Below are 274242 nucleotides of genomic sequence, written 5' to 3' on the forward strand. Positions count from 1 at the left end.
TGTCTCACTCTCTCCTGCCCCTTCCCTGTCTTGGCCTCTCCACTCTTCCTCTGTTTCCGTCTCACTCTCTCCTGCCCCTTCACTGTCTTGGCCTCTCCACTCTTCCTCTGTTTCCGTCTCACTCTCTCCTGCCCCTTCACTGTTTTGGCCTCTCCACTCTTCCTCAGTTTCCGTCTCACTCTCTCCTGCCCCTTCACTGTCTTGACCTCTCCACTCTTCCTCTGTTTCTGTCTCACTCTCTCCTGCCCCTTCACTGTCTTGGCCTCTCCACTCTTCCTCTATTTCCGTCTCACTCTCTCCTGCCCCTTCACTGTCTTGGCCTCTCCACTCTTCCTCTATTTCCGTCTCACTCTCTCCTGCCCCTTCACTGTCTTGGCATCTCCACTCTTCCTCTATTTCTGTCTCACTCTCTCCTGCCCCTTCACTGTTTTGGCCTCTCCACTCTTCCTCAGTTTCCGTCTCACTCTCTCCTGCCCCTTCACTGTCTTGACCTCTCCACTCTTCCTCTGTTTCTGTCTCACTCTCTCCTGCCCCTTCACTGTCTTGGCCTCTCCACTCTTCCTCTATTTCTGTCTCACTCTCTCCTGCCCCTTCACTGTCTTGGCCTCTCCACTCTTCCTCCATCCCTCGCCCACCCTCTATCCCTCGCCCTCCCTCTATCTCTCGCCCTCCCTCTATCTCTCGCCCCCCCCTCTATCTATCTCTCGCCCACCCTCTATCTCTCGCCCTCCCTCTATCTATCTTTCGCCATCCATCTATCTATCTCTCGCCCTCCCTCTAACTCTCGCCCTCCCTCTATCTATCTTTCGCCCTCCCTCTATCTATCTATCACCCTCCCTCTATCTATCTATCGCCCTCACTATCTATCGCATCATCACAGCATCACTCAGGGGCACCACAACATCACTATGCACTACCTCAGCATCACTGAACGCCAGAGCATCACTCGTCGCCACCATAACATCATTCAGAGCCACCACAGCACCAATCTGTGCAACCATTCAACAACAACTGATTCAAATATGTTCTCTCAATGTTTCAAGCTTTATTACAAATGTCACAAAAAGATGTTGATATTTCACTTCTGTTCTTGGATTTTGTCACAATAAAATACACTGAACATAATCTTCACAAAAGTTATTTACAAAAGTTTAAGCTATTAAGCAATTGCCATTATAAATTACCATACCTTTTATTTAAGTTTTAATTATTTAAAAAAATTAAAAGCCATTGTTATTAGTAATATCAATACATCTAAGTCACTTAAATACAACACATATTGCATTACAAATGCTATAGGTGTCACCTTTGCGAAAGTTAAAACTATTAGCATTGTAAATGACAAAGCTATTATTTCGCTATTTTCAAAACCAACACATAAGTAAATAATGTGTCATTTACAATACCAATAGCTTAGACTTTCCTGATGCAAGACCTATTTCATCGCAAATGCTTGTTATTATGTTTGGACTCCGTATGTGCAACCCCTGTCCGTGTGCTTTTCACCATGGGGTCAGTCCTCTGGCTTTTCCTGGGGTATGTCCTCTATCCACCATGATTTGACACGTCTTCCGGGCGCACGGCTGAGTTTCACCTCACATGGGATCTGCAGTTTGCAAAGCTATTTTTCAGTCACTGCTGGGGCGAGACATTTTCAACATTAGGAACCACCAGGATAATAGTGTTTGTCTTTCCAATCACCCCTCCTATCACTGGTGCCTTGATTCTTGAAATGCTGTGAATAGCGTTGTTTTACACTAACGTTCTATGAACACTACACGTTGCGACAATGACTGCTCCTGACTCGTGCCCTTTGCCCTGGAGACATTGATTTTGAGTCTTGCCCGTGGTAAGGGACACAGTGGTGTCAGATATAAAGTCGCAGCTGTTTGGATCTCCCCCAACTCTGCAATCAACTATTTCAAATGCCAACGTCTGCCATCATGTGCGCAGTAACACATATATGTAGATGTCGGAGTAGTTGAAACACAGTGTTGGAATACTGTGGCCTCCTGCATGATTGTTTCTGAGCCAAGCAGACCTCTGAGTTTCTCACATCCATGTCTGTACAGTCAGGCGAGCCTGGGCTTTGTGGTCATATTAATCAGAATATAACACTGGCCCTATAGGTACAGAATACAGTAGGAAACCGGACCAGGCAAAGAAACAAGGTCTGACGTTGCCCGCCAGCCTTCTGGCTTTGTCTCTGCTCGTTTTGTGCCTTCATGTCTTTTGCAAGACTTTACTGTTAGCAGAGCTTTTTCGTTCTTTTGAGCCCAAAACAAATAGCTAAGAGCGAAGATTTGTTTTGTTCTCAGATAGCATACTTGCTATAGCAGTTCCTGAAAGCAACTACGCAATCTCGCAATGTCTTCCTTATGAAAGTAAGAATGGGGTCACTTTGAAGTCAGTCATTGAGCTGACTGACCCTCTGACCATGCTCTATGCTGCACTGGGTGGGGCACAAATGTAAATGACACAACAGGCCAGTGGAAGAAGAGGCCTGCATGAACGTCCTTGCAATTTAAGTCTATTGCATGAATACTTTTAGTGAAATCACTGAATAACCTAGAAAATAATTTTTTCTTGCAGCTCATTCGGTCTCCTCTTTTTCCTCTCCCTACCCTTTATTCTCTTTTCACCTTCTACTTTGGTCACTTTCCTCTCGATTTTGTTTCATCACAATTTCGTTATTCCTACCATGTTTCACACTCTTCCTTTCTATATTGTTTTTAATCTACATAACAGAGCTCCTTTTTAGGTTAAAGCCTGCCGAACAGCGCAGTTGTCTGGTTTGCAGAAAACATCTTGGGGAGATTCAGATAACTGACCTAGGAATGCATTCACCCTTTGCTTACCATTGGCTTTGTGGTTTGTAAATCACATTTATTTTCTGGCTTTCTATTTGCTGCCTTTATTTTGCTTTCGGCTGTCCAGCACAAGTTCGCGCCTCCTGTTGTCCAAACCTTGTTTACTGTATTCTTACAAATTTGCTATCTGCTAACAGGCTTTTAAATCTTGTTCTTATCACATTTGCTGTGCATTCAGAGACAGAGGTCAAATGTCAGGCTTTCTCTTTCAAGGAGCTTGGTGTTAATTTTTCTTTGTCTGACTTCAAAGTGAGAGCATTTATGTGACAGTCCTGCTAAGTACCCATGTAAGGGAAGAGTTTGTTGGAAGTTTTTCTTCCTAGCACACTACAAAAATAAACTACGCTGATGTAGTACAAATTTTCTTTTTTTTTTATTCTGAAGTGTGGTGGAAACAAATATTTGAATGTGACACATCAATACACTAGGTGATGACATTAGCACACATTATCGGTTTTATGCAGTAACGCCATATTTCGGTGCACATGTAATGGTCCTTTCAATTGAAAATGTGTTGTCTGTAATGGCAGTGGGCTACCACACCATACATACTCCACACGATGCCACACCACTGTAAGACACTCCAATCTATCACACTCCCCTCACCCCACTGCACTCCTCCCCACTCCACTGCACACCAACATACACAGTTTGCAACAACATACCCCACTCAGTCTACCCTGTCCCACACCACTCCAACCCAATCTGTCCCAATCTACTCACTTTGATCAAATCTACCCTACTCCACTCCAATCTAACCCAATCAACCCCACCCAACTGTACCACATCCCACTTCTGTCTACCACACTCCACAGAAGATTACCACACTCTGCTCCTGCCTACTCCAATCCAACCCATTGTACTCCAATCCAACCCACTGTACTCCAATCTATCCCAGTCCAGTTTTCCACACTTCATTCCAATATTCCACTCCAAACTCCACTGCAATCTATCCCACGCCATATCAATCTACTCCACTCCAATTGACCCCACTCCAGTCTAGCACGCTGTACTCCATTCTAGCACACTGTACCCCAGTCCACTCCACTCTACCCAAATCTACCCTATTCCAGTCTACCACACTCCACTCAAATCTACCCCAATCCACTGCACCCCAATCTGCCCTATTCACTCCAATCCAGCCTTCCCCCCGCAATGTACTCAACCCCCACTCCACCCTAATGTACCACTCTACACTCCAATCTTCTGCACTCTACCTCACTCCACTCCAATCTCGATTCCATTCCAATTTATCAAACTCTACTCCCCCAGTCTACCCCATCCACTGCCCTCACTCTTCCCCAATATAGCCCACTCTACCCCACTCCAATCTACCACACCCCAGTCTACTCTAATCTACCCCACTCCAATCTAACCCATTCTACCTCTTGCACTCTACCACACTTCACTCTACTCAAATCTACCCCACTCCACTTAACTCCAATCGACCACACGCTGCTCAAATGTACCCAAACTACCTCACTCCAATCTCCCCAGCTCCACTCCAGTTTACCCCACTTTGGCCCAGTCTATCCCACTTCACCCCACTGCAATCTACCCCCCTCCATTCTAATATACCGTACTCTATTCCACCCCACGCACTCTTCCCCTTTCAATATCGATTCCATTCCAATCTTCTCCCCTCCATTCTAATATACCGTACTCTATTCTACCCCACGCACTCTTCCCCTTTCAATATCGACTCCATTCCAATCTACTCCCTCCATTCTAATATACCGTACTCTATTCTACCCCACGCACTCTTCCCCTTTCAATATCGACTCCATTCCAATCTACTCCCCTCCATTCTAATATACCGTACTCTATTCCACCCCACGCACTCTTCCCCTTTCAATATCGATTCCATTCCAATCTTCTCCCCTCCATTCTAATATACCGTACTCTATTCTACCCCACGCACTCTTCCCCTTTCAATATCGACTCCATTCCAATCTACTCCCTCCATTCTAATATACCGTACTCTATTCTACCCCACGCACTCTTCCCCTTTCAATATCGACTCCATTCCAATCTACTCCCCGCCATTCTAATATACTGTACTCTATTCTACCCCACGCACTCTTCCCCTTTCAATATCGACTCCATTCCAATCTATCCAACTCCACTCTACCCCCTCCTAAGGAGGTACTTAAAAAAACTCTAAGAAGTCACGGAAGACACAACATCCATCTCAAATTTTTCGTGCATGTTTCCTTCACTCTTGCATAACATTTTTGTCCGTTTCAAATGAGTGAGATATATAAATGAAGAAAACCATGCCTCTGTCTCATTGTGGTGTAAACCTATTGGAATTACGGCCTACCACTGTTATGTTATGTTATGTTATGTTAATAACACTTTTATAGCGCACAGCTGCCCCAGCAAAGGGGCGTCCCGGGGCTTCTGAAAGAGTACCCAAACACAACACAGCCGTGCAAGAGCAGAGACGCACAGATCTGGAACCTAAGGTGTAAAGTCTGGGATGGGGAAACAAAGCATGTATATCTAGTGGCTGCCTTTAAGAATGAAGGTGTTCCTAAAGTTAAAGGCCTCGTTACCTCCTTTTCCTAACTGAAATTAACCTGTAAATAAGTGTTTGCTGTATACGTACGTTTCTTTTTCAAGTTAGTTCTGAGTCGAGTAAACGGCAGCCCAGAGCTGCTGCTGCCCAGGGGTCCGCATGTAGAGACCTGGAGGGCCTTATGCGGCCCCCGGGCCGTACTTTGAGTATCACTGATCTAGATCCTCCCGGCGACCACCCCAGCTACACGTGTATTTCCATGTTCTTTAAAGAGGGGTCGCAGTTGAGCAGACAGGCTTGTCAAGTCTTCAAGGAAGTGTGAGTGTGACGAGGCTGGTTTATTAATTCACCACTTATCTAATCAGTCTCCTGTCCCTCCGTCCTCACGTAAGCCACAATTTGTGACACATTTGCTATTTTAAGGCTTGTAATAACATCACTTTTGTATATTTAAGTCCATACAGATACTGAACACAGCTAACCACAAGTACAAAAATGAAAAGTACAGGGGGCACGAGCCCTAAACAAAACAAAAAATAGGTTTCAAAGGGGCAGGGTTTGTTAATTAGCATAGACAGTGTGCAGTAATGTCACAGAGAGGGACATTGCAAATCTATAATGCCTCTCTTTAATGGTAATGAACCGTCATTCATGTAATATAAGCACGCACATGAGCAGCGTATACCCTCATGTACATGAATAAAGAAGTCTTAAATGTATTTTGGTACAACAATGTGGGAGAGTTTTAATGAAACGTGGTGGAACATGTTAACATTGACTTTCATTGGGCAGAGCAAGTTTCCAGTGGGAGAAAGCTAAAATATTGTAATGCATGATATGGAATGAATATAGTGCTCTCTGAATCTGACTTGCATATCTATGTACTTTTTTTTACTGCATTGCACAGATATTCTATGCAGTAGTCTATTATTATTTTCCTTTTGCATGATAGCTGTGCATTACAGTTGGCTTATAGATGCCACTTCTTCAGCTATTCACTAATGGAGAGCATTTTTATTTTGGTGCCCATAAATATTCTATATCTCAGTGCGACCTTGATAGTTGGCAGCCCACTAGCGATTCATTTGATGTTTACGAAATACCAGGCAGTTGGGGTAAACCTGCTACTTGCTACCAAATGGGTGTTTGGACACACAACAAACTGGAACAAGCATTTGCAATGCAATTGGTCTCACATTTACGCAAGTTTGAGCTATTGGCATTGTAAATGACAATGCCTTTTATTTATGTTTTGGGTTTCAAAACATAAATAAAATGCTTTGTCATTACAATCCCAATAGCTTAAACTCGTGTAAATGCGCTACCTGTTGCATTGCAAATGCTTGTTATCTTCAGTCTCATGGTCTTTTTAGTAACATTAGAAAACTTAAATTTGAAGCTTTTGTGTGGGCTCTTATGGCCTAGGGCGCCGTACATTTCTAATTTGTTGTCAACAAAGTTTGAATTTGAATGATTCTGCCCAGGTTTAACCAAAAGCTGTCAGTTACTGAAACATTTTGCATAGTGTATTTTCCTGTCAACAAATAAACATGTGTGTGGCATAAATGCCTTAGTGCCCGCTTACTTCCTTGAAGTACTATTTTCCTTACAGTAAAGTCCCCAATTTAATTATATTCAAATGGCATTAGATTTATGGAATTCCCCCTTCGCACCCCACAACATGGATTACCTAGATACCTGTGTTTGTGGTTTGATTGCCACAGTTGTCCTTGAGGACTCCGGGTCAATGGTGAAGATGGACATATACTGTTTGAAGAAGTTATGTCCAGTGGTCCTTTTGGCAGCGGCTATAAACCACTCGCGCCTCTTTGTCCCATGCTCCACTGGCATCCCACTGATTTTTCATGGAAGATTAAATCTGCCCCTGTAAGTGTATCCCGCCCCTGGGATCTATTCAAAGCCAATGGCCTGTTCCATTAAACCACGCGAGCTACTGGGGCAGAACCCACTGATGGCCGCCGCGGTGCGTGCATCTGCGGCGTGGCGGCCGTGCTCTCAGGGCTTCTACGCGCTTGGTTTCTTGGCCTCCAGGTGTAATATTACTGTAGCACCAAGGCCGCAGGCCACGGCTCTCATTCAGTCCATTTTTTTCGTAAATGTATTGTTTGGGTGAGGGGTTAAGTTCCTCTTAATTTCCAACAGGAAGAGGACTTTTCTGCAGATGCGCCACTGAAAAATCTTTTAACGTTATTCATTGCATAGGAAATTAAGGTGGTGGACATGGTGGTGGTGGATGCGGTGGTGGTGGACATGGTGGTGGTGGTGGATGTGGTGGTGGACATAGTGGTGGTGGTAGACTTGGTGGTGGTGGACGTGGTGGTGGTGGATATGCTGGTGGTGGGGGTGGTGGTGGACATTGTGGTGGACATGGTGGTGGTGGATGTGGTGGTGATTGACGAGGTGGTGATGGATGTGGTGGTGTTGGACACAGTGGTGGTGGACGCGGTGGTGGGTGTGGTGGTGGTGGCATGGTGGTGGTGGATGTGGGGGTGGACGTGGTGGTGGACATGGTGGGTGTGGTGGTGATGACGTGGTGGTGGTAGACGTGGTGGTGGCCTCATGGTGAACGTGGTGGTGGTGGTGGACATGGTGGTGGTGGACATGGTGGTGGTGGTGGATGTGGTTGTTGTGGACGTGGTGGTGGTGGTGGATGTTATGGTGGTGGACGTGATGGTGGTGGATGTAGTGGTGGACGTGGTGGTGGACATGGTGGTGGACATGGTGTTGTTAGTGGTTGTGGTGGTGGATGTGGTGGACATGGTGGTGGTGGACATGGTGGTGGTGGACGTGGTGGTGGTAGATGTGGTGGTGGTGGACACGGTGGTGGTGGACGTGGTGGTGATGGACGTGGTGGTGGTGGACGTGATGGTGGTGGACATGGTGGTGGATGTGGTAGTGGTGGACGTGGTAGTGGTGGATGTGGTGGTGGACGTGGTGGTGGTAGTGGATGTGGTGGTAGTGGATGTGATGAAGGACGTGGTGGTGGTGGATGTGGTGGTGGTGGTAGTGGTGGTGGACGTGGTGGTGGTGGACATGGTGGTGGTGAACGTGGTGGATGTGGTGGTGGTGCACAAGGTGGTGGTGGTGGTGGTGGATGTGGTGGTGGTGATGGACGTGGTGGTGGATGCGGTGGTGGTGGACATGGTGGTGGTGGTGAAAGGGGTGGTGGATGGGGTGTTGGTGGATGTGGTGGTGGAGGACATGGTGGTGGACGTGGTGATGGTGGTGGACGTGGTGGTGGTGGTGGACATGGTGATGGTGGTGGACGTGGTGGTTGGGGTGGAGTTGGTGGTGGTGGATGTGGTGGTGGTGGACGTGGTGGTGATGGACGCAGTGGTGTTGAACGCGGTGGTGGTGGATGCGGTGGTGGATGTGGGGGTGGACGTGGTGGTGGACGTAGATGTGGTCGTGGTGGAGGCCGTGGTGGTGGTGATGGACATGGTGGTGGTGGACATGGTGTTATTGGTGGATGTGGTGGACATTGTGGTGGTGGATGTGGTGGTGGTGGACATGGTGGGGGTGGTGGTGGACAAGGAGCCTCGTATACCACACATATAATAATACAGAACAGAGCACCCTTTCGAGTGGATGACAGTGTAGGCCACATAACTTTCAAGTCAGTAACACCCCCATGCATGCACTCATCCTGCACACACTTTCCTTAAAGCGACTTCCTAGCTGGTGACCCGCATGCATGCACTCACCCTGCAAACACTTTCCTTAAAAGCGACTTCCTAGCTGGTGACCCCCATGCATACCTTCACCCTGCACACACTTTTCTTGCAATAACTTCCTAGTCGGTGACCCCCCATGCACGCACTTACCTTGCACACACTTTCCTTGCGGTGACTTCCTAGCTGGTATTCACCATGCACACACTCACCCTGCATGCACTCTCCCTGCAGGGGCTAGTGGCTACCTAGCTGGTGATCCCCTTTGCACACACTTTTGTTGCAGTGACTTCCTAATCGGCTGTGGTGACTTCCTAACTGGTGACCCCCATACACGCACTCCCCCTGCACACACTTTGTTGTAGTGACTTTCTGCAAGAAGCCTCTCTATGCACAATCTCACTGACACATTCTCTCTGATATAACGTCTGCACAATGGTTCCCGGTGCACAAGTTTCTCTGAAGACACGCGCCTTGCACGCACTTTCCATGAGGGGTGTCACAGCGATATATATACCGCCAGCGCGTTTTCAGGCCATCGGTGACGTATCACGCACTGCTGGCAGACAGTTGTTCTCAGACACTTCCTGCACTCACAGTCCCCTCACAATCACGCTGCACACACCTTCAACGAGCAGCCCTTCATCGCTGCACACAGCCCTCCAGCAGACAGTCATTACACACACTGGTTCACCCTCTCCTTGCTTCCTCACCACCTGCACGGATGCAACCTTCACTCGGTGATTCCATACACTCACTATCACCCGTGCACACATCCACTCTCCCCACAGTGACTTCTTGCAGTGTGCGCCCTATTCACACCTCAACCACACGCGTGCACACACAGTCCCGGTAGACAGGGACTTCCCCTCCCATACAAACTCACTCCTTTCAAGATCTCACTATGACAGCTCACTACCAGACGCGCACCTCTGATCACTCCCAGAGTTACACCTTCAACCAGTGACGCTCTGATCGGCCTCACTCCGTGGGGCATCCAATCTCACACCAGAGGGCGCCCGTTTACACACTTATCACACTATCTGCTCCATCCTTTTGTTGTTGTTAGCCACTGCCATGGCACTCACTGTGGTAGTGCCCCCAGCCTCCCCTCTTCAATGCCCTCGATGAAGTCTGCAGCGACCCCCTCTCGTGCACAGCTCCCAGGTACACGTCAGTGTCCTTCTCCCACCAGCAATGTCCCCTCTCCCCCCTTGCAGGGCATCCCTTGCCCCTGCAGCCCATGTCCCCGAACCCTGTGTTACCCTTCTAACCCCCGAATTACTGCGTGTCTACTACAGTGCCCTTTCGCTCCCTCTTCAGCACATCTGTTACCCCCACCAGGCCCTCTCTCGCTCAAGCAGTGCAGCTTTCACACCACCTGGAGTTCTTTCTCACCTCTAGCAGAGCCCCTCTCACCCTTAGTAGCGACACTCTCATCCCCAGCTGCACCCATCACAGCATGCTCTCACCACCCCACAGCGCCCCTCACACCCTCGCAGCACCCATCACACCCTCGCAGCGCCCATCACACCCTCGCAGCACCCATCACACCCTCGCAGCACCCATTACACCCTTGCAGCGTGCTCTCACACCAGCTACAGTTCTCTCACCTCTCGCAGCCCCCTCTAACCCTTAGCAGCCCCCCTCAAGCTTTGAAGCCATCGATGTTGCATATTTATCTTATGCAACTAACAACCATTGACAAAGCCAATAGTCCTGGCTTGTAGTAGATGTAATGTTACTTGTTGTTTATGGATGGAATGGCGAAGCAGCAAAATACCAGTGGGGCGACACACTATGCCGAGCATGGATTTTCAGTTTGGGTTTTTAAGCCACGCCCTTCATTACATCGACCACGTCCCTCTGGGAGCCATCACAAGGTTTTTCATTCCACTTAAAGCCCTTCCTCCGGTATAGTGACTTCCTGCTGAACAGGGAGAACAAGTTCACTCAGACTTGGCAGTCAGCTCCAGAGAAACTAATCCATGCCCGGGCCCCTCATCCATTGGCACCTTGTGATTCTTACAGCGTTACAGTTCATATCTCATGCCCCTTATTGGATTTTGTCATTTTGTTCAATACATTTTACTTTTTTTTTCTATTTTGGTTTGGGTTTTTTATTGTTTTGCATTTTGACTTTTACTTTTTTGGTTTCTGCATACATATTTTACATATTACCTTAAGTTAAGCCTGCCTGTTCCGTGCTTAGGTACCAGGGGGTTGATCCTAGGTTAATTGAGTGGCTTTGAAAGTTCATTCTGACAACGGTTGTGATTGTTCCTCATCCACCGTAAATAATAATTCAGTTTCTTACAGAAACTATCTGAAATTATCTGCAAAACAGGCAGGAGACAACCTACCAGGCTTGAAGCACCCTGTGGACAAACTGGAATATGGGAATAGTATTGTGTGGCAATAGAATCTCTAAAGAAATTCAGCTTGGAGATGAACCAAGAATAACGCTTGAATGTCACAACTTTTTAAAACAAGGTAGTCAGGAAAGTGTGGCGAATATACTGCAGCTCTTTGCATTTTGACAGCCCCAAGCAAATTTGAGAACAGAGTGGATGTATGTAGCAGAGACAAGTCTGTTCACCCAATGTGAGTGGTGAGATCCGCTTTGCTGGTCTGCCTGAAGTTATGATGCTGCTGACAGTAGCCTGTCTGCTAATAGCGATGGCGTGACTGGTGGATCTATGAAGCCAAATAAGAGAAAGTTATCTTCCGACACCACAGTCTTCGTGACTGAGACCAGTAATACTGAAGACTCTGAAACTCACAGCAGTAATTTCTCCTTTCAGAGCGTTATTGCTGCAGATGGAGTGAAGCCCAGAAGTAAGCACATTACTAAGGTACCAACAAAGTTTAATATTGTTCATTTGTATTAACTGTTTCTCTTTTGCAGCTTTTGGAAATGCATTTCCTAGTTTTGTTGCTTTTTGGTTATTTTATTATTGTAGGCTGTTATCTTCGGTTTAAAGGGAAAGATGTTGTAGTGTGTGACTGTGGCGTGGGATCAAGAAGAGACCTAAGACCAGTTCGGGGTAGGCAAGGTTTTATTTTGGAGAACGTATTTTTATGGCGGGTTGTCAAGGTGTCTCTCTGAAAAGCTCTGGGGTCCGTGATGGCGCCTGGTTATGGTCTTGTTTCCAGATGGTTAAGAAGCAGACTTCAGGGGATGTTCCGTTCTTCCTAACTCCTCGTTGAACACCGCCAGGGAAAAGAAACAGGTACAGATCATCAGGATATGTACTCTATCTGGACTCTCCCACAGGGAACTGGGCAAGTGCAGGGGACACCCGTGCTAAGGTGCTAAACACTTTATTAAACGTGCGAGGGTGCAGAGGCGTGATTACTGGTGAGGAGGGGTATATTTACACGGTGACGACAAAGAAAGGTTGGGCAGATATTCTGGCGCACTTGCGGCTACGGTTTAGAAGAACCCCGTCTTCCTACCCAAATGCTGCCGTACCTGTTGTAGCCACACTCCTCCCTCGGGAGTGTGGCACGGCGATTCACGGATCCGGTGGCCTCCTGGCTTACTCCTGTCATCCTCGGGTTCGCCTCCAACAGCTCCGTTCTCTGCTCCTCCGGGCCGCTCTCCCACTCTCGATCCTTGGTCGGTGACGTCACAAGCCAGGACATCTTCTTCCGCGTTTTTACCCACTAGGAATCCTGCGTCGTCATTAGGGGTGGAGCTGCGTACCCGTGTGTCTTCCAGTTAAAGGGGCCGTCATCCAATTCGTCGGCTAGTTCCCAGGAACAGGATTCTCCCCTGTTCCAGTCATGCTGATAATGAGGCAGAGCGGGGGAGGACGTCAGTTCACTACGCCACCACTCAACATTATCCGGTTCTTTTCCTCCCGTCCCCTGCCCAGTGTTACATTCCTCCCCCCTGGTTTCTGCCGATTGGGAAAAATTAATTGTCTGGATAGGAAATCAGCGTTTCCATTCTCAGTGCCCTTTCGATGTTGTATTGAAAAAGAAAAAGGTTGTAGAAAAAGGAACCACCTGAGTACTCTAGGGTTATGGGCTTTGGTCCTATTCATCCATTGTAGCAGGTCGTGATCTGTATAAAGTACAAAATGCTTGCCTTCTAGGTAGTACTTTAATTTCTCCACCGCCCACCTTATCACCAGGCATTCTCTTTCGATCGTGGGATATTTGCACTCCCTAGGATGTAGTTTCCGGCTAATGTAGAGGATCGTATGTTCTAATCCGTCTTTTCCTATTTGGTACAATACAGCTCCTAAGCCCATGTCCGAAGCATCCGTGGCTAAAGAGAAAGGTTTACTGAAGTTGGGAGGTATCAAAATTGGGCTTGTAGTGATGGCCACTTTAAGGGTCTTAAAGGCTTGTTTAGCCTCCTCCGAAGGATTTAGGATGGAGGAGTTTTAATGTCCTTTCTTAAAAGGTCTGTGAGCGGAGCTGCTCTCACTGCGAAGTTGTCTATAAATCTCCTGTAATAGCCTATAAGGCCTAGAAAGGCTCATATCTCTCTCTTTGTTTTGGGGAAGGGAGTATTCATGATGGCTTTTACTTTTTCCTCTTTAGGGGCTATAACACCTTCCCCCAACATATACCCCAGGTATTTAACCTTGGAGTATGCCGCTCTAGATTTTTTTAAGTTAATGTGTAACCCTGCCTTGTGTAGGGCTTCCAGAATAGCTGTTAAGTGTGTTAAGTGGTCTGACCAGGTATTGCTGAAAATTACAATGTCGTCAAGATAGACGGAACAGAAGGAGGAAAAGGGGTGTAGGATGGTATTCATCAACCTCTGGAAGGTCACAGGCGCTCCATGTAGCCCAAAGGGCAAGACGTTGAACTCATATAGGCCCTCCTCTGTTGCAAAGGCAGTCTTTCGTTTATTTTCTTCCCTAAGTGGTACCTGCCAGTACCCCTTAGTGAGGTCTAGCGTGGTAATAAACTAAGCTTCGCCTATCCTTTCTATTAAATCATCCACCCGGGAAATGGGATAGGCATCAAAGGAGGAGATGTTATTTAAAGCTCTAAAGTCCATACAGAACCGGGTCGTCCCGTCCGGTTTAGGAATCATTACAATAGGGGACGACCAGTTACTTCTAGATGGACGGATAACCCCCAACTTGAACATGTCCTGTACTTCCTTTTTTATATCCTGTCGTCGTGCTGCCGGCACCCTGTAGGGTTTTTGTTTAATACATTTCCCTGGTTCTGTTTCTATTTTGTGCTCTATCAAATGTGTTCGTCCTGGCAGGTCCGAAAACATTGGAGAGAAGGGATGTAAGGTGTTTTGGAGCTCAGTTTTCTGGGTGTATGTAAGTTCTTCATTAACAGGCAGTTGTTCTAAGGTGCTCTGCTCTGACCCAGTAGGGATTCCGAATTGAGCTACCGTGGGTATCAGACCTATCCATTTTTTTATTAGATTGATGTGAAAGGTCTGCCTCCTCGAAGGGGAGATCTGGACCCTGTAAGTGGTTCTCCCTATGGTGTCTACTATGGGATAGGGACCCAGCCATTCACTCCTGAATTTATTAGTGGAGGAGGGTAAACACACTAAAACCCAGTCTCCCTTTTCTAGGGTTCTCCATTTCTTGCCTTTGTCATAATATTTCTTTTGCCTGTTCTGGCTATTTTCTAAAGAAGAGTATGCCAAATCTCTCAGTTTGCTGAGCTTGGACTTCAGCTGTTGAGTATACTCTAGTAGGGTTTTCTGTTCGTGGTGTTTCTCTTGTTCCCAAGTGTCCTTCGTTATTTCCAAGAGGGACCGAGTTTGTCGGCCGTACAGCAGTTTAAAGGCTGAGCAACCTAAACTACTTTGTACCTGGGCCCTCAGTACATATAGTGCTAACGGTAGGACTTGGTCCCAGTCTTTGTGTTCAATAGAGAGCATTTTTTTAGGGTTGTTTTTAAGGTCCTGTTGTACCTTTCTACCAACACATCCGTTTGGGGTGGTAGGCTGAGGTTTTTATGTGAGACAAATCTAGCAATTTACAGACTTCCTTCATCAGTTGAGGTGCCGGGTTTTTAGGAACCCGGTGGTGCCAGGGGACAACACCCGAAGACCTCTGAGTTCTCCCTTGTTCCGGACCACAGAAACAATGAGTCTTCTAGTCGCAGTCAGAGATCAAGTTTTATTGGTAGCTACCAAGTAACACGTGTCCTAGAAGCACGACAAACACGGGTCATGTATTCTCAGGAGACTGTACGTGTTCGTTTTTACAGAACCAGTCTTCTCCTTTTATACAGAAATAATGGCTTCAAGCAAGAATTCTTGAGTTTATGATATGGCTGTAAACATATTTCTGTAATAATACAAAGTGCAGCGTCACGTAAGCAAACCCACATTTTAGATGTCCAGTTCGTGACAGATTACCCAGCAAGATCCGGGACTCCCATCAGATATCGATGAAACACCAATAAAGGCAGGTACCACCCAGTCATAAAACTGGCCATAAAGAAGAAGTATGGACAGGTGCATGTTTGTAGAAAGCATGTTCTGTATGGGGTGAATGGTTTGTGGAATGTTATGTGTCGATAGTATCGTGTTCGGCCACTGGGCGGGGAGCCGCCCAAACAGGTTTGGCTTAAGGCAATGGAGTCAGTTTGGACAGGTCAGGGGGAAGCCAGGGAAGGTGGACGTGTCCTTTTGGATCAAGCTCGACCTTTAATTGACTTAACATGAGGGCAAGACGTAAGATGGATGCCGTTCACAAAATGGAGTCTAAGGGATGGGGACGGAAACTACGATTTAGGGGTGTTGGCTACCCTCGATTGTCACGCAAATACATAGGAGTGATGTCCTAATCATTATCGGTTCACGGACACTAAATTCGTCATGGTACGTTGATATTTTGTGACACGGGTATTGGACCTCGATATTGGGATAACAATAGGGTCCAGATTTTCAGAACCACAGACCCTCCTTTTGCCCTTATGTAAGGCAATAACTCATGTTAATCCGAGTCCAAATCTGTATGAAGGAATTCGTGGAGATGCTGCTGTAACATCATCCTGTTGCTTAGTTCGTCCCTTGACGCAGGCTTCCGTACACATGAAGTAGCACAGAGGCCACAGAGTGCAGGGGCGCACTGGATACATAGGCAGAACATAAACAGAAGTGTTAAGATCATCCCAATGAAGATTAGCGTTTTCCATCCCCAGGCAGCGATCAGTCCCCAGAACCACCCTAGCAAGGACCAGTCCCCTTTCTCAACGTGAAGGGAACCAGATATTTCATGTAGTTTAGAGATGGCCTGGTATACTGTCGGTGCATTATCAGGGATGAATATGCAACAACTGGATTGGATGACTCTACACACACCACCACGATCGGCGAGTATGATATCAAGGGCAATTCGGTTCTGAAGGGTCATAAGTCGATCCGTCTGAAGCTCGGTTGTCAAATTGCCAAGTGCTCCGGCCGTTGTAGTCACGGCGGATTCAACTATCCTTGCTAACTGGCGAATATTCCTGCTGTTCACCATAGGCCCCCAAAAGGGCAGAAAACCTTTTGTGAAGTCAGCGAATTCCTGACCCGCGGTGTCGTCTTTACTCACGACACCTCTAGCTGTCCTTGTCCGATGGTAATCTGCTCGGGCCGTGTAGGTAGGAGGCAGCAGAAATGAGATGAAGCACGTGCCTGAGAAGTCAGGGGGTAACCATGTATAGGCTTGGTCGTGGCAGACGAAATACGTGCCTTTGGCTGCTAAGAGTATAGGGGGAGTTCGGGAGGCGAGCACATATGTTTCTGTGCAAATGCTCTTTCCTAACTGTGCAGTGGGATCTCTACCAATACCTTGTAAACATAGGTGACCTCGGTGGGGCACTATCCAAACTGGGCGGGATTTCTTTGCTGCCTGGCTCTTGATCAGGTAAACGCCATGTTTGGTTACGTTCCAACGAGTGTATGGGGTCAGTTCATCTTTGGGGATAGTCATATATGTGTCGAACTCTCTACTCATATTTCTTATCCCTGCTATTAGTGCCTTGTTACTGGAATCGCTTTCAGTGGAACGGGTCGGGTATGGTTCTAGGGCGAATAGGAACATGGTCTGAAAAGCCCACAGAGAACCATAATAACTAAATGGCAGGATGAAGTAATGGATACCCTTATCCGTCGTGTGCGGCATGAGTCCGCATATCCAACAGTTTGATGTGTTCATTATAGACTGGTGTTGGTGTAGGAGTTGGATGAAAGAGTTATTTACAAATTCGAGCCTTCTGGCAGACTCGTGTTCAGGTAGAGGGTGAAAAGAATGTGGTGAGAGAGTGGGAGAAGGCGTCGGCAGAGTGTCATTTGAGAGTAGGGAAACTTGAAATACGAATAGAGCATAACCAATCAAAAGCATCACAGTGCTACACAGCATTAGAACACATATTATTAAAAATCTTTTCTTGGACAGTATAGTACACAATTGTTTTTCAAAGTTCGTAAGCTTGACAGGTCTCTCTACCCATGGAAACTCCATCCTCTACTTGCTGCCCGCGGTGGTAGGTTGATTCTGCCAGGGAGCGCGCTCCGTTCGGTCCGGGGTGACTCCCTCGGACCAACCAGAACCGTGGACCTAGAACTTCCTTGGTTGCACTCCCTACACTTCAACCGCGACCCTAGCAGCGGAACCGGATGGCGGTTCGAAAATCAAAAAATGAGCTAGTTCCCTGGGACGAGAGAGCTGGAAGATAAAAATAGTTCTTGGGGGAAAAGGGAAATCACATTAGATCAAGGTTTTATTAGTCCCTGGGGCTGGATCTCAGGTTGTATCGTCGCTTCTCAGGTACGGTGTGGTCTTTAAACAATGTCTCAGGTTCGGTAGTGTCCAATTGCATAGATGGTGACACACGTCCTTGCAAAATACGATCACTCTCCTTTTCGGTACCAGTCTCTTTTAAACGTGCATCGCTGAAAGGGATGAAACGAGGTACGGAATCAGTCTTAGAGTCGGCAAGTCCTTTATCGACCCACCGGTCGTACGGAAGGGGCAGAGGGACCCGTTTGCAATGGGTCCCATGCACCCAGTTCTTTTTGCCGTCCACCCGAACCGCTGATCTCGTGGAAAGAAGTACCTGGTATGGTCCGGTCCACCTCGGCTGTCCGTTGTTGGTGCGCTGGAAGTTCCGCACCAATACCCACGTACCGGGTTTGATTGTATGACCTGGATCGTCAGAGGCTGGCGGAGAGGAACTGTGAACCTGTTGGTGTAAAACACGTAATTTAGCTGTCAATTCGCACAAATAATCAAGCAGTACGGGGTGTTCTATTTCACGGAGTTTCTTTGGTCTTGGCACGCCCCAGACGTTGGCTGGGCGGCCAAACACGATCTCGTGGGGGCTAAGACCTAATCTGGAATGGACGGTCATCCTAGTTGACAAGAGTGCTAGGGGCAAGGCGTCAGGCCATTTAAGACCTGTACTGGCTTGGATCTTGGCTAGCTTGAGTTTCAAAGTGCCATTGTAACACTCTACTAATCCAGCTGATTGGGGGTGATTTGCAGCGTGGAATTTCTGGTGTATGCCTAGACACTCACACACTCTCTTCATCACTCGTCCTATGAATTCACTTCCATTATCACTCCAGACAATTCTAGGCATACCGAATCTCGGGAAGAACTCTTTGACAAGGGCTTTGGCAGTTGTCATAGCAGTATTGTCTTTAAGGGGGTACGCTTCCACCCACCTTGAAAAAGCGCAAACAACAACGAGCACATACTTTAGATTGTTGCACCTTTCCATGTGAATGAAATCGAGCTGCAAAACCTCGAACGGATACGTAGGAGGCGCAAAGTGACCAGCTGGAGTTGGAGTTCCTTTACCGGGATTGTGTTTTAGGCATATCATACAGTTTCTGACCATATTTTCTGCATATTTTGGGATATTGCTATTCTGCCATACTGGGGCCAATAGCTTACATATTCCTTTCGAACTGATGTGTGCCATGCCGTGAGCCATTGTTACTACTGCAAGTACGTATGCATTAGGTAGTAGCCATCGCTGGTGTTCCGATAATTCGACCCAACAACCATTCGCATCCAATCTACCCTTACTTTCTCTCCATTCATTCAACTCATTCTCAGTTGCCTCAGCTTGTATGCATTTTACGCTTTCAATGGTGTCCTCACACATTCCCACATCAGTAGTACATCTAGCGGGACCCGCAACATACGTTCGACTCATCGTGTCCCTTGCGGTCTCTTTCGCAACATCGTCTGCAAATGCATTCCCGCGGCCAATATCGTCTTGAATTTTCTTGTGTGCACTGCATTTCATAATGGCAACTTCTAGTGGCATGGTCAGTGACTCAAGGAGCTCATTAACTAGCTGACCATGTTGTATCTTTGCACCATGTGAGGTAAGGAAACCACGTTCACGCCATAATCTCCCAAAACTGTGAGCCACGCCAAAGGCGTATTGGCTGTCCGTGTACACATTCACTCGTTTTCCTTTTGCTAACACGCATGCTCTGGTAAGTGCAATAATTTCCGCAGCTTGTGCAGAGTTGTGGGAAATACGTGCGGTCTCTATAATGGTGTGTAATGTTGTTACAGCATATGCGGCAGTCGTATCACCATTCGGTAACTTGAAACATGAACCGTCAACCCATAAAGTATCATTGCATTCAGGAAAGGGAGTGTCCTGTAAGTCTACTCTCCCTTTTGTCTCTTCTTCTGTCCTAAAGCAGCAGTCATGTTTATCACTCTTGTCTGTTCCTGTCGGAATGGGTAATAACGTTGCGGGATTCAGTGTATCACACCTCTTTATGTGGATGTGGCTTGCTAGCAACGTCAGTTCGTAACTGGATAGTCGAGCGCTAGTAAGGTGTTGTGTCTTCGTCCTGTTTAGTAAAATGTCTACTGCGTGCGGAACCATAACGATCAGAGTATTATTCATGACTAATCCAGCGGATTGTCGAATGCAGACAGCTGCTGCGGCGGTAGCCCTCAGACAACTTGGTAGTGCCTTAGCCACAGGATCCAGAGTTGCCGAAAAATACGCGCATGGGCGCTGTCTGTTCCCAAAATGTTGTGTTAAGACTGATAATGCACAACCTTCCTTCTCATGGACATATAATGTAAAAGGCTTACTGTAGTTGGGGTTTCCCAACACAGGGGCTGAACACAATGCATCACGCAACTTGTGAAAACTCGTCTGACAATCTTCAGACCAGGGCATAGGATTGGGCGTATCTTTACGGAGTAGTGCCAGCAAGGGTTTAGCTAGCAGTGAGAAATTCGGTATCCATTGTCTACAGTACGATGTAATGCCCCAAAAAGCTCGAACTTCTCTCTGTGTCCTTGGGGCACTTAGTTCTGCAATTGCCTGTATTCTTTCTAGTGTCAGTCTCCTTCCCTCCTTCGACAAGACGTGACCTAAGTAGGTTACTTCTTGTCGGCAAAATTGTAGTTTGGAAAGGGAGACTTTGTGCTTCATGTCACATAAGTGATGCAATAATGATAACGTAGCTTTCTTGCAAATTTCTTCAGTGTCCGCAGCGATCAGCAGATCGTCTACGTACTGAATCAGAGTTGAACCACTTTGTAGAACAATCGTGTCTAGTTGTGTTTTCAGGGCCTGACTGAATATGGATGGACTTTCGCAGTAACCTTGAGGAGCGCACTTGAAGCGGAAGCTTCGTCCTCCTAAATTAAATCCGAAAATATCTCTACTCTCCTCGGCAATCGGGATACTGAAGAAAGCGTTCTTCAGGTCAATCACCGAGAACCAATTTGCTGAAGCTGGAACCATTGTCAATAAAGCAGTAATGTCGGGGACGACTGGAAACTGTGGGATAACTATCTTGTTTACTTCTCTGAGGTCGATCACGAACCTATACACAGGGGGTTGTGAAGGATCAGTACGTTTTAAGACGGGCAAAACCGGACTGTTACAGACATTTCCTGTTGTTTCTTCGATGACGTCTTTATCAATCAAATCATGAACAATTTTCAACAACGCTTTTTCGCATTCGTTAGATATTTTGTATTGGGGAATACGTGGCAACTTAACGTCGGCTTTCAAAGTTATGACATATGGTGTTATCTCCAAACGACCTACATCATTAGAACCATTAGCCCAGAGTATATCAGGAAGTGACAATAATTCAGTTGGAATATTTTCCTTTGATAAATACATCGAAGAAATGACCTTCTTGCCTAAAGTAAGTTGTACTCCCGAGGGAGAACAGTACAAGGTCGCATATAACCTTTTTAGTAAGTCCAAACCTAGCAAATTTTCACCACAACCTGTTGTCAAAATGAGGGGTGCTTCTAATTCGCATGGGCCAACAGAAAGAGACATAGGACTAGAGATCGGGTTTCTAACAGGGGCGCCAGAGAAACCTACAGAGACATTCATTTCGCCAGACAAAGGTGCGCCAGGAAGTTTCGAGTGCATGATAGAACTTTTTGTGGCACCAGTATCCAGCAGAAATGGCTCTGACACTCCTGAGGCTATTACCTCGACATAAGGTCCATTCTGGTCTACCGGAACTGAGACAACTCCCTCTCTTTGTCCATGGCTGTCCTAGCAATCGTTACCCTCATTTTCGTGTTCAGCGTAATAGTCGTCAGCATAGTACTGAGCTGATTTAGACGATGAATTATTCTGTTGGTCAAAGCTATTCATGGACTTCTGAGGCGGAAAAGAAGTTGTATTCTGAGTGAAATTTCCACGGCCTCTACCTCTAGGGGCATGTTGAACACCTCTCCCCCTTACACCTTGACCACCGTTTAAACGTCGCGCAAGAGCCGGACAATTATCCTTAAAATGACCCTCTTCCTTGCAATACGCACATTGATTCGGGCCATATGTAGGACGCTGGTGGGAAAACTCGTTACCTTGCGCGTTCCTCGAATACTGCTGTCGCGGTTGATAGTCGGGCTGACTAGCCGTGCGAGGCGGATAGGCCTGCTGGAAGAGAACCTTAGTTTTCAAATCTTTCGTCTTTTTATCTGCCTTGTCTAGCTCGTCTTCACGCCTATTCTCATAGTACTGGGCTGTAGCTAAAATCTGTGCTGACGTAGAGACAGCCCAAGCACTCTCAGAGTCTTTTAGTTTATTACATAGTTCAGGGAGCAAATTATGTACGAACTTGTCCACAAACAATCTTTGGCCACCCTCGGTAGCCATATCTTGGCCACTGTGGTCGGTGAATGTTTCCTCAAATCTCGTGAAAAAGTCAGACACATTCTCATCTTTCTTTTGTTTACATGCTGATAGCTTGTCCCAATTTACGCGTACTTCAGGCATTATTGTCTTCATGTACGCTATAATTCTACCGGGAAGTTCAGCTATTAATGGCTCAGGTTTAAAACCACCGACTTGTCTAGCATCTGTAGTCGCAATGTTCGCCCATGAGTCACCTAGTTCCTGATCGTGATCCGTATGACGTATCTTGCTCCATAAAGGATGTGGAACAACGTTCCCAAATAACATGTCTACATCTGCTAAATTCATTATACATGAGCTTGCAGTTTGCGATAACTCCTTATAATACCCAGTTGGGTTCTTACGAGGGTCAGGTAGTGACTGTTTGAGTGCTAATACTTCCGATCTTTTCCATGGGACATGTACCCATACACGCTGGAAATGGGGCAGAATTGGTGGATTAGCATTCGCATCACCTTCCCTCCAAACAGGAGGAACCTCTCTCATGGGGTACTGTTTCGCTCTTTTCCTACTAGACGTACCACATTCAGACGATGACCCAGAGTTACCACCTGTGCTTCGATATGATAATAATACCTCAACTGCTTTGTCGACATCGGGACCTACAATCATGCCTTCCCCGAATTTAAATCTTATACTACACAACTTTCGAGAGTTGCTCTCTTGACCATTATCTTCCAAATCCTCACACAGAAAAACACACATCTGTTCAAAAACATATCTTTGCGTCGGTTCATCCCATTGACGGAAAACGTTCATGACGGACTCTACATCATATCTGGCTGTATCCAGAGCCCAATTCCGTGCTAACTTATTCAGGCATTCCCTCTCTCGATAATCAGGCATTTGGCTTCGTAACTGTCTTAGTCCCGTATTAGGGGTCGTTTTAGGCGACCGAAAAAGTGGTGAAGGAATGTTAGTAATAATGCTGGCCGTTTTATGCCAGACGGAAGGTGAAAGTGGAGGAATAACTGATGTCAGAACAGAGTCACGCAAAGCAGAAACAGAAGCGTTCGCAGAACTAGTATCGGAAGAAATAGAAGGTGCGCTAGGCGAAGTTGTAGAAGGAACAGTAGGAGAAGTAGATGTGACTGGTGAGCCTTGAGGAGGCTGCACTAGAGAAATAGAAGCCAGCTGAAGAGTAGCTGGTGAGTGCTGTAGAGGAGCTGGTATAACAGCTACCAGAGGTGCAACTAAAGGTTGCGGAGGTGCTGTGGCATTTTGCGCATAGGGTGGTGGCGAACTCAGCAAATGCGCCATTAATGGATCTTTCTCACGCTCTTTTACTGTCTCTTGCTGAAGAGATGGTAAAACAGGATAGCATTTATCTATTGCCATTTTACGTTGCCTGTGCAACTGCTCACTTATTCGATCCTCTTCGTTGTCTTTAAATTTTATCGCGGCTTGTATTACTGAAATACCCCTTTCCCTCTTATTCTTCTTTTCTAGTTTAATTGCCTTTTGTTTGGCCTCTTTACGCCATAAGCGGAAAGAGTCAAACATCGCCGGTCGGGCTTTCTTTTTGAACAGTTTGACCTCTAGGTTATCTAGAATTTCTGAGTCGAAACTACCATATTGGGGCCATTTTAAAACACCATCTTTACGGGTGTATTTTATCCACACTTCATTATATGTGATAGGACCTACGCCATGTTTTACATAGAGCTCATACGTTGGAGTTCCAATTGGAGGAACCGGACACGAATCCTCTAATCGGGAGTCCCTATTATAACCAAGACAAAACAAGTTTCCAAGTCTGCTAAAACCAGGCATCTTCGCTCACTAGTCTAGCTTCAAACTTCAAAGGTTTATCTATTATGATATTTCTTGTGAAAACACGAGTCCTTCGGCTTTGGGGCTTGCAAGTGCCAAATCAAGTCGTATCTCCAGGATACCAAAAACTAAGGACAAATTAAGGACTGGGAGAGGCTCCACTTATACTTAACTGAAGTATTTGAAGATCGGTGACGTCGCTAGAAGACTCGTCTATCGTTTCGCTCTACCAAGGATCACTGGGTCCAAAACAAGGCGATAGTCAGGGCAGCAGTCCTTCGTAGCCGTCGGGACGCGGGGAACCTCGCAGCAAAGACCTTCGGAACCACGTCGACATACAGGGGTCACTGAAGTGGCTGGCCGTCCTCCGGAATTTTCACACGAAGCTCCTCACGAACATCTGGCTTGGACCGTCGCCGCTTGATATCGCCCCGAGTTGGGCGCCAATTGAGGTGCCAGGTTTTTAGGAACCCGGTGGTGCCAGGGGACAACACCCGAAGACCTCTGAGTTCTCCCTTGTTCCGGACCACAGAAACAATGAGTCTTCTAGTCGCAGTCAGAGATCAAGTTTTATTGGTAGCTACCAAGTAACACGTGTCCTAGAAGCACGACAAACACGGGTCATGTATTCTCAGGAGACTGTACGTGTTCGTTTTTACAGAACCAGTTTTCTCCTTTTATACAGAAATAATGGCTTCAAGCAAGAATTCTTGAGTTTATGATATGGCTGTAAACATATTTCTGTAATAATACAAAGTGCGGCGTCACGTAAGCAAACCCACATTTTAGATGTCCAGTTCGTGACAGATTACCCAGCAAGATCCGGGACTCCCATCAGATATCGATGAAACACCAATAAAGGCAGGTACCACCCAGTCATAAAACTGGCCATAAAGAAGAAGTATGGACAGGTGCATGTTTGTAGAAAGCATGTTCTGTATGGGGTGAATGGTTTGTGGAATGTTATGTGTCGATAGTATCGTGTTCGGCCACTGGGCGGGGAGCCGCCCAAACAGGTTTGGCTTAAAGCAATGGAGTCAGTTTGGACAGGTCAGGGGGAAGTCAGGGAAGGTGGACGTGTCCTTTTGGATCAAGCTCGACCTTTAATTGACTTAACATGAGGGCAAGACGTAAGATGGATGCCGTTCACAAAATGGAGTCTAAGGGATGGGGACGGAAACTACGATTTAGGGGTGTTGGCTACCCTCGATTGTCACGCAAATACATAGGAGTGATGTCCTAATCATTATCGGTTCACGGACACTAAATTCGTCATGGTACGTTGATATTTTGTGACACGGGTATTGGACCTCGATATTGGGATAACAATAGGGTCCAGATTTTCAGAACCACACAGTCTGGAGACGAACGGGGTCCCCTGGTCTGTTAAGATTTCCTTTGGAAATCCCACCCTCTAGAATAATTCTATCAATTTCTCGGCTATGTTCTTAGCATTGGGGATTCTTAAGGGAAAGGCCTCCGGAAACCTAGTTGTGTAGTCCACTAGGACCAGGGCATAGGAATGTCCTTTTGCAGTGCGAGGAAGGGGCCCGATAATGTCCATGCCTACCCTTTCGAATGGAGTCCCCAATATGGGGAGAGGTTGTAAGGCAACAGCAGGGGGTTTATACATATTTCTTTTCTGGCAAATGTCACACTGTTTACAATACTCCTCTGCCTCTTTATAAATCCCAGGCCAATAAAAAAGTTTCAGTAGGTGTGTCTTTTTTTCGGCGCCTGAATGACCAGCTGTTAGGTGAGTGTGGGCATAAAACAGGACTTGTTTTCTGAATTCTTTTGGTACTAACAATTGGAGGGAATCTATGGGTTTACCTAACCTATATAACAGGTCATCTTTTATCAAGAATTTAGGGATGCTTTGACTAGGTTGGGCTTGTTCCACATGGGCCTTTTCCCAGCGGTGGCATCGTTAATTTGGGTGAAGTGGAAACTACGATCCAGTACCCAAGGTTCAGTAGACAAGAGGGCCGGGCATGCATTTGGTTTTTCAGATTTAGGTTCTTTAAGTTCCCTCTGAAACAGGTCCAAAAAATCTGGGTTGTCTACCCCTATAATGAGGTCTTCAGGAAAGGAATCTTCCACTCCTACTCTCACTGACCCAGGACTTCTCCCTAAGGGGGTAATCGTAATGTGCGCCAATGGATAGGGTTTTACGTCCCCATGTACACATCTACTATGGACTAGGGACTTGGGAATGAGCTGTTGGGGTAGCACTAGTTTCTTTTGGATCACGAACCGCCTGCATCCTGAATCCAACAGCGCCCTTATTTGTAGTTGGTTGACCGTTACCCTTAAATAGAACGATGGTCCCATCTCAGCGGTGTACATCACGGCCTTAGGTATGTACCCCACCTCCATTGGTTCTTCAGGGGCCTATCTTCTGGGACACAGTCTAGCGATATGGCCCCATTCGAAGCACTGGGGGCCTTTGAAAACTGGTTCCATACTTATGGGTTTCACTTTTGGCTGCTCTGGGCCGACTTTGAACTTCCTCTCGGGTTTTGGTACTGCGGACATCTTTGTAGTTTTTTCTTGGTCCCAAGGGAGAGACCTAGGCTGCGCTCGGGAATAATTGGTGGCCGTCTCTACGGCTTGTGGACAGTAAGGCCAGAATGTTGCTTAAGCCAATGTTGGGTTCCGTGTGGTAACGCTTCCAGAAACTGTTCCAAGTATATACTAGTCATTATCTCTTCTTTGGGCCTGCTCTCGGGTTTCAGCCACTTATCGGCTGCCATTTTTAACCGGAGATATAGAGTCTTGGGGTTTTCACCAGGAATTCCTTTTTCTTTCCTGAACCATACACGATAGGCCTCTGAATCTAATCCTAAGTGGTCCAGTATTATTTCTTTGATCTCTTGATATGGCGTATTCCCTGTGGCATTGGCCACCTGGTATGCAGCCTGAGCTTTCCCGGTTAACAATGTAGCCAGAAAGAAGGGCCATTTTTCTTCTGCCCAACCACAGGCCCTGGCTGCTCTTTCAAAGTTAGTCAGAAAGGCATCTGGATCCTCCCCTGCGTTGTATTTTTGTAATGATACTCCCGAGGGATGCGTCGGGGTGGCTCTACGTTCCCACCGGGTAAAGCACTGGGTTCTTGGACCGCCTTTTTTAAGCCTTCGATGGTGTTCTTGAAAACTTCCCTCTCTGCTTGAGCCGACGTCATTTGTCTTTCTACCGCCCATTCTAACTTTTCTTGTCCCTTTATAAGGTGGTGTATGATTTGGTCCATCTTCTGTTGCGGGATGGAAGGGGGATATCCCACTTCTGACACCAGTTGTGGCGTGGGATCAAGAAGAGACCTAAGACCAGTTCGGGGTAGGTAAGGTTTTATTTTGGAAAACGTCTTTTTATGGCGGGTTGTCAGGGTGTCTCTCTGAAAAGCTCTGGGGTCCATGATGGCATCTGGTTATGGTCTTGTTTACAGATGGTTAAGAAGCAGACTTCAGGGGATGTTCTGTTCCTCCTAACTCCTCGTTGGACTCCGCCAGGGAAAAGAAACAGGTACAGATCGTCAGGATATGTACTCTATCTGGACTCTCCCACAGGGAACCGGGCAAGTGCAGGAGACACCTGTGCTAAGGTGCTAAACACTTTATTAAACGTGCGAGGGTACAGAGGCGTGATTACTGGTGAGGAGGGGTATATTTACACGGTGAGGACAAAGAAAGGTTGGGCAGATATTCTGGCACACACGCGGCTACGATTTAGAAGAACCCCGTCTTCCTACCCAGCCCGCCAAACGCTGCCGTACCTGTTGTAGCCACACTCCTCCCTCGGGAGTGTGGCACGGCGATTCACGGATCCAGTGGCCTCCTGGCTTACTCCTGTCGTCCTCGGGTTCACCTCCAAAAGCTCCGTTCTCTGCTCCTCCGGGCCGCTCTCCCACTCTCGATCCTCGGTCGGTGACGTCACACGCCAGGACATCTTCTTCCGTGTTTTTACCCACTAGCAATCCCGCGCCGTCATCAGGGGGCGGAGCTGCATACTCGTGTGTCTTCCAGTTAAAGGGCCATCATCCAATTCGTCGGCTAGTTCCCAGGAACAGGCTTCTCCCCTGTTCCAGTCATGCTGATAATGAGGCAGAGAGGGGGAGGACGTCAGTTCACTACGCCACCACTCAACATTATCTGGTTCTTTTCCTCCCGTCCCCTGCCCAGTGTTACAGTGACCTTAATGCTGCAATATGCATTTCATTACCATCATTTGCTTACTCTGGAGAATCTCCAGGGTGTAGGAGGTTTGCTGTTCCAGAGTTCTTGCTTCAGCTTCTGGGCAGTTATCACTCTGTGGCGATCTATGGTCCTGTTTCTCTGCTCTCGTTGTAGTAGCTCTTATCAGAGCTTCATCCATCCGCCAACGATAATAAGATGCCAGGCATCACCCAGCACACAACACAGACTATGTTGGGCTACGTCGGCGCAGTTAGAGCGAGGAAGTTCTCCGGATCCATCAGGCTGTGAATGTAACCTAAGGGCTTAAGATGAAATGAAGAGCTTACCTCCTTCCTGAGTGGCTCCAGACTGCTGTGTGCAGACCCGATAGCTGGCAGCACCCTGGAGTATGTATGTATAAATAAGATTATGTTGGAACTAACCTGCAATATAGTGGCAGGCAGCACCCTGCCATAGAGTTGGGTTTCTCATAGTGTTTTAATTACTGACACATTAATGGAGATTGTCTTTTAATAGGCAGAAGAACAACACTGACCGTACATTTTCCTGGGTTTGTCTTTAAAATGACGTACACATTAGGAATGGCATTTCGTTCTGCTGGAATAATAACACAAGTTATCTTGCACTCTATGTTGTTGCATGAATTGTAGGCTGCAATAAATTCCATGTTCTATTCAAACAAGCTTTCTACAGGGCACATACATGATTTGCTGCTGTAGAGAAATAATGCTCCTGTGTACTGTGGCAGACTCAGAAATATTGAAAAACTTCATGATTTCTCTTTCAGCACTTCCTAGTAAAATCTTTCACTTTTTGACTCCTACATTTAGCAGAAACATAACTTAGTACCATTAAAATAGTTGTGATGGGGAACATTCATGTGGGGTTAGGACTGGCTCGACCAGAGAGCATGCTGACTTGGAGGAGTATGGAGTTGACCACATTGCCTGGTCCGGTGTGGAACCAAGCCAGCGATGCTTTGCTGCAGGCTCCTTTGCCCTGATAGCTGGTCAACAGTTTGAGGAGGAGGAGGTGAAGAGCTGGCTAAGTGTGCCATGAGGCTGGCATTTCAGTACATCCCTGAGAAGTGAGCTTTGATTCGATGTAGTGTTCCTCTTATACCACGTGCAATTACTTCTCTCCAAAGCCTCAAGAATTCCTGGGTGTGAAGGGCGGCTGATTCTGATTGGGTGCTTGATAGTTTTCTAGAAACTCATGTTCTTGATTGTTCATGTTTGTCAGTAGTTAATGAAACACGCCCAGTGGTTTTATCTCTTCAGTTGTCACACGCTGCAATAAAAGTTTCTTACTCGTTGCAAACAAATATGAACGGCTGACGAGCCTCTGTCTGTCAAAGAATGGAAGGGCTGAGGAACTGTCAGTCATCTCACTGCGAAGCAGAGCAGTGTCATGCTTTACCCTCACTCAGGCCTCTGATTTTAACTAACATCACTTAGAACACTGGGACTTTAGAGCCCATCCTTTTAATGAGAAAAACAAAACTACAAGTCCCATAAGCAATAGTGGTGGAAGGTGTCACGCATGACCTGGGGCAACATCGATTCAGCACATCCAGTTTCATTTTTTAAGTATTTGACATAATATTAAATTTATAACCTTTGTTTTTATGGTCATGAGTCACCAGAATACTAAAAACGTCTTTTATTTTCAGGGTCAATTAAGTAATGGTCACCAGCTTGGAAGCTCTGTTAAATCTTCAGTATTTGTCATTGATCTCCACATGTGGCTGGTTTGGGTCTGCCCCCTGCATCGTTCCCGATAACTCGCACAGGTAAGGAGCTTGTAGCAGCAACATGATAACCCCATACTCGTCTGTAAGAAGTGCGCTCCGAGGCAGGTATCCGATCATTTTTGTGAAACAAGCAAGCGCCAATATCTGCTATGTACATTTGTTAAATAAAACACAATCAAATCACAGTATACTGTTCCGGAGGTTCAGTCCCAGAGTCATTATCTGTAACTGAATGCAGACACCCTAGGAAGCATGTGCTTTTAAGACAAGTTGCGTTCACTCACCTGATGGTGACATGCTTCATTATTGGGCTATACTCTTCACCAGGCCAGCGCTACAATGCCTGGCGGGCACCACCAGAGGGCACTTTGTCGCAGATCTTTTATTAAGTATGCCGGATGAGCATAGTAGGACAGAGGATGTTGTGTCATAAGATGTGAGATTGGTGAAAGCCTGAATATAAGATCAACTATCGACCAGTTGCCGCAATATAGTTAATGTGATCATCCTGGTCCATGTTGAGATTAAAAACAGTGGCAAAGAAACTGAGGAACTAATGGCCCCTATCACTGTGTGAAAGTGTCGATCACCTATGGACCTGCTGGTAAGCTGGGGTCTAAATTTCAGGTCAACTTTTTTCATGCTTTGTGTAGTCATGGAGCAATCTGTTGGCATTTCATCATGACCAAATATGGGAAAATGGGTAAATGTGACCTAATCTTCTCCACAGTGTGAGGAGCTCTGTAACTCAAAGCCCTGCACCGTGCATAGGTGATAAGGTGCCTATTAACATCTTACTGCCACAGGTGAGCGCTGTCTAACAGGGTGCACTAGATACGGTAACCCTCCTAAAATTCAGGACATACTGACTTATCCAATAGCGAGGACGCCGCATCAGAGGGCAACTGGTTTGAAAGGCACATGCTTCCTAGGGTGTTCAGTTAGAGATAATGTCTGTGGGACTGAACCTCCAGAACAGTATACTGTGAGTTGATTTATATGAAGAATGTGTATACTGGACTGTCATTTTCCTCAGCATCTCTTGTGCTATGTAAAATAAAACGCAACACACCGGGAGGCCAACAAATCTATCATACATTTAATGCAAAACAAATATTCTTTTTTTCTTTTTTTTAAGTTTTCAAAAACCTTTATTGAGGAACAAATAATGGCAGACACAATACACCGAGCAATACCGCAGCTCACATCAGCAAGATACAATTCAAGTCAGTCATTTAGTAACAGGCAGATTACATTGAATACATTTAATGCAAAAATAGCAAAAGGCCAAGCAAACTAACAAGTGGCAATTGTCTTTGCAATGGACGAGAGCATCCACCCTAAAGCAAGTTGGAGTATATAATGCTAATGCTACAAAATGTATTTTTACACACTTTTCTCCTAATACAAGTCAATGAAACATGAACACATGATAGAAACAGTTACTGAAACGACACTAATGAGTAGGAAGCAGGAACTTCTCTCGAGAGGAATGTGAGGAGTCGTTGAGGTGCAGATAAAAGATACACAGACAAGCTGCAGAACTCACTGTTTCTGGAAATACCACTTCTGTTTGTCAATATTCAATTTACTACAAGATGCAGGAAAGTGTGCAGATGGACATCACTAAATAAAATGGTTCTGGGTCCTAATAGAATCCGGTAGAAGAGGAGTTGAAGGGTAGTAGAGAGGTAGAGGGGTAGTAGAGTTGTAATAGAGGGGTAGAGGGGTAGAAGAAAGGGAAGAGGTGTAGAGGGTTAGAAGAGGGGTAGAGGGGTAGTAGAGGGATAGAGCTGTTGTAGAGGGGTAGAAGATGTGTAGAGGTGTAGAAGAGGGGTAGAGGTATAGAAGAGGGATAGAAGAGAGATAGAGGGGCAGAAGAGAGGTAGTGTAGAGGTAGAGGGGTAGAAGAGAGGTAGAGGCGTAGAAGAGAGGTAGAGGGGTAGAAAAGAGATAGAGGGATAGAAGAGAGGTAGTGTGGTAGAAGAGGGGTAGTGGGGTAGAAGAGAAGTAGAGGGGTAAAAGAGAAGTAGAGGGGTAAAAGAGGGGATGGGGTAGAGGAGGGGTAGAGGAGTGGTAGAGTGGTAAAGAGGGATGATAGAGAGGTAGAAGGGTAGTAGAGGGGTAGAAGGTTAGAAGAGGGGTAGAAGAGGGGTAGTAGAAGGGAAGAGGGGTGGTAGAGGGGTAGAAAAGAGGTAGAGTGGTGGAAGAGTAGAAGAGATGTTGAGGGATAGAAGAGAGCTAGAGGGATAGAAGAAAGGTAGAGGGGGGTAGAAGAGAGGTAGAGGGATAGAAGAGAGGTAGAGTGGTAGAAGAGAGGTAGAATAGAGGTAGAGTGGTAGAAGAGGTAGAGGGGTAGAAGAGAGGTAGAGGGGTAGTAGGTTACAGGGGTAGTAGGTTTGAAGGGTAGAAGAGGGGTAGAGGTGTAGAGGTATAGGGGGTAGAAGAGGGGTAGAGAGATAGAAGAGAGGTAAGAGGGGTAGAAGAGAGGTAGAGGCGTAGAAGAGAGGTAGAGGGGTAGAAGAAAGGTAGTGTGGTAGAAGAGAGGTAGTGGGGTAGAAGAGGGGTAGAAGAGAAGTAGAGGGGTAAAAGAGGGGTACTAGGGGGTAGAAGAGGGGTACAGGGGTAGAAGAGTGGTACAAGGGTAGAAAAGGGGTAGAGCGGTAGAAGAGAGGTAGTAGAGGGGTAGGTGAGCAGTTGTAGAGGGGTAATAGAGGGGTCGAGGTATAGTAGAGGGATATAAGGAGGGTAGAGGGATAGAAGAGAGGCAGTAGAGGTTAGAGGTGTAGAAGAGAGGTAGAGGGGTATCAGAGGGGTAGTAGAGGGTTGTAGAGCAGTAGTAGAGGGGTTGCAGGGTAGTAGAGGGGTAGTGGGGGGTAGTAGAGGGGTAGACGAGGGGTAGTAGTGGGGTAGAGGGGTAGTAGAGTGGTAGAGGAGGGGTAGAGGGATAGAAAAGGAGAAGAGGGGTAGCAGAGCGGTAGAGTGGTAGGAGAGCGTGGTAGAGGGGTAGTAGAGGGGTTGAGGTATAGTAGAGGGGTATAAGAGGGGTAGAGGGGTAGGAGAGGGGTAGAAGAAGGGTAGAGGGGTAGAAGAGAGGTAGAGGGGTAGAAGAGGGGTAGAGGGTTAGAAGAGAGATAGAGTAGAGGTAGAGGGGTTGAAGAGAGGTAGAGGGGTAAAAGAGAGGTAGAGGGGTAGAAGAGAGGTAGAGTAAAGGTTGAGGGGTAGAAGAGAGGTAGTGTAGAGGTAGAAGAGGGGTAGTAGAGGGGTAGAGGAGGGGTAGAAGAGTAGAAAAGGGGTAGAGGGTTATTAGAGGGTTAGAGGGGTAGAAGAGGGGTAGAGGGGTAGAAGAGGGGTAGAGCTATAGAAGAGGGGCAGAGGGGTGGAAGGGGGTAGAAGAAGGGTAGTAGAGGGGTAGAAAAGGGTAGCGGTGTAGAAGGGTATAAGAGGGATAGAGGTGTAGAGGGGTAGAAGGGTAGAAGAGAGGTTGAGGGATAGAAGAGAGGTAGAGTAGAGGTAGAGGGGTAGAAGAAAGGTAGAGGGGTAGATGGGTAGAAGGATAGAAGAGAGGTAGAGGGGTAGAAGAGAGGTAGAGCAGAGGTAGAGGGGTAGAAGAGATGTAGAATAAATGTAAAGGGGTAGAAGAGAGGTAGAGTGGTAGAAGAGAGGTAGAGGGGAGGTAGAGGGGTAATAGAGGGGTAGTAGGTTAGGGGGTAGTAGGGTAGAGGGATAGTAGAGGGGTACAAGTGGTGTAGAGGGGTAGAAGAGGGATATTAGAAGGGTAGTAGAGGTGTAGAGGGGTAGAAGAGCATTAGAGGGGTAGAAGAGGGTTAGAGGGGTAGAAGAGAGGTAGAGTAGAGGCAGAAGGGTAGAGGAGAGGTAGAGGGCTAGAAGAGAGGTAGAGCGATAGAAGAGTAGAAGAGAGGTAGAGGGGTAGAGGAGAGGTGGAGGGATAGAAGAGAGGTAGAGTGATAGAAGAGAGGTAGAGTAGAGGTAGAGGGGTAGAAGAGAGGTAGGGGGATAGAAGAGAGGTAGAAGAGAGGTAGAGTAGAGGTAGAGGGGTATAAGAGAGGTAGAGGGGTAGAGGAGAGGTAGCGGGATAGAAGAGAGGTAGACGAATGAAGAGAGGTAGAGCGGTAGAAGAGAAGTAGAGGGGTAGAAGAGAGGTAGAGGGGTAGAAGAGAGGTAGAGAGGTAGAGTAGAGGTAGAGGGGTAGAAGAGAGGTAGGGATATATAGGCAAATGAAAAGGAAGCTATCAACTTCAGGAATGTGAACGAAAGCTCTCGTATTTTGAAAGCGGATGACCCATGAGGAGAGAGGAAAGCCAGATAGCTCCTCTGCTCGTGAGGGCGCGCCCGAGCGCGTAACCGCAAGCTCTAGGCCACAGTGGTAGAATTTTCTAAAGCCCACTTACTTAAAGTCTCGCCAGTGCAGTGCATGCGGTGGCTCAGGTGAGACCTAAAAAGGTTAATTAATTAATTAATTAATTGGGTTTTGTAGAGCGCGTAGTAACCCGTGAGTATCCCAGCGCTGAACCCACGACACTCAAAACAGGGGAAAGCCCGGGGGCGAAGGGGAGTATTACGGGAAAAGGTGAGATTTCAGCATTTTCCTAAAGCGGAGGTGATCAGGTTCCGTCCTTAGTTTGCGGGGGAGGGAGTTCCAAAGGCTGGCCGTGTTCACGGAGAATCGGCGGCCGCCTGTGCGGGCCTTTTTCACTCTGTGGACTTTGATGAGGTGTTCGTGATCTGAGCGGAGGGATCTTGTGGCTTTGTAGTGAAGTTTTTGAGAATGGGGGGGCCTTTGTCCTGTAAGAGTTTATGAGCTAGGCAAAGAGCTTTGAACTGGACTCTTTCTCTTACTGGGAGCCAGTGAAGGAGCTTCAGGGCTGGTTTAGCTGAGGATCTGGCCGGGGTGTTGGTGAGAAGCCGGGCTGCAGAGTTCTGGATACTTTGCAGTTTGTTAAAGGTGGATTCGGGGGCTCCCAGGTAGATGGCGTTGCTGTAATCCAGCCTAGATAGGATGAGTCCTTGGATAAGCAATTTGCGCGAGAGGGAGGGGAGCAGAGGAAAGATTTTTCTTACTGATCTGAGTAGGCCGAAACAAATGCCCGCAGTCTTTTTTGCCTGGGTTTTAAAGGACAGGTCTCCCTCCAGCCAGATTCCCAGGCTCTTGATCTCGGTCTTGGGGGCCGGGTGTTCACCCAGGCAGGGAGGCTAGACATTGGGGGAAGGGAGAGCCCTTTTTGACCAAGAAGCAGGATTTCGGTCTTAGACCCGTTAAGTTTTAGTGCTGAGTTGTTCATCCAGCCCTGAATTTTGGAGAGACAGTCGTGGAGGTTAGATGGTTCTTGATTGGGATGTGATAGGGACACCACCAGCTGGGTGTCGTCAGCATAGCTGATAATTTTCACTCCAAATGGGGTGACTACCTCCTCCAGTGGGGCCATGTAGACATTAAATAATGTCGGGCTGAGTGACGAGCCCTGCGGCACACCACACTGGAGGGGGACTACTGGGGAGGAGGTATCGGTTTCCCAGATTTGGAAGGAGCGATGGTTTAGGAATGATGAAAACCAGGCTAGGGCCATGCCCTCTACCCCAATGTCTCTGAGTCGCTGGATTAGGACCCGGTGGTTGACCGTGTCAAACGCTGCGCTGAGGTCCAGGAGGATCACTGCCACTGATCCTCCTACGTCCTGAATGCATCTGGTCTCTTCAACTGCGGCCAGAAGGGCGGTGTCTGTGCCCTGACCCGGGCGAAACCCCGTCTGCGAACTCCTGAGCAAGTTATTGGTCTAAAGATACTGGGAAAGCTTTTTATTCACCATCTTTTCAGTGATTTTACTGATGCCAGGGAGGAGGGATATTGGCCTGTAATTGGCCAGGTCCTGTGGGTCTAGAGAGGGTTTTTTGAGCAGTGCCTTTACGACGGCCATCCTACAGCTGGGGGGGACTTTTCCCTGCAGTAATGAGGAGTTAATGAGGTCTGTGAGGGGGGGGGGCGATGGTGGGAGCGATTTTTTTCAGGATGCGCATGGGCACCGGGTCACTCGGCGAGCCACTTTTAATTGTGGCGAGCGTGGTCAGGACTTCTTCAGTGGTAACCGGACCGAGAGTTTCAAGCTTGGTGGAGGGGTGGGCCGGGTGAGGACTGGGAGTGTGGTCGATAGGAGGCAGAGAGGCGAGAATTTTCTGTATTTTTCCGTCGAAATAGTTAGACAGTTTGTGGCATTTCTCCTCAGAAGCTTTGCGATCAGAGGGACAATTTTGCTGAGGGTCTGGGACTTTAAGGAGTTCTTTTAAAATGACGAAAGTTTCTTTGGCTGAGCAGGAAGAGTTTTTTATTCTTTCGTCGAAGAATTGGATTTTGGAGTTGCGTATGGCGAGTTTGTAAGTTTTTATGGAGGCACGAAAAGCTTCTTTATTGGCTGTGGATTTGTTCCTTCTCCAAATACGCTCTGTCCTTTTGCACTCTTTTCGTAATACGTTGAGCTCGGCGGTGTACCAGGGGGCCGGGGTCACTCTTTTGGCTCGATTCACGGTGCTAGTTTTAGGGAGTATGCAATCCAGTGAATGAGTGAGCCAGGCGTTAAACTGCGTATCGGCAGTGGTAGGGTCTAAGGCCGGGATGGGAGGGGTTTCCGCGAGCCTAGAGGCCCATTCTTCGAGTGAGAGTTTGTGCCAGCGTCTCTCTGTGACTCTGGTGGAAGGCAGTTGGAGTGGCGGGGCCTGACGGTGCCAGTCCATACGGATCAGACAGTGGTCTGTCCACGGGAGCTGGTGGGGGGAGCGGGTCTTAAGATCAGGGATGTTGGTGAAGACGGGTTCCAGGAGGTGCCCTTTGACATGGGTCACCTCTGAGTTCGCCAAATGGAGGTCGAACGAGGAAAGATCAGTGAGGAGATCGGAGGCCGTACGGTCAGTGAGATCAAGAAAGTGGAGATTGAGGTCACCCAGGATAACAAAGTTGGAGCAGGTAGTAGCCAACAGGGTAACGGTCTCGGCGAGGGAGCTAGGAAACTTGGACGGGGGTCCTGGGGGTCGATAGATCAATAGGCCTGAGAGGGAGGTAGCAGGTGAGATCTGTATGGCGAACTGGCAACTTTCGCTGTCCTCAATATTGCCGTTGTTAGTTCTGCAGGCGAAGTGCTCTCGGTATATAATTGCCAGGCCACCTCCTCTACCGAGGGGTCTGTTTTGGGAATGGATATGGTAGCCGAAGGGAAGGGCCTTGACGATGTCGGAGTCAATGCAATTGGGTGAGCCCCGTTTCCGTGAGGAACAGAATGTCTAAGGCTAGATCCTGAATGAGAAGGTTGATCTCTAGAGAGTGTTTGGGGAGAGACCTACAATTGAGGAGGCCGAGATGTAGTCCGTGGCATACTGCTTCAGTGTGGGCCGGATTACAGATGACGCAGTTTGAGAAGGGTTTATCGCCTGTATAAGTGTAAGTACAGTTGATGTTTATTGGCGGTTTCAGTGCGAGGAGCTCACCTTGGGTGTAGATCAGTCGGCTCCCCGGGGAATTGGGCGTGGTGACTAGGCCTAGGGCCGGACGGGCCCGGACGGGCCCAGACGGGCTTGCCTTAGGCACGCCCGCTGCGCCCGTCCGCTGCGCTTCCGTTGTAAGCACATATTTTTATGGGGGATAGGGGGCGTAGCCTACTGTGAGGGGGCGTGGCCTGAGGTCAGGCGTGGTAATGGCGCCGAGTTGTAAATTCCCTATCCCGCGGCAGCGATAATGTCGGCTGCGCGGGGGTCCCAAGATGAGGATGTGCCCAGGAGACCACGAGGCAAGGTAGGAAGAGTGTGCTTTTTTAAAATCAAACAGCAGTAAAGTAAATCTTACAGACAGTTTTTAAAACGCAAAACAACAGAGCTCCCGTCTGTGCCTCAGGAGTGAAAGTGGTTATGCGAGCGAGCTCACGAACAGCCCGGTTTTAAGGTCGGGGCGTGGCCTACTGTGAGGGGGCGTGGCCTGAGGTCAGGCGTGGTAATGGCGCCGAGTTGTAAATTCCCTATTCCGCGGCAGAGATAATGTCGGCTGCGCGGGGGTCCCAAGATGAGGAAGTGCCCAGGAGACCACGAGGCAAGGTAGGAAGAGTGTGCTTTTTTAAAATCAAACAGCATTAAAGTAAATCTTACAGACAGTTTTTAAAACACAAAACAACAGAGCTCCCGGCTGTGCCTCAGGAGTGAAAGTGGTTATGCGAGCGAGCTCACGAACAGCCCGGTTTTAAGGTCGGGGGGCGAGGCCTACTGTGAGGGGGCATGGCCTGAGGTCAGGCGTGGTAATGGCGCCGAGTTGTAAATTCCTTATCCCGCGGCAGCGATAATGTCGGCTGCGCGGGGGTCCCAAGATGAGGAAGTGCCCAGGAGACCACGAGGCAAGGTAGGAAGAGTGTGCTTTTTTAAAATCAAACAGCAGTAAAATAAATCTTACAGTTTTTAAAACACAAAACAACAGAGCTCCCGGATGTGCCTCAGGAGTGAAAGTGGTTATGCGAGCGAGCTCACGAACAGCCCGGTTTTAAGGTCGGGGGCGAGGCCTACTGTGAGGGGGCGTGGCCTGAGGTCAGGCGTGGTAATGGCGCTGAGTTGTAAATTCCCTATCCCGCGGCAGCGATAATGTCCGCTGCGCGGGGGTCCCAAGATGAGGAAGTGCCCAGGAGACCACGAGGCAAGGTAGGAAGAGTGTGCTTTTTTAAAATCAAACAGCAGTAAAGTAAATCTTACAGACAGTTTTTAAAACACAAAACAACAGAGCTCCCGGCTGTGCCTCAGGAGTGAAAGCACTACCTTTTTGCCAAATTTGGGGTAATTCCGTTCAGTAGTTTTGGCTGTAGCCTTGCACAAATTTTCCTATGGGAAATTGATTTTTCTACTCTTATTTTTTCATTTTCTCAAAAACTACTGAACGGATTTACACCATTTTACAAAAGGTCGCGTTCTGAACCAAGTTCTACCTTTTTTCCAAATTTCAGGTAATTCCGTTCAGCAGTTCGGGCTGTAGCTTGTCGCAAAATTTCCTATGGAAATTAACATGGAGAAAACGCTTTTGCTTACGCTTTTCCGCCTCTCCTGCTAATTCCATTTATAGTTCGGAAGCTCAGACAAATGTCCCTCACTGATCTTAATAGCCCCCACATGTTCTCGTCAACCTTGGTACTCTCATCCTTAGAACTCTCAGTGGTTCCACATCAAAAGCTCCATATCACATCTTGTCTCCTCACTCCGAGCCATGGAGAAATCAGACATCCAATTCCTAGAGATCTCAACCTAGCGATTTGGCTCCTGAAGTCATAGAGTTTGGTTATTTACAACTACCACCAGACTGTATGAATAATTTCAAGGAAGCTAGAAAGCCTACTACTAGAGCATGTTATGCAGCAAATGGAAACGTTTTGTTGCCTATTGTAACAACAACAATATCAATCATCTTGATGCGTTTGTGCAGAACATCATTTGTTATCTGTTGCATTTACAGCAATGTGGATTCACTTACACATCCATTTGTTTACACCTGGGAGTCGTAGCTGCACACTTGCAAAATAGCCAACACCTATCTCTCTTCGGAGTACCAGTGATTAAAGTCTTCATGGAAGGATTAAAAAGGGTTATACCGCCAAGTATTCCCCCTGCTCCATAGTGGAACTTAAACATAGTTCTTCCAAGGCTAATGGGCCCGCCTTTTGAACCAATGCACAAATGTCAGTTACAATTCCTATCATGGAAAGTTGCTTTCCTCATAACGATAACCTCACTAAGGAGAGTTGATGAACTTCAGGCATTGTAAAAAAAAGGCGCTTGTACGAATACCGCTGTGGAACCCATCCTGGCTTTCCCTGTGAGGTGTCCACTCCTGGGCACCCCCAAGGTGGAGGCCAGGCATCCTTTAGCGTTGTGGGGGCCGTTGTGGAGATTAAGCAAGCTATTGCTCAGAGTTGGAGAGTGGGACTCCATGATTGGAACAGGCACCGAGGCGAGAATTATCAGGTCCGTGGAATTTTGAGCCCAAGACCCGCCGAGGCGGGGAATTGAACCCTGGTCCCGGGCTAGACCTCTGCATCAGGGTCTGCCACTCTAACCATTGAGCCACACTTCTCCACTCTGTATTAGCTATACAAGAGCCTTTCTTTCAACTTCACAAAGATTGAGTGGTTCTACGTACCAATCCTAAATTTCTCCTTAAAGTAGTTTCTGCTTAGGGGTAATTCGTGTGCGATATCAAATTAAAATAACATAACATTAGCATTTTCATTATTAATTTAACCATCGTAATTCTTGTATAGAATTTATGTGCTGCAATGATAATAGAGCAAAAGACACACACTTGATGGACGGAATGCAGAACTTATCAAAACATTCACCCCCAGTCAAGAGATCTGGGTAAATCCATCATTATTTTGCTCACCATGCCACCCCAGTTTATACCTGGCCATACGCAAATCAGTCTTGACCCTGTGCCTCATGGGAACAGTCCAGCCCGAACTGCAATGATAATAGAAGCAGATAAAAGTAATTAGCAAAATAAGCACATTGAACAGAATAAATAGTTCCACCATCTTTCTAAAACAATGTACATATGCAAGCATATAAAAACTGTATAGAGTGTTTTTCTACCATGCTTTCCCGTGTGTGTGTCTGTGTGTGTCTGTTGGTCTCTGTGTTTCTGTCTCCCATTCCCTGTAGGGAAAGTATGTAGCTCCCGGTTGTAGAAGAGTCGGTCAAGAAGGAGCACAATGCATTGAATAATTTCTTGGTATACAATTTTTATTAGTATTACAGGAAATCACAATGATTGGTTGACTCTTTTATGTTCTTCTTTCCCACAGGGTCTTCCACTTCAGTCCCTTAGGTGAGCCTCGGCCGCCGTCGTCCCTCGGACAGGAGGAAAAGACCCAGGTAAGTGTTTTTGCTTCATGGTTTAGTCAAGGGAGGATGTGAGGGATAAATATTAGCTATGCATAAATGTGAAGGGAGGGGGGTAGAGGTTGGAGCAACCAAAAGAAAGAGTAGCCGATGATTTCTGCTCTTGTCTTTGTTTCCGTCTCACTTATTTCCTTTTCCCTGGGTCCCTTTCACCCCTCAGCCTCCCCTCCCGTCCCTCTTTGACTCAGCCCCTTTCCAAAAGCCCCGTAGAAGCCCACGCACCTGGAAGAGCCACGTCCTTCCGGGGCCGTGGCGTGGTGACTCCGCGTCCTTCAGTGAGGTCTGGTCTTCTGTTTCGGCTTTCCCTCCTCCGCCAAGTTCGGGTTTTCCGCTCGCCGACAAACTGTGACCTCCCCTGGGCTCCAGTTCTCTCTCGGAAGGCTGTTGGGCCTGCTCTGTCTTTCCGGTCTTCCCCCGCTGGATTCTCTGCCTCGCGTTCCTGTGCAGAGTGCAGCTGGATCAACTACTGACCAACCTGACGCGCTCTCCACCCCGCCTTCTTCAAGCGTGTATCCTCTGATGTCCGTCCACAGCTCCGGTTTAAAGGGGCCGCCTGCCGATTCCCCTCTCTCCACTTCTTGATGACAGCAAAGCAAACAACTGGTGAATATAGGAGGGGAAAAATATCTGAAGGGATGGCATGGCACTCCTTATCCTCTATCCCATCGTCTACCAAAAGGTCTACCTGACACACCCCACCACCAGACGTTTCCTGTTCGGGGAAATGAGGGATGCGTGAAAGAAAGTCAGCAACTTGGTATGCAGAGTATAAGAGATGACAATGCTAAAACTAGTGCCCATCCTGGAATAAAAGAAGACACACCTAAAAATAGCTTATCCTAAAAACCCACCTTCCAAAAACAAGATACCAAACAACAGGAAAAACTTAGGAGCTTCAGGTGATGTCCCTAGTGTCTGATTACTGGTGTTTGTTTAGGTTTACAGGAGTCCAGAGGTTACATAGCAAACCTTGTCTATGCATGCCGTGTATTTTTCATTCATTATTGTAGTATTTATGTAATCCACTCATTGCGTGCCAGAAGGGAGATGTGGGTGGCTACAGTTGTTTATATAGCGCCAGACTAGATCTGGTCTGTGTCTCCTGCTCCACAGCTTGTACCCGTAAAAGTGCATCAATGTCTCCTTCCCTTGGAAGCAAATCCACCTGTATTCCAGTTTAAGGCATATTTATTCTCATAGAATCAGTTTCAAAATCCACTGTTCCTCAAGTAAATTCAAATTCAGTCTGCCCAATTCATTTTGGGGGTTCTCCCTTCATCAGGGGGCGCACGTGAGGAATCTATGTTGTATGTTGTGTGCGGAAAATAGTGAAATAAGAATTAACTTGCAATGCAATCTAATCCTACATGTACATAAATTAATAGTTTACTACATGTCCTGGTAGAGCCTAACCGCATGTCTGCGTTTGTGTTATACCAGGGTCTTCACCTTTTCAATAGTGAGAGCTACTTCTGATCTACTTCCTACATCACGTGGCTTAGCTAAGGGTAGATGAATGCCAAACAACCTAATTGCGCCCCTAGAGTGCCCAGTCTTGCTGCAGTGAGTACATAGCATTTGTAGCGCTGGGTTAGTAAAGGTTTACCTGTAGGGCCCCTAAGCCTTCGTAGCACTGTTAGGTTTACCTGCGGGACCCCAAGCATTTATGGTACTGGTAGGAACGGTGTATCTGTGGGGTCCCCAGGGACCCGTTTTGTTCATTTTATTCTTATTAACGAATCACATCTGAGAGGTGAGTGTTTCACTGAGAGTTGTGGCCTCTTAGTCATGCAATACATGGGATGGCATTGTTCTCTCTAAGTGAGTGTGAAGACAGAAGACTTCTATTATCTGGTGAGTTGCCCTCCTGTTCATTGACTCCTGTCCAGATCCTGGCCTGACTTTAACAATTCAAGATTAATGTTCAGTAGTGGCAGGCGCAGTATAAGGACTGTGAGCAAGACCTGCTGTATAGTTTTCGCTGTCCTAGGAAATATACCTGCGCTGATTGCAGTGTCCGATTTATTAAAAATTGCACACAGAGTGCCCCTTAGAGGGGTCCCGTAAAATCTACCACTCCTTAGTGTGGTCACCGACTGGCCTGAGCCAGCCTGCTACCACCATAGTGTGTTCTGTCTTCATGGGGAGAGTGCCTGTGCACTTCGCGGTCAATACCAATGCCTTTCCTTGGTGGAGGTGCTCACACCTCCCCCTGGTCAGGAAGAGCCATCTGTGGCAAGGAATTTCTAAGGCCTTGCCGCCTTTGTAATGCGGCCCCAGCCTCTCCTCTTAGAGGGAGCAAGCGATCTTCCTGTCCTCACCCCCTTTTAGGCGCAAGGACAGGTGGGAAACCTTAGATACAACAGGAGGTGTGCCCCCGCCCCCTCTGTTAACTCCATCCCTCAGGTGCTGGAGGCGAGGTGAAGTACACTTTGTAGTGCCCACCATCTTGAAGATGATGGGACTTATCCAATCAGGGCTAGGACTATGTCCCCTTCCCACAGGAGGTGGGCATGATAGAGGGTGTAGACACCCCAGGAAAGGGGGCAATTAGCCTCTACCTGTCACTCCCTTGTAACACCCTTAAATCAAGATTTTAGGTGGCATCCCCAGACCCTGAATTTCAGTTCTTGGCGACCTAAGGGCATTGCAGCCTTCTCTGCTGGTGAGGATCTTTAGAGATCTATTGGCTTGGTCCCAGTCCTACTGGCCTGTCTGCATCCCTGGATGATCCAGAACCAAAAGTCAAGTCGTCTTGCAGCCCAGTGACCTCCAGAACCTTGGGAGGACTACCTGCCTTCGATAAAGGGCAATTTAGTTTTATGTAGTGGGATTTGACCAGGGAGTGTCAGGACAAGCCAAGCTATGTTACTCACTCTATATTTGCAGACTTTGTGTTTTTGGTCTAATCACTCTCACTAATGTGCACCGTATTTTCGGTGTCAACACCATCGATTGAGCACTTGTTCAATAAAAAGAGATTTACAAAGTACCTGTGTCTTGGCAAGATAAGCAGGGTGCTGGCCATTTATTCAATCGAGTCTGTTGTTGAGCTCTGAGTTCAAGCTGTCCTTTAATGTAAACAGGGTCATTGATTTGGTAGTATCAGTATCTGTAGTTAAATTAGACAAAACTGAGTTCTAATTGCCAACTCCCTGACACCCTGAATGGCCTCAACCCAATCGCCATCGCCAAGTGTGCCTAGATCCCTCTCCCACACAGCTCTCCGCGTCCCCAAGGCATCCAGAGAATTGTAGATCAATTTCCTATAGATGGTTGAGATTGCTTTTTTGGTCAGATGATCAATTAGCAGCTGGTCCTCCAGTAGGGATGCATCAGGCAACTGTCCCCCTTCCCGGATGTGACTTTGCAGAGCGTGGCCACCTGCAAATGCCAGAACTGTTTTTAGTCACCTAATTTATACTTTTGTTGTAGGATCGTGAAGGACGCAAGCGCCGGTCCCCCCACACATCGCCCGGCCGCTCTAAACTAATCAATCCCCATTTTGTGAAGCCCTGCAATCCTCCGTCTGCACTTAAGAGATCACCATCATACAGTGGAGTCATTTCAGTCAGCTTACCTTCCCAGCCTAAATACCTGGTAGCCTCTTTCCACACCTTTACCAATGTTTGGGTATGAGTAGGCAGGGTGCACTCATACTTTCTTCGATACAGCACCAGGGTGGGGTAACCTCTCTTGTCCATGGCCAAACTATCTACCCGGTAAGCAGGATCCTCACAGTCCACAAAAACCCAGTTGTTGACTGCCACCAGCTGCGTGACCCAGTAATACTTGTGAATGCTCCGGACCGCCAGTCCACCATAATAAACTCCCCTCTGCAACTTACTCAGCGTGACGTGCCACCATCCCACAACAGGAGCCGAAGTTCTCAGACTATCTTTTGAAAAAAATGTCTGGTGGGATCCTAAAGGACATTTTTTGCACAATGTACAGGAGACCCTGGAGGGTCATCACTTTAAATAGGGCCACCCAGCTTAGTAAGGAGAGCGGGAGCGCCCGCAAGTGTGGGGCATCCCAGCGAATTTCGGGAGTATGTTCCTGCCTGTGCTCTCTTGTAATGAACACAACCAAATATTTAAAGCTATGTAGTGCCACCCTAACTGTGCACCTAGAGTAAAGCCGCAGGGTCCCTGCCACCAGCAGGAATATTAAGGACTTCTTCCAGTTAATATTATATCCTGAATAATCTCCAAGTATGTGAAAAATGTGTAGGATTCGTTCACTCGAGAAGGCTGGCTACGTGTCATATAACAAAACGTCTGAGTAGATGGAGATTCTCACATCCCACTCCTGATCAACTGGAATACCCCATATGAGAGGTCCTGGTGAACCCAAACATGTGTGAAGAGCATAGGAGACAAGGAACATCCCTTTCGGATGGCAAACACTCGGTAGACTGTATTTTTGAGGCGCATGCTCGCTAGAGGGGCCACATACAAGAGCTTAACAGCAGCGCCATTGGTTCAGCAAAGGAATCCCCTATTGCATATGGTACTCCATTAAGGTGTCAGAGATTTAAGCGCGTTCCCCGGTGTGGCGTAAAGCCCGATTGATCAGGATGAACCACTGTTGCAATTACTGTCCGCAGGAAGATCGCCAGGGCGTTCGCAAGGACCTTAGACTCAAAATTAAGCAGGGAGATAGGCCTATAAGACCCACACTCAGTTGCTGGTTCGTCCTTTTTAGGGCTCGGGCCTACCGTCTCACTGCGTCAGCAGTGGGCGTGGCCTAAGAGTCCTTTTCTCAGGGCTTCCGAAAACGTACCTAACGAATTCCAGGCTGCTCGTGGTTTTTCGTGCTTTTTTTTGCTACGTGCATTGCTATTGGCCTCCGTGTGTGTGTGTGCTTTAGAAACAGAACACGCAATAGGCCATAGGCGGTCGAGTAGCTCCGCCTATGGCCTATTGGTGTCTGTTACGCACACCAGAAGGCCATATATCTTCAATTTTCTCAGCCGTCACGGCGGAGATAATTGAAGACATATGGTGGCAGTGACGCGCGCGGGTGCACAACTCGTCGGCGGTTTACGATTATGTTTCTTTTTTTTTGCGGCTTCTGTTTTTTGTTGCGAGTTGCTCTCGTATCGGGCATACTAATATCTGTTATGAGATCGAGTAGGCAAGGGTGCTGAGAGATAGACTCGTATATTATATTTAAATTATATTTAAAACTTTTAATTGTGAGACTGGATACATTTCATGCCCATGATTTATGTCAGCAAATGGGGCCGCTTAGCTGTCTATGAACTGAATAACAAGAGCACTTGGAGCCGGCGCTTGCTTTCCAGCTGGAGTCAGCAAACTGCAAAAAATCCAAATATGTATTTAGATCACGGAGCTCTCCCTGTCAGCCTCTTCTCTGTGTCTACGCTGGGCTTAGGCAGGGTCAGTCTGCTCCCAGGGCATGGTTCTTGCGACACAGAGGGGTGCTGGGCTGGGGCAGGGTCAGTCAGCTTCTAGGGTATGGTTCTTGCATACACAGAGGGGCGCTGGGCTGGGGCAGGTTCAGACAGTGTTGAGTGCAGAGAGTGTTGAGTGCAGAGAGTGTTGAGGGCAGAGAGTGTTGAGGGCAGAGCGTGTTGAGGGCAGCGTGTTGAGGGCGTGCAGAGTGTGTGTGAGGGCAGAGTGTTGAGGGCAGAGTGTTGAGGGCAGAGTGTTGAGGGCAGAGTGTTGAGGGCAGAGTGTTGAGGGCAGCGTGTTGGCAGCGTGTTGGCAGAGTGTTGAGGGCAGCGTGTTGAGGGCAGCCTGTTGAGGGCGTGCAGAGGGCAGCGTGTTGAGGGCGTGCAGAGGGCAGAGTGTTGAGGGCGTGCAGAGGGCAGAGTGTTGAGGGCAGCGTGTTGAGGGCGTGCAGAGGGCAGCGTGTTGAGGGCGTGCAGAGGGCAGCGTGTTGAGGGCGTGCAGAGGGCAGAGTGTTGAGGGCAGAGTGTTGAGGGCAGCGTGTTGAGGGCAGAGTGTTGAGGGCAGCCTGTTGAGGGCAGCGTGTTGAGGGCGTGCAGAGGGCAGCGTGTTGAGGGCGTGCATAGGGCAGAGTGTTGAGGGCGTGCAGAGGGCAGAGTGTTGAGGGCAGCGTGTTGAGGGCGTGCAGAGGGCAGCGTGTTGAGGGCGTGCAGAGGGCAGGGTGTTGAGGGCGTGCAGATGGCAGAGTGTTGAGGGCAGTGTGTTGAGGGCGTGCAGAGGGCAGCGTGTTGAGGGCGTGCAGAGGGCAGCGTGTTGAGGGCAGAGTGTTGAGGGCAGCCTGTTGAGGGCGTGCAGAGGGCAGCGTGTTGAGGGTGTGCAGAGGGCAGCGTGTTGAGGGCGTGCAGAGGGCAGAGTGTTGAGGGCAGCGTGTTGAGGGCGTGCAGAGGGCAGAGTGTTGAGGGCAGCGTGTTGAGGGCGTGCAGAGTGTTGAGGGCAGCATGTTGAGGGCAGCGTGTTGAGGGCAGCGTGTTGAGGGCAGCGTGTTGAGGGCAGAGTGTTGAGGGCAGAGTGTTGAGGGCAGAGTGTTGAGGGCAGAGTGTTGAGGGCGTGCAGAGGGCAGCGTGTTGAGGGCGTGCAGAGGGCAGCGTGTTGAGGGCATGCAGAGGGCAGAGTGTTGAGGGCGTGCAGAGGGCAGCGTGTTGAGGGCAGAGTGTTGAGGGCAGCCTGTTGAGGGCAGCGTGTTGAGGGCGTGCAGAGGGCAGCGTGTTGAGGGCATGCATAGGGCAGAGTGTTGAGGGCGTGCAGAGGGCAGAGTGTTGAGGGCAGCGTGTTGAGGGCGTGCAGAGGGCAGCGTGTTGAGGGCGTGCAGAGGGCAGAGTGTTGAGGGCGTGCAGATGGCAGAGTGTTGAGGGCAGTGTGTTGAGGGCGTGCAGAGGGCAGCGTGTTGAGGGCGTGCAGAGGGCAGCGTGTTGAGGGCAGAGTGTTGAGGGCAGCCTGTTGAGGGCGTGCAGAGGGCAGCGTGTTGAGGGTGTGCAGAGGGCAGCGTGTTGAGGGCGTGCAGAGGGCAGAGTGTTGAGGGCGTGCAGAGGGCAGAGTGTTGAGGGCAGCGTGTTGAGGGCGTGCAGAGTGTTGAGGGCAGCGTGTTGAGGGCAGCTTGTTGAGGGCAGCGTGTTGAGGGCAGCGTGTTGAGGGCAGAGTGTTGAGGGCAGAGTGTTGATGGCAGCGTGTTGAGGGCAGCGTGTTGAGGACGTGCAGAGTGTGTGTGAGTGCAGAGTGTTGAGGGCGTGCAGAGGGCAGAGTGTTGAGGGCAGAGGGCAGTGTTGAGGGCGTGCAGATGGCAGAGTGTTGAGGGCGTGTTGAGGGCAGCGTGTTGAGGGCAGCGTGTGAGTGAGTGAGTGTGGCAGAGTGTGAGTGAGTGCGGCAGAGAGTGAGTGCGGCAGAGAGTGAGTGAGTGCGGCAGAGAGTGAATGAGTGCGGCAGAGTGTGAGTGAGTGCGGCAGAGTGTGAGTGAGTGCGGCAGAGTGTGAGTGAGTGCTGCAGAGTGTGTGCAGAGTGTGAGTGAGTGCTGCAGAGTGTGAGTGAGTGCTGCAGAGTGTGAGTGAGTGCTGCAGAGTGTGAGTGAGTGCTGCAGAGTGTGAGTGAGTGCAGAGTGTGAGTGAGTGCAGAGTGCAGAGTGAAGAGTGTAGAGTGAAGAGTGTAGAGTGAAGAGTGAGAGTGCAGAGTGAGTGCAGAATGAGAGTGAGTGCAGAATGAGAGTGAGTGCAGAATGAGAGTGAGTGCAGAATGAGAGCAGAATTAGAGTGAGTGCAGAATGAGAGTGAGTGCAGAATGAGTGCAGAATGAGAGTGAGTGCAGAGTAACTGCAGACTGAGTGCAGAATGACTGCAGAGTAAGAGTGAGTGTGCAGGAAAAGACCACACACATAAGACCACACACATAAGACCACACACATAAGACCACACACACACCACTCACCACCACACACACCACCACACACCACCACGCACACCACCACACACTCACCACCACACACTCACCACCACACACGCAACCAGCCGTCACTGCACACTTTCACCGGGCACAAACACCACCAGCCGTCAGTGTACGCTTTCACCGGGCACAAACACCATCAGCTGTCAGTGCAGGCTTCCACCAAGCACACACACCTCCAGCCGGCAGTGCACGCTTCCACCAAGCACACACACCACCAGCCATCAGTGCACAATTTCTACAGGCACACACACCACCAGCCATCAGTGCACACATCAATTGTTAATGCATCCACAATTAACTATTGTAGCAATCGCAGTATGGTGCACTTTACTTTTAAACATATTCATCTAAAGCGCAGCATGCCACCATTGCTACAATTCCAATCCAACCCACATAATTCCACTACACACCACATGCATATACTCCATAACACATGGCTAAAAGACATTGCCATTTACAATGCCATTAGCTCTAACTCAAATAAATCCGAGACCTATTGCATTTCTAATGCTTGTTGGGATGACCGCCACCTCAGACGTTCTTTGGTGCTCCGGGAGACACCATTATCTTCAGGCAGTCTGAAACCTACTCTGGAGGTACTCCCTGATTTTATCCATCATGCTTTTATATAATTCTAACGGGAGCTCATCAGGCCCGTCGCTTGCCCTGTTTGCAAGGTTCCTATTGTCTTATTGATTTAGTCCACTGTCAGGTCTTGGTCTAGTGCGTCTCGGTCCTCATTCGTTAGCATTGGCAGGGTCAGGTCTTTCAGGAAGTCTCTCCCAGTATTTCTGTCCCCTTGTTGTCAGTGTCCTCAAGGATCCAGTTCCGTCCTTTGTCTTGTCTCTCTAACCATGTAAGCAACTCATTGGCTTTATCACCGACATCATAGAGACAATGCTGGGTAGCCAGCGCATGAGTGCACGCTATTTTCCATTAGTGCTCTTAATGCGTGCTGCTTCAGTTGATGGTGTAATGGGAGAGAAACTGATTCCCCACTTGCCAACCGAACCTCCAGGAAAGCACATTCCTTGTCCTGAGCCTCGCACTTCAATTTACGTTCCTTCGACATTCTCCAAATCAAGGCTTGTGTCTGGCCTCGAATCACTGCCTTAAATTCACCCTATAGCATGCAAGCTGATTCAACAGGCCGCCCGTTCTCCTTAACCCCTTCTGCGCTCATGACGAGCTTAGCTCGTCATGAGCGACGACGCTCGTATGCTCATGACGAGCTGAGCTCGTCATGTAACGCGGCTTTTTTTCAAAACGCCGCACACAGCGGGGAAAACCGCTAGCGCGCAAGCGGTTAAAATAGAATTCTGCTCTATCTCTCATACGAGCTTTGAACGTCTTGTCTTTTAATTATCACGGATCAACCCTTGGGGGTAGGATGAAGTTCACAACCTGACCATCGAGTCGCACCTCCACCAGCAAATGGTCTGAGATTCCCCCTACTATGTGCGTAGCATCTCTAAAATCAACTTTATGGACAGTCTGGGTGAAAGGATGGTGCAGGCATGCCAGACTACCATGTGCTGTAGACAGGTGTGTCCGGTTATGATACCCTCTACCCCTCTAGGGGCATTTAGGAGTATCATGAATATAGTATAGGTGCAGTTCTGTCACTCCAGTCACCCCAATGCGTATATGCTCTGTAGTAAGCGTCTTATCCTTCCACAGGATGAGTCAGTCTTGTCTGGGTCTCTTTCCTGTTTCCCGGCACTTGAATGGCACGCCCGAACACTCGAGAGAGCAGTGACCCACCAGCAGGCTTTTGTGGTGCGCTTTTGTCCTGGATGTAGGGCTGCATACAGTAGGGCACCCACTCTGTCTTTTTTTGCCTTTGCCTGAAGATCAGCAGTCCCAAGGTAGCAGTCACACCTGGCCTGTCTGTAAGTGCAGCTCCCTCTGGAGGCCCGACCGTCAGCAATTGAGCCCACACTGTGGCCGGCTGGACCACAGGTGTAAGCTCAGACAGGGTGTTTGACACTGGAGTAGTTGTAGTCCCTCATGGGCCTCTGACACAGAGTAGTCAGAAATTCAGCAGCTAAAAGCCCAACACAGGCTCTCCAGGAAGCCAGGAGATTTAGACCCTGTTGTGTTAGGAATTTGGCAAATGCAACCTTGAAAACGCCGTTGGCAGCACACAATCTACCAACTGGGCCTCAACAATCACATTGTCGTAGAGTTTTATTTTTTGCCTTGAACTGTTGGGAGAGTCTTGGCGAGGCGGGGGGGAAGTCCCTCAGACTAGTTGGTCCTGCTGGATGGCTTTCCGGCCCACCCTACAGATAACGAGGATGTGTCGGACCTTGCTTCTTCCAGGACAGCCCTGTCCTCCCTTCCCTTTCTTACCAGACAGGCAGGCTTCTAGGCAGACTTCTAGGCTCTTCAGGACAGGTACACAGCTACTCCATTAAGTAATTCAGCCTGCAGGTGATGTCCCCTCAACTTAGATAGGCTGACACCATCCCTGGTGTCACAGCAGCACCTGAGTACTTTGTAGAGCACTTTATTCCTTGGTAACAGAGGACTTTGAACTAGGGTATAAAAAAGGGATAGATGGTCCCACTTGGATACACAACTGGCAGGCAGGAGATGCGGTTTACTCTGTCGCACTCTCACATTGCATTTATGCTACGCACACCAACACCCTAAACATGCACTTGATGTTATCGCAAAATCTGGGCACAGGTATAGAAATGGAGCATTACATGGGTGTGTCAGTAGGAAGCCACTACACTGACCATGTTCAAAGATCTCATCAGGCTATTGATCCTTACAACAGGGTGCATTGCCACCACCGCTCTAGCTGTTAAACCCATGACAGTCCTCTGCCTTAAATAAGGGAACACTTGGTGTGACCCTCCAGGTCACAGGACCGGTCCAAGACCTCTCATAGTCCCTTGTTAGAAGTTGCACAATACTGGGGTGGCAGAAAAATTCAGTCTAATTTTCCTGTCTGGACAAAAATGGTGTCCTGTTTTTCTGCACCCGGTACATCCAGGTGCAGAAAAACCTAACAAAGGATAATCAGGTGGAATAAAATGAACACATGAAAGTACGCCTTAATTTCATTGCCCTCGATTCATACTCTGGACCATAGTTGAGGGATATGTCTAGGCATAGTCCTCGCAATACACAATAGATTTGTGTGTGGCAGAGGCCAAACTCAAAAGTCAGGATACCAGCTACAAGTAGGTGGTAACTCAGGGCAGGGGTAAAATGCCTGTTGTCCATGGAGGGGAAATTGCCGTTCCAGAAATCTAGATTAAAAATTAATAAATAGTATCCTTTTTTAAATATCTGTTTGGTGCCAGTGCATATGACTTTAATTTCTGCCTTTGGGATTCTATGTTACAAGTCCATACGGTGCATGTATCCTTTGTGAGCTTAATAAAATGTTGAAAATTCTATAAATCCTCACTCCTACTCTGCTCTGTCTGAAAAACAGCTCAACATTTTCAATATTCTGCAACTCTGCATTGATTTGGCTTGCAAATTATATTTTAGGAAATTTTCATGTATTAACTATTTAATTTTAATACTATAGGTGATTGAAATTACTGACGAAAAAAGCAAGATTTAGCACCAGGCAACGGAAGTCAGTGCCATAAGAAGGATTATTTTGAAAAACTGAAGGACATCCAACCTTCTACGTTTAAACAATTTCCAAAATCTAGGTGTGGCGAGGAAGTGGGAGCTGAGGAAAGTACTATACTGTCAGTGAAGTCTCTAATTTAGCATTTCATTAACCAGAGCAAAGCCATATCCGTGCACAGAATAACGTTCATCTAAAACATCATGTAATTCCAGAGAGGAAGCACACACTGCATAAAAGAAAGTTATAACAAAAGGTTTCTTCTGCAGACCATCAAAGAAAAGATGCTGAAAGAAGACTCCGAAGCTGACACGTTAACAACCGAAAGATTGGAAAATCACCTTTGTTCAACAACCGTTTTTAACCAGTTACGCAAGTTTGAGACTATCTGCCTCTGGGTAGAAAACCACGACCCACTCTGCTCACTCTGGCGAAAACCTTAAAAATTCACCACTTTATTGTGTTCATAACAGTCTCAGATTGTTTCCTTTTTATTGTGTACTGTTCTGTAATTCTATGTAAATTGCCTCAACATTATCTGCTGTGCGTGAGTGATATGTAAAACTGTTAAAGATAAAAATGGAATAAATGAGCACAGTTGCGCTATACGTAATGTAAATACATCCTCGTCTTCAGAACTACAAATCTTAACCTTACCCCAAACATAGAAAGGGTAAAAGGAACTGATGTTCTGCGACTAATGATCCACAATAGTACTGTGCACGTTCTAACGCCCTCAGTTACTGCCATTACGCCAGTGCAAAAAGGTACTTCTCAGTATAATCATTAAATATCAGACTAACACCTTATCACTGCATTGCTAAGAACCTATACAAATAGATTTGAGAAAATCTTCAGTCACAAAATAAGTTGCTGCCGGAGAGGCTATAACCAAAAGACTATTATCTGCGAATAACATTTCGACTGGTGTTACAGGGCTGCTTCCAGACATATTTTGCTCAATTCAAGTGTTAAGAAGATTATACACAATTTCTTTTAGAGATAAATGCTGAACATTATCTAAACAAACCTGACTCTAAAATCGGGTTCCCTCTTACCGTGGCATATAAGCAAGAGAAAACTAATCGTAGAGATATTAACTCTAGGTATACACCTAATAAAAACACGAACTGTGAGAACAAATTCAGTGTTCAAAAACACCTCAATGAAGGCAAAATAACCTAATTTGGGGACAAAAGTTACATGTGCCTTTTAAAAAGATACCAGACAGGTAGCTGGATAACTTCTTCTTTATTCACGACCTCCACAGTGCCACCAGGATAGCTTATCAGGACAGCTATAACATCGCTCTCTTCAACTCAGCATGCCCTCACTGTCAACATTCTAAAGCAGCCTTCAGGGACAAGGAACATACCACAGGGGGAGGAAAGGGAGGGGAGTAGGAAGGTACCATATGCTGCATAACATTATATGTAAAATAACCCATATAACTACCAATAAAGTTCCTGGGAAAGTACATCCTTAATATCTGCGTATAGTAATATTGTACTGCACATTTATGAACAGGAGATTATAACAGTGCCAAAAAAGACACAGCCATAAATCTTATCTCACAGAATTTGACAGAATGCACACTGGGGGAATCCACTCTCAGTGCAAAGTATGCCAAAAAAGTTTCAGGCGTAAATCTTATCTCACTGAGCATATGAGAATCCACACTGGGGAAAACCACTCTCCGTGCAAAGTATGCCAAAAAAGCTTCAGGCGTAAATCTTATCTTACTGAGCATATGAGAATCCACACTGGGGAAAAACCTTATCAGTGCTCTGAATGCCAGAAAAGATTTAGAGTCAAAGCGACTCTACATCAACATGCATTAACCCACTCTGTGGAAAAACCTTACCAGTGCTCTGAATGCCAAAAAAGTTTCAGTGAAAAAATCCGTCTCACTCAGCATATAAGAACCCACACTGGGGAAAACCCTTATCAGTGTTCTGAATGCCCAAAACATTTCAACCGTAAATCACTTCTAACTGCACATTTGAGATTCCACACTGGGGAAAAACCTTATCAGTGCTCTGAATGCCAGAAAAGGTTTTGTAACAAACCGAGCCTATCTCAACATGCATTAACCCACTCTGTGGAAAAACCTTATCAGTGCGCTGAATGCCCAAAACATTTCAACCGTAAATCACATCTAACTGCATATTTGAGATTCCACACTGGGGAAAAACCTTATCAGTGCTCTGAATGCCAGAAATGTTTCAGTGACCAAAGCAATCTCACTCGGCATATAAGAACCCACACTGGGTATAAACCTTTTCAGTGCTCTGAATGCCACAAATGTTTCAGTGAAAAAATCTGTCTCACTCAGCATATAAGAACCCACACTGGGGAAAACCCTTATCAGTGTTCTGAATGCCCAAAACATTTCAACCGTAAATCACTTCTAACTGCACATTTGAGATTCCACACTGGGGAAAAACCTTATCAGTGCTCGGAATGCCAGAAAAGGTTCAGCTGTAAATCTCATCTCACTGAACATATGAGAATCCACACTGGGGAAAAACCTTATCAGTGCTCTGAATGCCAGAAATGTTTCAGTGAAAAACGCTTTCTCACTGTGCATATAAGAACCCACACTGGGGAACAACCTTATCAGTGCTCTGAATGTCAGAAATGTTTCATAAACAAATTCAGTCTCACTAAGCATATAAGAACCCACACTGGGGAAAAACCTTATCAGTGCTCTGAATGCCCAAAAGATTTCAGACGTACATCACATCTAACTGCACATGTGAGATTCCACACTGGGGAAAAACCTTATCAGTGCACTGAATGCCAGAAATGTTTCAGTGACAAAATAATACTCACTCAACATACAAGAACCCACACTGGGGAAAAACCTTATCAGTGCTCTGAATGCCAAAAATGTTTCAGTCAAAAAATCAGTCTTACTCAGCATATAAGAAGCCATACTGGGGAAAAACCTTATCAGTGCTCTGAATGCCAGAAATGTTTCAGCCGTAAATCTCATCTCACTAAACATGTGAGAATCCACACTGGAGAAAAAAAATTATCAGTGCTCTAAATGTCAGAAAAGATTCAGAGGTAGAGATGGTTACAAGCGCCATAAGAAAACACACTATCAAAATAATTCAGTGCTCCAAGTGCCAGAAAAGCATCAATTTTAAACGCAATCTCACTCTACATGAGCAGACGCACACAGGGAAAAAACATTACCTATGCTGTGAATGACAGAAATTCCTATTTGATAGGTACAGCCTCACAAACCATAAGCGACTCCATACTGATGAAAAACCTTATGAGTGCTCTGAATGCCAGAAAAGCTGCAGAGAAAAACGCTATCTCACCATGAGAAGCTCCACACTGGAGAAAACCCTTATGCCTTAAAAGCTTGAATCTGAAAGACTGTTCTGCTTCATGGGAGATCCCGCTCTGGGGAAAAATCTTAGGAGTGCTCGAAATGCAAGCAACGTTTTGGTTACAAATTACTTCTCACTTGACATGAGCGGGAAAAAAGCCTTATGTGTGTTCTGAATGTCAGATAAGGTTTAGTCTCAAATACAATGTCACTTCAGAAGAGAGAATTCCCACTGGACTAAAGCCTAATACAGGACGGATAAAGCCAGAAACGTTTTACTCAGAAAGGAGATCTCACTAAACATGAGAAATGCATCCACACCACGTGAAAAGTAAGGCGTATCTTGAGTTGCAGAAAAGCTTCTAACAACCTGACTTTACATGAGAGAGCACATATTTTAGTTGCAATAGGATTCATCAAGAAACTCTTGCGGGATAACTTAGACTGCCCGCATTCAACCTCCAAAGAAATTTCAGGCCTGGAATTTTTTTTAATTGCAACCGAATCCACAATTTGAGTATCTGAAAGTTACAAAACTCTTAAGGTCTTTCTTGACACAGAGAAGTGTTAGTGCTTGCAAATATCAACTAATTGCCAAACAAATCACAATATTAATGTCTTAAATTTTACTCCACCCAAAAGGTTTCTACTCACCCTTGTTTCTTAACATATGACTGATATCTATATTTTCATGGTAAGATTAAGCCTATGTGGAGTTCCTCAATGAAGAACTCCGCAAAGTGACAAAAAAACTCTGGCGGTCTACGCAGATTTCCGCAAGCATCGGAGTGCGTAAGAGTCATGCCGTTCGTGGTGATTTTGATCTCCTGGTGTTTGTCCCGCCCTATAAAAATAATTGCGAAAGGGACCATGTGCAGCACAAGAGGATGCAGCTGCTTCTACTCAAGCAGCAGCTTTGTCAATGCAAAGGAAAGTTTCTCAATGCGAGTGGTGTGACCGGCCACGACCACTTGCATTGAGAAATCCGACGACCCGCTCTGAGAAATCTCGCCAGGAGGTTGATTTTGCTCGCCAACTAGACCATGGCGAGCGCGAGCAAGGAAAAATCTCATCAGGAGGTGGATTTTCCTCGCTCCAGCACATAACGTTGAAGAGTGTGAGCGTTGAAAAAACCTTGCTACGCTCCACGGAGCGGAGTTTTTAGGAACTACGTGAGCTCCGCGGAGTACGGAAAACTCCGCCTGCGGAGTTCACCACCCAAAATGAGATAATATACAACAGCAGGAAAACATAACACACCAGTTACTTGCCTTTGGTAAAACTCTTTCTGGTCGCTACTCCTTTACCCGCAGATTCCTCACCTTGTGAATATTCCCCACACGCCAGACTGGGTCCTCCAAGTTTAAAGCAGAGTAGGAGACAACATCCAGCTCAGTGTCGACATCATTCTGCTCCAGAAGTGACAAGCGGAGACTCCTATAAGCACTTTCCATGCGCTCTGTGAACAACTTCAGAGGTCTATGAGTTCATTATCTCACAGGTCTGTTTCACATATGCAGGCCCTGGGCAGATTTTAATTCACCATTTTTATCATGATTAGAATTCAGATGAAGTCTTTTCATTTCCAAAAATTCTAATTGAATTCTCAGCAGCAAGGGTATATATAAATCGTTGAGTGATGACTGCGCAGTGCTCAAGATGAAAGTGATATGATGATAAAACAGTCCGATCCACATTTTGTACACAAAAACAGGACTGTAAATACTTTCGTACAATAAAAGTTAAGCAAAGGCGATTCTTAGAAGACATAATTTATATGAAATAGTCCTTGTATAGTCAATGTTTCGACCCTTCCAGTTAATTACCGTGGTCTCATCAGGACGGTAGATCAGCGCCTCTCCAATTTGCCCATACAATGGTAGGGTAGGGGTCAGTTTGGGTGGGGGTGGCAATATCTGTCTTTTTTACATACAAAGCCTTACCATAAGGCACTGCATCAGGTTGGCCCTCGCTTCCTACAAGATGTTCAAATGATATGCCCCATCTCGTACTCCATGGGCCAGCTATAGTAGGCAGGTATGTTTACCCAGAATAAAAAGTGTCCATTGGGGAGGAAGACGTTTCTCCTACTCCACCTCCAAATGGTGGAACTCTAGCCAATCATTTGAGGTCAGCCTCAAGTATTGAAGTTCAGGAAGGAACTTAAGCTTTTTCTTTTCAGCCCATAGTTTAATGTTCTCATCTAACTGCTAGGCAAATGTTTAGGTATTTTATATCCCGTACTGTCAGGTTTTAAATGACAATAGTGCCAAGATGCCTTTTTGGTAATTGTGTGCTTGATAAAAAAATTAACATTAACATTATCAGACTCTGCTAGCTGCAGTCTGATGCTAATAATATAAAATAAACACAGCCTTCTCTTAACTTTAAAAGGAAAATATGACCTTGTTCTTATTTAAAAATTAACTCAAACCTGTGAGTTAATCGAGTGGTGTCTGGGAGCTACTGGTAGCTCGCGATCGACTGGTTGAAGACACCTGCTTTACATTTAATAAAATTCGGCCAAAAGCCATTCCAAATATTTAAGTATTTATTGTTTTGGGGGAGGGGTCTATTGTGATTTTGAGCCCTTACATTCATGTTTTATCCTTTTTACATCATGAGTTCTTATGCGTCAACTGTATTCCTGTTTAAATTGTATTCCTTTTTTTGGTGTTTTTAAAAACCTTTTCTAAGAACGTGAATTGACGAGGTTTCTTTTTTTCTCTCAGTTGATATGTTTTCACCCTTCTTTGTGGATTTTTTGTAAACTGTTCAATTTTTTCCATTCTTTGGCACCACCAGTGTTGCAATGCATAGGTTTCAGTATTTATTTCCCTTTTTTGCTGAGGGTGATTTTGGTATGAATTCAGATTTTCCTTGCGCACTTTTACTCTCACCTTTTCCTAATCACGTTGGGTTACCGTACTGCAGACTTTGTATTTGAAATTCATCTTCCCCTTGTCACCTGATCTTATTCTGTTTTTTTCTCTGGCTGCAATGGACTTCTATGCACCTATATTGAAACTCGATTTGTACAAATTTGCTTCAAGCATTTTTGGTTTCCCTTTCATTGCAGGTGATTGATCTTGCCCTTTTTTTTTATTTCTTTGTGTTCATGCAACCTCATTTAAAAAAATGTAAAGTTTTCCATTGTGATTTCATTTATGTTGCTTTTTATTTTTTTTAGTTGCACTTACTTTAGAGCAGACTTGGTTGCTTTTTTAAATAAGTTTTACCAGCAAGCACAAGGAGATGATGGACGGAGTGCTGAAACCTTTCAGACACTTACCCCCAGTCACAGATTTGGGTTGAATCCATTATCATTCTTTAGCTTACTTAACCACCCCAGTTCAGACCCAGCCATATGCAAATCAGTCTTGATGCTTGTTTCCGGTCCAGTTGAGACCTGACTTGGCAGTTCGGTCTGGACTGTTCCTATGAGGCACAGGGTCAAGACTGATTTGCATATGGCCGGGCCTGAAATGGGGTGGCGAAGTAAGCGATGATGGATTCAATTCAGATCTGTGACTCGGGGTGAGTGTCTGAAAAGTTTCAGCGGTCCGTCCATGCACAAAAAGAAGGCAAAGAAGCATTGTTAGGTCTCGTGGCGTTTAACAGCGCGAAGCACTATGTCTGCCAGGAGACCTATTGTTAGCGAGTCTGCTTCCCAGGAGACAGCACCTGGCCACGTGCAATTCCTTTCCGAGAAGTCGATCGGAGCGGGCCACGCGCACGCGAACGCGCGCTGTGGCTAGCTGCTGTCTCCTGGGAGGCTCCAAACACCACACACGCATGCGCATACACACAGACATACATACGAGCGCCCATGCACGCACGCACATACATACAGAGACACACACCCCCCGCACACATACACACACGTGCAGGTACACACACACGAGTGCACCGAGCCCCCCCCGCCGTCGCACACATACATACACACACACAGGCACACACACATGATTGCCCCGAGACCCCCCCACGTCGGACAGGTGGGTTTTGTAGATAGTCCGAAAGGGCTACTTCCTCCCCTTCGAGACTACCCCTCCCTCCATGCTACCAGCACTCCATCCCATGTCGGAGGATCATTTGGCCCTTCTCTGCCAGGAAGTTACGGACCTCTTTACCAAGGGAGCTATCAAACGCGTCCCTGTGCCAGAAGTAGGCCGTGGTTGCTACTCCCACTACTTCTTGGTACCCAAGAAGGACAAAGGCCTGCGTCCTATCTTAGACCTCAGGGACATCAACTGCTTTTTCCGGAAGGAGAAGTTCAAGATGTTAACCTTGGCTCAGGTCTTGTCTGCCCTCAACCCTGGAGATTTGATGGTAGCGTTGGACTTGCAAGATGCTTACTTTCACATCCCCGTCTTGCCTGCCCATCGGCGCTACTTACGGTTCACTGTAGGCTACAAGCTTTTTCAGTTTACCACACTCTCCGTAGGCCTTACCAGCGCCCATCTGGTGTTCACGAAAGTGATGGCGGTGGTCGCAGCTCATCTGCGCAGATCAGGGGTTCCAATCTTCCCCTATCTCGACAACTAGCTGTTGAAGGCAGGCTCGTCCAGGCTGTCGTCTCCCACCTCCAGACTACGACAGACTTCCTGCATTCGCTGGGGTTAAAAGTTAACATGCTGAAGTTGCACCTGGTTCCCTCCCATAAGCTCCTTTTAATCAGAGCGGTTCTGGACACAGCGCAGTTTCTGGTCTATCCTCCCAGGATATTCAGGCTATGATACCGATGTTTCAGCCTCCATCCCGGTGTTCGGTGAGAATGACCCTGAGGCTGCTGGGCCTCATGGCCTCCTGCATCCTGCTGGTGCATCATGCCAGATGGCATATACGTGCTCTGCAGTGGGACCTGAAGTTCCAGTGGGCGCAGCACCAGGGGAATCTTTCCGATGATGTTCAGATCTCGGAAGGGACTGCAAGTCAGTTGCAGTGGTGGCTCACAAACCAGGATTGGGTCAACGGCAGATCCCTCTCCTTTCCCAAACCTGAGTTCACAGCAGTGAGATATGCTTCACTCCTGGGATGGCGCAGCCATATGGAAGAGGGGGAGATCAGAGGCCTCTGGCCTTCGGCAGAGTCCAGGCACCACATCAATCCTCTGGAGCTCCGGACGATTCATCTTGCACTGAAGGCATTCCTTCCTTCTGTCAAAGGAAGAGTTGTGCAGGTGTTCACGTACAATACCACCGCCATGTGGTACTGCAACAAACATGGCAGGGTGGGGTTGTGGACCCTATATCAAGAGGCTCTTCGCCTTTGGACATGGCTGGAACATCAGGGCATACCTCTGGTGGTTCAACACCTAGCAGGTTCACTGAACACCAGGATGGACAAACTCAGCCGCCATCTTTACTCGAAGGTGGTGCAAGGTCTCTTTCAACAGTGAGGAGAGCCTTGGTTAGATCTATTCGCCACCGAAGAGAACATGCAATGTCAGCTGTTCTGCGTGTTAGAGTTTCCAAGGCGGCTCTCGCTTGGCTACCCTTTCTGTTGCGAGTGGAGTTGCGGCCTCCTGTACTCCTTTCCGCCTGTACCACTTCTGCCAAGATTGCTGAAGAATATCAAACGCTGTGAGTCCCAAGTCATTCTTGTGGCTCTGGACTGGGCACGAAGAGTCTGGTATCCCGAACTCTTGAGCATGGCCATCGATCCTATTGTTAACAGATTTCTGAAGTGCATTACTAATCTCTTTCTTCCTTCTCCTTTCGTAATGCCCCAGTGGGACTTGAATCTTGTCCTCACTTATCTTATGTGTCCTCCCATTGAGCCCCTACATAATTGTCCTCTTCGCCTCCTTTGAAGACTGCTTTTTTGCTTGCCATCAACTCTGCTCACAGGGTGATTGAGCTTCAGGCTTATATTCAAGACCTCCCTTTCTTGCTGTCCATCCTGACAAAGTAGTCCTCTGTACTAAGCCCTCTTTTCTGCCCAAAGTGATTGCCTCTTTCCACATAGGTCAGACCATCACATTGTCCACCTTCTTCCCGCCTCTGCACACTTCCAAAGAGGAAGGTAGATTCCACTGTCTGGACCCAAAACGTGCGCTGTCTTTCTACCTTGACCGCACTAAAGACTTCTGGGCAAACAACCAACTCTTTACGGATTATGTGGGCACCAAGAAAGGTCGGGCAGTGCACAAAGGTACCATCTCTCGATGGGTCGTCCTATGCTTTAAGATCTGTTATTCTTTGGCTAAACCTCCAGTAGGACTGTGCACCCACTCCACCAGGTCGACGGCAGCCACTACTGCTTTGGGACGTGGAGTTCTGCTGGTTGAAATCTGTCACACAGCCACGTGGGCGTCCCCGCACGCGTTTACTAAGCATTACTGCCTGGACAGGCAAGTCCGGAGAGAAGGCTTTTTCGGCCGTTCTGTTCTCCAGGACTTCCTGGTGTGAACTTAGTTTGCAGACCCTCCTACGGGGTTGGAATTGCTGGGGTATCTATTCTAAGGTAAGGAATCTATAACTAATAGTCTCTTTCAGAGGAACAAGTTACTTACCTTCGGTAACGATGTATCTGTAAGAGACCTATATTAGTTATAGATTCCCTACCTCCCCATCTATCCTCCCCATTCTGCACACTAACTTCTAGGGATAGGGATTCCCTTGCAGGGCCCTAGTTTTGTTCATGGCTCTGCGCTTCTGGCGTGGAACGTCTTGTCAGAACTGACGTTAGTGCACAGGGGCAGAGTCTAAGTTGACACCGCGGAGTCATCACGGCGACCCCGACAACGGACTCTGAGTCAACCGACGTCGCCTACCGACACGCAGGTGTAGTGCTAAGAAAAAATTTCTTCGGATCCAGTCTGACGCCTGGGGGTAATTCTTAGGTAAGGAATCTATAACTAATATATGTCTCTTACAGATAGTTTGTTACCGAAGGTAAGTAACTCGTTCGTTTTGTGCCTGCCAGGGATGGTGCTTCAATTGAGGAAGAGGGCAGATAATGAACAACATTAAGATATAAAGAATACTGGGTGGGTGCCAGTGCACAGTCTTGACTTAATTGATAAGAAATCGTTCAGTCACCTGGCACTGGGTTCTCCAGCAAACCTGGGCATAATTAACCTCATGTAGACTGATCAATAGGCTCAAGAGCCTCCTAGGATATCACCCAAACCCTGCCATAGCCTGCTTCGTGAAACCAGGTCAAAAGCAGATTTAAGGTCGATGAAGGCAACATACAAGTTGCCCAGCCGACCACAACGATCTTCAAATAGAATAAGAGGAAGCGGAAAAGCTGATGAATCATGGATATCTTCTTCCGAAGGCCTGTCTAAAAGGGGGATACGATGGCTTTAGCAGCATTCCATTCTTCAATCCTGCTCAAGATCAATTGAGCAGATATTTTCTTCTCACAGTTGATCAAGCTGATCAGCCTGTAATTGGCTAGATGGAATCTATCCCCCTTCTTATATATTGGGACGACGTCCGCTCCCTTCCAAGATTCAAGTAATGGGGCACCATTGATAATAGCATTCGTTAAGATAAGGTTATACCAGGACAATTTATCTCTTTATAGCAGAAGGATATAAGTTAGAATGCTGTCTAATCCTGGAGCTCTACCTCTGGTTATTGCATCCAGAGCTGAGGATGTCGGCAGGTCAAGGAAAGGGCCAGGTACAGCTATAGAGTTGTCTGTTTACACAGTCCCCAGCAGTGTCCAGCTCAGTAAAAGGAGTTACTGAATAAAGCTTGTAGAAATAATCAACCCAGGTCAGGGGACATTTTTTTTTTTACAGAGGTGAAGCAGAGACCTCTCTCCCCTCCACTTTACAAGTGCCCAAAACCTGGTGGAGTTCTTGAAAGAGCAAGCCAATTTGAGTTCCTGCTGTGTGTGACAGAGGCACAAAAGCCTTCAGCATTTAGTGCGCGTTCATTCAGATTCATGCTGCCGGCATGGAACTACATTTCCCAAGTACTCATGGTCACGTGACTGGATCAGAGTGATGTGATCATACAACCTGAGTGAGTAGCCACACACCAAATTCGGCTTAAGCTAGCCCTGGATCCTTTATGACCAAGCAAGTCAACGCCGTCTCCTCCTCCTGCTTTAACACCCTCCGCATAATCCGCAACATCTACAGATGGATCCCGACAGATACAAGAAAGAAAGTCACCCAGGCCCTCGTCAGCAGCAGACTCGACTACGGAAACGCCCTCTACGCGGGATCCCCAACAAAGCTCAACAAACGACTACAACACATCCAAAATGCCCCGGCACGACTGATCCTCGATGTACCTCGCCACGGCCACATCAACCCCCACCTGAGAAACCTGCACTGGCTCCCCATCAACAAGAGGATATCCTTCAAGCTCCTCACCCACGCACACAAGGCACTCCAGAAGACCGGTCCAGCCTGCCTCGACAGACAGCTCTCCTTCAACATCCCCAACCGCCAGCTACGCTCCGCCGACCTCTCACTCGCCACCGTCCCACGCATCCGAAGAACAACCACCGGTGGGAGATCATTCTCCCACCTCGCCGCCAAGACATGGATCACCCTCCCATTGAGCTTATACCAGACCCAAGATCTGCTGGCCTTCAGGAGGACACTCAAGACCTGGCTGTTTAATCAGTGGCGCCCCCGTGCCTTGAGACCCTCACGGGTATGTAGTGCGCTTTACAAATGATTGATTGATTGATTGATCTATTCAAGCTACAGCAATTTCTCTGGACACCGTTCTCCATCTTCTGTGGTGTAACAGATTGCTGGCTCCACTTATACAGGTATGGGTCTAGAACCCGACTTTTGTTATATCTGTGATTTTTTCTGCGCCGAGGCAACGTATTCCTTGTATACAGGAATGGGTCCCTGACCTACCTTTTTGTTTAAATTGAATCTTTTGTGCATTGAGTGCGTCTTTTCTTTTTTTTTCTTGTTATGAAAACTTGAAGAATGTTGCATTTGTATTAAACATATGGAAGTTTCAAAACACATTCGCTCATGTCGTAGGAAAGTTCTCAGTGCACATGTGGCAGGTGTTGTGTCTTGAAAACAATTTATACATAAAGTGAAATGATGCCTAGGTCACTAATAACAGATTTTAGATTAATAGGTGAGATAGTTAAATTATCTAACCTTACGACAAATAAATTGTCAGGAAAAACATCTATTTTTGTATTTATTTAAATGAAATAAAATTTCCCACCTCCACAGAGAGAACACCAAATCTTATTTTCCTTATTGTTTTTTCACTTTAATTGAAAAGGAATTAGAATTAAAAAGGGGCTTGTATAATTTGTAGGCCCACTTTATATAAACAAACACAACAACATATATATTTACATATTATTATTTACATAGACATATACAAAACACATATATATACACATTAATCAAAAGATGTATCCTTATTCGAATACTGTAGCCCAATTTTTCTTACAAAAAGGATGCTTGCTATATGTACAGACTCCGCATTCCTTTCAAAGTAAGCTCCACCAGACCTAACAAAAGAAGTACGAGTAGTCCATATCTTTTTAGGCTATCTTCAATCCTTTTACTCCTTGTAAATAATACTTTTGCACATTCAATAATTTGGCTGGGGTCTTCTTCAAAAAATGTGTCGACACGTATCAGCCATCATAATTCGGGCCTCATCAGGACTAGGGCTAATAGATAATTCGGTCTTCAGAGATAAATATATCTTCCTGACACAATCTTATCTGGTAATTTTCATCAATTCAGGACTGTTTACTTAACGATGGTGAACTCTTTTAAATTCACTGTTTGCCGTCCTTCCATATTTACGGGGATAGCGCATTTGCCACGGGTATTTAAATGTTGCCGCCATTTGGGAAAGATAAACGCAACGGCAAGAGTAGGATTGCTCGGTTCGTTCACCTCGGCGTCATTAAACCGGACTTTCACCGCTCGCGTGATGCGGAAGTCATCTCTCCTTGCTAAACACCGTCTTGAAAACAAAGCACGCTGCACCTATGCTGAGCTCAACTGTTTTAATCGAATTTCCTCCATTGCATCGCAGCCTTGTTATTGCAGTGCACATCAAACACATCCGCTGGTTTCAAATTGAAGAATGCTGCATTTATGTTTAAACTAGGCAGCGTTATTGTGTGCCTTACCGCTGCATATTTTGATGGGGCAGTTGCTTCTGAAATCTAAGCACGCTGTACTTGTGTGTTAGGGCAACTAGCTCTAAGAGTCTTTTTTCCCCATAACACCACATGTTTGCTATGGAAGTTACTGCACAAGGTTCTGCCTGTGTTCACCCTGTGCTGCCGAACACACATTTGTTATGAGGCACGAGCCATCAAAAGCTTTGATACACAAACTTCAAGGCAAAAACACGACTACCTCCATGGTGTTGGCGTGTGTCCCCCTAGTGTTAAACACCATTACACTGCCCGCTTGTCTCGATAGACCTTAGTGACATCTGAATACATGCTTGGGAAACCTATTAGGGACTTCACAGCTACACGAAAATACCTCAATCACTATTAAAGACACCACCTATGAGTAGTCAGTCAGTCAGTCAAATAACTATTCGATTCAAGTGAATCATAAAGGTTTGCAGAAAGATCATACATTCATTCAAAATACACACAATGCAGTGCACAGAAGTTGATTCTGGATTAAACAGGTGCAAATAAAATAATTCACAGTTCATAACGTTTCCTAACTAAAAATACAGTTTAAATAAAGCTAAGCACAGAGCTGCAGATAATGACAGTAGATAGCGACCTCAGATGATTAAAAGCCTCATTATAAGAACAGGGACGAATACCTCTTAGGATAGGCATAATAAAGCGGGCCCTTGGATCTTTATAAAGTGTGCAAAAAAGCATGAGGTGCATTGTGCTCTGCTTGGCTACATTATTACATGGACAGGGGGTCAATCTCTCACACCATTCCCCCTGTTTTGGAAATCCACAAGAAAATGCAATGTGCTTAAACGAAGTCTGGTCATTAGGAAGCGTGAATGGACCTGGGTAGTGGATGACAGATACAATTGTTGCTGATTTAAAAGTGCACGATCCACTGTATTATTGTCCTGATTCGACAAACTTAAAAACGTATAATAAGCATTTTTAATAACCATCTTCACATTAAGTTGAATAGACTCTGGATTTTTTTAAAGATTTTCAAGGCCCATCTTCCAAAAGGTTTCTTTCACTTAACGAAGCCATGGAATCGCCATTGCGTTATCAAGATTCATACAGTCCCTTAGAATGCATCTTGAGAATAATAAGTTTTCTGAGGTCCAGATTTTCCTCCATAAAAGCAAGGGGGCGATATTGATTCTGTCAGTAACATATTCTAGGCCCACCTCCGAATGACAAAATGAGGTAGGAGAACTACCAGCGATAAGTAAGAGTTGTTTTAAAACATTTTCTAATGTTTGAATCGGTGCACTTTTGTAATATCCCCATACTCCGGCCCCATAGGTGGCCACTGACAGACATTTAGATGTGTACAATGTTTTCAATTCAGCTACCGGCTTATGGCCACGTTTACTGGCAGAATGAAACAGCCCCTCTATAGATCTATTAGTTTGTTGTAGCCTCATCATGATCAAATTGTCCCAGCTCAATTTATTATTAAAAAGATTCCCCAGATAGGTAAAAGTTGGTACTTTATTAATAATTATATCATTTACTGTATATTTGCGAGATTTAGTTTTGTTTGGACCGCAGGTCATAATAAAATATTTACTCAAATTGACCTTAAGGTCCAGTCCTGTCATAAATTCACTAAAGGCAGTCAAACATTTTTGTAAACTGTTCGCTGTTAAGGTCATCAGGACAGTATCGTCCGGATAGGACAGTAAAGGTACCCTTTTACCTGCAATCATTGGAAAATCCAATTGTTGTTGAAGCAGGAAATGCTCTAAGCCATTAGTATAAACCAGGAATAGAAAAGGGGCCAATATACAACCCTGGCGTACTCCCTCAGTTGAAGCAATTAAGTTAGTCTTTTCTCCCCCGGGTCAGACCGGATAGTTACAGTGGAAGAAGCATGTAATCTGCCCATTAGAGTAACAAGCGGTTCCTCCAAACCCATGGCATCCATTAATGACCACATTTTACCACGACAAACTGTATCGAAGGCGCTGGACAAGTCCATGAAGGCCAAATGGATCGAAGCACCCCTGGCCTTCATGTACTTGCCCATAACCAACGACAGATTGAGGCACTGCTCGGTAGTTCCCCTTCCCTTCCTGAAACCAAATTGGGAGTTCGCTACAAGGCCGGAAATATTGGCCCATGACTCCAGGCGTGCAAGGATTACCCGCCTAAGCAGCTTGCATGATGCATCTATCATAGAAATAGATCTATATCATGTGGGGTCACTTCTGTTTCCCTTCTTAAAAATTGGTGCCACCACAGCATTTTTCCACGACGATGGAATACGACCCACAATTACTGCTTTAAACTTGTTGAGTAACAGCGGAGCCCAAATTTGTAAGTTACTTTTAAATAGGTCCCAGGGCTTTTAGGGAAATACCCTTTCTCAATGCCTCCTCAACCTCCCCCAGTAAAATTGATGTGCTAAACTGTTGCACGGTTTCTATATTAATACTTATTTCCTCCTCACATTCGCCTAATAGGACACCCTTTGGATTGAATATTTTAGCAAAATGGGTCTCCCAGGCCACTCCCGTTATGTTAATATCCATGGCCCTTGACTCGCTAGGGAAGAGTGAGCGGTTTATCACCTCCCAGAAACCCCTGGAATCCTTCAAGGCACTTGCTCTTTCAAGGTCATCCCAAACCTGCCTTCTCAGTTCGTCCTTTCTCTGTTCAATTACCTTTTTATAGTTCTGCCTGGCTGCCCTTAACGCATCCCTATCCCGGGGGACTACATGAATAGCATTCTTCAGTTCTTTTTGCAGAACACTCTGTATTAAACCATCTTATGTCAGGGGTACTACCCTTTCTTATTGATCTGTGCAAGTTTTTGGCCACGTCATCACAAATTTTTTCAACATTTGTATTATTACATCTGGTTGTGATGTTTCGGTTTCGCAGGTCATTACTTGTGTTAGATTCATTTTTATAAGAGACTCCTCATAAGCCTAATTAATTGTGTCCCATTTTAGCCTTATCTCACGATTTTGATTATATATTATTGGACATTCTGAAACCTTACCCTTTTGCGCCATAACACACAAAGAAACAGTAAGAGTATTATGGTCACTAGCAGGGTTAGGTTCAACTGCAAAAATGTTGACAAGGTATGAGTACCTACTAGAAATCAGCATGCCTATGAGTATTTAGACGGTTTTTAATCTACATGGGCACACTTTATCTTTACACTTGTTTGTGAAATGCCTAGAACTGTTACAGCCTTCCAGAAGACTTATTTTCTTACCATCCTCCCCTTCCTATAGTTCTTTTATAGGGCGGAGAGTCACCCTGAGCCTCATGCCACGGTGAGTTGGGGCTCATTTCCCGACGTCAGCGGATTAACCCTTCTACAGTATAGTGTTATTGTAGTGAATCCTGTACTAAGATTAACCAGCATTGACTATACAGTAAATGGTTATGTCCCGTTGGGATGGCTTTGTATGTCCTGGATTGAATAGCTTTGAAATGTATCGCTAGCATAGTTGTTCAAACGTCTGACCTAGATTTTTTCAAACCATTCTTATATTTCCTATGTATGTATTCTTTTAGGTACCACCAGTGAATTCACCACTCTATGAAGACTAATATGATCACTAGATGGTTTTGTATATATAAACCCTTCTTTATACTTATATTGGTTTGTACAGAGGTGAAGCAGAGACCTCTCTCCCCTCCACTTTACAAGTGCCCAAAACCTGGTGGAGTTCTTGAAAGAGCAAGCCAATTTGAGTTCCTGCTGTGTGTGACAGAGGCACAAAAGCCTTCAGCATTTAGTGCGCGTTCATTCAGATTCATGCTGCCGGCATGGAACTACATTTCCCAAGTACTCATGGTCACGTGACTGGATCAGAGTGATGTGATCATACAACCTGAGTGAGTAGCCACACACCAAATTCGGCTTAAGCTAGCCCTGGATCCTTTATGACCAAGCAAGTCAACGCCGTCTCCTCCTCCTGCTTTAACACCCTCCGCATAATCCGCAACATCTACAGATGGATCCCGACAGATACAAGAAAGAAAGTCACCCAGGCCCTCGTCAGCAGCAGACTCGACTACGGAAACGCCCTCTACGCGGGATCCCCAACAAAGCTCAACAAACGACTACAACACATCCAAAATGCCCCGGCACGACTGATCCTCGATGTACCTCGCCACGGCCACATCAACCCCCACCTGAGAAACCTGCACTGGCTCCCCATCAACAAGAGGATATCCTTCAAGCTCCTCACCCACGCACACAAGGCACTCCAGAAGACCGGTCCAGCCTGCCTCGACAGACAGCTCTCCTTCAACATCCCCAACCGCCAGCTACGCTCCGCCGACCTCTCACTCGCCACCGTCCCACGCATCCGAAGAACAACCACCGGTGGGAGATCATTCTCCCACCTCGCCGCCAAGACATGGATCACCCTCCCATTGAGCTTATACCAGACCCAAGATCTGCTGGCCTTCAGGAGGACACTCAAGACCTGGCTGTTCAATCAGTGGCGCCCCCGTGCCTTGAGACCCTCACGGGTATGTAGTCAGGACTAGGGCTAATAGATAATTCGGTCTTCAGAGATAAATATATCTTCCTGACACAATCTTATCTGGTAATTTTCATCAATTCAGGACTGTTTACTTAACGATGGTGAACTCTTTTAAATTCACTGTTTGCCGTCCTTCCATATTTACGGGGATAGCGCATTTGCCACGGGTATTTAAATGTTGCCGCCATTTGGGAAAGATAAACGCAACGGCAAGAGTAGGATTGCTCGGTTCGTTCACCTCGGCGTCATTAAACCGGACTTTCACCGCTCGCGTGATGCGGAAGTCATCTCTCCTTGCTAAACACCGTCTTGAAAACAAAGCACGCTGCACCTATGCTGAGCTCAACTGTTTTAATCGAATTTCCTCCATTGCATCGCAGCCTTGTTATTGCAGTGCACATCAAACACATCCGCTGGTTTCAAATTGAAGAATGCTGCATTTATGTTTAAACTAGGCAGCGTTATTGTGTGCCTTACCGCTGCATATTTTGATGGGGCAGTTGCTTCTGAAATCTAAGCACGCTGTACTTGTGTGTTAGGGCAACTAGCTCTAAGAGTCTTTTTTCCCCATAACACCACATGTTTGCTATGGAAGTTACTGCACAAGGTTCTGCCTGTGTTCACCCTGTGCTGCCGAACACACATTTGTTATGAGGCACGAGCCATCAAAAGCTTTGATACACAAACTTCAAGGCAAACACACGACTACCTCCATGGTGTTGGCGTGTGTCCCCCTAGTGTTAAACACCATTACACTGCCCGCTTGTCTCGATAGACCTTAGTGACATCTGAATACATGCTTGGGAAACCTATTAGGGACTTCACAGCTACACGAAAATACCTCAATCACTATTAAAGACACCACCTATGAGTAGTCAGTCAGTCAGTCAAATAACTATTCGATTCAAGTGAATCATAAAGGTTTGCAGAAAGATCATACATTCATTCAAAATACACACAATGCAGTGCACAGAAGTTGATTCTGGATTAAACAGGTGCAAATAAAATAATTCACAGTTCATAACGTTTCCTAACTAAAAATACAGTTTAAATAAAGCTAAGCACAGAGCTGCAGATAATGACAGTAGATAGCGACCTCAGATGATTAAAAGCCTCATTATAAGAACAGGGACGAATACCTCTTAGGATAGGCATAATAAAGCGGGCCCTTGGATCTTTATAAAGTGTGCAAAAAAGCATGAGGTGCATTGTGCTCTGCTTGGCTACATTATTACATGGACAGGGGGTCAATCTCTCACACCATTCCCCCTGTTTTGGAAATCCACAAGAAAATGCAATGTGCTTAAACGAAGTCTGGTCATTAGGAAGCGTGAATGGACCTGGGTAGTGGATGACAGATACAATTGTTGCTGATTTAAAAGTGCACGATCCACTGTATTATTGTCCTGATTCGACAAACTTAAAAACGTATAATAAGCATTTTTAATAACCATCTTCACATTAAGTTGAATAGACTCTGGATTTTTTTAAAGATTTTCAAGGCCCATCTTCCAAAAGGTTTCTTTCACTTAACGAAGCCATGGAATCGCCATTGCGTTATCAAGATTCATACAGTCCCTTAGAATGCATCTTGAGAATAATAAGTTTTCTGAGGTCCAGATTTTCCTCCATAAAAGCAAGGGGGCGATATTGATTCTGTCAGTAACATATTCTAGGCCCACCTCCGAATGACAAAATGAGGTAGGAGAACTACCAGCGATAAGTAAGAGTTGTTTTAAAACATTTTCTAATGTTTGAATCGGTGCACTTTTGTAATATCCCCATACTCCGGCCCCATAGGTGGCCACTGACAGACATTTAGATGTGTACAATGTTTTCAATTCAGCTACCGGCTTATGGCCACGTTTACTGGCAGAATGAAACAGCCCCTCTATAGATCTATTAGTTTGTTGTAGCCTCATCATGATCAAATTGTCCCAGCTCAATTTATTATTAAAAAGATTCCCCAGATAGGTAAAAGTTGGTACTTTATTAATAATTATATCATTTACTGTATATTTGCGAGATTTAGTTTTGTTTGGACCGCAGGTCATAATAAAATATTTACTCAAATTGACCTTAAGGTCCAGTCCTGTCATAAATTCACTAAAGGCAGTCAAACATTTTTGTAAACTGTTCGCTGTTAAGGTCATCAGGACAGTATCGTCCGGATAGGACAGTAAAGGTACCCTTTTACCTGCAATCATTGGAAAATCCAATTGTTGTTGAAGCAGGAAATGCTCTAAGCCATTAGTATAAACCAGGAATAGAAAAGGGGCCAATATACAACCCTGGCGTACTCCCTCAGTTGAAGCAATTAAGTTAGTCTTTTCTCCCCCGGGTCAGACCGGATAGTTACAGTGGAAGAAGCATGTAATCTGCCCATTAGAGTAACAAGCGGTTCCTCCAAACCCATGGCATCCATTAATGACCACATTTTACCACGACAAACTGTATCGAAGGCGCTGGACAAGTCCATGAAGGCCAAATGGATCGAAGCACCCCTGGCCTTCATGTACTTGCCCATAACCAACGACAGATTGAGGCACTGCTCGGTAGTTCCCCTTCCCTTCCTGAAACCAAATTGGGAGTTCGCTACAAGGCCGGAAATATTGGCCCATGACTCCAGGCGTGCAAGGATTACCCGCCTAAGCAGCTTGCATGATGCATCTATCATAGAAATAGATCTATATCATGTGGGGTCACTTCTGTTTCCCTTCTTAAAAATTGGTGCCACCACAGCATTTTTCCACGACGATGGAATACGACCCACAATTACTGCTTTAAACTTGTTGAGTAACAGCGGAGCCCAAATTTGTAAGTTACTTTTAAATAGGTCCCAGGGCTTTTAGGGAAATACCCTTTCTCAATGCCTCCTCAACCTCCCCCAGTAAAATTGATGTGCTAAACTGTTGCACGGTTTCTATATTAATACTTATTTCCTCCTCACATTCGCCTAATAGACACCCTTTGGATTGAATATTTTAGCAAAATGGGTCTCCCAGGCCACTCCCGTTATGTTAATATCCATGGCCCTTGACTCGCTAGGGAAGAGTGAGCGGTTTATCACCTCCCAGAAACCCCTGGAATCCTTCAAGGCACTTGCTCTTTCAAGGTCATCCCAAACCTGCCTTCTCAGTTCGTCCTTTCTCTGTTCAATTACCTTTTTATAGTTCTGCCTGGCTGCCCTTAACGCATCCCTATCCCGGGGGACTACATGAATAGCATTCTTCAGTTCTTTTTGCAGAACACTCTGTATTAAACCATCTTATGTCAGGGGTACTACCCTTTCTTATTGATCTGTGCAAGTTTTTGGCCACGTCATCACAAATTTTTTCAACATTTGTATTATTACATCTGGTTGTGATGTTTCGGTTTCGCAGGTCATTACTTGTGTTAGATTCATTTTAATAAGAGACTCCTCATAAGCCTAATTAATTGTGTCCCATTTTAGCCTTATCTCACGATTTTGATTATATATTATTGGACATTCTGAAACCTTACCCTTTTGCGCCATAACACACAAAGAAACAGTAAGAGTATTATGGTCACTAGCAGGGTTAGGTTCAACTGCAAAAATGTTGACAAGGTATGAGTACCTACTAGAAATCAGCATGCCTATGAGTATTTAGACGGTTTTTAATCTACATGGGCACACTTTATCTTTACACTTGTTTGTGAAATGCCTAGAACTGTTACAGCCTTCCAGAAGACTTATTTTCTTACCATCCTCCCCTTCCTATAGTTCTTTTATAGGGCGGAGAGTCACCCTGAGCCTCATGCCACGGTGAGTTGGGGCTCATTTCCCGACGTCAGCGGATTAACCCTTCTACAGTATAGTGTTATTGTAGTGAATCCTGTACTAAGATTAACCAGCATTGACTATACAGTAAATGGTTATGTCCCGTTGGGATGGCTTTGTATGTCCTGGATTGAATAGCTTTGAAATGTATCGCTAGCATAGTTGTTCAAACGTCTGACCTAGATTTTTTCAAACCATTCTTATATTTCCTATGTATGTATTCTTTTAGGTACCACCAGTGAATTCACCACTCTATGAAGACTAATATGATCACTAGATGGTTTTGTATATATAAACCCTTCTTTATACTTATATTGGTTTGTACACCATTTTTATTGATGGAGTACATTGAGGAGCACTTTTTATTAGGTCCTGAAGAAAGCAGCAAACACCTCATTGGAGGGTTAATAGGCTGAAACATGTTGACCTCTAATTGACACTAACAGTGCATATATATTTCTCCAACAGTGCCCCGATTTTAATCCTGGCCCAAGGGCGTACAAATAATGGAAACCACATACCCTTTAGCAAGTTTTAACTTTCACTCTGCTGCCCCCACTACCCTCAGCTCATTATTGTGGTATTTAGTATACCTTTCTCCGTAACAAAACATGCCTGAACTCCTCCCTCTCAGTGAGGGGGTTGTATCATGGTGCAAGGAGATTCCCAAAAGGAAGCATGCCAACTATGGTGGGTGAGGGAAATCGTCCTTTTAAAGGGATATTTCATCTTAGCTAGGTCTTCATTTGCAAAAGAAATCCTCATAGACCCAAGGGTTTCTTGATTGTGGTAGAAATACATTTTTACCCTTCATTGTACGTTTAAGCACAGACCATGCTTGAAATGTTGTGATCAATGTAAGGAAAATACTCTGTGCACTGAGAAAATGTGTTAAAATAACAGAAAGTTGATACTCTCATTTAATACCTTCTCATACCTGGATTTATCTAGAAGAGAAGTCTGTTAATTCTAGCACATTTTTGATACCACAAGGTATAAGAAATTAGGGGATCTTTATCTGATATCTTTATCAGTAAATTATCTGAAATTATTTCAGATAAACTTTTGCAAGTATTATTTCTAAATATAAAGTTCTATATTTGTAAGTTCTAAACTAACCCCAGTGCGTATGAATACAATAACCACCGCCGCTCTCAAATAAATACTGTGCTTCTTTTAGTAAGAAAGGTAAATGATCTAGGAGAAACCAGGAACTGTAAGTATTTTCCTCAGGAAGTTTCAAGTTAGAGAGTGAAAACACATTTAGAATACCCCAAACATTGGGATAAAAATATTTCAATATGTTGGACAAAAATAATAGGTACATTGCATGACAATATTGAAACGAGAAATAAAATAACAGGAACAAATATTTACACCACATGACAAAAATATTAGAGACTACATTTCAGCAATATTCAAAATACTGAGGTTCATGTACTAATAATCCATTTGGTAAAATTGGTTGTTTGTGGAGTCAGCAAACTACTGTGTCTGTGATTGATTTTAAATAAAGGCATTTTTAATGCACCACATTTTACTTTCAGATTTACAAATGTCCCCTTGGGTTACTACCTCCTGTTACTGTTTTTCAGCCCACATTTGGTTTCAAAGCTTAATACAAACCTTAAGGGTGTATTAAAGTATCCTGAAGGGACCCTATTAACATTTCCCTTCCAAATTCAAATTTACTACCAATAGGCAAAGCAACTGGTCCGGACCTTATCCCGCTAGAATTTTATAAGTCTTTTAGAAGTTATATAAAGTGCGATATGCTTATAATGTTTCTAGAAGCCCAAAAAGGTGTACCACCAGAATCTTGGGCGTCATCAATAATCATGACGTTCTTAAAAAAAGATAAAGATCCAGTTAATCCAGCCTCTTATAGGCCAATATCTTTAATTAACACCGATAGTAAAATATATTCGAAAATACTTGCTACAAGACTATCAAAGATAATACCGCTAATTGTTTCTCGTTGGCAACATGGATTTATTCCTAACAGAGATACGGCTGACCATATACGCAGAATCATAGCTATGATGGACTGGGCAGAGGCCTCTAATACACCAATAGGGATTACCCTCTTAGATGCTGAAAAAGCGTTTGATAGAGTGGCATGGCCCTACCTCTGGGACTTGCTATCCATGAAAGGTTTCGGATCAGGAATAATAAATGCATTTAAGGCTTTATATAAAAATCCAGTATCAGCAATAAAAATAGGCTCTACAAAGTCTGCATTATTCCCTATTCAGCCAGGAACACGCCAGGGATGCCCATCCTCCCCTATTCTTTTTGCCATATACATAGATATCTTTCTTAATCAGCTAAATAGGGACGAGATTATAGTACCGGTACAGTTAGGAGGCATTGAATATAGAGCTCTCGCCTATGCAGATGACTTGGTAGTGGTTACTAAGGATATTGAAAGAACCTTTCTGAGGATTGAAGAATTAGCGGAGACATTTGGGTCTTTTTCTGGATATAAACTAAATCTGTCCAAAACTCAAGTTCTCTTTATAGGTCCAAATCCACCGCCAATTAGAAATATAGTTTCTGAGGCAGTCTATCTAGGAATTAAATTGACTACACCTATTTCGAAAATTCCTAGTTTAAATTATACCCCGATTCTTAAAAAGGCGAAGTCAACCTTGGAAAGAATAAATCATTTACATCTATCTCTCCATGGTAGAAATAATGTCTTAAAGATGCTTATATTGCCGAAATGTATTTATTTATTTAGAACAATTCCTTTAGAATTTCCTCTAAGCTTTTTTCAAGAAATTGAAAGAAGCGCAGTTAGATTTCTGTGGGGCTATAGAGGCATCAGGCGAGCATATAAGAAGATGATTATACCAAAAGATAGAGGGGGCTGGGCTGCACCACACTTTTTATTCTACTATCTAGCTGCTGTACTTCAATATATATCTCCGCTGATTGTCGGCAATAAAATCCCTACTTCTTTGGCACTATATCCAAATATATTTGAACTTGTATTAGGTACTGAAGCTAATCATCACTTGCTAAAAATAATAGAACCAAGCTATTATAAAAAAACAAAATTTAAGATTCTAACGGCAGCGTATAAAGCTTGGCGAATTATTAAAAAAGTGGTTGGTATAGGAAAAGTCACAAGATACACTCCATTCAATTCAATTCATTGTTTCCCTCCAATATTTAGAGACCAAGCGATGAAAAAATGGAATACTAAGGGGATTTGTTTTTTCTCTGACCTATATACACATAATTTTGATTCATTACTCTCTTTTGGTGAACTTCAAAAGAATTTCAAAATTCCTTCCCATGAGTATTTTAAATACTTACAGATTCATAGCTTTCTACATTTACCCTCTAATGCAGCAAGACAGGACTTAAACCCAATTCTGCTTATAGATAGCTTAACCAATAAAAGAAAAATTGGTTATCACTATAATATTTTAATGACTTACCTCCCGGATGACTTTAATAATCTCTGTGGCAAATGGGAAGAAAAGTTAGGAATAAAGGATTTATGTTTAAAGTTTAAAAGATTTGATTAAAATGGCTACCTCTATCCTATTCTCTGGGCGTACCCGCACTCAACATTATATGATTTTGTGTGATCTTTATTATACACCTGCTAAGGTCCTGAAATGGGGGTCCATTGCAGGAACTAATTGTAATCGGTGTAACATGAGAGGGGCTGACACAATACATATGTTTTACTCTTGTGCAAAACTTGCAAGGTTAATTTCTGATATTCAAAACTTTATTGAAAACATTTTCTGTAAAGCTATTGCTATATCACCTGAATTACTATTATTTGGTGTCTCCAAAGACTCAATGGATTTAGAGCAAGCTAACTTATTATTTATCATGATGTCTGAATTGCGTGCATGCATCACGCAGGATTGGATCAGCCCAGAACCGCCGTCGTTTTCTACATGGAGGGGTCGCTTCTTAGCCAGATACAAACTTGAAGTGGCAATATATGCAACCAAGGGAAGAAAAAGGAAACTAATTGGTATAAAAATTTGGACACCAATTCAAAAGTGGATTGACGGAGTAATGACTTAAGAAGATCTATGTTCTTCCATTCTCTATGTCTCGTATTTCTTTCTGAATAAATATATATATATATTTTTTTTCCTTTCTTACAAAATGCATATGTATACTTTGAATAAGGGAAGGACATGTTATAATCTGTTTAAACTTGCAACTCAAATCTCAATAAAAAATAAAAAATGAAATGAGATGGGAACTAGGAACACAGGAAAAAAACTGATTCTCCCAAGAGATCTCAGGCATGTGACCATGTTGTACCAACACACCAATGTGACACACAAAGACTAGCAAAAACTGCTACCACACATGCCCCAATCTTGCAATATATCCTAAGTGGAATTGCACATATGTCCTCGTAAAAAGGTCAAATGTGGACAGGGATGACACACCTGTGTCAGCCACGTGATGGCCCTTGCATAGCAATGGCCATCTACAATAAAATCTATACATGAGCTGGTCATTCACACACTTCGACATGCACATTGAAATGCTTCATGTTGGCTGGACAATGTGCTATATCAATCTCTGTCTGTGACAACTTAGGACAATGCAGTGTACAGTTGCAACTGTCATGCATGTGAACCATTGATGCCTGTAGAAACATAACTTACATTGTGTGTCTCTTCCAAACATAGGTGGTGCTGGGAACACAGCAGCAAACGAAGAGGAGTCCCTGTCCCAGACTCCGGTGGACCCTGAGCTCTCTGGTGTAGATCAGTCTCTGTCCTCTTTGGATGACGAAGAACAACCTGGCACCTCCTGTGTGAGGCATCATGCAGCACCAGCAGTACAACCATCTGCACCCCCTTCACCCACGCTGCCAACATCTGGCAACAGACAGAGCACCCCCGGCAACACGGACAGACCAAGGACACAGAATTCCGACAGCACAGGGACACAGGTCACCCGGGAAGCTACGGACAACACCACCAGTAACAACACCCAAGGGACCCCAGGGTCACCTGTGCGTGCCACCGCAAGTCCTGCCCGTGTGGCTAGGGGTGGTAGGAGGGGTGGTAGGTAGAGGTCACGGCTTGCAGGGGGGTCTGGACTGCATGATGGCCCCCAACTGGTCCGTATCATAGATGCGTACCTCGATAGTACCGGAGGATTCGGCCAGGTAGTGCGGATACTCAAGGACATTCAACAGGAGCAGACTGCCCATCATGCTTGCATGGAGTCCAAGTTTGATGAACTTACTGCGGTGCATAGGGACATACTGACATGCCTCCCCCAGATAAGTACCAACATGTCCACACCTCCCTGTGTGCCCACAACAACTGTTGCCGCAAGATCTGCAAATGCTACGGGAGGGAGGATGACTCTGGTGGAGAGTCTTCTGCACCACAGACACCTGCACCTGAGGATCCCCTCGGACGAAGAAGAGGGGTCATCCGAAGAAGGACAAGTGAGACGCAGATGGCCATGCACATCCCCCAGGAACACAAAACCTGTTCTGGAAATTGTCCTTTGTGTGAAAACGGTTCACCTTGTTGAATATAACCCAACTTTCCGACATGACATGGAGGGTTTATGTTGGTCTAATGTAGCAGATTAATGTGGACTTTACTCTGAACATTTCAGCTACCAACACTTCCAACTCATCTGTGAACTTTGGATTGTACAGCACCTACCATCCTGTGCACTATCCTCACACCTGTAAATAAACTCACTATTACACTATACTTGCCTCTCTTGGGATTTCAACTTAGTATGTGTCATAGAGATGATGAGCTGCTAAAGAACACAGTGCATGCTAACTACTACAGCAATGTGATCACCGTTATGTGATGGTGATGTGACACATAAGAGGGAGACACACCACTAGGGCACCACAACACATACTCACCATGGCAATGTAACTCATCACCTACAATGATGTTGACCAGAAATACAGTGGAATGCACAGACACCACACCTATCCACAGTCAGTGGTAAGAAGCCCACAGGTGAGGTAAGCAAATGTCAGTCAGATGTGTGAAGACAGACAACGCACATAACAAAGTGAAGCACAGGTATATTACACATCAGCAACATGTTTATTCCACAACAGTTGCAAGATAATTCCACGTGACAGTGGGCACAGGTTCACCAAGTGTCGATGAATTGAAGTCCAGGGGTGTGTGGTACATCACTTGATGGGAATCGACAACTTCCACCCTGGAATTTGATGCTGGGTGTTGGGGGTCAGAGTTGACCAAACAACAGGCAATGTACCCTGGGAAGGACAGACTTAAGACACAGTCAAAAGCACAGCAGAACAGGATAGAAATGCAATATACATGCACAAAACATGTCACAAAAAACCTACACAGAAACAATTTAGCATGTCGACACTGTTGTGGAGTACAGACTACCTGAAAGGACACATCACTTCACGCATCCAGTCAAATAGCACACAGAAACACTCAAACAGCAATAGAGCAGCAGCAACACATTTCAGGCTAACTCAATACATTGACATAACAACCCTGTAAACTCACATTCAGGTGAAGAAGTTGTTGATGAGCTTTGTGCGGACGTCACCCTCATCATCATCTTCACTGGCATCGTGGCCCAGGCCAGGATCCTCCACTGGTGGCAGGTGTTGGTCATTGTCATCCTGGATGAGAGGCAACTCCTTCCGCACTGGAATGTTGTGTAGCATGCAGCATACAATGACAACTTTGCACACCTTTGCAGGGTCATATTGGAGGGCCCCTAAAGTCTTGTCCAGGCAGCGGAAGCTGCTTTTCAGGAGACCAAATGTCCGCTTGATCACTCTCCTGGTCTGACCATGTGCCTCACTGTAGCGCATCTCGGCTGCTGTCACAGGGTTCCTGAAGGGTGTCAGCAACCACAGCATGTTGGGGTAGCCGGAGTCTCCTACATACAAATAATTACACATTAGCTGAGTTTTGAAAGAGGGTGGAATACAACATTGCCAAACACACAGAATGGAAAACAGTCAGTACACACCGACAAGCAAGGCACGCTGGTCTGGCATCTGCAACATAATAGTCGCAATGTGACTAATCCTCATGATGTAGGCATTGTGCGCAGAACCAGGGAAACGTCCACACACAACTGATATACATGTCCGCTAGACATAACACCAGAGCATTGACGGAGTGGAAATGTTTCCCGTTCCAGTATGTCTGCTCATGTGCCCGTGGTGGTACCAGGGCCACATGTGTAATATCAATAGATCCAATGACGTTTGGCATCCCCCCCAGTGTATAAAAAGCAGCCTTTATGTCAGTGAGTTGACCTGGGCTAGTAGCGAAGTAGTGCAGGGCTGCATTCACCTTCACCTTTGGGGTCAGTTCTGTGGGGTATGTCCGGCCAGGTAGCAGATGTGGGGCCAACTGCTCCGCCAACTCTTCAATCAGTGGCCTGGCGAAGCGGTACCGTCGGATGCAGTCGCGTTCCACCATGGTTTCAAGGTCTGGGAACGGTCTATGGACAGTTGGTGCCCTGCAGTACAGAGAGGGCAAAGGAGGTTTGTCAATTCAACCACCCATGTGGCTATGACCAAGCAAAATATCACATGATACATCATGACTATACACAATGAACTGAGGTGTGTGCTGTTGGGTATGGACACATATGTCACCTACATGCCCATCATTTTATATCTCAACGTAACATGTGTACATAAGTTCCATGTAGTGCAATGGCAAACCATTAGGCTGTGACACAGTACCTATGTACTGCTGTCACGTTCTAAACACACACCTCAGTGACAAGTGAGGACTGATGTCTACCAGGCATCACAGCTCTTTGACAGGTAGATACCCAGGGTCCCTGTATTGTCACATGGACACTGGCATGACATGGCGTATCATGTACATGCCACAAAACAACCATGAGTCCCACAGGTAGTGGCCCCTGTTGTCTCCGCAGGCCATACATGGACGTCTCTGAGACACACATACAACATCAATGTTGATGCACAAACCACATGGATGTGGAAACTGTCTCCCATGGGGCACATGAAATCAGAGACATCTGAGACACAACATGCACACAGACTGTGGGTGTACATCAGAATTGTGGCTATGGGTCTCACTGTGACATACATACCATCCCACCCAGGACTCAGGGTGTATGTGACATGTCATACATATATCCAATCTACAACTGTGTCCATGACTCATAACTGAACAGTTGCACATCACAATGGTAATGTGCACAACACACAAAGGATTCTGTCCCCATCAACCCCTGCACAGCCTGGGAGGGGCTGCACCAAAGTGCCACACAACAAACCAAATGTTGCCCCCTTACACACACAGGTAATGCAGCATTACATGCCTTGGGATGCAGTGTGGCAAAGGTTTGGCGTTGTAGGTGTGCACCTGAGTCCCTGGCAAGTAATTGTGTGTGGAATCCGTTAACAAGTTACACCAATGTTAACCGATGTGGGTAACTTCAACAGAGATGCATCGTACAGTTGTGGACCGAGCCGTACACAAGTCTTTGCCATTGACTGTAATGTTAACTGACGCGGGTGACCTTTAGGCAGACACGTCGTGCAGGCATGGACCGAGCCGTGTGCCGTGTGCAGAGCTTGGCCACTGACAGCAATGTTAACCGACTCGGGTGACTTTTATGCAGAAGCGTTGTGCAGGCATTGACTGAGATGTGCGCACGCCTTAACCATTGACTGCAATGTTAACTGACGCTGGTGACTTTTATGCAGACGCGTCATGCAGGCATGGACCGAGCCGTGCGTGTAGGAGAGTAGGGTCTGCTTCCTATGGTCACCCCCACTTTTGCTGTGATTCACTGGTTTTTCGACTTTAGTGTGGCTGTGGGCCTGCTTATCAGACCCACAGCCCAGCTGTGCTCTCTCTAAATTCATACCATGTACTTTAGGTACCTACCTAATTGGGTATTGGGTCACCTTTGTGAGCCCCTGTATAGTGTACCATAGGTACCCAGGGCATAGGTGCATCCAAGGCCTACCAGGGGCTGCAGCATGTATTATGCCACCCCTGGCTGGCCATCCAAACTGACACCACAGGCTGATCACTCAGCTTGGGCAAGGTCGTGTAATCACCCTTTGCTTAGATATAGTATTCCTATATCTACCCTTATATATAGACACATATATACCTATAAGTAACTCCTATGGCAGGCCTTGACAATCCCAAAGGCAGAGTGCTTGGTTTTATGTGATATGGTGCTCTAGCATGAGCTGAGCCTTTCTGCAGCTTTCAGAACCATGTCCTTATAGCTGTTCTATGATATAGCCATACCATATACTCTTAAGTGCATTATAATCCTCGCGGTTAATGCTAACTTTGGTTTGGCTTTATCAAAACATGTCGTGTAAGGTGCCAAACACTTTGGAATACTATCACCCCGCCAGTCCTGGCGGCGGGGGTAGCATTCCACCCTTCTAGAGGGAGAAGACATGTAGTTGTAGCTTTACCTGGTTAAAGTTAAAAAGAGCCTCAGCATCACAAAAAGGATGCTGCTGCCACAGACACGAGTCTGACCACCCGCTGCTGGATGAAACTCTGGCAGGGAAGGCCTGGACAATAGGTTTCCTGCCTTGGGGGGTGCTAGCACCTCCCCAGACAGCCTGTAGCGGATTGGGGCAGGGTGGGTTCAATGGAAACTGCTGTTTCCAGACACTGCCTGGGGCACACAAAGTGCTCCATGCATAGCCCGGTTCCAACCAGTTGCTGGGGCACTCCAGCCCCGCTCTGGCACGAAACTAGACAAAGGGAAAGGTGTGTAACCACCCCCTTCCCAGGTTTCACCCATAGGAGGGACCTAGCAGGTTATCCAGCCCCTTAGTTTGGTATAAAGTTAGGAGCTGTGTGTAGAGACATTAGATTATCCTGGAAAGAAACTCTGAAATGAAGTCTTGGACCTTCGACATTCCATTTCGAGTGGAAGACTGAAGACATCTCCCTTGTGGTCAAGGAGTGACCACCCTGTGCAAACAGGCACCACCAGTAACTTGCTGGTTTGCTTTGTCGATGCTCCTGCTGGAACCCGAAAACTTAGCAATGCAGACTCTGGACTTCCAGACTTCTCTGACTCTGATCCACATTCACAGCAAAGCTGAGACCCGTGGCAGACACGAGAGACCTGGGACCGGACATCCGGCAGTACCTGCTTTTTGCTACTTGTGCAGCTTCTGAGGCATCCTCGAAGTTGTGCATTGGGGTTTGAGAAGCCCCAACCCCGAGCAGTAAGTGCACTGAAGCTCAGGCCTCCACACTCCACGAGTGCCACGTGGGGCCTGCGCCTGCATTTCTCCTTGATGTGTCTTCGCGGTTGCTAGCATGTTGGCTAGTGGCCCCTCTGAAGACATCCTTTTAAAACAACACTGCTTGCTCCGGGTTGCTGCAGCTTTCCTGTGAAGGAGAAGCCCCCCAGACCTTGCTGGTATGAACTGAAGCCGATCTTCCCTTCCTGCGTGGGTTGCCTTTGCCGAGGCTTGTTGGGTCCAATCCAGATACCGACACCCCCAACAGCTTGATCCTTTGTGGGACAGTCCGTATCCAGCTTCTAGTCATTGTCGACACCTCCTGGTCCACGTGGCTGCAGAGACAAGCTTCACCTCCTCACCTGATTGCATCTCGACATCGAGTGGTTCCTTCCTGGTTCCTTCCTGGTTACTGGCTAGTGACCCAGACTCTGGCCCTTCTGCTTTCAGGTTCTTCACTTCTCTGATCCACCCTTGGATCCATCCCGACACTTTCCTCCTGGTCGCTTGCAGCACTTTCTTGCAGCTCTCCATAGGATTGATCGACAAAACCCGACACGAACGAACACCTATGCACCCTGGGTGAGGTAACTCGAGTACTCTAGTGCTCCCGTGGGTAATAACTATCCAAGTGTCCTAGTTTAACTGGGTTTTCCCGTAGTCCACCTGGAAGTGTCCGAAATCTGCTACTTTGTAACTTTTACATTCCCATTGAAACTCTATGGTAACGCGTTTGTGTTTTGACACTGCACACGCATCCTGTGGGACTCCTACTTCCTAACCTTTGGTTGTTCAGTGTAGCCCCAGCGATTTCCTAGGCCCTAGGCCTACTCACCTTTCCTGAAGTGGTTCTTATACCACTTACTTAGTATATGGTTAGTGAGGCCCCTAGGGCAGAATTGTATGTGTCCAACTTATAGTATGCTTATTGAGTAACTTGTGCTGTATCTCGAACTCTGACCTCATAAAGAGTGCAGAGGGGTTGTGTTAGTAATAAATACATATATATTTGATATATACCTTGTGTGGTGTCATTTCATTTGGTATTCAAGGGATTATAATTGGTAAAACAATTGGCTTCACGTTCTCTCTGAAGTATTAGCCTAAGACTGCTTTGTCCATGCTACCACTAGGATAGCTGGTCTATAAGGTTTACTTTACAACCATCACCATAAGGGTTGTTGTTAGAAATGGGGATTCCTGGTTGGCTGAGGCTTGCGCCAAAGCCAGGCAGAAACCACCATTCTACGTCAGGGCAAGGAAGTCACCTGCCAAGATAACCCCTGCTCACCCTCTTGGTAGCTTGGCACGGGCAGTCAGGCTTATCCCGGAGGCGATGTGTAAAGCATTTGCGCTGGCACCCACCAGCAACAACATCCCAGGCCCCCCACAAAAGGAACTCCAAACAAGGTTATATCAAAAATAGCCTTTGTATTATCAAAAAACATCAGAATCATATTCACAGGATGTACATTGTGCCAACTGGCACTGGCAATATTTACAAGGGGTTATATACAAGGGACAGGGCCCCATGGACCACTGTCAGGAATAAGCACTTTTAGAACAGATAATACTTGTAGCACCAAATAGCAAATGTAGCACACAACCAGTAACCACTGGTAGAAGGTAGGTACCACCTACGCAATCCTAAACACCTTAGGCAAATATCACACAGGGAACCATGAACTCACTAGTATAACTATACCAGGTAAAACCACCTCCTAAGCATAAACATATGTCTAGAGGTATCAGAACACAGGGTGCGCAAAACATACTACACACAGTACATCTCCTAACACCCAAAGCATTAGCGCATAACTCACATTAGGGTTCAGGTGGAGCCACTGCGCCAAAACCTAAACGTAGCAGCTGCCCACTACTTGCTGGGCAGCTGAGGACAGGACCAGGCCTAAACGCTGCAGCTGGCACTAAGTGCTGCGCAGCTGTGGGAGGCGAAGTTAAGGGATGAAGGGGTGCGACTCACTCCTGAGTCCAAAGACAAGTCCCTAGAAAGAAAGTCCTAAGCGGTGCAGCTGCCCACTACTTGCTGGGCAGCTGGGAAACAGAACTTCGACAGGGCTCTCACTAGCTCTCTGGACAAAGACTGCGCCAACTGCTGGAGCCCTTTCTGGAGCCCCCCAGGCTCTTTACGAAACGGTGGGGCGGACCACTGCCCTCCGGGGCCGCCTTAGCTCTCTGCTCCCCATGGAAACGGGAATCACTTGCGCAACCCCCCCCCCCCTCCCCTCGATGTCCTCTTCCCCCGGTCCCTCATCTCGGGACCGGGACTACCGGTAGGGAACACTCGAGGCTCCGGGCAATTTCCCTTTTTCCGGGGCTCCCTCCAGCTTATGGGAGCCCCGGGCCGCAGGAGACCTCTACCCGGCCAGCTTCCTTTCGTGTCTCGGCGGCGGGGCAGGCAGCCAAGCGCAGCGGTGTGCGGGACTTCCTGGAAGCAAATGGAAGTCCCGCCCCGCTCCAGGCGCCCGGCCGCCTGACTTCCTGTCTTCGGCCCGGCTGCGGCGGTGACTGCTCGGGAGCCAAAACAAGGGGTAGGCTCCCTCGCAACACAAAATAAACGTAGAAGCAGGGTGGGCACCTGCTAAGGAGCATATAAACGGGGTGGCACCCATAAATACAAATAAAGCAAATAAACTGGCATAATGCAGGGTGGGCACCTGCGAAGGGCACAAAAAGGGCAGGAGTGCTTCCCTCGGGGAAAATGCCAGCGCTCTGCCCAGGAATAGAAATAAAGCGCTCACGAGGCGCTGGGGGCACAGAAAGCACCAAAGCCCCCCCCCCAAAGAAGGAACCTCCTAAAGAACAAAAGGGGTCCCAGAGATCCTGGGCATCAGGAGGGGCAATGCAGGGCACAGGGGCTAGCACACAGGGTACTCCAGCAAGGAGACGGCCCCGATGGCGGTCCCTCCTGGGCTCCACCAGCAGCAGCCCCCTCCTGTTAGGATCCTGGCATCCAGGGGCTGGGCAGGGCCCAGGGAGGCAAGCCTTCCCCAGGGCCCCAGCAGCAGCACGCCCCTGGTAGATTCAAGTCAGGAAACAAGAACATTTAACATGAGGTCACAGCCTCTTTTCATACACTAAATCCCTTTGTCTCTAGGGTGCAGGGTGGGGGAAAACAAGACGCAGCTGGTTTTGGAGCACTTTGTTTTGCTCAGCCCCTCTCCATATTCACAGGACAGGCTAGGGCCATCAGTCGTACCAAAGGGGGCAGAGCCAGCATTGTGTGGGGAAAGCCCAGCCCTATTCAAGTCCCAGGTGCACCCCTCTCGCACATCAACATGCAGACCTCTCCACTCACCACCGGGGCAGACCCATCCTGACTCTTTGAGCCAGGCACACCAGCCAACTCCAGCCAATCACAAGCCAGACCGTCAATTCACATTTACTGCACAGGCAGGCCAACTTCTAGAAGTGGCACTTCCACACTAGCCACAATAAAGCCACATACATCATCATGCGGCATTCAATCTCACGAGTTCGCACATACCAAACTCAACCTTGCACTCCCCACGCATCAGGAATTACCATGGACACACATATTCCCCATGCATTCCTATGGGAGGGCAGGTCATTCTCACACACGCACTCAGATAGCACACGCACTTTACACTGCGCCACAGTGCTAAAGTGCGCAAAGACCAGAAATCACTACAATGATGTAACATTAAAAGGCAAAAAGTTCAGGGGTAAACCTGCCAGAAGGGCCAAGTCCAACAGTTGTTTGGACTGATACAGGGTGCCCACTAGAATAGTGGACATCACATATCAGGTCAACTTCTCACATTCGTGGCAGCAGTTGGGATAAGAACTTGCTGATTGTTTTACCATATAATCTTGAAATATCATTTAAAATATCACATTAAGGTACCTAGAGGTACATATAAATCAAGTATTAAATACTTAAGTTCTACTGAACTTCGTTGTTGTAAAGCAAAGGGCCTAGCACACCCTGACTACAACTCCTAGAGAGGTTTAGTAGGTAACACTTAGTGTAGGTAGGTGCACACACCACACCTCACTAGATCATGTCTCTGAGAGCAGAACCTAGTGGATCACTCCCAGTAGAGGCTGACCCTCCCAGTGCACCTTCTAGATATGACACCCTAACCTTCCATGAGTTAAGACACTTGTGTACAACTAGGAGGTTAAAGCAGGGTTCCATGAGTTAAGACACTTGTGTACAACTAGGAGGTTAAAGCAGGGTTTAAACCCTACTCTTAAGCACCTGATAGAAATAATTGAAGAGTATGATGCCAAGAAAGCATCTAACCCAGGTCCATCAGGCAATGCAGAAGATGATGATAGTGAAGTGGAGGAGGATGCTGAAGAGAATGATGACCTGGTCCAAGTGGGAGTACTTAGCCAGACCAACCTAAGCCTACATGGGGCTGGAGGGGGCATAGCCCCATACAGACCCCCAAGCAGGCTTAACACTGAGCACAGAAGGAAGAGATCCCTTTCCAGGGAATCTCAGCACTGTGGTGTCTCAATAGGGTCAGATGCCTCTGCTCTCAGGAAAATGACTTCCCCTGAGAGAAGAGAACATTAGCAAGGATGAGAGAAGTCAAGCTTAGGATCCAGAGGCAAGAACTTGCCCTGGCCAAAGACCCTGGCTTTCGCAAGAGAGCAACAGTGAAGTGGAGTAGAATCCACTGGTGGCAACAATACCCCTAGAAATAGGGAAGGGTCATATGACCATAGAAACCTAAGTAAGATTGTCCTCCCTACAAGAGTGGGGATGACATCCACAAATGGAAAACTGCTTTGGAGAGGGCCTGCAAAGTACAGCAGGTACCCTAAAGTCAGTGGGCTGCAATCTTATGGCTCTCCTTCTCAGAAAACGGAAGAGACAAGCTCCTCACAGTTAGTGATGAGGATGCTAACAACTACAAAGCCCCGAAGAGTGCTCTGATACATGGATTTGGCTTAACCACTGAGCAATATAGGTTGTTGTTCAGAGACACCCAGAAGACACAGACTCAGGACTGGACTGACTTTGTGGATTGTGCCACTAAGGCTCTGGAAGGCTGGTTGCTGGGCAGTAACGTTAATGACTATACAGGATTGTATAATTTGATCATGAGAGAGGAAATACTTAACAATTGTCAAAACCAGTTATTGCATCAGCACCTGGTTGACTCTGATTTGACCTCTCCACAAGAATTGGGAAAGAAGGCAGTCAAATGGGTCAGAACCAGGGTGAGGCAGAAGGTCCAGAACCAAGGTGGTGATCAGAAGAAGCAAGACCAAAAGGGTGGGGATCAGAAAGTTAAAGACCGGAAGTCTTCACCAGGTCCCCAAAAACCTTCTAATGAGAGGGGTTCCAAGAAATGCAAGAAGAAAAATGTCAAAGAAAACCCTGGTGCAATGTCTGTAAAAGTAATACTCACTGGACCAGTGATTGCACCAAAAAGGAGACAGCTCCAGTCACCATTGCCCCTAAGGCAACTGTTCCCCCTAGTGCAGCTAATAGTGGTGGTTCTCAACAGAAGGGTGCAGTAGGGTTAACCCTGGGTACTGAGATGGACTCTGGCCTAGTCAGAGTACCAACTCAAGCTGTTCTTGTCTGTGATGTGGTCATGGCTATGTCCTCTACTGTGAGCCCCAGTAACCTGGGCAAGTACAGACAGACACCTTTAATCAATAATAAAGTGGCTCAGGCCTACAAGGACACATGTGCCAGAGTCACCATGGTGACACCTAACTTTGTGGACCCTGGACAGATCATACTAGGGGAGAATTACCTAGTGACCAATGCTAGCAATGCCACTATCACCCATAGTATGGCAATTGTTAATTTCTCCTGGGTAGGGGTAACTGGCCTCAAAAGAGTTGTTGTAAGTTCAGACCTCCCTGTAGAATGTTTGTTGGGCAATGACCTAGCATCTTCAGTCTGGTCTGAAGTGGAGTATAGGACTCATGCAGAGATGGTGGGCATATCAGCACATGTCCTTGCTGTGACCAGGTCACATGCCAAAAAGTGCCAAACTGAACAGACAGTGGATCCTGAAATTATGGACCAGTTGCCTTCCAAGAGAAAAATCAAAAGGGTTAAGACAGTGTCTTCCCCCTTGCCTCAGGATGAGGATCAGTCTTCCTAGGAAACTGAGTGTGAGACCCATGAAGGAACTGTCCTAGAAGAGCTTGAACCTGATCAGGTTGAGTTTCTTGGGACAGGGGGACCTTCAAGTCCAGACCTGAGGCAGGCGCAATTCGATTGCCCCTCTCTTGAACCCCTCAGACAGCAAGCTGCTGCTGAGGCTGCTGGGAATGCTACAGGAACCCATAGAGTATATTGGGATGAAGGGCTCCTTTATTCAGAGGCTAGAGACCCCAAGCTGGTGCTTCCAGGAGGTTGGTCATACCTTTGGCATTCAGGGGCTTCCTTCTTACCTTAGCCCATGATATTCCCCTTGCAGGACATCTTGGACAGAACAAGACTTGGGACAGGCTTGTCCCTCACTTTCAGTGGCCCCACATGTCAGAAGACACCAAGGTGTTTTGTTGCTCCTGTGTCACCTGCCAAGCCAGTGGCAAATCAGGTGGCACCACAAAGGCCCCCCTAATATCATTACCTGTGGTGGGGGACCCCTTTGAAAAAGTTGGGATAGACATTGTTGGACCAACGGATCCCAAAACAGCATCTGGGCACAGGTTTATTCTGGTGCTAGTGGATCATGCCACCAGATACCCAGAAGCTATTCCCCTAAGGACCACAACATCACCTGTTGTGGCAAGAGCCCTCCTGGGAGTTTTCCCAAGAGTGGGTTTTCCGAAGGAGGTTGTCTCAGACAGAGGTGCAAACTTTATGTCTGGATACTTGACTGCTATGTGGAAAGAGAGTGGAGTGAACTACAAGTTCACCACACCCTACCATCCACAATACAATGGTCTGGTAGAGAGATTCAACAAGACCTTAAAGGGCATGATCAAGGGTTTACCCGAAAAGCTTAGGCGAAGATGGGACATCCTTCTGCCCTGCCTTCTTTTTGCTTACAGAGAGGTCCCACAGAAGGGGGTTGGCTACAGCCCTTTTGAACTTCTGATTGGGCATCCTGTAAGAGGACCCCTGTGTCTAGTGAAGGAGGGATGGGAGTTACCTCTCAAAGCTCCAAAGCAAGACATTGTGGACTATGTACTTGGTCTCTGCTCCAAGATGGCTGAGTATATGAAGAAGGCATCCAAAAACCTTGAGGCTAGCCAGGAACTCCAAAAAGCCTGGCATGACCAAGAGGCTGTGCTGACTGTTTACCAGCCAGGATAGAAAGTGTGGGTGTTGGAGCCAGTGGCCCCAGCAGCACTCCAAGACAAATGGTCTGGACCCCACACTATTGTTGAACAGAAGGGAGAGGTAACCTACGTGGTTGATCTTGGAACTCTCAGGAGCCCCCACAGGGTGCTTCATGTCAACAGATTGAAACCATATGTTGACAGGGCAGACATGGGCTTGCTCATGGCTACAGATGAGGGACAGGAGGAGGAGAGTGACCCTCTCCCAGACCTACTTTCTCAGAACCCGGATGATGGTTCAGTTGATGGTGTAGCCTTAGCAGGCAGCCTCACTGACCAACAGCAACAGGATTGCAGACAAGTTCTACAGTCCTACAGACATATGTTTTCACTGACTCCAAGTCAGACAAACTGGTGCACCCATGAGGTGGACACTGGTGACAGTCTGCAGGTGAAGAGTAAAATCTACAGGCAACCTGACCATGTCAGGGACTGTATCAGGACCGAGGTCCAAAAGATGTTGGAGTTGGGAGTTATTGAGCCCTCAGAGAGAGAGCCCTTGGGCCTGTCCAGTAGTCCTTGTGCCTAAACCTCACACCCAAGAAGGTAAGAGAGAGATGAGGTTTTGTGTGGACTACAGAGTCAATGCTGTCACTAGGACAGATGCCCACCCAATACCAAGGGCAGATGAGCTCATTGACAGATTGGCTTCTGCCAAGTATTTGAGCACATTTGACTTGACAGCTGGCTACTGGCAGATCAGACTAGCTGATGATGCAAAAGCTAAAACAGCACTTTCAACCCCAGGAGGACATTATCAGTTTGTGGTAATGCCCTTTGGTCTGGAAAATGCACCTGCCACATTTCAAAGGTTGGTGAACCAAGTTCTCATAGGTCTGGATGACTACTGTGCAGCTTATCTAGATGATATTGCTGTATTTAGCTCCACCTGGGAGGATCTCCTGATCTACCTGAAAAATGTTTTGGAGGCCCTGCAAAAGGCAGGCCTAACTATCAAGGCAACCAACTGCCAGATAGGGCTAGTAAGGTTGTGTACCTGGGCCACCTTGTAGGTGGGTGTCAGGTTCAACCAATGGAGATCAAGGTCCAGACCATAAAGGACGGGACTCCTCCAACCACCCAGACACAGGTCAGAGTTTTCTTGGGCCTGTCTGGTTACTACAGAAAGTTTATTAAGAACTATGGGTCCATTGTGACTCCTCTTAATGACCTCACTTCCAAGAAGGTGCCAAAAAAAGTTCAGTGGACAGTAAGCTGTCAAAAGGCATTTGATGACCTGAAGCAGGCCATGTGCACTGCACCTATTCTGCAAAGTCCAGATTACTCCAAAGAATTCATTGTCCAAACAGATGCTTCTGAGTTGGGTGTGGGAGCTGTTCTTTCACAATTGAATAAAGATGGTCAGACCAGCCAATAGCTTTTTTTAGCAGAATGTTGACCCCTAGAGAGAAACGTTGGTCAGCTATTGAGAGAGAGGCCTTTGCTGTGGTTTGGGTCCTGAAGAAGGTGAGGCCATACTTGTTTGGTACACAACAAATATTTTTCCCTCTTAGACCGTACTTATTCACTCATGATATAATTAATTTTCCTTATTTTTGCATTTTGTCTCAAAAGTACATTAGTGACAATCACAAAAAATTCATTTCATTATTTATTCTTTGCACAAGTTCTATTTTCCTTTTTCTTTTTTCAAACCATTTCATATATATCTCATTCTTTTTCTTTTTTTAGAACAGTAAATTACATCTCATGTTTTGTAACATCCAAAAATCTAAAATATTTTAAATTGCATAAACACATTATTAAGTGATTTATATAAATAGAAAAAATCTACTTTCAATATATACAATTAAAGAGAAAAAACTGTTATCAAAGAACAGACACAATTCATCAAAAAGAAATTCACAATTTATCACAAGTAAATATACACAGTCCCTGGAATCATGCCACTCTCACACCAATCATACTCACATATTTCAATACTTAAACAAAATCTGAACAAGGATGGGATCTAATTGACAAAGACAATTCTTTATCAATAAGTGAATCTCAGAGCATTAAATGAGATTCCGCACTAGAATGGTCGACGCGCGGTTCGGTGGAGCAAACTACTTTCCTCAGGACCTCTCCAAATGCAGACATATAGTTCCCAGGGGACCTAAAAAATTTACAAAGTATATGTCGAGGTATAGGATAACAAAAGGAGAGGTAGGGAGAGTCAGGAGAACACTCTTAGTCCCTGGTTATGACTGTACAAACAAAGCAAGAGTGTCCAGAGATACAACTAGGATCCAAATGGAGCAAGAAGAAGTATATGACCCCTCTCGGGTCTGTATAAAACGCCCTCACTCACCAAGCTGGTTGGTGACATGCTTCATCATCGGGCTCCACTGAAGAGGCCGAGTGCCTCTCCAGTGTGCTGCAACGCCAGAACTACTGCGGAGCGGGTTTTTGTGAAGATAGATGTGTAGTGAGTGAATTAAGAGGCGAAAGTGAAGTCTGAAAAATGTCTACAGTGTATCAAAAAAAATTATTTATTGCTTGATCACTGGGACAGACTTAAAATCATGTAGGAAAAGGGTCCAAATAAATTGTTTGGTTATTTCCAGTAAGTTAAGAATCAGTCAACATGTTTCTGCCTTGAAACGGTGTAGATTTACCAGGCATTCATCAGGACAGTGGTGTACTAAACCATGGCGGTATGGGCACACTAAGGCCCACCCTCACCTAGGGATGTGAAAGTGAAAAATCTAATGTGTAGAAGTGCATTAAAAAGGAGCGAACTCCTCTTGAGGTTCTACCAATTAGGCGACCTCTCGATTTGTGAAAAAAATGCACCTGTGGAGAAAGGGGACAGAGACATACACATAGGAGACAAAACAAACGATTAGAGGATTGCTAGGCTCATAGGTGTATCTGCAGTGCTCCATTTGTGACGCAAGGACAGTGGATGGCGACATAACAGTATTGTTAACACCATACTATGCCCCAGGAGAGATTGCACTAGACTTAATGGGGGTGCAGTGGGCTACAAGTGATTCATGGATGTTAAGTAGCCCTTGCTAGGACGCTAGCACATGTAAAATATAGGATCAATGGACCACAATGGCCAGTGACCCCACCTGTAAAAAACATAAAATTAAAATGTCTCACTTAAATGGTGGATCGAGTACACACCATGGATCTCGGGAGGGGGGTGGTGGCGTAATTGGCACACCCTATGGAGAGGAATAACATGAACCGAACATTAAATGCGGTGAAATGAAAAGGTTCTACTTAGCTCAATGGCATAGATCAAGGCGGGCTACTGGTCCAGATAGCCAACTTACGCCCTCGACGCCAGGCACCCGTTCGGAACCTGCTGACACCCTCGTTACCGGATCCTGAAGATGAGTGTGGACTCCGGTGTAGCGGTATAAATGTCTGGACGTTTTCGCACCACACTTCCGTGGTGGGCGTGGTTTGGTGGACGGGTAGGCGTGGGCTTGGATTCGTCATCTGATAGGCGTTGCATGATTGGTAAGCGTCATGCTCGTGTGCTGTACAGGGGGTGGGAGCCTCTGTTACAGCGGGTAGACCAATGGAAGGAGGAGGCAGCGTGGGTGTGTTCGCGTGTCTCCAAAAATGCGGGCGGAACCTAATAAGTCTCCGAGTAGAGGGCGCGTGGACAACAAGGTATACTTGAGTCACCATGGTAGCAGTTGGAGATAAAACTTTATTGCGAAAGAGAAGTTAACAGGGCGACTAAAACAGGTAGTTGATGTCAGAATTACAATGAGCTGTTATTCTCGATTGTGATCCCAGTCGGATTGCGAGGCATAGGGGGGTTGGCGTGCGTAGGCTGTCAGTTAACTTGAATACCGGGATGGTTTTCTCGGTTATAGCCCCAGCCAGGTTGCTAGAGGTGGGGGAGCGGGGGCAGCCAGGTACACAAAATCCCGTGGGTACAGGGATACAGAGGGAATTTGAAGGGACCTGTAAGGAAGTTATTTCAGGACTGAGTTCCAAGGGATGTCCTCGTTCAGTCCCCTTAAGCGGGTCCCTAATCTATAAACCCATCTTTGTTCTTTCTCAAAAAGTCTATTAGAGATGTTTCTACCCCCATTGATCTGTTCGATTATTGTCCAGCGTAGATCCTTGGTGGTGTGGTTGTGCTGTAAAAAGTGACTGCTCATTTTTGTAGTTGCTTTCAGACACCTGATGTTACTTCTGTGCTCACATATTCTCTGCTTGGTTTTTCTGGTGGTCATTCCTATGTTTCGAAGGCCACAGGGGCAGGTGATTAGATAGATGACATTTAGTGAGTTGCAATTAGTATGGGCTCTTTGGGTCCATACTTTCCCCGGCTCAAGTTCTAATTGTTTAGACGCAGTTGTCAGGTGGCCAACACTGCAATCTGTGCAAGGGAAATGTCCTACTATTTTGGGCATGCCCCAGATGTCTGTGATGGAGCGTGGGCCTGGCGGGGTTGTTTCTTTCGGACGTGTATGGACGAGGGCGTCCTTTAGACTGCGTCCCTTTTCGAATGAGAACAGTGGTTTATCCCATGTTCTTTTATTGCTGGAAATGATTTTCCAGTTTTTGTTAATTGATTTTTTCATTTGGTTAGACAGGCTGCTGTATGTAGTTACACAGGTTAGGGAGATTTCCTGGGGTGGGTCAATCTTGTCCTCCAGGATTGCTTCCCGGGATTGGTTTTGTGCCCTTTTATATCCCTTGTCCAAGATTCTTGGTGGATAGCCTCTTGCTTGAAGTTTCCGGGTGAGGCTAGCTGACTGTTCCTTGAAGTCGTTGACATCACTACAGTTGCGCCTAATTCTTAGGTATTGCCCATATGGCAGATTTTCTTTTAGTGGGCGTGGGTGAAAACTAGTAAATTCTAGCAAGTTGTTTTTAGCCGTGGGAACAGACAGCTAGCCTCACCCGGAAACTTCAAGCAAGAGGCTATCCACCAAGAATCTTGGGCCGCGTGTAGCCTGCTCCTGCTATTCAGCTGCATGTCTTCCCGGTAGCTAGCCCGTTGGCTAGTAAGCCCTCTCAAGACGAATGTTTGAATCTGCTCCACTGGCCTGGTTGCTCCAGGCTCGCCCCAGCTTCCCCTGCAAAGGAGAAGCTCCTCAGACCTTGCTGGTCTGACTCAAAGCTAATCTTCCCTTCCTGCGTGGATTGCGTTTGCCAAGGCTTGTTGGGTCCAATCCAGATCCCGCAGTCAATTAGATCCTTCGTGGGACAGCTCGAAACCAGCGCCTGGTCGTCGTCGATGCCTCCTGGTCCTCGTGGCTGCAGAGACAAGCTTCCCCTTCTTCACCTGAAACACCGCCTGGTTCCTTCCTGGTCACTGGCTAGTGACCCAGACTCTGCCCCCTCTGCCTTCAAGTTCTTCACATCTTTGATCCACCCTTGGATCCACCTGACACTTTTCTTCTGGTCACCTGCAGCACTTCTTTGCAGCTCTCCATAGGAAAAAGCGACGAAACCAGTCACGAAAAGACACCTATGCACCTGGCTTCCCTGGGTGAGGTAACTTGAGTACTCCGGTGCTTCCGTCGGTGTTGACTATCCAAGTGTCCTAGTTTAAAAGGGTTTTACCGTTGTCCATCCGGAAGTGTCCTGAATCAACTACTTTGTAACTTTTACATTCCCATTATAACTCTATGGTAACTCACGCGTGTGTTTAGACACTGCACGCGTCTGCCGTGGGCCTCCTACTTCCAATCCCTTGGTTGTCCAGTGTAGCCCAAGCGATTCCCTAGGCTCTAGGTCTATTCACCATTCCTGAAGTGGCTCTTATACCACTTACTTTGTATGGGCTTACTCCGTGCCCTACGTAAGATCTTACCGCTCCTCCCCATAGAGGCCAGGGCAGAGGTAGTGCGCAGTTCTATTCTTAGTCGATTAGATTACTGCAATGCCCTACTTCTGGGAGCCCCCAAAACTCTGATTCTAAAGCTGCAGAGGATCCAAAATATGGCGGCTAAATTGGCTCTATCTCGCCCTCGCTCTGCCTCTTCTTCCGGCGCACTGGCTGATCTTCATTGGCTACCCGTCCAACAGAGAATCTCTTTCAAGGCGTTATGCCTTGTCTTTAAGGCTCTACATGGACAGGGACCGATACCGCTCCAAAATCTTTTCTCCTGGTACTCCGCTGCCAGACTTTTGAGATCGTCCTCTGCGTTTCTAGTGACGGTCCCCAGGATCAATAGAGTGAGGATGGGTGGCCGTGCTTTTAGTTTCACGGCCGCTACTCTTTGGAACACCCTCCCGCTGACGCTGAGGAGTAGACAAGATCTCACTTCCTTTAAAAAGGACCTCAAGACCTTTCTTGTTCCCCAGAGTAATGTAATTGTAGCCTAGCTGTAGGAATGACGCAGTCTCAGCGCCAGGATACCCTTTGGGTGGCAGACGCGCTTAATAAGCAAATAAATACATACTTAGTATATGGTTCGTGAGGCCCCTAGGGCAGAATTGTATTTTTGCAACTTATAGTATGCTTACTGAGTAACTTGTAATGTATCTCGATCTCTGGCCTCATAAAGAGTCCAGAGGGGTTGTGTTAGTAATAAATACATATATAATTGATATATGCCTTGTGTGGTGTCCTTTCATTAGGTATTCAAGGGATTATATATGGTAAAACAGCTGGCTTCACATGCTCTCTGAAGTTTTAGCCTAAGACTGCTGGTCCATGCTACCACTAGGATAGCTTGTCTATAAGGTTGACTTTACAACCACCATCAATAAGGGCCGTTTAGACTGGTGCAAGGTGCCCACTAGAATAGTGGACATCATATGCCAGGCTAACTTCTCACAGCGCCCTGCTCAGCTCTAGGGGCCCCCAGATAGAAGAGCCCAGCTCAGCCCCAGGGGCCTGGGATAGAAGAGCCCAGCTCAGCCCCCAGAGGCCCCCGAATAGAAGAGCCCAGCTCAGCCCCAGGGCCCCCCGGATAGAAGAGCCCAGCTCAGCCCCAGGGCCCCCGGATAGAAGAGCCCAGCTCAGCCTCAGGGGCCCCCTGATAGAAGAGCCCAGCTCAGCCCCAGGGGTCCCCGGATAGAAGAGCCCAGCTCAACCCCAGGGGGGCCCCGGATAGAAGAGCCCAGCTCAGCCCCAGGGGCCCCTGGATAGAAGAGCCCAGCTCAGCACCCCCAGGGCCCCCGGATAGAAGAGCCCAGCTCAGCCCCAGGAGCACCCAGATAGAAGTGCCCAGCTCAGCCCCAGGGGCCCCTGGATAGAAGAGCCCAGCTCAGCACCCCCAGGGCCCCCGGATAGAAGAGCTCAGCTCAACCCCAGGGGCCCCTGGATAAAAGAGCCAGGCTCAGCCTCAGGGCCCCCGGATAGAAGATCCCAACTCAGCCCCAGGGGCCCCCGGATAAAAGAGCCCAGCTCAGCCCCAGGGGCCCCCGGATAGAAGAGCCAGGCTCAGCTTCAGGGCCCCCCGGATAGAAGAGCCCAGCTCAGCCCCAGGGGCCCCGGATAGAAGAGTCCAGCTCAGCCCCAGGGGCCCCCGGATAGAAGAGCCCAGCTCAGCCCCAGAGGTCCCCGGATTGCAGAGCCGAGCTCAGCCCCAGAGGCCCCCGGATAGAAGAGCCCAGCTCAGCCTCAGGGCCCCCGGATAGAAGAGCCCAGCTCAGCCCCAGCGGCCCCCATATAGAAGAGCCCAGCTCAGCCTCAGGGCCCCCGGATAGAAGAGCCCAGCTCAGCCTCAGGGCCCCCGGATAGAGGAGCCCAGCTCAGCCCCAGGGGCCTGGATAGAAGAGCCCAGCTCAGCCTCAGGGCCCCTCAGATTGAAGAGCCCAGCTCAGCCCTAGGGCCCCCAGATAGAAGAGCCCAGCTCAGCCCCAGGGGCCCCGGATAGAAGAGCCAGCTCAACCCCAGGGGCCACCGCATAGAAGAGCCTAGCTCAGCCCCAGGACCCCCGGATAGAAGAGCCCAGCTGAGCCCAGGGGCCCCGGATAGAAGAGCCCAGCTCTGCAGAGATTCCCTCCAGGATTATTCTGTCTATTTCTACAAACACAGCAGAAGGTGCTGACAATCTCCTACCTGAGCAGAGACATGTGCAGACGTGTCCAGGCTCTCTCATCCTCCTGGGAGTCTTGGGGGTGGGGGGGCAGAGCTGGGGTCTGAGGGGGGTCTGTGTGGGTCCAAAGGTAAAGAGAACTGCCCACCAGACAGGGGATCCTTTCTCCTCTGCAGCAGTCTGGTGCTGTCTGTGCCGCCTCTGACCCGGAAGAGGAAACCCTTCTTGTAAGAACTGGGACCACCAGTTCTCTGGGGGGTAGCATGGCTCGAGCAGGAAGGCAGCAAGGGGCTTGAAACCAATGAAACACACAGTGGCGCAATAATGGAGACCACACCAGTAGTTGTAGTTGAAAAATCAAGATCTTTTATGTAGGCTTTCAATTAGATCAATGCATTGGTAATTCATTAGCATTTCAGATAAGCATTTCATTAAGACATTTCATGAATCACGTGCAGATTGCATTTCCTGTCAAGGGGTAACCGTTTCATTAAGCATTTCAGTAAGACTTTTCATTAAAATAATAACCAGCTCATCTAACAATGAAGCATTAACTAACCCCGCCTGTCGCATCAGACTCTTTGACAGGCAAAAGGGTAATTGTATAAACCTGGAGGATCCTACAAGAAGCGACTATAGTATTGCGTGTAAGTAACACATCAGACCTCTCATGGACGCTCTTCCTAGAAGGTAATACAACATATCAGCAAGTACTTATCAGTCTAACAAGGAACTTCAAAGAACACAGCCTTTAGTCAGCAACTACAAGCCTTTCTTCTTGTGAATACAGATCGGTTTGCGACCCAGATCAGATCATCAGAATATTGTGGAAGTCCACCTCTGCAAGAAAATTCAGTACAGTGAAGTGACTCTCCCTCTCATTAACAGGCTTGTAAATATGGTACACTTTGAACATATCAGGCTTGTAAATATGGTGCACTTTGAACATATCAGGCTTGTAAATATGGTGCACGTTGAACCTATCAGGCTTGTAAATATGGTGCACTACGATCTAATTAGGAAAGTGTCTGACCCTCCAGCCTCCAAATACTTGAGGCACATTCAAAAGGGGGCCAACGGGGCCCAGTCACAGTTAACCCCGGGGGAGGGGCGACCTCGGGCCACACTCGGCCTACCGCCCTCCTCCCCAGGGGGTTACCTCTCTGCTTCGGCCCTTCGGGGCCCTTGCGTAGGCTGGAGTCGGCGGGAGAAGCTTCCGCCGGTTGGGGTACCTCTCGCGGCCTGACGCGGTGCCAAACGCTGCTACAGCGCGGCGGCGCCAGGGGCGAGAAACACACACTGCGGGACCAAGCGGAGGGGCGTTTCCAGCTTCGGGCCCCCTCCGCGATGAATCGCGGCCTGTTCCGGGTGCCGGCCTTGAAAGAAGGGCTGGATCGGAGCAGCCAATGGCTGTGCGGCGTGGTGGGGGGGGGCGTGGCCGATGACGAGGCCGGAGTTCCCCCGTCACGTGCTGCAGGTAGGGGAAGGCCTCAGGCCTAGCGGCCTAGTGATTACGTTGAGGCGGCCCTCTCCTGACACCGGGGGCCGCTGAGGGGGGATCAATGGGGCGCATCTTCACCGGAGCGCCGGGGCAGACGAAGGAGGATACTTCCCGGCCCAGCGCGGCCTCTCAGGGTTTCCGGCGGCCCTCTCCTGGCATACGGGGGCCGCCGAGGGGGGATACACGCTCCCTCTTAGGAGATTCCACAACACCCTGGGAGGGCGCGGACAGCTCCGGGCTGTGGCGGTGAGTTGGCCTGGCAATTAGCACTTCTGGGCACAGCGCTCGGGGACAGCAGGTGAGCGCTTGGGGGCCAATGCAGCGCCTCGCAGGCAGGATGATCCCTGAGGGGAAAAACGCCTTGGAATTCCAGTCCCTCACAGGGGACTTCAGCGCTAGAGTCACGAGGGCACAGTTAGCTCAGGGCAGGCAGGATGGGAGCAAATAATAGCGCTTGTCATACAGTTCAGTCAGGGGGAGACAGGTCTCCCAGTTGTAGGCAGGGGATGCGCAGGGCAGCACAGTCCAGTACCTGGTCTCAGGAAGCAGTTTTCTTGGCGCTTGGATGGTTCTGCGCCCTTAGTTGCTTGTTTCTTGAAGTGGAAGGGGGGGGGGGGGGTGATGAGTTGAAGGCTTGAAGAATTTCTCCTCAATCACTGCAGATGGGCCCTGGGGTTCCCTACCACTGGGCCAGATCAGGACGCTAGATTTGAACACCTCACCCAGCTTAAGAGGCAGCACCTAGATCCTGTCACTCCCAGTAGCATAGGTTCCTCACTAGGCCCTCCCGCGTAAAACTCCTGCGTGGGTTCCACAGGTCAGTGATGCCCCAACTGACTGGAAAAAGTTCCCTCCCTGGCTTATATATGCCCAGGTCAGGTGACCACTCTCTAAAGCGGGAAAAGTCAGGTCCGTCTTTCTTCTGGAAGGTTCCAGGAGCTTCCCCACTCTAACTATGGACAGGGGCTGGGTGGCTGGTGTTGCAACATTGTATGGGGACCCAGCCTGCTCCTGGCAACTAGGGTGCTACACTAAAAAGACCACGCTGCAGTAGCAGGGGCCAGTGGCAGCCATGTTGGAAGTAGAGAGCACCTGCACCCTAACACAGATTAGCTATGAAAAGGTGCCCGAAGACCTAAGGGCCAACAAAACGTAGGTGGAAAAAATGAGGCAAGGGCAAAAAATCACGGGGAAAGACCACCCTAGGGCTGACAGGTCTAACACTTCTCCATTTAATTCCATGGGCATCCCAGTGGCTTCCATCAGCAGGCGAGGAGCGCCCTCTGGTGGCCGCTGACAGAACCGCCTCCTCCAAGCTCCAGCAGGGAAACAAGCATTGGTGCCTGCAAGGACACAGACTTCAGTCGAGAAAGAGTGTCTCATTGGAAGGAAAACATACATCAGCCGGGTTCAGCTCTGCTCCTCTCTGTATTGGTGCTCAGCAGAAGAATGGATGCTGTGGCAGTCTGGCAGGAGCTCTTGCGATGACCTGTGGCGAAGACCTCTCTAATGGAGTGGACAATTAATGGGGTGTATATATAGTGTTGCCCACTGAATTTTACCCTATATTGATGGACTTTCCATTATTTAAGACATACTTGGTATGAACCAGCATGATGAAAATATGTCAACTGTGTTTACTTTGCACATTCACTCTAAGACCTTGAAAGGCAGCTATCATCGAGACAGTAGCATGTATGTTAGCAAAGTTGTTGTTTTGATGAATTGGCATTTTCCCAAGTTTTCTAAAGGGTAACAACATCCTGTATATGGGCCAGGGGTAGAGAGGCGAATGTGTTGGGATCGCTCAACAGCTGTGTGTCTAGTTATCTATTTGGGAAAATAATATTATCTGTAATAAGCATATAACCATATAACAGGGGAACAATCACACGTCACTGGAAGGCAGAAGAGAAGAACCCGGAACAGTGGAGTGTCGGTGCACGCGGAAGCGCCTAAGGTCAGCTGTGAACAATTTTCAGGTAAAAAAACTTATTTGTATTTTTGTGATTGAAGATTTCCTGATGAGTTTTCTCTCTAAATTGAACCTTACATTGTGAAGTACAGAAAGCAAACAAACTGTATCCCCCAAAAATACCTTATAATCCCTTTTAAGTTTCTAACAGTAGAAGTTATGAATACTGTTTGAAGCAAGATGATAGGTTAAACCGGCTGGGCTGGTTGAAGTACATGCAGGGCTACTGACTCAGGCTCTCCAAATTGCTTCCATTTTCCTAAAGAGCCCTTTTTCTGAGGAAAATGTTAAAGATGCAACACATTAGAGCAGTGGTTCTTGAACTTTTGAGGCCCCCCACTGAATCATTACTCAAATCCAGGGTGCCCACTGAGTTATTATTGAAAGCCAGGGATTTCCCTGGCCTAAGACATTTCTATGATTTGTACCTCATAACAATACTCAAAAATATAGGAACAAGTAATCACCAAATTCCCAACTATTCAAATCTTTTCTTTAATTCACAATCAAATATTGAAAAAGTTTTCAAAATTTCAGTTTTCCTTCTTTATTTGAACATACTTTATTAATTTGAATGTAATCATTTTTATATTATTTAACCCGTTGGCTGCTGCCATCCGCCATTGGCCGACGACAGCACTACCTCGCTGGTGCTGCCGTCGGCCAATGGCCGACGCGACCGCGCCAGTTTTTTAAAACGGCCGCGCTGCCGCAAAAAAGCGGAAGCAGCCAACGGGTTAATTTTGTAAAAAACAGTCACTGACCCACTGAGCAGGCGCAGCAGGCTCCAAGGGCTCCTCGGACCACAAGTTAAGCATCACTGCATAAGAGAACTAAATTGGGAGGGACAATATATAGAAAGGAGACACAAACCACTATCGACAAAATTAAAGCTTGTCGTCTAAGTTTCTTTCATGAAATAACAACTTTCCATTATTAAAACTGGGGGAATCTGGATCTTATCGGAAGACTGGAGACCCCAATCATGCTATTTTAAAGCTGCTTCATTGCAGAATCATGCACAATCGGTTTGCAATAGAGAATTTTTAAAATGGAGGCCGACAACCAATTAGTTGCTTTGAGAATGTACTCTTTTTGCAAAATCTTAGAAAGCCATGGCCCGCCTTAAAAGAATGACCCCTGAAACAGGTTATATCAATTGCAGATGGTTGCATGGACCACATAACGCATCTGGAAAGAGTAGCAGAGGATACAGGACAATGACTTTTCCTAAAGTAAATAAGGATTTGCGATTCATCTGTTCAGAGACCCGATGCTCAAGCTTTCTACTCTTTAAGACATCGAGCTACACAGAGATTTGGATGCTTGGGAAAGGCAGGATAATCCACTGGTGTTAAAAATGTTTTTATAGCTAGAAAGTGAGAAAAGAACTCCAGGAGAACATTGTCTAGCGAGAAAGACCCAAAGCATTGCTATCTGAAACGCAATAGAATGTTCAATTTTGCCGATCGACCCATCAGAGAGAAATTGGGATTCTCAGCCAAGCATTTAACACAATAAAGACTACATTACCATATCATAACATTTGATATTGCGCTAAAGGAGTTCTACTTATCTTTTTTTCTTTTCATAATAGTCAAATGAATGGATGCTTACCTACGGGCTTCCCATCGATAAAGTGTGCTGTAGACAATGGTCGATCTATGTGTGTTCACCGTTCTGTGAGACTTAGATGAAGACGCTAGGCAGCTTAAAATATTTACAATAGTGACACAGGTACAGCATTTAAAAGAGATGGTCAGTTTGACTGAATTGCAACTCGTCATTGTGATCTGTAACATTTTAATAACAACATGTGATGGTGTTAAGCGAATTCGCTCCTAGCTTCGATGAGATATAGACTGGCTTTTATGCTACACTGTGTCCCATAAATAGGTTTTATATTCTAATACTCATGATGTAATACATCTTAGTACACTGCGATTCATCCACATGTTACAAGAGCCAACCATTGTTCATTTTAAACCTAGGGAATTCAACTGAGTAATTAGTGTGAGCAATGGTTATAAGCTTCCCCTTTCGCGGCCATTAAATGTACACGGTCACTACATGAGACAACACACTGCCTTTGTCAGAAGGTGAAATGTGCTCTGCTGCGTTGAAATGTGTAGGCTTAAAGAAAGGAAGGACGTAAACTGGATACAATGAGCACTACTACACCGTAAGTTGTTATTCCAAAATAAGAAGAGGACGAGAGGAACAGTGTTTGGAATATTTGAAACATCATAATGCCACTTTAGAGCACACATTTTAAAGAGACAGGCATTATACATTTAGAATACACTTTCAAAATTAAAGCACTTCTCTACAGAAGTCACAGAGCGTAATTTTGTTTGTAATTTTTTTTCTACAAGTAAACTTGTAATTGTCAAAGACAGCAGCTGATAAGGTGAGTTTCTATAAGCAGTTAATACGGTAAATTACTATAAGCAGCTAACAAGGCGAGTTACTATAAGCAGCTAATAAGGTAAACTACTATAAGCAGCTAATAAGGTGAGTTACTATAAGCAGGTAATTTATTATACTTTCAAGCCGCATCCTGGAACAGACTGATAGCACAGTATTGTATGTTACTAGGCCTGGGCGGAGTTCTCCTATGCGCAACTCTGCGAAGTGCTGAAAAAACTCTGCCACACTCTGCGGATTTCTGAAAATGCGAAGTGCGGTAAGTCGCTCTGCTCATGACCGGTTTTTAGTGCCAAGACATTGTACTGCACAATAAAATCAGTGCAAACTGCACTATGAGTATAGTAAGAGGGCGCTGCTTTTTTCTGCCACTTGAGTAGATGTTCTACTCACACGGCAGCTTCCTTAACATGAGCGGTAGCGACCTGCCACGACTGCCTGCATTGAGAAATCTCGACTGGAGGTGGCCAGCCATATGATACTTCTCACTCTCGCTTGCCAAACTAGACATTGACGAGCCGCGCAAGAGGGAAAACTCAGCCCTGTGCCCGTTTGTGTAGTTTTTCAGAACTCTACGATCCACGCTGAGTGGGTAAAACTCAGTGAACTCAGCAGAGGGGGTAGAATACGTCACCCACCCCTATATGTTACAAGAAAGGAGCAGCAGGGGCAGCAAGCAAACCTGAGAAAAGAATTGGAAAATGTTTGCCAGCGTAAAATAATATTCTCTTTGAGGTAGAGTGAGGGCTGATATTCTCAACAGTGCGTGTTAACACCTGAGATGTTTGTGAAAGATCTTTAGTTGCAAAAAGGCATCGCTACAGTCCTCATACCCTTCTTTCTGCAGCAGCTGTGTCTCATAACAATGGTGGCAAACAGATAGGATCCCACATAGAATGTGTACAGCATTACTAGCAGCACGTCTCACTTCATGAACACAGAAGGAGAGATGGTAGTGCCATATCAGGCAAAGAACCCATTCTCACTCAGAAAGCAGGCACACTGGTGAGAATGGGGCCCTGTAATATCACTTGTGTCAGACTCCTGCTGAAAGCTGGCATGCTGTCAAGATAGGACCCCTCTATTGCCAAATAAACTAGGCTCCTTGTTGACATCGCAAATTATCTTTATAGTTTAGGGAACAAATCTCATTTAACATCTCTTTCTACACAATCAGGAGTGAAATACCATTAAAAGACATAATTTTGCTTTATTACATTTAAAAAAAACATAGATTTCTTATTAATATGTCAAATCTAATCATAAGTGTGTACATTGTATAGCATTGTGATTGCTTTTTACTGGATTATATTTTAGTTCATGTTAATGTGAACGTAAGTTGGGTTTGATCCTGGTACCCGCCTCTGCAGTGTGTTTTTTAAAGGCTCTTGGATGTCCATACATGGGCCGTGGTCGGATGTTTGATTGTGCTTCATTAGTAGAAATTTAAAAGTGTCAGTGTTCAAAGTCTTTATGCCACTAATGGCCGTACCAGCCACTTATTCCTAAATATGTAGAGTTGAGTTTAAAAATGGTTCCTGTTAAAGTAAAGTAAAGTGAGTTTAATCCTGGTACAGACCCCCGTAGTGTGTTATTTTTGACCAGTCATGTGTCTAATTCCTCACTTGCTTGGTGGTGTTGATGATGGTGGACGATGGTAGGAAGAACTTCCCCGACTCAGCACTTTGTTAAAATGAGCTAGTGGATGGCATTCGTTTCTACCATCTTCAGCTACTGAAGATGTGCCCTTTCCTTTCTTCTGATCTGCATATTATATTGGTGAGCTCATTCCTCTAGGCAAGTCTAGGCTACGGGAACACTGCGTATTTGATGGCTCCAGCAACACAAAAGCACATTTCAGATTTTTCAGACTGTTGTGGTTTATCTTATTTGTGGTCTGAGGCAGCCCCAAATGCATAACAGAGTTTATTGTTTGCACACGAGGCAGCACATGCTTTGTAAGTCCATTCAAACACTTGCGGAGATTATACAATGAGGTTTCCTTTTTGCATGTATACACAAACCTGAATATCATTTGTGTCAAGACTCAGTATCGTTTGTGCTCATCCTCTTCTGAATCCAGATTTGATTTCCAGTGCCAAGGTTCCAGAAATGTCTAGCAGGGAGTCGACAGTTCAGGATTCTAGCTCTTCAGAGATGGAACACTTTACTGCTCAAGATTCAATCTCTCCCTAGCTGTCATACTTTCAGAAACCCAATGAGAACTACACTTTTCAACTGCCCTTTCTCCTATCAATAATTTTGCTATCATGCACCAGTTCTGTTCGTTCACCAGTTTGGATTTGGATGAATGATTCTCTGTAAAAAAGAAACTTTTAAAATACTAATTGTGAATCATTTACATAGTGGCAAGCCTGCAAATCTCCCAAGGATCCAGCTCTATGTTGTGCACCTATGGCTCGTGCATTAAAGATGCATGTGATGGAAATGAGCATCACTTCTTCTGCATTATGGGTGGGAAGGCACATGTTGGGCACTGCCACAGGGTTCCTCATTACACCCCATCCTCTTCAATGTCTACATTGCTCCACTGGCCTCCATCGTATGGCCCTACGGCCTCATCATCGTCTCATGTACAGGAGACATGCAACTCATACTCTCCCTCTCAGAAGAAACATCGATCACACAATTGCCCTTCCTCATGTGCAGTTCCAATATAGCATAATGGATGAAAAAAAGCTACCTCAAGCTAAATGCTGACAAATATGAAGTGGTACTGTCTGGCAAGTACACCACTCTCTGGACTCTGGCCAGGCAAACCAGCACCAGACGCCCCACATCTATCCCAATTACGATGCCAGGTAATCAGTATCGTAATCGATAGCCAACTCTCCATGGCCAGCCATGACAACATAGTAGCAGCTACATGTTTACAAACTGTCAAGATGCTCGGAAAAATATTCAAATGGATATCACTAGACAGCAGCAGGAGTATCAGACAAGCATTCTTCATCAGTAGACGAGACTACGGAACCACCCCCTACGCAGGCGGAACCACCCCCTACACCAAGCTCACCAACAAATGTCAAGCAGGTCATTGCACAGCGGCAGACTCAAACTCAATCTCATCCACAGACCCACATAACCCTCACTTACTCCCCATCTAGAAGCACACCACCTTCAATCTCCCCACATTCACCTACAAAGGCACTCCACATCTTACTCCTTGTGTAGCTCAACAACCATGTTCACTTTCATACCCATAATAGGCAACTCAAATGGACTGGACGACTCCGCAACCAAATCCTCCATCACCTCACTCCCAGATATGTCTTCTCCCACCTCGCCCCCCCCAGACCAGAAGGAACTCCCCCCTCGCCATCAGAGCCTGTTTTTGTTCATTTGGGGACCTGGATTCCCTCCTGGGTGATCAGCGCGTCTTGCAAATCCAGTTGGCATAACAACCATAACTGAACGCATCAAGCCTGAGAGTTGCAGCTCATATTTCCACACTTTCACTTCTCCTGCTTTTGGACACTGTTCTCTAGATGCGGCCACAGAACCAGCAATGTTCCGCAAAATGACCTAACACCCAAACCAGTTATGAATTTTCACCAGTATGTGCTTGTTAAATTAGTTTTAGTGTGTTGGGCTTATGGGTTTATTAACTAATCCCTTTAAACTAGCTTTTAAATGACCCTTTTTAGTCCAAGCATTGTTCACATTGTTGCAGCATGATCAGTTGTACTTGGGTGTTTTTCTTTCTAACTATACCTAAATAAATAAAAATAAACAATGGTTATTTTGTTTTAGTTCACATTGTGCTCGTCTCCCAGTATGTTTTGCTGGTATTTTAGATTTTTTTCCTGGGTTTAAAGAAAGGAACATTCACTGAGAACAGACACTTTTATAATGTTACAAATATCTGTTTTTTCCTTCTTTCCTACTAATCCAGTCTTTTATCACCTACTTTTTATAATCTGGTATTCGAAGGTTCCATATAATTGTAATTTTATTATTTTGAGTAATTCCTTCATCTCAAAAGCACTGCAATTTTTTATTCCTGAGTGTGTCCACAGACAGGATGTTGATGGCCTTAAATGTTTGCGTATTTGCTGCACCGCTAGGATTACTTCTATGCGTGTGTCATTAAGGTGAGTTTTTGCTTATGGTTTTCAAAGGATTATAGGGGTGATAATCAGAAAAAGGTCATCACTTGTTCAATGTACGTGAATGTTTTTCCCTTGGGTGTGTTTGCTGAAGGCTTATGTAGTAGTGATGACTAACTAAAGCTCTTCAAGCATTGGCTGCACTTGAGTGGGGTTTCCTCTGTGTGTATTCACTGATGTCTTTGTAGGTTTGATAATCGACAAAAGGTCCTCTCACATTGACTGCACTTGGCTTTTCTTCTGTATGTGTTTGCTGATGAGTCATTAATGTAGAAGATTTACTAAAACTACGTCCACATTCACTGCACTGATATGGTCTTTCCCCAGTGTGAGTTCTCTCATGCTGTTTTAGGTGTGCCGATTGACTAAAGCTCTTCTCACATTCACTGCATTTGAATGGCTTTTCCCCGGTGTGTGTTCGCTGATGATATCTTAATGTTGATAAGTTACTGAAACTACTTCCACATTCACTGCACTGATATGGTTTTTCCCCAGTGTGAGTTCTCTGATGCTGTTTTAGGTTCGCCGATTGACTAAAACTTTTCTCACATTCATTGCACTTGAATGGCTTCTCCCCTGTGTGTGTGCGCTGATGGCTTTGTAGGTATGATAACCGACGAAAGCACTTCACACATTCACTGCACTTGTATGGCTTTTCCCCTGTGTGCGTTCTCTGATGAATCCTGAGATATGAGGAGTTCTTAAAACGGCTTCCACATTCATTGCAATGGTATGGTTTTTCCTCTGTGTGTGTTCGCATATGATTTATTAATGTTGTGGATTCTCTAAAACTACAACCACAATCAGTGCATTTAAATGGTTTTTCCTCTGTGTGTGTTTGCTGATGAATCCTGAGTTTTGACGATTCAGTAAAACTACTTCCACATTCACTGCAATGGTATGGTTTTTCCCCCGTGTGTTTTCGTTGATGGATTTGTAGGTGTGATAACTGACTAAAGCTCTTCAAACATTCAATGCATATGAAAGGTTTTTCTCCTGTGTGTATTCGCTGATGTTTCCTTAATGTTGACGATTGACTAAAACTACTTCCACATTCATTGCAGTGATATGGCTTTTCCCCGGTGTGTGTTCTCTGATGCTGTTTTAGGGTTGATAACCTACTAAAACTCTTCTCACATTCATTGCACTTGAATGGTTTTTCCCCCGTGTGCATTCTCTGATGAATCCTTAGCTTTGAGGAGTCACTAAAACTACTTCCACATTCATTGCAATGGTAAGATTTTTCCCTTGCGTGTTTTTGTAAATGTCTTTGTAGGCCTGATAATTGAATGAAGCTCTTCGCACATTCACTGCAGTTGAATGATTTTTCATCTGTGTGCGTTTGCTGAGGGCACTTTAGTAGTGATGAAAAGCTAAAGCTTTCACTGCATGTGTATGATTTTTCTTTCTTTAGGTCAGGTATATATTTTTCTTCATCCTATGACTGCTTTTCCGGATGGGCCAACATGGTTGATAAAGCACTTGCGTTAGTCTCACATTCCTTGCAAGTGTGTGATATTTCAGAAATTTTCTTTCTGATTTAACAAAGTACAATTATCACTAAATGCCCTTCTTAGTGGGCGATTGTGTCTTTAGATTCAATAATGGTGTTGCGTGCTTGTGGATAAAGATGAATCCTACTACTGGTCACAACAAATTGGGAAAAAGTTTGTATTGTAGATAGCAGAACTTGTCTTTCCTTCACCCTTCAGTTGTCAGGCTCCACTCCATAGTGCTCTTCTCTGGTTGATGTTGTTTAGTTAGAAAGTGTTTGCAGTACACCTACAGCACTGAATGGTGGGTTGTTATAATTGTGGACAGCAAAGCATTGCTGTAACCACATCCTACAGATCCCACGATAAAATGCTGTTATCGGACTTGTTTATACGGGAGGTCGTTTGCCTTAATTCTCTAGAGTTCTTTTCTTCGTCTTGTTGCGTGGAGGTGCACAGCTCCGACTCTTACATCCACTGAACTGCCCTTGACTGCTTCTTCCAGGATCTGTCAGTTTATGCTCAGGGTCCTCTGTCTCGGACGTGAAAGCTTTCTTTAATATTGGAGCTTATTTACTCTGGCTGTTTTTGCAGATTTACAGCATTCTCTTCTTTATTCATAAACATTTTGTGAATTCAAGGTTTTTTTTCTGTTGAATGTAAAAAAAAAAAGATTACTACATGGAAAGATAATGGAATTTGCGTAAACAATATTTAACCGGCCATAAAAACATCTCTGCTGTACCATCTTTGAAACTTATCAAGGTTATTTCACTATAAACAGATATTTCAATAAAAGTTCAGTTGAACATGTTACAACTTATTTATTTCAGGAAATAATAGTTCGTAGAGTAAATTAGTAAAGAAAGAACACTTGCATCGCATTTGCATAATAGTTACAGCTCTCTGTAGCTGCATATAGTCAAGATTGGTTTTAAACGAGAACAGCGCTTGGAGTAAGAGATGGACAGAAGACCCAAGGCAGTAGGCTGCACCTCACAGTGTTGTGGCATTCATCGAATATTTTTGTACATGGATCTGGCTGGCTTCATTGCCTGCCCCTACAATATGCTGTATGTCATTGGTTAATTGATACTTTTTAATTTATGTTGTAATGTACCTGGTCTGGAAACTTATAATGCGGAGCACTGAAGGTGAAAATGGTATTGATGAAAAGATTTTGGTGAGCGGATAATCTATTTGAGGTTTAGCAATTGCTGACGCCCAATGGTTGTGGAAGTCCAATGTGCTGATTAGTTGACAAAAGAAAAACAAAGGTATCCTTTGTGCTTAGCCAAGAATGGCAGATAAATTGAGCAGCATGAATAAATACAGTTGTCCAAGTTAAGTGGTGTTGTCAGAAGAGCAGATAAACTGATGGTGCCACATTGGAGGGTGGAGTTGATGGATTTGTTACATGAGGGACATGGTGCACTAACGGCGCGTGAATTTCACCAAGCAGCATACAGGGCCAAAGAAGTTTGCACTTTAGCTTTGCTTCTAACTTTATGGCATTCTTACAATGTTTCTGGGTAAGTTAATTTGTGGCACGTAGCACTAGTTTCCCTGTTGTCTGTGAAAACTGATCAAACTACAAGAGATACAGCAGATGATAAGCTACACGATGTGTGGCCGAAGGCAGCAGCTCTCAGACGCTGAACGCATTGAGCAACACCCGCCTGAAAGGTCAGACTTATTGTTTTCTTTAAAATTACTGATCTTTATACTCTAAACTCCAATAATTCCTTTCAGTTCTATATCTGTCTGATTCAGAAATATTCGATTGATTTTGATAAGAAAGGCCCATGTTCTCCATATGAAGGGGCTTAATTCCACAGGATGTATTGATAATGCAATTATGAGGGTATGCATGGATGGTAACTAAGATGGTGGGTTGATGAGTCAGCCCCTTGTAATACCTTTGACAGAACTGGAGTACAGCTGCCAGGGCCATCGAAACATTAGTAGTAATGTACTGACTCAAAAGCATATTTTGCTTAAATGTGAATTGGCAGTGTCCATTTCTGTAGAGGTACCATAGTGGGGAAAGGATTATGGGGGGGCACTGATCCAGCAAAGCCTCATTAAAAAGTTGGAACAGAGATATATTTAGATACCTCTTTGATGGCCTACTGTGTTGGAGTTCTGGACTTTTTTTTTTTACGTCCAGAGGTGTCAGGGACAACACCCGAAGACCCCGGAGTTCAACCTGTCTTGGTACACAAATAAACAGAAACACGGGCTTCTCGATGGTGGCGTCAAAGACCAAAGGTTTATTACTGCAGGGACACAGAAGTCACAGAAACTACACATGGGCAGTATCTAGGAGCCTGTTCGATTTGTACAGAGAGGGTTGTTCCTTATATACTAAATATTGGGCTTCAGGCAAATTCTTTACATGTTACCACAGTTCTAAACATTCGTGTCTTATACAATAAATATTTGGCGTTGCACAGGAATCGTCAACAGTATCTGATGTCAAAACATTACAAATGAGGGGTTCCCACTAGTCCATCATAATCCCATGTCAATTCTTCATTCAAGACCCGGACCGCCTCATCGTAAATTTCGTTACCACCCCCTACTAAAGGCCCAGAAGGAAAGGAGCAGAGCCAGGTGTGGAAGATAGAAAGACAGGATAAGAAATGTTTGTGGGTCGTAAATGGGCACGGTTACCAGCTTCGGCCGCCTAATCATGATCAGGCCAACGAACACAAGAACCAGTATAGCAGGACTGGCCTCAGGCTGGGGAGGCAGCTCTTGCCGAGTCATGCTGCCACAGCGTTGCTGGCCTAAGGTGCACGTGTCACTTGCAAGGTAAATCGCCGGCCAAAGCCTACGTGTCCTTTAATGAAAAGAGGTCATTGCGTGTCCATTGACTATGTGAGGGCAAGGAATACAAAATGGCTTCCGTGTTCTAAGATGGATGCCATGGGTAGATCACAAATGTGTTGGTAACAGGAGTGCTCTTGCTCGTAGCATAGCGAAAACACCAGGATATACTAAATGGATCATTTGCGGTTCACCGATACCAAAATTATGTATTTACGACAATGTTACAAACACGAGTAAAATCGTCACGGAACCTCAGACCCTCCTTTTGCCCTTACATAGGCAATTACTCAGTCTATATCAGAGTCAGAGTCCATTTCTATGCTCATTAGGTCAACGACATGTCGTTGCGTCATCATCCTGCCTCGTGCCTTTTCTCCTAATGCAGGTGGTTTTCTGAAACAGGTTGCAGCGCAGAGACTACACAGAGCGGGACCACACTGGATAATAAGACAGCACGAGAACAGAAATACTAGGATGACACCAATAACCATCAGAACCTTCCATCCCCACGCTGATACCAGAGTCCAAAACCACTCCATGAAGGACCAGTTTCCCTTATCTACACGTATAGAGTCGGAAATCTTGTGTAGCTTAGAGATTGCTTCATAGACTGTTGGAGCATTATTAGGAATAAAGACACAGCAGCTCGATTGGATCATTCTGCATACCCCACCTCGATCTGCAAGTATTACGTCTAGAACCATACGATTCTGCAACGTCATGAGACGATCCGCCTGAAGCTCAGCTGTTAAGTTACTAAGGGCACCTGCAGTTTCTGTAATAGTAGATTCAACTACCCGTGTTAGTTGGCGAAGATTTCTACTATTGGCCATAGGCCCCCAAAACGGAAGGAAACCTTTGAAAAAGTCTCCAGCTTCTTGACCAGCGGTATCTTCCTTGCTGAAGACACCTCTTGCTAATCTTGGTTTATGATAATCTGAAGAAGCAGTGTATGTCGGGGGTAACAATCGAGCAATATAACATGAACCTGAAAAGTCAGCAGGCAGCCATGTATATGCTCTGTCCTGACAAATGAAGTAGGTACCCCTAGCAGTCAGAAAGGCAGGGGAGGAGTTAGACGGAAATACGTAAGTCTCAACGCACTCACTCCTCCCTAGCTGAGCTCTCGGATTTCTCCCATTTCCTTGCAAACAGACCTGACCTCGGTGAGGCACGACCCAAACTGAAGTGGAGCTTTTACGCTTGCTTTCTCCCAAACTAAGGCGATACTCTGTAGAGTTCCAACTCAGATACACCAGTAATTCATCTCTAGGATAAGATGGAGTATTATTGACGTCTTTAATCATATCAATAAATCCCTGGACTAAAGCTTTGTTGGCTGAGTTGTATTTAGTGGACCGTGGTGGACGCGGAGGATAGGTCTCAAGGGCATATGAAAAAATGGTCTGAAAGGCCTGAAATGATCCATTATAGCTAAAAGGCAAGACTAGATAGGGAATGCCTTTATCCATAGTGTGAGGTATCAAGCCACACACCCAGCAGTTTGTAGTATTAACTATCAGTTGGTGTTGATGCAAGAGCTGTACAAATGTATTATTAATAAATTCTGAGCGTCGAGCTTGTTCGTGTTCAGGAAATGAGTGAAAAGAATGCATAGAAGAAACCGTAGAAGTAGTAGGATCAAGGGGAGGTACTGTAGTTACTGGCACAAAAATCAAATGTACGCCAAAGACGATTCCACCCACCAGCGTTATCAAAACAATTAAAAATGTAACTGCACATTGCATTAGAAAGCATTTGCTGTGTAGTATTCTGTACAGTCTATTTCTGCGAACATAAATTACATTTTCTCGTTGTAGCTCAGGAAGCTCCATCTTCTACGACCGTTCGCGACCACTGATGATGTGTACGTAGGTGAAAATGCCTCTATCAGCCCTGGGAGTTCCCAGAACTAACAGAAAGATCGACCTTGTGTCAGACCCCTGCAGATTCAACTAGGCACACAGCCACGACCCTACGGCTACCCAGACGGCAAGGCAATTTTAAAACAAAAAGAAACAATACAAAGTATTAGCAAACTTCCTGGCTGGAGGCAATGTATAGAAAATGCAAATCTGAAAATAGGCAGTTTTCTGCTTTATTTGTCCATATCGCGAGAACGTAAGTTGTATCTCAGTTTTGCAGGAGCTGTCTGATCTGGAAACAATGTATTTTCAGCTGGCGTTGCAATGTTCACGTTCGCAGATGGCAAATGTTCTTTTGGTGCAGAAGGCAAATGTTCAGGGTTCAAAAGAGCAGTTTCAGGAGGAGAGTCAGAATTTGGTGAATCCGTGATCAGTTCTGCATCGCTGAAAGGTATGAACCTGGGAACTCGTTCCGTTTCAGAGGCACCGATTCCTTTCTTTACCCAGTTGTCGTAAGGAAGTGGCAGAGGCACACGTTTAGCATGTGTCGTGTGGATCCAATGTTTCCTTCCGGCCACACGAATAGCAGTTCTCGTTGCTAACAGGACCTGGAAAGGGCCAATAAATCTGGGCTGAAGATTTTTCGTTCTTGCAAAATTTCGGATGACCACCTGATCACCCGGTTTCAGCTGATGGCCTGGACTCTCCGGTGGCTTTGGCAATGCGTCGAAAACCTGTTGGTGAATAAGACTCAATTTAGCAGTCAAGTCGAAAAGGTAATCAATTAACATTGGGTATTCCAGCTGCTTAAATTCTTTCGGTCTAGGTACCCCCCAAACATTTGCAGGACGACCGAAAACTATTTCGTAAGGACTAAGCCCTACTCTAGAATGTACAGTTGCTCTTGTTGATAGCAAAGCCAAAGGCAATGCGTCTGGCCAGGACAAACCCGTGGATGCTTGTATCTTAGCGAGTTTCAGTTTAAGGGTGCCATTGTAACCCTCGACTAAACCCGCGGACTGGGGATGATTCGCACTATGAAATTTTTGCCTAATCCCTAGGCCGGCACACACACTCTGCATAACTTTCCCTACGAACTCACTTCCGTTATCTGACCATACAATCCGTGGCATTCCGTATCGGGGGAAGTATTCTTTAAGAAGAATTTTGGCAGTGGATAAGGCAGTATTGTCCTTCAGTGGGTATGCTTCGATCCATCTGGAAAAAACACAAACTACCACTAGGACGTATTTCAGGTTATTACAACGGTCCATGTGAATAAAGTCTAGCTGGATCACTTCAAAAGGGCAGGAAGGAGGAGCGAAGTGACCTGCAGGTGTGGGGATTCCCTTGCCAGGATTATGCATCAAGCATACCATACAATTTCTCACCACTCTCTCTGCACACTTACTAATTCCGTCATTCTTCCAGACCGGAGCCAACATCTTACAAATCCCTTTTGAACTGATGTGCGCTGTTCCATGCGCCATCGTCACTACTGCAAGCACATACGCATCAGGCAACATCCAACGCTGTTGTTCCGACAAATCAATCCAACACCCACTCGAGTCCAATTTACCCGTGCTCTCTCTCCATGCACGTTTTTCCTCCTCAGTCGCCTCTTTCTGAATTTCCTTCACGCTTTCCACTGTGTCTTCACACATTCCAGACTCAGAAATCCATCTTGCAGACGTTGCAACATACATTCTACTCATCATATTTCTAGCTGTCTGTTTTGCGATCTCATCAGCAAAAGCATTCCCACGACCAACATCATCCGTGATTGCTTTATGAGCACTGCATTTCACAATCGCAACTTCAGTCGGTAAGGTTAGAGATTCCAACAAGTCATTAACTAGCTGACCATGTTGAATCTTAGTCCCATGGGACGTAATGAAACCTCTTTCTTTCCACAAACGGCCAAAACTATGGGCCACGCCGAACGCGTACTGACTATCTGTGAACACATTCACTCTCTTTCCCTTAGCTAAAACGCACGCTCTTGTTAGCGCGATCAATTCTGCAGCCTGGGCAGAATTCTGACTCACTCTTGCAGTCTCCACAATCGTACTCAAAGTCGTTACGGCATAGGCAGCAGTCACATCACCATTCTCCAATTTGAAGCAAGACCCATCAACATACAACGTGCCATCTGGATCTGACAACGGAGTATTTTTTAGATCGATTCGTCCTTTTGTTTCTTCCTCAGTTCTGAAACAACAGTCGTGTGGTTCGGAATCACTCGACTCTTGGCTAGTCGGCAACAATGTTGCTGGATTCAATACATTGCATCTTTTGATCTGAATATGACTAGCTAATAGTGTCAGTTCATAGCCTGATAATCTAGCACTGGTAAGGTGTTGCGTCTTGGTTCGGTTCATGAGTGTATCCACAGCATGAGGAACCATAACTACTAGCATGTTGTTCATTACTAAACCAGCAGATTGTCGAATGGAAGCTGCAGCTGCGGCTGTAGCTCTCAAGCAACTAGGCAACGCTTTAGCTACTGGATCTAATGTTGATGAAAAATACGCACAAGGGCGTTGTTTATCACCAAATTTCTGCGTCAAAACACTCAATGCACAACCTTCTCTCTCGTGGACATAGAGCGTAAATGGCTTACTGTAGTCGGGTGTACCCAATACAGGTGCTGAACACAGTGCATTTCGTAACTCAGAAAAACTCTGCTGACATTCAACAGACCATGGTACCGGACTCGGAACACCTTTCCTAGTCAATGCTACTAATGGTTTTGCTAAAAGAGAAAAATTTGGGATCCATTGCCTAAAATAGGAGGTAATACCCAAAAAGGCACGCACTTCTCTCTGCGTGCTAGGAACATTCATCTGTGTAATTGCTTTTATTCTCTCTGGGGTCAACTTCCTTCCCTCCTTTGACAAGAGATGACCTAGGTAGGTCACTTCTTGGCAGCAGTATTGCATTTTTGAAGGTGACACCTTGTGATTCAAATCTGACAAGTGATGCAATAAAGAAATCGTAGCTGTTTTGCAAGTTTCCTTGTCATCGGCAGCCACTAGAAGATCATCGACATACTGTACTAAAGCAGAACCACGAGGAAGTACGAAGGAATCTAACTGACTTTTTAATGCTTGACTGTAAATGGATGGGCTTTCACAATAACCTTGTGGAGCGCGTTTAAATCTAAAACTTCGTCCTCCTAGAGAAAAACCGAAAATATCTCTGCTTTCCTCGGCTATCGGAATGCTGAAAAAGGCATTTTTCAAGTCGACAACTGAAAACCATGCTGCTGTAGCGGGAATCAACGTTAACAATGCAGTAATGTCTGGTACCACAGGAAACTGTGGGATCACAATTTTATTAACCTCTCTAAGATCAATTACGAACCTATATACTGGAGGCTTTGTAGGGTCAGTTCGTTTCAAAATAGGCAGTACAGGACTATTACAGACATTACCTCTAGTCTCTTCTACAACATCTTTCTTGATCAGGTCTTGTACTATCAGTAGGAGCGCACGCTCACCTTCACTAGAGATTCTGTATTGTGGAATTCGTGGAAGTTTGACATTTGCTTTCAAAGTTACTACATAGGGTGGAATTTCCAATAGACCTACATCATTAGGACCAGTCGCCCAAAGAGTATCAGGGATTGAACGCAGCTCTGGTGGGAGCGCATCCATCGACAAGTACATCGGGGAGATGATTCTTTTACCCAACGTAAGCTGTACTCCCGCTGGAGAACAGTACAATGTCGCGTACAGGCGTTTTAACAAGTCTAAACCAAGCAGATTTTCGTTACAACCTGTCGTCAAAATCAGGGGTGCTTTCAATTGACGGGGTCCAACAGAAATAGACAAAGGACCAGAAACAGGGTTGTGAACAGGGGCGCCCGAAAAACCTACTGAAACGTTTGTTGAGCCAGACAAAGGTGCGCCAGGGAGTTTTGCAAGTATGATAGAACTTTTTGCTGCACCAGTATCCAACAGAAACGGTTCGACTATACCTGATGTTGCTACTGCGACATAAGGCCCACTCTGATCTACTGGTACTGATACTACTCCCTCTCTTTGTCCATGGCTGTCCTAGTATTCACTTTGCTGACCTTCCTCACTAGCTTCATAATAGTCTTCAACATGATACTGTGGAGACCTATTCTGTTGGGCAGATTGTCCTTTTCGCTGGTCGAAATAATTAGAGGGGCGATCACTTGTCTGTGGAGGCATAGCACCTCGTCCTCGACCTCTAGAGTTTTGCATAGAACTACCACGACCTCTCTGAGCTGCCGCATCATTATTTTGTGTTCGAACTGGACACTCACTTTTGTAATGACCTTCCTTTTTGCAATAAGCACATTGATTCCACTGGTATTGTGGCCTTTGAAAGTTATAATCCGTTCTTTGATATGACCCCTGCTGCATATTAGTTTGATTCATGCGAGGCGGATAAGCTTGTTGTAGAAGTACTTTAGTTTTTAAATCTTTCGTCTTTTTATCTGATTTTTCCTTCTCTTCTTTATCCCTATTTTCATAGTACTGAGCAGTCGCAAGTATTTGCGCAGTCGTAGAGACAGCCCACGCACTTTCAGAATTCTTTAATTTACTACTAAGTTCTGGCAACAGATTGTGCACAAATTTATCGACAAATAATCTCTGGCCTCCTTCTGTGCTCATATCCTGACCACTATGATCCACGAAAGTCTCCTCGAATCTTGTGAAAAAGTCGGAGACGCTTTCGTCTTTCTTTTGTTTGCACGCGGACAATTTGTCCCAGTTAACGCGCAATGCTGGCATCAAGGTTTTCATTAAATCGATTATTCTACCAGGCAAATTAGCAATTAAAGGTTCAGGTTTGGAACCACCTATTTGTTGACCATCCGCTGCAATTATAGCTGCCCAGTCACCACCTAGGGCAACTGGATGATTCTCTTTACGAATTTTAGCCCAAATTGGTTGCGGTACTACATTACCAAACAGCAGATCTATGTCAGTTAAATTTAATACACAAGCGTCAACTGTTTGAGCTAACTCTTTGTAGTACCCTGCAGGATTTTTACGCGGATCTGGCAAAGCCTGTTTTACTGCTAACACTTCAGCTCGCTTCCATGGAATATGTATCCATACTCTCTGGAATTGGGCCGGAGCGGCTGCAATGCCAAGCGGTGCATTAGCTTGCACAGCTTCGCGCCAAATTGGTGGAACCTCTCTCATTGGATATTGACGATTTCGTTTCGTACTACGTTTCTCTAACTCTCTCGGTGAAAGAAGGGATGAGTCGGATCTATAACTTAGAACCAGTTCCATCGCTTCTTTTATATTTTGTCCAACTATCATACCTGTAGCAAACTCTTTCTGAACATTAATTAATTCTCCTAGATTTGATTCAGGGTCATCCTCTTCCAATTCCTCACGTAGAAGGAAACACATTTCATCGAACACATATCGTTGTGTCGGTTCGTTCCATTGCATAAATGTATCTAATACATTTTGTACATTATATCTTCCAACTTTCGAAACCCATCTAAGAGCAGTGGAATCTAGTATTCCTCTTTCTTCAGTACTGGGAAGCTGACTACGTCTCTGCACAGAGTCAGAGGTAGGAGTCTTAATCAGAGTTTTATAGAAGGGAGATAGAATATTAGAGACAGAATCAGTGATTCTTCGACGAACAGAAAGCGGAGTCATAATATTAGCAGAGGCAGTGAATAGAGTAGCAGTTGGAACAGATAGATCAGGAACAGTAGGAGTAGCTGGAAAATTAGCTTGTGAAGTAGCAGGTGTGAGCGACACAGGCATAGGTAAAGAAGTCGGCAACCCTAGAAGAGGGGTTGTCGAAGGAACATTAATATTGACCACAGGAGGTACAGGAACTTGATTCAGGGGAGCGAGAACAGGGACACCAGGTTGTCCAGCAACCGGTAATTGAACATTCGGTATAGGTGGAGCCGTAGCACCTTGTGCATACGGTGGGGGTGATCGTAACAAGTAAGACAACAGGGGATCCTTTTCAGGGTCCTCTACTATCTTAGCCGTACTCGATGGTAAAGCAGGATAGCACTTGTCTATCGCTAAATTACGCTCTCTATCGGCCACCTCCATCGCTTTCTCGGACTCGTTGAGTTGCAGCTGCCTAGCAGACTGTTCTAAAGTCAACTCTTGCTCTTTCTGTTCTTTCTTCAACTTTTTAATTTCTCTCTGTTTAGATTCTTTTCGCCAATAACGGAAAGAATCAAACATTGCCGGCCGGGCTTTCTTCTTAAACAACCTTCTTTCTAGATTATCGAGAATTTCAGGTTCAAAACTACCATGTAGTGGCCAACTAAGGACACCATCTTTTTCTGTATAGCGGATCCATACCTCGTTATAAGAGATAGGGCCCACACCAAATTTGCAATATAGATCATAAAGGGGAGTTCCAATCGGAGGAACCAAACACGAGTCCTCCAACTGGGAATCACGGTTGCAACTAAAACAAGACAACATACAATTTTTCTGACTTACCATTTTATAATTCGGAACACAAGACAAACAAAACACAAAAAGATGCGCACTTGAACCGAGAACTTAGGCCTACCAGAACTGATAATTGTATCGATACCTGAACTGAACAGAATGATTATCGTAACTAGAATAACCAGTGATAACCTTACAGATCTGAACTGAACTGAGAACTAAAAGGATTATCCAAATAGGAGCAACCCTCACAAAATAACCAACTAGCAACCACTAAATACTTAACTGAGGCACTGAAGACGTCACCAAGGAGAAACCCGTCACGTTTCGCCGTACTGAGGACTGCACCTCGGGTCCAAGACAGGGCGACGGTCAAGGCAACGGACCACTGCAGCCGTCTGAACGGGAACCCTCGTGGAAGAGGACGTCGGGGCCACTTTTGCGATATGCCGGGATCGATGAAGTGGGGCGCCTCCCTCTGAAATCTTCAAACGAAGCTCCTCGAATTCTTCAGGCTTTTGGACAGGTACCGAATGACGTCGCCCCGAGTTGGGCGCCAAATGGAGTTCTGGACTTTTTTTTTTTACGTCCAGAGGTGTCAGGGACAACACCCGAAGACCCCGGAGTTCAACCTGTCTTGGTACACAAATAAACAGAAACACGGGCTTCTCGATGGTGGCGTCAAAGACCAAAGGTTTATTACTGCAGGGACACAGAAGTCACAGAAACTACACATGGGCAGTATCTAGGAGCCTGTTCGATTTGTACAGAGAGGGTTGTTCCTTATATACTAAATATTGGGCTTCAGGCAAATTCTTTACATGTTACCACAGTTCTAAACATTCGTGTCTTATACAATAAATATTTGGCGTTGCACAGGAATCGTCAACAGTATCTGATGTCAAAACATTACAAATGAGGGGTTCCCACTAGTCCATCATAATCCCATGTCAATTCTTCATTCAAGACCCGGACCGCCTCATCGTAAATTTCGTTACCACCCCCTACTAAAGGCCCAGAAGGAAAGGAGCAGAGCCAGGTGTGGAAGATAGAAAGACAGGATAAGAAATGTTTGTGGGTCGTAAATGGGCACGGTTACCAGCTTCGGCCGCCTAATCATGATCAGGCCAACGAACACAAGAACCAGTATAGCAGGACTGGCCTCAGGCTGGGGAGGCAGCTCTTGCCGAGTCATGCTGCCACAGCGTTGCTGGCCTAAGGTGCACGTGTCACTTGCAAGGTGAATCGCCGGCCAAAGCCTACGTGTCCTTTAATGAAAAGAGGTCATTGCGTGTCCATTGACTATGTGAGGGCAAGGAATACAAAATGGCTTCCGTGTTCTAAGATGGATGCCATGGGTAGATCACAAATGTGTTGGTAACAGGAGTGCTCTTGCTCGTAGCATAGCGAAAACACCAGGATATACTAAATGGATCATTTGCGGTTCACCGATACCAAAATTATGTATTTACGACAATGTTACAAACACGAGTAAAATCGTCACGGAACCTCAGAGTGGATACAAAGGTCACAAACAGAACAGACCAGCGACTAGGGATGCGGCCAGGTAATTGGAAAATAACTGCTGAGTTGCAAAGGAAAACAACAGCTTCATGCCATAATCAGACAGGGGGGGGTTGCTAGAAAAACAGTGAAAACACCACACAAAAAGATACTACACCAGCTTATACAAATAACGCTAAATGTAATAAACCATGACAAAAATTGAATTAGTAGAACTGGAGATATTGAACAGTGTTTAGAGTAAATGGCGCCAAAGGAGTAAAGTACTTGCTGAAGCTATCTGGTCACGGCAGATCGGGACACAGTAACATGTTCAGGCTGACCGCTACAGAGTGTGTGTCGGCTACAGGGACCCAGTTATGCTTGCTGAACAGAGTACCTTAAATCTACTTTGCGGAGCCTTCTGTGGATCCGCGTAGAACATGAGTCGTGCAGCTGAGGCGGTGCATCAGAACGGAGATGTGGCGTGCCTGCACTGTGAGGTCCTGTTGCGTCATCATCAATGACGGCTTGCAATGCGAAGTCCAAGTCGGAGATGTGCTGCACAGTTGGTGAGCTGTATCAGTTCAGAGGAGCTGTGGGGCTGCAATGCGGAGTCCATCGCTGAGGCTGCCGTCGGTGGGGGATGTGAGGGCCTGTGTAGGGGATGTGTCACACAGCAGCAGTTCTGATGCAGTCTCGGGCTTCGATGCAGTTTTTTTGCAGCGGTTCCGATCCATGTAGTGCAGTGATGGGTTGGCTCCGCTTGGGTTTGAGCCGCACAGCAGAGATGTGTTGGTTCTTCTGGATCCACAGAGGCTAGCAGAGTACCTTAGGCCCACTTTGAAGTGTCCTGGACTTGGTTGACAGAACTTGGAAGGAAAGAATTGCAGATGGTAGAGTCCAAGTGCAGATGCAAGGTTGGGTTGTTGAAAGCATGTTATGTCCCCGAGGCTTCAGTTCAGGAGGACAGACAACCAGCCGTTGGAGTCACTCTGGGTTCTGGGTTCAAGGAATGCAGGTCCAGTCCTTCTTACTCAGGCGAGAGGGCAGTAGGCAACAGGTCTGCACAGAAATGCAGGAGTCCAGCAGAGAGGCAGACCTTCAGTAGCACAGCAGCCCTTCTTCCTGGCACAGTATCCACAGGTCCAGAAGCATACTGAAGGAGTGGTATTGTAGTGTAGTTCCTATCATCCCAATAGGCTCTGCGCATTGGAATAATACCTACAGCAGTAAAGGCCTAGACCAGACGTTAACTAGGTCTACTACTGTCGATACTAGACTTAAAGTTTTGGGTTTGCCAGCTTAGCTCAGAGTTCACTAGAAACTTTCTCGAATGTTCAAGGAGGACTTAACTTCCCTGATTAGACAAGAAGGGATTTAGTTTCTGACAACCATAGAACATGACAACTTTGCTCTCCCCTAATCAAGAGTAAATCTCGAGAGTCGTGTGAACAAAAGGCAAATTATTTTACTCAGTCAGTACGTGCATTCTTAGTCTCATCAGAATGTAGAGAAAAGGAAGAGACGGGCGTGTTCAATAAAAAGGTGTTATTTATTGATCAGTCTCTTTTCTCATACATGAGAAATGGATCGATATTATTGCAATACTTATAGCTAAGTAAAGTGCATACATTAAAAGCAGAAGTATAAAATAATACTGTAAAAACATTGATATGGTTTCTAAGCCATATGATGTTTAAAATGAATTAAATATATTACATACACATATACATTTGACTAAACGTACTCAACTGGTGTTTCTAAATACGCCTACCCCGTGTACCTGACCTAAGCCTAATACGTGGGCGGGAATAGAAAGTTACAGTTTAAGTTAAGTTTGTTTTTGCCAAGTGAATAACTAAAGAATTCTCTGTGAGGGGTTATTCAGTTCTGTACCTGGAAGTTTAGGATGAATGAGGAATGGTATCTCTTTCTCTGGTCTCGATATTCCAGGCTGCCTGCGAGGGCTACCCGGAAGCGCCGGTGCTGGGTCTCTCGGCAGGAGAAAGCAGCTTCTCTCAGCGCGTCAGAAAGGCGGGGCTGCTGCCAGCGGGGTCTGCTCTGCTCTGGGCTTCGGCAAGTATGGCTGCTCCGTCTCGTCACCACGCGTGTGTTTGCATAGGGCAAGATCGGTAATATTTATACCTTTAAGGTGCCGAGATTGACGTAAGGATGGACATAGATACGTCAATAAGGATGTCATACGACTTGCTCGTTAGCACATTCTTTTACTGAAGTTCTCGGTGAAATCAAAACAATGGCCGCACGGTTTTTCCAGGTTGTCATAGGTTTGATTTGTTATGAGAACTCTGTATGCCTTATCAGGGGCTGGAGGAATATCGCTTGTCTAATTAGATCGCAAGCGTTATGACCTAATCAGATAACACGTTCCTGTGCCGTAGTGTGACTGCGTCAGATAACGGTATCTGCATCATGGGGGTTTTCTGCCTCATGGGCTGACTGCTAGTTAACTTGTTGGTTTGTTTAACTAGAATAGGGTCAGGAATAGGGGGATCGATTCAGAACCTATAGGAATACATGACACCCACTCCACGCTAACTATGGACATATTTACTAATCTAGGCATAGTATAACTTAGTACAACATACTATAGAGTAGTGTGTATACCTTACCACCCCAAAATACATAAATGCATTTCGAAATTTTCAAATATACGGAAAATTGCAGTCATATATATTGTATGCACTCAAGCTATGAATTAAATGCTAAAGTAATCACGCATTTGTATACATTATTGCTTATTTGGTATATGAGAAATTACACATGAAATGGCTTCTTAAATACAGAAAAAGTTTCGAGACCATTCCATCACAGAATAAAATATATGTGAACATACCAGCGGGCAGCTAATGTCTATAAAGTATCTAAAAATAGAAATCTTAGTTCTCTAGGAATAGTTTCTTACTTTAAGCAGAAGATAGTGTCCCGAAAAATTTATAAAAATTAATTTGGGGCTGCTAAAAAATTGCTGTCCGTGAACTGGAGGTAAAATTTGTTCATGTGACTTTATTTTTAAAGTTGAAGGCCGAATTCAGGGAACGCCGAGTGCGAGCTTGCTCAAAAGTCTCTATTTCTGTTCGGGTGAGAACATCATATCATTCAGGCTTTCGAAAAAACTGTCAACAGCTTCATGGGAAAGTTCCACTAACTCGGAAATAGGTGTAACCATGCATTCGTGCGCATGATTGTCTCCATTGACATTCTGATTCGCATTGCTGACAGAAGGTCGTACCTGATCGATGCTGCTTTCATCTTGAACTTCACTACCCCTCAATCGTAGTGGTGAAGCTTCCACGAATGCCGTCATCAGGATTGGCAGCCTTTGAGAGCAGCACAAAGCATGAACCTTTATCGGGCTCAACAATGTTTCTGCATCCATTGGCGCATCCGATTGTAGCGTCAGACAGGTGTCTAACACGCATTCTTCTCCGCATAGCAGACACCTTAATACAGGTAAAACACATCTTTGCCACATTGGTCGAAATGATAGAAACCAAGTCATGTTCAGGTCTCTAAGCCGGGAGAGTCCCAGGATTTTTGATATCCGGTCCCGGTATCCAATGGCTAGGATTGTTTCTTCCATTGTCGCGAGAGTTTGGTCTGTGACATGGGTTGCCATAACGAAAAATAAGGACTAAGAATAGGATTCCTGCAATTAGTCCCAAGATCAGGGGAAGTCCGCCAAAAATCGAATGGACGAAATCTGGAAAAATACCCAGTATGGCTTTGAATGGTGTTAATGCCATCGAAAATACTGTCTTAAATACCCCTGAGATCCCATTGGTATCAGAAATATTTAAGATTTCGTTCAGGATTTCCGCGAAATGTACGGGGGAATTAGTTGATAATAATGTATGTATCTCTGCAGTCGTCCTTGCGACTTGTAGATCATACGTTTCTTTTGATGACGTGAGCCTTGTAGGCGTCTGAAGAAGCACTGTTTTCATTCTGCTTAAAGTATCTATTCGAATAGAAGTAATTTTCAAATTGGGCCATGCCCTTGCCTCCCTGTCTGGAAAGGAGCTGGGAAACAATGAGCGTCCACAGCACTTGACCTTCGCAGTCGTAGTTACGAGATAAGGAGTCCCGGGCATAAGACTACAACATCTGCGGTCTACAATTAGAATGTAACTCCCATTATAGAGTCTTTGAAAGAATGGTTCTATCTCAGTTGCAGGTGCGCCTTGCTGGTGACATGAAAGGTTGTATGAATTCCCTTCGCAGGCTCCATGCAAACTAATTCCGTTACACAGAAGCGTGCCACTTAGTGACATCGCACAATTGTTGCCACTAAGAAACACTTTCTGTCCTTTATTACTGACACATGCATGTGAATAGGGCAAGTTCCAAGTTGTTTTAAGGTACCCCTTTCCCAATTTCTCGTACATGCCAGCCTGTATATATTTTTGGCAGTATTGAAACCTGAAGGTTGATATTGGAATATTTATTATCCCATGTATTATCCATTCACTGACAGGTCGTTCTGACATTGTCACTGGTAATCTTTCAAGTTTTTCAATGCTCAAGATTGTATAATCAGCACCCTTTTGTGCCATACTGATTTGTCTATCAGTAAGGTTAAAGATTTGGAATAGTGACGTTGTGTTAATTAAACGCCAAGGCACATAGCCTGAACGCAGATTTTGTAACGTCCAGCCAAGCTGTACAATAGAACGCAATTGTGACTGACCGTGTTGTAGCAACAGTAAGTCTTGCGATAATATATCGATTGCTGAAGACACAATGCTGTCCAAAGAAAAAATTCTGGAGGACAGAGTCATTAACCCATTGTCCACTACAGAAAGTGATTTTTCCAAATTAATACGGTCAATTTCCCGTATTCTCTCTGCTGTTTCAATTTGAGTAACCTTCCAGGCCTCGTTGTATGCTGCATATACAGAGGCTGCTATGAAACGTTTTTGACGCTGTTTGCGTGGTCCCATTATGAAATCACGCAAGTCAGCACCATCAGTAAGTAAAGTTAGGTGTTGCTTAATTTCTGCCAGTGTGGAGGTTTGTAGCCATTGAAGGCATAATTTGCCCACACTGTAGGTTGTTATTATCCCTGGGTGATGTCTTTGGGGATATCTAGGGTCTGGCCTGGTCATTTTGAACCCCTGTGTTTTGTTCAGGAATCTGTCTTGACAATTATTAGTATCTGTGGGCCAGATCAACCACTGTTTCCAATCAGGATGTGTTCTGTTTTGGTTTAATATATGGTTTACGTCTATCTCTTCATCTGTATCAGAGTTATTGCTAAACATTGTTGGCTTTGGAATAGACGGTTTATTTAGGTCTTTGATTTTGGCTAAGCCAAGACAGGTGGTTTGTTGAACAGTGTCATTTAAAAATATAATTTGTTCCGGGATCATGCAGGCTCTAAACAGTGATTCTATACCCTGTACTTGCCATTCTTTTGTACCCCAAACACTTTTCAATTCAACATTTTTGTCCCAATAATCAAAACCAAAGGTATTCATTTTTTCAAAAAATGAGTCTGAATATATCAATTTTGTGTTGGTTATCATGGTTTTCATCCCTGTCTTGTTCGACAATTTAAAATAAAATGTTTCAGCATTACTTGTGTTAAAACCTGAAAAGTATGAATATTTGTCATAAACGGTTCTTGAGCTCCCTTTTGGAGGTGTAGCACAATGTTCCCATTGATTATAATTTAAAACATTTCTAGGTTGTGCAGATTTATGTAGAAAATGGTTACCATAGTGGTTATAGCAATACATACTATCATAATTTGTAGAACCCTGCAAATAATCATGTTTGGTAAATTTAGCAGACATTACTAAATCAGACATCATATTATTAATGCTTTCGAAGTCCCAATCATCAGCAAATGAGTTCGGTTTCACAAAGTCACTCAAGGAGATCTTAATTTGGTGTGGATATTTCAGGATCTCGACCGGACCATAAATTTCATAGTCAGTGTTGTCCCAGGCTACCCCACCCGGTATCGGATTGGCTGTGAAGTTGGCTGAAGAAAGTTCTCTTTTCTCGACGTGTGAAGATGTGTGTGGTTTGAGGATCCAGTTGATTTTCTGACTTGCTGTGTCCATTTTAGCATATTTTCCCTCAATGAAGCGTCCCAAAGTTAGTACCATGATGAGCCAAAGTATGAGGATAAATGCACCAAAACCCACCCAAAATTCAATCCATGGAGAAATCAGATATGTTTCTTTTAGTTGTTTCAAAAGTTCCTTAGCTTTATCTTTAAAGGTTTTTGATGATGGCTGTGTCTTTGATTCACTGAAGCCTTCAGAGGAATCATCGAAGTTTATGAAGTAACCGGATGCAGTTCTGTCAATTGTTCCAATTGCTTCAGGATTACTGTTTCTAGCATTTTCACTTGGTACTTCATTGTAGATTGGTGTGTCTCTGCTAAATGTTTTTATTTGGGTTTTCAGAGGTCTGAGTTCTATTGCATTGTTGCATAGTCCTTGTTGTTCTTCTGTAGGCGTTTCGAATGTGATGAGCCTCTTTGTTAGGACCTCTGTACTGGTAGCAAACCTTGGTGTTCTGCTACTTATTGGGAGTCCACTTGGCCTACTGTTTGTTATCGGCCACATGATTGTGGTTTTACCAGGTCGATGGATACAACTCGGTTCTCCTTTTTACCAGCAAGTGGCGGTAGTACTACTGATCTTGTCCCGTTGACAGACAAGACAGGAACTGCTTTTCTGTAAGAAGGCCCAAATTCCTTCTTTACCGCGATCTTTTCTCTGACTAGATCCCCGACTTTTGGAATCCAGACAGGTCTTGCTGGGACAGGTGGTGGTTCTTCAGTGGTTGTTGGCTGTTGTTTCAACTTTATGTTGCTCAGGTCTTTTCTTGTTTTGTTTAAGTCCTGCAAAATAGCCAAACGGTCTTTGATATCAAAGCTTTTTTCTTTTACCACTGAAGTCTGACTATCAAGGTCAGAGATCAACATCCTAGTTCCAAATAATAATTCGTACGGACTGAATCCCTTCAGAGAATTTCTTGGCAGGTTATTTAGACTACGTTGGACACTTATTAGATGTTTGACCCACCCAGCTCCCGAACCTAATACCTTTGCCGTTATAGATTGCTTTATGTCACGGTTTTTTCTTTCAACAATTCCGTTCCCCTCAGGGTGAAAAGGACAAGAGTACCGCAAATTCACACCCATTCCGACCATGGCCTCCTTATAAGCTCTAGAGCTAAAAGCAGGACCGTGGTCTGAATGCAGCATGCCAATTGCGTATGTGCCGATAAAGACTCGCAAATCTTTTATAACAGTTCTGGCGTCAGCCGTTCGCTGGGGCCACATCCATATGAATCTCGTGCATGAATCCACTGCGACCAAGATATATTTATAGTTACCATCCCTTTGTAAGGGACCACAGTGGTCTAGGTAAACACAGGCTAATGGTTTATCCGAGATTAGAAGGGGCGTCTGAGCTGGACGTCTCACCGTTGATACTTTCATTTTTTGACATATCTCACATTCTAGAACATAGTTCCTTGTTTGTCTTCTCATTTGTGGCCACCAGTATCTCTGTTTTGATAATGATACTGTGGCTGAGACGCCAGCATGTATAGAAGCAAGCCCTTCGTGTGCCGCTATAATGAGTCCTAACCTATGTTCCATGTTTGGAATTGCCCTATCCCCCACTCCAGGGATTCGAGCAAAAGGAACATTGTTTGTATCAGTTATGTATGAGTATTTTACTGGAAAGCCTTTCGGGAGTGTTTCTATCGAATCCTTTTCTGAAGCGCTGACAGCTTGTAATATTTCGCTGTCTATTTTTGTTTTTGACCGGGTGATGGCTGCTACGGAAGCCGTTTGCACAGCTGCCTTCGCGGCCTCATCAGCCAATGAATTCCCTGCAACGTGAACGCCATCACGTTGATGACTCAGTGTATGTATCACGTGAGTCTTTGGTAGTTCTTTCTGTAAAAGAGCTATTTGTTCCCAGAGCAGTTTCTGCTTTATTGGTGCATCATTGGCATCTTTGTAACCGTTTTGAATCCATGTCTGCAAATCCTTGTTGTATGATTTGACGCAGTAATATGAATCTGACACTATAAGTGTCGGGAATTCGCGATCTGCATTATCTAGCGCCATTTTCAATGCTATTATTTCAGTTTGTTGTTCTGAATTAGTTTCAACTGAGTGTGTTTTTGTTAATAGAGGTCTTAGTTTACCTCCGCGCCACACTTCTTTTGTAATCCCACATGTGGGGTTGTATGCTTGTTCTCCCCAAACGGGGGGTTGAGCATGTCCGTCTGTATAGATTACACAGGCGTAATGTCGTAAGGGCAGAATGTCGATTGGCAGAGGGAATGTTCTTTCATATTCTAGATTTTTTAATTCTTCTAGTTCTGGATCAAAGTAATAGTATACTTTGTCCGTTGTGATTGAATTCACCCATTGCATCCATTCTGGATCCAATGTTGTTGTTGGTAAATTACACGGTGTTGTTAGTGCCTCAAAGGCTGATTCTGCTGTTCTGACTGTGATATGTCTTCCGTCAGCTTGATCTTTTTCTCTAGCTATTGCGGTTTGAACTGCATGAACAATTTTTTCTTTGTTGCTGAATTTCTGTTCAGCTTCTGTGTACAAGTGTGATTTGAATGCAATTGGTACCTTTTCTCCCTCATTAGAGGTCAGGTATGTGAATCCGCATCTTCCTGGGATGACTCGAATCACAAGATTGCGTGTATTGTCACGTGTTTCTAATTTTGTTTTAATTAGCATGTCTGTTTGTAAAGATCTCAAAATTTCTGTGTGTATTTGAGTCCAATTGGATCTTTTAAAATCTGGTTTTATCAGATCATAAAGGGGTTTGACCCTTTCTGCGTAATTTGCAATGTATGTTCTTCCGAAATTTAGGAAGCCTAGAATTGACTGAAGATTTTTTAGTGTTCTAGGTGCTTGGATTACGGCGCATTTCTCTAGGAAATTGTCAGCCAGGCTTTTGCCTTCACTTGATAATTCATATCCTAAGAACAGGACTGTCAGATGGGCAATTCTAGACTTTTTAAAGTTGAATTTATAACCCTCTGCCGCAAACCCAAGTATTATGGTGTTCACTCTTTTCAAGTGAGTCTCCAAGTCATCATCTGTTAAGTAAATCTCGTCGACATAAGATAATGCTTCATCATCATATAGTTGTAGTAATTCTGTTACTCTTGCTGAGAATACCCCCGGGCTGTTCTTGTACCCCTGGGCTAACCGACAGAATTGTTTTTGAGTGCCATTTATTGAGAATGCAGTTAAATATCTGCTCTCTGGTGCTATGTTTTGACAAAAGAATCCATTAGAGATGTCTAAGGTTGTTTTGTATTTTTTGCGCACTATGTTATTCATTAGTGCAGCACTGTGTGAGTTTTGCACTGCAAAAGTTTTGCAACATGTGTTAAGGTGTCGGTAATCCAAAACTAGACGGTATGAATTGTCTGGTTTGGAGACCGGAAACAAAGGATTGTTCATTTGTGAGGTGCAAGTTTCAATCACCCCCTGGTATTCTAGCTGATCTAGTATTTCATTTACCTGTTTTTTAGCTTCTTGCTTAATTGGGTACTGCCTTTGTGCAGTAGGTTGTGATTTTAACTGGATTTTGTGAGGAGGAGAGTCCTCATCCCATCCTACATGATTTTTATATAAAGCAGGAGCTAGAGCTACTGCCCACCTCCTAGCAAGTGTATATTTTTTATGAATCGGGATATGATTCGAGAAGGCAGGCATAATTATTTCTTCGCCATGAGGGCACTCCCTAACAAACTCTGGTGGCCAGTCTTTTTCAGCTAGAAGTATATCATAGCCCTCGGAGAGATTATCCCAAAATAGTCCCCTTATTTTCCTAGTCTTATCTCCCTCTATACGTAGTGTTATTTCGTATATCTTGTGAGGTTTGCTAACCCTGGTGTCTGCAGTTTCCACTTGAAGATATTCATTCGTGTCCACTGTCTCCAGATGATTCATAAGGACTTTGCGAGCTATGCTCACTTCTGCTGCGCTGTCCAGCATTGTCTGAGCCCACTCTCTGTTTTTCAGTTGTGTCCTCAGTATTCTCGGCATTGTTAACTACCTTGATACTGGCTACCTTCTTTTTTGGAAATTGTAATTTCTTTTTTAGCTGAGCAGGTTCCTTGTCTTTGGACTTGGCGTGCTCTTCTCTTTGTTCTGATCGTCCTCTTCTTTCCGATTTCTGCGAGGAAGTCTGAAAAGATTGAGAGGGACGTGTATCAATGTCTTGATATCTATCAGGCTTTTTTATATTATCCCTATTTCTAAGGTTATATCTTTTCCCAGAGGGGTCACTCTGGGGTGACCTTTGTCTTTGGTTTGGAGATTTTTCTCTTCGCCTAGGAGACCTTCCCCTGGACTGGAATTTCTTTTCTTTAGGATTGGATTGTTTGTTTCCATCCCAGTTCTTTTTTGGTGAATTATTATTAAAAAATATTTTTTCAGGACTTTCAGTCAGTTGCGGTTTTACTGGTATTCCACCTAAACTATCTCTACCTAGTTCCTCATAGGATTTTTCTATGATTCTGGCAATTTCAGCTGGTTGGTCTGCTATATCTGTCTCTTTTAACCTCTGGCGGATCGCCACGTTTGCTGCTTCTCCCTTTATGTTGGCTAATAATATAGCCGAGACCTGCTTGAAGTCTTTTAGTAATTTCATACCAAGAGTTAAAGCGGGTTCTGGACCGTATTCGTCTTGAATTTGTTTTAGCACATCTGGTATTACCGAAATGGATGGAACACCGTGCGTTTTTGTGTAGATAGAAGCGAAGACTGTACCCCAAGTGTCACAGTCCTCTATGTGTGGTGCGATTCCCATTGGGAGACATATAGTCAGAATCCTGTGTTTTTCTAGCGGGGTGGTGTCAGGAAACACCGCCTCTATTTGGGTGATTTTTTGTGCCAACCAGAATGGTATTTGTTCCCGTTTAGCCGGTACTTTACCTAGGCAGGATTGGATGTTCTGTGGTGTAATTTTATTTGTGTTCCCCTGGTGAGGGGTCAGCTGTGGGAGTTTAATCGCTGGCTGAATTGTTGAAGTCCGCATCACATACTGGACTAATTGTCTATGAATTTTTATTAATTGTTTTAGCTGTGTTAACAGCTGTGGTGCAGGCATCTCGTTGATGTCTGGATGTGGTGTGTATCCGGCTAGGACCGGCCACGTTGCTCCTGGTCTACCTAAAGGACCGAGCCTGGTGATGTGATTATTGTGTTTTAGGGCGCCATCAAATAAGAGCAAATGCTCTTGGAATTTGAGTGGTACTTCCACCTCCTCAAAAGGAGTGTACATTTCAGGAGGTTCCTCTATTTTGTAATAGTGGAAGTACTTTGTTACAGCATTTGCTGCTGGAAAATGTATCCATGAATAGTATACCTCTGTCTGCCGATATTCGTGTGCCTCAATTACGAATATGACTGTGCCACCTCTTGGTGTCAGTCCATTTTCTATAAGTTTTAGGGTTATAGATCTCCTTTTAATGACCGGGATGAGTATTATATCCTCGTCTGCTGCTTGCATGGTAGCATCAGCTGCTGCGAGTTCAGTTGCTAATCTAACTGCCTCTCTTTCGTCATCACTTTCTGACATTTTACTGTTAGGAAGGTTATTTTGTTTGTTTGCAGATCAGGTTTCTTATGGAAACAGAGATTAGATGCACAATATTTTGGAACAGTGTATCCTTCAACGTTGACTATACCAAGAACCATACATAGGAGTTCCCTCCTGCGAGGTTTTGGAGGATATTACCTTTCACCCACTCCAGACGTCTTTGGAGTATAATGGGAAAAGGGGTCTGAGTGAGAAAGCACGACTGAGTTACTCTAAATGTCTTACGTTAGTTTTATCGCCCTTTCCAAACGCGTTGGGCGCCATGTAGTGTAGTTCCTATCATCCCAATAGGCTCTGCGCATTGGAATAATACCTACAGCAGTAAAGGCCTAGACCAGACGTTAACTAGGTCTACTACTGTCGATACTAGACTTAAAGTTTTGGGTTTGCCAGCTTAGCTCAGAGTTCACTAGAAACTTTCTCGAATGTTCAAGGAGGACTTAACTTCCCTGATTAGACAAGAAGGGATTTAGTTTCTGACAACCATAGAACATGACAACTTTGCTCTCCCCTAATCAAGAGTAAATCTCGAGAGTCGTGTGAACAAAAGGCAAATTATTTTACTCAGTCAGTACGTGCATTCTTAGTCTCATCAGAATGTAGAGAAAAGGAAGAGACGGGCGTGTTCAATAAAAAGGTGTTATTTATTGATCAGTCTCTTTTCTCATACATGAGAAATGGATCGATATTATTGCAATACTTATAGCTAAGTAAAGTGCATACATTAAAAGCAGAAGTATAAAATAATACTGTAAAAACATTGATATGGTTTCTAAGCCATATGATGTTTAAAATGAATTAAATATATTACATACACATATACATTTGACTAAACGTACTCAACTGGTGTTTCTAAATACGCCTACCCCGTGTACCTGACCTAAGCCTAATACGTGGGCGGCAATAGAAAGTTACAGTTTAAGTTAAGTTTGTTTTTGCCAAGTGAATAACTAAAGAATTCTCTGCGAGGGGTTATTCAGTTCTGTACCTGGAACTTTAGGATGAATGAGGAATGGTATCTCTTTCTCTGGTCTCGATATTCCAGGCTGCCTGCGAGGGCTACCCGGAAGCACCGGTGCTGGGTCTCTCGGCAGGAGAAAGCAGCTTCTCTCAGCGCGTCAGAAAGGCGGGGCTGCTGCCAGCGGGGTCTGCTCTGCTCTGGGCTTCGGCAAGTATGGCTGCTCCGTCTCGTCACCACGCGTGTGTTTGCATAGGGCAAGATCGGTAATATTTATACCTTTAAGGTGCCGAGATTGACGTAAGGATGGACATAGATACGTCAATAAGGATGTCATACGACTTGCTCGTTAGCACATTCTTTTACTGAAGTTCTCGGTGAAATCAAAACAATGGCCGCACGGTTTTTCCAGGTTGTCATAGGTTTGATTTGTTATAAGAACTCCGTATGCCTTATCAGGGGCTGGAGGAATATCGCTTGTCTAATTAGATCGCAAGCGTTATGACCTAATCAGATAACACGTTCCTGTGCCGTAGTGTGACTGCGTCAGATAACGGTATCTGCATCATGGGGGTTTTCTGCCTCATGGGCTGACTGCTAGTTAACTTGTTGGTTTGTTTAACTAGAATAGGGTCAGGAATAGGGGGATCGATTCAGAACCTATAGGAATACATGACAGTATCAGAGATGGTTCTTTTATACACAGGTATGCCTTTGAAGTGGGAAGAAGTTTCATGACGCATGCCCTTGAAGTACACAGGGGCCCTGTTTTTCCAACTGTGGCTCCACACTAAACTTTAGGGAGTATGCAGACCTTTGTGTGCACACACGATACAACCTATTCAGGTGTAAGTGAGGCTGGGCCCAGCTGCTTCCTCCCATCCTGCTAGTGATGGCCCATCCAGTCACACGTTTGCTCCCATTATTTGTGACTGGCTAGGAGGAATACAGAAAGCCCCACTGCCAACTTCACCCAGTCATGTGACCAGAGACAGGTTGCAGGCACCAAATGGCTAGGGCAGGAAAATGCAAACTTTCTATAAAGTGATAAAGCTATTCTGTTGCGTGGCGCAATTCCTTAGTGTGAAAAGATGGTGTCTAGAATATATCACCAATGTATGCAGATCAATATATGGTCTAAAAAATTATTTAAACAATATAAACAACATAGATCGAATGTGGCCCTATATTAAACCAATATTTAACACACCCATGGTACAATCAATAAAAAATATAGCCAACGCACAGAATAACTTTTAAATATTGTGTATATTCCAAATCATATACTCAAATAACATACACAATTTTCTTCATATATGGCTGTCACGGACACACAAATATCGAACAATGTGACTGATGATACAACATGCAAAAATGCTTGATACAACACAACACAAAAAAATACACATGATACAAATAAGGAAATGTCTATCCTTATTGTGTCAACTGGCTCAACATACACCCTATCTCATCATTCATTTCATTAGCGATGGTTGACCACGATCATGGACCAATAAGATGTCGTCGATGTTTCGACCCTGGTGTGTTAGTGTATACAAATCACAGCAGGTTTTCCTCAGGACTAGTAAATTAACTAAAGCCTGTACGGGAGAAACAAAGCCTTATTCAGGAATGGTGTGTGTTATCCAATAAAATTAATTCAAAAACATATGGAGGACTCCAAATTGACACACCTAGCTGTAACCAGATTATGTGGGAACAGGGTTCCTCCAGGATAGGCTGGAGCCCATAGCAAGGCATCAACCAGTATTGAGACTGATATCTGTCACCTAGGGAAATTATTCTAAAAAGCAGAGATCCCTGTGGGATAAAATGTATTATCATGAATACTTGGTTTATAATGCGCAAGGAAATGCGTCTGAGACATATTGGGACATAAAACGCTCACCGTTTGAGAGCGCAAGAAACCTCTGTTGCCGATATCTACTACATGGTAATTCTTCCTCCTTACACGATAGTGACTCCACTGGCCCTCACTGGGACCTAATCTGAGTACCTTTCGGTCTCTGTAATCTTGATTTTAATACTGTTTTAAACAAAGTGGTGGTGTGCTCCTAATCAATAAAACACTTAATATGTCAATATACAGTTGCCTGGGAAAGGGGGAAGCCTTTATCCAAGTGCAAACAGTTTTCTGAACATTTGCCAAAGATCACACACTGTAGTTAAGTTGAGCAATATTAGAAGTTTGGTGCTTACATTTTACGGCTGCTAACCTAGCCAACAGATTATAACTTCACTAGCATGATGTATTGTATGCCAACACTAGGTCAACATCTGGAAAGTTTACCTCAGATATACCACTAATTAAGAAATGAAAAAAGGATTGAGACCCTTTTAATGCAGGGCATAAAATGGTCTTCTTAACAGTGGTCGCAGAGAACTTGAGGAGGGAGTGTGGCGAGTCTGAATGTGCCCTGTTCCTCTTCTGGCCTGATTTTGACAGATCAACAAGGCCCTGGTGCCCCCCACATCAATAAAGCTTACGCATGCTTTTCTTTCCGACTTTAAACACCTCCCTGTGTCTCACAGTCTTTCCTTGGACTTTGATTTGGCTTCTTGGTCTGCTGCCTCTAATGTGCTCAATCAACTGCACCTCACAAAGGTTGTAACATTTAAAGAGGACCTCAAATCTCAAGATTTAACCTCGAAGCAGGCACCACTGAAGGCAGTCATTTGCTCAAAAAATACTGCCTACAAAGCACGGAAATACAAGCAGAAGGTCTTGTTAGAGGCAACTAAATATAGAAACAACAAGTATTAGAGTGCTCTGAGTAGAGGCTCGATGTAGGATAGGAGCCAGAGAACAACAGGAATGCTTTTATATAGAGTGTTTTACAGTGACCATAAACTCTGGTTTGAAACCAAAAAGGCATCAAAGCGAGCCCATGCCGTGCCTAAGGAACCCAACACTTTTAGCCACATCTAATATTCATATCTTTTCATGCTCCACAGCAAACTCCTGACCCATCTCTAGCCATGTCCAAACCTTTCCTTGTTCTTGCACTCAATGAAATCCTTACCTTGCTGACAGTGCAACCTCACTACCAAGCCTCCAGGACCCTCACATCTCTTCTCCCCCCTCTGAAGACAGCTGCTATTCTTCTGGTTGACAGTCTAGCTCCCTCGTCATGTCTACATCTATAAATCAACTCTCAATCATCCCTCCCTCTTCCCGAACCACCAGCCGAACAGTAGCTTCACTTGTAACCAGTAAGCCATCAGCGGCTTCCACTGTGACACCTAAGCCATCTCTAGCCGAGAATCTCTGGCTCCATTCACAAATCCTAGACTACCAAAGGCTCACTCAGTAACCCCCACCCCATCCCAAAAGTATCACTAGCTCCCTGCAGAACCCATCAGTAACAAGGGGCTCATTGTGTAAGCCATACATTTAATGATTAAAAAGTGTGTGGGGTGTGTGTGTGTGTGTGTGTACGTGTGTGTGTACGTGTGTCTCTCTCTCTCTCTCTCTCTCTCTCTCTCTCTCTCTCAAGGCATGGTGGGATAATGTGTTGTAATGGAAGAATCAGACAATCACTTGCATTTACTCTCCCTAGATTAACCCACAGGCTTTGATGGATTCCCGAAGTGTTGTTAAACTTGTTTTTAGCTGCTGTCCATGGTCAGACACCACCACAGTTTGAAATGCACTTGACCCAGACAAAGGATGCTTTCAGTTTTTTAGATGTTGGAAACTGATGTCACCTCATGCTAAACGGTGGGCAAGTGTGTGTGTGTAGATTACTTTCCCCCCCAAAGCTACTTTCCTGAGTAACTTCTCTTCTTGTATTTGCCCTAACATTCCCACTGTTCCTTATCTCCACCTCTCCTCATATTATCTCCCTATGACTCAACCTACCACCCTTTCTTACAGCTGCCCATGCTGTCTTCCCCTCTTGCGTAAAGTGGCACACTTCCGCCAAGTAACCTCATCACCTGTCTCGTGAATTACCTTCTGGGACAAAAGGCTAAAGCATGTGTGCACAGCTCAATGTAAAACCGATACACAGGCCCGTGTGTATGGTTTGTTTCTCATACGCCTACCCTGCACCAAGACCAGTATCATGCCCCAGCATCCGGTAAATAGTTCTCAAGCCGGGGATGCGTTTGAGCATGTTAAGAGGCTTCAGCGTGGGGGGGGGCGTGGCTTGCAGGGCTGCGAGATGGCTGTTGCCTAGGCGAGCTCTGCCGGCTGAGCCGATTATCCTACCATAATCCTGAGAAAAATTTCACTCTGGCGGCGCGGTTAATGGCGCTAGTACCGGAGACGCAGACGCACCTGCTTACCTAAATTTCCTCCTGTATGCTAGCGGCAGAAGCGAAATATCGCTACCAGAAGATGAGCGGGGCAGAGGCCTAGCGGAGGGCCAGAGGCGAGAACCGTGGCTCCGGAGCTGATCTGCAATCGAGCCCGAGGCTGAGTGGGCCGCGATCGGATGCATCGGCTGTGAACTGCTGTACGCGCCGCGAGGTCTGGGCGGTGAGCGCTGCTGGCCCCCCCCTGCGCAGATAACGTCGGAGCCTCCTGGTTCGCACTGCTAAAGCTGCCCGAGGTCTAGATCCTGCGGCGGCACACTGAAGGTGCCGATTGGTGAGGCAGCCATTTTCTATGCGGACCGGCCGCGGCGCTGGACGGATAACAATAGCGCTGAGACCGGGATCTGCTGTGCTATGCACTGTGCTCTCCCTCCCGACGCTCCCAACCGCTGAAGACTGCCGATGGTTGCCTACAAGCCTGGATGGTAGCCCTGTGTGTGTGATCTTGGGACGCTGCACTGTAGTGCTATGCTTGACTGCCTGGAAGCATATAGGCGCTGTGGTCACTATAACTGAGTCATAAGTAACGCTCCTATTTGAGATCCTCCGGAGGAACATTTCCTCGGTATCTGTACGTACGAGGTGGGCACGATTTTATATGGCGCTGTGAGTGCTGGTAAGCCGCTGTATCATAAGCTGCGCTGTGCATTGCCGCCATTTTGTCTGCTGAGGCGCCTGCTAAGACTGGCTGCGGCGTCGCTCTCCTTTTTTGTTGCTTGGACCTGGGGTGAGTGGCCACAGATGTACTGCTACCCACATTGATGTAACCTGTTTTTACAACGAGGGAAGCCTATGGGGCATGTGGCGGCGGCCCGGCCGCAGGCGCATGCATTAGGTGCGTTAATCAACCCAGATCCGAGGAGCGACGGACGATTGCGGCTAATTCTGACCCTATCTCCACACCACTCCACCTGCGGGTGCTCCTTGATGCTTGACCGAGTGGCTAGCTGCATAATTTTGAAGTAACGTGCAGGTGAAAGTTTAGCCTGTGTCCGGTTAGGATCTCTACCTCACAGGGCGCTGTGGTTGCCTACATTGCAGACGGAGTGCCACACGGCGTGGGCACCATGGGCAAGGCGGACGCAAGGCAGCCAAAAATAACATTCACAACCACAAGAGGTGGCAGACAACCCGACCAGGACCAGGGTGCTCAGGGTGCAGCGGGAGATGGTGGTGCGATGGAAGAACAGGGAGAAGACCTGAAATCACTCATGCTCGAAATGCGATCGAGCTTGAAGAGTATAGACGCGAAACTAGACACCCTGACCTCGCAGCTCAACAAGGTTAAATCGCAGGTCACGACACACGAAACCAGGCTGGACAGCTTGGAAAATAGACAAACTGAGTTCCATGTATTCCGACAGGAGACAAAGTAGCAACTCCTAAACATGGACAAACTCCTCACGGTCATAAGGGCGAAGAATGACAACCTTGAAGCGCGCTCCAGGAAGAACAACCTTCGCCTCATAGGGATTCCAGATTGCAGGCTGCACGCCGGGAATTCCTTCCAGCAAAGCGCTTACTTTTACAAGTGCAAATTCCTTACTCCTTACTACTATCCAGCTAAGCTTAAGGTGACACGATGGCACAGCCCATTTCTATGCGGACGCCAAGTCAGCGCTCAAATTTGCAAAGCATGTATGTGGGCCCACTGCAAAGCGAAAAGGAGCAGGGGATGACCCTTTAACGGATCGTCTAAGTGATAATGACTGAATGTTGTCATGACCCCTGTGAAATCTTGCCTGCGATAACCTCACTGTTTGGTATGACTTATCGTTTGAAAAAGCTTTATTCGAGTTATACACTCATAAAAGCACACACATGTAAATTTACACATTTAAAACTCTAGACATACGTTGGCAATAAATTACAGGTAAAAATACACAATACACACGCATAAAATATTTGCCAATAATAATTAATATAAGCTTTCTCATAAAGTGCTGAAGCTAAATGCAAGTTAAAGTGCAAAATCACCCGCTTTGTGGACCATAACCAAATTTATACAGTCAAAAGCTCTTAACGTACATATTAGCAGCATTTTACAATTAAAATTCATGATTCTCTCCCACAGGATACTAGCAATACTAATTCATACAAGCAAAAAGGTGAGATTCAAAGCATGTTAGGAGATAGAGCCCTCCGCCTTATGGACCAAGCCCACCCCAGGTATTTTGCCATTCCTACTACAATGGGCAAATCAGTGGAGGAACAAATAATTCTCAGCCCCTCAACACCACTTAAGACACCAAGATTTCTACAAACAGGTGCCAACCAGGATTTTCTCGGATTTACATAGGCCTCACACAGAAATAGAAAATGTGCTATGCTTTCGTTTGGGGCGCCACATGTCGGGCAACACGAACTACTACTGGTTCCCCAGCTGGACGTCAATGACCTCAGGGGGAGGGAACCTGCCCTTAACTGGAAAAATAATTTCCTGTCTAACGGAACAGTTATAGTGTCCCAGTACTGTTCTAGGGCAGGTCTTGCTTTAATTTCCATGAACCTACCCCCCATGGATTCAGAGGTCGCACTCCTCCAAAGCTTCTGGTCAATGTAATTCCAATATATAGCTTTTATAGTGGTTTTACTAGGGAACACTTCCCCAAGGGGATTTTCCCAGAGTTTGGAGAGACCGAGCTCAGTAAGGGCGTCCCTAAGCATTTTTAGCCATGTAATTTTGTGGAAGACATCTGATTTAACTAAGGCTGAGAACCCCTCAGCATAGTGTCTAATTTCTGGGGTCGTCCATAACCGTCTCCAATAGAGGATAGGCCTTAGTCGGGCACGATCACTAAGCGATCTTCTTCCTAAATCCAGGCCAAGCGGTATTAATGGGGTACTTTGGGGAAGACTAGTTATCCCTTTCAGGAACCTGTTCTCAGATCTTTGGAGGGTATTAAACCTCTCAAAGCCCCAGACTTCAGCCCCGTAAAGGGCTGCGCCCAAGGCTTTTGCGTCGTATACCATGAGAACTGGTTTAATAGGCCTAGTTTTGGATTTTGCTTGTTCAACCCGAAGAGCTCCTGAAATCTGCTGGTGTTTCAGCACCGCCTTCTCAATATGTCTCGACCAACCAAATTTGCTTGATATCTCCACCCCTAGGTATGTAAAAACATTTACTACCTCTAGTCTGATGCTGTTCAGAGATACCCTAGGTTGGGATTGGCGCTTTTGCCCAAAGACCATCAGCTTGGTTTTATTTACATTAACTTCGAGACCTCGTTCCTTACAGAACATATCAAATATGTTCAAGGCTCGCTGGAGTCCTGCCGGGGTTTTGGACACGATCAAGGTATCGTCAGCGAACATCAGGATCGGAACCCTGATGCCCGCTAGCGAAGGTGCGTCAACCCTCGCATCCAGCATCCTATCCACTATACCATTAATGAACAAGGAGAACAGCAGGGGTGCCATGGCACATCCCTGCCGTACCCCCCGCTCAACTGGGAAGTTGGTGGTAGATTCCCCGTTCCTCCCCCACTGGACTTTAGCGAAATTGCTTTCGTGGAGACGCATTATTAATGTAAGCAGCTCGAGTGGGACCCCTATCTTACTCAAAACAACCCACAGCTTGCTCCTAGGCACCAGATCGAAGGCAGCCCTCAGATCTACAAATGCTACATAAAGGCTGCCTTCGCCAAGGAGTACAGTCCCCCACCGTAGCATAGTGAAGCGAAAAATTTGATCAACCGTGCTGGTTGCCCGCCTAAATCCTGCCTGGTAGGGGGATAAAGCATTGTACTCATCTACCCAGGCCATAAGTTTGTCGACCACCATCTTCCCCACCACTTTTTGGATAGTGGCCAGCAAACTTATCGGTCTATAGTTTGCCGGGAGTGACCGATCGCCTTTCTTAAAGATCGGTATTATTATTGCCCCCTTCCATACATCGGGTATTTTTGCCCCTTTAGCAAGGGCATTTCCCAGCACAGTCGCATATCTTGCCCACCGAACCTTATCATGTTTGAAAATATCTGAGGGAATTCCATCTAACCCCGGAGCTTTCCCCCCCTGCAGTAATGAGATTACAAGTTCAGCTTCTTTGATTGAAAATAAATCACCCTTGCAAAATACCACAGGGATTGGTTCTGTGGCCATTATATCCCTATTCTCCACATACTGGGGTTTGAAATACTCGACCCACGAAGCCTCGTTAACATTATTATCGGGGTTATTTGGGGTACCACCTCTGCCCCATTTCACAATTTTCCCAAAAAGTCTGGAATCTTTTTGCCCAGAGGCCTCAAGTAACTCCTCCCAATACTCCTCATCCCACAGCTTCTTATCCTTACGGATGTTTTCATTATATTGTTTCCTAGCAGTGCTAATCAAAGCCTTGTCCCTGCTTTTGATTGCCCTGCCCAACTCCAGTCTAGTTGCCCTACACTGCTTGTTAAACCACCTCGCCAATTTGATAGGTGCTTTTCTATTTGCCCTGACTAATTTGATGAAATGCGGTTTTATCAAAGAAAAGAATGTGTCATGTATGTCTGCTATTAGAGAGGAACCCGGTGTTACAGGATATACTGTTTCCATGGCGGCGATAGCATTATCCACCTCCAAGTTGATGTGATCCAAGGTGGCCAAATTGGCCAGCACATTGGCCATTTCACCCTTCTTGAGTCATTAGCCATAACAGGTACGATCTCACTACCTGACACTGGGTGGGCAGGCGCGGCCCTCCACCATGAATGGGTAACACAGAGGGGGTTATGATCGCTTTCTACTCTCCCCTTGATTTCCATGTCACCCACGCCACACCATAACTCAAGACTACAGATGACATAGTCAATCCTACTTTTATTAAGACCATTGTCGAATGAACAATTTCCTCCTTGGTCACTTTTTGTCCTGCCATTAAGGGCCCTCAAACCATGTTCCAGACATAACGCATTCAACAATAATACATCTTTTGTCCACCGCTTCACGGGTATGAGGTTTAGGTTTGGGACGCCCCATAAGGCATCTTCCTCTTGTCCTATCGGATGTTCAGTATTTTCTAAAGGCTCGAAAGTCCTGTTCAGGTCACCTGCCACAACCACTCTATTTCCAAGTGACTGGGATTCAAGGAAGGTCGATAGAGCTTCTAGGGTGGGAGAATTCCCAGCACTTATACCCCTAGCATAAATGTTATAGATATCTATCACACCACCCTTTCCTAATGTTAACCTCAATAATTGTATATCCTTACAGCCTAGATCAATCACTTTTATTTTAACTTGAGAATTCTGCTTGATCCAGGCTGTTAGACCTCCCATAGGTCTGCCCCTAGGGCCTCTAGTCGCTGGTATACAAAAATTTAGGTAACCTGGCAGGTAAACTGGATCACAAGCCCACGTCTCTTGGAATAGGCACATTTCGAACCCATTAACAAAATCTATCCAATCTTGAGACAACAATCTAGAGGCCAAGCCTGCTATATTCCATGAAAGAAACCTCCCCGTGATATCACCTTTGCTGATCCCCCTTTCGGTGGCTACCATGACCGGTGAATTAGTCAAGGTCTCACAGTCACCGCCCTCTCCTATAACGATATCTACACAGTTGGCATCTTTAGCATCATTTATACCAGAACTTAATAGTGACCTGGATTCACCCCCCCGATCTTCCTGACATGCCATATTGCCCCCCCTCGTACTTCCACATTCCCTGTCATGGACCACTCCAGCTAAAGTACACGTTACATCCCCATTGGGTGACAATGTTACCTCCATGATACTTCCCCTATCCATTTGTTCATCAGAATCAAAGAGTTCGACTGGATTCCGTCAGCATCCCCACCTCGTATGCCCTAACCCACCATCAAAGTTGTATACCTGTTTATAACAATCATTTGGACGTGGGATAGGGACAGGGAAAGAGCTGGCCTCTACCCAAGGAGGTAGGCTAATTCTCATTGACTCATTACTCCCCCCAGAATAAGTGGACACTGGTCTAGGATAAAAAAAAGTCAAATCCACAACGCCAATCCCTCCAATGCTAATATTCCACCCCGGTCTCGTAATCAACCCTACTACCCTTGGGTCTTGGAAGTTGATTATGATACACTCACCCCCCTGCTTTTTTAGGGTATTCCCAATCCAGTTGACCCTTCTAACCCCAATGATCAGGCCGTCCACATCCCCTGGCAGGGGTCTATTGACCCGTAGCCAATGCATGGCTTTATTTTTTAACATGTCATAGGTTTCTCTTTGACCTTCCAGTAAGGGTGGGACATTGGTGAGAATAGCCACATATGGATAGGAATCAGGGGTGAGTTGAACCGGGGGAATCCGAGTCGGAGGTTTGTTAACATATGGTTTTAGTGGACAACGTTCTGGAACAGCAAGGCTCGATGGAACAACATTTCCCACTGCTCTAGTAGCATTATTTCCATCGGCTATGGTATTACCATCCCTTGCAGGGCCGCCTCTGCTTACTATCTGGGAGGCAAGCGGCACATTTGATCCAGCAACATTATTACCTTGATTTCTATCTATGTCTATCAATGTGCCCTGTCTAAGTTCCATAGTGGTTGGTAGGGGTGGACTATTTTTTTTAGCGGCAAAGGCAGAGTTTTCTGTGCCATCTTTACTACCTTTAGCCGCAATGCTATTACAGTTGTTCTTAGTTTTCCCACAATTGGTATTATTTACAGTGGATAAAGGTGCAGCTATGATCTTACTGTTCTGCCCATTATTCCGCTGGGTAGATGCACCACTCACAATTAGGGGTACCAAATCGACCACCATGGCACCTATATCCCGCTCGGCTAACTGATGATTTGTCCCATTCTCTCCCATTTTGTTGCAAGACTTAATTAAGGATTTTATAGAAAAAAAATTATCTAAGCTAGCCTGCTCAAGATGGTCCAATTGCTCTGCTAGCTTTTTAAGTCTAGTCTCAAAGGGATTTAAGAGGGAACGTATTAGTTTTTCCAAATCCGAGAGATATTCCGGATTAGATATCAGTTGCCCAGGGGCTGCTAGAGTAATAGGGTCTATTCCTGTTGATGCAGGCATCATTAGGCTTTCTGCACCTATTGGGGCAACTACTCCCTCCCCCATTATTACCCCAGTAGAATTCTCTACAGGGACATGGGTTAGGGGTGTTTTGGTGGCCAACTTCCTGAACTTCCTTGCGGGGTTTGGTACTTGAGATTTTTTGATAGTGGCAACCCTTTTCCTCTTTGGGCATGGTTTGGATTTAATAGCCTGCGCTTGAGCACAGGCTTTTGATATAGCATTTTGCCCCCTCGGCACTCGGTTAGAAGCATTTAAATGCTCTGGGGATAAAGTGGTAACCACTATATCTACAGGAGAGGTACCCAGTGGCTCATTAGATACAGATATATCATGCGATGTATCATGTGTAACTGGCAGTACTATAGAAGATAACGGGGTAACCAATGAAGGAAAACTTTGGCCTATGTGTTTCTCAAGGGGGGTTTTCATAAGCTCTATCGACAGCCTTCGCCCGGCGCGTCTTTCCGCCAAAGCAATCTCCCTGTCAATGTCCTGGGGCAGGCGTTTAAAATATGTATCTAGGGGGCCCATAACCGCCATCTCCACCTCGCCCATAAAAGACAGCAAGGCGGAGGTATTTAAAGAGCTAGCCATGTATCAAGCCCCCCTGCTACCTGCCAATATACTAGCTGTTCCGGGTAGAAACTAAACAAATAGGTTACAACAAATACCAGGTCTGTAGATATTGGAGGGGGGGCCCAGCCCAGCCTCCTTCGGCCCCGGACGGCCACAGACGGTCCCGCCCTTGTCCCGGGCTTCTCCTGGGACGCTCCCGCGTAGCGGGTAGTGACCTTCACTTAAATGGGAAGTCCGTAAGGTTGCAGGCGGGGCGTGGTGGCCAGGGAGAGCGGCCAGATGGCGAGAGGCGCGGTGTGCAGGGGCTTCTGGGATTTGAAGTCCTGCCCCGCACGCTCGCAGCCCTGGTCCTCCCACGCAGCTGCAGTACAAACTCCCCTTGGTCTCTGGGGCGCAGCGGGAGCCGCGAAGCGGGTTCCGCAAGTCGTGAAGGGCTTCAAAGGGTCCAACAAGGTCCTCAGCAAAACGGCAACGAGCAAACAAGCAAAGGAGGTCTCCCACGTCGGACAGTCAGCAGACGCCCTTTAAAGGTTGCAGGCGGGGCGTGGTGGCCAGGGAGAGCGGCCAGATGGCGAGAGGCGCGGTGTGCAGGGGCTTCTGGGATTTGAAGTCCTGCCCCGCACGCTCGCAGCCCTGGTCCTCCCACGCAGCTGCAGTACAAACTCCCCTTGGTCTCTGGGGCGCAGCGGGACCCGCGAAGCGGGTTCCGCAAGTCGTGAAGGGCTTCAAAGGGTCCAACAAGGTCCTCAGCAAAACGGCAACGAGCAAACAAGCAAAGGAGGTCTCCCACGTCGGACAGTCAGCAGACGCCCTTTAAAGGTTGCAGGCGGGGCGTGGTGGCCAGGGAGAGCGGCCAGATGGCGAGAGGCGCGGTGTGCAGGGGCTTCTGGGATTTGAAGTCCCGCCCCGCACGCTCGCAGCCCTGGTCCTCCCACGCAGCTGCAGTACAAACTCCCCTTGGTCTCTGGGGCGCAGCGGGACCCGCGAAGCGGGTTCCGCAAGTCGTGAAGGGCTTCAAAGGGTCCAACAAGGTCCTCAGCAAAACGGCAACGAGCAAACAAGCAAAGGAGGTAAGGTATGACTTATAGCCACTGAATATGATGTCGATGTTGCTCTGCTATTGAAAACGTTCATTGACATTGGTTTTGTTTATACACAGGAATCCTCTCCTTTAGTTTGCCCTTGCGGGCCTCTTAAATGCGTTCTGTGTCCGAACGATTTCATATGTGGCCATTCCGAGCCACCTTGGGGGGGTCTGACACAGATAGAAATTCAGATACGGGAACTAGAGGGGCGCTTTTGTGCTGAGGCGGATCCAGCAATAGCAACAGAACTGAAAAGCAAACTCCTGGAATTTGCGGAGGAAGCGCAGAGGGAACTGAAGTTCTTAGGCAAGCACGCTGAAACCAGGCGGTATGGGGAGGGTGATAGGCCTGGGTGCACACTTGCTACTATGATCAAGCGCTCCAACTCCACTACTTTTATTCACATTATCAACTCACCAGAGGGGGATACAATAACGGGACAAGAAGGGGTCCTGAAGGAATTTGCCACATTTTTTTCCACCCTGTACACTGCTACTCAATCGGTCCAATCGGATAATCTGCAAGACTTCCTGGACACCATAGGACTTGTCTGGTTCAATGACACCCACAGACGGTATATGGACCTAGCTATAACTGTTGACGATGTCAAACAGGTGATCAAAGGTCTACCCCTTAGTAAAGCCCCTGTACCTGATGGCCTGACGACATCATTTTATAAAACCTACAGTGAGGAACTGGCACCCCATCTGCTTGCAGTGTATAACGAGGCACTGGACGCGGGCATCCTTCCCCCCTCCATGCGCGAAGCATTGATAATGACCCTGTTAAAACCTGAAAAGGACGAAAAAGAGCTTGACTCTTACCGCCCCCTGTCTTTAATAAATGTTGACATTAAGATCTATGCCAAGCTACTGGCCAATCGCTTGCAGCCATTATTGCCGATGGTGGCCCTACCGGACCAATCAGGGTTCATCCCCGGACGTGCAACGTCGCACAATTTGCGAACGCTTTTCTCTATTCTTCATTATCTACACCCCAGCGTGAAGGCAGACGCAATTTTTTTAGATGCAACAAAAGCGTTTGACTCGCTAGAACGGCCAAACCTTTTCAGTATCCTCGCTCGAATGGGATTCAGCCCCTCATTTATTGCCCGCATCAAACTGCTATATGAGAAGCCACAAGCACGAGTGTGCGTGAATGGGTTAATATCTGACTGCTTTGCCATAATTAGAGGTACGAGGCAGGGATGCCCCCTGTCACCTCTCCTTTTCGCTATTGCGATGGAGCCCCTAGCAGCTAGAATACGGCAACATCATACCACTCGGGGGATTGGCCTCAGCTCTAGAAGACTCTAATTTCTATGTATGCTGACGATGTCACTTTGTACGTTCATAACCCATCCGACAATCTTGACCCGATGTTACGGGAATTCATCAGATTTGGGGGCCTTTCCGGCATCACCATAAATTGGAAAAAAATCTGTGATATTCCCGCTCATTGATAATACTCCCGCAGTGGCTTCGGAATTCCCCTTACGTTGGCAGGCAGACAAAGTAAAATATCTGGGAATATGGCTAAGCCGCTGTATACAGGACATATGGACCCTACATTTTTGGCTAGAATCTAAAGTAAGCATTTGGTCTAAATTGCCCCTTTCCATCACTGGGAGGATTGCATTGATAAAAATTGTAATTTTACCTACATTTTTATACCTGTTCGCCAATGTACCGCTTCCTCTCACGCAGCACTTTCATAAAACCCTGCACTCTCATCTACTGTCACTGGAATGGGCTAATGGCCAGGCTCGAGTCTCCTGGGGTCTCCTGACACTCCCGCTTAGACATGGTGGCCTAGGAGCTCCGGACATGTACTTATACGCACTGTGTGCACAAGCGCAATTTTTGCACTTCTGGATCTATCCAACTCCTTACCAGCCCCATGTCGCGGTGGAGATGGACGCGGTAGCCCCCACCCCTTTGAAAGTCGCTCTTTATAAAAAGGCGCCGAGACCCCATCAAGATATTGATACAGCCGACCTGTTGCGCTGGGTCTGGAGAGAACTCCAGAGACGAGCTGGTGTCCCGCTGCTATATGCGCCCTTTGTACCATTGCGCGATAATCCCATACTTCCATGCTGGGAGCATGGTGGTGGGGTGCTGGAGTTAGGTGACACACAGCTGCTTACCTTTGCGGATTTATATCCAGAGGGTAGCTTCAGACCCCTTTCCTTTGCACGGAAGATAGGAGCCCAACATTCGCTGAGCAGTTCACCTATCATAAATTGAAGGCGCCTGTCGTGCGCTGTGGGAAGGATTCCCTGAGGCCCCCCCGACATTGCAAGCGCTAGAATCCATTTTGGCTAAGGCTTCTCCCAAGAAGTTGATTACTAGGTTGTATACCGCCATGCAGGACCAAACTCCCATTGTACAACCCAAATCATTGTGGCTCTGGAACATGGAATTAGATCCCCCTTTATCTGAAGAACAGTGGCAATATTGTTTTAAACAATTGACTGAATTGTCCCCCAATTACAAACTCAGTCTTGTGCATTTTAAGTTTCTGCATCGCTATTATAGAACCCCTATCACTCTCTACAGAATGAAATTGCGAGAGGATGAGCGATGCTGGAGGTGTGGTTATGAACCGGCTTCCTTTTTACATATGGCATGGGACTGCCCATCACTTGTCCAATATTGGAGGGACATTTTTGTGGCAATCAACCATATTGTTGAGCGTAGTGATGTACCTTCACCGCATTTAGGCCTACTAGGCCACGTGCAAAACACATTACCCCGACGGCGCAAGTTACATGCTCTATTGTTACTCTATGCGCGCAGGCAGATTGCACTCCAATGGGGCAGAAAAAGAATATCCAAATTTACTGAATGGCTGTCAGATGTCACTTATAACCACACCCAACTGGGTATATATTGGGAACTCATGCCACCTACATCTGGACCTAAAGACATATGGGAGCCGTTTACACAATGGTCTACCAACAGGGCACATTCCCCACTGTAGCTGCAGACCTAGAGACTACCGGTGGGTCAGACAGGTCATGAACGGGGAAAACTGTCCGGATGGCGTTTTGGGCTGAGAGCTGTGCGTAAGCGAATTGGGGCCCTCCATTGGCTGCATGGGTCTTCTATGTATGTCTGTATCTCTGTTGGGCATTTATGATCTGCTCTCTCCGGTCATGGACTTTATGAGAATTGTACTGTTATGGCTCTCCTCTACCTGTACTTATTATTCTGGCTGCTCTGATCCACAGCTACTGATGCTCCCCCCCCCCCCTGTATTTGTTCTCTATTGGAGACTGATGTTGCAGAGATGTTTGAAGCGGTACTGATTGTTTAATTTGTTATTGTTTTAATGTTTCAGCTAAAATTTGGATATATGCTGTACATTTGTCATATATTATAAGCTGATGTATTGTGTGTTATGTAAAATCAATAAACAGAATAAAAAAATGTTTTTTTAAAAAGAAGCTTCAGCGTGTTTTTTTCATTGGACTATTTGTGCTTTTCTTGCTTGGAGATTTCTCCTGCCAGTCGCCTTCTGCATGCATTCCCTGGCTCCTGCCTAAACCACAGTGTGCATGAGTTAAGAAAAGCCAGTCTTGAGGATCCATTTCTTAAGACTTTACTGGTAAGTGAGCAGTAATTGGGCCAAACCATACTCTAAACCGTAATAGGTAAAACATTTGATGTTTTGATGGCGAGGCACCTTTGGTTACTGTCTGACATGAATGGTTCAGGACATGAATGGTTCAGGACATGTATTTTCTTACAAAGCAGATGGCTCTCACTGGAGGATGACTATTATGACAAATACTGGCCACTCAAGATGGACTCATTGGGCCAGATGCATCAAAGGGTTTTGCCCATTCTGTGTCTGTGGCAAAATGTGTTCATGCATACGGCCCATTGTGTTAAAGTTGCTGCCGAAGTCTAATTCTGTCACAGCACTGTGGTAGTATTAGCGGTGAAACCTCGCGGCTCCAACCACAACCGTTTTGATGGCACTGCCTTCTTTTTTGATACCATGTTCATACTGATAACGCAGGATTCATCCAGCGGTGTATCATAAGCATAAAAACAAATTTACATAGACAGAATTCCTTACAGTTAGTTCCAAGGAACATCAAAAGCCTGCTTGGAACAGACAAGATTGATAAGAGTTTCCCTTACTTAGCCCTGATACCGGCTAATCACGACTTTAGCCATTTCATATTTGAGCATTGCTACACAACTTGTTCTCGTATCAGTTGTGCCTCGCTAGCACAGGCAATGGAAATGGCTCTGGGATTTAATCAAGCCCTCCAAGATTCTCACGTAGCACTCTCCTTTGGGAAGTTTTAATGCTCTTCTTGACCCACTGTAAAAAAAATGAGGTCTTGTTTGTTGACGATCCTATAAACTCATCACCAAGTATCACTGTAAGTTCTGTTTGGGACCGTTGGTAAGACTGCGATACCTCAGTCATAAACCTGTCTACCCCGCCGCTTGCCCCACAAGTGAGGTCAGGCTGGGGTACACCAATGAGTGTTTTATATGGCCATTATGTATTGCAATGTCACAATCATTCAAATGAGAACCCTGCACACCTTGTGAGATAATACTTTGCTGTAAGTTGAAATGAAATCTTCAGAACTGTCTCCTAAGAAAGGATTCCTCACACCCCTGCTCTTGCCTGATGTATTAGAAAAGCTAACCTTCACATTGCCGGAGAAAACAGAGCTGTACTTGAGATACACTCAAACATGTATGTCCATTTCTGACTAACGGCTGGATCACAGATGTTTTGTAAATACCAGCTTGGGTCTGGAATGCTTGTTATTGTATTTTATTTCTTTGCAATACCTTATGCTAAATGTATACTATGTAAATATATATTGATTTTCCAGTACAGTGGACACTGAAATTTTATACAACTTTTTTTCCTCAAGCAAAAGCTTCACTGTGTAAAGTCAATATGGTCATAGTCCGCACTACACATAAGGGGTACATTTTTTTGGAAGCCCGTATAATTGATTTATGAAGTAGGCCAGGCATTTTGATTTATTTGCAGTGCTAGTAGATTTCTGTAGCTTATTGTCCCTTGGACAACTAGATTTGCAAAAATTTTCCACATCCCAGATAGGGTCACACTCTATCTACGTTGTGCATTATGGTTCTTTAATTTTCCAGGCCACATATTGATCTGCATACATTTTTGACATATTCTAGAACCAACTTATCACGCAAAGCAATTGCAACACCCAACTGAACACATTGTAGGGAATGCAAGATTAAGTAAAGCATGTGTAATATAAACTGGAACAACATGGTTACCTCAATACGTTTACACTCACTATTTAGAAAAAAAATCAAAGCGTTTTTTTGCCTGAAAAGTAAACACATGGAAGGGACCCGTTTCAATGTCCATTGCTTATATGCTTACATCCTTACAAAAGGTAAATAGTATGATTTAAAAAGACCACATCTCTGAACACAGAGCTGTGGTACACATTTTATAAAGTAAACAGTCGTTAAGGATTGCATTAAACGTTTTCCACTCCACAAACCAACAGAAAGACGAGAAAACGAAAGTACTGTTTCACTGGCAAACTCCGTGAAGTGGCGCTAATGTGTTTAGGTGTGAATAAAAGCAATCTGGCCACTTTGCGACCCCTCTGTTTTGCTTTACTTTGTTATTTTTCTTACTTTGAACCTTTTTTTCTCTCCATCCCGAGGCTGCACTTTGGAATAGAAAAATTTGAGAACTAGACGACATTTCCAGCAAAAGTGTTTCTTTCTCTTTTGGATCCCTTTCACAGGGGAACAAATGAAGGAAAAGAGAGGAAAGAGAGGGTAAGAGCCATGTCATGAAGTCACGCTTTCATTCAGCAAGTGAGGAAGAGCGAGACAGAGACAGAGAGAGGGAAGAAGAGGAAGAAAGTAGGGGGCTGCTGACCGCGGCAGAGCAGGAGACGTGGACACTCTCCTTGTCAGAGTACAAGGCGGAAGTGCCTCTTTCTGGCCAGACACAGCCAGGCGCGGTGTGCACGTCGATGGGTGAGTGAGTCTAATCTCAGCAACCATGAGAATGTAAATTTCCCTCAAATGTGCAGGTAAAAAAGCGTGGTGGCAAAGATTCCTCACAGTGCAGTATAAAGCAGTGCAGTGATAATGCATCTCTCCTAGTGCAGTAAACGTGATCTGCCGCATATTTTACTTGATTGCCTGAAGTTCCTGGAGTTGCGTATTATGTTTTTAAAACCAATATTTATGAAATAAGATTAAAACTAGGACCCAGGCTGCGATACTGTTGACCGAAATGGCCTATTTAGATATTGCCGTGGCTATGGGGAAATTTAAGCAAAAAGTGAAGGCTATTTTATACCTTTTTAATGAATTTTAGCGAATCCTCAAGCAATTTGGGTAATAGTGGGGATTTTAGATTGAATCTGTTTTTAGGATGTATTTATGTGGGCTAATGAAATGTTCTTTTAAGACGAATTTTTAATCAATGATATGTATTGTTTGTGGACCAATGGTCCGAATAAACATGAAATAAACAACAATGTGATAGTGCAGTAAACATCAGTGCAGTGTACACATTTTGACTGTGAATGACCCCTGTAGTGCAGCACAAAGCAGTCCATTGTGAACATAGTCCTCATAGTGTAGTAAAAAGTAGTACAGGGCGCAGAGATTTCTTATAGTGTGATAAAAGCAGTGCCCTGTGCACAGATTACCTCTTTAAGCTGTAAATATCCCTCACAGTGACATGAAAATTAATGCAATGTGCACATATTTCTTATAGTTAAGTAATAAACACGTACAATGTGCACAGATTTCACATAGTATTGTAAAAAGCAGTCCAGTGTGCAAAGATGTCTCATACAGTATTACAAGTCATGCAGTGTGCTCAAATGTAAAGATTAAGCTGTGAATACCTCCGTGTGCAGTGAAATGCACAGTAACATGCAGGGTTTCCCAGAGAGCAGTAAAAAGCAGCACAGGTTTGGAGTCTGAGGGGGGCAGGTTTGGAGTCTGAGGGGGGGGGGCAGGTTTGGAGTCTGGGGGGGGCAGGTTTGGAGTCTGGGGGGGGGCAGGTTTGGAGTCTGGGGGGGGCAGGTTTGGAGTCTGAGGGGGGGCAGGTTTGGAGTCTGAGGGGGGGCAGGTTTGGAGTCTGAGGGGGGGCAGGTTTGGAGTCTGAGGGGGGCAGGTTTGGAGTCTGAGGGGGGGGCAGGTTTGGAGTCTGAGGGGGGGGGGCAGGTTTGGAGTCTGAGGGGGGCAGGTTTGGAGTCTGAGGGGGGGGCAGGTTTGGAGTCTGAGGGGGGGCAGGTTTGGAGTCTGAGGGGGGGCAGGTTTGGAGTCTGAGGGGGGGCAGGTTTGGAGTCTGAGGGGGGGCAGGTTTGGAGTCTGAGGGGGGGCAGGTTTGGAGTCTGAGGGGGGCAGGTTTGGAGTCTGAGGGGGGGGCAGGTTTGGAGTCTGAGGGGGGGGGCAGGTTTGGAGTCTGAGGGGGTGGGGGCAGATCTGGGGGGTCGGTGAGGTCTGAAGCTGAAGGTCGCTGCACAGACACTGGGGGGAGGGTCCTCCCGCCTCTGCAGGCAGCTGAACACAGACAGAAGCCGGGAGGAATGATGCTCGGGTTCAAGGAAGGGCTCGTTCGACCCAAAGTGGTTGAATTGGTTCCCAGTCCGAGCTGGCGGCCCCTGCGTCTGCTCGTGCCTGCTCACATACATTGGTGCTGTAGCGCCTCGCAGCCCCTGTGTATCAAAGCTCATTCGGTGACACACTTCCTTGAGGGAAGTCAGGCGAGGGCATCACTTTATCATGGCTCTCGTGCCCCTGACTTCCCCCGCCCCCTCATTACTGCGCATGCGCAGAACCGCGAGTCATCACTGCGCAAGTGCAGAGCGAAGAGACTACTTCCTACCGCTCTCGTGCTCCTGACCTTCCCCGCCCTCGAACATCATAATGACCCACGTCTCATAACTGCGCATGCGTTGGATTGCGCCATCACTGCGCATGTGTGGAGCGAAGATATTCCGTCCCATCACTCTCGTGCTCCTGACCTCCCCCGCCCCCTAAACAACATATTGACGACGTCTCATAACTGCGCATGCGCAGGACTGCGCGTCATCTCTGCGCATGTGCGGAGCGAGGACATGCCTTCCTATCGCTCTCGTGCTCCTGACCCCCCGCCCCCCAAACAACATCATGGTGGCGTCTCCGAGGCCGAGGAGCTGAGAGGCCCAAAGCAGACCCTGCAGCAGCCCCGGCGGGGACAGCTGCCACCCTGGGGCCAGGAGCTGAGAGGCCCAAACCAGACCCTGCTGCAGCCCCGGCGGGGACAGCTGCCGTCCTGGGGCCAGGAGCTTAAAACCAGAGCCCTGTAGCAGCCCCGGACATCAGCTTAAAACTGATCCTGTCCAGAGAGCAGCCGTGTGCATCTGTTACAGGTATATTCTTCGTTCTTTGTCTAATGACATTATCACCAGATTTGAGTTATCGTCTGTCTTCATAAGTGGCCCTGCTAGTGCTTTAAAAGAGTAACTGCTGCTGCAGCCATCAAGAATGTGAACACATTTTGGGTCTGTAACGGAAATGAATCTTGGTGAAAGCTTCTGCCAAAAGCCTTCTTACTTTGCACTGGAGGGCAATGGGTTATGACAAGGGCTAGTTACAAGAAGAAGTTATGAAAACGGAAAATGCAAGAAAAAAAACAATTGTGCTTTCTTTAATGATTTACAAAGTGTCAAACATAAACCACTGACATTTTACTCATAAATACCCTGAAAGCCTATAAATGTCCCTGTTGTAAATACGAAGTATAATTCCACAGGTAGGTGTAGCAGGAAACAGCTTTATTGCAGCACAGAACAGGTAAGCCCAATCCTCTCCTGGCCAGAGCTCCAACTGCCAACAGGGCGAAGGAGAACTCCAGAACCAAGAACATTACAGAGATCTAGAGTGCCAGCTCAGAAGATGAGCTAAGCACTGTACAACATATCTTCCCCTCTTAACAAGAAAAGAAAGCAACATTGTATAAGAGACCAAACAGAAATCAATGTATATAATCATTCAAATATGTGGGTGGACGACGAGAACGAGGACACCTCAAATTAGCTTCCGATGAAGAAGAAGAAGTAGTAGGAACAGTTGTAATAGAGGCAGTTTCAACCGAGGAATTATCCTGTGTACACAAGGAAGTGGAAGCATCCCCACTACCCACCTCCCCCCGTACATTTGGTTGAGAAGAAAAAGAGGAACCACCATCAGAAGTTAACAAGTACCCATTGCATCCCCCTGAACTACTAGGCATTAGGCCATCAGAACAGTCTTTCTTCTTTTTGTATAGTGCAACTCTCCTATAATTCCAACTTTCCCCATTGGCCAAAACAACAAAATGCGGTAAGACTCTTTTAACTCTATAAGGACCTCTAAACTTGCTAAGACCCTTGGAACATCTGCCTGGCTTTACCTTGACTAGATCGCCTACAGATATAGGTAAAGAAACACTACTCTGGGATAAGGACACCTCACCTTCAGAGCCCCTCAACCATGCAGGAGTCAACCTTGATACTGGAGCACGCCCTCGCATCAACTCAAAAGGGGATTTCTCACCATTCTTATGAGGTGTTGACCGGTAGGCCCAGACAAGTTCTTGCACCCGCTCATGTGAAAAACAACCACCTTCAACAAACATTTGAATCACTCCCTTTACAAGACGATTTACCCTCTCGCAAAGACTATTTCCTTGCGGATTGTATAAACTCGTCTTCTGATGCCTGATGCCACATTCACGCACAAACTGAGCCATTTTCGAAGAAGTCAGTTGAGTGCCATTATACGTGATAAGCACAGAAAGATATCCTTCATTCAAAATTACACCTTTGAGAAAATTAATGGTAGAATCAGTGTTTATTTCCCTCAGAAACTGCACACAAAGCCACTTCGAATAACAGTCAATTATAACAATGGCATAACGTTGATTTAAGGGCAATTCACTCATGGGGCCTATAAAATCCAAACACACACTGTGCCACGGTACATTTTCAAAACCAATTTTCTGTGTTGACTGAGATCCCAAAACTTTCAGACGTTTCTCTCCCTCCTTGCAGAAATTACACCTTAAAAAACAATCTACCGCATCACAATCAACAGAGGGCCACCAAAAATTTTCCTTAACCCGACGTTGCGTGAGGCTTTGGCCCAAATGCCCCTCATGGGCTAAATCTAGAATCCTACACCTTAAAGAACTAGGTGGAATAAAACGATCACCCCTCATCAGAACATCTTCCCCTTCCAAGGAGAGTTCGTCTAAGACTTTCAAAAACGGTCTGACTTGAGGTTCAACTGTACTCTCTCTTCTTGTTCCTTTCGACACAAGGTTTATGACAGCCTTTAAAACCTGATCCTCCTCCATACCTTTTGACCATTCGCTACGAGAAAAAGAACCACCTCCCACACACGTAACATCATCTGTTATAGCAACAGCTACATCATCTAAAACATCCTCTACAGAATCATCACCACTAGAAGATCGCACAGGAAGCCGTGACAGGCAATCCGCCTGGATGTTTTTCCAACCATGAACAAACTCAATTTCACATTGGTAATCCTGTAGGCGAGAGGCTAATCTCGCCAACCTCGGAGACTCCTTTCCAGCACCTCCCGGAGCCAACACATTTAAAAGGGGTTTATGATCTGTACGAAGGATAAATTTGTAACCCCACAGATAGGTCCTAAAATAACTCGTGCCCCAAGCAGCAGCAAGAGCCTCACGCTCTATAACTGAGTAATTCGATTCAGAAATAGACAAAGGCCTAGACGCAAACGCTATAGTCTTCTCTACTCCACCATGTTTCTGTAGAAGAACTGCACCAAGACCTACCATACTAGCATCCACCATCAAAATAGAGGAACGAGTAGTATCAAAAGGGGTAAGAACATTGGCAGACTTAAGCTCCTTTTTAATCATATTGAAGCATGACTCGTGCTCAACAGCCCAATTGAACTTAACTCCTTTCTTCAACAAATACCTCAAAGGAGCGGTCTTTGAAGAGAAATCCCTCACAAATTTCGAGTAAAACTCGATCAGACCCATGAAGGATCGAAGTTGATCTTTATCAACCGGGAAAGGGGCTAGTTCAATGGCCTCCAACAAATTCTTTTTGGGTTTAATTCCTTCCTCAGACAGACAAAAACCCAAGTATTCTATTTCTTTCAAAAGAAATGCACACTTCTCCTTTCTCAATGTCAGGCCAGCATCATCCATTCTTCGTAACACATTCTGCAGAATCCCATTGTGTTCCTCCAGGGAATTTCCATAGATCAAGATATCATCCTGAAAGTAAAGAACCTTATTCAGCCCTTTAAACACTTCAGAAACAAGTCTCTGGAATACACTAGCGGCAGAGACAAGCCCAAAGGGCAATCTCGTGAATTGGAATGTCCCCTCACTAGTGATGAATGCAGTAAGATGTTTGGAGTTGTCATCTAAGCAAATTTGATGGTAAGCATGCTTTAGATCCAGTTTACTAAAGAACTTGGCTCCTTTGAGAGTTGAAACTAATTCATTAATGTTTGGTAGAGGAAATACATCTGCAACCACACATTTATTCAGTGAGCGTAGGTCTACACAGAACCTAATTTTATTGTCTGGCTTCTGGGAAATCACTACAGGCGAAACCCACGGGGATGCCTCAATTGGTTCGATAATACCACCTTGAAGCATTTCTTCTAAAGTGGATTTAACTTCTTTACGTAAAGCAAAAGGGACTCTCCTCACCTTATGTTGGACAGGACAACTACCTTCCTTGAGCAATATGCGATGAGAATATCCTATAAGTTCCCCCAATTGGTCTCTGAACACATTTTTAAATTCATCTAGTATCTCACCAATAGAAGACTTATCAACTATTGACACAGGATCATCAGACCTGGGATCTACTACAATGTGTAGGTCATATTGATGGTGACGACCTAATATGGCTGGCCCTTCAGTTGAAATGTAAACCTTTCCAGGCGCTGATCTATTTCTGAATTCAATCTTTGCCTCGAAGTAGCCCAATAGATCAATTGTCTCGCCTTGATACCCAGACGGAAAAATGTCACACTCTTTCAATACTCTCTCTCCCCACACACTCTTCATTAAGGATAGCGGGATGATGGTCCACTTAGAACCTGTGTCAACCATGAGAGTTACTACTTTCTCATCAATCTTAAACTCAGCCTTAAAAGGATTTCCCCTTTGATCTTTGCACGAACATACAGTGTCAGACAGAATTAATATCTTGTTCCTTTCGCGTTTCACATCAGCACACTCATTAATTACAGTCACCCTCGAACTGTTTTTGTTTTTACACATCTTTGCAAAGTGTCCCATTTTCCCACAACGTAGACACTCTTTATTATTTGCAAAGCAAAACTTGGCATCTGAAGAATGTGAAAAACTCCCACACTTCGAACACATTTTCTGACTATTCTTGTTACTTGACGTTTGTTGAATATTCTTTTTCTGAAGAATATAGCCTTTTTTTCTCACAATAGCAATCGCCATAGCTTCATCATCACTATTGTCACTACTCATACCCTTATTGGAAACTTCTGCAACCTTAGTTTCCAAGCCACTCTTCTGTAACTCTCTCATACATTTCTCACTCTCTTCCACTACTTTAGCCAAATCTATCGCAACCTTCAACGTTGGATTTTTCGCTGCCCATAATCGATCCTGGATTTTCCTGTTATTGGCTTGAACAATCAGTTGGTCTCTAATTAGTTCATCCGCCATTTGACCAAAATTGCATTTCACTGATAGTTCACGTAGACGCGCAACAAACTCGTCAATGCTCTCTTCCGCCAACTGCTTGTTTTTGTAGAATTTATATCTCTGTAAGACAAGGTTTTCTTCCTTACCGAATCTGGTTTCAAGTCTTACTACTGCCTCTTTAAATTCATCTAAACCTGCCTGTGATCCAGAAGGCAATACCTGTGGTAAGTATTTAAACAGACGTTGTCCTTCTTTACCTAACGTTGTCATCAAAAGAGCTTTCTTGCGTTTAGGTGAGAAGTCCTCTCCGTCTAAAGCCTGGATATAGTTGTTAAACATTATTATCCAGTCTTCCCACATTATAGGTGGATTCCCTGGCTCGCACAAAAATTGTGGTGGTAGCGCAACATTAATTGCTTGAGCCATTGAATAACTACTGTGTAGTGGCAGCTACGTTGCAAGAACAGTTGTCACACAAGAAGCAGTTGCTACACGATTAAGTTATGTATAGATTGGCACAAAAACAAGGAAAACAGTCTGCTTGAAATTTATCCTTTCACTCGATATAAGCGCTTACTCCACTTTAGAATCCTGAAGGTCCGCTAATTTATGTCTCTTCTGATAGTCCGTAGTGAAAATCTGCTACACGACGGTGCTTCCGACAGCCTGAAGCGAAGATCTCCGTGAGATACGTCGCTTAGCAACCTCTGATAACTAGCGGAGAAACAAATTAAAATGGCCGACCACGTAGCACGTCTCTGACGTTAAATGCGCATGAGTGTGTGCGCTTCAAGGATGCGTACAGTGTCAACGCGTACAGTGTCAACGCGTACAATGTCAGAGATGCACGACTCACCCAGTTACGTCGTGCGTTTCAGCGTGCGCTGCAGCAATGCGTGTAGTGTAGGAGATGCGCGACTCACCGAGCCACGTCAGGAAAGGCGTTGGAGGAGGTGACGTCTCTTTCGTTGATAAAAACAGGAAAAACCTCCCGATCTCTCAAATTAGCAGGAAACCGCTTTATTGCAGCACAGAACAGGTAAGCCCAATCCTCTCCTGGCCAGAGCTCCAACTGCCAACAGGGCGAAGGAGAACTCCAGAACCAAGAACATTACAGAGATCTAGAGTGCCAGCTCAGAAGATGAGCTAAGCACTGTACAACAGTCACACATGGGCAAACTGAAAACCTGTCCACTCTGCCCAAACCATCCAGAAACCAGAGCACCCACCCCTAACTTAAACAACTTACTGAAACTACAGAAAATGAGTTAATTGGCTGCTGAGATCCAGTTTCTCTGTGCAGGGAGAGACACACAGCAGACTAATCACAGGTCTCTCCCTCACACACTTAAATAACATCCTGTTACTTCCTCAAGTGGCAACTGCTCCCACCAACTGCCATCACCCGTCAACCTGGTGTAGTCAATACCAATTTTGCATAATCTGCATGGTGGGGGTGAGATTATGTCTCGTTAGTGCCCTTACATTTCTGGTGCTTTTAGGCAATTTTAAGATACAAATAGAGCTTTTCGTTGCTCAGTGGATAGTAATTTATAATATTTGTTTGTTTCCTTCATCTTCATTGCTTGATTTTGCTCGCGAGAAAGTGTCACTCATAGTCTTTGAAATGTCACTCATTATTACACTAAAATTATAAAAATGTCACACATTGCAACCTATGAGCTATGCTGCTCAATACACAATGGCACAATCTTACAGTTTCATGTGCTTCGCTATTCTCAGCGCATGCGCAGTCATAGCCACTTGTAACATACCGCGTGTCCTGCGCATGCGCAGCTACAGCTCATCAGAGTTGTTGTCCTGGTGGTGCCTACAGAGCCCAAGTCCCTCGGTGTGTCCCCTCCCCTCGGCCAGGCTCCACTGCCCCCATCTCAGGGCCGCTCCTCCCTCGCCGCCTCTCGCAGGCCGAACGCACAAAAGAGTTAAGGTATGACATTGTCTCGAGGCAGCGGTCAAGAGGATTAAAGTATGAGAACTGAAAGGAGGCGGGGCTTGTGGATGTGGGGACGGGGCCTGTGGGGGGCGGGGCCTGTGGGTAGGGACGAGGTCTGTGTATGCAGGGGCGGAGTCTGAGTCAGTGGGCGGGGTCAGTGGATATGAGGGCGGGGTCAAAACAATAAGCCTGCCCAGCCTGGGGGCATTAAATGGTTATTTCCAGAGTGCGCATGAATGCTCCTCCTCTGCCAGGGGCGGGTCCAAGAAGAGCACCGCAGCGGCATTCTTACCAGCCAACACAGGTTAGGATGGGAACTGCAAGTGGCGGGGCCTGTGGGTAGGAATGCACCTCCTCTGCAGGGGGAGGGGCCTGTGGTTGTGGGGCAGGGTCAGTGAATGTGGGGGCGGGGCCTGTGGGTGGGGGCAGGGTCTATGGTGTGAATGCTCCTCCTCTGCCTGGGGTGGGTCCGGCCGGGCCCAGCGGCGCTCTCGCTGGCACCTCAGCGGCATTTTTACCACCCACCACAGAACTTAGCTTGGGAACTGCAAAGGGGCGGGGCCTGTAGGTTTTGGGGTTTGGGGGTGGGGTCTGTTAATGAGAGGGCGGGGTCAAAACAATAAACCTGCCCAGATTGGAGGCCCTGTGCGAACAGAATTCGGAACTCGCTTCCTCCGTACCTCCGCACTGCCACCTCTTTCCGCATCTTCTGAAAGGACCTTAAAACTCTTCTCTTTCAAAGACACGGCTACCAATAACTCTGACTGTTTCGTTTTCCTCACTGGAGAACTAGTTTGTCCTGACGCTTACATTGTGGAATGTGTTTTTTTGGAACCATAATCGCGCCAACTTTAGTTTGCATTGTGTCATTTTTTGCGGATTTATACTCTGTAAATATGTTACCATAATATCTAATCCTATATACTTCGCTCTATTGTAAAGCGCTCGGACACCTCTGGGTAAAGCATGCGCTATCGAAAAATGCCTAAATAAATCCAATGCGCTGCGACCAGGCTGTTGGAGACTGGTCGTGGCTTTGGGGCTCCCAGTCACACGTCCTCAGGTCTGTAGACTAAAGACTGTCTGCTGCTTGCAACTCAGAACTGTCGATTCCTCAGGCTCCACCGGGCTGCTTTTGGAGGCTTAAGGCATGATTATGAATGCCGCCGTAGTCGCCGAATCTCAATTTGCACATTCTTACCTTTCTCCTGGGCCACTGCAACCACTGACTTTACCCATTTACTGACCACATCTATAAATGATGTTTTTGACACAAAGGTGTCCACATGAGCATCTTTTAATTTGGCTGATCTGGGACGTGCCATGTAATAGCAATTCCCCTATATTATATCCCTAGACACTTTTAACATATGCTTTTCACAATAAATACATCAGACGGTATGTTTTTACATAGCTTTTCTTAATAAACAGATCAGGCATATTGCCTACAATAAAATTGATTTAAATTATGTTAGGGAGCTAGCAGGTAAGCTGAAGCATTTTGACAAAATGACATCCTGTTTGCCTCAGCTTCTCACTCTCCTGCGGTTTGCCCAGTGTTGCGGCGGGCTGGGCAGCGCTCCAAGTTAGCAGACTGTAGTTACTTTAAGTAGTTATGATAATTTATTAGCAGGCAGCTGAGATTATCTGTGTTGGGGCCTCTCACATCCTGTTTGGTACAGTCGGGTCCCACACAGGCCTCGAAAAATCTTAAAAATGTTAGAAGACTTGTAGGACTAGTGACTCAAATAATCTACTCAACCTAATTATAATGCTCTTAACCCCTAAATTGATTTCAAATGATGTGAATCTGGGCAAGTATTTTAATTTCCGCAGGATAAGACTTGAAACCTTTTTTCAAGAATAAACCTTAGCTTGTACTTTAGTCAAGGGTACACAGATTTGAAATTGGAATTATCTTTTAATTCCCAACCACGTTGTATCCCCCCTGAGGTTTTGACCTGAAGATGCTGAAGAGGGGCTCTTTGGCAGAGATCTTATGTTCCTTGCCGTTTGGTGCAGTGGAGGTAACGGACCTAAAAAGTGTAGATGTGGTGTAATCGAAAGTGATTAAAACAGGTTGGGTAGTCCAAAGAATGACTTTTATTCAGGTTGGCTCCACCCCTAGTTAAACGCAAGAGTGGCGACTATCTGAACTAATGGTTCAGGATAACTGCGCTCTACTCTTAAGGGGTCGACATGTTTGATGCCTCATAGTCTGGAGGATCAGTGGCGATTCATCAGGACCTAGTGAAAAACTATCAGTTCGAATGTTACGTGCATATTGTGCTGTATGTTATGTACAGACCCCCCAGGATATAGCGGCATGGATTAGTAAATTTAGCGGCACAAATATGGAAATTTAGCGGCATAAATATGGCAATTTAGCTGCATTTTTGAGGCACTTTATTATACTCCTAATCATTCATTTTCAGCCTTATATCAATGGAAACTGTTTTAGCAGAGTATTCCGCTTTGAAATAGGCAACCTGGGATATGGAACAGAGGAAGCAGCCCACAGGTGAAGGCTGTTATTCCTTGGAAATGCAATCCTCCATTTGATTTAGTATAGGTTCTGAGAAGCCCATCAAAGATGGCCTGGTAGCAGAGCAGCATCCCATAGGAAATGGCATTCCAGAACCTACCTTAGTGAAATTAAATATTTGCCTAAAATCACACAATTTCAGCAGGGAAGCCACGATTTTATCCACATTTTCTGGTTTCACTCTGTACAAAATAGCAAGTAAGTGGATATCAATTTGTCTTTCCTTATGTTAAGACGTTGTTTTTAGTTTTAACCTCCTAGTGCATTCTTCTGTAGTTTTTTAAATTATAGCTCCAACTTGACCCGAAGGTATTGAAGCTCTTCACATGTGCACCAGTCACACTACACAATTACAACACAAACACATGCATTGTTTATAGACATAGGGAGATTAAGTGACGTGCCCAGAATTACAGGATGACGAGACACAATTTCGTAGTGTATTAAAGCAAATATAACTCAGCAACTGTCTAAATTGGTTAACATCCTGGAAGATATGCTCTCTGCCCTGTCTGCCACACAGGGAGGTCTAATACCTCCTCTGACACAAGTGCTTCCAGCACACCTGCCCCTATTCCTCCTTGTACATCCATTCCAACCTATGACCTCATTCCGCCACCTGACCCCACTCAAAGCACTCACACTGTCCCAAGTCCACCCAATGTCTTCTGGTGACCCAATTCCTCCACTTCCTTTAACTATTCCGCATCTCCCTAATTATCCCATACCCTTAAACCTCACCATTTCCATAAACATTCCTACCCAGTAGACCCAGGCTATGCCCCATAAAAGTCTTAAAATCCCCAACCAGGCCCAAAATGTAGGACTTTCATATGGTCTAAGTGTATATAATGCCCTAAGAGGGGGACATTAATACAAAGGTACATTTTGAAAGTTTTTTTAATAGGTAAATCCGTGGTAAGTTAAAACAAGCATTTGCTATGCAATGGTCTCGGCATTATTTTTTTTTTTTTTTGGTCAAAAACTTTTATTGAGCAACAAAATCAGGGTTACAGAGATGGGCCTACAACCTCACGGGCTGGCCGCTAAAATCAAGGCACAATGTGAGAAAAACACTTGCGGCCACTCCGGTGGTCAGGCACAAATCGGATACAAAATGTCGCCCAAAGTATAAAACAAGATAAGGCATTTTTCTTTTATACACACACCGAAAAACAACAAACAACAAGAAAGGCGAATGCATAATAAACGGAGTCAGCCCAGGAGGAGGAGGGGAGCCCAGGAGGAGGAGGGGAAACCCACTAATCCGGAATATGAAATCATAATCAGTAGGACAAGGCAGGGTGGGGGGGACAGCGGGGAGGACAGGCAAATCAAAGGACAGTATACGAAATTTCAGGAACGCCAGCCTAGGGAGATAAGGTAACATCGGGGGTGTCAACCAATGGAGGAGCACAAATATCTCCGCGATAGGCGTTCCACTGACCCCAGATCTTCGTCCATGCCCTAGGTCTGCCCCTGGCTGTATAGACCGTCTTTTCGCGGAACATAGACCAGTCCATGTTTTCCTCCCACACAGAGGCAGTGGGGGGCCTGTATGAGCCCCAGAGTTGCGCAATGTCCCGCTTCGCAACCATATATCCCAGGGTCGCCCATCTGGTCTGGGCCACAGAATAGTCGGTAGGTTCCCACACGTTCAACAGGCATCTTCGGGCCTCAGGCACTAGGGCAATTCCCGTCACATCAGCCATCACCGCAAGCACCTCAGTCCAGTAGGCAGCCACCCTCGGGCACTCCCAGATAATGTGAAGAAATGTAGCACTCATCCCGCATCCACGCTTGCATAAACCATCCGGAGAAAAGCCCATCACAACCAAACGAGGACCAGTAACATACACCCGGTGGAGGATCTTAAGCTGAACCAGACGGAGACGGGCAGGAATGGCGACCTCTTTCGGAGAAGATAGTGCCGACTGCCAATCCTCGTCATCCAATTCCAGCCCGTCGCCGACCCAAGCCTTCCTAAGTCGGACAAGCAAGTCAGCGCGATTATGAATCAGCTTCTTGTAAATCAAGGAGATAGTGCTATCGAGGAGGTGGCCATCCAGGATACGATCTTCGAGGGGGGAGGACTCGGGGATGGCGGCACCAGGAGTCAGAACAGAAGCAAGGGCATGACGGACCTGCAAATATCTAAAAAATTCCCTATCACTCAAGTCATAATCGTTCCGAAGGGCCTCGAAGGACTTCACCGTTCCATTCATACATACGTCACCCACTCTACATATTCCAATCATATCCCAGCGGTCAAAACCCTTCGTCGTCCAAAGACAGCCCAGACGCTCAAAGGCATAAAGCGGAGTCGCCAACGTCATTCGATCCTCCCATCCCAGGCTTACATTCGCAGCGCGCCACACACTAACCACAATCCTGGTCGGTCCCGTAAGATGGCGCCCAGCCGACCTGGAGTAAAGCGCTCTATGAAAGTCCCCTCCCGGCAGCTGGAGTCTATCCATTTCAAAGGCCGGATCCCGACCCGGGGAATACATTGAGTGGTTAATGGCAGACAGTTGGGTAGCCCAATAATATCTCCTGATATCAGGAAGTGCTATGCCCCCGTCATACCAAGGGATGGTGAGCTTCGCAAGGGCGATACGTGGACGCCCGTCCCAAATCAGTTGCCTTTGTAGACTCTCGACCTCTCGGAAATAGGTAGCGGGAATGTCATCATAGGAATTCTGAAGTGCATAAAGGAATCGCGGCAAGGACATCATCTTGAAAAGGGCAGCTCTGCCCAGCGGAGACAGAGGCAATTTACGCCAGCGAGCCACGTCCAGCCTCAGTCTAAGAAGCGGGGGAAGGAGATTACGTTCAAACCGGAGCGACGAATCCAGTGTAATAAAGATCCCCAGATATTTGAAGCCAGACTGAACAACCTGGATAGGAAATCTATTCGGCAACGGGGGCAGAGCACCCGAGAGAACATATACACAGGACTTAGCCCAGTTAATAATCAAACCAGAATTTTTACCAAACGAGGTGAGAACGTCGAATAAAACATTTAAAGATTTACGCGGGGAAGTAAGGTAAAGAAAAATGTCGTCCGCGTAAAGCGAAACGCGGTCCTCAAAATCTGGGGACCAACGTATCCCCTTGAGTGAAGGTTCCCATCGAAGCCACGCAGCCAGCGGCTCTAACGCGAGAGCAAAAAGTAGCGGAGACAAGGGGCACCCCTGTCTGGTCCCCCTACCGAGGGAAAAGGGAACAGAAACTCGACCGTTAACCACAACCTGCGCCAGGGGGTCGGTGTATAGCAGCTTCACCCATCCAATAAACCCCGGGCCAAAACCAAACTTCTCAAGAGCTGCCCAAAGATAGGGCCACTCTATCGTGTCAAAGGCCATCGAGGCGTCCAACGAAGCCAAAATGGCCGGCTCCGTCAGAAGCCCCGCCCTCGCAATGTCTCCGTGGAGGCGACGCAGATTAAGAGCTGTGTTACGGTGCGGGATAAATCCGGATTGGTCCGGATGAATCAAGTCACTAATGACCGTCAGGAGGCGAGTAGCCAAGAGCTTGGCAAGAACCTTGGGCTCAACATTCAACAGGGAGATGGGTCTATATGACGAACAAAGATCCCGGGGTTTACCCTCTTTAGGAATAACAACGATCGTAGCCAGGCGCTGGTCATAGGGGAGAGTACCCCGCTCACGGGACTCCGAAAACATTGTTCAAAGATAGGGCGCAATCTTATCAGGACGCAGTTTGTACAACTCGATTGGCAATCCATTCGGGCCCAAAGCCTTGCCCGAACGGAGAGAGCGAATGGCAGTCGCTATTTCGTCCGTAGAGAACGGGGCCTCCATAGAGACCCGCTCCAAATCGGAGAGGCAGGGCAAAGCTATATCACGCAGCAAGAGGCGAGAGTCGTCCGCCTCCCGTTCAGACACAGGGGAATAAACCGCACGAAAGTAGTCCGCAAAACATTCCACTATTTCAACCGGGTCCGTCACTCTCACACCATTCGAAGTCTGAATCACCGGCACCACTCAATTCGCCCTCTCCTTCTTATCCAACCAAGCAAGCAATTTACCCGCTTTGTCCCCAACATCATACAAGCGACCCTGTTGCTCTCGAAACATCATTTTAGCCGCATCTGTGACCAGAGACCTATAGGCAAACTGCTTCAGACCCAGGGCATGGAGTTTGTCAGGAGTAACAGTCGATTCCAGGTCAGCCTCCATCTCAAGAATTTCCATCTCAAGATCCACCACCTCCCGATTCCTCGCCATTTTGGTTTCAGCAATGAGAGACAGGGCCTGCCCACGAATCACTGTCTTAAAAGCCTCCCATAGGGATACCGCAGAGGAGACGGACCCCTCGTTGTCTAGAAAATAATCGTCCAGGGACTTAATCAATAGACCACGGGTCTCAGGGGAGGTCAGGTACCAAGGGTTGATAGGAGCCACCCGGCCCGCCGCCTCCACCCCAACATCGAAGCAAAGCCAGAGCGGAGAATGGTCCGAGATGCCCCGGGGGAGGTGTCTAATCTCCCGAACAGCCGATGTGCAGCTGGCATTAGGAAGTAATCCAGTCTAGACAGACTCCCATGGGCCCCAGAATGGAAAGTATATTGAAGCTGAGTGGGGTGCATAAGTCTCCAACAGTCCACCAAACCAAAAATATCCAAAAAACCACCCAGCCATAGTTGGGCCGAAGGAGTGTCCCTAGGGCGGTAACGATCACTCAGACCGGAGAACACAGAGTTAAAGTCACCAGCCATGAAAAGAATACTATCAGGGAGGCCCAACAACACTCGGCCCAAATCGGAGAAGGTAGAGGTCTGCAGGCCGGGTGGCACATAAACGGCAAACAGAGAAAGGGTCCGGCCCTCATATCGTCCCACGAGGACGGCATAACGCCCCCGATCATCAAGGATCACATCATCTATCGCAAGGGGAAGGGAAGCCCGGACAAGGATGCCCACCCCCCTGGAACCCGTAGTAAACCCTGAGTGCGCGACAAGGCGATAGCCCCACCTATTCATTGCACGACAAGTATTGCCCACTAGATGGGTCTCCTGCAGAAAAACAATATCGGGAGACAAACGTCGCAGGCATCGCAACACCACCCCCCGTTTTATACGATCCCCCAGACCATTGACATTCCACGAAATAAACCTCAACCCGCTACCCCCCATCCCACAGAGTGATGCAGGAACCATCCCCCAATGAGCATGACATTGAAATTCCATTAGCATGATAGAGTCGCCTTGAAAAAACAAAACACAAACTTCAAACACCCCACCAACCCACCCCCCAACATCCAAGAAAACACCCCCCACCCTGCATCCCTGCAGTAAGCTAAAAAGCCACCCCAACATGCAGTGTGCCTGTCGCCCAAAAACCCCCGTTCTACAAAAAGACCCCGGAGGAGGAAAGGCCCTGTCCCACCCGCCACCCCGACAGAGATAAAGAGAGAAGAGAGCACACCGAAAATAGAGCCACTTAAGCATGGAACCCCGGAAGAATTCACATGGCACGGAGACAGGGGCATAGACAATAAGTTCAGCTCTCTACACCACCCTCGGCACCACCCGGGTGTTCGGTGGGCTCAGTCCAATTAGGCCGGTCCGGCAGAGAGTCCAGCCAGTCATTTACGGAATCAGGCCGATCAAAGAAAAGGGTCCGTTCATTGTACTCAACTCGCAGCCTGGTAGGAAAAAGCATAGCGTATCGCAGTCCCAAGTCCCGGAGACGTTTCTTGACTCCACGGAAGCCCATACGCTGTCTCTGCACAAGCTGTGAGAAGTCCGGGTAAAAGTTCAGCGTGGCATTCTCGAAGGCCACCGGGCCCTTAACTCGCGATGCCTGCAGGATAGCGTCTCGGTCCCTATAATGAAAGAGTTTTGCAACAATGGGCCTCGGCGGGGCGCCCGGCTTGCCCTGGCCACCCGGAACACGATGGGCACGTTCCACCGCAAAGAATTTGCTCAATCCAGATGGAGAAAGGTAGTTCTGTATCAAGTCCTCAACCAGGAGATCAACAGAATGTGGGTCAGGATTTTCCGGAACGCCAACCACACGCACGTTGCAACGCCGTGCTCTGTTTTCAAAATCCTCCAAGCGCCGGGTCATGAAATCATTCACCTTTCTGAGGTTGCCAATCTCCGTCTGTATCTCCGAGACGTCGGCCGTGAGGCTAGATGACTTGAGATCCAATGACTTCACCTTCTCATTGGTTTTAGAGAGGTCGGCCCGAATCAAGTTCACATCAATGGCCACAGTATCAATTTTGTGGGCCAGAGCTTCATACTGTTGGCCGATGGTTTCTCTCATGCCAGAAATGGCGCCCATGATGTCCTGCAAGGACGGCTCCGCCGAAGCCTCCAAAGGGTGCCCAACTGCACTCGGGCCAGGCAAGGCGGCTCCAGGGGACCCCTTCGATTGTGTGTACCGGTCCATGATGTTAGACTGGACCGGGCCCCCGCGAAGGGGCGTCTTGGTCTTCCGCCTCTCTTGGTCCCCTCTGCCAGCCATGATGGAGACCGCGTTCCCAAGGGACCCACGCGACCTGGTGAAAATGGCAGCAGGAGGACAGGGCGCTGGAGCCAAAAATCAGCAGCGAGGGCACATCGAGGTGTGAACCAGTCTGGAAGGATGCGAAGCAGGCAAAAGGCGCAACAGCAACCTCGCGCCGCTGGACCCGACAACGGCCAGACATCTCTGCAGGAAGACGTAGTCTGAGGCAGAATCGAAACCGAAAGTTATGAGGGGGACCCACAAGTCGAATCCCCCTGCTGCTGTTGTTCAACTCAGACACGGCAACAGAGCCTCACCAAGACCCGGGCGCACCACCAGGGCGGGCCCCGAAAGTTCGAGTCGACGTATCTTCGGTGCCCCTGGTCCAATTCGAGATCCAAAAACAGCAGGAAGATCAGCCCAGGTTCCTCTACAAGAGTCCTCGTAATTAATCAGGATATGTTCAGGATATCATGCCGGGAGTGGCGGGGGTCCGGAGAGCGCTGTGCTCACGCGGCCATCACGGATGCCCGCCAAGATCCTCCCCCGGTCTCTGCATTATTAAAGGTAGAGCTATTGGCATTGCTCATGACCTCTTTTTTTTTTTAAATCATAAATAAATGGCATTGTCATTTACATTGCCAATAATTAGCTTAATCGTTAAATAAATGGCATTGTCATTTACAATGCCAATAGCTTAATCACTCGCAAATGCATGACCTATTGTATTTACACCCACACAGAGCCACACACACACTCATTCAAATAGAGCCACCTACACAGAGCCACCCACACAGAGAGCCACCTACATAAAAGCTATCCACACAGAGCCACACACACACACACACACACACAGAGCCACCCCCGCAGAGCCACCCACACAGAGTCATTCACATAGAGCCACCTACACAGAGCAACCCTCTCACAGACAGAGCCACCCACACATAGAGCCACCTACAAAAAAAGCTATCCACACAGAGCCACACACACACATAGCCACACACACACACACAGAGCCACACACAGAACCCCCCCCCACACACACAGCCCCCCCCACACACAGAGCCCCCCCACACACAGAGCCCCCCCACACACAGAGCCCCCCCACACACAGAGCCCCCCACACACACAGAGCCCCCCACGCACAGAGCCCCACCACACAGAGCCCCACACACACACACACGCAGCCCCCACCCCACACACACACACACACACAGAGTCCCCCCCACACACACAGAGCCCACACACACACACCCAGAGCCCCCACACACACAGAGCCACACACACATACACAGAGCCCCAGAGCATATGGGGTGACCTCCATGGGAGCACTTCCTTTTAGTGTAAAAATGTGCACACATCGATTATGAGTGCATCCCTGCCTTGGGCACACCTTTAGTTCTTCATAGAAAACTCTGTGCAAGTGACGTTGTTATAGCTTTTATTTTTATTTTTCAAAGTTAATTCTGTAATATATTTTTTTAATATTAAATCTGTCTGTCAAACAATCCATGTGTATTATTACTTGATACTTGTTTCTCAAAGTATTTAACCGCTCCGATGCATTTCGGGCTGGTTAGCCCTTTGTCTAGGAGCTCTAAAAACGAAAATAAACAATATTGCCCATCATATCAACATTCAGATAAATAACAATGATAGTCTATACATTAGGGTTTCATGCAAAATAGGTGGATGCATTCGCACGTTTGCGCATGTGGTGAGTGATACGTGGTGAAGTGCTCGGTTCAACAGGAGTGATGTGCCAGATATCGGTGTGCTGTGAAACATGCACCGCAGTGCACAACAAGTCTGCTTACATGAATCGGCATGGGCACGTTCGTCAACTAAAATGAAAAAGTTATAGACCGTAGTTAGTGGGGTTGCTGGCCTTTCGGGGCACAGGCTCAAAGAAAGATGACTGCAGGCAGGATGCCGACTTACATTTAGACTGCTGGAAAGTTTGCTTGGAGCGAGTTACGGGAACTGGTTCTGAACGCGTAGCGTCGATTCCTTCCCTGGAGGTGAAGGGCTAGCCGGGCGGTGAGGCGGTGAGGATTATAAACACCAACCCGGAAACAGGTGAAGGGCTCCTGGTAGGCTCAGCGGTGCTCACGTGTGTAGTTACAATAAAAAACGGGCTAAAGGGACGGCGGCCATATTGAGTGAGTGTCGGTAGTGTGTGACAGTAAACGAAAATGCAAATATGTTGACAAAGCATCCAAACAATAAGTAAACCACTTATGATACAATAACTAATTACATTCTAGGCAGCAGAAAATCATTATACATTAGATCCCCACCGACGTGGTGGTTTACAGAAAGCAGCTAAATTCAGTCCTGTCGTTGAGCCCAAAGGGCTTCATGGCCTGAAGGCAATATATCCAGGCTATTTCACGTTGCAGTAGTGTCTTGTTATTGTCTTTACGCTCTTTTTTCTCAATGGTCTCTAATACTAGGAACTTGAGTTTGGCAATGCTGTGTTTTTGTTCCATGAAATGCATTGCAATGTGGATTTTCATAAGCAATATAATATTACAGCTCAGTGAAATTCATACAACAGCGTGGTGCACCGCTGCCAACTTCTTTTGACTTATACAGCATTTCCTTTTAGCCCCTCAGGCTCAGCAATGGGTAGTACAAACAACAGCTTGTTCAAGTAAGAAAGGTAAAGAAAAAAACGACTCCATTAACCTTAAACATGCCTATTTCAAACCTAATACTTTTTCTCGAATAGCTTCCATTTTTAAAGGCTGAAAACAAACAATTTTGAAGTAATAAAATTCAATTGTGTGCTGCAAAGTTTTATTTTTGATGCTGCAAAATTTGCTAATCTATGATGCAATGTCTTTGGGGGTGGGGAGAGTCTATCTAGAGTCTTCTCGCCAGAGATGTGCACCCGGTAAGATAATCTCCATGCTGTCAGTTACATTTTAGGAGAATAGATAGTTAAGTGGCAAATATCAACAAATATTTATTTATTTTATTTATTTAAAATTTTATATAGCGCGCAGTTACCCTTGGGCATCCCAGCGCTTTTCCAGACACCATCAGATAATAAAAATGGCAAGATTAGTGCAGTCAAGCAGGAAACAAGTGAGTTTTAAGACATTTGCGGAATCGCAAAGTGCAAGTCTCGGCACGCAATTCAAAAGGAAGCGAGTTCCACAGCTTCGCTGTGTTAACTGAAAACCTTCTCCCACCGGTACGGGCCCTTTTAACAATGGGGACTAAGAGAAAGTGTTTTTGATCAGAGCGCAGCGTTCTGCTCGCTTTATATGGGACCACTAATTTCCTCAGTATTGGGGGGCCCTTCCCCAGGAGGATTTTGTGGGCTGTACAGAGTGCTTTAAATTTGACTCTTTCCCGCACTGGCAACCAGTGCAACGCCTTTAGAGCAGGTCTGGCAGACTGTGTCCTGGGGATGCCCAAGAGCAGCCTTGCTGCCGCATTTTGGACCTGCTGGAGTTTGTTCAAAGTGGATTCCGGGGCGCCCAAAAAAATTGCATTACTGTAATCCAGTCTTGATGTAATCAGACCCTGGATTAACAGCTTCCTTGATGTTACAGGCAGAAGAGGAAACATTTTGCGAGCTGACCGCAGCAGGGCAAAACACACTCCTGCAGTTTTCTTGGCATGGGTCCTAAACGATAAATCTTGATCTAACCAGACCCCCAAGCTCTTGATCACCTCTTTCAAGCTAGGGAGGTCTCCCATGCAACTCGGCCAGCTGGTCAGGGGGAGTGAAGAGATTTTACTCCCTAACAGCATTATTTCTGTCTTCGAGCCATTCAGCTTAAGAGCTGACTCATCCATCCAAGTGTGAACTTCCGACAGGCAAAACCAATAGATCCAAGGTAAGAATTTGTTGCGAAAGGAACTACAAATTTAGATGCTGAGTAGCCTTGGCTAAATGGCTGAAAGTAGTATATAGATACTGCCATAGACATCCAATGTGACCGTGTTCTAGTACCGTTCAGAGTCCCAGGCCTATCTTCACGTCTCCGAGAAGGCTCTGTGTGCATGAACCAGGCATTGCCCCAGACCCTGGGCAGAACTAGGGTCTGCAATCTGGGGCGGGTCTGAAGGAAGCGTGTGAGGACTGGGGATGCACAAAGGGGCTTGTGAAAATCTGACTCCTGGGCACGGAGGGCCCATGCGGGTCTGGGGCCAGCAGAAGGTAAGAAGGGGGTGGGGAGTGAAAGGTACAGTGAGAGCTACGCCGACCGGTAGAAACAGAGATCCACAGAGTGGGTGGAGGGGCAGAGAAAAGAAAAGTCGCCAGAGCAGGCGAGCTGGAGGGAGGGGAGAGCAGCTCTAAGGTCAAGACAAGGAGGGCGAGTTGGTGCGATGCGGACTCTGAGAGGTGCATGTGACTCCGCCCCAGCCCTGCCCGCCGTTCAGAGTCCCAGGCCTATCTTCATGTCTCCCAGAAGGCTCCGTGTGCATGAACCAGGCATTGCCCCGGAGCCTGGGCAGAACTAGGGGCTGCAATCCAGGGCAGGTCTGAAAAAAGCGAGAGAGGACTGGGGGCGCACAAAGGGGCTTGTGAAAATCTGACTCCTGGGCATGGAGGGCCCCTGCGGGTCTGGGGCCACCAGATAGTTTTATTAAAGACGGGCGGGAGGCAACTGCCACCGCGTGAAAGGCGGCCTGGGTGTGGTGCCCAGGGCACAGGCACAGATAGGACCCGGGCTGACCACACATTACTGCCCCCCACCCCCGTGAACCGCGCGCAAGCTGGAGGCGCTTTATACCACCCAAACTCCGCTTCACAGCACTGCGAGGGAGAAGGGGGAGCTGCACGGTCTAAAGAAAGAAGAGGGGGCAAGAAATGAGGCGGAAACAAGACCGAAATTAACCCAGTCATACACACGCCTTGCAGCGGTGCAAACTCAAAGCAAATGCTCCTTTGCGCTATTTTCTGTCTCCTTCATAGGAACTGGATAGGATTTGCTCCACTCCAAAACGATTTTGCACCCTGGTAAAAGATAGATTAAAGCTATCTGCTCTACTTTTTCTGAAGTAACATGTTAAGGAGAGGCGTAGACAGCGTTTTCCCCGCCTATAAAATGTGAAAGATTAAACTAGATTTCGTGAAAAGTCGGCCCGCTCCGCTTCTAAAGCAAAACAGTGAAAAATCAACCGGTTTCATTTTCATATTATTTTTTAGCACTGCATTACTAATTAAAGAAGAGGTGGGAAGAGACGGGGAAGGAGGAGGAAAAATCGTGAAAGAGCCCCGTCCTTTTCAGACTGGGGGGCGTGTTTTTTCATGATGACGTCGCAGCGAGAAAGGAAACGAAAAAAAAAGACGCCAGCCAATCCGAAAAAGACGGGGCTTAAATGGAGTGATGCCCCTCTCCTCCAATGGCTGACCAGCATTCACGAGGCCAGCCAATGGAGAAGAGGGGCGGGTTCAAGCCCCCTAACTAAAAATCAATAAATCTTCGGACCGACCTGCGCAAGCGCAGCCTACGGTCCTCGACCTAAAAAATCACATTACACAACAAACTACAGAATGCCACGGACCATGTTATGACTTAGAACAGCACCTCCTGAGTCTTTTGTAATTCTAATGACCAAAATAAATTTTTCTTTCATATTAGTCAATATCCAACATTCTGAAATATGGTCATGGCCATTTTTCACCTGTCTATTTAGAGTCTGTTAAAATTGCGCCAAGACAGAGGGCTGGAACCCGATTAGAAAAGGAGGTCTTAGAGCATTAAAGTTGAGTGAATCAATCTGAAGCTGATGATTTAATTGTATTCATAATTAGGGAATCAATCAATTCAGATATCAGAACACCTTTACAATATTTGATTTCAGAAAAGTTCACAATTTCAGACATTAGCTACAAATTAAATCTTTTCAACCAGGTACTTGGTTTAACAATTCATTATTTTATTTTTCACTTTGACTTTTTCATAATTCCGAATTCTAATTCTCATATCTTCAATATGTCTGTAGCGATAAATTAAATGTAGCATTTTAATTAAAGGGGCACTGCTTCCGCGACATTGAATGAAACATGTACACCTTGAGCAACCTAGGATATGGCCTAATTTTAATTTGTACAAAAAGGGGGAGATTACATAACACAATATGTATTTATATTGCCAGATACCAAGCTGGCTACTCTTGATTTCACTCCATGCCGGTTTCTTCTACCTATCTACATTTCCTAGCTCTTTTATCACACTTGTGCAGATTGTTCTTAATTCCCACATAACATAAAGTGCCAACCTAGGCAATCTGGTCATGCTGAGCCAGGTCAAAGTCAAAAGTTCAAGCTGATCACGATGGAGCGCGAATTAGACAGAGCCCCAGATTAGTCCCGCTGAAGGTTTAGCCTCTCAAGTTTTGAGCCAAGAGCCCTGTTCGCATTGGAGAGGGTCGCAGGGAGTAAGGAGAGTATTGATGGCAGTGGTGGACATGGCACGAAGAGCAGGCCGAGTGTCGCAGACGGTCAGGCTGGAGCTTCGCATTGATGGTCTTCCAGATCAATTGATGCTTGCTGTGCAAGGAGATAGGCGGCAGGGGCTCACGCTGAAGTTCCGTGCGAACAGTGGGATTCCGGTGCGAATGGGCTCATTTGCTCTCATGAAGAGTTCAAAAGCTTGATTTAGGAGCCCACTGAACCACATGCCTAAGGTACTGAGAGATAGTTTGGACACTCTTGAGCCCTCCATTAGAGACTTACTGGAACTCTCCTTTGATTCAGGGCAGGTGCCTAAATCATGGAAAGAGGCGGTAGTCCTTCCTTTGAGGAAAAAGCCCAACCTGAGCTTTGAACATCTTGAGAACTTACGACCCATTTCACTCCTGCCGTACTTTGCCAAAATTGCGGAAAAGGTAGTGAATAACCATTTGTCTGCTCATATTGAGACAAATGGACTACTCCACCCCACACAATCGGGTTTCCGCGCCCTCCACTTAACAGAGTCAGCACTTCTGGTATCAACTGAGATTTTAAGGAAATATGCTGACGTGGGTCAAACGGCGGCACTGATCTTGCTCGATCTCAGTGCCGCCTACGACACTGTAGACCACCACACACTGCTACAGTGTCTGAAGAGGGGAAGAGTGGTAGGTAAAGCATGGGATTGGATGAAATCCTTCCTGTCTGATCGAAGCTTTCAAGTAGCATAGGGGTCATTTTGCTCTAAAAGCATCAGTTTAAAACAGGGAGTGCCGCAAGGGTCTAGTTTGAGCCCGACTCTTTTTAATCTGTATGTGGCTCCCGTGGCAAAAATAACGGACTCTTTTGGAGTAAGGGCCGTGACCTATGCAGACGACAGACAACTGGTCGTAACCCTGACACAATCAAAGGAGCTGGCTGCCACGAATTTCACCTTGTGTATGCAGCAGCCTGCCGCATGGATGGCAAGTAATTGCCTCAAGCTCAACGGCAATAAGACGGAGGTTCTGATTGTGGGAAAGGCCCCATCAGTATGGACCCCGGCATGGTGACCCTCTGAGCTGGGTCCCCTACCGCCCCCCAGTAACGCAGTGAGAAATCTGGGGGTATGGCTCGACAATAAAATATCTTTCGAGCAACAGATGAAACATCTGGCAGGGACTTGCTTTGGCATCCTGAGAGTTTTGAGGAAGACGTTGGATATACCCGCGAGCGTCCCGCGAGTCACAGTAAAGGGCGTAGCTATATCGAGAGAGGCGGGTGGCGGGAAGAGGCACCAGGTGCGTCGTGTCACGAGACGCTCTACCTTCTGGTCCTCGCAGTCCCGCAGTAACAGAGTCCGTTCAGCCCCGTTGACGAAATGCGTCCGTGTGGCAAAGGAAGGCTCCCAGCTAGCACAGGTCAGTTATCAGCCACAGTTCACGGCTGCGAGCGGCACACCATAAGAAGCAGTTCCTACTTTCCTACAGCTAGTGATGGGTGGATTGGTTAGTGGTGTAGGATAGAGTCATGTACTGTTGGCAGGTGATGGTAGAAATGTGTGGTAGCTGGGATAGAAGGGTATAAAGGTGTGGTTTAGTAGTGTGTGCTGAGAAATTGGATTGTGCATAGGGTTAGATTGTAGTCCATGAGTGGAGTACATTTGGTGTGTGTGTGTGTTACTCTGGTCATGGATGGGGTTGGGTGTGTGCTGATGAATGGGGAAATGGGCAGCATTTCTGACCCTAGTCCCGACCAGCTTCAAACAGGCACTCACCCTTGTCATCTCACCCTCAGCCGCGATGCACAGGTGAGACACCATAGTTTTTTGTTTTTTTTTGTTTTTATATAGCCTGAACTAGACCCACAGATATCAGGTAGCAGAGCGCTTTACATGAGCACCAATTTCGTTGCACAAGGACACATTCATTTTGTTAGGCAAAGGAAGATTAAGTGATTTGCCCAGAATCACAGGATGTTGTGCGTTGTTGCCAAGACTCAAACCTGGTTCTCCAGCTTCGAGGTCAACCGCTCTAGCCGTAAGGCTACATCCTCTCCCGTAGCCTTGGCCTTGGCCTTTTATATCCCTAGTAGTCAGTTGACCCCTTCAGCCAATGGGAACCCTAGCCCTATCCAATCGGAACACTAATCCTGAACCTTAGGGCCAATAGGAGGCCAAGACCTTACAACCAATCATAGCCCTAGTCCAAGCACTCAATCAGGCACAAAACTCTAAACCCTACATCCAATAGAAAGCCTAACCCCCACCCAAGTCCCAACCCTGTTCCCTGTCAATCATACAGGAAACCCTAAACCCTATCTCCAATAGAAATCCTAACCCTAGGCCTAGTCCCTACCCTATATTAAGCAACCAATCACACAGGAAACCCTGAGCCCTATTTCCAATAGAAAGCCTAACATTAGCACTAGTCCTAACCCTAGACTACACAACCAATCGCACAGGAAACTCTAAGCCCTACGTCCAATAAAAAGCCTAGCCCCAGGAACTAATCCAAAACCCTAAACCTACCCACCAATCAGATCACTAACCCGAAGCTCTACATCAATAGAATCACTGATCCAGGAACCAATCAGAACCCTCAAATAACCAACCAATGAGAACACTAACCCTAAACCAATAGAAACACCAGATGCAACCACCAATCAATGCACCCAATAGTAGTCTATATAGGAATTCACCAAACCCCCCAGCAAAAGCACGGGCATCACCTCCTCTCACGACCTCTGCGACAAGCTTGAATCCTACTTCCATCTGAAAATCAAGGGCTTCTACGGCCACTTCAATGACCAGACACCTGACGCCGGAACCACCCCCTCCCCAGCAATGCCAGACAGCCTACTGTCTCCTCATGGACCCCAGTGACCACCGAAGACACAACTTCGACCATGAAAGGCATCAACTCAGGAGCCCCCACGGACCCCTGCCTGTCACACATCTACCACAGAGCCGCCATCGCCCCAGAACTACGACGCACCATCAACACCGCCTTTAAGACCGGCACCGTCCCCAACAACTGGAAATGTGCAGAAGTCAGACCCCTGCTCAAGAAGCCTTCTGCGGACCCCACTGACCTCAAAAACTACTGACCCATCGCCCTCCTCCCCTTTGTGACCAAAGTCACTTAGAAGATCGTCAATGCCCAGCTAACAAAATTCATTGAAGAAAACTCCATCCTCGCCCCCTCCCAATCCATATTCTGCAGCAACCACAGCACCGAGACCACTCTACTCGCTGTCACAGACAACATCAGCATCCTCCTCGACCAAGGGCACACCGCGGCTCTGATCCTACTTGATCTCTCTGCTGCATTTGACACCATCTCCCACCGCACACTAACCGCATGACTCCACAACACCGGCATACAGGGAACCGCCCTCGACTGGATCCGCTCCTTCCTCACTGCAGAACCGAAAGAATCAGACTGACACCCTTCCTCTCCAAACCTACGGAAATCAACTGCGGAATACCTCAAGGATTGTTGCTCAGCCCCACGCTCTTCAACATCTTCATGGCCCTCCTCACCGCCATCGTCAAACAGCATGGACTCAGCATAGTATCCTACGCCACCGACACCCAGCTCATCCTCTTCTTCACCGAGGACCTCGTCACCACCAGACTCCATTTCCGTGAAGGAATGATGGACGTTGCATCCTCGATGAGCAGCAGCAGGCTGAAGCTCAACGCGGAGAAGGCAGAGGTCCTCGTCCTTGGACCCTCCCCCTCTGCATGGGACAGTACCTGGTGGCCCACCGCCCTCGGCAGCCCTCAACCCCCATGGAGCACGCCCGAAACCTTGGAATCGTCCTCGACTCCTCCCTCTCCATGACCCGACAGGTCAACGCCATCACCTCTAGCTGCTTCAACACGCCCTGCATCCTCCGAAAGACCTTCTAATGGATCCCCCCCCCCGAAAAAAGGAAGATGGTCACCCACACACTCATAACCAGCAGACTGGACAACGGAAACACCCTGTACGCCGGGATCAACAGGTCTCTGCTCCACAAACTCCAAACCATACAGAACACCGCAGCCAGACTCGTCCGCTGCATCCCTTGACACGAACACATCACCCAACACCTGCGTAACCGCCACCAGCTCCCCATGGAGAAGATAGTTACTTTCAAGAAACTCACCTATGCCTACAAATGCCTCCACAACACCGGCCCCCAATACATCAACGAAAGGATCTCCTTCAACGTACCCAAGCGAAACCTCAGATCCGCCGACCTCGTTGAAACCCCATGCAGAAGAAAAGCCAGAACAGGTGGAAGAGCCTTCTCAACCTGGCCAAGACCTGGAACAAGCTTCCAATCGACATCAGATGTTCCTCCTCCGTGAACATCTTCAGGAAGACACTCAAGACCTGGCTCTTCGACTGAAAAGAGCTGCTTCCCCCCACAGCGCCTTGAGACCCTCATGGGTGAGTAGCGCGCTTACAAGTACCCTGATTGATTGATTAGCTCTAAAAGACGCCTACTTTCATATTCCAATTCATCCCGCTAATCGCAAATATCTCAGGTTTATGATAGCAGGCGAACAAGAACATTGCAAGGTACTTTCATTCGGCGTCACCGCGGCCTCCAGAGTGTTCACCAACTGTCTCACAGTAGTAGCTGCTCATCTCAGAACACAATGTTTACATGTCTTCCCTTACCTGGACGACTGGCTTATCAAAGCGAGCACTTACCAAAACTGTATACTACACACTCAGACAACAGTACACCTACTTCACCAGTTGGGTTTTACAATAAATGCACACAAATTTCACCTGTATCCGGCACAAGTGCAATCTTATCTGGGAGTTTCCATCAACACTCTCAAAGCTCTAGCCACTCCCAATATAGCCCGGATTCACAATATCCAGGCCACACTATTATAATTTCAACCCAACCAATCATTACCATCCAGAGTCTTCATGCTGCTGCTGGGAATGATGGCATCCTGCTTTGCAATCGTACCTCATGCAAGGCTTCACATGTGTCCTCTGCAGCAATGTCCATCGAGTAAGTGCAATCAATCACAGGGTCTATTAACCGATGTAGTGTTGGTAGACAGTCGCACCCATCGCTCTCTGCAGTGGTTGAACCCTCAAAACTTAGCAAAAGGGCGGCCTTCCATAGACCTGATTCCACAGACTATACTCCCAACAGACGCATCGTTAACAGGTTGGGGTACCCATTTCAATATTACACAGTACACAGCTGTGGTCCGACAAACATAGCAGTGTTCCTAGCACTCAAAGCTTTTCTCACCCAACTTGTAGGCAAGACTGTCTGAGTACGCACAGAGAACATCACAGCAATGTACTACCTACAGAAACAGGGAGGGACTCCCTCTCTCCAGCTGTCACGCTGTGCACAAAGCATTTGGAATTGGGCGATTCACCAAAAAATCTATCTCCTAGCAGAACACCTCCCAGGGGTAGGCCATCAGATTGCAGCCCTGCTTAGCAGACACAGTCTGAGAAGGTAAGAAGTTCTTCTTCCCTACTTTCAAAAATGGGCTTTTCCACAGATAGATCTGTTTGCAACAGTATACAACACAAAATACCCATTCTTTACATCCAGGTTCCCACAACCAGCATCCAAAGGCAATGCCCTTTGGAGGATTTGCTCAGGTATATATGCTTACGCTTTTTCGCCTCTCCTGCTAATTCCATTACTTGTTCGGAAACTCAGACAAACGTCCCTCACACTGATCTTAATAGCCCCGACATGGGCTCGCAACCTTGGTACACCACCCTGTTAGAACTCTCAGTGGTTCCACATCAAAAGCTACATCTCACACCTTGTCTCCTCACTCAGATCCATGGGGAAGTCGGACATCCAATTCCCAGAGAACTCAACTTAGCGATTTGGCTCCTGAAGTCATAGAGTTTGGTTATTTACAACTACAACCAGACTGTATGAATATTCTCAAGAAAGCTAGAAAGCCTACTACTAGAGTATGTTATGCAGCAAATGGAAACGTTTTGTTTCCTATTGTAACAACAACAATATCAATCATCTTGATGCGTTTGTGCAGAATCATTTGTTAACTGTTGCATTTACAGCAATGTGGATTAACTTACACGTCCATTTGTTTACACCTGGCAGTCGTAGCTGCATACTTACAAAATAGACAGCACCTATCTCTCTTCAGAGTACCAGCGATTAAAGCCTTCATGGAAGGATTAAAAAGGGTTATACCGCCAAATATTCCCCCTGCTCCAGAGTGGAACTTAAACATAGTCCTTACAAGGCTAATGGGCCCGCCTTTTGAACCAATGCACAAATGTCAGTTACAATTCCTATCATGGAAAGTTGCTTTCCTCATAACGATAACCTCACTAAGGAGAGTTGATGAACTTCATGCATTACCTATACAAGAGCCTTTCTTTCAACTTCACAAAGATAGAGTGGTACTACGTACCAATCCTAAATTTCTCCTTAAAGTAGTTTCTGCTTAGGGGTAATTCATGTGCGAAATCAAATTAAAATAACATAACATTAGCATTTTCATTATTAATAGAACCATCGTAATTCTTGTATAGAGTTTATGTGCTGCAATGATAATAGAATCAGATAAAAGTAATTAGCAGTATAAGCACATTGAACAAAATAAATAGTTCCACCATCTTTCTAAAACAATGTACATATGCAAGCATAGAACAACTGTATGTAGCTTTTTCCTACAATGCTTTCCCGTGTGTGTGTCTGTGTGTCTGTCTCCCATTCCCTGTAGGGAGAGTATGTAGCTCCCCGTTCTAGAAGAGTCGGTCACGAAGGAGCACACTGCATTGAATAATTTCTTGGTATGCACTTTTTATTAGTATTACAGGAAACCACAATGATTGATTGTCTCTTTTATATTTTTCTTTCCCACAGAATCTTCCACTTCAGTCCCTTAGGTGAGTCTCGGCCGCCGTCGTCCCTCGGACAGAAGGAAAGGACTCATGTAAGTGTTTTTGCTTTATGGTTTAGTCAAGGGAGGATGTGAGGGATAAATAATAGCTATGCATAAATGTGAAGGGAGGGGGTAGAGGTTGGAGCAACCAAAAGAAAAAGAGTACCCGATGATTTCTGCGCTTGTTTTTCTTTTCTGTCTCACTTATTTCCCTTTCCCTGGGTGCCTTTCACCTCTCAGCCTCCCCTCCCGTCCCTCTCTGACTCAGCCCCTTTCCAAAAGCCCCTTAGACCCCACGCACCTGGAAGAGCCATGTCACTCCGGGACCGTGGCGTGGTGACTCCACGTCCTTCAGTGCAGTCTGGTAGTAGATCATGCCTCCAGGTATTCTGAGGCTATTCCCCTCAGGGCTACCACTGCCCCTGCAGTGGCTAGGGCCCTCGTTAGCATCTTTACCAGGGTGGGCTTCCCCAAGGAGGTGGTGTCATACAGAGGTACCAACTTCATGTCTGGCTACTTGAAACACATGTCGAAGGAGTGTGGCGTGAATTACCGGTTCACTACCCTCTACCTCCCACAATGTAATGGCTTTGATTTTTTTTGGATATTTTTTAGAACTTTATTTTAATTTTGTCAACATACAACCTGGCAGTCAGAGTATACATAGACATATCATACCAATATTTTCTACGTCAGTAGGTTAATCAAGAAGCAGTCAATAATTACACATGCACTAATCTGCTTTTCCATTCTCCAAGTGATCAGTAAGTGTCCAATTCCCCTAATTGGGAATGTACCTTACAATTATCATGTGGAGACACCTCCCTGCTCGTCCCCAGTGTCGTAGTGTTCTGCCTTATCAGTTTCAGAGCCAGAGTCTGTGTCTGTTGTCACTCGGGAAGTAGGAGCTAGGAGTTATCTGTATGAGCACGGCAAGTGTTGAGTGTATCCTCAAATATGTCATCCTTTCTGCTAAGGCGCATATGTGTCTCCTCAGCTAGGGCCCAGTTGAGCGCATCTCTATGCCAGAGCGCAATCGTTGGGGCATGCTGGGACAGCCATGTGATTGCATTTCTAGGTCATGCCAGTACCATAGGCGACTGACCAAATTTATAGGTTATCTTGCGCCCTTCTGGCATCTAAAGATGCCTAATAAACAGCATTTGGTTGTGGGCTCAATACTTAGTTGTGTGGCATGCTCCATTTCTTCGACAGCTTGTTGCCAGCAGGAGTGTATTGCATCGCAGGGCCATGGTTAATGTAAGAAATCAACCCCCACAGTGTTGCAGCGCAGGCATATATCTGGGCAAGACACAACCATTCGATAAAGGTCTTGTGGCGTTAAGTAGGTTCTTCGCAGAAAATTATAATGTATCATTCGAAAATGGGCATTACTAGAAACCATGCATGCTAGTTCACAGGACCGCTGCCAGTCTTGATCTTCCTTTGGAATGTCAAAGTCTAAATTCCAGGCCTCTTTGGTCCGTGTGTAGTGTGTAGTGTCTACTGTACAGTTTAAAATGCAGCCCTTTGGGGGTGCGTGGGGTTGTGGCTCCTCCTCTTCCTCTCGGGGAGGTTACAACCAATACCAGCAATACCATCCCTATCCGGGCCAACCGCAATACTCCTCCTGCCTGCAACAGCACTCGTTTCGAAAGCCGCAGGCTGCCTCTTACAAGCAGTACAGAGGGAAATCCTCCTGCTGAGGTAGAGATTCCTCAAAAAAGCAGTGCCAACTGCCAACTGTCAACCGCTCTTCCCATCAATCCGACCAAAGTTGGAGGGCGGATCTCCCATTTCTTCTCCAATTGATCCGCAATAACCACAGATCGATGGGTTTTGGACATAGTGTCCAGAGGCTACACCAAATTCTCCCCCAGAGTTCCTCCTCCTGCCCGTCTAAAGGAACTTTTATGCCAAATCAATCTCATGTTAAGGAAAGGAGCGATCCAAAGTGTTGTGAATCTTCAAAGGGATGCAGGCTTCTATTCAAGATTCTTCCAAATCAAGGAAAAATCGGGGGAGTGGCGCCCCATTCTGGACCTTCGTTCCCTCAAAAAGTTCCTCAAGAAGCAAACTTTCCGGATGTTGTCTCTCCTAGAAGTGCTTCAATTACTGCCTCAAGGGGATTACAAGCCAACACTGGACCTTCAAGATGCCTATTTTCATGTCCCTATCCTACCCAGACACAGAAACTTCCTGCGCTTCAGAGCAGCTGGCAGAGATTTCCAATTCCAAGTCCTTCCATCTGGCCTTCGCTCTGCACCCGAATGTTCACCAAAGTCTTGGCACCGTTGGCAGCATATCTTGGTCAAGATGGTGTCCAAATATTTTGCTACCTCGACGACTGCCTTATAAAGGCGCAGTCGTTCGCAATCGCAACTAGACACACTCAGTCATGCCTGTCTCTGTGTCTTTCCATCAATCTTGAGAAGTCTCAGTTCACCCCCTCTCAAGTGAGGACCTTCTTGGGGGCCATCATAGACACACAGGAAACAAGAGCCTTTGTCACAAACGAAAGACAACAGCGGATTTCCAAACTGGCAACTCTCCTGCGCACATAAAAGTATGTTTCTGTTTGACAGTTCAAATCGCTTCTGGGGATGCTGTCTTCCTGTATACCCCTAATGCCCAACTGTCGCCTCAAAATGAGAGCACAACAGGAGGAACTCAACAACCAATTGCAACAAGTCTTCGGGTCCTTCGACGATGTCATCAACATCACGTCTCAGATACGAAGAACATTGCTATGATGGACTCGCATACCAAACATCTCAGCAGTTCATTTGTAGTGGGCACTCCCGGTTTCATCCTCACGACAGATGCCTCCCTCGAAGGGTGGGGAGCGCATCTTCAAGCCCTCACAGTCAAGGGGAAATGGGACACCCACCTATGAACTTGGCACATAAACCTGGACTATTGTAATGCCCTGTTACTAGAATCCCCGCAATATCTGATTGAGAAATTGTAGAGAGTACAGACCATGGTGGCCAAACTGGTACTTTTGCAACCACGCCTCACAATCAAGGGTAATGGGACACCCACCTATGAACTTGGCACATAAACCTTTTGGAGTTACTGGCGATATTCCCAGCTCTGAAGTCCTTTTGCACCCTCATTCAAGGAGCTTCAGTGTTGATCAGAATGGACAAAGCAACAAGCAATCATTATGTGACCAAACAAGGGGGCACAAGATCCACTTTGCTATCCCTATAAGCTCAGCAAATTTGGGATTGGGCGATTCAACATCAGATCACTTTAACAGCAGTCCACGTTCTGGGGGTGTCCAACCTTCTAGCGGACTCCCTGAGCATGTCGGTCTCGTCAAACCACTAGTGGGAACTTCATCAGCCGACGTTGAACCGCATCTTTCAGCTTTGCGGACACCCAAATCTGGATTTATTTGCGACCAACCTGAACCGCAAATGCCCATTCTATGCAAGTTGGCTTCCCCACTCAGAATCGTGCGGGAATGCGTTTTTGATGAACTGGTCAAAGATATATGCTTACGCTTTTCCACCGATTCCTCTAGTCGCAAGGGTACTTTGGAAAATGCAGAAAGAACCCTGCTGCATTCTTCCCATAGCCCCCAGATGGCCTCGCCAGTTCTGGTTTTCAGAGCTCCTCCTTCTGTCGGAGTGCAATCCAATTTGGCTGCGCCCAATTTCAAATCTTCTTACTATGAACCATGGCCTGATCTGCCATCCGAATCCAACTGGTGCCTGAGCACTATGAGTTTGCTAACTTGATTATTCCTCCGAACTGCAGGGAGGTCTTTACTAACGCTAGAGCACCCTCCACTATCAAAACCTACAAACTCAAGTGGAAACGGTTCTATCTTTGCTGTGAAGCTTTAAATTCAAATTCTTTAGTTTAACCCTGAGAAGACAGAGATTCTACACTGTGCAGTAAGTAGAATCCCTCCTAAACTTCCACTTGAGTTTTGGCCAACATCCCCTGCTACTCCATTGGCTCCCAGTAGCGTGGTACATAATCTGGGAGTCATGGTTGACAACAAATTGACATTAGAAAACTGTCAACAAAACAGCTGGAAGTGGTTTTACTCTGATCAGAGCATTTCGGAAAATCCATCCGATGTTCTCTTAACAGAACAGAGCACTGATAGTCCAGAGCACCATCCTCAGTAAGCTGGACTATTGTAATGCCCTGTTACTAGAATCTCCGCAATATCTGATTGAGAGATTGCAGAGTAAAAACCATGGTGGCCAAACTGGTACTAGTGCAACCACGCCGCTCCTCCGCCTCCCGGGCACTCTCAGATTTACACTGGCTGCCAGTCTCACAGAGGATACGATTTAAGGCACTATGTATAGTATTTAAGGCTCTACATGGTCACTGTCCCAGATCTCTGCAGGAGAAACTGACATGGTATGTCCCTTCACGAGCACTGCGCTCCTCATCGGCTAATCTGGTGAGGGTGCCTAGAGTTAGGAAAGTCAAATCAGGAGCTAGGGCCTTCAGTGCAGCAACGTCCCGCCTTTGGAATACTCTTCCATTTGATACAAGACAAATAGACAACATCCTGCAGTTTAGAAAAAGGTTAAAAACCTGGCTCTACCCTCGAGTATGCTCCTTGGCATCCTGCTAACTCCTTCCGGGCAGGGGACATAGTCTCTCGGCCCTAAGCTAGTCGCCTGTATCACAGCGCCAAGTTACCCGTAGAGTGTCAGTTGCGCTTTACAAATAATGATAAATAAATAAATAAATAAATGTTCACCCTGTTCACTCTACGCCAGAGCAGCTTCTGCCTTTTTTCTTACAATTAGCAAAATCCAGACTCTCTCACTCTACAGTGAAGGTTTTTCTGGCTGCAATTTCCAGATTCCGGCAGGATGGCTCCAATTCTCTTTATTCTTCAAGAATTATTCAACAATTTTTCAAAGGCTTATTTCAGATGTTCCCTCCCATTCGACGCCTGCCTCCTCCTTGGCATCTGAGCATTGTGTTGGCACAACTCATGAAGTCCCCATTTGAGCCCATTTGTAGGGTTGATCTTAAATTCATCACTGCTTTTAGCTTTTACTTCGAGTCAGCGAGATACAAGTTTTTACTATCAAACCACCTTTTCTTCAATTCACCAAAGACGCTGTGGTGCTTCGCACTAATCCGGCCTTAATTCCTAAAGTTCCATCTGATTTCACCTGAATGAGCCTGTCATCTTAAATACTTTTTTCCCTAATCCACAGTTCCTGAGTTGTTTGACATTTTATTTGCAAAGAACAACCAGTATCCGTAAAACTGATCAGCTTTTCATAACCTACGGCAGGATGCGTAAAGAACCTCCAGTTGCTAAACAGACTATTGCACGTTGGATATCTAGAGCAATTTCCTTTTGGAATCAGCAAGCAGGCAAGACACTTCATGCAACGATTAAAGCGCACTCTACATGAGCAGTCTCCTCTTCTACTTCTCTCTTTGCTGGTGTGCCTCTTCATCAGATTTGCAGAGCTGCGACCAAGCACTGCTGTCTGGAAGCTGCCAACAATGCTGACACCGCTGTGGGGCAAGCGGTGCTACGTAATCTTTTTAAGTAAGGCGAGCCTCTGTTTCTTACCTCCTCCTGCACACATTGTATATATGTATATATTTCTGCTTTTGCAGATGTGCCCATGTTTACTGCTATACTGTAATATACGTATATGTATTCTCTCGTACTCCGTTTACGATTTACTTTTGGTTTACCATGCACAATTCTCGAATTACTTCTATCTACCCTGATTCAGGCATGTGAATCTATGAAAGATACCCCAATACTGGAGAAGAACATAAGTTACTTACCTGAAAACTGTGGTTCTCCAGTATTGGTATCTTTCATAGATTCACATGTGACCCACCCACCTTCCCTCAGAAGCTCCCCTCTTCTCCTTGGCTCTTATGCCACACTTGTGCTCAAAAATCGGAGAGCCTGAGCCTCTGATGAGAAGGTTCCAGAGGGTGCTGTCGCCTTATTGGCTGGAGTTTGGACCATATCTAAGGACTTGGGACAAGTTATTAAAGTGACAAGTTTTTTCCTGTTAACTTCTATGTTACAATACTTCCTATTGCTCTTTTAGCTATGCTTTTGCTAGGCTATTGCTATATTGCTATTTATTCTATGTACCGTGGGACTCCCACTTCGGCGACGGAGATTCAAGCATGTGAATCTATAAATGATACCAATACTGGAGAACCACAGTTTACAGGTAAGTAACTTATATTCATTTTCCTGATCTTCCCGAGCTGGAAAAAGCAGTTAGAGACCACCGTCCCAATCTGGGATTTCATAGACAGATCGCAGCGATTGTGATGCCAAGCCTTTTAGTTGATCTAGATGGTATGGGTGGGTTTTCCAACTCAGTCGGCCAAAAATTTGAGTTCCAGGGCCAACCAATTAGGATCATTTCAGTTTTGTCTGGGTTTAAATGCAGGTGGTTGCTGTTCATCCAGCTATCAATATGTCACATGGTAGTTTGAAAGTTACTAACAGAGGCTGCAGACTTGTCGATTTCCAAGATCAGTTGATGATCGTCTGCGTAGTTGAACGTTCATACCTTTCTTTAGCCTAAGGGTTGAACTAGAGGATACAGATACAGATTGAAAAGGTGCGGTGACTGGGAGGAGCCCTGCGGCACCCCACAAGTCAATTTGACTTTAGAGGTAGAGAATTGGGCACAGTGAACAGCTTGAGTGCGATCCTCTTGGAAAGACGTAAGCCACTTAAGGCCCTGTATCCCTGCATTACTCACATTGTCCACCAAGAGGACGATGAAGACTCTGTAGAGGAAGGTTAGTCTCATCTCTTTCATTTGTGGGGGGAGGGTGTCATGAATACACGTGCCTCTTTTGGACATTGTTAGCCCCCACTTGTTGCCTGGAAAATATTGTGGGTTCGACTGGAAGTGCACAGAGTCCCTTCCAACCAGGCCTCCTGTGCCAGATCTCATTCCCTGAACTGTTCCCGTCATTTCCACAATTGGCACCCCTTTGGCTCACATATAAGTTCCTAGTAAAAGGTACCTCTGGAACCAAGTGCCTTGTGGTTAAAGAGGGTCCCTAAGGGCTGCAGCACAAATTATGCCACCCTAAGGGGTCCCTCACCTAGCACATGCACACTGCCACAGCAGCCTGAGTGTCTTGGTGCGGACAAAACTGAAGAGCCAACCTGTGTGCCATACCCATGAACACTGCTAGAGGGGTGTCTTACCCATATCTCAGGCAGGGATTTAAAGTTCACAGATGTATATAGTGCCACTCATCACCCGTGAGGGTTTCCAGACGCTGTCTATGGTCACGGGGTGATAAAGTGATTTGGCCAGAATCACATCACAGGATGTTGCGCTGAAGCAGAGACTCGAACCCTGATCCCCAGTTCCTGAGCCGGCAGCTCTGGCTGCTGCACCACATCCCCCCCTTCCTGTGAGGGCATATCTGCAAGAAATGCCCCTGATGCCCCTGCAATATGCTAGTTGATTCCTGGATATTGCAAGTGACCAGGGAAGTCATAGTGAGTACATAGGCTGGACACTCGTCATTATGAGTTCGCAGCTCCATGATGGCTTCATTGAAATATGTGATGTTTGGCACCAAGCATCTCAACACAATAAACCTGCACTGATTTGTGTCGATTTTATTAAAAATTGCACACAGAGGGCCCCTTAGAGGGGTCCCCTGAAACCTACCAATCCTTAGTGTGGTCATTGACTGGCCTGAGCCAGCCTGCTACCACCAGAGTGTGTTCTGACCTCAGGGGAGAGTGCCTGCGCACTCTGAGGCTGAGAACAATGCCTTTCCTGGGTGGAGGTGTTCACGTCTCTTCTGGACAGGAAGATCCATCCGTGGTGGGGAGCTTCAAAGGTCTTGCCTCCTTTGTAATGCGACCCCAGCCTCTCCTGTTCGAAGGAGCTGGCCTCCATCCTGTCCTCACCCCTTTTTGGCAGCAGGACAGGTGGGAAACCTTTGATAGAAGAGGAGATGAGCCCCCCTCTGCCAACTCCACCTCTCGGGTGCTGGAGGCTAGGTCAAGTACAGTTTTCAGTGCCCACCATCTTGAAGATGATGGGGCTTATCCAGTTAGGGCTAGGACTGTGTCCTCTCACAGAAGGTGAAAAAATTATGCAGGGGTTCTGCCCAAATAACCCTCCCAAACCTGGGCTAGGTACGTCACAAGGATGAAAAAGTAGAACAAAGGGGTTATAGAGGGATCAATTGGACAACAAACTTTATACACAAGATATATTTAATTACCTTGTAATGTACAATTATTTGTAAAGCATATGATTTCACAGATTTACAAACACAGATATACGCATCACAGGACAAGGTGGCACAACAGCAAAAATAATATATAGATTATACATATTTACAATATATATATATATATATATATACACATCATACAAATACATTATATACATTACATATAAACAAACAATGTGTACCCTACAAAAGGAAAGAAAAATAATTAGGATAAACAGTATTCACTATAACCTTAAGTGATATAAAGCTATAAAGGAAATCCTCTCCGCGCCTAAGTTGTAAATTCTTTATACACAAAAATATAGAGAAGAAGGCGCCAGAAACGAAACACAATAAATCAATATAAGGGGACTCCTTAGAATGGTGTCGACGCAGTCGCGGTCGCGCTTCCGCCAAATATTTCTTTAGGCTTCATCAGGACACGGGTACTGGTGTACACGTCCTCAAAAATGAGGGCGTCTACTCAAATGTCCCAAATTGCGTATGCCAGTTCACACGGGGCAAGTCTATACTTCATTCAGCTCCTTCTGGAAACAATCTCAGTGAGCAGAGCCACGGCAAATCCAAAGAACAAACACTCAAACCTGCACCCATCCGCTAAGTCGGATCTCACAGAAGGTGGGCATGTTAGAGTGCGTAGACACCCCAGGCAAAGGGCCCATTGGACACTACCTGTCACTCCCTTGTAACGCCCTTAAATCAAGTTTTTAGGTGGCATCCCCAGTCCATGAACTTCAGTTCCTGACCACCTAGTTCCCCCAAGCCGCTGTTACTAACCTGTAAGCAGCCTCTGTCCGATTGCCTTAGTCCCCCTGTATTGGGTTTCCAACCTTGAACTTGCAACTGCACCCCGGCACCCACGTGCCGCTGGTGGTGCACTGTTGATTCTGAACTGAACCTTGTCCAATACTGACCTTAACTTCCGAAGAATGGTCTTGTAAGTGGATGTTGCCTATACGTATGTTGAATGTTTTCTTCACCCCAGAGGTTAACATTGCAAAGTCTGAAAATTGCACGAATTATCCACTTTTTATATTGGACAGTACTTATATTGTAAAACATATTTACTCTAGATGAAATTCTGTGGTTCTGCAAAATAAATCTAACCAAGTATCATTTTATAAATTGATATCAGATTTATTCATTGAGTGTGTGTCATTTATTGCCACTGTGTGTACAACAGTGTGTGTCATTATTGCCACTGTGTGTACAACAAATGCTTAACAGTACCCCCGGATACATCTAACTGCTCCCCCACACTACCACAAAAGAGCATTAGTATCATCTACTTTAGCCTCTGTAAAACTCTGGGGATCCACTGGACTCTCTGCACACTATGGTATACTATATTGAGATTTGCATTTGTCACCCCGAGAGGGATGGGTATGCTCAGACGTGAGTCTCATGCTCTCCACACCACTGTAGTCAAGCTATCCTGGCTGAAGACGGCTGAAATGCCAGAAACCGGTCCTCGGAAGCTTGATTCCGGTCCAGGGAAGGCATTGCTTGGCAGTTCGGGCTGGACTGTTCCCATGAGGCACAGGGTCAAACGGATTTGCATATGGCCATGTCTGAACTGAGGTGGTGTGGAGTGCAAAAAAACGATGGATTTAGGCCCAGATCTCTGTACTGGGGTGAATGTATGACATTGTTCTGCATTCTGTCCATCAATTGTTGTTTTTGCATACTATATTTAGACTCACACTCAGACAAGCTGGATGTGGAGGGACTGGGAAATGTCTTGGAAAACCCAATGTACCAGCTCCCGCTGGATGTTGAGGAGGCCACGACCATTTATAATAATTGGCTTTTGGATGCCTGTGATCAGCTTGTTTCTCACAAAAAATGGACTCCCAACCGGGCCTCTCCTGCAGAGGTGAATTGGCGAAAATTTTATGACAAACCAGAGAAGGAGAATTACAAAACTTGTATTTTCAGTTACAAGCAAGCTCTTTTGGAAGCTAAAAAAAGAGTACTTCTCGTTACAAAATACCATGGCCGAATCCAATTCCAAAGCATTGTTTAGAACTATTTTTAATGTTTTAAGTTTTATAAAGCGCATAGCTGCCCCAGTGACGGGGTGTCCCAGCGCTAACTAAGCCATGGCTGAAACACTTCAAAGGAAAAAGAAGAGCCTAAGCTGGAAAGAGCCAGGTCTTTAACGCCTTACGAAAGGCCAGATGGTTCTGGAGTCCTCTGATAGATGTAGGAAGAGAGTTCCAGAGGCGTGCCGCCTGAACTTTAAATGATCGACCGCCCGCTCTAGCTCTGAGAAAACGGGAAGTGCAAGCCAGGCCCGCATTAGCCGAAAGCAAAAAGCGGTTCTTTACATAATGGGCCAGCAGATTCGCCAAAATCTGCGGTCCTTGGTAGGTCAATATTTTATGAGCCACACACAAAGACTTAAACTGGATTCTTTTCGCTATCGGTAGCCAGTGCAATTTAGGCAGAAGGTGCGAGACTGAGCAAGATCTGGGCAAAGCTAGCAGGGCGCGAGCTGCTGGATTCTGGATTCTCTGCAGGCGGACAATACAGGACTTGTTGATGCCTAAATATTAGGAGTTCCCATAGTCCAGCCTTGACAAAATTGTAGCCTGAAGGATGATTTGGCGAACTTTTGGTCCAAAATAGCCAAGTAGGGGCCTCAACCCTCTTAGGAGACCAAAGCAGGATCCAGACAGGGCCTTGGATTGCACATCAAATGAAAGTTCGCTATCGATCGAAAAGCCCAAATATTTTACAGCCTTCTTTGGCTGGGGTGCAGGTTTAAGTTTGACAGGCCACCACTGTTCTGACCAGAGGGAGCTGTCTCTACCCAGCACTAGAAGTTCTGACTTGGCAGCATTCAGCTGTAAACAACTAGCTGCTATCCAGTCAGAGATAGCTACCAAGTCCTCTTTCAATGTGATGAGATTGTCTTGGCAGTTCCTCGAAAAAAGTGATGACTAGCTGGGTGTCATCGGCGTATGAAACCAATGACAACCCTCTGCTTTTTGCCAGCAGGACTAGGGGCTGTACAAAGATGTTAAAAAGTGCAGGGCTCAATATAGAGCCCTGAGGAACCCCGTGTTTAATAGCATGTGTGTGAGAATGAAACGGTGGTGCCACCACTTGAAATGCTCGACAGATTCTGCCAGGACTGAGTTCACATATGCCTCAGTAACCTTAGCCAGAAAAGGAAGCTGGGAAATTGGACGAAAGTTACTCGGGTCTGATGACTCCAAGGAAGGCTTTTTTAAAAGTGGAATTATTTTTCTAAACTAGCTAACCCTGCCACTCCAAAGAAACAGGGGATGCAGAATTTTGTAATAAAATAGCTGGCTTTTTTAAAAACTAAAGTAGAAACAATTTTTACCTCACTCGATGGTCTAATCAATGATACTGATTTCAATCTAACAGAATCATGAAGCTTAGGTGCCCCGGCAGAACTACTGGAGCATTTCACCCCGATTGAGAAAGCAGATTTGGTCAAATTGTTGTCTATGCTAAAATCGGGTGCCCCTAGTAATCCGTGTCCTGCTGGAATTGCTAAGCAAATTCCGGAAACCTTTGGAACGGCTCTCACACCCCTGTTTAATGCAGTTTTACGGTCTGGAATTTTTCCCAAAAATTGGAAAAAGGCTCTGTGCTTCCTCTTCTAAAGAAGTAATTTCTTGGCCCTAAGGACCCTGTTGGACAGGCCGCATGGTCGGGCTGCCCCCCCTCCCCGCAGTAGGACCGGGACCCTGGCTCTCCCTGCATCCCCAGCCAGAGTCCCTAAACGACCACCCGAAGTACCCTGCAATCCCTCCACTACAAGACACCAGCCCCGGACCCAGCTGGCCCGGGTCACCATCCACACCACGACATCGAACCGGCCGCCATCTTGGGGCACTGCAGCACGAGGCCGCGTGGCCTCCACTCGACCCTAACCCTGGGCCCGGCCGGCCCCGACATCGGGGCACCAACCTCCCCCCAGGAGGCAGAGTGACCACTTGGCAAATCAATGGGAGAAGGAATCGTCAACGGCTCCCCTCCGCCAGGTGTCGATCACCCCCGGCCGCCCTGGGCGCTGGCTCCACCCCCCTGCTGGGTGTCTGGACTCCCTCATCCCGGACCTCCCGGCCCCCAGGCGCGAGGGTCCGGACATCAAAGGGGACCAGACCTATAACTGGGGCAGTGCCAGACCAGGAAGGCAGTTGTATCCTGGAGTCGAGAGACCCGAGAAGAACTCATCCGTGACTGGCCTGCTGGCGCTGCCGCGGCCCTCTGCCTCGTGAAACCATCGTCTTGGCCTGCTGGCGCTGCCGCGGCCCTCTGCCTCGTGAAACCATCGACTTGGCCTGCTGGCGCGGCCCTCTGCCTAGTGAAACCATCTTGGCCTGCCGGCGCTGCCGCGGCCCTCTGCCTCGTGAAACCATCGACTTGGCCGGCTGGCGCTGCCGCGGCCCTCTGCCTTGTGAGACTACCATCTTGGCCTGCTGGCGCTGCCGCGGCCCGATCCACAGACCCTCCAGCTCGAGGATTGTGAGCTCGCCCCTTACCACTACCTGTACCGATCCGGTACCAAGACTGTCCCGCTACCCCCTTTCCCTACAGAGACTAGAAGTGAGAGGACCCCCGGGTCCGAGATATCCTGTATCGCTGATATCCTTGCCTTAAGAACCTTATATAAAGCATTGAACTCGACTTGGTGTGGTGCCTGTTTGTGGGGCGGGAGGTAACTTGTCTGTACGATCACCGGAGACGGTCCCCCTCGGGGATCTCTCCCTCAGTACCCGGCCGACCCTCAGGGTCCCCGTCTAACATTGGTGGCCAGCGACGGGATCCGAACCTACGCATAATCGTACAGAAAGTCACCCGACCCACGACACACGACCACCATGACAACAGAGAGCGGAACAACGGAGAAATTCCAGATGGAAAAATTGGAAGACTACAACCACCGAGAACTGAAGCAATATTGCATGGAACTTGGTCTCCCAACCACGGGTCTGAGTACGAAGGAAGACTTCAAACGAGCCCTAGAAGCCTGGGCGGAAACGGGTACGGCCGTACCCCGAACACAAACGACCGAAACGAGCCCCGCACCAACTAAAGAAAGAGCGGGTCTCTCCCTGGAAGAGATCCGAGAAAGAGAAAAAACCAGACTCCACGAATTAGAACTAGCCCGACTTCGCTTGGATGGAGAACTCAAGCTGGCCGAACAAAAAATAACCCTGGAACACTTACGGCTCAAGGAAGAGCGAGAAGACAAGCAAAGACAGAGAGAGCTAGAGGAAAAGAAACTAGAGTACGAACATGAGCGCGATCTCAAAGCACTGGAGATCCAGAAACAGAATAAAGACCTCGGGCTCCCCGAACGACCGACCCCGTCTGCCTCGACCGAACCCAAGGTTCACATCCCCAAAGATGTCATCCATCCGGGAATACCACAAGAACGATGATATACAGCAGTGGTTTAAAGCCTATGAGGTGGCAATGACCTCCCACCGGATTCCCCGAAGCGATTGGGGAGCCGGATTATGGGGGAGGTTTGTCAACGAAGGGCGGGACGCCCTGCTGCAACTCCCGGACCAGCTGATGACCTCCTACGACCACATGAAGGCCGCCCTCCTCACTCGATACGGGCTCACACCTGAGATGTACCGCCAACGGTTCCGCGACTGCAAACGGATTCCGGGTACAACTTGGGTGGAGTACGTGAACTTTTTTAGCCGAGCCTTCGAGGGGTGGATCAAGGGCAACAAAGTAACCACCTACGAACAACTCTTTGACCTTATCGTATGGGAACACCTGTCGAACAACTGCTTCGTGGAGCTCCGGCAACACCTCCTGGACAGTAAGCTAACCGACCCTCGACAACTCGCCGTCGAAGCCGACCGGTGGGAAAGCACCCGAGTTGGCCGGAACGCACCCAGCGAATTATCCAGACCGTATCGCCCCCGAGGGGGAGGAGGGAGTCAGGGTCGGGGGAGAGACCCCGGCCCCTCGTCACCCCCCAGAAACCCCTCGACCCCGGTTGGCCGAGGAAGCCCTGCCGTCCGGGCCGGTTTCCGGGCCAACATTACGTGCCACAGGTGCCAGCGACCCGGCCACTACGCCAGTGATCCCAACTGCCCAAAGAATCCGAACACTACCCCCCGCCAAGTTGCAGCGGCGGCCCTAGGGGAAGAACTAATCCCGGAAGACCAAGAAGAGTACGAGACCGATCCCTCTGAATGGGCGCCCGCCGCCATGGCACTGGTCTGCTTAGGGGAGAGAGACATGATTCCGCGGGCCCCCCTTCCCGCCAACACCCAGAAGTACGGTCAATGGGTCAACATTAATGGCCGCCGGGCGGAAGCCCTCCGCGACACCGGGGCCAGTGTAACGGCGGTCCGACGCCACCTCGTCACTCCCGACCAAATCTTGCCGAACATTCTTTGCCCTGTCCGATCAGCCGACAACTCCGAAAGCCTATGCCACATGGCCTGCGTCCCCTTCGAGTGGGGAGGAGTAACAGGGATGTTAAAAGTAACTGTCCGCGATGATGCCCCCGTGGACTGCCTCCTAGGAAACGACCTTGAAAGCTCTCCATGGGCAGCTGTCGAACGGAGGGAGCACCTGGGGATGCTTGGCCTCCCCGAATGGGTCTGCGTCACGACCCGGTCCATGACCGCCCGCGCGGTCCCCAGCCCAGAAGAGCCCGAGTGGCCAGAACCTCCTCCCGCGCTCATCCCAGAGGAGGCCGCCCCAGGAGCCAGTCCATTGACCCAAACCGAAGAAGGATCCGACCAGCTTCGGGACGTCCCTGACCTGGCACAATGGCGGCAGGAGGGAGGCCCCACGCAGGAACAATTCCGGGCCGAACAGAAAACCTGTCCCTCTCTCGAAGGACTCCGGCAGCAAGCCCTGGCCCAGAGCACCGGGGATACCTCGGGGGCCCACTGGATCTACTGGGACCAAGACCTGCTCTACAGCGAGCAGAAAGTGGCGGAACTAGGGGCCAGTCGGGTGCTGGTGGTGCCCCTTCGCTTCCGAGACTTCCTCCTGAACTTAGCCCACGATGTCCCCCTTGCCGGACACCTGGGGCAGGATAAAACCTACGACCGCCTGGTGACCCATTTTTTCTGGCCCCACATGCGAAAGGATGTCACCAACCACTGCAAGGCCTGCCCCACCTGCCAGGCCAGCGGAAAAAGTGGCCGAAAAATCAAAGCACCATTGCAACCCTTTCCTGTCGTCACCACCCCGTTTGAACGAGTGGGAATAGACATTGTGGGGCCCCTCGACCCTCGAACAGCCCAAGGACACCGGTTCATCCTGGTCCTCGTAGACCACGCCACTCGCTATCCCGAGGCCATCCCTCTTCGGACGGTGACGGCCCCCGTGGTGGGCCGGGCCCTGATGGGGATCTTCTCCCGGGTGGGGTTCCCCCGGGAGGTCGTCAGTGACAGGGGCACGAACTTTATCTCCAGATATATGAAGTCTCTTTGGCAACAATGCGGGGTCACCTACAAATTCACGACCCCCTATCACCCGCAAGGAAACGGACTGGTCGAGAGGTTCAACCGCACCCTCAAGGGGATGATTATGGGCCTAGAAGAACCCCTTCGACGCCAGTGGGACGTGCTACTTCCCTGCCTCCTGTTTGCCTATCGGGAGGTCCCGCAGAAGTCCCTCGGCTTCAGCCCATTTGAACTCCTGTACGGGCACCCCGTCCGGGGCCCCCTCAGCCTAGTCAAGGAAGGTTGGGAGCAGCCTCCCCAGAAAACTCCCCCGGACATCTACAGGTACCTCCTGGCTCTCCGCAACCAGACCCGGCAGTTCCGAGACACCGCCAAAGCCAATCTCGAGGCCAGTCAGGAGGACATGAAGAGGTGGTACGATCAGCACGCGTCCTCCATTGAGTTCGAACCGGGACAACAGGTCTGGGTGATGTCCCCGGTTGAACCCTGTGCACTCCAAGACCGATGGTCCGGGCCCTTCAAGGTAATCGAACGCAAAGGGCCCGTCACCTATTTAATCGACATGGAGACTGCCCGGAACCCCCTACGGGTCCTCCATGCCAACAGGCTAAAACCCCATTTTGTGCGATCCGAGCTCAGCCTCCTGATGGCTACCGATAATGGGACAGAAGAAGACTCCGAACCCCTTCCGGACTTACTGAGGGCCTTCGAGCAGGATGGCTCAGTGGAAGGGGTCCAGCTCTCTGAGGCCCTGTCCCCGGAGCAACGCCAAGACTGCCAAACGCTCCTGAGGCGGTTCGCCTCCCTGTTCTCCCTCACCCCCGGAGTCACCCCCTGGTGCCTCCACGATGTGGACACCGGGGACAGCCCTCCTATCCGACACCGGGCATACCGCGTACCAGACCGGGTACGAGCCTGCATCCAGACCGAGGTGTCCAAAATGCTGACCCTGGGGGTGATCGAACCCTCAGACAGCCCCTGGGCAAGCCCAGTCGTCCTGGTTCCCAAGGCGGCCGCCCCGGGCGTTGCCCCTGAGCTCCGGTTCTGCGTGGACTATCGGGGGCTGAATGCAGTTACCAGGACCGACGCTCATCCCATCCCCCGGGCCGACGAGCTAATTGACCGGATGGGGGCCGCCCGCTACCTGAGCATCTTCGACCTAACAGCGGGCTACTGGCAGATCGGCCTCACCCCTCGGGCCCAAGAACGATCCGCCTTCTCTACCCCAGACGGGCACTACCACTTTAAAGTCATGCCCTTCGGCATGAAAAACGCCCCGGCCACGTTCCAACGGCTGGTAAACCAGGTACTGGCGGGCCTGGAAGACTTCAGCGCCGCCTACCTGGACGACATTGCTGTGTACAGCCACCAGTGGACCGACCACCTCCGCCACCTGCGGGAGGTTCTACACGCCCTCCAGCAAGCCGGGCTCACCATCAAGGCCAGCAAGTGCCAGGTTGGCCAAGGGTCCGTGACCTACCTGGGACACCAAGTGGGAAGCGGGCTAGTGGCTCCTCTCCAACTCAAGATTGCTGCCATCCAGGCCTGGCAACCCCCTACGACCCAAACGGAGGTCCGGGCCTTCCTGGGGCTCACCGGATACTACCGGCGGTTCGTGAAGGACTATGGCAGCATCGTGGGGCCCCTCACAGAGCTCACCTCCAAAAAGAGCCCCAAAACCGTCAACTGGACCCTGGACTGCCAATCGGCCTTCGAGAAACTAAAGACCGCCATGTGCACGGCCCCCGTGCTCCAGGCTCCCGACTACAGCCGGGAATTCATTGTGCAGACGGACGCCTCCGATCATGGTGTGGGGGCCGTCCTCTCCCAACTCAACGCCGAAGGGGTCGACCATCCGGTGGTCTTCATCAGCAGACGCCTCTTGCCCCGAGAACAGCGCTGGAGCACCATTGAGAGAGAGGCCTTCGCCGTAGTCTGGGCACTCAAGAAGCTCCGGCCATACCTCTTCGGCACCCACTTCCGGGTGCAAACAGACCACCGACCCCTGCAATGGCTGATGCAAATGCGGGGGGAAAACCCGAAGCTGTTGCGCTGGTCCATCTCCCTGCAGGGGATGGACTTCACGGTGGAACATCGTCCAGGTCAGGACCACGCCAACGCCGACGGCCTGTCACGCTTTTTCCGCCTCAGCGAGGAGAGTCCCCAGGAAGATGGCTGACTCTCCCCGCCTTCAGCTGGGGGGGACGCATGTTGGACAGGCCGCATGGTCGGGCTGCCCCCCCTCCCCGCAGTAGGACCGGGACCCTGGCTCTCCCTGCATCCCCAGCCAGAGTCCCTAAACGACCACCCGAAGTACCCTGCAATCCCTCCACTACAAGACACCAGCCCCGGACCCAGCCGGCCCGGGTCACCATCCACACCACGACATCGAACCGGCCGCCATCTTGGGGCACTGCAGCACGAGGCCGCGTGGCCTCCACTCGACCCTAACCCTGGGCCCGGCCGGCCCCGACATCGGGGCACCAACCTCCCCCCAGGAGGCAGAGTGACCACTTGGCAAATCAATGGGAGAAGGAATCGTCAACGGCTCCCCTCCGCCAGGTGTCGATCACCCCCGGCCGCCCTGGGCGCTGGCTCCACCCCCCTGCTGGGTGTCTGGACTCCCTCATCCCGGACCTCCCGGCCCCCAGGCGCGAGGGTCCGGACATCAAAGGGGACCAGACCTATAACTGGGGCAGTGCCAGACCAGGAAGGCAGTTGTATCCTGGAGTCGAGAGACCCGAGAAGAACTCATCCGTGACTGGCCTGCTGGCGCTGCCGCGGCCCTCTGCCTCGTGAAACCATCGTCTTGGCCTGCTGGCGCTGCCGCGGCCCTCTGCCTCGTGAAACCATCGACTTGGCCTGCTGGCGCTGCCGCGGCCCTCTGCCTAGTGAAACCATCTTGGCCTGCTGGCGCTGCCGCGGCCCTCTGCCTCGTGAAACCATCGACTTGGCCTGCTGGCGCTGCCGCGGCCCTCTGCCTAGTGAAACCATCTTGGCCTGCCGGCGCTGCCGCGGCCCTCTGCCTCGTGAAACCATCGACTTGGCCGGCTGGCGCTGCCGCGGCCCTCTGCCTTGTGAGACTACCATCTTGGCCTGCTGGCGCTGCCGCGGCCCGATCCACAGACCCTCCAGCTCGAGGATTGTGAGCTCGCCCCTTACCACTACCTGTACCGATCCGGTACCAAGACTGTCCCGCTACCCCCTTTCCCTACAGAGACTAGAAGTGAGAGGACCCCCGGGTCCGAGATATCCTGTATCGCTGATATCCTTGCCTTAAGAACCTTATATAAAGCATTGAACTCGACTTGGTGTGGTGCCTGTTTGTGGGGCGGGAGGTAACTTGTCTGTACGATCACCGGAGACGGTCCCCCTCGGGGATCTCTCCCTCAGTACCCGGCCGACCCTCAGGGTCCCCGTCTAACAGACCCGAATAATTATCGTCCTATCTCTAGGCTTCCACTACCTGCCAAATTACTGGAAAAATAAATAAATAGCCAAATCAGCAACTTTATCTCTGCCAATAACTCCTTGGACCCATCGCAATATGGGTTTAGAGCTTTTCACAGTACGGAACTGGCTTTAATAAAATCAACCGAGGAAATCAGAGAAGCCGTGGATAGGGGAGGTAATGCCATCTTAATCCTCCTGGACCTATCCGCGGCCTTTGATGCGGTCCACCGTAAGGTCCTGCTGAACAGGCTCTCTGATATTGGTGTGAAGGGCTCAGCATGGAAACTGCTACATTCCTTCCTGTCTGACAGAGATCAGACGGTAGATTTAGATGGCAACACTTCGGAACCCTTCTCACTTCCCTGCGGGGTGCCACAGGGCTCGGCGTTGAGCCCTATGCTTTTTAACATCTAAGTGGTACCCCTGGCCAGTGTCATCCAGTCGTTTGGTTTCCAGCTCACCTCCTATGCTGATGACACACACATTGTGCTATCACTGATGGAGGGAGCGGAAAGGTAGGCAGGGGAGAGGTTTTATAAATGCATGAGCTCTATTTCCACCTGGATGTCGTCCAACTGTTTAAAACAATAATCCCTGGGTCTGGACCCCGGATTGGTGGCCGGAGGATCTGGGATCGTGCCCTACACTCACTAGGAAAGCTAAGAATTTGGGAGTCATGGTGGATAACAAACTCACCATGGGGGACCAAGTGAATCAGGTAACTTCAGCAAAAAAACCAAGTTCTTCCTATCGTCCGACAACCTAAGGATGGTTGTCACTGCACTCATTATGTCCCGTCTGGACTATTGCAACAGCTTCTATCTTAATGTTCAGAAACAACATATGAACAAGTTGCAACTGGTCCAGAACGCGGCAGCGAGAATGCTGACGGGAACACGTAGGTTTGCTTTGGTCAAAGGAGAACTTAAGAAACTGCATTTACTCCCAGTTCCACTTAGATCACGCTTCAAGGCACTTTGTGTCGTCTTTAAGGCGGTTAATAGGATTGCTCCGGAGTTTCTTAAAACCAGACTTACATGGTATGTTCCTACGTTCCTCCGGATCCAAATTAGTCCAAACCTCCAACTTTAAGAAAACTAATCGGGGAGGCAGAAGTTTTCTCCACTGTGCCTCCAAAGCATGAAATGAACTTCCGTTTCATCTCAGAAATGTGCTAAACCTTTTTTATTTTCGCAAGGGTTTGAAAACCTGAATCTTCTCCCACTAAACAGCTGATGCTCCCGAGGTGACCAGTACTCAGCGGCAGGACATCCTAGGGTAGCAGTGCGCTTTACAAGTACAAATAACATAACATAACATAGACACACAGACACACACGCTCTCTCACTCACACACATTCTCACACATGCCCACCCTACCTCACATAAGAAAAATATAATTAACTTCTAAATGACACCTTCAACTAGGACCATTAGTAAACAGGTTCATGCAGAATTCAAAAGATCCTACTTGTAAGGATATCTGTGCAGTCATCCCCATGACAGGAAAGAAGAAATGAAAATGAATTAATAAAATGCTTTAGGAGGCTAAGCATTCTTAAATTAAGAAATGAATGAAAAATAAGCCAGGAATAGAGAGAAACAGAAAAAGAAATAAGAAAGAGGACAAAAAAAAGTAAAATCTATCTATATAAATAAAAATGTAACTGTTCGTTGTTCAAAATCTCAAATCTCCGAAAGTACTCCACCGATTGCTTTGAAATTTTGACACACCGTTGGATCCGAAAACGGGCGTGTTTTTATATACACAACGTTGGATTCAAATACGTGCGTGTCGAATACGTGCGTGTTTTTAATCGAAACCCCGAACAGACCCTATCGATTTGGTTGATGCGCAACAACTACAAGGGACCCATAGAGACAATAGTCTACATATATTAGGATGGACAGTTGGTGTCAGGATGGCAGACCGTGAAGTGGGTGGAGGAAGGGGGGAGGAGTTGGTTCAGTTTGTAACATAATTTAAAAGAACACTATGCAACCGTGACCTGCGGTTTTGTTACATGTTATATATTAAGGATGCGTCCAAAAGCTACCATCTGTACTGATTGTTTCTGTTATATTAACTGATGTGATGTGATTTAAACATGTATCAAATTGATATCGATAAAAACTGGATAACAAGCAGCAAAAAAACATGAGTACTTGCTATGATACATGTACTACAAACTGTGGTTTTCGATACAGTTTGTTTAAAAACATTTTTAAAAAAAGCTCAGGGCCAATCTTTAGAATTGTGCGGTTTAGATCTAGACACGATTGCTTCTCACAGGGACAATTATATGTTGCGTGTTCTGGAGTCGGCAAACCAGACAATCTCTACATCTGCACAGACAATGGAACAACAAAAAATATTGTATACCCACAAGCATATTAGAAACGTGCGTTTACTCTTTTCTTTCTTTTCTATTTAACCAGACTGAGCCACAGCAACGCGTGGCCGGGTACAGCTAGTAAAGATAATAAAAACAAGGGAAATAGAAAGTACGAAAGAAAGAAATGAGGCTCTCATATATTATATTCAGTGGTGCTTGTAATACGGCGGCCAGGATATCCGTCACGTTTGTGTCTAACTAACCCTGCCAGCGAACTCTAAATCAGGCTCTTGACACTTTGCAATGTTGCTGCTGTTAACTGTGCACCATTACTTCCGCAGAAGTCACGGGCAAGAGACACCTGGCCGCCTGTAACATACTTTTTATATTTACAAGGGTGTGACAACACCGCATAAACAACAAGTGCAGATTAAACCGCTGGGTTCAAATAAACCCACACACACACCGTAAGATTACGCTGTACTAAACACACAAGCCTCAATAACAGGTAACTAATACAAAGACTGATGGACATAATGAAGTGGACCTAGAGATACATGCATAGCACAGAAAAGATAAAGGTCTTGATTTAGAGTTTGGTGAGCAGGGTACTCCTTCACAAGCGTGGTGGAGTATCCTGTCCAACAAACGGATGGTCTGCCTCACCTAAGCAAGTCTGCTGGATTGTCATGTGTCCAGCCTTACTTGAGTGGCATGGATGTAAATACATTGGACGGCTCTTCCTCTCTAGATCAGGCTGTCTGATGTATTTTTCTCTTATTCAGGACCACCAGGGAATACCTGGCAGTCGTGATGAGAATTTGTTTTTAAATGAATCCCACTTCCTGGGAGAAAATTAATCAGGGAGAAAGTTCCAAGAGTGTGAGGGTGATTAGTTGTTGGTTTTTAAAAATCAACTCCAGATTTGGAACAAAAGTTGGTGAATGGCCGCCTGGAAACATCCCCAAGGGATCCAGAGAATTGTAGATCAACTTCCTATAGATGGTCGAGATCGCTTTTTCGGTTGGGGATTAGTTAGCAGCTGGTACTCCAGTGGGAATGCATCAGGCAACTTCCCCCCTTCCCGGATGTGACCTTGCAGAGCGTGACCCACCTGCAAATGTCAGAACCGTCTTTGGTCACCTAATATACCTTTGTTGTAGGATTGTGAAGGACACAAGTGCCTGTCTCCTCCACACATCGCCCAGCCGTTCTAAGCTAATCAATCCCCATTTTGTAAAGCCCTGCAATCCTCCCACTACACTTAAGAGATCACCATCATACAGTGGAGTCATTTCAGTCCGCTTACCTTCTCAGCCTAAACACTTGGTAGCCTCTCTTCACACCCTTACCACTGTTTGGGTATGAGTAGGTAGGGCGCACTCATACTTTCTTCGATACAGCACGGCGTGGGGTAACCTCTCTTGCCCATGGCCAATCTATCTACCCGGTAAGCAGGATCCTCACAGTCTACAAAAACCCAGTTGTTGACTGCCACCAGCTGCGAGGCCCAGTAATACTTGCGAATGCTCCGGACCGCCAGTCCACCTTAAACTCCCCTCTGCATCTTACTCAGTGCGAAGTGCCACCATCCCACAACAGGAGCCAAAGTTCTCAGTCTACCTTTTAAAAGAAAATGTCTGGTGGGATCTTAAAGGACGTTTTTTGCACGATGTACAGGAAACCCTGAAGGGTCATCACTTTAAATAGGGCCACAAGTGTGGGGCATCCCAGCGAAGCCGGTCTAATTTCGGGATTATGTTCCTGCCTGTGGCTCTCTTGTAATGAACACGCCCAAATATTTAAAGCCATGTAGTGCCACCCGAACTGTGCACCTAGAGTCCAGCCGCAGGGTCCCTGCCACCAGCAGGAATATTAAGGACGTCTTCCAATTGATCTTATATCCTTAATAATCTCCAAATATGTGAAAGATTTGTTGGATTTGTTCACTCGAGAAGGCTGATTACGTATCCTACACCAAAACATCAGTGTAGAGGGAGATTCTCTCATCCCACTCTTGATCAACTGGAATACCCCATATGAGAGGTCCTGGCGAACCCATGCATGTGTGAAGAGCATAGGAAACAAGAAACATCCCTGTCGGACGGCAAAGACTCGGGAGACTGTGTTATTGACGTGCATGCACTCTAGAGGGGCCGCATTCAAGAGCTTGACAGCAGTGCCACTGGTTCAGCAAAGGAATCCCCTGTTGCGTGTAGTACTCCATTAAGGTATCAGAGATTTAAGTGCGTTCCCTGGTGTGGCATAAAGCTACTGTCCGCAGGCAGATCGCCGGGGCCTATTGAAGGACCTTAGTCTCAAAATTAAGCAGGGAGATAAGTCGATAAGACCCACACTCAGTTGCTGGTTCGTCCTCTTTGGGATGACTGCCACCTCAGACGTTCTTTGGTCCTCCGGGAGGCACCCTTATTTTCAGGCAGTCTGAAACATACTCTGGAGGTACTCCCTGATTTTATCCATCATGCTTTTATATAATTCTAACGGGAGCTCATCAGGTCCCGTCGCTTGCCCTGTTTGCAAGGTTCCTATTGTCTAATTTATTTAGTCTAATGTCAGGCCTTGGTCTAGTGCGTCTAGGTCCTTATTTGTTAGCATTGGCCGGATCAGGTCTTTCAGGAAGTCTCTCCCAGTATTTCCGTCCCCTTGTTGTCAGTGTCCTCAAAGATCCAGTTTCGTCCTTTGTCTTGTCTCTCTAACCATGTAAGCAACTCATTGGCTTTATCTCCGACCTCATAGAGACAATGCTGGGTAGCCAGCGCATGAGTGCACGCTATTTTCCATTAGTGCTCTTAATGTGTGCTGCTTCAGTTCATGGTGTAATGGGAGAGAAACTGATTCCCCACTTGCCAAGCGAACCTCCAGGAAAGCACATTCCTTGTCCTGAGCCTCGCACTTCAATTTACGTTCCTTCGACATTCTCCCAATCAAGGCTTGTGTCTGGCCTCGAATCACTGCCTTGAATTCACCCTATAGCACTCAAGCTGATTCAACAGGCCTCCCATTCTCCCTAAAATAGAATTCTGCTCTATCTCTCATACAAGCTTTGAACGTCTTGTCTTTTAAATATCACGGATCAACCCCTGGGGGTAGGATGAAGTCCACAACCGGACCATCGAGTTGCACTTTCACCAGCGAATGGTCTGAGATTCCCCCTGCTGTGTGCATAGCAGCTCTAAAATCAACTTTATGGACAGTCTGCGTGAAAGGATGGTGCAGGCATGCCAGACTACCATGTGCTGCAGACAGGTGCGTCCGGTTCTGATACCCTCTTCCCCTCCAGGGGCATTTAGGAGTATCATGAATATAGTATAGGTGCAGTTCTGTCACTCCAGTCACCCCAATGCGTGTATGCTCTGTCGTAAGCGTCTTATCCTTCCACAGGATGAGTCAGCCTTGTCTGGGTCTCTTTCCTGTTTCCCGGCACTTGAATGGCACGCCAGAACACTCGAGAGAGCAGTGACCCACCAGCAGGCTTTTGTGGAGCGCTTTTGTCCTGGGTAGGGCTGCATTCAGTAGGGCACCCACTCTGTCTTTTCTTTGCAGTTGCCTGAAGATCAGCAGTCCTAAGGTAGCAGTCACACCTGGCCTGTCGGGAAGTGCAGCCCCTCTGGAGGCCCGACCGTCAGCAATTGACCCCACACTGTGGCCGGCTGGACCACAGGCGTAAGCTCAGACAGGGTGTTTGACACTGGAGTAGTTGTAGTCCCTCATGGGCCTCTGACACAGAGTAGTCAGAAATTCAGCAGCTAAAAGCCCAACACAGGCTCCCCAGGAAGCCAGTAGATTCAGACCCTGTTGTGTTAGGAATTTGGCAAATGCAACCTTGAACGGGCTGTTGGCAGCACACAATCGTCCAACTGGGCCTCAACAATCTCGTTGTTGTAGAGTTTTATTTTCTGCCTTGAACTGTTGGGAGAGTCTGGGTGGGGGAGGGGGGTGCCCCAGACTACCTGGTCCTGCTGGATGGCTTTCCGGCTCGCCCTACAGATAAGGAGGATGTGTCGGACCTTGCTTCTTCCAGGACAGCCTTGTCCTCCTGCTGGATAGTCAAACTCCCTTCCCTTTCTTACCAGACAGGCAAGCTTCTAGGCAGACTTCTAGGCTCTTCAGGACAGGTGCACAGCTTCTCCATAAAGTAATTCAGCCTGTAGGTGATGTCCTTTCAACTTAGATAGACTGTCAGGCTGACACCATCCCTGGTGGCACAGCAGGCACGTGAGTACTTTGTAGAGCACTTTATTCCTTGGTAACAGAGGACTTTGAACTAGGGTATAATAGATGGTCCCACTTGTATACACAACTGGCAGGCAGGTGATGCTGTTTACTCTGTTGCACTCTCACATTGCTTTTATGCTACGCACACCAACACCCTAAACACGCACTTGATGTTAGTGCAAAGTCTGGGCACAGGTATAGAAATGGAGCATTACATGGGTGTGTCAGGAGGACGCCACTCCACTGACCATGGTGAAAAGAGGGTGCATTGCCACCACCGCTCTAGCTGTTAAACCCATGACAGTCCTCTGCCTTAAATAAGGGCACACTTGGTGTGACCCTCCAGGTCACAGGACCTGTCCAAGACCTCTCATAGTCCCTTGTTAGAAGTTGCATAGTACTGGGGTGGCAGAAAAATCTCATGTAATTGTTTTTTTAAACTTTGTGATATATTTACCCCAGTAACGTGCAGTCACAAGTTTGACGCCATGGACTAGGGAGTTGCCACGAGGAACAGATTCTTCTGCTTGCTTGTCAATCCACCTGCCATTCACTATTTCATAGTGTGTTTCTGCTTTTATTTACCACTAGTTTTAAGCAGGTGGTAGATAAATGCATGTGGTTGGTTGGGGGGCGATGGGTGAAGCAGGGGAGGGAAGGGTAAAGAAATGTCTGACAAAGGGAAGAATTGTATGTTTGCCCCAGTTTGTAAAAAAACAGCATAAGTCTTGGCTGCTTCTGCTGCACCCAGAGTCTTGTGCGTCTTTTCAGTCTAATTTTCCTGTCTGGAAAAAAATGGTGTCCTGTTTTTCTGCACCCGGTACATCCAGGTGCAGAAAAACCTAAAAAAGGATAATCAGGTGGAATAAAGTGAGCACATGATATTACTCCTTAATTTCATCGCCCTTGATTCATACTCTGGACCATAGTTGAGGGATAGGTCTAGGCATAGTCCTCGCAGCACACAATAGATTTGCTTGAGGCAGAGGCCAAAACTCAAAAGTCAGGAAACCAGATACAAGTAGGTGGTAACTCAGGGCAGGGGAAATATGCCTGTTGTCCATGGAGGGGAAATTCCCGTCCCAGAAATCTAGATTATGAATTAATTATTAGTATCCTTTTTTAAATATCTGTTTGGTGCCAGTGCATATGACTTTAATTTCTGCCTTTGGGATTCAATGTTACAACTCCATAGGGTGCATGTATCCTTTGTGAGCTTAATGAAATGTTGGAAATTCTATAAATCCTCACTCCTACATCCAAGTATTCTCAGGCTACCATTCTACACTCTGCTCTGTCTGAAAAACAGCTCAACATTTTCAAAATTCTGCATTGATTTGGCTTGTACATTATATTTTTGGAAATTTTCTTGTATTAACTATTTAATTTTAATACTATAGGTGATTGAAATTACTGACGAAGAAAGCAAGATTTAGTACCAGGCAACTGAAGTCAGTGCCATAAGAAAGATTATTTTGAAAAACTGAAGGACATCCAGCCTTCTACGTTTAAACAATTTCCAAAATCTAGGTGTGGCGAGGAAGTGGGAGCTGAGGAAAGTACTATACTGTAAGTGAAGTCTCTAATTTAGTATTTCATTAACCCAGAGCAAAGCCATATCTGTGCACAGAATAACCTTCATCTAAAACATCATGTAATTCCAGAGAGGAAGCACACACTGCATAAAAGAAAGTTATAACAAAAGGTTTCTTCTGCAGACCATCAAAGAAAAGACGCTGAAAGAAGACTCCGAAGCTGACACGTTAACTACCGAAAGATTGGAAAATCACCTTTGTTCAACAACCGTTTTTAAACAGTTATGCAAGTTTGAGACTATCTGCCTCTGGGTAGAAAACCACGACCCACTCTGCTCACTCTTGCGAAAACCTTAAAAATTCACCACTTTATTTTGTTCATGACCATCTCAGATAGTTTCCTTTTTATTATGTACTGTTCTGTAATTCTATGTAAATCGCCTCAACATTATCTGCTGTGCGTGAGTGATATGTAAAACTGTTAAAGATAAAAATGGATTAAATGAGCACAGTTGCGCTATAGGTAATGTAAATAGATCCTCGTCTTCAGAACTACAAATCTTAACCTTACACCAAACATAGAAAGGGTAAAGGAACTGATGTTCTGAGACTCGTGATCCACAATAGTACTGTGCACGTTCTAACGCCCTCAGTTACTGCCATTACGTCAGTGCAAAATGCTACTTATCCGTTTAATTATTAAATATCAGACTAACACCTTATCACTGCACTGCTAAGAACATATACAAATAGATTTGAGAAAATATTCAGTCACAAAATAATTTGCTGCCGGAGAGGCTATAACCTAAAGACTATTATCTGCTAGAAACATTTCGACAGGTGTTACAGGGCTGCTTTCAGACATATTTTCCTCAATTCAAGTGTTAAGAAGATTACACACAATTTCTTTTAGAGATAAATGCTGAACATTATCTAAACAAGCCTGACTCTAAAATCGGGTTCCCTCTTACCGTGGCATGTAAGCAAGAAAAAACTAATTGTAGAGTTATTAACTCTAGGTATACACCTTATAAAAACACGGACTGTGAGAACAAATTCAGTGTTCAAAAACACCTCAATGAAGGCAAAATAACATAATTTGGGGAAAAAAGTTACATGTGCCTGATAAAAGATACCAGACAGGTGGATAACTTCTTCTTTATTCACGACCTCCACAGTGCCACCAGGATAGCTTATCAGGACACCTATAACACCGCTCTCTTCAACTCAGCATGCCCTCACTGTCAACATTCTAAAGCAGCCTTCGGGGACAAGGAACGTACCACAGGGGGAGGAAAGGGAGGGGAGTAGGAAGGTACCAAGTGCTGCATAACATTATATGTAAAACAACCCATATAACTACCAGTAAAGTCCCTGGCAAAGTACATCCATAATATCTGCGTATGGTAATATTGTACTGCACATTTATGAACAGGAGATTATAACAGTGCCAAAAAAGACACAGCCATAAATCTTATCTCACAGAATTTGACAGAATGCACACTGGGGGAATCCACTCTCAGTGCAAAGTATGCCAAAAAAGTTTCAAGCGTAAATCTTATCTCATTGAGCATATGAGAATCCACACTGGGGAAAACCACTCTCCGTGCAAAGTATGCCAAAAAAGCTTCAGGCGTAAATCTTATCTCACTGAGCATATGAGAATCCACACTGGGGAAAAACCTTATCAGTGCTCTGAATGCCAGAAAAGGTTTAGTTTCAAAGCGACTCTATCTGCACATGCATTAACCCACTCTGTGGAAAAACCTTACCAGTGCGCTGAATGCCAAAAAAGTTTCTGCCGTAAATCTAAATTCACTAAACATATGAGATTCCACTCTGGCGAAAAACCTTATCAGTGCCCTGAATGCCAGGAAAGGTTTTGTAACAAACCAAGCCTATCTCGACATGCATTAACCCACTCTGTGGAAAAACCTTATCAGTGCCCTGAATGCGAGAAATGTTTCAGGCGTAAATCTCATCTCACTGAACATGTGAGAATCCACACTGGGGAAAAGCCTTATCAGTGCTCTGAATGCCAGAAATGTTTCAGTGAAAAAATCTGTCTCACTCGGCATATAAGAATCCATACTGGGGAAAAACCTTACCAGTGCTCTGAATGCCAAAAAAGTTTCTGCTATAAATCTAAACTCACTGAACATATGAGAATCCACTCTGTGGAAAAACCTTTCCAGTGCTCTGAATGCCAAAAAAGTTTCTGCTATAAATCTGAACTCACTGTACATATGAGAATCCACACTGGGGAAAAACCTTATCAGTGCTCTGAATGCCCGAAATGTTTCAGTGACAAAAGAGGACTCACTCGGCATATAAGAATCCATACTGGGGAAAACCCTTATCAGTGTTCTGAATGCCCAAAAGATTTCAGACGTTCATCAGATCTAACTGCACATGTGAGATTCCACACTGGGGAAAAACCTTATCAGTGCTCTGATTGCCAGAAAAGGTTTTGTAACAAACAAAGCCTTTCTCGACATGCAATAACCCACTCTGTGGAACACCCTTATCAGTGCTCTGAATGCCAGAAATGTTTCCGTGACAAAGGAGGACTCACTCTACATACAAGGACCCACACTGGGGAAAAACCTTATCAGTGCTCTGAATGCCAGAAATGTTTCAGTGGAAAACGCAATCTCACACTGCATATAAAAACCCACACAGGGGAAAAACCTTATCAGTGCTTTGAATGTCAGAAATGTTTCAGTGTAAAAAGCAATCTCACTAAGCATATAAGCACCCACACTGGGGAAAAACCTTATCAGTGCTCTGAATGCCCAAAATATTTCAGATGTAAATCACATCTAACTGCACATGTGGGATTCCATACTGGGGAAAAACCTTATCAGTGCTCTGAATGCCAGAAATGTTTCAGTGAAAAACGCTTGCTCACACTGCATATAAAAACCCACAGAGGGGAACCACCTTATCAGTGCTCTGAATGTCAGAAATGTTTCATAAACAGATTCGATCTCACTAAACATATAAGAACCCACACTGGGGAAAAACCTTATCAGTGCTCTGAATGCCAGAAATGTTTCAGCCAAACAAGCAATCTCACTCAGCATATTAGAACCCACACTGGGGAAAAACCTTATCAGTGCTCTGAATGCCACAAATGTTTCAGTGGAAAAATCGGTCTCACTCAGCATATAAGAATCCATACTCGGGAAAAACCTTATCAGTGCTCTGAATGCCTGAAATGTTTCAGTGAAAAAGGCAATCTCACTAACCATATAAGAATCCACACTGGAGAAAAGCCTTATCAGTGCTCCGAATGCCAAAAATGTTTCCGCCTTAAATCTAATCTCACTGAACATGTGAGAATCCACACTAGAGAAAAAAAATGATCAGTGCTCTAAATGTCAGAAAAGATTCAGAGGTAGAGATGGTTACAAGTGCCATAAGAAAACGCACTATCAAAATAATTCAGTGCTCCAAGTGCCAGAAAAGCATCAATTTTAAACGCAATCTCACTCTACATGAGCAGACGCACACAGGGGAAAAACATTACCTATGCTGTGAATGCCATAAATTCCTATTTGATTGGCACAGTCTCACTAAGCATAAGCGACTCCATACTGATGAAAAACCTTATTAGTGCTCTGAATGCCAGAAAAGCTGCAGAGAAAAACGCTATCTCACCATGAGAAACTCCATACTGGAGAAAATCCTTATGCCATAAAAGCTTGAATCTGAAAGACAGTGTTATGCTTCATGAGAGATCCCACTCTGGGGAAAAACCTTATGAGTGCTCGAAATGCAAGCAAAGTTTTGGTTACAAATTACTTCTCACTTGACATGAGCGGACTGACACAGGGGAAAAAGCCTCATGTGTGTTCTGAAGGTCAGATAAGGTTTAGTCTCGAATACGATGTCACTTCACATGAGAGAATTCACACTGGACTAAAGCCTTATACAGGAGGGGAAATCCAGAAATGTTATACTCAAAAAGGAGATCTCACTAAACATGAGAAATGCATCCACATGAGGTGAACAGTAAGGCGTATCTTGAGTTGCAGAAAAGCTTCTAACAACCTGACTTTACATGAGAGAACACATATTGTAGTTGCAATAGGATTCATCAAGAACTCTTGCAGGATAACTTAGGCTGCCCGCATGCAACCGCCAAAGAAATTTCAGGCCTGGAATTTTTTTTAATTGCAACCGAATCCACAATTTGAGTATCTGAAAGTTACAAAACTCTTAAGGTCTTTACTTGACACAGAGAAGTGTTAGTGCTTGAAAAAATCAACTAATTGCCAAACAAATTACAATATTAATGTCTTAAATTTTACTCCACCCAAAAGGTTTCTACTCACCCTTGTTTCTTAACATATGACTGATATCTATATTTTCATGGTAAGATTAAGCCTATGCGGAGTTCCTCAATGAATAACTCCGCAAAGTGACAAAAAAACTCTGGAGGTCTGCGCAGATTTCCGCAAGCATCGGAGTGCGTAAGGGTCATGGCGTTCGTGATGATTTTGACCTCCTGGTGTTTGTCCCGCCCTATAAAAATAATTGCGAAAGGCACCATGTGCAGCACAAGAGGGTGCAGCTGCTTCTACTCAAGCGGCAGCTTTGTGAATGCAAAGGAAGGTTTCTCAATGCGAGTGGTGTGACCGGCCACGACCACTTGCATTGAGAATTCCGACGACCCGCTTTGTGAAATCTCACCAGGTGGTTGATTTTGCTCGCCTACTAGACCATGGCGAGCGCGAGCAAGGAAATCTCATCAGGAGGTGGATTTTCCTCGCTCCAGCACATAACGTTGAAGAGTGTGAGCGTTGAAAAAAAACTTGCTACGCTCCACGGAGCGGAGTTTTTAGGAACTACGTGAGCTCCGCGGAGTACGGAAAACTCCGCCTGCGGAGTTCACCACCCAAAATGAGATAATATACAACAGCAGGAAAACGTAACACACCAGTTACTTGCCTTTGGTAACGCTCTTTCTGGTCGCTACTCCTTTACCTGCAGATTCCTCACCTTGTGAATATTCCCCACACACCAGACTGGGTCCTCCAACTTTAAAGCAGAGTAGGAGACAACATGCAGCTCAGTGTCAACGTCATTCTGCTACAGAAGTGACAAGCGGAGACTCAAAGAAGCACTTCCCAGGCGCACTGTGAAAAACTACAGAGGCCTATGAGTTCATTATCTCACAGGTCTGTATCACATATGCAGACCCTGGCCAGATATTAATTCACCATTTTTACCATGATTAGAATTCAGATGAGGCCTTTTCATTTCCCAAAATTCTAATTGTGTTCTCAGCAGCAAGTGTATATATAAATCGTTGAGTGATGACTGCGCAGTGCTCAAGATGAAAGTGATATGATGATAAAACAGTCCGATCCGCATTTTGTACACAGAAACGGGGCTGTAAATACTTTTGTACAATACAAGTTAAGCAAAGGCGATTCTTAGAAGACATAATTTTTATGAAATAGTCCCTGTATAGTTAATGTTTCGACCGTTCCAGTTAATTACCATGGTCTCATCAGGACGGTAGATCGCCCCTCTCCGATATGCTCTGCAACTATATTCAATACAACCCAGTAAGGATTCTTCTGTATCTCGGGGCACCGTACCTGGGAGGAAGTCAAATTCAACTAAGCGGTTCCAGCTCCTGTTCGTCGGACCAAACAACTGCAGCCAGTGAATCCTCGGCTCGCTGTCAAACAAGTTTAAGTGTGACTCTTCCTGATGAGACCATCGTCATTGACTGTCTTGTCTGTGAGAAGCTGCACCAGCCCTCCTGTGATGGTGGGCCGGAAGACCTTGACCGCTGATGGTGATGAAGTAGCAGCTTAATTTCCAGAAAGGCATGTTGGCCATCAGTTGTCGGATGGCCAACAATTGCCTTAAACTTAACTCTGAAAAAACAGAGGTTATGATATTCAGCAAATTACTGCCAAATTGGTCTTCTTCATGGTGGCCATCTTCTTTGGTGCCCCTTCCACTGCCAGTCACCAAAGTCAGAAATGTGGGCGTCATATTTGACGACAGACTATCCTTTGTGCCTCATTTTTTTATTTTTTTTATTTGTTATTTTCAAACACCCACAACAAATAGGAGGATGGACAATTGCCTTTACATGGTGCCCGACCATTAGGAAGAAGGAGATAGTGACATTGTTACACAATCAAGGTTATCCAACGATCCCAACTCAACCCCAGACACAGATACACCTCAATACCAGTATTGCCACAGTGTCAAAAGTTCCTATAATTATCCATGCTACTATGGTTAATGTCTTCTGCATCAAAGCCTCATCCTACTCTTCCTGAGATGCCCGCCCCAAAATCGACCTCCCCCTCACCCCCCTGCCGGCGCTACTGTCTTAAGGCTAAGTGGGATCAAATGGTGAGTCATATTGTACGGGTTCCCCAGGTGATCTCATTTTAACAACATTATTAAGCATCCTGACTACTATGGAAGCCGGGAATCGCCTCACGTTCTGCGCCTCAATATCAAGATACCTAGTCTACTGGTCTCCCTCAGCCATTAATGCGCTCACCTCTGAATCAGTTTCTGGATCTGTCGCTTTCAGCTCTGTCACAACTGCCTCCCAGGTTCGCGCCGCCTCTAATGCCTTGTCATTATGGGATCTATGGGCTTGCTGTAATCGAACTGAGCTCTCGCGGTTTGCCCACTTAAGGAATGCAGATTTCCACCTTATATAGCTTGGACCCGCCGCTGCTTTCCAGTGGGATGTAATTTCTCGTTTAGCAAGCACCAATCCCAAGTCTATGAATTTGCTTGTTAACTTCGTTTTGCTAGTATGCGGAAACCAATGTAGCAGGCAAGTCCCCCCATTCGGAGCGATCTGTCGCCCTGTTATATTACAGAGTAAAGCGGTCATCTCTTCCCAATATGTCCAATCTACAACGGGGGCTAAGAGCCGTATTAACATGGAAATATTGGTTGATTTTAGCCGGCGTAAGATATGCCCTGTGCAATATAAGAAATTGAATCAGCTGGAATCTAGCATTCCTGGTGCCCTTCCATGCCCTTTTAAGTATCTGCGACCAGGCCGCGTCAGGTATCTCTTTAGCTAAATCCACCGCCCACTGCTCACGTAGCCTCTGCAGCGGTGCCAGTCCCTCTCCCAGCATACGTTTATATAAACAAGTGACCGCCTTATACGTGCCCGCCGCCATCACTACACATTGACACGCCTCGCTCGTTGGCGGTTCCGAAAGGTCAGTGCCCCAGTGCTTCTGGATGGCAGCAACCAGGGCCGCATGCAATAAGAAGTGACCCTGCGGGAGTCCAAAAGTGTCCTGTAATGCGCCATAAGGTAATAGTACACTATCTCCAAATAGATCGCCCACCATCTGGAGTCCCAGTGTTTCCCACTCCGCGAGGGCAGACCAATCTCCGCATTGTGGCAGGGCCGTGCACATGCCCAACGGTATTTCCGGGGAGTAAGGTCGCTGTACCCCAACTCTGCTGTGGTAGCGTCTCCAGCAATGTCTCAGGACACATTCTGCAGATGACAAATCGGTAGCCCGTAACCTTTGCTGCAGTACCACAAACGATAGAACATGCCGCGGAACATCTGGCTCAGTCTCTCGCTCAGGCCCTCGAAACTCCTGCGCCACCGCCTGGGTGAGGTGTTGGAACTGTGCAGATAAATAATATAATTCAAAATCAGGGATAGCTAGGCCTCCCTCGGCTCTTGGGCGGATCAGAGTATCCAACGCCACTCGGCGCCTCCCTATTCCCCAAATAAAGCCCCCCTCCATAGAGCAGAGTTGCCGTAATAGTGCGACGGGTATACGTATAGGCAAGGTCCGGAAGAAATATAAAAGCCGAGGGAGCGCCACCATTTTTAACAATGCTACTCTGCCTGCTACCGATAGTGGCAGAGTCCCCCAGAAATGCATGCTGCCCTTAAGCCCCCCGTAACGCTCTACCTATGTTACCTTCAAGCAGATCTTCCTGCCTATAAAAAACATGCGTCCCCAAACACGCTCCGGCCGCCGGAAACACACATGTCTTCGCCCAATTACTCGCAGGCCAGAGATATCCCCAAATTGGCTGAGCAAGGAACGCGCTCCCTCCAGTGCGCCTCCCGCATCTCTCATAAACAGCAGCAGATCTTCTGCATATAATGAGATATAATGTGACTGACCACCGAGCCTCAAGCTCCGGAACGCCCTCCCCATCCTGGCCCTCGCCCCTAACGGTTCCATCGCTAGGGCAAAGAGCAGCGGGGAGAATGGGCACCCATGTCTAGTACCACGCCCTACTGGGTACGAAGAGGATACAATTCTGCCAACCCTCACTCTGGCGCTTGCCGACGAATATAATATTTCAGTCCAGCGTGTATATCCCTTGCCAAGCCAGAAGGCTTTCATGACTGAGAATAGGTAGGGCCAGTCCAAGCTGTCAAATGCCTTACCAATGTCCACCGAGAGGTCCCCATCTAGTATCCGTATTAGTCTGCGTATGTTGTCAGCAGTATTGCGAGTCGGGTTGAAGCCGGCCTGGTCCGAGTGTACCAGCCGCATCATTAAGGGAAGGAGTCCGTAGCTAATACACGACTCAGTATTTTATAGTCAGTGGTGAGCATAGATAGAGGTCGGTGCGCGGACGAGTCGGTCGGGGTCTTCCCTAATTTAAGGAGGGGAATGATGATGGCCTCCCTGGTGGAGGTCGGCAACACACCCCGCTGCCTGGCCTCTTTAGATACCGTCAACAGTCTGGGGGCCAGGAGGTCGACATATGCTAAATAGAATTCTATGGGCAACCAATCGCTTCCCGGAGTTTTGTTGCGCGCCAATTGTTTAATGGCACAACGAATTTCAGTGAGTGTGATGTCCCGACCAAGGGACTCCGCCTCTTCTGCCTTGACGGTAGGCAGTTCGAGGTCCTCCAAAGATGCCTGCACATCCATCTCCCCTGTTTGTAAGCAACTGGTATATAAGTCTGCGTAGAAGGACCTAAACCGATCATTTATTTGATGTTGCGTATATTCCAGTCGTCCTGACGATGAAGTCAATGCCAATATGAGCACACACCTAGGGGTGGGATCGGCCAATCATGCCAATAGCTTACCCACCTTATCCCGTTCAGCATGTGGGCGGGCTAAGTAAGCTCTGTGGTCGAAGCACCATAAGCGCTCCACGACCACTGCTACTGTTTCTCTCCGGGCCTGGACCGTGTCCCGGTCCTCGGTGCCACCAGAGTGGGCTCTTTCACCCTCCTTAAGGGCCTGTTCCTTAGTTTCAATTTCTTGCAGGAATAGCTTCCGCACACCCACCCATTTATTAATACAAATCCAGTGAATCACTACTTTAAAAGCGTCCCATTCCAGGGCAGTCGTTGAGGCCGAGCCTTCATTTTCCACAAAATACCGCTCAATACCCACACCCAGTTCAGTATGGAAGGCTGGGTCTTCCAGCAACTCCGGGTGCAGCTTCCAGGTCGGAACTATATGGCGCTCCGCAACCCAACAGAAGCTCACCAATAATGGATTATGGTCTGAGATGGTGCGCGATAAATATTCACTATCAAGCCCCATGGTCGCCAATCCGGGGCTGCATAAGACCGCATCAAGCCGAACATGCAAGTCATGCAAAGCCGAGAAATACGAATAATCCCTATCATCCGGGTGCTGCACTCGCCACACATCCACAAAGCCCCAGTGATTCTGCCACTGAGCCCTGCTTTTCGCCAATGTATGAATCGGGGCGGTGGGTAGCGGAGGGTGCGATTTGTCCATAGCCACATCCACAATAGAGTTAAAATCCCCACTCATCAGATCCGGGTTCGTAAAATAGTCAGCTAGGGCGACAGATAAGCTCTCCAAGAAGAGCGCCTGCTCCACATTAGGGGCATAAATACTGCAAAGTTTCACCTCCCGCCCATAGAGGCTTCCGAGGACAGCAGCATAGCGGCCCTCGGGATCTACCAGATGGTCAATCATTTGGAAGGTGACCCCAGCCCTAATCGAAATCAGCACCCCTTGCGCAAAAGCTGAGTAAGTAGTGTAATAAAGTTGCCCTCGCCATCTGCGCTGCAGCGCCAGCCCTTCTGCTCTAGTCAGGTGTGTTTCTTGCAGGAAGGCTATCTGCGCGCCTCTACGTACTAAGTAGGAGTGGACTTTATACCTGCGCTGCATGGAGTGCAATCCCCGCACATTCCAAGTCACACATTTCACATCAGGTAACGGACCCATAGCAGGGCTCGACAAATCTTTAAAATTGTACTAGTCCTGCAGGTCTAGTTACTTGGAAAATCCCCTTGACCCAACTGCAACCTACTTGACCTCTGTCTCTGAAAACAGAGCAAAAGTGACAAGTTAACAAGATTTAAAGGCGTCTTTATTGCTCAGTCCCTCAGTGAGCAATAAAAATGCCTTTAAATCTTGTTATCTTGTCACTTTTGCTCCGTTTTCAAAGACAGAGGACAAAAGTTAGTTTGTCTTCCTACTCGCCAGAAAGGGCGAGTAGGACCTAAAAATAGATCGTCCTCATCCATTCTACCTCGCAAATGCGAGCGGGCGAGTGGATTTGTCGAGCCCTGCATAGAATCGACTTAAAAAACACAGAAACCTCACATCAAATCTTAACCGCGCCGGCGGGCTCCCTCCCCCATATAAATCATTCCTTTCCCCCAACAATCCCACCCCACCCTCAACACCGCCCTCCCCCCCAAGAACAGGCACTAACGTAGTGAATCCCATCCAAACTAGCCCAACGTATGCCTCAACCGGTATCAAGGCCATCTAACTGGGAACCATCCGGTGGTGGCTGGAAGGAGCCTAGCACACAGTCAGTAGTTAGTCAGCGCCACACCCAGCCTCCGCCCCTAGAACCCACCACTATTCCCTCCCACTCAGCTCCCCCCAAGCATAGTTCCACACATCGCGTTAACCTAAGCTACAGTCGGTACTGTCCACCCTGAGTGAAGCCCGGGTTCTCCTTTAGTTTAGTGCCAGTAAGACCCCTAAGGGGTGCACCGCATTTGCAATACCCCCTCGTTTTCACTCCACACCAGACCGTAGCAGGCCCCCCTCCCCCCACAATACACAGTCTACTCATCCATCAGGCCGTCCGCCGTTCCCGATGTAACCAGTGGTAACTACACACTGTCTGATGCTGAAGTGTCCGCCTCCGACACATCCTTATCGTTCTTCAGGTCCGAACCTCTCGGAGAAGTCAGCAACAGTTCGTCAGAGATCGCTGATACCGCCGCCAACGCCCCTTTGCGTTCCAGCTCAGTTTGTGAGGTCGATGGTTTCCACAGACCTCGCCGCCGGCGTCTTATACGCTGTGATCTTCGGGGTAGCAAATCCTCAGCCATTGCCCTTGCCTCGCGTTCCGGTCCATCCCTCCCAGCACGATAGGATTCTAGCCAAGTCCACGCGTCCTCCGGCGCTTCATGAAAACTCGTTTTCCCATCCAGTATTATACGAACCTTGGCCGGGAATAACAGGGAATATTGTATTCCCTCTGTGCGCAGTTCTTTTTTCACGGCTTGGAAGGTCATGCGGCACCATTGAGTCTCAAATGAATAATCCGAGGATAGGGTGACCTTGCTATTGCCGACCTGATAGGGTCCATCTGTGCGTGCCTTTTGAAGAAGCAAGTCTCTGTCTCTAAAATGTAGCAGGCGTGCCACCACCGGTCTAGGAGGGCTTCCCTGCTGTGGGGGTCCAGCAGGGACGCGGGGCGCCTGTTCAAGAGTGTAGAAGGCAGATAAGCCCTCAGGTGCCACCTCCGTTTGCAGCCAATCCTCCAGATATCTCACCATGTCTGACCCCTCCGTTTTCTCAGGCAGACCCACCACCCAAATGTTGTTGCACCTATTTCTTCCTTCTGCATCCTCCGTGCGCTTCTCCAGCACTGCTATCCGGTCTAAGGCGCTCGTCATCGTTGCATACAGTACAGTCTGTGCAGATGCTACCTCTTGGATCACATCTTCCACATGTTTCACCCGGTCTGATAGTTTCGAGTGGTCTGCCCGCAGTAGGCTCAGCCCCGTCGCCACTTGTGCAATGTCCTGCTGCAGGGCAGTTCGCGAGTCCGCGATGGCGGATAGTATCTTATCCAGCTGTTGCGGCAGTCCAGGCTCCTCTGCCTGGTCGTGTGCATCTTGTTTAGCTTGAGATGGGGACTCCCCGTCAGAGGACTGGGGATCTTCATCTCTCTTCCCTCGGGGCTTGCCCATGGTGTCAGCAGGCCAAGTTCAGAGGAAGGGCCCGTGGACCCCAAACGCACCGCACTCATCGGGCAGGTACGGGGGCCAAGCCTCAGTCCGGCAGGTCCTCCAGGGCTCTGAGCAGGTGTTCAGTTCATCTTCCGCTGGGTCGCCTCTATCAGCACTTCAATCCAGTGCCTACCGTGCATCACGCCAACTGCGTAGGCCCAGACATGGCAGCCAGGTCAGGATTGTGTGGCCCAACACACTCGCGAGCCAGGTGGTCACCCCGCAGCTCAATGCAGGGTAGCGCCGGGCCCACGCCAGTACTCATGCATCCCCGCAGTACTGTGCAGGTAGTGCCCTTCTTCCCAGCTCCCGGTAGGGCCGCTCCTTCGTTGGGCCCGCCGCGACCTCAAGCCCATGCCGCTCAGTGTCAGCCAATATCCCTGGGCAGTGGGCCTCCCGTCTATCCACTACGCGGCTCCATCCACGTGCAGGCAGCCCCCCGTAGGTCAGGGGCAGAGCAACCCGAGCGCTCCGCAATAGTCAGCCAGTGTTTCAAGGCACCTGGCTCAACCCTCGCATTTCCAGGCCGCTAGCCGCACCTCAGGGCCAAATGCGTGTGCCTCGCCATCCAGAGCTCCAGCGGCCGCCTCACCTCGCTCTCCGGTTCAGCCCATTGAGCCCCACAGGCCTCAGCGAGCCCCGGATCACAGTCTCTCGTTCAACGGCCTCCGGTCCGCGATGCAGGACAAGAGCGGGTCAAGGCCCCACCCTCCGCGAGCTCCGGATCACGGCCTCCTTTCCAATGGCCTCCGGTCCGCAGTGCAGGGCAACGGCGGATCAGGGCCCCACTCTCCCGCCTCCCGGGCACCCCCGGCCCGCTCAACGCAATCACCGATGCTCCGGCCGCGGCCTCCAGTCAGCGCGGGTCGCCCTCCGCAGCGGCTCCACCAAAGAGAAGCCCCCACCAGTAGTACTCCTCTTCCAGGACCGCTCCGCTCCTTTGGCACCGGGCTCAGTGAGTCACTGCCCATTTAGCCTCGGGGCCCCAGCCGATGTAGTCTCCCCTCAGTCCGTCCGCCGCAAAGGGCAGCGCGCTCCGCAGTGCAGTCTCAGCAGCCACCCACAACACTCACGGCGCTTCGCGACTCCTCTCAACATCGAGGAGCCGCCATTTTGAGTGAGCTGATCGCGGCCAGCGCCGTTCCGGTATCCCCTCACAGGTATCGGGCTGCGCCGTCGGGTGAGTCCAGATCGCCCAGGGCCTGCTCTTCTCCGTCGCGTCGCCCCCCGGTGGTGCCTGGGGGGGCCCTAGGGGGTCATTTAACAGGATTACAGCAGGGTTCGCGGGCAGAGCTCAGCGCTCACACCGCTGCCTGCATCGGCATCCAAGCCACGCCCCCGTCCTTTGTCCCTCATGCCAACGCTGTGGTTTCATCATCATTCCATAAATTGCGAATGATAAAAAAGCTCTTACCTTTCCTATCTCTTGGGGCTTGAAAGACACCAGTAAGCACCTTAGTTATGACCACCATTGACTATTGCAATGGGCTCCTTATTAATGCTCAGAGCAAAGTCCTCCATAAACTCCAAGTGGTTCAAAACTCAGCAGCCAGAATGCTATCAGGTACCCCCCAAATACAAATCCATCTCACATATACTTCACCAGTATCATTGGCTCCCCGTGAAAAATCGAATTAAGTTTAAAGCTCTCTGTATTGCATACAAAGCTTCACGCAACTCAGGACCTCTGTTTCTGAATGAGGCCCTTGATGCTTACATTCCAAATTGGGCCTTACGCTCTTCCACAGCAATCCTGCTAAAGGTACCTCGTACTAAGACAGCATCATGGGGTGACAAGCGATTCACTGTTGCTACAGCGAAACTTTGGAACTCCCTCTCAATTCATATCTAAGCCAGCCGGTCCTCACTTGCTTTCAGAAAAATTACAAAAACATGGCTGTTTATTCAATAAGCTACTCTGTAGTCTGGTTCATGCTCGTTGTCCCCAGCGCCGAGACACCTTCAGGTATTTGCGCGCTTTACAAATCAAATAAATAAGATAAGTAACTTGTTTGTTTTGTGCCAGCCAGGGATGGTGCATCAATTCAGAAAGAGGGCAGTTAATGAACAACATTAAGAAATAAAGAAAACTGGGTGGGTGCCAGTGCACAGCTTGGCGAACACCTTAATTGATAGGAAATCGTTCAGTCACCTGGCCCTGGGTTCTCCAGTGAGCCTGGGCATAATTACCCTCATGTAGACGGATCAATAGGCTCAAGAGCCTCCTGGGATGGCCCATATCACCCAAAACCTGCCATAGCCTGCTTCGTGGAACCAGGTCAAAAGCAGATTTAAGGTCAATGAAGGCAACATACAAGTTGCCCTGCCGACCACAACGATCTTCCAATAAAATAAAAGGAAGCGGAAAACCTGATAAAATGTGGATATCTTCTTCCGAAAGCCTGTCTGAAAGGGGGATACGATATGATGGCTGTAGGAGCAGTCCATTCCTCAATCCTGCTCAAGACCAATTGGGCAGAAATTTTCTTCGCACAGTTGATCAAGCTGATCAGCCTGTAATTGGCTGGATGGAATCTATCTCCGTTCTTGTATATCGGGACAACGTACGCTCCCTTCCAAGAGTCAGGTACTGGGGCACCACTGATCATGGCATTAGTTAAGAAAAGGTTATACCAAGACAATTTATCTCTTTCTAGCAGAAGTATATATATGCTGCAATGCTGTCTTAATCCTGGAGCTCCACCTCTGGTTATTGCATCCAGTGCAGAGGATGTCAGCTAGGTCAAGGAAAGGGCTAGGTACAGCTATAGAGGTCTCTGTTTACACAGTCCCCAGCACAGTGTCCGGCTCATTAAAAGGAGTTACTGAATAAAGATTGGAGAAATGATCAACCCAGGTCTGGGGAGAAATGTAATTTTGCAGAGGTGAAACAGAGACCTCTCTCCCCTCCACTTTACAAGTGCCCATAACCTGGTGGAGTTCTTAAGAGAGCAAGCCAATTTGAGATCCTGCCATCTTCCTCCCATTGTTTCTTAGCCCGAGCCTGGGCCCTTTTGTACCTCTCTCCGTCCAGACTGATTTCTGAGATGTCCTTTGTGAAGGATATCTACGTGAAAGTCTGAACTCCTTATTAAACCAATTGTTTACTTTATGAAAATTCCGTTTGTAGCCGTTAATAGGGACTATAAGGTAGTACAATATTTTCTTGGAAGTTGTTGTGGAAGCAGTCATTGACATGCCACACTCTTAGTTCTTGCAAATCGATTTCCCGAAGGTAGTGATAGATTGAGCTTCACCTCGCCAGATGACCAAAATATCGTTGATACACACATATAACTTAAATCCCAATTGGCACAGATAAACCATGGGAACAAAAGCAGTGATTGGGATAGGACAGGGCCTAAAACCATTTCCCCTTGTCCATGTGGGATAGTCACACATCTCCATTGGTTGCAATAGGAACAGGGGAGTTGTCCCTTCTCTGACAAAGGGGGCCCCGTTAGATTTGACCTTTTCCACATGAGTGATTTTTCAGGGTGTGTGGTGAAGTGCCACCAGTCACCTAACATACAAGAGAATACGTATGGCTAACCATATAGAACTATGACTCCTGATATCCAGGTTCCTTAGAATTAGTGCGAGGGACACTGCCTGTTCTTTTGTATATTTTCATATATATCTTTATTTTTATTATATTCTCATAAGCTCAGAAGAAGATTACTTCCACCAGATACCTGTAACAGACTGTCCATTGGAAATGGTCCAAACATCCTACACTTATCCATACAAGATTGGGCACTCTGATTCGGGTGCACCGACCTCTCTATACCCTTAGACATATGGGGCTGACCGCTTGCAACAGGATACATGCGTAGTACAAGGGACATGGTTTACACACAAATCACTCATTTCTACTATGGGCAATCTGGTTTTCGGGTGTGCTGATTTTTCCTAATGGGTCTTTTGCCCTTGGGTATACAGCGCTGACCCTTTAAAAACACATGCCAGTACATCGTGGTATTTACATTTAACTTCGATGGAGGCCCGTCTTTAGTGGTTCTATTCTACGTGAAAAAGCAGCTGTCTGTGACAGAGGCAAGAAAGCATTCAGCATTTAGGGCCCGATGTAGGTAATTCAGATTTACCGATTCTAAAATACCGAATCATACCGATTCGGTATTTTAGAATCGGTAAATCTGATGTAGGTAATAATTCGGAATTATTTACCGAATCGGTAAGATTCGGTATTTACCGATGCGGTAAATACCGAATCAGTATTTGCTATTGAATCCTATGGGCCTTGAAGCCCATAGGATTTAATAGCAAATACCGATTCGGTATTTACCGAATCGATACATTTACCAAATTGACAGGGGGAACAGGGTGTCACTTTGACACCTTTTTTTTAATTTTTTTTTAAGCGCACAATCACCCGTAAGGGTCTCTAGGCGCTGGGGGCCGTCGGGAAGATTAAGCGAGCTATTGCCCAGAGTCACATGGTGCTGGGCTAACCTGCCGCCGGAGCCGGGGATCGAACCGTGGTCCCCAGATTCCAGCATCAGTCGCCCTGGCCGCGGCGCCACACCTCTTCCACTGTTGCACCCCTGATTCAGGCTTGTGTGCCATGTGACACACAGACATGCCCTTAGGGCATGTCTGTGTGCCACATGGCACAGGTGTACATGCACAGATGTGCATGTACACAGTAATTCGTTATTTACCATGTAATAGTATTACATGGTAAATACCGAATCCTGAATGGCCTATAGTACTGTTAACAGTGCTACCTACATTGCTAATTACATATTCGGTATTTTTACCGATCGGTAAATTTACCGAATTGGTAATATTTACATATTCGGTAAATTTACCGATTCTGTAATTTTACCGATAGGTAAATTTACCGAATCGGTAATATTTACATATTTGGTAAATTTACCAATTCTGTAATTTTACCGATCAGTAAAATTACCGATTCGGTAAAAATACCGAATATGTATGTTTTAAGCTACCCTGCATATCAATGTCAAATTACCGGTCGGAAACGGCCAAAAATCTGTATTTTCGGCCGTTTCCGACCGGTATTTTGACACCTACATCGGGCCCTTAGAGCGCGTTCATTCAGATTCATGCTGCCGGCATGGGACTACATTTCCCAAGTACTCGTGGTCACGTGACTGCATCAGAGTAATGCGATTATACAACCTGAGTGAATAGCCACACACCAAATTCGGCTTTAGCTAGCTCCGGATCCTCTATTCGAGCAACAGCGATTACTCTGGACACCGTCCCCCATCTGCTGTGGTATAACGGATTGCTGGCTCCCCGTATACAGGTATGGGTCTCTGACCTTACGTTTGTTATACCTGTAGTTTGTTCTGCACCGAGGCAGCGTGTTCCCTGTATACATGAATGGATCCCAGAAACTACCTTTTTCTTTAACTTGAATCTTTTGTGCATTGAGCCCATCTTTTCTTTTTTTTCTTATTATGAAAACGTAAAGAATTCTGCATTCATGTTAAAGATATGGAAGTGTCAAAGCACACTCTCTCATGTCGTAGGAAAGTTCTCAGTGCACATGTGGCAGGTGTTGTGTCTTGAAAACAAAGCATGCTCCCCCCATGCAGAGGTCAACTATTTTAAACCCATTTCCTCCACTGCATCACAGCTTTGTTATTGCAGTGCACATCAAACACGTCCGTTGTTTTCAACTTGAAGAATGCTGCATCTATGTTTAAACTAGGCAGTGTTATCATGTGCCTTACCGCTGCATATTTTAATGGGGCAGTTACTTCTGGAATCTAAGCACGCTGTACTTGTGTGTTAGGCCAACTAGCTCTAAGTGTCTCTTTTTGCCCCACAACACCACATGTTTCCTTTGGAAGTTACTGCACTAGGTTCTGCCTTTGTTCACCCTGTGCTGCCGCAACACACGCCTGTTATGAGGCACGAACCATCAAATGCATTGATACACAAACTTCAAGGCAGACACACGACTGCCTCCACGGTCTTGGCGTGTTTCCCCCTAGTGTTAACCACCATTACGCTGCCCGCTTGTCTCGATAAACCTTAGTGACATCTGAATACATGCTCGGAGAACGTATTAGGGACTTCACAGCCATACGAAAATACCTCAGTCACTATTGCAGACACCGCCTATGAGTATATGGACAGTTTTTAATCTACATGGGCACATTTTATCTTTACATTTATTCTGAAATGGCTAGAACTGTTACAGCCTTCCAGAAGACTTATTTTCTTACCATGCTCACCTTCCTATAATTCTTTATTAGGGCGGAGAGTCACCCTGAGCCGCATGCCATGGTGAGTTGAGGCACTTTTCCCGACATCAGCGGATTAACCTTTCTACAGAATATTGTTATAGAGGTGAATCTTGTTGTCTATAAATTATTTTATTTTTCACCTATACTAAGAATAACAGACATTGACTATACAGTATATGGTTGTGTCCCGTTTGGACGGGTTTGTATGTCCTGGACTGAATAGCTTTGAAATGTAACGCAAGCACAGTTGTTCAAATGTCTGACCTAGATTTTTCAAACTATTCTTATACTTCCTATGTATGTATTCTTTTAGGTACCACCAGTGAATTCACCACTCTATGAAGATTAATATGATCACTGGATGGTTTTGTATATTAAAACCCTTCTTTATACTTATATTTGTTCGTACACCATTTTTAGGTCTCACCCGAGGTAGCGCACATGCGCTGCTCTGCGAGGCTTTTAGTAAGGGATTTAAACTCTGAACACACGCTTGTGTGTGTGCTTATTTATCCTTGCTGTCTCTCTATCTGTAAACCATAACATCCTACTGCACCGACTCAGCGGGAAGGGAATTTCAGGAATGGCAATCACCTGGTTTAGGTCCTTTCTGTCCGACCGCTCATTCCAGGTATTCAAGAGTGAAAGTACCTCCCCCAGCAAACCCCTGAATTGTGGGGTAGAGCAGGGCTCCTCTCTAAGCCCTACCCTTTTTAATGTTTACATCAGCCCACTAGCCGAGATTGTCTGCCCCTTCGGAGTAAAAATCGTCACTTATGCGGATGACTAACTCACCCCATGGCCTGAAAAACTGTCTGGAAGCAGTCACCAAATGGATGACATCCTCCTGCCTCAAATTGAATGGGGACAAAACAGAGCTCATGCTCCTTGAGAACTCCATTAATAAGACCATTGATCCACTCTGGCCCCCCTGTCTGGGACCACCCCCTGCACCCACAGCTTCGATCAAAAGCTTGGACATCTGGCTAGACAAGTCACTCGACTTTAACCACCATGTGACCAAACTATCAGCCACTTGCTTCGGCCTTTTAAGACTCCTGTGCAAAATCCTCCCTCTCCTACCTTTTCACGCCAGACAGATAATGGTCCAAGGTGTAATTCTGTCCAGCTTAGACTTTGGGAATGCCCTATACCTTGGGGATTCCCAGGCCACCCTAAACAAGCTACAGATAATCCAGAACTGTGCCGCTAGAACCCTCCTTCAAATCCCCCGGCGAGTCTCGGTCAAATCCAGACTGAAGGACCTTCACTGGCTCCCAGTAAGGGCAAGGATAGAATTCAAGGCTTTGTGCATTGCACATCGATCCTACTGGGGAACAGGCCCCATTATCAATTGCCCCCTGATAACCGCCTACCATCCCACCAGACAGCTCAGGTCAGGGTCCTCCTTCCTTGCCGTAATACCCAGGTACAAGAGAGCTAGGTGTGGAGGGCGCTCATTCTCCCATAATCTCGCTAAGCTCTGGAATGCCCTCCCTCTCTCACTTAGATCAGAGCCCAAACTGCTCGCCTTTCGCAAGCTCCTAAAAACCCTGCTCTTTAACAAACCAGAGTAACTCTTATCAGCTCTGTCACAGGCGTGACCTCTGCAGCGCTGGGACGCCTAAGGATAGCCACGGCACTTTACAAATGGTCTTTTAATTTCATTCATTTATCACCTTCTCCTTTTCTGCCTTTCCCTCTCTTGCTTTGGGACCTTTTCAATGTTTAACAAAAAGCTGTAAAACCTGCTGACCGATCTTTGTTGTTTTAATAAGGGTTTTTATTTTATCACCCTGTGCCTGGAAGCTGTGGCAGATTGGAGTACGACAAATCCATGAAAAATGGACCTTGTCTGCCGGTTTCTGAGCTTTAACCAAGGAGAAATGTATTGCGTGATAGCTTGGAGAGATGAACTGACCAGTCAGAGATCCCATGGCAGCTCTGTGGAGACTCAAATTAACGAGCTCCTTCTTGCAAGGAGTTATGGGAACCAAATTATGCACACCATGCTCTCTGACCTTTTGCAGGCGACATAGTTAATTTTAAATCCCTCCTTGCACAAAAAATGTCAGAATGCCTAAGAACCCATTCTTTTGAGGTCTGGAGCATGGGTCTGTCTTCTATATCTATGCGTTTTAATACAAAATAATCAAAGCGCCTAGATTTTTGCACCATATAAGTCAAGCTAGTTTATGAGAACTCTGCATGCCCCTTGCATCTGTTCCCTGTGGCACGTGCATCATTCCAGGAATCCGACCCAGAGCTGGAGGCTCCCACTGCATTCCTGTGCTATGGTAGCCTGGTTCATCAAATAGTTGCCTTCTGAAACATTTAACCCCGGTTTGTCCAAAATGCCTTCAGTATTGATACAGTGCCTATTTATTCCTTTGCATTTACTTTCCAGTTGGCCCAGTAACATTTACTTTTAGGGAGGAGGTATATTTTTGATAATTCAAATGTAACTCCTGTAGAAGTGCACATTTCCACAAAGGATGTCGCATTCACAGTGTATCCTTCCTGCTACATGGGATATGGATGTGGACCGGAGCATTTTTCAAAATCATCCTATTTTGTTTTGTATTTTTAGAAAGCTTTTTTCCTATCCTTGTGCTTGCAAACATGAATTGTATTAAAAATACAAGCCTTGACTGAGCCAATAGACTCTTCGATAGATATTGTTTGCTGTGTGTTTCTCTGCCAGGCGCACAACATATAGACTGTTCACAGACTTTCTGTAGTATGCTTCATTCTGGGCAGATCAACTCTAAGCCCCACTCCACTTCTATCCTCGTGTCAGTGCAGCCTGATGTAAACAGTAATTGTAATGTATTTGCATTTATATAACGCTTACTACCCCTGACGAACATTGAAGCGATTTTTCGGCGAGTAGCACGCTACTCCAGGACCCAAAAATGGTTAGTGATGAATTAGTATAGGGAAATATAAACTTAATTTGAGAGCTGACATGTTGGTCTGTTAGTTCGGTTGAAAAAGATAGTGGAGGGATAGAAGAGGGAAGGGTTTGAATTTATATAGCTCTTGCTACCCCTGATGAAGTGTTGAAGCGCTTTTCGGCGAGTAGCATGCTACTCCAGAACCCAAAAAGATGAATAGATAGATCAATTATGGTGGGTAGGTTGTTTTATTGTATACACACAACTGTACGAAAATTAATAAAATTCCGTTTTAAAGTTGTATCCAAGAGACAAGTATAGTCTCTTATAATAATGTATACAATACTGATACGTTTTAAGTTGGCTTGCCATCAAGACTGATGCCCAGTAATGTGGATACAAAGTCATCTGTGCTGCAGTATCATAGACTCGTGTTGAATTGTAACATCCACCTTGTAGGTACTACTATTTGTATCAGGTCCACGTCGTAGACAGACACAAACACCTAAATTGTGCACTATTTATATTAAGCATAATGTAGGTGAACAGATGACAGTAACCACTGTACAAGCTGTATTAGGTGCTTAGAAGTAGAGTGACATAAAGAGCAATACACACTCCACTAACTCTGTCACTCGCTTAGTAGAGACGAACACCAAAGGACCTCGTACATAATGAAGCATCAGAGTGCACCCTCTTTCTGCGTTCTATGGGCATTCTGGCTTTTGTTTTACAGAAGAGGCTGTAGACAATTCCATAGCCCTTTATGTAGTGTGGATCACGTAGGAGAGATTCTAAGCGGGCATGCTTTCCTTTGTATTGGGCATGGCCACATTCAAATATGGAAAAACCTTTTGTCTTGCGACTGCACTGTATTATTTATTTATTTTTTACATCTTTTTTATTATTATCAGTGCTCATAAGACCATACAATTCAATACCAATTACAAATAGCCCATTGCGAAACAGTTCAGGCATCATCTCGGGATTACACATCCGAGAAACACAAGTGTCTTTCATGAATACAAATTGACTCCTCCTCCAAGGACTGCACTGTATTATTTACACAGGCGAAAAGGCAAACAAGCAGTCAGGAGGCGCACCGATTGTATACCCCCCACCTGACAGGATGGTGAAAGCCCCAGCCACCTGCAGGGGAAACGTGCCACCTCATTTAATAGCTGCCAGACCCTTTACTATGTAAGCAGACTGGTGGTTTACAACTGCGCCTATGTTGGGGCACCACATGTTTTTTCCAGCATAATCTGGTGTACTCCCCCTGTGTGGGATGACAGCACCCACTGAAAACTACACCGTTGTGTAGTCTGGGACAGTCCACCTTCCATGTAATTCTGAACTGGGTCTTTAAATACGGTACTATTTTGTGTGCCTATTTAATTCAGGTATACAAAGAATGTGGTACAACTTGTATACTAGGGAAGGACAAGGAAGATTGAATTTCTAAGATGGCGGAAATGTTTTTGTCAAAGTGCTTTATCCCCTAAATTCTCTCCCGTACCCTGAACATAATGAGATTACGTAGAATACACCTCTGCGTGCCTAATGCTGCCATTTGCATTTCAAGACCAGTGATTAATGTGGCCTTATCAAGTTCAAAGCCATTAGGCATTACCGACCTGTCTGATACTTGCATATTGAAAAGATGGGTCATTTGTAACCTAAAGATAGATAAACAAATTCCTAGGTCACGATTTAAGTCTACATCTAAAATAAAACTATAAATTAGGAGGGGTGTTAAGTGAGAAGTTAAAAGGCAGCCGCTAATCGAGCTGCATTTGTACATAAGCCTTCCTATATTATGAGATCTATTCCTGCTTCAGTCTTTAATTGTGATGAATACTGTAATACCCAGGCATGAAGTCATCGTCGAGCTGTTTAAATAATCCACCTGTCTCGCCACCTCTTCCCCACTGCATCCTTAACCAGTGGCCTAGCCAGTGTGCCCTGGGCCCTAGGGCAAGAAAGGAAATGTGACCCCTGCCCTTTATTTGGGCTGTGGAAAACAGCAATAATCATTGTTCTGTGGGCCCCTCAGGTCTCTGTTTGAACTGTGACAAACAGCAATTATCAGCGTTCAGTGGGCCTTTAAGGCATCTGGGACCTGGTGCCACTGCACTTGCTGCACTGATGGGAAGCCCTCAACAGCTTCTATTCTAGCCCCACTGTAGAACAAAAACAGCCAAGTACTGATCTGGCCATATATGCAGGCATGCAGCCGCATCTTCCACTGAAGGGATTTAAGTCGCATTAAAGTAGCATGTGGGAAACAACCATGTTCTGAGGTAAAGTCAACCAACACTGTGTCTGTTCCAACCTTAATCCATTTAAAACCAGGAACAAAAAAACAGTTCATCAGCATCCCTTGCTTATCAAAGGGTAAAACAGATTCATCTAACATTACAGTGTACCACATACAAAATTGTGATTGTGTTTACAAATTAAAGCTAGCATGCATAAAGAAAGGGGAGCCTTTGGCCAAAATAGCCATTTTCCCTACCCATACTTTTAACACATCTTATACAAAAAATGCTAATTGCATTGTCATCCGGAAATAGTCATTAGCGCCTACTCATAAGCAAATGCCACTTAGAATTGTCTTTCACTTCAAGCTTTCAAAAGTAAATTGATATAAAAGCAGTATGATTTTCTTGACATTGTGTACTCTTACCAAAATTTAGAGCATCAATTTTATGACACCATAGAAAAAAGGAGCTGTTTATATATACTAAACCTCTAGAAACGTTCGATTAACCATTTATAAAGTCACGTCTAGCTTAGTTTATAGTCTTTTTTTATAGAAATTATTTCACATTGTTAATTGGATCTGCATGGCTAAACACTTATAAGGTCCCAAAGGCGAGACCTATTGGCTATGCCAATGCTTGTTATTGATTGAGTACATTGAGCGGCAGAACTTTTGATTAAGTCCTAAAGAATGCCGCAAACACCTCTTTGGAGGGTTAATAGGCTGAAACATGTTGACCTCTTATTAACACTAACAGTGCATATATATTTCTACCACAGTGCCCTGTTTTTAATCCTGGCCCAGGGGCGTACAAATAATGGAAACCACATACCCCTTAAGTTTTAACTTTCACTCTGCTGCCCCCACTACCCTGAGCTCATTATTGTGGTATTTAGTATACCTTTCTCTATAACAAAATATGCCTGAACTCCTCCCTCTCAGTAAGGGGGTTGTTTCATGGTGCAAGGAGATTCCCAATAAGGAAGCATGCCAACTATGGTGGGTGAGGGAAATCGTCCTTTTAAAGGGATATTTCATCTTAGCTAGGTCTTCATTTGCAACAGTAATCCTCAGAGACCCAAGGGTTTCTTGAATGTGGTAGAAATGCATTTTTACCCCTTGATTGTACGTTCAAGCACAGACCATTGCATGAAATGTGATCTATGTAGGGAAAATACTCTGTGCACTGACAAAATGTGTTAAAATAACAGAAAGTTGATAATCGCATTTAATAACTTCCCATACCTGGATTTATCTAGAAGAGAATTCTGTTAATTCTAGCAGATTTTTAATACCACAAGGTATAAGAAATTAGGGGATCTTTATCTGATATCTTTATCAGTAAATTATCTGAAATCATTGAACATAAACTTTTGTATGTATTATTTCTAAAGATTAAGGAAGTTTTATGTTGGTCTTTCCTAAACTAACCCCAGTGCGTATTAATACAATAACCACCGCTCTCAAATCAATATTGTGCTTGTTTTAGTGAAAAAACTAAATGATCTAGGAGAAACCAGGTACTGGCGTCAGTATTTTTCTTAGGAAGCTTCAAGTTAGAGAGTGAAAACACTTTTTAGAATGCCCCAAAAATTGTGATAAAGATATTTCAATATGTTTGACAAAAAGAATAGGTACATTTCTTGACAGTATTGAAATGGGAAATAACAGGAACCAATATTTACACAACATTACAAACATTTTAGAGACTAAATTTCAGCAATATATACAAAATACTGAGGTTCGTGTACTAATAATCCATTTGGTAAAAAGTGGTTGCTTGTAGAGTCAGCACACTACTGTGTCTGCGATTGCTTTTAAATAAAGGCATTTTTATTGCAGCCCATTTTACTTTCAGATTCACAAATGTCCCCTTGGTTTACTACATCCTGTTACTGTTTATCAGTCCACATATGGTTTCAAAGCTCAATACATACCTTAACGATGTGTTAAATATTCAGAAGGGACACTATTAACATTCCCCTTCCAAATTCTGAATTGTTAAATGAGCTTAGTACATTTCAAAAAGGGGTTTAGCATTTGCAAACCATGTGAATTACTGAACCCGTGGATTTTTTTAACAATAAAACATGAGGCAATTTTTCTCAAATCCCTCCAAATTAGGTTTGCTGATAATGTTAGTTGAATGATAACCGGTGCACGTACCTATTTAGTGTTAGTGTTGCTTCAGCTCAAATAAAAACCATCACACATAACTCTTATACAGTAATTAAAGACAGAATTACTGACATCCAGCTTTAATGTTTTGTTAAATATATTTGCAAATGTTGTCATCTAAACAGGAAAGCAGCCAAAGCAGTCTCTGGACATAAAATAGGATGTAATCATAATCTTTAGATACATTTTCTGAGTTTCACGAACAATGTGTGTCTTCTGGGTTTACTCTAAAACACTATAATAAACATATTCAATGCTTTTAGATTTGATCTGTTTGTACTGGTTTCTATTGCAGACAATAATCTAGATTTAGACCAAGGATCAATTCCACCCATGGCTTTTAAAATCTATTTATCATTGATCTCTATTGGTGTTCACGCAACTAAAACTGTAATAGAACTGATCTGAGAGATGGACCTTCAAGTATTATGCTCAGTCAATTTATTGAATATACTGTAGACTTAAAATCTGAATATATTAGATCCACAAGCATTGCCTTACCACTGTATTTCACATCAATAGATTACTTATCAGCACATGTTCTCTAAGTACAATTCACTCATCTTCTATTTTTAGCAGAGCTCGAGCTGGGTCTGTTAGAACTCTTTTAAAATATGACATTTAAATGTCCAAAAGTTCAGGAATTCTAGTTTCAAGCTTGGTCCAACCAAATGAATGCTACACCCAAATATGCCCTTCTGTTCCTACATTTTATTGTGCACCATGATTCTGAAATGGCATGTTTTTGTTTTCGGAGGTAAAATTCTAAACATATTTATTGTTGTTGCCAACGGAAACATTATCACTAATACATAAGGTAACAAAAAGTGGTCTTGTGATGCTTGCTGGAATGGGAGGTGTTTAATCAAAAATGTGATTGAATTCAAGTTTAGGTGACAATTGTATAAAAGTGTATGGATTTTGTATATATTTAAAATTGTTGATCTCCAAAATGGCCTAAATCAATAAATTGAATTGAAATTCAAGTTTATCATTTGAATCCTATTGTTGGAAAAGATGTGATTTTGAACCCCATGAGGCGGTTCTTTCCAGAAAGCATTCAGGTTGTAATCATGAGTCAAATAATGAGGAGGAAGTTAAAATATTCAAATTGAATTCTAATTACACATGAAACGTTCATTGTTCAATATATTTCTCTTAGTTTTTAAAGTAAGGACTTTATTGCTTAAGGAAAATAACTAGTATTTGTTTTTCTATATGTAGGAAGCATTACATTAATGAAATCACTGTATCCCACCTTCTTTGTTTCCTTTCCTGTTCTTTATGAACGTTTCTATTGTTGAACTTTAAAGACTGCCCGAAATTAAGAATTGTGCTCTACATAACTTTGCTGTGTTACAGTATGTTGATTTTTATGTACTACTTTTGTCTCTTATGTGTATGGCAACTGATTGTTTTGCTTTAATAATCAGCTTATGTTTATTAGGTTTTATTATTCAATAAAATGTTTCAAACACAATAAATGGTAGTTGATATGTATTTACAACTGCAGCATTTTTATTGTATGGGCAGTTTCAAAGGGGCCAAAAAGATGGTCTGCGGGATGACGGAGGACCACATTGGCGTCAGCAGGGAGAGGTTTGGGCAGGTGATTTGGGGTACATGTAAGGTTGGAAGTAGGGGGAACAAAGCATGTACATTGTGTGACTCCTGGAGTTAATGTGAGGGATACCATGCTACCCTGTAAATGAATACCCTAGTGATTATTATCAACAAACTTTATTCGGTTTTATAAAGGAAAACCATAAAAGTCATACATAAAATCATTTTCAAAGTTACAGATTGACAAATATATTTAAGTCCAAGTTAATCAGAACACAAGATAAAAATTCATGAATTACAGTACAGAAGTTAATCGCAGCTTGACCTAAGTCTAACAGCGACCTGTGAAAAGTTAAGCGTATGCAAAACAGTGTCTTTAGAGAGGAGTTGTAAAAAGATAAGAGCTGGTCTCACCCTCCTAAAACCCGCTTTTTAGGGCTCGCCTGCTGATGCGCTTCAGCGCATAGCTGGCGAAGCTCTATAGGGGCTTATCCAGTGTTTATCCACTGGCGATTCCACTGGCGATTCCTTCAAGTGCATGTGCTTTTTAGGTCATTGCGCTTGCGCAAGCCCTAAAAAGCGCGTGCACAATGCCACCAGCCGCCTGCCTGCCTGCCTCGCATTACCACATCAAAGGCAGCCCTCCGAGCGCATTTCTCACCCCCTAATTATTCACGGCCGGCTGGCAGGCACATCAAAGGCTGCTGCTGCCGTGACTCGCATTTCTCCTCCCTCCTCCCCTATCACTGCCCAGGCCGGCCGTACTTTCTCTTTACAAGGGCCCCCATTCCTGAATCACTTGAAATCTCTCCACATTATTTGCATTTTGTTAATTAAAAAAATTAACTTCAACACAGCGTTGCACATTTTTCTCGACTTCGGAAGGATGAGTCCCAATCTCATTTGTACAAAGTGTTGTAATGGGATTATTGGAGAGTTAGAGAAACGTGCTCACAAGTTACATTTTTATGCATATCATCTGAGTAAATAAACAATAGCATGGTGCCGTTTGCGTCCTTGACTTGATCTGGTTTTTATTTTTATTTTGCTATTATTCTCACAAAGGCTAAGAAGGTCTGCCTACTTTAGTATTAAGTGCTATACGTCGCATAAGCAACAGCTAACCATTCACTCACCCACGCAACGCCACTCACCCATGCAACGCCACTCACCCACGCAACGCCACTCACCCACGCAACGCCACTCACCCACGCAACGCCACTCACCCACGCAACGCCACTCACCCACGCAACGCCACTCACACACGCAACGCCACACACACACGCAACGCCACACACACACGCAACGCCACACACACACGCAACGCCACACACACGCAACGCCACTCACACATGCAACGCCACTCACACATGCAACGCCACTCACACATGCAACGCCACTCACACATGCAACGCCACTCACACATGCAACGCCACTCACACACGCAACGCCACTCACACACGCAACGCCACTCACACACGCAACGCCACTCACACACGCAACGCCACTCACACACGCAACGCCACTCACACACGCAACGCCACTCAACAACGCAACGCCACTCAGCCACGCAACGCCACTCAGCCACGCAACGCCACTCAGCCACGCAACGCCACTCACACACGCAACGCCACTCACACACGCAACGCCACTCACACACGCAACGCCACACACACACGCAACGCCACACACACACGCAACGCCACACACACACGCAACGCCACACACACACGCAACGCCACTCACACATGCAACGCCACTCACACATGCAACGCCACTCACACATGCAACGCCACTCACACATGCAACGCCACTCAACCACGCAACGCCACTCACACACGCAACGCCACTCAGCCACGCAACGCCACTCAGCCACGCAACGCCACTCAGCCACGCAACGCCACTCAGCCACGCAACGCCACTCAGCCACGCAACGCCACTCAGCCACGCAACGCCACTCAGCCACGCAACGCCACTCACACACGCAACGCCACACACACACGCAACGCCACACACACACGCAACGCCACACACACACGCAACGCCACTCACACATGCAACGCCACTCACACATGCAACGCCACTCACACATGCAACGCCACTCACACATGCAACGCCACTCAACCACGCAACGCCACTCAACCACGCAACACCACTCACCCACGCAACGCCACTCACCCACGCAACGCCACTCACCCACGCAACGCCACTCACCCACGCAACGCCACTCACCCACGCAACGCCACTCACCCACGCAACGCCACTCACCCACGCAACGCCACACACCCACGCAACGCCACACACCCACGCAACGCCACTCACACACGCAACGCCACTCACACACGCAACGCCACTCACACACGCAACGCCACTCACCCACGCAACGCCACTCACCCACGCAACGCCACTCACCCACGCAACGCCACTCACCCACGCAACGCCACTCACCCACGCAACGCCACTCACCCACGCAACGCCACTCACCCACGCAACGCCACTCACCCACGCAACGCCACTCACCCACGCAACGCCACTCACCCACGCAACGCCACTCACCCACGCAACGCCACTCATCCACGCAACGCCACTCATCCATATGCAAAACGAAAAATGTCAAACTCTTCTATTGCGAGACCTATTGCATTTTCAATGCTTGTTTGAGAATGGGAATAATAAATAACTTTCTAGGGACAGCATAAAAACTACAAAACATTATAAAGTGCATCATGTCCTGAGGAGACTCACTGATGCAGCCACAGGGCATGAGTCTCTGGCCTCTGTGGGAGCCACGAAGGTGTGCCAAGAGGTAATGGAAGAGGTTGAGCCGAAACTGGGTGAATAGAAAACAATCATGGATGCTTTTAAGCCCTAGAAGATAATGTTCGATGGTTGGTACAGTTTTTAACACAATTTACTTACGCACACTAGCCTTACACAGCTCATTTCCCTTTCTATAACAGCAGCCATTCTTTAAAAAACACTTTTTGACCAGAGAAAGGTCTCTCTAACATATGCACTCAGGGTTAGCAAATAGTTCCTACCTACCCTGGAGAGGCCAACTTTTATATACTTGAGCCATCGGATGCTTGAGACATGGTCAAGTGAAAGGCATTCCGGTAGGACGTCTTTGCTACGTGTATTTTCTTGCTAGGCCCAAATATTAAGCCACAAATCCAGGGAACGGAAAGCCAGTAAATCTGAGAGGAAAGGCATCCCCAATTCTTCGTGCACGACATAAAACGGGGTGCTTTGTGGGACAGAAAGGGCCATCGCAGGAAAGAGTTTTCAGCACTTTGCACTGCCCCTACCCCAATGTGGCCCCATATCTCACGCCAATAACTAACCTTTGAGATATTTTTGGCTTCATATATCTTCAAAAGAGCCCCTATTGGCTTCCCTCTGACTCTGTTGGCAAAGTTAAAAATAGCTGCAAATGCTTTCCCTAGATCCCCTTTCTTCCAAGTAAGCAAAGGGTACCAACTGAGGGAATCGTCAAACACAACTCCCAAATAGGAGAAAACATTGGTCTTCGGCATTGATGAAATTCCCAGTTTAAAAGTGAACTGCTTAGCTTTACGAGGTCCCACCTGTATAATGAACGACTTGGCATGATTAAACGAAAGGTCCAAGTCCTCCATAAAAAGGGCAAAATAATTCAGAAGAAGTTGTAGGCCCCTAGTTGCCCTCCTATAGGACTGGCAGGCTATGCTCGGCTACCTGGGGACAATCAGCATTTGTGGCCAACAGGGCCTTCTCTAAGGAATTATTATATAGGTTAAAAAGAATGGGTGCTAAAATGCACCCCTGACACACCTCTCCCTTGATGTCAAGCTGACTGGACACTTACAGATCCTTTGAATAGCGGACAACCGCGGTTGAATCAAGGTGAAGATCCCTCAGAAATAAAACAATATTACTGTCAATGCCAATGGAGGACATCAACTGCCACAGCTTGGACCTATTAACACAGATGAATGCTGAGAACTGGTCCATGAAGGCTAGGTATATGGGGCTGGAACGAGCCACAGTGTAATTGTTCAGAACCATGTACAGGTTTAAACACTGTTCCACAGTGGAACGACCTGGGCGAAAGCCGTTTTGGATATCAGATAAAAAGTTGTTTTCATCAACCCAGGATACTAGTGTGTCAAATACCATGCGGCCCACCACCTTCACCACAGAGTCCAGAAGAGAAATGGGCCTATAACAGTAGGTCCTGTCCCGATCTCCCTTTTTAAATACTGGGACTACAGCTGTGAGGACAGGCACCCAGGTTTGTATGTGGGCGATGTAGAGATATGGTGGGATCCCATCTGGTGCGAGGGCCTTGTTTTTAGACAGACCCGGAATACCGCCTCTCACCTCTTGCGTGCTGAAAATAAGTTCTGACTTGCATTCCACCCTTTCCTGCCCCTCAGTTGGCAGGGTTTCCGACTGGAAGATACCCTTGAAATAATGTACCCAATCATCCTCTGTTATATGGGCATCCAGTAAATTAGCATTATTTCCAGATAGAAATGGGCTGTTAATAATGCCCCAGAACTTTGAGCTATTACGCATTGTACTAGCCTCCACTAAATCGATCCAGGCCTCCTCCCTCAGGACAGACTTGCGAGTTGCTAGAGCAGTCTTATATGCTCTTTGTAGGCCTTTGACCACCACCCGGTCTCGGGGCTTAAAACCCAAGGCCTGTCTCAGGTTCCTGGAAGCCTGGGAGCACGCTGAGTCAAACCATCATGGACCTGGTTGCTAACGGCCGCTACCCGGGTCCCGTAGTAACCTCCTTATGACAGTAGACATGGATCCAAATGCACCCATAATGTCCGGAGCTCTTGCCTCATCGTCGAGACAGGTGGCAAACTCGCTGCAACACTGAGTTAAAAGGGACTCGTGGAGTATCTCTGGGACAATACACCCCCACTTTACGCTCCTTCCCGCTTCCACTGCTTTAAGGGGGACACCAGCCCCCCCGCCCACCTTGGTGTGTCCAAGTGTTCGGGTATAGCCTGTTAAGACACAAATGGGGTTGTGGTCACTACATTCACTCACATGCACAGAAAATTCTGTAACCAGGATAGATACAAAGGTGAAATTAATTTTGAAAAGAAAATGATAGCAAAGATGCAGAGTGACATTACCTCATTCATATGAAGTAAAGTCCACATTTGTAAAGCGCACAATCACCCGTAAGGGTCTCTAGGCGCTGGGGGCCGTCAGGAAGATTAAGCGAGCTATTGCCCAGAGTCACATGGTGCTGGGCTAACCTGCCGCCGGAGCCGGGGATCGAACCGTGGTCCCCAGATTCCAACGTCAGTCGCCCTGGCCGCGGCGCCACACCTCTCCCCATGGAGGAATGGAGGAATAAGACAGCAAGAATTTCTTGGATTCAGTTGAGGCGTCGTAGGGAGAAGGGGGGTTTGGCTGGCCCTGATATTCAAATCTATGCCTGGGCATTTCAGCTGACACATGCCCGAATATTATTTAAAACTCCATCGGATCAGGGAGTCGGCCACATGTTTTCAACACTGCTAAAATGTGAAGGTTTAAATCAGACGGGATTCTTATTTAAGTTTGGAGACCCAACATTTTTTAAGAAAATTAAGTTGAAGACACTGCAAGGCCTGGCAAGAACTTGGTATAATATTAGAACCATTACCAAAATAGGCTATTACTCTAACGGCTCTCCTATATGGGATCTTCCGGCTCCACCGGAGTGGACTAAAGATGCTCTGACAAGCCCGCTAAAAGATGCTGGGATCGTAACTTGGGGAGATCTGTTTTTTGAGGGGGAAATGCTCTCCTGGGAACATCTAGTGAGTAAGGTAGGTCCCAATCTCTCTAGACTTAAATATCTGCAGATCTCTAGCTGGACGATTGCACAAAAATCCGGCCCCACTCGCCGTCCACAACAATCATTGGGAGACAATAGTCAACTAGAATCTTCCTTACTGGACATTTCCCTAAAAACAAAACAGGTTTCTCACTTTTATAACCTAATTTTAGAGGAAATAGACGGAGTATTACTTCTTCCCGATCAACTATGGGGTTCACTATTGCCGGCGGTAAATCTAAAAGAATTATGGAAGACATGCTTCACTGTTCTATGGGACATTGTTAAACCAGCCTGGCTGCGAAGAAACCATCTCTTTACCCTTTACAGGGCTTATTATTCTCCTCAGAGGTTGTCCAAATTTTCATCAGGCACACCAGTAGTTTGCCCCCGTTGTGGTCAGGGGGCAGCCTCTGATGCTCATATGTTTTACGATTGCCCACATTTAACATCTTATTGGCAATCAATAAGCAATAAACTAACATCTTTAACAGGCACTACTGTGAATATAGATCTAAGCCTGGTAATTTTTGGAGTAACGGACAAAAAACGCAGTGCAAACAACAACCTTTTGTTCTACTCAATCCTGGCGGCTAGACGGGAGATTTGTAGGCGTTGGAAAGAGGCATCCCCCCGGACACTACAAGACTGGAGTTCCTCCATACTTTCTATATCGAAACTAGATCTTTCTAGAGGTGGTAAACCAGAAAATAGAGCTTTCTGGCTTAAACGTGATTGGTCTCAATAATCAAAAACAGTTTTTTTTGGGGGGGGGGGGTTTCCCCCCAGTTCCAATGATTACGAAGCCATGTCGCACTCCTTTCGCTTATTCATGCTTGTCCTTTACAATTAAGGTCAATTTGTGATATGAGCAAATAGTGGAATTTGGCTAATGGCAAGCACCATCCCAAGAGTATAAAAGGGTCTGTGATTATTGTGAAACTGACTTGGCTGTAGGGTCCTGGTGCATCCTCGTAACGATTGACCCCTACCAGTCCTGCACTGAGACAGCATGTCTATTTCTCAAGTCACACCTCTCCTAGTCCTCGGTACTGATGGACCAGCCATGGTTGAGATGAGGAACAAAAAATAAATAAAAAAAGGTGAAATTAATAAAGGGGTCACACCCTCTCCCATTAACGGTGGGAGTAATGTCTGTTTTCCCCGGAGGCAGCTTATTCATTACAGATGTTAGATCAAATCCAAGCAAGATGGAGTTAAGCTCAATACCCTTGGGAGTATGTTCCGTGTGTAAGCCTGCGTGTCGTGCACAGCCCATAGCTTCCACTATTCGTTGCCTGATGTCCCCACACATTTGAGTGTTAAAATCCCCTGTAAAAAATGTAATGATAACTCTGACCCTTCAAGATGCTATCCTGAAGTACAGACCCCAGCAGAGTTATATTGCCCTCATCCGGGTGTGTGACTCCCGCGTTGCAAACGTTTACCAGAAGTAACTTGCTCTTTCCACTGGACTACAACATCACATGTAAATTGGGAGAGACATATACTGAGGTAGTGTAGGAAACTGGCTCTGTATATACTCCACCAAAGTGAGGTACAGTGTGTATAGAGTCCTAGGGTCTCCAGAGGTAGGCAGAGGTTAAAGTTAGATAGAACTTTACTCTCTAAAGTGGTAGCTTGGTCGAGCAGTAAGGCAATATCAGAGGACAGTTTTAAGCATTTGATGTACACACTCAGTCAGCAAATGAATTCACACACTCAAGAACTGAACTCTAGGCCAATTGTTTTTGTATAAATAAATATGCTGTTGTTTTATTTCTAGAACTAAGCAAGCCTGGCACAGGTAAGCATAAAAATACTTTGCAGTAATAATTTACTTGTATGAACACAGTTTAAGTAGGCAGTATAAATTGTACTTTGTTTGATTTACAGGGGAGCAGTAGTATCTAACACTTAGCAAATACAGTACATTGAAATGAATAGGCTTTTTCAGTAAATTGCAGGTAAGTTACTTTTTACGTTACTTTTCTAACTCAGTGCTGTATACCTAGATTCAGCACTGGTACATTTCCTAGAAACAGGTAAGTAATTACGTTTTGGTTATTTGCATAATTTCTAAAGAATATATTCAGTTTTCAAAAGTCCACACTTGGAAACTTTTTTGAGCAGGTAAGGTAAGGTAAAGTTTATTATTTGTACATGGTTAATTAAAACCTTTACAAAATTGTAAAAACACCAATATATACATTTTAAAAGACGTGTGTACTTAGGCATATCAAGTTAAATTAGATTAAAAAAAAAGAATTAATTGAGATCAGTTCGTGCTTATCCTCGGAGCTGTGTAATTTTCGTCAAGCACTGTTAAATCTTTTCTTTGTCGAATCAAAGAACCTCACGACCTGGCAGTTCAATTTAGTGTTATTGGTGTTAAAACACAGTTTGACTGCCTGCCTGCAGGACCGAACGGCATGTAGTTTAAAGAATGGTTGTTAAAAGTTATGCCTCAGGTCCTTTAGTCTAGGACAGATGCAGATTACATGGACAATGTCCTCCTTGGCGGTTTTACACAGGCGACACTGCTGTGAAGAGTTATTTCTTTCCCAGGGTGGGAGGTGGGGGAGTATGGGGATCACCCCTAGGCAAAGTTTTAGCAGCTTTTCTTTGAGTTCCCTTTTCATACCGATGTTAAGGTATGCTTGCGGTTGTATTTTCCCATAGTCACCCAACGTTATCCAGCCGTGCGCCCTCTTTGCTAGATCATGCTTGTCTTCGATCACAGAGAAAATACGCGCCGATTTTTGGGCGATTTTCTTTAAGGACAAAAGGTCTATTGATGTTTCCCAGATGTCGGTCAGGCCAAGAACTTGAAGTGATTCAAATAGGTAGTCTCTGGGCGAGAATTTGCGGTGCCGAAGTAGCTCTTCCTATACGTTGGAGCTTAAGGAGCACGTCTCTGCTATGCGGATGTTGTGCCTGCTGGCTATGCACACACTCCGCCTTTCTAGGGTTTGTTTGAGGATGCCAAACTCTAGTCGAATTTGGGCTGGAGAGACGTATTTTGGAATATTGAAAAGAGCCCTGTATGTGTTGGCTATGACTGTGTCCAGTAATGCGGCATCCTTCCCGTGGAGCGATTCACTGCTGTATGTGAGAGTAGGCTGTGGTTTTGCACGCAAGATTTCAAGGAGAGGTTAAAAGGTGAGATTAGGTAGTTTGGCCTTTAATGGTTTTAATGCCAGGTAGATCGTCATTGCCTTGCCTCATTAGGAATCAAGTTGTGCCCTAGACGTGTTTTTGGAGTCCAGGATAACTCCCAGATATTTACAAGAGGTCACCCGATCAAGCTGCTCTCTATTCAGATGTCAACAGAGATTCCTTTTTTTCCTGTAATTCACGGCCATAACCATTGATTTACTGAAGTTAATTTGGAGGGAGTTTTTTACTGAAAAAGTGTGGATTACGTTCAAGAGGTGCTGGAGGCCCATTGGTGTCCGACTTATCAGCACCAGGCCGTCCGCAAACAGGAGGTTAGAGAGGACGATTTTCCCCAATTTGGGTGCGTGGTTAGGGCATTTGTCGAGGACCCCAGGTAGGTCGGCTAGAAAAAGATTAAATAGTAGTGGTTCTAATATGCACCCCTGTTTTAGCCCTTTTGTTGTCCTGATGGCGTTAGAAAGGTGCGTGCCTGCCCCAAGTTTAATTTTGATCCAGGTTTTTGAATGGAGCATTATTAGCGCATCTAGGAGGTGTTTCGGTATTCCTCAGTGGTCCAGTTTCTGCCATAGTTTGTTGCGGTCCACATGGTCGAATGCCGTGGTATAGTCGATAAACGAGAGGTATAAAGATGACTTGATCTCTTTTGCTGCTCCCATCAGCAAGGACAATGCCATGATGTTGGTTGTGGTCCCTTGGCCTTTGGAGAAACCCATTTGATTAATTGGGATAATTGAGTTTTCGGATACTCATGAAGTTAGTTCCTCCAGGATGACTCCAGCGAAGTATTTAGCCTCCACGTCTAGTAGGGCAATGAGCCGGTAGCTGCTGGGATGCTTCTTGCTACCGCGTTTGTAAATCGGGCTGATGACTGACCCATGCCAAGACTCTGGGAGAGTCTGAGTGTGTTCAATATTATTAAATATTGGCGCCAACGATTCACTCCAGAACTCCACGTCTGTTTTATACAATATCGGTGGTATGCCATTCGGCCCTGGTGCCCCAGAGCTAGTGGCTCCGTGGGCACAGTTTCCCTTGATTTCTATGCCCGTGCGGTTCGAATTTCCTTTTGTTTTTGACCTTATGTCTTTTGGACAAGAATTGTATGTAGCGACGTCCTCCATGGTGTCGTCATTATTAAAATGCGTCGATAGGAAATTTATCCATACCTCCTCTGAGATATTTGAGTTTTGACCTAAGTGATCAGGGTTCTGTAGTCTTTTGATCATTTGCCAAAACTTGGAGCTGTTTTTCTGTTTCCCTTCGTAGAGGAGTTTTACCCTCAGGTCTTCATTTCTTAGTTTCTGCCTTTCCCATTTCAACCGTTTGAGTTGGCTTTTTGCTGCCCGTAGATCACTTTGTAGGCACTGGTTTGTCTGATCCTTCCGCAATTGCCTAAGTTTTTGATTTATTAGTCGTTTTTGTATTTTCATTGTTGAAGTTAGTTTATTCGAATTTCCCTTCCCTCGACGTGGGCTTTTAGGCATAATTTCTTCTATTTTCTCTCTGATGGCATGAATAAAGTTTTGCCAAACATCCGACACCTTGGTTGAGGAGCTAGCAATTTCATTGAAGAGGGTTTTCGCTTTGCAGCTTACGGAGTCAATATTGCCGGCGTTGCACCGTAGCCGCTTTAAGTTGGAGCTGACTTCTGTGTCAGGGCCTATAAATGGTGCTGTTACCAGTTGACAGTTTGATCTTAATTTGGCTTCTAGAGGCAGGTGGTCACTGAGGTCGCTCGTCCCTATTCTAAAGGTTGTTACCCAGAAAAACATGTTTAAAGATATAAACATGTAATCGAGATGAGTAGATTGTTTGTTGGAGTGGAAGGTAGCTACTGGTGGATCATCCTCAGCGTAGCGACCGTTTAAGGCCCTTAAATTAAATTGCTCCAAAGATTGTAGTAAGTCTTTTGAGTGCTTTGTTGATTTCTGTTTTTTTTTGGGCCTTGTGTTGGTACGCCGCATGCTGCATTCAAATCTTGGATGAGGTCATTGTCTTCGTCTTTGTTAATGAGGTGCATATTAAAGTCGCCGACCAATATGAATGAGTCGAACTCCCTTGCTTCCATTATTTTTTCCAGCGTTTTTGCCGTCTTCCACCGCTTTTTGTTTCTGCTTGGGGTGGATGTATGTGTTAATTACGATTACTCCCTTGACCTGCTTTTTTAACCGGAACAGGATCTATACCACCTGTATAGCACTTGGGGCAGTTATGTGGAAATCCATTATCTCAAATTCGCCTATTGTAGGTATTGAGGTGAAGAAGATTAAGCCTCCTGACCTTCGCCCTAAGACGGCGTTTTTTTTGCCGGAATGCAGCACGAAGTAAACCCTTGGAGCTCGAATGCTTTCTCTTCCCAAGTTTCTTGGAGCAATAGAAGGTCGAATGAACTCAGGTATTGAAGAAACTCAGGGTCGTTGCTTTTACTAGCTAAGCCGTTGATGTTCCAGGAGCAGATTCAGAGTTCCCTGGGTTTGCCTGGATGGTTGGTGAATTCTTCCCTTTTTTGTCAATTGTCGACAGTCGTTGTAATGAATGTACGTTTTATTGATTTCCAGTCATGGATGGTTTTTGGCGAAAAATAGCTACCTTGAGTTTGTTTTTGCCCAGGCAGAGGACTTTTTGTGTCTAGTGGTAGCAACTTCGGCGAACTGGTCCTTGCTCCCTTGAGTATGGAGTTAGTGATTTTTTGAACCGAGGGTCTTGCCGATGGTAAGAGAGGTGTCGGATAGCGTGGTCTCTGTTCGAGCCTCTGTTCAATCCCCCATTGCTGGAATGTTGCTCCTTCTTCCATAATTTTGTGTGCTATTTCTTGTGAGTGCCATGTTGCTTTTGTTATGTCTGGGCGATAGGGCTCAGTATATGTCTGAAACGTTATTAGCATACGGTCGTTTGAGCTGATGATTGCTAGGTTGGTCACTGAACGTAGGAGTCTTAGTATATTGCTCCTATTTAGTATGTCATCCCTACCTCGAGATGTATATTCAGGGATGAATAAAATTGATGTTGGGCTATTCATATGCTCTGGTGTTGGTGAGTTGGTTTGAGGTCTCTCGTAGCCCTGTTGAGTTGGTTGAGGGGAGTGACTTGGGCGTACCATATCCAGATAATTTGGTTGTTCATTTTGATCGCGGTCAATCCTTGATCCCCAGGTTTTGGTGTTTAACTTGCGTACAGATTGCTGAGTTGGCTCCGCATTGTTAGCCATGGCGTTTTCATCTCTTCCTGTTGTTGAAACACTTTTGGTTGGAGTTGGTTCAGCATTAGAAGCGTTATGTACTATTTGAGTTGGTTTGAATTGTAAGAGTTTCTGTTTGAGTTTTTTTTTTTTTTGGTACGGGTTTCTTTGTGATGTGGTGGGGACTCTGGTGAAGTATTTTCAGCGACCTTGCACATGGGAGGCAATTGTTCTTTGTAATTTGGTGAGCTGCCGTAGGTGGCTGGTAAAGGAGAAGAATTTGATTGTATTTCAATTGTGTTTAATCTTGTGTCCGTTAGTAATCGATTTCTTCCTTTCCTTTTTTCTTTCTGCGGATCCTATTAGAGGCCTGTTTCTCTGCTGGCGATGGTTCAAGTATAGTCTCAGAAGTGGTCATTAGCTCTGTTTCCGTAGGTCTGGATGATGGTGTTTGGACGGAGGGCAGGGCAGTTGCTGTGCTCTGCTCAGCCCGCTGCTCCGTCGCTAGGCCTGCTGACGCCACTGGGAGCTCTAGAAGTAGATCCGAGATTTGCGGGATCCTGGTTTGTTGAACTGTCGATTTTAGGTCGGATATCAAATCGCCTAACATAGATGGTAAGAATGATAGTTTATCTAAGAATGGGTCACAGGGTAGTAATTGTGATGGAGCTAGTTGAGCAGCAGAAACGGCGTCTTGACCACTCCTTATCAGACCGTTCAGTTCAGAAATTTTCCAGTCGATTCCTGAGATGGAATCGGCCATTGTCTGCAGAACTGAAAGCTGCAGGTCCATTTTATGAGACTGAAATTCCAAGGCTGTGGCCGAGTGTTGCAGGGTGTTCAAGATTGTTAGCCATATAGACTCGGGGTTACTACTCCTCTTTAATGTTGGAGATGCATCGATGGATGGTTTCCCTTCCGATGGTTTGAGGGTATAAGTAGCATCTAGTTCCTCCCACTCCAGTGCTGCTATGGAAGACATGTCATTATTTATGGAGTTATTGATTGATTGAGAATCATTGTATGTTATTAAGATACGGCATTGGGATGGATTTGGCGTTGCTAACTTGTTGCTTGAGACTGTTTGTTCAGGAGTGTTACACAGGTTTAATTGAAGTGACTTTATTTCGGACAAGGATGTGTTTAAGAATGGAAGAGATTGAGTGCCACTTCCTTGCTCTTCAATTACTGTAAATGGTTTTGGTCGTGGGTCTCTAGTTCCCTTCGTTGAATTGAATGAACTGCTAAGTAGTTGAGAAGAAGATATGTCTTCTCTTCGCTCCTCGTTGTGGATCAGTACCTTGACTTTCACTGATACGTCCTGATTTCCTATGGGGGGCGAGATGAACTTCCCAGGATGAGCCTCGTCCTGATCCATTGAGTGTGCATCAGTTACTGTCTCTAAAGGCTCAGCTTTTTTTTTATATACTCCATTCAGTGATGGACATTTTTCTAGTGGACGCCATTTCTGAATTATTGTAATTAGTGGGGTCTAGGTCTGCTATGTGAGTGTCCGCTGCCATTCTTCTAGAAGCAGGAGGAACTGGTGTTGGTGCGACAGCGGCAGTCTCAATTCTGGGTGAGTGGGGGACATCGGCTAGTCGGTAGTCGACTATTTGATCACTAGAAGTCCGGCTACATTCGAATTCGCTTTGTAAGAACGATGTGTGGAGTCCACTTATGTTTCCTATCTTAGAATAAATAGCTGTCCCAGGATCTTTTAGAAACGAGAACTTAGTGTAAATATTTGGTTGGTAGGAACATGTCCTTTTCTTAGCTGGCATTCCATCAATGATTACTAGATTATCTGAAACCGTTGGTGCTGGCTTTGATGCTGAAGATAATGAGGTTTGTGTAGATCTCTGCGATTGCTGAAGGGCTGTAACTAGGCAAGGGGATGCAGCAGAGGACTTGGTTTGAGCGTTTTTGTTTGTTAATTGAAATGAGGTTGAATTTTGGTTTACTGTTAGTATTGGCATTTCCACTAGTGCGAGGGTTGTAGCCTCTTATTTTGTTGCAGGCAGAATGGCTGTCTTCCTGCGAATTGTTTGGATGTAGTGTAGATGTTGTGTCCAATTTCCCCAGTTTCCTTTTCCGTGGTTTAGCTTTAGGTTTGGGGTTGGATTTTGGTTTTGGTATCTGTCTAATTCTTCCTGATCTCATTTTTCTGCTTTTTCCTGCTTTCTCCCTTCCCTCTTCCCTTCTTTTTTTGGCGTGTTGTTTTTCTTGTTGTGTCTTGTTGCTGGCGCTTTGTTAGAGTTAGACAAGCAGGGCAAAGCAGGTCAAATGGGATCAGCTGGGGGTTCCTGCTTAGGCTTCCCGGTTTTTTCCCAGATGGTGCTCTGACTATTGCGAATTAGTGCCTACTGGAGAATAGTTAGCGCTGATAGCTAGCAGATAGCTGATGTTGAATTTGATTTGGGGTGAGCGCAGAGAGAGTGCAGAGAGGGTACAGTGGAGGGTTCAGTAGAGGCAAGCGGTGCTCACGGGGCGGATTGCGGATCAACTCAACCTAGTCAAGCTGTCTTACTGTCCCTCCCCGGGTTCTTACTTAGCAGCTGCCTCTATCGGCAGCCGCGCTCACACTCTCCCGCCCTGCAGCCCTGTAGCCCTGTGGCGCAACCCCCTGGCCCCCCTTCCTGTTCCAGCTCCTGGCGCGGTCACATTCACGCAACTCCCACGCCTCGCTAACAGTGGCTGAGAACTAAGTCCGGGAACAGAGATTTTTCTTTCTCCCTAGCACAACGCGTGACAAATCACAGACCTGCAGCCCGGCAAGTGAAGGACCGGGGGTGCAGGCAGGGATACCGGGGGACAGATAGACAAGAGCTCACCGGATGTGCAGAACCAATGGTCTCCTCCTCCTCCTTCTCCTTCTCCTTCTCCTTCTCCTTCTCCTTCTCCTTCTTTTCAGCGAGTAAGAGCTGGATAAGGGGGTGTACCGGCACTGATACTAGGCAATATCACGACTCTCACGGGTCCAGGAACAGGGGGGCGGGGGGCAGGTTGGTGCTCGAGCGGCATGCGGGTGGGTGTTTGAGCTTGTCTCCCAGCTGCCAGCGGCCGCCAGTTACCCCCGCGGCTCGGCTCCGCTCGGCTCCCCCTCACCACCTCGCTCCTCGCTCCTCACTCCTTGCTCCTCGCCTCTTGCTCCGCACTCCTTCCTGCTCTGCACTCTGCACTCTGACCTGAGAGTAGTGGATCTGATACTGTGGGGGGGGGGGCACGAATCTCAATGCCCCCAGCCCTCCCCAGGGCTTGATGCTGATGGCTTAATGGCTGATGGCAAAGCTTGATACCCCCTGCGTTGTTCACCGCACACAGCACAGCACAGCTCACCCAGTCCGGTGGTGATGGTCGCCGACGCTGTGCTGGCTGAGCAGGCACCCCCAAGGACAGCAGGACCAGCCGGGCCCTGCAGGTCCCGCAGTGAGTTTGCAGCTCGCCGGCTCGGGCGGGGTGAGGCAAGGTTTGCAGCAGGCTCTCCGTCCGCTCCGCAGACCGCCTCGTAAACCGCAAACCGCCAAATCAAGCTCAGAGGCCACCAAACCCCCTGTGGCACTGTAGTACACCCCTCCTCGAGGTCTGTTTGAGGCTGCGGGGGTTCCTGTGGGGGTTCCTGTCATCTCGGTACTCCCCCGTAGTACGACGCTGCAGCTGCTGCCGCTCGGATCGCTTCTGTGACACTGCTGCGGTTCTCCGCAGTTCTCTGCTGCTCTCTAGTGGTGCACAGTGATGTGGAGCAGTACATTGAAATGAATGGACTTCTACAATAAATTGCAGGTAAGTTACTTTTCACGTTACTTTTCTAACTCCGTGCTGGATACCTAGATTCAGCACTAGGACATGCCCTAGAAACAGGTAAGTAAACACGTTTTGGCTATTTGTGCGATTTAAAAAAATATTTTTAAGTTTCAAAACTCCTCACTTAGAAACATTTTGGAGAAAAGGTGTCCATGTTATCCTATGGAGGGAAAACAGGTTAACAATTCTCAGGTAACTAATCAACTGTGGGAGTTAAGGTTCTGGGGTTAGCCTCAGGGGTCTACCAGGGTCAGTGATGCACTGTTGTTGCACCCTCAGCGGCACTAGACCGACTGGGTGCAGAGTGTTGAGGCCCAATGTTATACTATGGAGGATGAGGGGGCTCTGGTTGGCGGCGGCTGGCAAGCAGGCCACGGGATTGTGGGAGCAAAGCTCCTATGGTTTCGCTCAGGGCAAGTTGGGGATCAAAGGTGGACCCTCAGCGGCACTAGTGCGGCCGGGCGCAGGGGGCTGTTTTGAGGTCGTGTGCCCTGTTGATTTCAATGGAGATTCACCGGGACAAAGAAAAACTGCAGGCTCGTGGACGAGGATCTTCCAGGAGCAACCTCCACTTTGAGGGGTATGTTGGGATGTTGAGGGTTGGTTAGGCACCGCTGGATTGGGCACACAAGGCAGTGGTAACACAGGCAATAATAAACAATAATGACCATCGCAACAACAGTATCAAGAGAGCTAAAGCAAGAATTTGTTAATCAGTAGAACTTTCTGTTAACTTTTTTTTTAAGATGCAGGTTCAGAGTTAATTCGGATTTCATAGTGAATTCCAGACTCTCTGGCCAATGCCAGAGAAGGCTCGATTGTACGTTTTCTTCTTCAATTTCTGCAGTTTCAACAGTAAAGACAACATGTTTGTGTAATGTACATCGAGTGTTGGAGTGTGTGGCTTTGTGTGTCATGCAGGCAATTGAAAATGTTTTTCTTGCATCGTAAGGGAGCCAGTTTAGTGATTTCTAATAAGGTGTGATGTGGTTCTTACATTTGAATCCAGTAATAAGCCTTGCAGCTGAGTTGAGGGTGGAGCTTTGAAAGAGTTGGGAGGCTAGAGATAGGGCGGAAGGTATGTAGATCAGTGTGTTCTGCTGTGGGTTTTTTAAGAATGGCGGTTATCTGTCCAGACTTGAGGCAGTCTGCTATACTGCCTTGAATTAAAACATCATTTACTATTTGGTTCCAGAGTGGGAGAAGAGGGGTTTTAATCTCACTGAAGAGATTGGAAGGAAGCGTATCTCTGAAGTGGTTTGACAGGATTTTTAGTGTGGTCATTTCTTCAAAGGATTTGAATGAACTCCACACAGCAATATTTTTGTGTGTGTGTGCAGGACGCTCCTGCCACATGGGTAGGTCGGAGCTGATATGTGAAGGTGTCAGGGGGAGATCCAATGTAGTCTTTAAGTCACTTTCAATTTTTTCGTCTGTCCCAGGAAGAAGGCGGCACGTTTTTAGCCGTTAGGCTGCAGATTAGACCCGGAAAGCAGGTTGAGTTTCCTGATATATTTGCAATTTAAGGAATTCAAACAATTTTTATGTCGATTCCTGTCATTGTGTAGCTGTTTCCTGCAGACGTTTGGTATTGAACTATGTATGTGTTTGTTGTAAATGATTCTTAGAGATCTCAGCTGCTGGAGGTGTTCGAGCGAGGAGGAGAATCTTCATGACCCTTCACTCTTTCGCATCTTTCAGCGTTTACACTACCATTGTACCAAGGCTCTGAGTCTTTGGTGGATACTCTTTTTAGTTGGAGGGGTGCCATAGAGTCTGAAATGTTTGTTATTGAATTAGTGTAATGATCAGTAAGGTCCTGGACATCTGACATGTCCTTGGGAGGGATTAGGATGTAATTGCTGATAGATGTTAGTTCATTCAGGTTTATGTTTCGAAGGTTTCTTTTTCAGTGTCTGTTTTTTTTATTTGAACCTTTTTTGAGGACACTGATTCAGTGATTTTTTTTAAAGCAATTTTTATTGATTTTCAACACACACACACACAGTTTTACATAGCACATGTTCATCAATGGAAGGCACAAATCAAAATACATTGCATGATTAATTAGTATCCACAGTGGAGACAACATCAATATATTTAGTCTATGACACCTTATATTACATCCTGTTCACCTTATTTATCAAGGACTTCCTCAATATATGCATTTGATGTCATCCCATGGTGCAATGACTCCTCAACCTAATGCCTCCCGCATCCTCCCGCCCTGCCCTTCCCCTTAACTCCCCCAACCGGTGGGCTCCAAACAACATAAACAAGAATAACCAAATGTCTTTCCGTGCTAGGGAATGTAGGTCTCTGATGTCACTTCAGCCATACTCCCAGGTCCATTAGTTCTGCTCCCACTCGCCTATGGACTATTCACACCTAACCACGTGTTTCATGGCCCGACAGCGTCCTGAGAACCCTCCAGTGAGCCTGTGTCTGAATCCGCCTCCGAATGCGTCAACAGCGCCACCAATGCTTCCCATGCTTGTACGGTTTCCATCGCTTTGTCGGTATTCACTCTCCTGGCCTGCTGGATTCCAACCATCCTCTCACTGGCTGCCCATTTCGCAAACTCCACCCTCCATCGCTCCACACTAGGGCCCTGCCTGGATTTCCACTGCCTTGTCAATTCTCGCTTAGCCAGCAACAGCCCTCAGTCCATAAACTTGCTTGTGATCTTAGTGCGCTTTGTGTGTGGAAACCAGTACAATATACACGCTCCCATGTCGGACTCCACCCGTCTGTCCGTTTGCCCGCACAAGACCTCCATCACCGCCTCCTAATACGTTTCGAGCTGCGGGCAAGTCCACATCATATGTTGGAAATCCGCCATTCTCATGTTGCACTTGGGACAGTATGCAGTGTCTACGTGAAAATTATTAGCTATCCGCTCTGAGGTTAAGTAGGCCCTATGTACAACGTAGAAATGAATGAGCTGAAACCTGGCATTTAGTGTACCCTTCCATGCCCTTTCAACTATTCTGGTCCATGCCATCTCAGGAATATCCTTTCCCAAGTCCGCTTCCCATTTTCCGCGCAGCTGTGTCAGTGGCTGCAGTCCCTCCTCCACCATTCGCCTGTAAAGACATGTCACTGCTTTCACCGTCCCCGCTGCCATTACCACATATTGGCACGTCAAGGATGTCTGAGGCTCCAATAGCCCTTTTCCCCAGTATTTTTTAATCGCAGCCAGCAGAGCTGCATGCAACAAATAGCCACCTATAGGCAGGCTCCTGCAGTGCCTGGAAAGGCAGGAGGTCCCCCTCCTCATATAAGTCCCCAATCATCTGCAGTCGTAAACCTTCCCACTCCGCCAATGTAGACCAGTCCCCCCCTTGAGGGAAGGCCGGGCACATGCCCTGGGGAATCTCTGGCGCATACGGGCGTGGAACACCACACCTACGTTTGTATCCGTTCCAGCTTGCTCTGAGTGTTTTCTCTTCACTGGTCACGGCATTGAGTCGCAATCATTGTCTAAGTACCACAAATGAGAGAATATGCCTCAGTAGCCATCTGTCCTCTGGTCCATCCGGCCCCTTAAATTCCCTAGCCACTGCCTGTGTAAGCCAATGCAGACGAGCCGCCAAATAATACCCTTCAAAATCCTGGACCGCCCATCCTCCTGCGCCCCTAGGCCTTATCATCGTGGCCAGAGCCACCCGCCACCTACCATTTCTCCACAGAAACCCCCCACCAAAGACCGCAGTGCCCTGAACACCGAGCCCGGGATCTCAACCAGCAGCGTCCTGAAGTAATATAAAAGTCTAGGCAGCGCTACCATCTTCAGCAGCGCCACTCGACCCGCAACCGAGAGCCGAAGAGTGTCCCAGAACGCCATACTCCCCTTGATCCCTCATAACGCTCTATTCACATTGCCCTCCAATAGATCCGCCTGTTCATGGTAGATGTTAGTTCCCAGGTATTGTAGGCAACTAGGCTCCCATCTCAGCCTCTCCAGCTCTGCGGGAGCTACACATATTCCTGACACCTCCCCAAACTTCCGCAACAGCTCTGTCGTCCCTGTGCCTACCTCATCGGGCTTGGCCAGAAACATCAATAGGTCATCTGTGTAAAGCAATATATAGTGTACTTCCCCATGGACCTCAATCCCAGCATAATACTTCCCAGACCAGGCTTGCACCGCCAGTGCCTCAATTGCCAATGCAAACAGAAGGAGAGATAGCAGGCAGCCCTGTCGCGTCCCTCGTCCCATTGAACAGGGCACTGATACCGTCCCCCCTGTCCATACCCGGGCCGTGGCTGAATCATACAAGATGCGGGTCCACCTCACAAACGTTCGCCCAATCCCACTTTGCGTATTACTTGAAAAAGTAATGGCCATTCCAGGCTATCAAAGGCCTTCTCTATATCCACCAATAAAATCAAGGCCTTCACTGTCGCCTCCTGGCAGTCTTCCAGGATTCACAATAAGCGTCTGACATTGATAGCGTGCTGCGTTTAGGGATAAACCCCGATTCATCCCGGTGCACTAATTGCGTCATGTTCGGGAGTAGGCGTGTCGCCAGGATCCTACTCAGGATTTTGTAGTCGGTCGCCAACATTTTTTTGTTTTCTTTTTGTTTTTTATTCCTCATATACCAATAGTGGTATTCTAGATAGGGAACCTCCTCCTCTCCTTTAAACTCAACGTCACGATGTTCCAGCAACGAGAATTTGGTCCCAAATGAGAGAGGAGTAGGGAAACCCCTCTAGGCTTAGCTGTTTGCTTTATCCACTCCAAACCTTTTAAACTGGGAAGCCCTTGGTTAGGTTGGAGACCAAGCGCCAACAGTACCCAAGTGAAATCATTGGAATACTCTCATCTGTTCCGCCAGGCCACAAGGGCAGCCCAGATCTTATCTTGGCTAGAGCTATCACAAGCTATATCAGACTCACTAGTGTATATAATATATTTCAGGCAATCAAGGAACGTAGGGGCATTTTCTGACTTCCAGGCCTTGCATATTTCCCGCCTAGCTAAGATCATTACGTAAAAAATGAATTTGGTCCTCATATCATTGAGATGATACTCTACGTCTAAGCCAAAAAGAATCATCTTCGGTGTAATCACAAGATGTATGCCCAAAACTTCTACTATAAATTCTTCAATTTTAGACCAAAAGGGTATAAGTCTTGGGCACTCTACAAACATGTGCAAATCATCGGCGGCGGGAGATTTGCACCGTGGACAACAATATTTAAGGCTTGTGATCTTTACCAGTTTTTTCGGAGACTTATAAGCTCTATACAGAGTGAATAGGTGGTTCCGTTTTAGGGGAGCGGACTTCACTACTGTATTTATCATTCTAAAGGAATCCCCCCATAGGACCGATAAGTTATTGCATTGCAAACCTTCTGCTCCCCCCACAGCTTATTGAGTTCTAGTTCTGTAACTTTATCTTTCTCAATTAAGGCCTCATACCAAAAGGAGATCTCTTTTTTCCATCTCCCCTTTCTATTTACCAAGTCAAACTTAGGGTTAGATGTAAAATCCCATGATGTGGTAGCCCACCAGCCAGATAGCTGGTAGTATTTAAACCTGTTAAGAGTTCCATCTGTCAGCCTGGAAAGGGAATCCCACCCCAATAGCTGTGAGTTATCAAGTAAATCCTGCTACTGCATAATACCAGCTGCTTTGAGGGGAAGCGATAGTTGGTCCTTGAGACATTCTATGGTCGCCAACATTGAAAGTGGGCGGTAGGCCTTATCATCCGCTGCTTCCCTACCCGGCTTCAGGAGGGAAATGATAATCGCCTCCCTAGTGGTCCCAGGCAGCCTCCTCACTGCGAGTGCCTCCTTATAGACTACTTGCAGTCGCAGGGACGGAGAGTCCAAGTATTTGGAATAAAATTCAATAAGCAGGCCATCCACCCCAGGTGTCTTATTGCGGGCCATGTGCCTGATCGCGCATCTGATCTCGCCCACCGTGATCTCACCACCCCGCGAATCTCACTGCTCAAACTCGGCATCGCAAGCCCTTCCTGATAATTCCCTCTGCATACACGGCCAGCTGAGTGCGGTATAAATCGGCATGATACTCTAGGAACTACCCATTAATCCCTACCTGGGTGTGCATCAACTCCCCTGAGGCCGACCTCAAGCCTAATGTCGGTTCACCCCTTGGTAGTGGGTTGGCCGCCCACGCCAGCAGAGCGCCCGATTTGTCCCCCTCCGCGTGTATCCATGTCCTAATTTCTTGTAATCGAATGAGCGTAACCTCTTCATCTGCACCGCAACACCTTCCTTGGCTTTCTCGCACCTCAGTGCCTGCCCCGGGTCTCCCCGGTCTGTCCCTCTCCGCTCCCCTCAGTCTGCCCTCCGCTGATTCCAGGTCTGCCAGTAACGTTTTCCTGACCCCTGCCACCTTGTTAATGCAAACTCCCCTCACCACAACCTTAAATGCATCCCATTCTATTACCACCGATGTCGCCGTCCCCTCGTTCTCCTCAAAATATCGGGCAATGCCCACCCCCAACTCTTCACTAAAGACTGGATCTTCCAGCGCCTCCGGGCGGAGCTCCCAGGTCTGTATAAGTGATCTCTCTCTGCTCCATCGTATCCGCACTAACAACAGATTATGGTCAATGATTGTTCTTGCTAAGTATTCACTATCTGTCACCTTAACATGGACGCCACGGGTGCACAATATGGCGTCCAGTCGCACATACATGTCATGGATGCTAGAGTAATAAGAGTATTTTAGAGAAACAGAGGTCCTTAGATAGGATGTGCCGAAGAGATAATACCATATAGACCTTAATAGGTCCTACAGATGCAATTGGTCAGTAATAGTTTACATAAGGAACAACACAACGCAATGTAAAAAAGGAACGCAATCCTGCATCCAATGTAGGAGAAAGCAAAACAAAACGCATACAACACGAAGGGTTTCAGGCAACAAAAGAGCAATGGCTGCTTGGAATAATCATAGATTCAAGCAAGCTAGCCAAAACAGTGACCACATTCTTCATATAAATTGCTAAACAATGGTACTGTTTTTGAAAATGTCAATGACGTTTCAATCCCTATCTCTTAACAAACAAGGATCATCAACAGGACTAAAGAAATAATTGCCTGGTATTTTTACACTATGCCTTGTAAAAGCGGTGATGCCATCCATAGGGTGAAGGATGACAATCCTGCCGTGATGGATATACTCGGGTAGTCAATAAGGCATTTAGAGTGGAGGAAAGGCTGTAACGGCATCACTTCGGGATTCGAATCATGTATTGGGCCGTGGTATCAGCAAAGTTGGAGCGATCGCGAGGAGTACACGCGTCAGCTGCTACGATGAGCGTGGCACATTGACGCCTCTCAGCCATTGAGCGATAAGGATTTTGCCCATCGTAGCAGCTGACGCATGAACTCCTCGCGATCGCTCCAACTATGCCGATAGTGCAGGATCAATAATGAAGGTCATGGAGCTGCAGCTGTGGGATAGCCAGGTTGCGTACCTCACTTGAGAATAGTTCAGGATCAATAATGAAGGCCACGGAGCTGCAGCCGTGTGATTGCCAGGCCGAGCACAAGGTGTCTGTTCAGCAGATACGAATGAATATTGAAAGTCTCCGGCCCACATGCTGTTTGATAGCCAGGGTGAGCACGCGGCTTCTCTTCGGGAGAGGGAAGAATCATTTATAAATGTCAATGAGCCGCATGTTGTGTGATATTCAGGTTGAGCACAACAGTACGGGATCATTAACAAAAGTCACAGAGGCTCACACTGTTTGATAGCCAGGCAAAATCACCATTTTACATTCTTGGACAACAGTTTCTAGATGGCTAATGGAGCCAAATTTTGAAAATATTGTTCCACAAAAGAAATGAAAAAAAAAGATTGATTGAACAAAAATAATATATAGCTAGAACCAATTACGATGCTATAAAATGTACAAAATAATTACTAGCTTTTACATGTTAAAAAGAAATGCATGTTTTTTGATATGTAATAGAATTAAAAAAATTATTTGGATTTTGGCATTTGACTGCTGATTTTAAAGAAATGAGATTGCTCTCCTAAACTCAAGATAATTTGTGCTGTCAGCAGGGAGTCCGATAGAGGAGGCAATAGAAGGGGGTCCCGTTTCGACAGTGTGACTGCTGTCAGCAAGGAATCTGGCAGAGGTGGCATTAGAAGGGGGTCCTGTCCCGGCAGTGTGACTTCTGTCAGCAGGGAGTCTGGCACAATGAAGAGACAAGGCTTGAAATGAATGTCTAGAGTCTTCCTCATTGGGAGTTGTGAGGGGCTCCATGTGACAAAGTCAAATCTTCAAGGGGAGGTCACAGAGACTCAAAGCCAATGGATTTCAATGTCGAGCCTGTTTATCACCACTTAATCATCCACACTGATCGTAATAAGTGATTGGGTCAGGCCCTCTCCTACCAAATTGTATTAGTATTGTTTTTATCTATGATTTTCTACTGTACCATTCTGCACAGTGATGTTAACTACGATCCCATTGCACTTGTTACTTTCTTATATGACTAGTTGTTGTTTGTCCTTCCTTATATATCCTTGTATGTCTTTATATGATTTACTGTATGTAATTTTGTCTGGAAACAACCAATAAAAACTTGTTTGAAATCATAAACCACTAGGACAGCGGCTGTTGTCAAACTCTTGAAGGAGGAAGAGTCGCGTTCACTAAACCGCTGCAGTTGGAGCTGTCCCTAGGAAACCACCCAAACTTCAGGCAACTTGGCCTCCACTGGTTCTTTTGGTAGAACCTCCTTTAGGCTTACTTCAGGAAGTAGTGGGTTTGAAACTCTGTGACTAGGATTACAGTCCGTCTTTGTGTAAGTAGCCATAAAGTTGTAGGGTGCTTCATAGGGTTAGCATTAGAGTTGGAATAGGAATGTCCCCTGCATTTTTTTTCGGAGTTTTATTAAGCTTGCACTCGAACCAAAGGTATCGGGGATCATAGTGCTTTATATGAGCCCCAGTTGCTTTACAGATGGGCACATTCATTTTTGTTAGGCACGGGGATATTGAATGATTTGCCCAGAATCACAGGATGTCTCACGTGACGGATCTGAGTGCCATGCATGAAAGTATAGAACTGGGAATTTTAAAGATTATTACGTCACCAACAGATAGTTGGAACGGTGCACTAATATACCGTCCCCCAGGAACTAAGACCAATTTCACGGACCAACTGATCGATCTAATTGCTATACATGTGCTCTCCTCAAATACATTTCTTTAGTTGGGGGATTTTAATTTTCATGGTGAAAATCATACGAACCCTGAGGTTAATAAACTCCTCTCTACTCTTGACATGATTGAACTCACCCAAAGAGTTACAGGCCCAACTCATCCAGCTGGCCACTCGCTAGACCTAATCTTTTCTAATATCAATCATCTAACCTGTAACCTCCCAGACTCTCACTTGGACTGATCATTCAATGATTAAGTTCTCTATCCAACAGCCATGCCCTAAGAGCTCAGACTTAAGTGCAGGGAAAAAACAAGTGGCGCAAGACCTTGGCGAAATCTCTCTGTAGAAGCCTTTAATGAGGCTTTTCACCTGGAATCACCAAAGAAGGATAAGGATGCTCCTAGGACGTTGGAAGAATTTAATACCGCCTTTGTGACAGTTTTGGATTCTCCCCAATGTCCACCATCAGCCCCCTGGTGCACTTCGGAGCTAAAGATTGAAAAATCCAAATGCAAGAGATTGGAGAGACTTTGGCGAGTTAGTAAAGACCCACAAAAAAAACTGCGGTTTAAACAATTCTTGTCTAGCTGTAATCTGAATTTAAAATCAGCCAGACGTCTATTTATTATTAACCAAATTGAACGTGCCAGTAACGTCCCAAAGGCCCTTTTTAATATAGTAAAAGACTTCGTATCTCTTCATGTCTGTAGACAATTGCCTATGGAAACACAAGATTTTTGTAATTCGTTAGCAATCTATTTTCAAGAAAAGATAATTGATATTTATGCTAACTTTTCATCGATCACCTCTCAAGACCTTGAAGCCTCTACTAGAACAGAGGGCTTAGAAAAATGGCAGCTAGCACCTTAGATTGTTTCGAGTTAACCACGCTTGAGGAAGTTTCCAATGCTCTCTCCTTTTCAAAATCTGGCTCACCCCAAGATCTTTGTCCTCCAAAGACAATGGCCCTATTAGCCACTCGTTGAGTGCCATCAATTCTAAATATCAATGATTGTTCAATACAATCAGGTACCATTCCAATAACATGGAAGGAAGCATTCGTACGTCCAATATGGAAGAAACCAACTGCAGATCCCCGAGAACTAAGCAACTACAGCCCTATTTCTTTGTTACCCTTATTGGGCAAGCTGCTGGAAAGTATAATTAACAAGCAACTAAGTCTATGCCTGGAGTCCAGGGAAATTCTGGATCAATCACAATCCGGGTTTCAACCGGGCTTCAGTACCGAGACTGCCATGCTCGCTGTAACTGACTCGCTCAGACAGAAAATAGACATTGGAGGATCGGTAGTACAGATCCTTCTAGATCTCTCGGCGACTTTTAATACCATCTCACATTTAGTGCTCGAGAGGAGACTAGCTTCCTGTGGCATTCAAGGGGCAGCCTTGAAGTGGTTGCAGAACTTTGTCAGACAGAACGCAAACTATCATGCTAGGGCCATATCTGTTAGAAAAAATTGTAGAACAGCTAGGTTTTGAGATAATTTCATATGCTGATGATACTCAGCTTATATTTACTATTGGCCCAAAGATAGAAGCAGAGAAATTGCGGTTCTCCAGCGGAATGCTTGTAATCTCTAGCTGGATGACACAGAACTGCCTCCAATCCGAGGTCATGCTAACGGGGAAAGCCTCAGCTAGCTGGTCTGATGAATGGTGGCCCTCACAATTGGGACCAGCTCCTGTTCCTAAACAATGTGTTAGAAATCTAGGCCTAAAATTAGATCAGTCATTAACCATGAAAGACCACATTGCTGCCACTACTAGCTCCTGCTACTATAGTATGCGTTTACTCAGCAAAATTCTTCCCTACTTGCCCACTAATCACCGCAGAACCTTAGTTCAAGCCATGGTCATCAGCCAATTAGACTATGGTAATGCTTTGTTGGCGGAAGTGGGAGAGACCCTCTTTATTAAATTACAAGTGATTCAGATCACGGCGGCCAGAATGTTACTGAACCGCCCTGCAGGCTCCCCTTCTGCTCCCTTGCTGAGAGAGCTGCATTGGTTACCTGTAAGGAAGAGATTCTTTTTCAAAATCTGTTGTCTCACTTACAATGCGCTGAATGGCATAGGCCCTTACTATCTACAAAAGAAACTCACCTTTCATACACCGAACAGAAATCGCAGATCCAGTACTCTACACCTTCTACAGGTTCCTCGTATACGTTTGAGTCAGATTGGTGGAAAAGCTTTTTCGTATCTGGCCCCAAGATACTGGAATAAACTACTGCTGTCCCTAAACTAAATTTCCAAATACAGCACCTTTAGGAAACAACTAAAAGCATTCCTGTTCTAACTCTGTTCTGACTTTCAGTCCTCAGGCCAAATTACTAGGCGAGCGCTGAGATGCCCCCGGGTGAGTCATGCGCTATAGAAATTAACTTAACATAACAACATACATAACATGCCTGAATGTAGCTAAACCAGAACCCTTAAATGTAGGAGGTCAGCTTTGCTCAGTTTGACTTCTAAATATTATAGCAGCGCTCCAGCACTTGACAGCTCAGGAAGCCATAAAAATGTGTGACTTTGCATTTCAGTACGGTGATGCCGACCACCACATTGAAATGTGTTACTCTAACACCTGATGCGTGGTACTTGGCAGGCCTGCTCCCCTCAACGCAGGCACCCTTGCAGTATGGTGCAAGGGTGCCTGCATTGGCGCTAGGCAGATAAATTCAGCACCAGCACAGGGAGAAATGCAGGGCTGCACCGTATTCTTGTAAATACGGTGTAGTCCTGCATTTCAGAAGTGGAAAGCGTGGCGTTAAACCAAGAAAAATATGGCAAAGAATTGCAGGAGACGAAATTACGCAAATTCAAGCGTGATACAATAGACTATAAGTTGACTGAGGCTTATACGTGGGCAGAAGTTTATGCCAAAAGACGTTTTACAGGAAAGAAACAACAGACAACTTCATCTCAAGAGAGCATGGTCTCTGATAGTGAAACAAGCACTTCCAGACAACCTCTACCACAGGAACAATCACGTAAAAAAGACTCCGATAAGACTGTAACAATAGATCTGGCATCCACATCGTCCATTGATCCTTTTTTAGAGAGGGGCATAAATTTAGGCAAACCTCCGGATCAAACAACACCACAGCCTGGCGACAAAAGACAAGAAGAGGACAAGGCAAAAGAGAAAGAAAAGGAGAAAGAGCAAGCCAAAAAATTGGGATTACGGAGCCAGAGCAGAATATAGTAATTAACATTTCCAAATATTCACCATCCAAATTTGAGATTCAATTATTGAACAAAGGACCTACTTTTGTGAGTACCTATCGAACAAACGAACTAGAGACTGAAGTGGCCTTTTTCAAATTTATGAGGATATTACGTCTCAAATATTTTTTTACCATTCTGAACCCGATAGAGTCACCGGATAATGTAACAAACCAGTTCAAACCTAAAAGTAACTTTATGGCACCTGTTTCACATAAAAGTCTGGATTTATTTGAAACTCTGGTTAAAGCAGACATGACAAAAATCCAATATAGAAGCAAACTGCAAAATTTGACACGAGCTGAACTGAGTGCTTTACGCACCCTACGTAACAACAAGGATATAGTTATCCAAAAGGCGGACAAAGGGGGAGGTCTCGTCATCATGGACTCAGAATTCTACACAATGAAAGGAAATGAACATGTTCTAGATGATGAAGTTTACCTCAAACTTCCATAAGATCCCACAAATGAGATATCCTGCAATCTGGATCAAATTCTTGACAAAGCTGAAGAACTGGGGTGGATCACCCTTGCAACAAAAAGATATCTAAGACAAACATACCCAAGGAGGCCGAAAATATATTTTTTGCCAAAAATACACAAATGTCTGCAAAATCCGCCCATCAGGCCAATTGTATCAGGGTGTTCTACAATCTTTGAGACCTTGGGCATATTCATCGATGCCCACATGCAAGCTTTCATACAAGACTGGCCAACATACTTGGAGGATACTTCACACTTTTGAAGAAGCGTGACTTCTCTTAACTTGGAAACAGAAGAAAGCCTAATACTATGTACAATTGACGTTGTGTCATTATACACATCGATTCCTCATCAGCTAGGCCTTGAAGCCATCGAATGGGCACTATTGAGAACAGACAAACCAATAGAGACAAAATACTTAATCATGCAATTATTGGAATTTTGCCTAAACAACAGCTACTTCGTATGGCAAAACGAGTACTACACCCAGCTGAGCGGCACAGCCATGGATTTTCCTGGTGCATGTATCTATGCGAACATTTTTATGGCTAAATTTGAGCTGGAATATATATTGGAAGACACCACTTGGCAAACTGGCATTCTGTACTATAAACGGTACATTGATGACATTTTTTTAATATGGAAGAAACCGATGGCAGACCTGAAGCGAAACATAGACAGTCTAAACCTAGTCAACCCCAGGATTAAATTCACCAGCCAAATGAGTACCACAACACTACCTTTCTTGGATGTTCAGGTTAAAGTTGAAGGAAATAAAATTGCTACACAACTATATAAAAAACCTACTGACAAAAACACTTCTCTTCAGTATGGAAGCTTCCATCCAACTACCTTGAAAAATAATCTCCCAGTGTCTCAATTTATGAGAATAAAAAGGATATCGTCTGATGATGCCCAATGCACCAGAAGTTTTGAACAACAAAAACAATGTTATCTCAATAGAGGATATCCTGAAAAACTTATTGACATGCAAATGGAAAGGGTTAAAACAATACCAAGGACAGAACTATTGCAAAAAAAGACCAAAGTAGTGAAAAAGAGAATGGTATTTGTCTCGAAGTATTCAACTGCAACAAGAGAAATTAAAAGGACTATAATTAAAAGATGGGAAATCTTATAAATGGAGAGTGATTTTGAACATCTTTACGATCAAAAACCTCTTTTTGCATATTCGAGGTCAAGAAACATTAAAGAACTATTGAGTAGATCGGATGACATGGAACTTAATACAGCTACCCCTAGGGGCACAACCAAATGCTACAACTGCAAAAACTGCAACAATGTAATCCTTGGAAATAAGTTGTCTCACCCTAAAACAGGAGAACAAATAAGTTTAAGACACTCGGCAAATTGCAATGCAGAACACGTGGTATATTCTATAAAATGTCCGTGTGGATTACTGTATGTCGGTAAAACCGACAGGAAATTGAGAATACGTTTGGCTGAACACAAGAGTAGAATTCGCAATAAAAACATAACATCACCATTGGCAAGACATTGGATCGAGATGGGCCACACCATAGCGCAAATTCGATTCCAAATTATTGAACAAGTTCCGCAACGATTGGGTGTTGACAATGCCAAAATTTTACTAAGGAGAGAAACCTTTTGGATCCGTAAATTACAGACCCTAATCCCAGATGGGCTTAATGATAAATTAGAAATGATATGCTTTCTATAGGTGTAAATTTGAAATTGCAGCTGATTCCTCTAAGGGGTAAAACTAGCATAGTGTTCATTAAAATAGGTTGCGAAGTAAAAAAACACACAGCTTACCATAAAACTGTATATATGATTGATTATTATATTTTGTATGTTCTTGTTGATCTGCAATATTGATGACTAGGCTAATATTAGCATTTGTTTTATATGACATTTAATACTATTGTCTTGATGTTGGTTAGGAGACTTAGTTTAATATCATTTAATTATTATTGTATTTTTTTCTCATGTTTTAGACTGATGAATGAGATTCTTGTTAGTGTATAGGTTGTAAGGTTCTTGTCCATTATGAGCGACAATACTCTGACTGTATTCTACATTTAACAACTCAGAGCACTTTCCCATCTAAGTATGGCTGCCTCTAGTCTGCGACGTATTTCGCGACCCACATTTAACAAGTTGGAACACAACCCTTTTTAAATATGGCCGCCATCAATCCGCGACGTAGTCCGTTTTCAATATCGGGTTTACTCCACAAATATAGACAAAGGACTAGATACACCGTTAACGCATCAGTGTAAACAACGAGGGAAGACGCCGTTACGACGCCGTTTCTCCTGTACCCCCGGTAAGAATAGAGCAGCATAAGCCTTTAAAACGCGAAGGTTGCCAGTTTAGGTAACTTAAGACTAAACGCGACTTCTGTTTACTTATCTTTCCTAGCACGGGAGCATGCCGAGTTTAAGCGAGACCATGAGACTCTAACTAAAAGGCTCGCAGGTAAACTTTTTTGATCCGACTTGAAAATAATATCCACATAAATTAATGATGTTATTTGAGACTGGCCATAAAACAGCTTCTATTTGCTTGTTTCAATAGATCCCCGAACACCACAGTTAAGTAGTAAAGATCTCCAGGTGAGCTTTGCGCCTTAGACGTTTTGCACTAATTAGACAGTGAATAAACCTCTTCAGTTTGTTTAAAACCAACAGGCATGATAGTAATAATTTTTGAAACTTATTATTTTCCAATTTCCAATTATTTACAGATAGGTTTTCGTCTACCGGGAATCAAGGTAATATCATTAAGCACTATGAGATATTTAGTGCTTATTCACTTTTTAAACATGTTACTTACACGCCTATCAATTTGTTTAGATACTTCTAAATTATGTAGTACACGCAACTACTCTACAACCAGTTATCTAGGTAAGAGAATCTTGCATTATTTTAGATAACACAAAATAAGTTCCCTTAAGCATCGAAATTAATTAGGTGTCCGTTTCTTTTCTTTTTTCCTTTTCATAGACCCCTGACGAAGGGGTTCAAACCCCGAAATGCATTGGGTTGTATATATAACTGTGTTTTGTACTAATTGATTTATGAAAAGTGTATGAAGAAAATACAGCAACTGTGTATTATTCGTGTATAAATTGTATTGAAACAAATATTTCTCATTCAACTTGTGATAAATCGTATAACAAAGAATACGCATTAAAAATTGTGTAAATTTGAAAAATTTTATTTAGTAGTGCGCGCTAGAGTCCTGGTGATCTAGTGATCCCAGGCCACATTCATCGTTAAACCAAGGAGGCCAACGCCGTGCTCCACCACTTCCTTGTAAATATGCCCCTTAATGACAACAGCCTCACCTATTTTATCAAGAGACAGAAAATCCTCTCCTTTCAGAAGATGCACCACCTTGATGTAGCATTGCTCCAGGAAACACACCTGTCACCTAGTGAACATGATACATTCAGAAGGGATTGGATGAGCACGGTACTACATGCCAGCAGGATCCAGACTACCCTTACACAGCCATCTACTCCTTTGGAACATAGGGAGAGCGGGTTGGACATCTGTTTTCACAAATCCCTCGGGGTTTGCACACTGCGGACATAGCGGGACCCCCTGGACAGATATATTTTTTCCAAGGTTCAGATTCTCAATGAGTCTTTGTGTGTGGGCTCTATCTATGCCCCGGCGGCTGACCAAACTCCTGCTCTCCTTTGGACAGCCAGGGATTTCATGGGGGGGGGGGGTGCTGGAATATGGCACCTTGACAAGTCCAGAAACCATACGACCAGGCAGCCCCGAGACCGGTTCATCCTCTCTGACATTATTGATGATCATGCCTTGATGGATCCATGGTGATTGACGCACCTGAGGGACGTGGACTATACTTTCACCTCCTGCGTCCATTGTAAACGTTTACGCCTTGATCCTCCCAAACAGTACCTCTGATCATGATCTTCTGCAACTCGACCATAATCTTCGACTGTTGCAAACCCCTCAGACCCTTTGGTATATGTATACAGCACGGTATAAAGCCCCTGAAGGCAAGCACAGACTGTGCCAATATCTGAGCCAGTACTTGGAGGAGAACGCTGGGTCCATCTCCTCTGCACAGGTGCAGTGAGAGGGCAGGAAGGCCTTTTAGAGGTAATTTGATGTATGATTTGGCTGCCTATAAGTGCCACTGTGAGGCATAACAGTGTTGATTGACTGACCTTGAGTTTCACCTGTCTCAGACGTATAATGCA

General features: G+C 46.3%; 1 protein-coding gene and 2 long non-coding RNA genes across 4 annotated transcripts; 2 read left to right on the plus strand and 1 right to left on the minus strand.

Moving 5' to 3' along the window:
- Window positions 1–11887: 11887 nt before the first annotated feature.
- On the plus strand, window positions 11888–40860 carry LOC144807967 (uncharacterized). Its single transcript, XR_013606542.1, has 3 exons — window positions 11888–11938; window positions 29868–29987; window positions 40784–40860. It is a non-coding gene; the product is annotated as an uncharacterized LOC144807967 (long non-coding RNA).
- A 68083-nt stretch (window positions 40861–108943) lies between these two features.
- On the minus strand, window positions 108944–156482 carry LOC144807968 (uncharacterized). The gene is made up of 2 exons (XM_078673554.1): window positions 156379–156482; window positions 108944–111887 (listed from the first exon to the last, which is right to left on the minus strand). The coding sequence occupies exon 2, from the start codon at window positions 110916–110918 to the stop codon at window positions 109872–109874; it is 1047 nt and encodes a 348-aa protein (XP_078529680.1). The 5' UTR covers window positions 110919–111887; window positions 156379–156482; the 3' UTR covers window positions 108944–109871.
- Window positions 156483–157626: 1144 nt separating this feature from the next.
- Window positions 157627–214198, plus strand: LOC144807969 (uncharacterized). 2 transcript variants are annotated; one of them, XR_013606543.1, is made up of 4 exons: window positions 157627–157890; window positions 186470–186539; window positions 213599–213767; window positions 213863–214198. It is a non-coding gene; the product is annotated as an uncharacterized LOC144807969 (long non-coding RNA). The 2 variants fall into 2 exon arrangements; XR_013606544.1 differs by having other exon boundaries at window positions 213917–214198.
- The last annotated feature ends 60044 nt before the right edge of the window (window positions 214199–274242 follow it).

Source organism: Lissotriton helveticus, chromosome 1_2 (genome assembly GCF_964261635.1).
Source record: "Lissotriton helveticus chromosome 1_2, aLisHel1.1, whole genome shotgun sequence".
Taxonomy (NCBI): domain Eukaryota; kingdom Metazoa; phylum Chordata; class Amphibia; order Caudata; family Salamandridae; genus Lissotriton; species Lissotriton helveticus.

Coding starts and splice junctions, on each gene's coding strand:
- LOC144807968 (XM_078673554.1), bottom strand. CDS start 110,918: ATGCACACGGGGGAAAAACCATTCAAGTGCAATGAATGTGAGAAGAGT.